This window comes from Cervus elaphus, chromosome 22, assembly GCF_910594005.1.
Source record: "Cervus elaphus chromosome 22, mCerEla1.1, whole genome shotgun sequence".
NCBI classification, from domain to species: Eukaryota; Metazoa; Chordata; class Mammalia; order Artiodactyla; family Cervidae; genus Cervus; species Cervus elaphus.
In genome coordinates this window covers 19133315-19401090 of record NC_057836.1, presented here as the reverse complement: position 1 = coordinate 19401090, position 267776 = coordinate 19133315, and the positions used below count along the sequence as shown (strand labels likewise).

At 38.2% G+C, this 267776-nt stretch overlaps 4 protein-coding genes, 1 long non-coding RNA gene and 1 other non-coding gene across 8 annotated transcripts; 5 read left to right on the top strand and 1 right to left on the bottom strand.

Moving 5' to 3' along the window:
* Positions 1 to 30398: 30398 nt before the first annotated feature.
* On the top strand, positions 30399 to 36697 carry LOC122679946 (killer cell lectin-like receptor subfamily B member 1). The gene is made up of 3 exons (XM_043880802.1): positions 30399 to 30547; positions 30946 to 31061; positions 36547 to 36697. The coding sequence occupies exons 1-3, from the start codon at positions 30419 to 30421 to the stop codon at positions 36695 to 36697; spliced, it is 396 nt and encodes a 131-aa protein (XP_043736737.1). The 5' UTR covers positions 30399 to 30418.
* A 33873-nt stretch (positions 36698 to 70570) lies between these two features.
* LOC122680592 (ovostatin homolog 2-like) lies at positions 70571 to 120096 on the top strand. Of its 2 annotated transcripts, none has more exons than XM_043882140.1 (36): positions 70571 to 70712; positions 71031 to 71214; positions 72304 to 72460; positions 74335 to 74387; positions 74813 to 74833; positions 79661 to 79829; positions 80337 to 80421; positions 83923 to 84040; positions 87476 to 87587; positions 89220 to 89329; positions 89661 to 89819; positions 90467 to 90694; positions 92625 to 92679; positions 93344 to 93489; positions 93938 to 94084; positions 96469 to 96639; positions 98333 to 98477; positions 100364 to 100469; positions 100914 to 101142; positions 101712 to 101841; positions 103569 to 103687; positions 104681 to 104732; positions 105899 to 105982; positions 107043 to 107219; positions 108012 to 108093; positions 108723 to 108879; positions 109557 to 109631; positions 110709 to 110874; positions 111993 to 112204; positions 114251 to 114460; positions 115123 to 115247; positions 117206 to 117296; positions 117664 to 117732; positions 118321 to 118423; positions 119445 to 119521; positions 119953 to 120096. In XM_043882140.1, exons 1-35 carry the CDS (start codon positions 70648 to 70650, stop codon positions 119495 to 119497), a joined length of 4365 nt encoding a protein of 1454 aa, XP_043738075.1. In that variant the 5' UTR covers positions 70571 to 70647; the 3' UTR covers positions 119498 to 119521; positions 119953 to 120096. The 2 variants fall into 2 exon arrangements, with proteins under 2 accessions (XP_043738075.1, XP_043738074.1); XM_043882139.1 differs by having other exon boundaries at positions 114218 to 114460.
* Positions 101203 to 128724, bottom strand: LOC122680593. The gene is made up of 4 exons (XR_006336726.1): positions 128630 to 128724; positions 122122 to 122224; positions 109586 to 109711; positions 101203 to 101378 (listed from the first exon to the last, which is right to left on the bottom strand). It is a non-coding gene; the product is annotated as an uncharacterized LOC122680593 (long non-coding RNA).
* Positions 128725 to 133111: 4387 nt separating this feature from the next.
* LOC122680892 lies at positions 133112 to 133218 on the top strand. Its single transcript, XR_006336810.1, has one exon. It is a non-coding gene; the product is annotated as a U6 spliceosomal RNA (small nuclear RNA).
* Positions 133219 to 137462: 4244 nt separating this feature from the next.
* On the top strand, positions 137463 to 192464 carry LOC122680591 (pregnancy zone protein-like). Its single transcript, XM_043882137.1, has 37 exons — positions 137463 to 137596; positions 140115 to 140405; positions 142626 to 142806; positions 143966 to 144116; positions 144264 to 144316; positions 145451 to 145471; positions 145921 to 146089; positions 148013 to 148097; positions 150894 to 151017; positions 153344 to 153458; positions 155846 to 155955; positions 156651 to 156812; positions 157310 to 157537; positions 161197 to 161260; positions 166809 to 166951; positions 167553 to 167702; positions 170552 to 170716; positions 172295 to 172394; positions 173955 to 174126; positions 174517 to 174745; positions 175621 to 175747; positions 175999 to 176120; positions 176729 to 176780; positions 181549 to 181632; positions 182171 to 182347; positions 182639 to 182726; positions 183525 to 183681; positions 184063 to 184137; positions 184635 to 184812; positions 185888 to 186111; positions 187514 to 187732; positions 187897 to 188027; positions 188624 to 188714; positions 189935 to 190003; positions 190638 to 190740; positions 191530 to 191571; positions 192201 to 192464. Exons 2-37 carry the CDS (start codon positions 140323 to 140325, stop codon positions 192221 to 192223), a joined length of 4467 nt encoding a protein of 1488 aa, XP_043738072.1. The 5' UTR covers positions 137463 to 137596; positions 140115 to 140322; the 3' UTR covers positions 192224 to 192464.
* A 7405-nt stretch (positions 192465 to 199869) lies between these two features.
* On the top strand, positions 199870 to 266970 carry LOC122680255 (alpha-2-macroglobulin). 2 transcript variants are annotated; one of them, XM_043881423.1, is made up of 36 exons: positions 199870 to 200018; positions 224658 to 224841; positions 226152 to 226311; positions 226471 to 226523; positions 228467 to 228487; positions 228743 to 228911; positions 229352 to 229436; positions 232371 to 232491; positions 233347 to 233461; positions 233602 to 233711; positions 235931 to 236092; positions 237277 to 237504; positions 237961 to 238024; positions 239616 to 239758; positions 240861 to 241010; positions 243036 to 243203; positions 243661 to 243766; positions 245117 to 245237; positions 247883 to 248111; positions 248900 to 249026; positions 249374 to 249495; positions 249871 to 249922; positions 254542 to 254625; positions 254915 to 255091; positions 255449 to 255536; positions 256670 to 256826; positions 257627 to 257701; positions 258202 to 258382; positions 260342 to 260565; positions 261282 to 261500; positions 261646 to 261773; positions 263183 to 263273; positions 264312 to 264377; positions 265818 to 265920; positions 266409 to 266450; positions 266780 to 266970. In XM_043881423.1, the coding sequence occupies exons 1-36, from the start codon at positions 199933 to 199935 to the stop codon at positions 266794 to 266796; spliced, it is 4428 nt and encodes a 1475-aa protein (XP_043737358.1). In that variant the 5' UTR covers positions 199870 to 199932; the 3' UTR covers positions 266797 to 266970. The 2 variants fall into 2 exon arrangements, with proteins under 2 accessions (XP_043737358.1, XP_043737359.1); XM_043881424.1 differs by lacking the exon at positions 199870 to 200018 and adding an exon at positions 221840 to 222241.
* The last annotated feature ends 806 nt before the right edge of the window (positions 266971 to 267776 follow it).

The window sequence follows — 267776 nt, the reverse complement described above, 5'->3', positions numbered from 1 at the left end:
TATATATATATATATATATATACTTATAGCTGATTCACTTCATTGTACAGCAGAAGCTAACACAGCATTGTAAAATAATTATATTCTAATGAAAAGTCTCATTTTAAGAGACAGTGATGCACTATGGATAAAAGCCCAAACCAGCTAAGGGGAATGATTTCTAATTGGGGAGCTTTCATCCATCGCCCTCTGTGCCTTATCTCACCTCCAAAAAGTTTTAGTCATTATTTCTAAAGTCTTCTGCTTCTTCCACAGCCTCTATTTTTTGTTTTATGTTTTGTGGCTGAGCATTGATTAAAATGCATTCTCTGGACTCTTATATCAAAGACCTAATACTAAAGTAATTTCGGGAAGGGAATTGAACTCTTCCCCATCACTGCAAAGTCCTTTTCATTTTAATTTTATCCCTGCTTTTTTTTTAATTAAATTTTATTGGAGCATAATTGCTTTATAATGTTGTGTTAGTTTCTCAGTTCAGTTCAGTTGCTCAGTTGTGTCCGACTCTTTGCAAACCCATGGACTGCAGCACACCAGGCTTCCCTTTCCATCACCAACTCCTGGAATTTACTCAAACTCATGTCCATCGAGTCAGTGATGCCATCCAACCATCTCATCCTATGTTGTCACCTTCTCCTCCTGCTTTCAATCTTTCCCAGCATCATGGTTTTTTCTGTAAGTCAGTTCTTCGTATCAGATGGCCAAAGTGCTGTGACCTCAGCTTCAGCATCAGTCCTTCCAATGAATATTCAGCACTGATTACCTTTGGGATTGACTGGTTTGATCTCCTTGCAGTCCAAGAGACTCTCAAGAGTCTTCTCCAACACCACAGTTCAAAAGCATCAATTCTTTGGCGCTTAGCTTTCTTTATAGTCCAGCTCTCACATCCATACATGACTACTGGAAAAACCATAGCTTTGACTAGACAGACCTTTGTTGGCAAAGTATCATCTCTGCTTTTTCACAAGCTTTCAAGGTTCATCATAGCTTTTCTTCCAAGGAGCACGAGTCTTTTAATTTCATGGCTGCAGTCACCATCTGCAGTGATTTGAGAGCCTAAGAAAATAGTCTCTTACTGCTTCCACTGTTTCCCCATCTATTTGCCATGAAGTGATGGGACTGGATGCCATAATCTTTGTTTTCTGAATGTTGAGTTTTAAATCAACTTTTTCACTCTCCTCTTTCACTTTCATCAAGGGGCTCTTTAGTTCTTCTTCGCTTTTTGCCATAAGGGTGATGTCATCTGCGTATCTGAGGTTATTGATATTTCCTCTTGCAATCTTGATTCCAACTTTTGCTTCATCCAGCTCAGCATTTCACATGATGTAATTTGTACATAAGTTAAATAAGCTGGGTGGCAATATACAGCCTTGACGTACTCCTTTCCCAATTTGGAATCAGTCCATTGTTCCATGTCCAGTTCTAACTGTTGCTTCTTGACCTGCATACAGATTTCACAGGAGGCAGGTCAGGTGGTCCAGTATTCCCATCTCTTGAAGAATTTTCCAGTTTGTTGTGATCCACACAGTCAAAGGCTTTGGCATAGTCAATAAAGCAGAAGTAGATGCTCTTCTGCAATTCTCTTGCTTTTTCAATAATGCAACAGATGTTGGCAATTTGATCTCTGGTTCCTCTGCCTTTTCTAAGTACAACTTGAACATCTGGATGTTCTTGGTTCACGTGCTGTTGAAATCTGGCTTGGAGAATTTTGAGCATTATTTTGCTAGTGTTGTGAGATGAGTGCAATTGTGTGGTAGTTTGAGCATTCTTTGGCATGCCTTTCTTTGGGATTGGAATGAAAATGAACCTTTTCCAGTCCTGTGGCCACTGCTGAATTTTCCAAATTTGATGGCATATTGAGTGCAGCACTTTCACAGCATCATTTTTAGGATTTGAAATAGCTCAGCTGGAAATCCATCACCTCCACTATCTTTTTTCATAGCAATACTTCCTAAGGCCCACTTGACTTCACATTCCAGGATGTCTGGCTCCAGGTGAGTGATCACACCATCGTGGTTATCTGGGGCATGAAGATCTTTTTGTACAGTGTTACTTTTTACTGCACACCAAAATGAACCCACCATACATACACATATATCCCTCCCTTTAGGACTTCCATCAACAGTGCGTTAATTACTGTTCCACGTGCTATGCACTGTGCTTTACTTTTTTGCGACCAGGTACCAATTTCTGGAAGACAAATTTTCTACCAACCAGGGAGGTGGGTATGTTTCAGGATGATTCAAGTGCATGATATTTATTGTATATTTGTTTATTTACTTCTATATTATTATATCAGCTCCACCTGATTTTACATCAGATCATCAGGCATTAGATCCAAGATGTTGGGGACCCTGCCATACTGTATATCCTCATTAGTTATCTATTTTATACGTAGTATCAATAGTGGATATATGTCAATCAAATCCCTCATTTCCTCCCACCAACCCCCTTTCTCCTTTGGTGTCCTCACGTTTGTTCTCTATGTCTGTGTCTCTACTTCTGTTTTGCAAATATGATCACCTGTACCATTTTTCTAGATTCCACATGTATGCATTAATACAAAATTTATTTTTCTCTTTCTGACTTACTTCACTTCATATGACAGTCTCTAGGTCCATCCACGTCTCTACAAGCAATCCAACTTTATTCCTTTATATGACTGAGTAATAGTCTGTTGTAAATATGTACCACGTCTTCTTTATTCACACTTCTGTTGATGAACATTTAGGTTGTTTCTGTGTCCTCACTACTGTAAATGGTGCTGCTATCCACATTGTACTGCATGTATCTTTTTGAATTATGATTTTCTCATCAATGCTTTTTGATTTTTCTTCTATGTTTGCTTCTTTCTATGGTTCATGCTATAGGAAATACGTAATCAAAATTTTCATTGATATCGTGGAAAATGTGATTTTTTTTTCCTGACTCCACAGTTGGGGAAGCTAAAGTTACAGAAGAGAATCTATTACAGAAGAGAATCTACAGAATCTATTCTGATAAATCTCTTGAGTATTCAGTTTAAAAAAAAAAACACATGCCAAATTTTCTATGGAAATCAAATAAATGGTAATATTGAATTTATCCTTTAAGGAGATGCATAATAAAATTCCTGAAAAATAGATATCTACTTACTCCAGTAAGTCAGTGCCAACCTGAATCATATAAATTCAAATAATAGTATAATGACCAAAATAAAATTTTAATTTCTGCTTTCCATGCATGTTGATTTATAATAATTATTAATATAAAATTTTGAACACTTCAAAAATTCAAAGTATAATTCTTTTTGTGCCAATTACTTAGGGAATATCAATAAGTTTTTAGAAAAAGATTCTAGACAAGAGTATCATTACAAAGTAATATATGATAAAAAGTGAGATGTTTGAAGTGTTTGATACTTTGAGGGAAAAAGATCTGTAAAGAACAGATACTTTAGAAAAAGTGTTCCCACAATTGACAATATCATTCCTACCTCCTTGGAATGACATTCAAAGCAACCTTCTAAAGCAGATCAGGGGAAAGCTAAGTTCATTCTCCTATACTTCTGAGATCTGAAATCAAGCACCCCTAAAGCACACATCTGTATGGACCTTTTACAATGAAACTAAGCCCGAGAAGTTAGGTCCTTACACTGTCATTTGCTATTGCACTATTAGATAATCACATGAATTCATTCTTGGATATGATAAGGCTGAGGTCATCTCTGAAATTCAAACTATAAAGATGCAATTCCAGGAGGAAGGCAAGTCTAACCATATTCTAGACAGATTAAAAAATATCAGATAAGAGAATTTTTTTTTATTTGCAGGATTTGAGTCAACGTTTCCTGACAATAAACTCACTGCAAAGCCAAGTCATGTCAACCTATTATGTCACTCAGGATTGGCCATCTACACTTCCTCTGTGAAGCCCATGCTTCAGATGCAGGCTCCTGACCACTCTCCAAACACATCCTGATGTTTTAGGATTTCACTTTTGCCCCATATGTGTGACAGACTCCTTTCATATAATCCTTTTATTCTTTGCCTAGAAAAAGCCTAGGAACTGTAGAAAGCGTGAACTGAATGTTCATTTCTTTCTGAACTTTCCTTCAAATCTCTCTGGTTCTCACCATTTTTAAACTTTTTCTCCCCACTTTTCTAAAACAGGATTTAGTTTCTTCTTTGCTATGTTATAATTAATCTTCTTTATGATTGTAAGACTGGCTCTGCTTCTCTCCTGGCTAAAGTTGGACAAATATGATAGAACAATGAAGGGAAGTCTATGATTCAAATACAAGAGTAAGGGCATAACAATGGTCTATTTATGTTGCATTGAATCACCCTTGAAACTGGACTAGTGACATATCTTCCGTTTATTTTCTATGCCATGTGCTTGAATTTGAAATTCGTTTCCCACTATTTTACCGTCCTGTTCTACCCACTGACAGAGCTCCTCAATATACAGAGTGTGTGTGAAAGCAGGTATCATGGTTAACATATATACACTATTACGTGTAAAATAAATAACAAGGACCTACTGTATACCCCTTTGCTGTACACTGGAAACTAACACAGCATTGTAAAGTAACTGTATTTCGATTTTTAAAAAAAAAATCAATTATCATGGAAAAAATTATACTGGGAAAAATTAAAAATAAAACATAGCGCATTAGTCTAGCTTTTTTTAAGCCATTTTTTCCAATCCATGATGTGTTAGTAGCCACCAATCAAATTCTGTTCCTTTAAAATGCAGATATGAATAAACAAGGATAAGTTTTTACTTTCATACCAAGCAGTGTGGGGAAGGAAAATCCAAAAGTACTGCGATGAACATTGGGGTGCATGTGTCTCTTTCAGATCTGGTTTCCTCAGTGTGTATGCCCAGAAGTGGAATTGCTGGGTGAAGTAAGCCAGAAAGATAAAGACCATTACAGTATACTAACACATATATATGGAATTTAGAAAGATGGTAATGATAACCCTATGTGCAAAACAGAAAAAGAGACACAGATGTACAGAACAGAGTTTTGGACTCTGTGGGAGAAGGCGAGGGTGGGATGTTCTGAGAGATCAGCATCGAAACATGTATATTATCTAGGGTGAAACAGATCACCAGCCCAGGTTGGATGCATGAGACAAGTGCTCAGGCCTGGTGCACTGGGAAAACCCAGAAGGATCGGGTAGAGAGGGAGGTGGGAGGGGGGATCGGAATGGAGAATACATGTAAATCCATGGCTGATTCATGTCAATGTATGACAAAAACCCTACAATATTGTAAAGTAATTAGCCTCCAACTAATAAATGAAAAAAAGAAAATCCAAAAGTACAAGATAATTATAAAAAAGTTCTAAATTCTAAATATCTAGAAACTCATGAAACAACTAAAGTAACCAGGAGTAATGGGCATAGTTTTTAATTCACCCCTTGACAGCGGTTGGTCTGCATCTGCAGGTGTTTGATAAACTCCATTCTGTCCTCTTGTGCACTTACTGGGTTTGGTTTTGTGTGTGTGGGATGTGTGTGTGTGTGTGTGTGTGTGTGTAACTGTGCTTGTTCCCTTCCAACAAAGCAAAACCAAAGTAAAAAAAGAAAAAAAATGTATATCAATAAGAAGAGGTTAATCTGTTTTGTCCTTTTGCACAGCTTATTTATTTCCTTCATAACATGAAATTTGATATTTTATTTATATCTCATTTTACCATTGTTATTATTTTATCACCATATTGCCATCTGAGCTCCATGAGATCAAGTACCTTTGTAGTGTTGTAAGTCAATGCACGGTTTTGGCACATAGTAGATGTTCAGTAAGTATTTCCTGAACAACAAACACATAATTATCAGATGGGATTTGTTTAGTGAGTGAGCTCTCCTAGATGATTCTTGCTTGAGGTTTCTCGTGCAATCGGAGTAAGATGGTTACTGGACTGGGGTTAGTTCAAAATCTGTGTTGCTCGTGTATGTGGTGACTGATTACGCGAAACCTCAGGATGACTGAGTTACAAGAGCGGTTTTCTGAAAGGACCATTTTTCAAGTAATAATATAAGCAGCATAGAATGATGTGTCAGCATTTAGGAGGTGACCTGAGGCTTTCCATGTGGTGGTAGTGCTAAAGAATCCACCTGCCAATGCAGAAGTTGCAAGAGATGAGGGTTTGATCCCAGGGTCAGGAAGACACCCTGGAGGAGGAAATGGCAACCCACCCCAGTATTCTTGCCTGCAAAATTTCTATGGACAGCGGTGCCTGGAGACTACATTCCATGAAGCTGAAAAGAGTCTGACACAACTGAGGACGTGAGCACAGGAGGCGGGCCACTAACAGGGTTAGAACCCAAATACAACCACCCAGGTATATGGATCCAACTGCACTCTCTATCAACACAATCTATAAGGGTCCTTTCGAAATAAACTTTGAAGGCTGCATAATCAGAATGTGCTTTGGATTTACCCTCTGTGCTTTGGATTTACCCTCTGTGCTTCATGGGAAATTGTCATTGTTCTACAATAAGAATTAGGTAACTGCTACGTGGCTAAAAATTTCTAAGCAAAGCCCTCTAATAAGCATAATTTTTAAAGGCAATTCCAATTCTAACAGAAATCGCTCTCCAAGTTTTTCTTCAGATATGTTCCTCATGTTACGCGTGACAGCTACTCATTCCCGACTTGAGTAAGGTCACAGAAATGAGACGTTGATGAAGCCAGGACTAGAGGCTAGGTTTTCCCTGAAGCAAGTTATCAGTCCTTGCTTCTTCCTACTTCAGGGTTTCTTCCACTTTCCAGCACTTATTTGAATGTTAACTACTCAAATAAAGCGTGAATTTTCTCAATGAGTTTTGCCTTCTGGGATTTTCACATCTCTCCTCTTAGAGCCAGCATTTGAGGATGTTATGTTGAGAAATATTTCTTTCTGGACTCCTCTTTCACAGGAGTGTTCCTGTACGAACTCATAAGTGAGTCTATCGCCACCTTGCGACGATCGTGTGTAGATGCAACCATAAAAGCAGTTTCACATGCACAAAAAGCTTCAAGAACAGTTTGTTCAATACCGATGTTTTCCTCACCTAGATCTAACAATTATTACAGTTTTCCCGTACAGCCTTTACCTCTTCTCACTTGCTTTCTATTACCGTTTTTTTCTGAATGTGGTGATTAGTAAGTTGCATATGTAAATAAATCTAAGGAAATCAAAATACTTTAATATATATTCTAACATATATTTTACATCCAAGTCCTTCCAAAAGGTTTTTTAGAACCCCTTTCCTCCTCAATGCAGGAGCTGATCAAAGTTTACACTTTGCGTTTGGTTACTGTCACTGTATAAAAGAAACCTAGGAATAAACTGTAATTAAATCTTGGTTTAGTGACATGGTGCCTAGCACAAGTGAATCCATTTGGATTCTTGTTAACTTTTCTCCAACATCACTTTGGTGTGTTTTATTAAAGAATTGTCCCCCTACTCTTGCTCATTTACCTTGGAATTCATGTATTAAGGAGTCTACATAAATTTTACTGTAGAATGTCCTGCATTATGGATAGTGATTTGTTTCCTTGAATTTTAGCATCAATTTAAAAATATAACCTCCAGTTTCTTTGACATTTGCCATTGAGAACAGAGGTCTGTGCCCACTGCCCTTGAATGTGTTTTCAACCAACATAACATCTCTTGCTAGATCATGAAAACCAGTGTTGCTTCAACCTACACTGAGAAGTTCTTGGGAGGCTTGCTGTTGGAAGTCAGCCTCTAAGCTTATAAGCGAGACTGAAATGGAGCAGGGCCCTATCGTCCTCCCCTCCCAGAACACTTAGTTCCTCCACCAAGGCTGTAGATGTTATTCCGAGCCATATGCTGTGAGCTGTGTTACATATCCTGGAACCCCAAGTGGAGAAGTTAACTACATGAGGAGCAGACTGTAGTCATGACGTAAGCTGGCACAGTTCTAAAAAATGGCCTCAAGGAAATGGAAACAATCCAACCCTGGAGCTGAAGATTAACGGTCCTTGAAACAATCAAGGTGACACTGGTCAGACTGTCAATGACCAATTTCATGATGACCATCAGAGCTGACTGTGCTGTTCCTACATGTAGTACCTTCCCTCCATCTATAAAAGCCCTTGTCCACTGATTGTCAGTAACAAGGAGTCAGCCTTCGAACAGGAGTCGACCCACCCCCACCCCCGCTCCCTGGTAGCTGGCCTCTGAAATAAAGCAAACTTCCCTTTCAACAAACCTTGTCTCTTTACTGACTTTTGCTCAGCGAAATGAGAAGATAAGTAGGTTCAAGTCCTAACCCAGCCACCTGAACTGTGTGATCCTAAATAAGTGTGTAGATCTCTTAGGAATTTAGCTTGCTCATCAATAATAAAAGCATTTGACACAGTGATGTTTGTTCTCGGTAGGACGTGGGCCACAAAACACACATTTAGATTATGCTGACACTATCATTTTTTATATAAATATTTTGTAGCTTTCATTTGAAATTCTTCTCAGTTCAAGAAATATTTAGAGGAGTGATTTTTCTTTCTTCCAACTACTGAGATTTTTATTTAAACTGTTTTAGTAATTTCTAAAATAATTACAAAATATTTAACTCTGTATTTTTTTAAAGAAATTATGTGTTCTATGAGGTGCACAATACACAAAGCTCATAAATTGGCCCTAATATTTTTTTAGTCTGTTATATCCTAATGAATATTTAATCAAGTGAACCTCACAAGTATAATATGTACCAGGGCAAAGCTCCTCACCATAATTTTGTCCCCATATGTCCCACATATATTTTAGAACAACATTTCTTTAGATACTCTTACTCTATACTTGTGTTCCATTGAAGTTCAGAAGCAATTATTCATTGAATAGTTATTAACGTACAATTTCCACCAATATTTTTGTCTCTTGGGATACATCAGTGAAGAGAATACAGGATGATCCCAGGTTTCATAGAGTTTACATTCTCAAACAGAGTAACAATAAACAATAAAAATAAGTAAATGTGCAAAAGGTAATAAGCATGAAAGTGAAAGTGAAGGTGCTCAGTTGTGTCTAACTCTTTGTGACACCATGGACTGTAACATATAAGTCTCTTCCACACATGGAATTTTCCAGGCAGGAGTACTGGAGTGTGTTGCCATTTCCTTCTCCAAATAAGTATGAAGAAGAGATAAAAAGGTAAGAAAAGGCGAAGAATGTGAAGGATAGAGGTGTGGAGTGTTGTATTAAATAAAATGATGAAGATCAGACATAGTAAGCAAAGACTAGGAGTGGGTGAGAGATTTAGCCCACAGAATATCAAAAAGATAAGAGAGTTAGGCAATATCCCCCTATGAAAGAGAGTTCTGGGGAGAAGGATGAGCCAATGAAAATAAAAGTATAGCTGGTGTGTTCCAGAAACAGTGAGAAGGTGAAAACCACAGGAGCTGAGTAAATGACACAGCAAGGTGACCAGGTGAGACCATATAATACCTGTAGGTCATTGTAACGACTTCGGCTTTTCCTCTGAAGAAAATGGAAAACCCCTGTGGGGCTTAAGAACAGAGGAAGAACTTGATCTGGCTTGTATTTTAGTTTTAGAGGATCAGTTTGGTTTCTGTGTTGACAAACGACCATGGAGGGCAAATTCTGGTTTAAGTGGGGGAAAATTTGATTTGTAGGGTTTACCTTCTCTAGGGACTTCCCTGGGGGTCCAGTGGTTAATACTCTGTGGTCCCACTGCAAGGACAGGGGTTCCATCCCTTCTAGGGAACTAAGATCCCACATGGTACGTGGCATGGACCAAACAAACAACAACAAAAAAAAGAATCAAGATGAAGTTTGGGATGCAATAATAATAAAATAAGGAGGAGATGATGGAGGTTCCAAGCAGTGTGATAGCCTTGTGGATCATCAGAGGTACTTGGGTTATGGATGTATATTGAAGACGAAATTAACAGCATTTGCTGACAGACTGGTGTGGGATATGAGAGATAATGGACAGCTGAGAGTGACTCCAGATTTTATGGAGCAGGAGAAAGGGAGACTTATCAAGTGAAATGTGGAAAGGCTTTGGATAAAGCAGTTTTGGAGATACATTAACACCTCCATTTTGGATGAATGAAATCAAGATATCCATTAGATACCCAACTCCAGATTCCTAGGATGTAACTCAATGCAATTAGGGAGAAAGCTCTGGGTTACAGGTGAGTTTATGGGGGTTAATATAGCTCAACTGGTAAAGAATCCTCCTGCAATATAGGAAATCTCGGTTCAATTCTTGAGTCAGGAAAATCCACTGGAGAAGGGATAAACTACCCACTTCAGTATTCTGGGCTTCCCTGGTGGCTCAGATGGTAAAGAATCTGCCTGCAATGTGGGAGACCTGGGTTCAATCCTGGGTTGGGAAGATTCCCTGGAGAAGAGAACAACTACCCACTCCAGTATTCTGGCCTGGAAAATTCCATGGACAGAGGAGCCTGGCTGACTACAGTCTCTGGGGTTGCAAAGAGTCAGAAACGACTGGGTGACTTGCACTTCACTTCACTTCAATAGCATATAAAATTAAGGAACAAAATGAGATCATTAAGAGAGAGAATGTTGATGGACAAGGAGCATTAGACTTAGCCCTGGTGGTACCCCCAATACTGCAAAATTGGGGAGAATTGAAGGGATCAACAAAAAATACTGTGGATATGACACCATTGAGGAGAAGGAAAACCAGAGGCCAGTGTCCTGCTGGGCAAGTGAAGAAGTGTTACCGAGAAGAAGGAAGTGTATCAAATGATTATTTTTTTTTCCAGGAAAGATGTTATGTAGCATACTTTATTAAGTCTATTGACAGCTTGATAATTTTGTTGAGTCTAGCATTCAAAGTCAAAATTTTTGAAAACAAACAAAAACTCTGTATATTTTCCCTTGTTGTTGTGTCCAACTCTTTGCAACCATGCCCGGTTTCCTTGTCTTTCACCATCTCCCAGAGTTTGCTCAGACTGAGCAATGCTATCTAAGCATCTCACCCTCTGTTGCTCACTTCTCTTCCTGCTCTCAATATTTCCCAGCATCAGGGTCTTTTCCAAAGACACAGCTCTTTGCATACGATGGCCAAAGTATTGGGGCTTCAGCTTCAGCATCAGTCCTTCCAATGAATATTCAGGGTTGATCTCCTTTAGGATTGCCTGGTTAAACCTCTTTGAAGTCCAAGGGACTCTCAAAATTCTTCTCCAGCATCACAGCTCGAAAGCATCAATGCTTCTCTGCTCAACCTTCTCTATGATCCATCTGTCACATCTTACATGACTACTGGAAAAACCATAGCTTTGGTGACATGGACCTTTGCTAGCAAAGTGATGTCTCAGATTTTTAACATGCTGTCTCAGTTTGTTATAGCTTCCCTTCCAAGGAGTAAGTGTCTTTTAATTTCATGGCTGAAGTCACTGTCTGCAGTGATTTTGGAGTCCAAGAAAAGAAAATCTGTCACTGTTTCCACTTTTCCCCCTTCTTGCCGTGAAGTGATGGCACTGGATGCCATGATCTTAGTTTTTGGAATGTTGAGTTTCAAACCAACTTTTTCCACTCTCTTCTTTCACCCTCATTAAGAGGCTCTTTCGTTGCTCTTAACTTTCTGCCGTTAGAGTGTTATCATCAAAATAAATGCAATTTTAGATTGTAAAAGTTATTTTTAGCAATATTGATACACATTTTAGTGATTGAACTTTAGACAAATGTTAAATTAGGACTCTGTTAGCTGACACACTTATTGACCATAACTATAAATACTTAAAAGTATCTAGGAAGATATTTATAGTAAGTATTTCCTGTGCACAAAGGTAACTGGCCTAATTCTGTTGCAGTGGAAAATTTTGAACCTTAAACACACACACAGACACAAAATCTCTGCAGTACTTTTTTCTCATTGTCACGCTGAAAATGTTTTGAATATTGGTATAATTCATTCTGAAACAAGCTAGAGAATGCATTGACTGTTTAGAAGAGTTTGTATTTGGTCTTGTGTTAATCAGGAGGTTCAGCTGGTGTTCAGAAGACTTTAATTTTTGCAATGTGATTTCCTCCCCAGTGCAAATAAGAAGCATTCATATGTGATAAGTTGCTTCAGTCATGTACCACTCTTTGTGATCCTATGGACTACATACAGCTTGCCAGGCTCCTCTGTCCATGGAATTCTCCAGGCAAGAATACTGGAGTGGCTTGCTATGCCCTCCTTCAGGGGATCTTCCTGACCCAGGGTTCGAACCCACATCTCTTATGTCTAACCTGCATTGACAGGCGGGTTCTTTACCTTTAGTGCCACCCGGGAAGCCAAGAATGTGAAGACTAAACTACATCAAACATTCATTTATTCCTTTAGTACATATCCATGTAATCATGATACTGAGTGTAAGCTTGTACTGTTCACTATACAACAGGCCAGTAAATCGAGAGATGAAGTGTTGGAGCAAGGAATAGTGACTTTGGAAAATGAACTGTTTGAGAAGATGGAGGACTGATGTCTGAGAGAAGCATCTTGCCCTAGTTGGATATGAGACTTCTTTTATGCAAAAAGTGGAGCAGGTGTGGCTGTTTGCTGCAGACTTCTTGGTGCTGGTCAGAACTCAGAGACCATGTGACAATTCTATGTTTTTGCACTCTCTGTTCGCATGGGTCTGATCATAATGTTCCTCTAAACCTCCAACAAGACTAGTGTTGCTTTCTGTTTTGTAACTTTTAATCTCCATACCTATGAAAACTGCTGTGGCGTTAAAGACCAAAACCGGCAGGCAGTCCTTGAGAAAGGGCTGTTCTTCAGGCAACATTCTTTTACAGAGGTACAGAGCTCACATTAATAGGCACAAGCAACTGGACATAGAGGTTAGAGCATAAAGAATAGATCCAATGCGAAGTCAGGTTTGTTCTCTTGTTAAACTTATTCTCTGGCATTAGAAAACAGTCATGGTTCCAGAGAAAATTTCCTTTCAGTAGAAAAACAGGCATAGTTTGATAATACCATAGGAATGCGGAGGAAGAAAGGATAAAATATATTTGATTTTACAATGAAGTACTGAGACTTAAACCAAAAATTGATACTTAAGCAGTACAGCTATATGCTAATGAGTGAGCAGGTCATGCAAAGTGATAATCTATGGTCAAATGATGAATTCTTCAATGGTTAGAATGTATTTATCATCTCTGAAACCACATCTAATCTTCTAATATTTAAATTTTTTCTTAGAAGGCATTCAGTTCAGTTCAGTTCAGTCGCTCAGTCGTGTCCGACTCTTTGCGACCCCATGAATCGCAGCACACCAGGCCTCCCTGTCCATCACCAACTCCCGGAGTTTACTCAAACTCACGTTCATTGAGGCAGAGATGCCATCCAGCCATCTCATCCTCTGTCATCCCCTTCTCCTCCTGCCCCCAATCCCTCCCAGCAGCTGGGTCTTTTCCAATGAGTCAACTCTCCACATGAGGTGGCCAAAGTATTAGAGTTTCAGCTTCAGCATCAGTCCTTCCAATGAACACCCAGGACTGATCTCCTTTAGGATGGACTGGTTGTATCTCCTTGCAGTCCAAGGGACTCTCAAGAGTCTTCTCCAACACCATAGTTCACAAGCATCAACTTTTCGGCGCTCAGCTTTCTTCACAGTCCAACTCTCACATCCATACATGACCACTGGAAAAACCATAGCCTTGACCAGACAGACCTTTGTTGGCAAAGTAATGTCTCTGCTTTTTAATATGCTATCTAGGTTGGTCATAACTTTCCTTCCAAGGAGTAAGCGTCTTTTAATTTCATGGCTGCAGTCACCACCTGCAGTGATTTTGGAGCCCAGAAAAATAAAGTCTGACACTGCTTCCACTGTTTCCCCATCTATTTTCCATGAAGTGATGGGGCCAGATGCCATGATCTTAGTTTTCTGAATGTTGAGCTTTAAGTCAACTTTGTCACTCTCCTCTTTCACTTTCATCAAGAGGCTTTTTAGTTCCTCTTCACTTTCTGCCATAAGGGTGGTGTCATCTGCATATCTGAGGTTATTGATATTTGTCCCGGCAATCTTGATTCCAGCTTGTGCTTCTTCCAGCCCAGCATTTCTCATGATGTACTCTGCATAGAAGTTAAATAAGCAGGCATTAGTATTAACTAAGTGCTGAAATTTAGCAGGAATCATTTTGTTTATGATTCCATACCTGAATAAGCTAGTCAAATGTGCACACAGTTTCATGTGTCAATCTAGAACGTAATGGGGTGACTCTGCTATACTCTCTAACCTTAGAGATTTTTACTACATCTCCCATATCCATTGTCCCACTGTATTCCTCTAACAATTGACCATTTCCTATTCTCTGGTGGAGGAGAGGAAAGAGATCCCACTGAAAACAATGCTCTTACATTTTTACTGTTTTCAAATGACATATCCTTCCTTCTTTTATTTATCATTACTGAACACCAGCTTTCCATCAGCTATGTAACTTTTCTTGTATTTTTTTCTGTTGTAAAAACACAATATATAAAATTTACCTTCTTAATAATTTTCAAGCATACATTTAAGTCATGTTAACTATATTCATATTGTGAGACTGAGCTCCAGAATTTTTTCATCTTGCAAATCTGAAACTCTATAACTATTAAGCAACTCCCTCCCCACTTCCCAGCCAGTAGTCTATTTTCTGTTTCTGTGAATTTTATGCTTTAGATACCTCTTATAAGTGGGATAATATACTGTCTTTTTATAACTGGCTTATTTCACATAACATAGTATCCTCTAGATTCATTCTCATTGCTGAGTGTGACAGAATTTCCTTCCCCTTTAAGGATGAATAATATTCTGTTATATGTATATACCACATTTTCTTTAACCATTCATCTGTTGATACATATTTAGATTGCTTCAACTCTTGGCTATTGCGAAAAGTGTTGTTATAAACATGGATATGCAAACATTTTTTTGAGACTTTGCTTTCAATTCTTTCCAATATATTCCTAAAAGTTGGATTAATGGAAAATATAATATTTCTATTTTTAAATTTTGAGAAACTATGTTCTTTACCATAGTGAATGCACCAGTTTGCAACCGAGCCAACAGGCCCAAGGGTTCCAGTTTCTCCACCTCTTACCAACACTTCTTATTTTCTTTAATTTTTTTATATTAATTATCCTAATGTGTGGGATGATATCACATTGTGATTTTGATTTGCATTTTTCAGATGGTTAGTGATGATGATCATCTTTTCATATGCTTGTTGGTCATTTGGATATCATCTGTGGAGAAATATTTATTCAAATCCTTTGCTCAGTTTTTAGTCAGGCTCTTTGAATTTTTGGTGTTGATGAGTCATAGAAGTTCTTAACACATGTTACATATTAACCTCTTATCTTGTACTTTCCAAATATTTTCTCCTATTGAGTAGGTTGTCTTTTCATTCTGTTGATTGTGTTCTTTAATGCACAAAAGTTTTTAAGTTGAATGCCGCCCCATTTGTCTATTGTTGCTTTTGTTGTCTGTGTTTCTGATATCATATAAAAGAAATTATTGTCATGAAGCTTTTCCTGTATCTTTTCTTGTAGGAGTTTTATAGTTATAGGTATTATGTTCTTATAGACCTTTGATCCATTTTGAGTTAATTTTTGTATATAGTGTAAGATAAGGGCCAACTTTATCATTTGGCATGAAGACATCTAGTTTTCCCAATATCTTTTTTTGAAAAGATGGTTTTTTGCCCATTGAGTATCCCTGGCACTGCTGTTTAAGATCTTACGGCCATATATATGCAGGTGTATTTCTGGATTTTCTATTCTATTTCATTGATCTACTTGTCTATTTCTATGCTAGTACTATGCTGTTTTGTTTACTGTTAATTTCTATGATGTTTTCAAATCAGGAGGCTCAGTCCTCCAACTTTGTTGTTCATTTACAGAATTACTTTGTTTATTTGAGGTTCCCTAAAGATTCTGTGTGACTTTTACTTTTTTTAGAATGATTCTTTTCTATTTCTAATAGCCACTGGGATATTGATAGGGATTGTATTGGATCTATAGATTAGTTTGGATAGTATCTACATCTTCTTTGTTTACTTGAGATATAGCTGGTATAAAATATGTTTCATGTATACAACATAATGATTCACATTTTTAAAGATTATTCTCTATTTTTAATTTTTAAATTTTGGCTATATTCTCTGTATTGTAAAATATATCTTTGTTGCTTATTCTTATTTTATTTGTAGCATTTTGTACCTCTTAATCCACTACCCCATCTTGCCACTCTTGCCTTCCCTCTTCTTACTGGTAACCACTAGTTTGTCCTCTATGAGTCTTTTTCTTTTTGTTATTTTCATTAGTTTACTCTATCTTTTAGATTACACTTATAAGTGATCTCATACGGTATTTATCTTTCTCTCTCTGGCTTATTTCACTTAGCACAATACCCTCCAAGTCCATCCATGTTGTTGCAAATGGTAAGATTTTGTCTCTTTATGTCTGAGTAGTATTCCATTGTGCGCTTCCCTGCGAGAGGGAAAGATGAAGGAGTGACAGATTTCCTCTTCTTGGGCTCCAAAATCACTGCAGATGGTGACTGCCACCTTGAAATCAGAAGAAAATTGTTTCTTGGCAGGAAAGCAGTGACAAACCTAAACAGTGTGTTGAAAAACAGAGACATTACTCTGATAACAAATTCTCTATAGTCAAGACTGTGATCTTCCCAGTGGTCACATACAGTTGTGAAAGCTAGACCGTAAAGAAAGCAGAGCACCAAAGAGTCGATGCCTTCGAACTATGGTGCTGGAGAAGACTCCTGACATTCCCCTGGACAACAAAGAGATCAAACCAGTCAATCTTAAGGGAGACCAACCCTGAATATTCACTGGAAGGACTGATGCTGAAGCTGAAGCTCCAGTATTTTGGTCATCTAATGCGAACAGAGATGACTCTTTGGAAAAGTCCCTGATGCTGGGAAAGATTAAGGACAGAAGGAGAAGAGGGCGTCAGAGGATGAGATGTCTGAACAGCATAACCGATACAATGAACATGAACTTGGGCAAACCTTGGGAGATGGTGAGGGACAGGGAGTCCAGGTGTGTTGCAGTCCACGGGGTCACAAAGAGTTGGACACGCCTGGGTGACTGAACAACAACAAGTATTCCATTGTATACATACACCACATCTTCTTAATCCATTCATCTTTGATAGACACAGGTTGCCTCCATATCTTGGCAATTGTAGTTAATGTTGCTATAAAAAATTGGGGATATATGTCTTTTCATATTAATGTTTTCACTTTTATGAATACAGATGCAGGAGTAGGATTTCTAGGTCATATAGCAGATCTAGTATGCACAAACTAAGAATATTAACCTTAAGTTGTTCAATCCATGATCATGGGATGCCTCTTCATTTATTTATTTCTTCCTTAATTTCTTTCAGCAATATTTTGTAGTTTTCAGTGTACAAGTCTGTAACCTCCTTGATTAAGTTTTTCCTAAGTATTTTATTCTTTTTGAAGCTGTTGCTAATGAACAAATTTAACTTCCTTTCCAGGTAATTAATTAGTGTATATAAATGCAACTGCTTTCTGTGTATTAACTTTTTATTATGAAACCTATCCAAATTCATTTATTAGTCCAATAATTTTGTGTGTGTGTGGAATCCTGATGTTTTTCTGCACTTGAAATTATGTTCTCTCCGAACAGAGATACATTTACTTCTTTATTTAACGTAAAAGCCTTTATTTGCTTTTCTTGTCTAGTACTTCCAATACTAGGTTGAAGAGAAGAGGCATCCTTGTTTTCTAATAGACCCTAGAGGAAAAGCTTTCAGTTTTATACTGTTGATTACGCTGTTGTTTATTGCTCAGTTGCTTAGTCTTGTCTGACTTTTTGCCATCCAGTGGACTACAGCACATGAAACTTCCCTGTCCTTCACTAACTACTGGAGCTTGCTCAAACTGATGCTCATTGAGTCGATGATGCCACCAAACCATCTCATCCTCTCGGCGCCTTCTCCTCTGTTCAGTCTTTCCCAGCATCAGGGTCTTTTCCAATGAGTCAGCTGTTTGCATCAGGTGGCCAAAGCATTGGATCTTCAGCATTAGTCCTTGCATTGAAACTTCAGGGTTGATTTCTTTTAGGTTTGACTGGTTTGACCTCCTTGCAAATCAAGGGACTCCCAAAAACCTTCCCCAGCACCACAGTTCAAAAGAATCAATTCAGTGCTCAGCCTTCTTTATGGTCCAACTCTCACATCTGCACATGACCACAGGAAAAACCATAGCTTTGGCTATATGGACCTCTGTTGGCAAAGTGATGTCTCTGTTTTTTAATACACTGTCTACACTGGTCATAGCTTTTCTTCTAAGGAGCAAAGATCTTTTAATTTCATGGCTGCAGTCACTATCTGCAGTGATTTGGGAGCCCAAGAAAATAAAATCTGTCACTGTTTCCATTGTTCCCATCCATTTGCCATGAAGTGATGGGACCAGATGCCATGAACTTAGTTTTTTGAATGTCGAGTTTTAAGCCAGTTTTTTCACTCTCCTCTTTCACCTTCATCAAGAGGCTCTTTAGTTCTTCACTTTCTGTCATTAGGGTGATGTCATCTGCATGTCTGAGGTTATTGATATTTCTCCTGGCCATCTTGATTCCAGCTTAAGATTCATCCAGCTTGGCATTTCACATGATACACTTTGCATATACTTTAAATAAGCAGAGTGACAATATATAGCCTTGACATACTCCTTTCCCAATTTAGAACCAGTCCATTGTTCCATGTCTGGTTTTAACTGCTGCTTCTTGATCTGCATACAGATTTCACAAGAGGCAGATAAAGTGGTCTGGTATTCCCATCTCTTGAAGAATTTTCCAGTTTGTTGTGATCCACACAGTCAAAGGCATTAGTTTAGTCAATGAAGCAGAAGTAGATGCTTTCCTGGAATTCTCTTGCTTTTTCTATGATCTAATGGATGTTGGCAATTTGATCTCTGGTTCCTCTGCCTTTTCTAAATCCAGCTTGTATATCTGAAAATTCTCAGTTCACATACTGTCAAAGCCTAACTTGGAGAATTTTGAGAATAACCTTGCTAGCATGTGAAATGAGTGCAATTCTGTGGTAGTTTGAACATTCTTTGGCATTGCCTTTCTTTGGGATTGGAATGGAAACAGATATTTTCCAGCCCTATGGCCAAATTTTCCAAATTTGCTGGCATATTGAGTGCAGCACTTTCACAGCATCATCTTTTTAGGATTTGAAATAGCTCAGCTGGAATCCCATCACCTCTACTAGCTTTGTTCGAAGGAATGCTTCCTAAGGCCCACTTTACTTCACACTCCAGGATGTCTGGCTCTAGGTGAGTGATCACACCATCATGGTTATCTGGGTTACAAAGCCCTTTTTAGTACAGTTCTTCTGTGTATTCTTGTGCCGTTAGCTGTGCTGTTAGTAGATTGTGCTGTCAGCCATGGCCTTTTCATAAGTGATCTTTATTGTGTTCAGGTAATTTCCTTCTGTTCCTAGTTTGTTGAGTGTTTTTGTCATGAACATGTATGGACTTTTTCAAATGGTTTTTTCTCTATCAATTAAAAAAAATCATGTGGTTTTTTTTTTTTTTCTTCTGTTTTTATTTTTATTTTTATTTTTTTTTTAATTTTTTTATTAGTTGGAGGCTAATTGCTTCACAACATTTCAGTGGGTTTTGTCATACATTGATATGAATCAGCCATAGATTTACACTTATTCCCCATCCCGATCCCCCCTCCCATCTCCCTCTCCACCCGATTCCTCTGGGTCTTCCCAGTGCACCAGGCCGGAGCACTTGTCTCATGCATCCCACCTGGGCTGGTGATCTGTTTCACCATAGATAGTGTGGTCTTTGTCCTTCATTGTAGTAATATAGTGTATTACCTTGGTTGATTTTCCTATGTTAAACCATTCAACTATTCCAGAAATAAATCCACTTAGTCATGATATATAATCTTTTTATTGTGCTATTGAACTCAGTGCATTTGTATGTTGCTGCAATTTTTGTATCAATGTTCATCAGGAATATTAGTATAGTCTTCTTTTAGTGTCTTTATATGGCTTTGATAACAGGGCAATGCTGTTTGCATAGAGCTGGACGTGTTCCATCTTCTTCAGATTTCAGGAGAATTAGTGTTAATTTTTTTTTTTTAATTTTTTTATTAGTTGGAGGCTAATTACTTCACAACATTTCAGTGGGTTTTGTCATACATTGATATGAATCAGCCACAGATTTACACTTATTCCCCATCCCGATCCCCCCTCCCATCTCCCTCTCCACCCGATTCCTCTGGGTCTTCCCAGTGCACCAGGCCCAAGCACTTGTCTCATGCATCCCACCTGGGCTGGTGATCTGTTTCACCATAGATAGTATACATGGTGTTCTTTTGAAACATCCCACCCTCACCTTCTCCCACAGAGTTCAAAAGTCTGTTCTGTATTTCTGTGTCTCTTTTTCTGTTTTGCATATAGGGTTATTGTTACCATCTTTCTAAATTCCATATATATGTGTTAGTATGCTGTAATGTTCTTTATCTTTCTGGCTTACTTCACTCTGTATAAGGGGCTCCAGTATCATCCATCTCATTAGGACTGGTTCAAATGAATTCTTTTTGACGGCTGAGTAAAATTCCATGGTGTATATGTACCACAGCTTCCTTATCCATTCATCTGCTGATGGGCATATAGGTTGCTTCCATGTCCTGGCTATTATAAACAGTGCTGCGATGAACATTGGGGTGCACGTGTCTCTTTCAGATCTGGTTTCCTCAGTGTGTATGCCCAGAAGTGGTATTGCTGGGTCATATGGCAGTTCTATTTCCAGTTTTTTAAGGAATCTCCACACTGTTTTCCATAGTGGCTGTACTAGTTTGCATTCCCACCAACAGTGTAAGAGGGTTCCCTTTTCTCCACAGCCTCTCCAGCATTTATTGCTTGTAGACTTTTGGATAGCAGCCATCCTGACTGGTGTGTAATGGTACCTCATTGTGGTTTTGATTTGCATTTCTCTAATAATGAGTGATGTTGAGCACTTTTTCATGTGTTTGTTAGCCATCTGTATGTCTTCTTTGGAGAAATGTCTGTTTAGTTCTCTGGCCCATTTTTTGATTGGGTCATTTATTTTTCTGGAATTGAACTGCAGGAGTTGCTTGTATATTTTTGAGATTAATCCTTTGTCTGTTTCTTCATTTGCTATTATTTTCTCCCAATCTGACGGCTGTCTTTTCACCTTACTTATAGCATTTCCCCTGAAATCAGGAACAAGACAAGGGTGCCCACTCTCACCACTACTGTTCAACATAGTGTTGGAAGTTTTGGCCACAGCAATCAGAGCAGAAAAAGAAGTAAAAGGAATCCAGATAGGAAAAGAAGAAGTGAAACTCTCACTGTTTGCAGATGACATGATCCTCTATATAGAAAACCCTAAAGACTCTACCAGAAAATTACTAGAACTGATCAACGAATATAGTAAAGTTGCAGGATATAAAATTAACACACAGAAATCCCTTGCATTCCTATATACTAACAATGAAAAAACAGAAAGAGAAATTAAGGAAACAATACCATTCAACATTGCAACAAAAAGAATAAAATACTTAGGAGGATATCTACCTAAAGAAACAAAAGACCTATACATAGAAAACTATAAAACACTGATCAAAGAAATCAAAGAGGACACAAACAGATGGAGAAACATACCGTGTTCATGGATTGGAAGAATCAATATTGTCAAAATGGCTATTCTACCCAAAGCAATCTATAGATTCAATGCAATCCCTATCAAGCTACCAACGGTATTTTTCACAGAACTAGACCAAAGAATTTCACAATTTGTATGGAAATACAAAAAACCTCGAATAGCCAAAGTAATCTTGAAAAAGAAGAATGGAACTGGAGGAATCAACCTGCCTGACTTCAGACTCTACTACAAAGCCATAGTCATCAAGACAGTGTGGTACTGGCACAAAGACAGAAATATAGATCAATGGAACAGAATAGAAAGCCCAGAGATAAATCCACGAACCTATGGACACCTTATCTTTGACAAAGGAGGCAAGGATATACAATGGAAAAAAGACAACCTCTTTAACAAGTGGTGCTGGGAAAACTGGTCAACCACTTGTAAAAGAATGAAACTAGAACACTTTCTAACACCATACACAAAAATAAACTCAAAATGGATTAAAGATCTAAATGTAAGACCAGAAACTATAAAACTCCTAGAGGAGAACATAGGCAAAACACTCTCCGACATAAATCACAGCAAGATCCTCTATGACCCACCTCCCAGAATATTGGAAATAAAAGCAAAACTAAACAAATGGGATCTAATGAAACTTAAAAGCTTTTGCACTACAAAAGAAACTATAAGTGTTAATTTTTGTTTAAATGTTAAGTAGACTTTTCCAGAGAACTGATCTTTTCTTTGTTATGAGATTTAAAAATGCTATTCAAATCTTAAATAGAATTTAGTTGAATTGTTCAGATTTTCTGTTTCTTCCTGTTTCAGTCTTAGTACATTTCTAGAGCTATATCCATTTATTCTAGGTTATCCAACTTGTTGCTATTCAATTATTCATAATATTCTCTTCTTTAACTTATCTCCCTATATCCTCATCAATTATTTTAAATTTTTTGTCAGGTAGCTCATAGATCTGATTCTTTTAGAATCAGCTCCTGGAGTTTTTCTTTTATTTCTTTATTTCTTATGTTTTGTCATGTTTGTCATGTTTCTCTGTTGTATATGTGTGTGTATCATCTGTACTTACCTTTCTATTTATAATAGTGACAGTAAATTTCTAAATTCTAATAAGCTGTGTTTAGAAAGTGTTACAGAGGAGATTAGATGATCAATGAATTCAATAACATAACTAAAAAAGTCTCCAAATGTAAGTTCTCTTGAGGAATTTATTTTATATGTATATAATGGTAATTGAATAATAAGGGTCTTTTTTTTAACAAGGGTCTTTTAAATTATATAATGGTGAAGATAGTTGAACAAAAAGATCCATCAATATGCTTCACACTATATATGGACAAATGAAGACTCTCCTTTGGTTTATATTTCTGGCCAATTTATACTTTTGAAGCTCACATAATTTTGCAAGATTCTGGTTAAGAGAATACTCTTTCCTCATCAATTGTTTTTAACATGGTCATTGTGGATTCCTTGTGGTCATAGTCATGCTGCATAACTTGAAATTAAACTTCAGTGCACAGCATTCTTTTAAGCTAAGAATAGTCTGGATGTTTGGCTCTTTGCTTTCTCGGTTGTAATACTCAGTGGCCTTTTCCACATTTACAGCTCCATTTTCCACATTTCACATTTTTTGTGGGGAGGACAAATATTTAAAGAAGATTTTAGAGGTTTTGAAAGGTGTTCTGCAGGGTTTTGGTTTGCTTTGGTTTGGTTTTTGCATTAGTGTTTATGTTTTACAATCTTGTATTAAATATTGTTTATCCTAATTCCTAACGTTTTTGGAGCCAAATCATAGTGCTTCATTTCCCTCACTCTGGTCCCAGCACAGAAGAAGGTATTCAAATAGGATGGCTATGAAGACAACAAGCAAACCTTCCTAGAATTTTGTCAAACAGGCCAATCTTAATTAAAGAAAGTAGATATTGGCTTGGCCAAAAAGTTCGTTTGCATTTTAACTCAAATGAACTTTTTAGCCAACCCAGTATTGTGTGTCTAAGTATGCTTGACACCCAGTCAGTGGGTTTTCTCACTAATTAATAGAAAACCCACCACTAGACGTGTGGGTTGGTGATAGCATAGGAAGACAACAAAGCTTTTCATGAATGGGCACTTCCTTTAGCTGATCTTGCCTCATAGAACTTAGAGATTTTTCTTTTATACAACATTAGCGCCACATTTTGCCCTCTGCGATGGACAATCAGTCGATGTATGATAATTCAAACTTACACAGGGATTCTGCCCTTGAAAGGTCATCACCCTCTTCTCTTTGTCAGAGTAAGTGACTTCAATTTTCCTTCTGGCATTGGTATATCTTCCAATAGTCAGATTTTTCTCTTAAATTTGTGGTTTTAAATCATGACTTTGAAGATGAGCAGCGGTCATATGCTAATGTTAAATAGATATAGCATAGCCTGTCTGTAGGTAATCACAGATATGGGGAAAAACCCACACCTTGTAGGTTTGTTTTTTATCAAGATAATTTTGTGAAAACTGAACATTGCTCTTATCACTGAACCTTGGCAAAAAGATTAGTAAGAAATATTTTACATGTATGAACATATGAACAAAGAAGTATCTTTCTTTGTCTTTTTGGTTCTTTTGCTTCACCATGCATGATGCATGATCTTTGTTCCCAGATCAGGGTTCAAATCGATGCTCCCTACAGAGGAAGCTTGGAGGCTTAACCACTGGACCACCAGAGAGTCTCCTTTTTGTTTTTCAGTTTGTTTGTTTTTTTAACAAAGGAGTATGTTTAGAAATACTTTACTACTTTGCTGTAATAGTAACCTACTTTATTCCAAATTCTTTTATAAATTACTGTAAGTTCCAAAGCATTTGCATCCATGATGTTCCCTTCAAAGCACTGGAGTGTAGGCTTAATGATTGACATCCTTCATCTACAAAGGGAAGGGAAAAAAATGTCCTGAGAAAAATGATATTCAAGATCAAAAACTTGGATATAATCACAGTCTGATGATTTTTAAATTAAAATGTATACCAGCTTAGAAGGAGGGAAGCCACAGGACATGAGAGAATATCACTGATGAAACTATTTGACATTTGTTGAAGTTGGCGATTTTTTGTGTGTCAGAGGATCTAGTATTCTGAGTGAAGGAGATAGGGATTCTAACATGAGGTGATGGATTCCATTAGCTGGGGATGGATGAAAAGAAATTATAAACTAAGTAGAAAAATGTATAAAATTATCATAATATAGTACTGCCTTCTGATACCAAACCAAATTTACTAATATTGCTATTTTTATCCCACCTGATATTCATTTCATTGTGTACTTAACACATGGGTTGTATCTTTTTAGGATCATTTGGTATAATTTGAAACTATTAAATTACCAACATTCTAATTTGGAGATTGAAAAGTCTTAGGGCTGCAAAAGAGTTTAATGATGCTTTCATATAGGGTAATGGAAATTTGGGGGATTTTGATAACTACAGTGAGAGTTTGGTCAAGCTATGGGTATTTTTTGATGTGAAAGAGCAAGGCTTTCTGTTCCCTATTCAAATCAAGCAAAAGTGGAAGAAAGGAGGATGGTGTTGAAAGGTCATTTTAGAGAATGAGTATACAGAAAGATGGCAAGATTTTCCTCAAAAGCTACTATCTATGATCCCAAATCAATGGGGCCAGAAAATGTGTCTATTCTGATTGCAAGCATTATTCCACAAAATATCATTCTAAATGTAAATTTGAAAAACAAAATAAAGTCAGAACAAAATGTGTGATTACAAAACACTTGACTGAAAAAATGCAAAACCTAAAAGTTGAGAATTATGTATTTGGTGACTTTACTAAGGACCATAGTCAAGAAGGTAGCCTCTTAGATAACTCTAAGGAACTTTGCCAAGAGGTGACGGAGGAACCAGGATTTATAGGAGTTTTTGCTTAAAATAAAACAAAACAAAAAACATGTAGTTGAATATCAAGAGACGACTGCTAATCATAAAAACAGATGTCTCAAGTTAATGATTTTAGTGCTTTTCTACATGTGGGAAGACACAAGAGTCTGGGCTTATTGAAATCAATCATTCACATGTATTTTAAATACCTAGGCTTTTATCCTGTTTTTCCTCTATCCTGAATTCCCCTCAGGCTTCACGATCGGGACAGCTGCCCTGGTTGATGGCTTTATGGTCGCAACATCTCTTGTTTATTGAAATGGCAAGTGACATGTTTTCTCCGCACATTGACCTGGTATTACAGTTATTGTGAAACCACCCCTGAGCTCTTTGGCTGAACTGTTCAGGCTGTAGGAACTGTAGAGTAGTGATTCCATTAAAGACATTCAGGAAAACCAGACAGAGATGTGAGTTGTGACTTGTTTCATTTATGATTTCTTATAAAAGTAGATAAATGCTGGCAAAATGCCTCTAGAGTTTATCTTTTCATCCAAAAATAAGCACCTGAGCCAGGCATGCCCTGGTGCTGGGGTAACAGTAGGTGAACAAGTAGTGAAAAAATATTTCCTATTCTTGTGTTTATATTATACTACTAGGAAGACATACATAGAAGTGAATAAGTATATTATGTAGTAGATGATACTAAGTGCAAAAGAGAAAACTTTATATGTATATATCATTTCCACCCCCTTGGTCTCTTGTTTAATTTATTTATTTTAGCTGCACTGAGGCTTTGTTGCTGTATGCAGCCTTTCTCTGGTTGTGGTGAGGGGGCTACTCTTCACTTGCAATGCATGGGCTTCTCATTGTGGTGGCTTCTCTTGTTGTGGAGCATGGACTTAGTTGTGCTGTGGCATGTGAAATCTTCCTGGACCAGAGATCCAACCTCCGTGCCCTGCATTAGCAGGCAGATTCTTAACCACTGGACCACCAGGGAAGTCTTCAGAATCCTACTTGAAGATGATTGGTAAATATTCTTTCCTGCCCCTAGCCCTCATCCTAAATCTAGCTCTTTCTTATGTGATCCAAACAACCTTTGCATTTTGTACCAAATGAATTCAACTGAGTTAACCTGGTATATTCTCTTAACGTCTCAGATGTTTGTCGGGGTCCAGGTTGGCATAGATTTGCTCTGAAACTTGGTTGTGCTGGGATTACTCTTTTTGCCTTGACTGTGGTTGGGTTGAGAATTTCAGGTAAGTGATACAAGATCATTTATTTTTATTTTTCTACTTATTCTACTTGTACCATTAATATGGCCACCCCAAACTTAGTGGAAGACCAATGAAATAAAAAGTCACAAAACAGTGCTCTAATAGTGCTCAGCCCATATTCATTCTTCAAGCTTTGGCCTCTGGTATTTCTCTTCCTAATTGTTCTCAGAGTCATCGCAAGGGATTTCACATGTGCTCCAAGAATCTTTTTTTTAATTGTAATTATGATAAAAGGGTGACAATAACAAAGAAAATTTCCCATTATTTGCAGTTTTTTTTATTTTAAAATATATTTTATGTAATGCACCAAAATATTTCAACACATAGTAATACAAAAATTATTGATGAGCTATTTTACATTCTTTTTACAGATTGTTTTAGATCTTTGAAATCTAGTGTGTTTGTTTTATATCTACAGTACATTTCAACTTAGCCACTAAGTATTCATCAGAAACACTTGATTTGTATTTAGCTTTTGTAAAGCTTACAGTTTTAAAGTCTTTATTGAACTTTTTACAATATTGCTTCTGTTGCACATATGTTCTGGGTTTTTATTTGTTTTTGTTTTTGGCCAAGACGCATGTGGGATCTCAGCTTTCCAACCAGGGATCACACCTGCTCCCCGTGCACTGGAAGGCAAACTCTTAACACTGGATGGCTTAGGAAGTCGCTATCGTCTCTTAAGGGCCTACTAAATTTCAGATTGTCCTGGGCAATCTCTCACATAGGATAGGCACAATTATACTCATTCTGAAGATGGGGCATGCAGACAGGAATGTAAGCAATCTAAAAGTTTAAGTAACACCGGGTTACTTAAAGCAAATAAAGAATGTGAAAGTGAAAAGTCGCTCAGTCCTGTATGACTCTTTGCAACCCCATGGACTATACAGTCCATGGAATTCTCCAGGTCAGAATACTGGAATGGGTAGCCTTTTCCTTCTCCAGGGGCTCTTGGATTCTTTGCCAGCTAAGCCACAGGGAAGATCAATAATACTGCAGTAGGTAGACTATCCCTTCTCCAGCGGATCTTCGCAACCCAGGAATCCAACTGGGGTCCCCTGCATTACAAGCTGATAAGCAAACAAAGTTTAAGTAAATAGATAAAGTCTTATTTATAGTAGAAGCAAGTACCTTAATGTTTCTGTGGGTTTACTTGTTATGTGTTCATTTACATTGTCTTCTAAATAGACTCTCTGTTACTACATTGCTATTGCTTTAATCTTCTGTTCATTTCAAGCTTGTTGAAATCATTTCCAGAAGTGAAAAATATAGCATATCCATTTCACTGCAGCTTTTAGCATTAAGGTTTTGAATACTTTCTCTTTATTTATCAGTGATATCCTTAACACACAACTCATCAAAAGAAAAAAAGCAATGTGGCTTCCCAAGAAAACAGGAAGGAAACAATAGATATATTTTGTGCCTTGAATTTCCTAAGAATAATGGCTAAAATTTGATAGATACCATTGCATTATCTAGTTAAGGCTAGTAACAACCAATGCATTAAGATAGTATTAGCACTGTGATTCTACCTTTGACAAAACTGAGGCATGGAAAGATTAAGCCACACATTCAGAGTCATACAAGTCCTAAGAGGTGACACTGAGACTTTGGTGGTCTATATTCAGAGCCTATTATCTTCACCAGATAATACTGTCTTAATGAATACTCCTGCCAGGATAGTCAATAATTAATTAATAGTCAAAAACCAAGCCATAGTCAAATATTCATTTACATGGGTTATTTGGTGATTTGAATGAATATGTCAAGCAGTTAACTTTGGTCTGAAGTTAATTAATAAAACACAAATCTGAAATAAATTATTTACATTTATTGTATTAATCATTAAGACTTTGATCTTGTCCTTATACTTTCCAAGTAGTGTGTTTTAATACACTCTTGAGGAGTGACTGCAGCAGAAAGTGAACATTTATTATATACATTGTACAGAACAGAAAGTTTAAGAAACTTGGGAAATCAGTCTAGAAAATGTTATCAAATAGATCCTGTTAATAACCCATCCCCAAGAAAAAGAAATGCAAAAAAACAATGGACTGATTCCAATTTGGGAAAGGAGTACATCGAGGCTGTATATTGTCACTCTGCTTATTTAACTTATGTGCAGAGTATATCATATGAAATGCTGAGCTAAATAACCCATCCCCAAGAAAAAGAAATGCAAAAAAACAATGGACTGATTCCAATTTGGGAAAGGAGTACATCGAGGCTGTATATTGTCACTCTGCTTATTTAACTTATGTGCAGAGTATATCATATGAAATGCTGAGCTAAATGAGGCACAAGCTAGAATCAAGATTAATGGGAGAGATATCAATAACCTTAGATATGCAGATGATACCACACTTCCGGCAAAAAGTGAAGAAACTAAAGCACTTCTTGATGAAAGTGAAAGAGAAGAGTGAAAAAGTTGGCTTAAAACTCAACATTCATAAAATGAAGATCGTGGTATCTGGTCCCATCACTTCATGGTAAATAGATGGGGAAACAATGGGAACGGTGACAGACTTTATTTTCTAGGGCTCCCAAATCACTGCAGATGGTGACTGCAGCCATGAAATTAAAAGATGCTTGCTCCTTGGAAGAAAAACTGTGACCAACCTAGACAGCATATTAAAAAGGAGAGACATTACTTTGCTGACAGAGGTCTGTCTAGTCAAAGCTATGGTTTTTCCAGTAGTCATGTATGGATGTGAGATTCTGACCATAACAATAGCTGAGTGCTGAAGAATTGATCTTTTTGAACTGTGGTGTTGGAGAAGACTCCTGAGAATCTCTTGGACTGCAAGGAGATCAAAGCAGTCAATCCTAAAGGAAATCAGTCCTCAAGATTCACTGGAAGGACTGATGCTGAAGGTGAAGCTCCAATACTTTGGCAAAGTATTGCTGACTCACTGGAAAAGACCCTGATGCTGGGAAAGATTGAAGGCAAGAGGAGAAGGGGATGACAGAGGTTGAGATGGTTGGATGGCATCATCAACTTGATGGATGTGAGTTTGAGCTAGCTCTGGGAGTTGATGATGGACAAGGAAACCTGGCATGCTGCAATCCACGGATTCACAGAGTCGGACATGACTGAGTAACTGAGTTGAACTGAACAGGCAAATATATAATTTAGCATTAGAAAATTTTTTATGATTTTTCTCCATGGTATTTGCCATTAACTTATGAATTATTATTTGCTTTCAAGTATATTGTTTCAAGTGTATTTTTTAGATGATTTTGATATTGTTGTCCAAGGAGTAGAAAGAACACTGGTGAGGAATTTAAGGAATCCTAGAAAGAGTTTTGTCTCTATCACACAAGTTCAAGCTTGTGTGGACTTGAACAAGTCAATCTGTCTGTTAGTGTTTTAACTTGTCACTATTTTTCAAATCTTAGTAGCAGAATGAACAATGGTCTCAGAACCTTCACAGTTATATTAAATTCTAAATTCATAATTGTCCTCACAAGGATGATCAAAGTCTTTCCTGAATTTATAACAGCTAGTGCATGTGTGGTTAGTGTTAGGGGGTGGGGACAGGTTAGAAACATAACATTTATTTCTTCTTCCTCTTTCTTACTTTATTGTTCCCCTTCTTTCTTACTTTAGAGAGATCAGTTCTGTTAGCATGCCCAATGCACTGGCAACAAATCCGAGATAAATGCTTGTATCTTCATGAAACTTCCAAACCTTGGAGTGACGGTCTAGCTGACTGTTCCACAAGAGAATCCAGTCTACTGCTTATTCAAGATCAGGAAGAATTGGTAAATAATTAAGTAAAATACTTCAATACAACTTAGCATTGACTTCTAGCCATATCAAGATCTTTGTGCTTTAGCCTTAAGGGTTCTATGCAGATGAAAATATCAACCTTGACTTCAAGAAGCTCACAATCTGAGAGACTAAATGGACAATGTAAACAAAATAAGTATACTTTAATGAATACACCAATATAAATGTAAACCTTTGTATATATTAATATATAAATGAACAAATAGAAATATCACAAATAAGGATTAATTAACTCCAACAGGGAGTCAGGAAAGGCCTGATATCATAGAGGTGATACTTGAACTGGGTTTCAAAGGATGAGCATAAGAATGCAAACCAGCAACAGATAAACAGATTCAATATTCAGTCATTTCTTCTGTTTCATTTACAGAGACTCATACAAAACCTGATAAACAAAGAAGGAATTCTGTTTTGGATTGGATTAAATTTTACATTATCAGAGAAGAGCTGGAAGTGGATAAATGGATCCTTTTTAAACTCTAAAACGTGAGTATTAGATAAGCTAATTTGAATATTCAATTTACATCACTTACATGGCAAGACAGTAACATTGTTATTGAAGACTGAGATTTATAGTTAATAGCCTGAGAAGAAGAATGATTCTTAAGTTGGTTAAAAAGTTCTATGTATGAAAACACACCAACCCTTTGTCACAACATATATTTTATCTGCAATGGGGTTTTAGGAGACAAGGAATAGACCAATTCCTTTGGGAGGGACACACACAAAAAAAGTTTTTAAAAGAATAAAATTTTAAAATAAAGAAATTTCTAGCTAGAAGCTATTGATGCAAAGAATTGTTAAATAGAGTTTTTCAACCTGTGGGACCACATACCTTAGTGGGCTACAGTGGAACAATAAATACGAGAAGAAAAATATAGCACATATCAGAGTATGTGGAATCCAGATATTTGGGAACTAGCCAAATTGTGATAAACATTGTAGCCTATTTTAACCAATAGTGTAAAAAAAGAGTTGTTTGAGGAGATGTAATAAACCTGCATAAGCCACAACAGAGTTATTTGCCATTTCTTTTTCTTACGTTTTATTTATTTATTTATTTTGGTCTGTGCTGGGTCTTCACAGCTGCTCAGACTTTTCTTTAGTTGCTCAGAGTGGGGGCTACTCTCTAGCTGTGGTGTGCAGGCTTCTCACTGTGGTAGTTTCTCTTGTTGCAGAGCACAGCTTCTAGGGCACTCGGGCTTCACTAGTTGCAGAGTATGGGCTCTAGAGCACAGACACTATAATTGTGTTGCACAGGATTCGTTGCTCCACAGCATGTAGGATCTTCCCAGAGTAGGGATCGAACCTGTGTCTCCTGCATTGGCAGGTGGCTTCTTCACTGAGTCATCAGGGAAGCCCTTGCCATTTCTTTCTGGTTGTCTCACTATAGGCTCTTGTTGCAAGATGGTCAGGATAACTGTTAGTGTTTTAGGGGGACTGATGTTACAAATTAAATTACAAATCTTTAATGGACTTCATCTTTTTTGTACATCAAAGGGCAGGACACTATTTTTCCCTAGAAAGTGAAAGTGTGCAGGCATCCAACCAAGTTTCTGAAAAGAATTTTTGTTGAGTTTTTCAGAACAGATGACATTGTGTTATGCTTTTTGAGTCTGTAAAACGTTTATTGACATTTGTATAAATTACAGTTGACATGGATTCTTTTTATCATTCAGAAAACCAAGACGTTAAAGTTTAAGACCCAGGAGCATATTCAAGTTTATCTAAAATATAATAATAATTTATTGTGTGGAAAGTTAGCAAACATTGAGATAGATTGGTTTAATTACCAAATTTTGATTTGTTTGACTCATTCTAAAATACAGTATTTTTTAAGTGCAGTACTTTAAAATGAATATTATTTTAAAATAAAGTGTTCTGGACTAGAATAAACATATTAAAAGGCAAACGTATTTTGTTAACTAAAATCTATTCTGAATTTTTATTTGTTTTACAGGGATTATTATCTATACTTAATTCACATCTAAATGCAACTCTGATATTAGCTTTTTTTTTTTTTTGTCATTAGAAAAGGTTAATTTTGGTTACATGTGTATATGTTTCTTACTGGAGCATTATGTTTATTTTATTAAGATTTATTATAAAATTGGAAAACTCTGAGGTGTTTATGAGAAGAAATATAGGCATAGTTGATAGATTAAATGTGACTGAACATTCTATTTTATTCTGAAGATTAAAGTAATGGTTTTATTAAGACTGAGATCAAGTAAATCTGGAAGGTATCATGTGATAGTAGAAAGAGTATCAGTTAGACACTGCTTTTATTTAGTTGTCTAACCTAGACAACATATTATAAAGTAGAGACATTACTTTACCAGCAAAGGTCCATCTAGTCAAAGCTATGGTCTTTCCAGTAGTCATGTATGGATGTGAGAGTTGGACTATATAGAAAGCTGAGCGCTGAAGAATTGATGCTTTTGCACTGTGGTGTTGGAGAAGACTCTTGAGAGTCCCTTGGACTGCAAGGAGATCCAACCAGTCCACCCTAAAGGAAATCAATCCTAAATATTCATTGGAAGGACTGATGTGCCGGGAGCCAACTCACGAGATCCCACCTATGACAAGGTCATGAGGAAAAAACCTGACAGGCAAGGCGGATCAGGTTTTCAGGGATTCCGAAAAGCTGCCCCTGGTGCTCACCTTCAAGATGATATCTGTCTTTCTGATGCTTGCTTCAATAAACTACTCCCTAATTTCTGTGACAAAGGCAGAAGGCCTTTCCCGATCTCTTTCCAAATAAGAATCAATTTAGAACTTTAATCAATAAGTTTTCCAGGTGGTGGTATTTTATGAGATTATCCAGGGTGAAAGGAGAGTTTTAATTTAAACTCCTTTGCTGGTATTTTAGTTTGTTTGGCAAATGCGTCCATGCCCTTGGTACTAATATGCATGACTGCTTATAATACCCTAATCATAAAACAGCATAAAGAACCTGATCATATAAAGGCCCTAATAGACAAAGAGCCCTTCGGGGAGTGAAGGAGCCCTACTAGAAAATATAAGAAAAATTATTATAAAGGTGGTTATTGGGTTAACGTGTGTGTTTTTGCTCTTAATGTGCTAAGGTTGTGTTATGGAAACCATTGTTAATATAGTTAAAGATCTAGAAAAATAAGAGCTTAGCCCTAATTAATTAGATGATTGTTAGTTGTCAGCTAGAAGTGCTAGGCAGAGGCTGCGTCACTGAAGCCGCAGAGTCTGTGTGGGGTAAACTTCTTAGATAAATTCAACTGACAACTTCTGCAGAATTAATTTTTGTGTTAACAAGGTTATACTTCTACTATGTTGTGACATGCTGTACTGTTGCCCTATGAGACTGTAACTTTTCTGTTAAGATCACCACAGAAACAGAAAATAGGTTTACATTCACCTGACTTGCATAAAATGTTAACAGGCCCCAAGGCCGGAAGATAATGTACAAGACCCTCATAAACAAAGAAGTATGCAGAAAACACCCTGGTTTCATGAAGGACAAGCTGATGTAATGCTAAACTATCTTCCCCTTAGAAATGTACTAATTTAGGGTAAAAAGCCATGGTAAAAAATAAAGCATTGCCAGACTCTGCTGCACACCCCCAGTCTGATCTCTCTCTCTTTCTCTCTCTCTTTCTCTCTCTCTTTCTTTCTCTCTCTTGCCAACACCGCTCATCCTGAGGGTACCCCTGGATCCTGCCGAGGCTGGACCCCGGCACTGATGCTGAAGCTGAAACTCCAATACTTTGGTCACCTGATGGGAAGAACTGACTCATTTGATAGACCCTGATGCTGGGAAAGATAGAAGGCAGGAGGAGAAAGGGATGACAGAGGATGACATGGTTGGATGTCATCACTGACTCAGTGGACATGAGTTTGAGTAAACTGCGGGAATTGTTGAAGGACAGGGAGGCCTGGCGTCCATGGGATCACAAAGAGTCATACATGACTGAGCAACTGAACTGAAATGAAACGAACCCTGTTTTTTAAGTAAAGAAAAACATAAAGAGTGATAATTTTTTTCACAGGATTGTTTTGGGGTTTAAAGAGGATAACACTAAAGAACTAGGCAGAGATCTGGTCAAAGCAAGCCTGACAAGTCACTGAGGGCCTTTTGGAAATGGGCTTGGTCAGTTGAGCATTAAAAAAGTTATCTTGCAAGTTGAAGAAGGGAACCAGAAGGGTGAAAGTGATAAAATGCAGGAGACTCTTGCTATTACTCGCTTGAAAGAAATACTGATGTGACTAGAGTGTCAGGCACTAGGAGGGAATCAGGTTGACTTCTCAGGGCCAAGGGGCTTTATGAAGAAATGGAACAAAGGAACAAAGAAAATCTGTGATGGAGCCCTGCCCACTGTACCACTTCACTTTCATTTTAGCACAAGCAGGTGAACGTCTTGCGCATACCCCCTCCTGGCATGCCAGTTCTGCGTTGCCATCCCATTCTTTGACTGCTACTCACACCCCACCTGCAATGAGCCACAAGACTCCTGCGTCTTTGGAACTAATAGAACATTTATCACAATAGACACTCGTGAACTGTTTGGAATGGGGAAAAAAAAAAAAGGAACTTTCTACTACATACAACATGATCTGAGCTTCATTTTTTGGCCACATTCAAATTCTGAGACCCTGTGTATCTATCTATGTACTTACTACATTTCCTGAGCACATACTCTGTTTAAACCTGATCACACTTTTATAGGTATCATCTCAATGCCTCCCCAAATACTAGGTGGTTATATCCTAAATATTTATGAAAATCAAAGTTCAGAGAAAGCAAGAAATTTTTCATGTAACATGTTAATAGGAGATTCAGTTTCCAACTTTCAAAGCTTCTTTTTTGTTATATCATGAGGACATTTCTATTTAGAATGCTTCTCTTCCAGTGAAGATAGCTTGCAAGTTCCAGACGTTTATATGAGCTTTCCATTAAAAGCTTATATTTGTGACTGACTGTGTAGTTATTATTGTTCAGTTGCTAAGCAATTTCCAACTCTTTGTGACCCTAGGGACTGCAGCTCACCAGGTTCCTCTTTTCTCCAGTATCTCCCAGTTTGCTCAAATTCATGTCCATTTGAGTCAGTGATGCTATCTAGCCATCTCATCCTCTGCCTCCCCCTTCTCCTTTGGCCTCAGTCTTTTCCAGTGACTTGGCTTTTCCCATCACATGGCCAAAGTATTACAGCTTCAGCTTCAGTGTCAGTCCTTCCAAGGAATATCCAGGATTGGTTTCCTTTAGGATTGACTGGTTTGACTTCTGTGCAGTGCAAGGGACTCTCAGGAATCTTCTCCAGCACCACGATTTGAAAGCATCAATTCTTCAGCACTTACTCTCTTTATGGTGCAACTTTCACATCAATACATGAGAAATCATAGCTTTGATTATACTGACATTTGCCAGCAAAATCATGTCTTTGCTTTTGAATATGCTGTCTAGGTTTGTCATAGCTTTCCTTCCAAGTAGAAAGTGAAAAAAAGTGAAAGTGTTAGTCCCTCAGTCCTGTCTGACTCTTTCCCACCCTATGGAGTGTATCCCGCCAGGTTCCTCTGTCCACAAAATGGAATTCTCCAGACAAGAATACTGGAGTGGGTAGCCATTCCCAGGAGCAAGTATCTTTTAATTTCAGGGCTTTAGTCATTGTCTGCAAAGATTTTGGAGCCCAAGAAAACAAAGTCTGTCACTGCTTGCATTTTTTGCCCTGCTACTTGCCATGAAGTGATGGAACTGGATGCTAAAATCTTAACTTTTGAATGTTGAGTTTCAAGCCAACTTTTTCACTCTCCTCTTTCACCCACTTTCAGAGGCTTTTTAGTTCCTCTTCACTTTTTGCCATAGACTGTTTACTTACTCAATGCTTAATGACTGAGCATCTTGTTGCTTCCTGAAAGTTACAGAAAATACTGACTGGATGAAAAGAATTACGTGAGAAAATCACAAACACCAAAGAGAGTCTTTTCTTTTTCTTCACAGATTACACGTTTTTGGTGATGCTAAAGAAGACAGCTTCATTTGCATATCAAGTATGCAATTTAATTCTGCTACCTGTGCTGCAGGAAATAGATGGATTTGCCAAAAAGAACTAAAACCTGTCAGAAATAAAGTCATATATTCTTTCAGTTGACTAGACATCTCCCTCCATCTCTTTAATTTCCATTTCAGATCTCTGTCATTTTAACTGTATATATTGTCATAGTGGCTCCATGCACATTTTGTGGTACAAAGTGAGCACACACTGAGAATTCTAATTTTTGTGAATTTTACAAAAGTTCATGTCTAACCTCCTCATTCCATAACTGAGAAAAGATATACCTAAAGAAAAGATGTCTCAGGGCATGTGCCCAGGAGTCGGATCACTGGATCATATGGTAGTTCTATTTTTTAGTTTTTTTATGGAACTGCCATACCGTTCTCCATGGTGGCTGTATCAATTTACATTCCCACTGACAGTGCAGAAGGGTTCCCTTTCCTCCACCCACTCTCCAGCATTTCTTGTTTGTAGATTTTTTCATGATGGTCATTCTGACTGGTGTGTTAGCTTTGACATAAATACATGACCATGTGTAAAATGGGTAGCTAGTGAGAAGCTGCTATATAGCACAGAGAACTGAGCTTGGTGCTCTGTGGTGACCTAGAGGAGTCTGATGGGTAGGGGGGCAGGTGGGAGGCTCAGGAGCAAGGAGATTTATGTATACTTATAGCTGATTCACTTCATTGTACAGCAGAAGCTAACACAACATTGTAAAATAGCTATACTCTAACGAAAAGTCTCATTTTAAAAGACAGTGATGCGCCATGGATAAAAGCCCAGACCAGCTAAGGGGAATGGTTTCTAATCCTTCTCCTTTCATCCATCCCCCTCTGTGCCTTAACTCACCTCCAAAAAAGTTTTAGTCAATATTTCTAAAGTTTTCTGCTTCTTCCACAGCCTCTATTTTTTGTTTTATGTTTTGTGGCAGAGCATGGATTAAAATCCATTCTCTTGACTCTTATATCAGAACTCCATTACTAAAGGAATTTGAAGAAGGGGACATAACTCTTCCCATCATTGTAAAGTTCTTCCCATTTTAATTGTATCCTTGGTTCTTTAAAAATTAAGTTTTATTGGAGTATAATTGCCTTATAATATTGCACTAGTTTCTACTGTACAGCAAAACGAACCAGCCTTACGGGTACATTTATCTGCTCCCTCTAGGACTTCCTTCCCGCAGTGCATTAACTAGAGTTCCATGTGCTGTGCACTGTGCGCCAGGCACAAGTTTCTTTTTGGCACCAGATACCAATTTTTCCACCAACCAGGAAAGGGGGTATGGTTTCCGGAAGATTCAAGTGCATTACATTCATTGTACATTTATTTATTTCCGTCTATTATCATTATATCAGCTCCACCTCAGATCATCAGCCGTTAGAGATGGGAAACTGGGGACCCGTGCTATACAGTACGTTCTCATTAGTTATCTATTTTATATGTGTGCATAGTATCAATAGTGTATATATGTCCATCAAATCCCCCTATTCCTCCCACCACCCCCTTTCTCCTTTGAGATCCATACGTTTGTTCTCTATGTCTGTCTCTATTTCTGTTTTGCAAATAGGATTATCTATACCATTTTTCTAGATTCCACATATATGCATTAATACGAAATTTATTTTTCTCTTTCTTCCTTACTTCACTCTGTATGACAGACTCTAGATCCATCCACGTCTCTACAAATGACCCAGTTTCATTCCTTTTTATGTCTGACAAGTCAGTGCCAGCCTGAATCATATAAATTCAAATAATACTATAATGACCAAAATAAAATTTCAGTTTCTGTTTTCCGTGCCTGTTGATTTACAATACTTATTCATATAAAATTTTGAACACATCAAATATTCAGGGGATAATTCATTCTGTGCCAATTACTTAGGAAACATCAATAAATTTTTAGAAAAACATTCTAGACAAGATTATCTTTACAAAGTAATATACGATAAAAGTGAGATTTTTGAAATGCTTGTTCCTTCGAGGGAAAAGACCTATAAAGAACAGATACTTTAGAAAAAATGTTCCCACAATTGACAATATACATTCCTATCTCCTTGGAATGATGTTCAAAGCAACATTCTAAAGCAGATCAGGATAAAGATAAGTGCATTCAGTTAGTTCAAAATTCATTCTGATTATAGCACTTTCTTTCCCCTATATTTGTGTGATCTGAAATTAAGCACCCCTAAAGCACACATCCGTAAGAACCTTCTACAATGAAACTAAGCCCAAGAAGTTAGGTTTTTGAACTGCTATTTGCTACTGCACTATTAGATAATCACGTGAATTCATTCTTGAATATGATAAGACTGAGGTCATCTCTGAAACTCAAACTATAAAGATGTAATTCCAGGAAGAAGACAAGTCTAACCATATTCTAGACAGATTAAAAAAAATATCAGATCTAAGAGAACATTTTTTGGTTGCAGTATTTGAGTCAATGTTTATGTAGCTCAGCTAGTGAAGTATCTGCCTGCAATGTGGGAGACCTGGATTCGATCCCTCAATTGGGAAGATCCTCTGGAGAAGGGAAAGGTTACCCACTCCAGTATTCTGGCCTGGAGAATTCCAACGACTCTATAGCCCATGGACTCACAGAGTCAGGCACAACTGAGTGACTTTCACTTTTTACTGACAATATACTCACTGCAAAGCCAAGTCAAGTCAACCTATTATGTCACTCAGGAGCGGCCATCTACACTTCCTCTGTGCAGCCCATGCTTCAGATGCAGGCTCCTGACTGCTCTTCAAACACATCCTGATGTTTTAGGATTTCATGGTTGCACCATACGTGTGACAGGCTCCCTTCATATAATCCTTTTATTCTTTGCCTAGAAAAAGCCTAGGAACTGTAGAAAGTTTGAATCAAATGTTCACTTCTTTCTGAACTTTTCCTCAAATCTCTCTGACTCTCTTTTTATTTCCACTTTTCTAAAACAGGATTTAGTTTCTTCTTTGCAATATTATAATTAGTCCTTTTTTATAATTGTAAGACTGACTCTGCTTCTCTCCTGGCTAAAGCTGGACAAGTATCACAATAAAACAATGAAGGGAAGAGAAGTCTCTGATTCAGTTAAAAGAGTAAGGGCAAAAACCTGGAAATAGAACTGCCATACGACCCAGCAATCCCACTGCTGGGCATACACACCAAGGAAACCAGAATTGAAAGAGACATGTGTACCCCAATGTACCTCACAAAACTATTTACAATAGCCAGGACATGGAAGCTACCTAGATGTCCATTGGTAGATGAACGGATAAGAAAGCTGGCACTTTCTTATCCATAGTACACATACACAATGGAATATTACTCAACTATTAAAAAGAATGCATTTGAATCAGTTCTAATGAGGTGGATGAAACTGAAGCCTGTTACACAGAGTGAAGTAAGTCAGAAAGAAAAACACCAATACAGTACATTAGTGCATATATATGGAATTTAGAAAGATGGTAATGATGACCCTAATGCAAGACAGCAAAAGAGACACAGGTGTAAAGAACAGACTTTTGGACTCTATGGGAGAAGGCGAGGGTGGGATGATTTGAGAGAATAGCATTGAAACATATATATTATCATATGTGAAATAGATTGCCAGTCCAGGTTTGATGCCTGAGATGGGGTGCTCAGGGCCGGTGCGCTGGGATGACCCTGAAGGATGAGATGGGGAGGGAGGTGGGTGGGGGATTCAGGATGGGGAACACGTGTGATTCATGTGACTGTATGGCAAAAACCACCACAATATTGTAAAGTAATTAGCCTCCAACTACAATTAATTAATTAATTTAAAAAAAGAGCAAGGACATAGCAATGGTCTATTTATGCCATAGTTAATGACCCTTGAGACTGGACCAATGGCATGTATTCCATTTATTTTCTATGCCATGTGCTTGAATTTGAAGTTCATTTCCCACTATTTTATCTTCCTGTTCCACCCATTGACAGAGCCCCTCAATATACACAGTGTGTATTAAAAGCAGGTGTCAGGGTTAACATATTACACTATTACATGTAAAATAAACAGCAAGAACCTACCACATATCCCTTTGCTGTACACTCGAAACTAACACAACGTTGTAAAGTAACTGTATTTCAATTTAAAAAATAAATAAATAAATTATTGTGGAGAAAATTATACTGGGAAAATTTAAAAATAAAACATACATGAATTAGCCTAGCTTTTTTAAAACCATTATTTCCAATCCACGATGTGTAAGTAACCACCAATCAAATTCTGTTCCTTTAAAATGCAGGTATGGATAAATAAGAATAAGTTTGACTTTCATACCAAGCAGTGTGAGAAAGGAAAATCCAAGAAGTACAAGATAATTATAAGAAAGTTTTTAAAGTTCTAAACATCTATAAACTCATGAAGCAACTAAAGTAACCAGGTGTGATGGGCACAGTTTTTAGTTCACCCCTTGACAGCAACTAGTTTGAATCTGCAGGTGTTTGATGAACTCCATTCTGTCCTCTTGTGGGCTTACTGGTTTTTGTTTTGGGTGTGTGTGCATGTGGGCAGTTTGTGTGTGTTTATAACTATACTTGTTCTCTTCCAACAAAGCAAAACAAAGCAGGGTAAAAAAAAAAAAAAAAAAACTTGTATACCAATCAGAAGTGGTTTATCTGTTTTGTCCTTTTGCACAGCTTATTTCCTTCATGATATATGAAATTTGATATTTATTTATATACCATTTATTATTGTTATCATTTTATTACCACAATTGCCGTTTGAGCTCCATGAGATCAAGACCTTCATAGCATTTTAGTCCATGCATGGTTTTGGCACATAATAAATGTTCAATAAATATTTCCTGAACAACAAACAAATAATTATCAAATGGAATTTGTTTACTGAGTGAGCTCTCCTAGGTGATTCTTATTTGGAGCCTCTCTTGCAACTGGAATGAGATGGTGACTGGACTGGAGTTAGCTCAAAGTCTCTGTCACTCATATACGTGGTTACTGATTACTTGAAACCTCAGGAGGATAACTGAGTTACAAGAGCAGTTTTCTGAAAGGATCATTTTCCAAATAATAATCAGCATAGAATGATGTGTCAACATTTAGGAGGTGATCTGAGGCTTTCCAGGTGGTGGTAGTGCTAAAGAATCCACCCGCCAGTGCAGAAGATACAAGAGATGAGGGTTTGATCCCTGGGTCTGGAAGATCCCCTGGGAGAGGAAATGGCAACCCACCCCAGTATTCTTGCCTGCAAAGTTTCCATGGACAGAGGCGCCTGGTGGGCTGCAGTCCGTGGAGCTGAAAAGAGTCAGACACAACTGAACATATGAGAACAGGAGGTGATGCACTAATAGGGCTAGAACCTAAATACAACCACCCAGATATACGGATCCACCTGCACTCTCTGTCAAAACAATCTATAAGGGTTCTTTCAAAATAAACTTTGAAGTCTGCATAATCAGAATGTGCTTTGTATTTACCCTCTGTGCTTCATGGGAAATTGCCAGTGTTCTAGGACAAGAATTAGTTAAATTTCTATGTAGCTAAAAATTTCTAGCAAAGACCTCTAATAGGCATAATTTTTAAAGGCAATTCCAATTCTGACTAAAATTGCTCTCCAGGTTTTTCTTCAGCTATTTCTCATTTTACACATGACAGCTACTTATTCCCGGCTTGAGTAAGGTCACAGAATGAGACTAGGCTAGAGACTAGGTTTTCCCTGAAGCAAGTATCAGTCCTTGCTTCTTCCTACTTCAGGGTTTCTTCCACTTTCCAGAACTTATTTGAATGTTAACTACTCAAATAAGGCGTGAATTTTCTCAATGATTTTGCCTTCTGGGATTTTCACATTTCTCCTCTTAGAGCCAGCATTTGAGGATGTCATATTGAGAAATATTGCTTTCTGGACTCTCCTTTCAAAGGAGTGTTCTTGTACGAATTCATAAGTGAGCCTATCGCCACCTTGTGACTATAATGTGTAGTTGCAACGGTGAAAGCAGTTTCACATGTGCAAAAACGTTCAAGAACAATTTATTCAATACCAATGTTTTTGTCACCTAAATCTAACAATTATTATGATTTTCCTACATACCCTTTAGTGCCCCTCACTTGCTTTCTATTATCTTTTTTTCTGGATGTGGTGATTAGTAAGTTGTACATATAAATAAATTTAAGGAAATCAAAATAATTTAATATATATTCTAAGATATATTTGACATCCAAGTCTTCCCAAAATGTATAGAATCCCTTGCCTCTCAATGCAGGAGCTAATGAAAGTTTACACTTTGCATTGTGTTACTGTCACTGTTTAAAGGGAAAATGAGGAATATTAAAAAACTTTAAGAGTTCGTTTGAGCAAAAATTGATTCAAATCAGGCAGTTTCCAATCTAGCAGATGGAAAGGCACTCATATGTGCTTTACAAAATGAACAATTTTTATTAGGCAGAAAGGAACGGGAGCAAGGAAATTGTTGTAGGCATAAAAGCCGATTGGTTATTGCAAAGCTACTTTCCTTTAACGGATGACAGGCAACTGTCAGGCAGATGGCCTAACTAGTGCTGATCAGACAATTTCTGATTAACTTGTTTAAGATTCCAATTCCGAGAGAGACAAAAATGTAATTAAATCTTGGTTTAGTGACATGGGGCTTAGCACAAGTGAATCCATTTGGATTCTTGTTTACTTGTTTTCAACATTACTTTGGTGTCTTTTATTAAAGAATTGTCCACCTACTCTTTCTTGTTTTATCACTGCATTCATTTATTAAAGAGTCTAGGTCCATTTTATTGTAGAATGTTCTGCATTATGAATCAGTTCAATTCAGTCGCTAATTCCTGTCCAACTCTTTGAGACCCCATAGACTGCAGCATGCCAGGCTTCCTTGTCCATCACCAACCCCCGGAGCTAGCTCAAACTCGTCCATTGAGTCGGTGATGCCATCCAACCATCTCATCCTCTGTCGTCCCCTTCTCCTCCTGCCTTCAAGCTTTCCCAGCATCAGGGTCTTTTCAAATGAGTCAGTTCTTCACATCAGGTGGCCAAAGTATTGGAACTTCATCTTCAGCATCAATCCTTCTGATGAATATTCAGGACTGATTTTCTTTAGGATGGACTGGTTGGATCTCCTTGCAGTACAAGGGACTCTCAAGAGTCTTCTCCAAACTTCACCACAGTTCAAAAGCATCAATTCTTTGGTGCTCAGCTTTCTTTATATTTCAACTCTCACATCCATACATGACTACTGGAAGATCCATAGCTTTGAGTACACGGACCTTGTCAGTAAAGTACGTCCCACCCCACCCCCGGAAACTGGCCTCCAAAATGAAACAAACTTCCCTTTCAACAGACCTTGCCTCTTTACTGACTTCTGAGGATCGAACATCTGAATCCCACTTTTGGTTCCAAGACCATATAGAGGTATTCTGGACAACAGTCCAAGCTGAAGATCCAGGTGAAAGCCATCCTCAACAGCTAAACATGTAGGTGGGAAAGGCTTTGCAATGATTCCAGACCCAGTCATCAACAGGTTGCAAATGTCTTAGAAACCCTAAGGGAGAACACCCTGCTTGAGCCCTGTGAGAACTGTAGGAAGTAACATGATCAATGTGGTTCTGACACAAGACAAGTGGAGGTCCTAACATTTGCAACAACATGGATGGAACTTGACCACATTTTGCTGAGTGAGATGTCAGAAGAGAATGACAAGTACTGTATGATCTCACATGAAGAATCTAAAAAACTAAACTTGCAAAAACAGAGACTAAACTGCTGGTTACCAGGGAATGGGACTGAGGTATAAGACTGATGGTATTCAAAGGTACAAAGTTGTAATGAATAGTAAACAAGCCATGGTGATCTCATATAGGTCAGAGAAACCCCAGAAAGATGGTAGGCAATGGAGTGGCTGTGAGGAGACCCCATGTCCAAGGGCAAAGGAGAAGGCCCAGCAAGACGATAGGAGGGGTGAATTCACGTTTAGAATCAGCTCCCATTCACGCCAGAGACACTCAGAGGGCTCAAACAAACCTTGTGCACACCGGACCCAGGGACCCCACAGAGACTGAGACAGAACTGTGTTTGAGCATCTCCTGTGGAGGTACAGGTCTGCAACGGTCTACTGCAGGGACAGGGGCTCTGGGTGTAGCAGATGTGGGTATGGCATAACCCCTCTTGGAGGAGGTCGTCATTAACCCCACCATAGGGCTGTCAGAACTTACACAGGACTGGGAAATAGACTTTTGGAGTGCACAACAGAACCTTGTGCACCAGGACCCAGGATAAAGGATCAGTGGAGAAAGGACCCCACAGGAGGCTGTTCTGGGCTTGCCTGTGGGTCTCCAGCAAAAGTGTGGGTTGATGGGGGCCTGCTGCAGGATTGGGGGCACTGAGTGTAGCAGTACATGCATGGGATCATTTGAGGGAGGTCATCATTATCTTCATTACCTCCACTATAGTTTGAAAGTGAAAGTGAAGTCACTCAGTCGTGTCTACTCTTTGCAACCCATGGACTGTAGCCTACCAGGCTCCTTGGTCCGTGGGATTTTCCAGGCAAGAATACTGGAGTAGGTTTCCATTTCCTTCTCCTGGGAATCTTCCCAACCCAGGTATCAAACCCACATCTCCCGTATTGTAGGCATATCATTGCTTTACAATCTGAGCTACCTTTGCCCCAGGTAAATAGCAGGGAAGGAACACAGCTCCACCCATCAACTGAAAATTGGAATCAAGAATTACTCAATGGTGAAAAATTGAAAGCATTTCCCCTAAAGTCAGGAACAAGGAAAGGGTGCCCACTCTCACCACTACTATTCAGTATAGTTTTGGAAATTTTGGCTACAGCAATCAGAGCAGAAAAAGAAATAAAAGAAATCCAGAAAGGAAAAGAAGAAGTAAAACCCTCACTGTTTGCAGATGACATGATCCTCTACATAGAAAACCCTAAAGACTCTGACAGAAAATTACTAGAGCTAATCAATGAATATAGTAAAGTTGCAGGAAATAAAATTAACACACAGAAATCCCTTGCATTCCTATACACTAACAATGAAAAAACAGAAAGAGAAATTAAGGAAACAACTACATTCATCATTGCAACAAAAAGAATAAAATACTTAGGAATAAATCTACCTAAAGAAACAAAAGACCTATATATAGAAAACTATAAAACACCGATGAAAGAAATCAAAGAGGACACAAACAAATGGAGAAATATACCGTGTTCAAGGATCTGAAGAATCAATATAGTGAAAATAAGTATACTACCCAAAGCAATCTATAGATTCAATGCAATCGCTATCAAGCTACCAACGGTATTTTTGAGAGAACTAGAACAAAAAACTTCACAATTTGTATGGAAATACAAAAAAACCTCAAATAGCCAAAGCAATCTTGAGAAAGAAGAAGGGAACTGGAGGAATCAACCTGCCTGACTTCAGTCTCTACTACAAAGCCACAGTCATCAAGACAGTGTGGTACTGGCACAAAGACAGAAATATAGATCAATGGAACAAAATAGAAAGCCCAGAGATGAATCCACACACCTGTGGACACCTTGTCTTTGATAAAGGAGGCAAGAATATACAATGGAAAAAAGACAATCTCTTTAACAAGTGGTGCTGGGAAAGCTGGTCAACCACTTGTAAAAGAATGAAACTAGAACACTTTCTAACACCATACACAAAAATAAATTCAAAATGGATTAAAGATCTACATGTAAGCCCAGAAACTATAAAACTCCTAGAGGAAAACATGGGAAAAACACTCTCTGACATAAACCACAGCAGGATCCTCTATGACCCACCTCACAGAATATTGGAAGTAAAAGCAAAATTAAATAAGTGGGACCTAATTAAAATTAAAAGCTTCTGCACAACAAGGAAACCATAAGCAAGGTGAAAAGACAGCCTTCAGAATGGGAGAAAATAATAGCAAATGAAGAAACATACAAAGGATTAATCTCAAAAATATACAAGCAACTCCTACAGCTCAATTCTAGAAAAATAAATGACCCAATCAAATAGTGGGCCAAAGAACTAAACAGACATTTCTCCAAAGAAGACATACAGTGGAGAAGGAAATGGCAACCCACTCCAGTACTCTTGCCTGGAAAATCCCATGGACAAAAGAGCCTGGTAGGTTACAGTCCATGGGGTCCCAGAGTCGGACACGACTGAGCGACTTCACTTTCTTCACTTTCACTTTAGAGATGCTAGTTCATTTCTACATTGTATTGGCTGTCTTTTCAAATCTTCATTTTTTCCAGTGGTCTCAGTAAAATGTCCCCCCCCCCCAAAAAAAAAAGAAAAGAAAAGAAGACATACAAATGGCTAACAGACACATGAAAAGATGCTCAACATCACTCATTATCAGAGAAATGCAAATCAAAACCACAATGAGGTACCATTACACACCAGTCAGGATGGCTGCTATCCAAAAGTCTACAAGCAATAAATTCTGGAGAGGGTGTGGAGAAAAGGGAACTGTCTTACACTGTTGGTGGGAATGCAAACTAGTACAGCCACTATGGAGAACAGTGTGGAGATTTCTTAAAAAACTGGAAATAGAACTGCCATATGACCCAGCAATCCCACTCCTGGGCATACACACTGAGGAAACCAGATCTGAAAGAGACACATGCACCCCAATGTCCATTGCAGCACTGTTTATAATAGCCAGAACATGGAAGCAACCTAGATGTCCATCAGCAGACGAATGGATAAGGAAGCTGTGGTACATATACACCATGGAATATTACTCAGCCATTAAAAAGAATGCATTTGAATCAGTTCTAATGAGGTGGGTGAAACTGGAGCCCATTTTGCAGAGTTAAGTAAGTCAGAAAGAAAAACACCAATACAGTATACTAACGCATATATATGGAATTTAGAAAGATGGTAACGATAACCCTGTAGGCTAGACAGCAAGAGAGACACAGATGTATTGAACAGTATTTTGGACTCTGTGGGAGAGGGTGAGGGTGGGATGATATGGGAAAATGGCATTGAAACATGTAAATTATCATATGTGAAACGAATCACCAGTCCAGGTTCGATGCATGAGATAGGGTGTTTGGGGCTGGTGCACTGGGATGACCCAGATGGATGGGATGGGGAGGGAGGTGGGAGGGGGTTTCAGGATGGGGAACACATGTACAGCCATGGTGGATTCATGCCAATGTATGGCAAAACCAATACAATGTTGTAAAGTACAATAAATAAATTAATTAATTTAAAAAAATTACTGAGCATGGCCTCGCCCATCAAAACAAGACCCAGTTTCCCCCTCAGTCAGTCTATCCCATCACAAAGCTCCCATAAGCCTCTTATCGTTCTCCATCAGAGAAGAGACAGACTGAAAACCACAGTCAGAAAATTAACCAATCTGATCACATGGACCACAGCCTTGTCTAACTCAATGAAACAATGAGCCATGCCATGTAGGACCACCCAAGATGGACGGGTCATGATGGAGAGTTCTGACAAAAAGTGGTCCAATGGAGAAGGGACTGCAAACCACTTCAGCATTCTTGCCTTGAGAACCCCATGAACAGTATGAAAAGGCAAAAAGATAGGACACTGAAAGATGAACTCCCCAGGTCGGTAGTGCCCAATATGCTGTTGGAGATCAGTGGACAAATAACTCCAGACAGTATGAAGAGATGAAGCCAAAGCAAAAACAATACCCAGCTGTGGATGTGACTGGTGATGGAAGTAAACTCTGATGCTGTAAAGAGCAATATTGTATAGGAACCTGGAATGTTAGGTCCTCGATCAAGGCAAATTGGGAATGGTCAAACAGGAGATGGCAAGAGTGAACATAGACATCTTAGGAGTCAGGGAACTAAAATGGACTGGAATGGGTGAATTTAACTCAGATAACCATTATATCTACTACTGTGGGCAAGAATCCCTTAGAAGAAATGGAATAGCCATCATAGTCAACAAAAGAGTCCAAAATACAGCACTTAGATGCTATCTCAGAAACAACAGAATGATCTCTGTTCATTTCCAAGGCAAACCATTCAATATCAGCGTAATCCAACTCTATGCCCTGACCAGTAATGCTGAAGAAGCTGAAGTTGAATGGTTCCATGAAGACCTACAAGATCTTCTAGAACTAACACCCAAAAAAGATGTCCTTTTCATTCTAGGGGACTGGTATGCAAAACTGGAAGTCAAGAAACACCTGGAGTAACAGGCAAATTTGGCCTTGGAGTACAGAATGAAGCAAGGCAAAGGCTAATAGAGTTTTGCCAAGAGAACGCTCTGCTCATAGCAAACTCCCTCTTCCAACAACACAAGAGAAGACTCTACACATGGACATCACCAGATGGTCAACACCGAAATCAAGTTGATTTTATTCTTTGCAGCCAAAAATGGAGAAGCTCTATACAGTCAGTAGAAACAAGACCGGGAGATAACTGTGGCTCAGATCATGAACTCCTTATTGCCAAATTCAGACTTAAATTGAAGAAAGAAGGGAAAACCACTAGACCACTCAGGTATAACCTAAATCAAATCACTTATGATTATACAGTGGAAGTGAGATACAAATTTAAGGGACTAGATCTGATAGACAGAGTGCCTGATGAACTATGGACAGAGGTTCATGACATTGTACAGGAGACAGGGATCAACACCATCCCCAAGAAAAAGAAATACAAAAAAGCAAAATGGCTTTTGCTGAGGAGGCCTTACATATAGCTGTGAAATGAAGAGAAGCAAAATGCAAAGGAGAAAAGAAAAGATACACCCATTTGAATGCAGAGTTCAAAAAACTAGCAAGGAGATATAAGAAAGCCTTCCTCAGTGATCAATGCAAAGAAAGAGGAAAACAATAGAATGGGAAAGACTAGAGACCACTTCAAGAAAATTAGAGACACCAAGGGAACTTTTCATGCAAAGATGGGCACAATTAAGGACAGAAATGGTATGGACCTAACAGAAGCAGAAGATACTAAAAAGAGGTGGCAAGAATACACAGAAGAACCATAGGGGAAAAAATCTTCATGACTGAGATAATCACGATGGTGTGATCACTCACCTAGAGCCAGACATCCTGGAATGTGAAGTCAAGTGGGTCTTAGGTAGCATCACTAGGAAAAAAGCTAGTAGAGATGATGGAATTCCAGTTGAGCTATTTCAAATCCTAAAAGATGATGTTGTGAAAGTGCTTCACTCAATATGCCAGGAAATTTGGAAAACTCAGCAGTGGCCACAGGACTGGAAAAGGTCCATTTTCATTGCAATCCCAAAGAAAGGCAATGCCAAAGAATGATCAAGCTACCACACAATTGCCCTCATCTCACATGCTAGTAAAGTAATGCTTAAAATTCTCCAAGCCAGGCACCAACAGTATGTGATCCATGAACTTCCAGATGTTCAAACTGGTTTTAGAAAAGGCAGAGGAACAAGAGATCAAATTGCCAACATCCACTGGATCATTGAAAAAGCAAGAGAGTTCCAGAAAGACATCTACTTCTGCTTTATTGACTATGCCAAAGCCTTTGACTGTGTGGATCACAACAAACTGTGCAAAAATTCTGAAAGAGATGGGACTACCTGACCACCTGACTTGCCTCTTGAAAAATCTGTACGCAAGTCAGGAAGAAACAGTTAGAACTGGACATGGAACAACAGGCTGGTTCCAAATAAGAAAAGGAGTACGTCAAGACTGTATATCGTCAACCTGCTTATTTAACTCATATGCAGAGTACATCATGAGAAACGTTGGGCTGGAAGAAGCACAAGCTGGAATCAAGATTGCCGGGAGAAATATCAATAACCTCAGATATGCAGATGACACCACCCTTATGGAAGAAAGTGAAGATGAACTAAAAAGCCTCTTGATGAAAGTGAAAGAGGAGGGTGAAAAAGTTGGCTTAAAGCTCAACATTCAGAAAACTAAGATCATGGCATCTGGTCCCATCACTTCATGGCAAATAGATGGGGAAACAATGGGAACAATGACAGACTTCATTTTGGGTGCCTCCAAAGTCACTGCAGATGGTGACTGCAGCCATGAAATTCAAAGATGGTTGCTGCTTGAAAGAAAGGTTATGACCAACCCTCACAGCATATTAAAAAGCTGAGACATTACTTTGCGAACAAAGTCCATCTAGTCAGACCTATGGATTTTCCAGTAGTCATGTATGGATATTAGAGTTGGACTATAAAGAAAGCTGAGCACCAAAGAATTGATGCTTTGGCACTGTGGTGTTGGAGAAGACTCTTGAGAGTCCCTTGGACTGCAAGGAGATCCAACCTGTCCATCCTAAAGGAAATCAGTCCTGAATATTCACTGGAAGGACTGATGTTGAAGCTGAAACTCCAACACTTTGGACATCTGATGCAAAGATCTGACTCATTGGAAAAGACCCTGATGCTGGGAAAGATTCAAGGCAGGAGGAAAAGGGAATGACAGAGGATGAGATGGTTGGATTGCATCACTGACTCAAAGGGCATGAGTGTGAGTAAACTCTGGGAGTTGGTGATGGACAGGGGATGCTGGAGTGCTGCGGTCCATGGGGTCACAGTCAGACATGACTGAGCAACTGATCTGAACTGAACTCTGTAGTTATTGTTTGAAATTCTTCTAAATTCAAGAAATATCTGGAGCAGTGATTTTTCTTTCTTCCAACTACTATGTCTTTGGTTTAAAATGTTCTAGTAATTTCTAAAATAATGACAAAATATTTAACTCTGTTTTTTGAAAAACTAATTATGTGTTCTATGAGGTGATAATTTACAACGTTCATAAATATGACCTACTATTTGTATAGTCTGTTATATCCTAATGAATCTTTAATCAAGTGACCCTCACAGGTATAATGTGTGCCAGGGCAAAGCTTCCCACCATAATTTTGCTTTCATATGTCTCACATATACTTTAAAACAACATTTCTTTACATGTTCTTTCTCTATACTTTTGTTCCATTAAAATTCAGAAGCAGTTATTCATTGAATAGTTATTGACCTACAGTTCCCACTAATATTTTTTATCTCTTAGGACACATTAGTAAAGCGAATACAGGAAGATTCCCAGGTTTCATAGAGTTTACATTCTCAAACACTCAGACTAGCAATAAACAATAAAAATAAGTAAATGTGTAAAAGGTAAGAAGTATTAAGGAGAGAAAAAGAAATAAGAAAAGGTGAAGGATGTGAGGAATGGAGGTGTGAACTGCTGTATTATAATAAAATGGTCAAGATCAGACATAGTAAGCAATGGCTAGATGTGGATTAGAGATTTAGCCAACAGAATATCAAAAAGATAAGAGAATCAGGCAATTTATAACCCCCAGTGAATGAGGGTTCTCATGAGAAGGAAGAGTCAATGAAAAAACAAAAGTATGGCTGGTATGTTCCAGAAACAGCAAGAAGGTGAAAATGACTTGAGCTGAGTAAATGACACAGCAAGGTGACAAATAGTAACTAGGTAATACTTGTAGATCATTGTAAGGACTTTGGCTCCTCTGTTCATGGAATTTCCCAGGCAAGAATCCTGGAGTGGGTTGCTATTTCCTTTTCCAGGAGATCTTCCCGACCCAGGAATGGAACTCGTCTCTCTTGCAAGTTACCTGCATTGCAGCCAGGTTCTTTACCATTGAGTCACTGGGGAAGCTCCTAAATCTGGGTTTACAAGGGATGCTACACACCATGGGAATCCACGTGTGCAAGGTTTTTGCAAGCTTGGATATTTGCAAGCAATGGCAAGACTTCAAAGAGCATCCTCACAGAACACTTTTATCTAAAGGTCACAGATAACAATGGAGCACGCGGGAGAGAATGCAGTCAAGCATCTGGGTTGCTGGAGACTTCCAGGGGCAATCACCCAGGGTTCTTCTTCTCACATGGTCTGTGTCCTGCTTCTGAACTGAACTACAGTAAGTTCCCTTCATACAAACGAGTTCCGTTCTGAGAGCACATTTGTAAGTCCAACAAAATTAGCCTGGGTATCCAGCTACCACAATCAGCTACACAGCACTATACCGTGATAGGTTTATAATACTTTTCACTCAAAGAATATATAACAAAAACAAAGAAAGAAAACATTTTTAATCTTACAGTAGAGTACCTTGGAAAGTACAGTGAAAGTGAAAGAAAGAAAGTGAAGTCGCTCAGTCGTGTTCGATTCTTTGCGACCCCATGGACTATAGCCTACCAGGCTCCTCTGTCCATGGGATTTTCCAGGCAAGAATACTGGAGTAGGTTGCCATTTCCTTCTCCAGGAGATCTTCCTGACCCAGGGATTGAACCCGGGTCTCCCGCATTGTAGGCAGACGCTTTACCATCTGAGCCACCAGGAAAGTACAGTAGTACAATACAACAACTGGCATGCAGAGGCCAGCATCAAGTGAACAGGCAAGAAATAAAGATACTGTATTCTGTACAGTCTTGTGCAATAAAGCACACAGAGGCACAACCACTTGTGGAGGATGTACACTTGTGACAGCATAAGACAGACTCGTGAACTAACTTATGGGATTGGACATGTGACTGGACATTAGAATCTTTGAAAGTTTGCAACTTGAAAACTCGTATGTAGAGGACTTGCTGTACCAGGATCCATGCAAGAAATCACAGCTCTGAGAAAGGTCAAGGCAGAAGTTCCCTGTCAGGGAATGTTTGACGGGAGGATTCCTACGTGCTGTCTCTCATGAGTCCTTTGTCCCTCTTCAAGCAGAACAGCACGCTGCTCCCAGGGACTAAGGTCATTGTGTGAGGCAGGCTTGGGTCTCCTTTAGTAAACATTCTCTTTAGGACAAAACTGCTTAGTCTCCTTCCCCTTTCTTGAGATATAGATTGTCTCCTGACCTTGTGACTAACATTACCCCTTGTTCCCTTGGTAACAGTTGCTGTACGTTTGGTTTTCTGATCTCTATCATTCCCGAAAGAAGTTTCTTGTACCACCGCCTATATATACTTATAGAAAAATCATTAAAGCACCTTTGCTCCATCAGAGCTTAGGTCCCTGGGTCTTTTTTGTCTCTCTCTTTCTCTCTTTTACTTTCTTATCGTCGACTCCGTACCACCAGGTTCTGGTCCATTAAAGGACCCCAACAGTTCCCCTCTCGGTTCTTATTCCCACAGTAACATTTGTCAGGTCAGGCTGTCTAACTGGTTGTGCCAGTCGGAAACTGTCCATCAGTGAACTGGTCTAAGGGTCACCATAGGAGTTTCATATTTGAATAGCAAGTTATAAATTATGTTGCCCTTCTTTTTTAGCACACTATAAATTCTATTGCCCTTTTTTAACCAAGATTCAAAGTCAGATAACCAAGAATTACCAAAGATAAGGCTGCATCTTATCTGGTTTTGTCTGGTCCTGTTCAGGACTTTATCCCACACAGCAGAGAATATCAGTAGAAAAGCATTAGGAAGTGTCTGTTGCAGTCACAGGATCTGGCCGTGTGCTTGGAGACTTGGGGGAGAGTTTGATAAAGTGGGTCTTGCTCTGGATTGAACGTAGTCAGAAACCAGGATTTGGTTCCCTGGGAAATTTGGTTCACTGGGTTATTGAATATTGTATAGGTTATTGAATATTGGAGAGTGCTAAATTACAGCTATTTTATGGTAACTCTATGATTACCTCTGGGCTTCCCTGGTGGTTCAGTGGTAAGAAACTGCTTGCCAATGTAGGAGACACAGGTTCAATCCCTGGGTCAGGAAAATCCCCTGGAGAGGGAAATGGTGACCCACTCCAGTATTCCTTTCTGGGAAATCCCATGGACAGAAGAGCCTGGTGGGCTATGGTCCAGGCAGGTTGCAAAAAAGTTCAACACAACTTAGTGACTAAACAACAACAATGATTTTCTCCAGGGGCCCATGAAAACTTGGCCAGGAAAGGAATGGATGAGCTCGTGACTTATACGGTGAGATTTAATGTGCCAGAAACACATGTATGTGGCCTGTGTCAGTTTGACTGCATTTTTTTTTTTTTGCTAAGAATGTGTAGACTGATGGTCTATACCAGGCATCCCTGGTTACACAGGTAGGATTTGGCTGTGTGACCAGTGGGGGAAGAAAAGTTTTTTAGTAAATTTGAGCCTTGATTTCCCAGAGACTGAGATTTACACATACATCTTGGTGGTTCATGCTTTAGAGACAAAGCATGTCCTTCATGATGGAAAGAGGACCCTGAAATATATGCCTGAATGTCTAGGACCATCCTGATATTTGCCCATGTTCTCTTTCCCCTGTGGTATCAGCTCTTCTGTCTCTATTAAACTTCATTTAAAAGAAATAAATTTAGTTCAGTTGTAGTGGAATGAATGAACCAAGAGCCTGTTATACAGAGTGAAGTCAGAAAGAGAAAAATTAATTTTGTATATTTGTACATATATATGAAATCTAAAAAAATAGTGCCAATGAACCTATTTACAGAGAAGAGGAGATGCAGATGTAGAGAACATTCTGGTGGACACAAAGGGGAAGGAGAGGGTGGGGCAAAGTGAGAAAATAGCATTGACATATACAGATTATCATGTGTAAAATAGATAACTAGCTGGAAGCTGCAGTATAACGCAGAGAGCCCAGCCTGGTGCTCTGTGACGACCTAGAGGGGTGGAATGGAGAGGGGGGAGGAAGGCTCGAAAGGGAAGGGATATATACTTATCACTGATTCAAGCTGACATTCAGCAGAAACCACCAGAACATTGTAAAGCAATTATCCTCCAATAAAAGAAAAATGTTTTTGAACTTCAGTACACTTTTTGGAGTGTTAAAATTCTCTTTATATGTGTAAAAAAAATCATGGCAAATGGTGATTGCTGCCATGAAATTAAAAGATGCTTGCTTCTTGGAAGGAAAATTATGAACAACCTACACAGCATATTAAAAAGCAGAGACATTCCTTTGCCAACAAAGGTCCATCTAGTCAAGGCTATGGTTTTTCCAGTGGTCATGTATGGATGTGAGAGTTGGACTATAAAGAAAGCTGAGCACCGAAGAATTGATGCTTTTGAACTGTGATGTTGGAGAAGACTCTTGAGAGTCCCTTGGACTGCAAGGAGATCCAACCAGTCCATCCTAAAGGAGATCAGTCCTGGGTGTTCATTGGAGGGACTGATGTTGAAGCTGAAACTCCAATACTTTGTCCACCTGATGTGAAGAGTTGACTCATTTGAAAAGACCCTGATGCTGGGAAAGATTCAAAGCGGGAGGAGAAGGGGACAACAGAGGATGAGATGGTTGAATGGCATCATCGACACAATGGACATGGGTTTGGGTGGACTCCGAGAGTTGGTGATGGACAGGGAGGCCTGGCGTGCTGTGGTTCATGGGGTCGCAAAGAGTTGGACATGACTGAGTGACTGAACTGAACTGAACTGTGTAATCACTGAAGGTTTCTTAATAGTTTTAATACAAGAGACAAGACCAGCATTCTAAAACTTAAATTGTAAACGGGAAAGAAGCTGCAGTCACTGAAGTGAGGTAGGAAAGGAACACATTTGGTTATTTTTGTAGTTACACAGTGTTCTGTTTGTACTTAGAAATGATTAATGAGTGACCTTGTGCAATGTTTCCATTCCGTGAAATTACTATGGTTAGCAGAAAACACCAACTAGGAGGTCTCAGGGACACATTTTTCTATCTTAATTCCCTGCTTTTGGTTAAAGGTAGATGAATATAAGTCATAGGATGTTAATCTGTTATATCCAGATCATGATAACCATTGCTAAAATTCTATAAATCAGAAGATTTTCCAGAGAACATTATTTGTAGTTAGACTAAAATTAGTCCTTTGGCTCCCTGATTGGTGGGATGAACTCACTGGACGAGATACAAAAAGGTTGCCATTGTTGTTTAGTCACTAAGTCGTATCCGAATCTTTTGCCACCCCATGGACTGTGGCCCACCAGATTCCTCTGTCCATGGGATTTTTCAGGCAAAAATACTGCAGTGGGTTGCCATTTCCTCCTCCAGGGGAACTGCCCAACCCCAGGATCCAAATGACATCTGTGTCTCCTGTGTTGCAGGTGAATTCTTTACTGCTGAGTCTTTGGGGAAGCCCATAATGCATACCAATGTCAAGAAACAATACATTTGGAACTTGACTGGTGGTCCAGTAGTAAAGAATCTACCTGCCAATGCAGGGAACATGGGTTCGATCCCTGGTCAAGGAAGATTCTATAAACCACAGGACTACTGAAGCCCATATACCCTAGAGCCCATGCTCTGCAATGAGAAGCTACCACCAAGAAAAGCCTGAGCACAGAAACTAGAGAGTAGTCTCTGCTCACTGCAACTAGAGAAAGTCCTTGCACAGCAAAGAATACCCAGTACAGCCAAAAATAAATAAAAGTATTTTTAAAAATGGTACTTGATCAGTTCTGCCATAACATAATTTATTCATTGAAAAATATTTATTGAGCAACTACCACATGTTATGTCATTCTAGGTACAGAAAATATAGTTTTAAAAAATATGTAGGTTTTTTAGTGCCTGCCCTCATGAAGGTTATATTTAAGTACAGAAGAGAAACACAGCATCCTTAATTTCAAACTCAATGCAATACAGAGGAGAAATCATAGGTGGTGTCATGGGTGGTTAAAAATATATATTAACACATATATATGGAATTTAGAAAGACAGTAATGGTGATCCTATATGCAGGGAAGCAAGACAGACGCAGATGTCGAGAACAGACTTCTGGAATCAGTGGGAGAAGGTAAGTGTGGGACAAAGTGAGAAAATAGCTTTGAAATATGTCACTGCTGTATGTAAAACAGACGACCAGTGCAAGTTCAATGCATAAAGCAAGGCACCCAAAATCAGTGCTCTGGGGCAGTCCAGAGTAATGGCATGGGGAGGTAGGTGAAAAGAGGATTTAGGATGTGGGGGCACGTGTGTACCCGTGGCCAATTCATGTTGATGTATGGCAAAAAAATCACAATATTGTAAAGTGATTATCCTCCAATTAAAATAAATTTTATTTTTTTTCAATTTATTTTTATTAGTTGGAGGCTAATTACCTTACAATATTGTAGTGGTTTTTACCATACATTGACATGAATCAGCCATGGATTTACATGTGTCCCCATCCCGATCCCCCCTCCCGCCTCCCTCTCCATCCCATCCCTCTGGGTCTTCCCAGTGCACCAGCCCTGAGCACTTGTCTCATGCATCCAACCTGGGCTGGTGATCTGTTTCACCCTTGAGAGTCTACTTGTTTTAATGCTGTTCTCTCTGAACATCCCACCCTCACCTTCTCCCACAGAGTCCAAAAGTCTGTTCTGTACATCTGTGTCTCTTTTTCTGTTTTGTATATAGGGTTATTGTTACCATCTTTTTAAATTCCATATATATGTGTTAGTATACTGTATTGGTCTTTATCTTTCTGGCTTACTTCACTCTGCATAATGGGCTCCAGTTTCATCCATTTCATTAGAACTGATTCAAATGAATTCTTCTTAATGGCTGAGTAATATTCCATGGTGTATATGTACCACAGCTTCCTTATCCATTCGTCTGCTGATGGACATCTAGGTTGCTTCCATGTTCTGGCTATTATAAACAGTGCTGCAATGGACATTGGGGTGCATGTGTCTCTTTCAGATCTGGTTTCCTCAGTGTGTATGCCCAGGAGTGGGATTGCTGGGTCATATGGCAGTTCTATTTCCAGTTTTTTAAGGAATCTCCACACTGTTCTCCATAGTGGCTGTACTAGTTTGCATTCCCACCAACAGTGTAAGACAGTTCCCTTTTCTCCCCACCTTCTCCAGCATTTATTGCTTGTAGACTTTTGGATAGCAGCCATTCTGACTGGCGTGTAATGGTACCTCATTGTGGTTTTGATTTGCACTTCTCTGATAATGAGTGATGTTGAGCATCTTTTCATGTGTCTGTTAGCCATCTGTATGTCTTCTTTGGAGAAATGTCTGTTTAGATCTTTGGCCCATTTTTTGATTGAGTCATTTATTTTTCTGGAATTGAGCTGCAGGAGTTGCTTGTATATTTTTGAGATTAATCCTTTGTCTGTTTCTTCATTTGCTATTATTTTCTCCCATTCTGAAGGCTGTCTTTTCACCTTGTTTATAGTTTCCTTTGTTGTGCAAAAGCTTTTCAGTTTAATTAGGTCCCATTTGTTTACTTTTGATTTTATTTCCAATATTCTGGGAGGTGGGTCATAGAGGATCTTGCTGTGATTTATGTAGGGGAGTGTTTTGCCTATATTCTCTGTTTTAAAAAAAGAAAAAGAAACAAACAAAAAAATATATATAGTGGTAGGGGCTTATGCTAACTTGCAGATTTAGTTTAACAATATATCATTTTACATTTTGGGTGAAATGTAGAGGTTTTCTAGGGAATGAGGGATAAAGGCACCTTACTTATAGAGCACAGGATGGGTAAAAGTCTTGTGATGACAAAGATATTTTCATTTGAGGAACTGAAATAAGTCCAGCATGTCTGAAGTCTTTTAAAATCCATTTGCTTTTCTTAGAGGATTTTGTTGAGTTCAGATTTTGTTATTATAAATCGGATCTTGAAAAACAAGCGAGTTCTATTCTAAAACAATGTAAATGAAATACATATAAAGCAGAGTGTCCATTCTCCACGACCTCAAAGGGACACGCTTTGCTTGTTTAGAATCTTGACCTCTTTCAGTTATACTGGCTTCGTGCAAGGTCAACTCCCTCCTGTTCAGCAGCTATCACCTTCAGGTTTAATTTTGACATTGCTAATTAATGCTAATTAATTTAATCTTGATATTGCTACTTAAGTAGAAAAAAGTCAATAGCCCCAGGTGTTATAATACAGAGGGAAATGAATGTGATTTGACTTAATATTGAAAGAGGACATAATTTCATCTGGTTTTGCCTAACATTTTTTGTTTGGCTGCATGTTGCAAAGGCGTTGTCAGGATCGGGGATTATATATGACAGGATGAGACCAAAACTAGTTGTTTCAAAATATTAGCTTATTTCAGCCATGGACCAATTGTTGAAGAAAGATTTCAAAGATATAAACAGTATGTACATGTCCATCCCAAACTAACTATCCCTTCTTCCCATCTATCCCCCAGGCAATAGTAATTTCATTCTCTAAGTCTGTGAGTCTGTTTCTGTTTTATAAGTTCATTTGTATCACTTCCTTTAGATTCCACATATAAGGGATATCATACGATATTTCTCCTCTTTGTGACTTTCTTCATTCAGTATGACAATCTCTAGCTACATCCATGTTTCTGCAAATGGCATTATTTTACTGTTTTTAATGGCTGGGTAATAATCCATTGTATATATGTACCACATCATCTTTATCCATTCCTCTATTGACAGACAAATGTACACACATTTTTGAAGGAGATAACCGACAAGGACCTACTGTATAGCATAGGGAGCTCTGTGCTGAGTCTGTATGGCTGAGTCCCTTTGCTATTCACCTGAAACTATCACAGCACTGTTAATTGGCTATGTTGTTGTTCAGTTGCTCAGTGGTGTCCAACTCTTTTCGACCCCATAAACTGCAGCACACCAGGCTTCCCATCCTTCACCATCTCTCAGAGTTTGCTCAGATTCATGTCCATTGAGCCAATGATGCCATCCAACCATCTCATTCTCTGTCACCCTCTTCTCCTCCTGGCCCTCAATTTTCCCAGCATCAGGGTCTTTCCCAATGAGTTAGCTCTTCACATCAGGTGGCCAAAGTATTGGAGCATCCGTCCTTCCAATGAGTATTCAGGGTTGATTTCCTTTAGGATTGATTGGCTATATTCCAATACAAAATAAAAAGTTTTTATAAAGGACGTGGACAGATGGAATCTACAATATACATGGAGGAAAAATTGACTTAGATGGAGGATGGACAGTTAATCTTCTGACATAAAAAGAAGTTGAGGGAAAATGAATGCAAATAAATTTGCAAGTTTTTGAGAGTTGTGGAGTGAAATTATATGTAATATTCTCAATTTTGATGCAATAGGATAAAATCTTGAAAAAGTAAAATCATTTCACATGTAATGCTCAGTGACTTGCCAAGCTGGGCACCGTAAAGTCCTACTCTCCAAGGGATTAATTTGTGTAGGATTATTTCTTCAGAACTAGGTCATGATTAAAAATAAGAGTCCATTATTCTTGGCCAGGGCTAACTAGAAAAATAAGGATTTTATAAGAAGAAATAACATCCTGTTTCTTTCTCTTTGTTTGATGTGGGAGAATAGGTTGGTACCTTTTTACTTCTTTATATTGCTTTAAAGGCATCACAGGTCTCTAAAAGACAAAAGGAAGTACAGATCTTTAAAAGCCTTTCAATAAAGAACCTAGCGAACACTAGAATATTTTCTAATCCCAAATAGTGCTTGCTTATCTATACAATCTTTAGTTTATAAAGCAAAATGCCTGGCGTCCTAAGACCTTGATTACACTTGGATTTTTTTTTTTAAATCCTGGTACATGGAGTTGGTAAAGAAGAAATTTCCCCATGTTTGTGTTGGAATAAATTAATCAAATATCATTGTACTAATTGGCACAATTCCAAGCCAATTAGCCAGAGTCAAAGTCACAGCAAACAACTGATTCTCCTTCCTGGAAAGATGCAAGTCACTGACCTAGTAACAAGTAAATGGCCTTTTGTTTTCCTAAACAATTGATCCCTATCAGTTTGTCTAACTACAGAGATAAGATGCATAAACATACAAAGACTCATAGAAAGTGTGTATCATACAATGACCATATTCTACAAAGGCAGAGATGAAGCCAGGAGAATTTTACTTAAGTCCAATCTCTTACCTCACCTTGCCTGTCTCAGTGTTTATAGAGTTTTTACTATGTACCAAAGATTGTTCTAAACACTTTGTCTCTAACACATTTAATCCTCATAAGAATGCTCTAAGATTGGTACTATTATTTTCCTCATCTTGCAAAGAAATTTGTTTCCAAGAATGGTTGGGACTCTGAGCTTCCACTGCAGGGGGTATGAGTTCCATCCCTAGTTGGAAAACTAAGATTCTGAATGCCACATGACATGGCAAAAAAATAAGTAAAAGTAAAATAGACATCTATGATATAAAAAAAAAAAAACTGAAGTCGATTCAGTTCCATAGTCTTTAAAATAAAGAAGAAGAATACAATTAGATAAGTTGGTGCAAAATTTGTCCTAGACTTACCTGCAATGATCAGTATCACAAACCTTCACCCTGGAAAGCATTCAGATCAGCCTCAACTCACTGGCCAAGGCTGTTAAGAAAGTTAGAATTATCAACTATACTGCAATAAATTTTTTTTTGAAAGAATGTTAGAATTGCCTTAACCTTCCTCCTTGTGAGCCTGTGCAGTCACCAACACATCCTTTTATACCTGGATTGATGCCTTAGGGCAAGTATAATACAAAAGTCTGTAAAGGACCTTAAGAAAAAAAGACTCTGGCTTCCTAAGAAAGACCTTGGTGGTTTATGGATTTGTTTGGTTGGATCTAAAACCCTTGGAAGGGCATAGGTGAGATCAGTACTTTAAATTGGCCTCATCTCACTGCTTGGCTCTCTGTTGATAGGTGTGTTTATTAGATACTAGGGGACTTCCCTAGTGGTCCAGTGTTTAACACTCTGAGCTACCAACGCAGGGGGCCTGGATTCAATCTCTGGTCACGGAACTAGATCCCATATGCTGCAACTAAAGATCCTACATACTGCAACAAAGGTTTAAGATTCCACAGGCCACAACTAAGATCTAATGCAGCTAAACAAATGACTATTTAATTAAATACTGAAGAGAAAAATTTGGTCCCAGTTCCTAGTGGTCAGCTTAATCAGAGTGGCCCACTAAAGTAGCATATTTGTGAGAAAATTCATCAGAAACTAAGATGGTATAGAAATAAGGGATGGATATTGCTGAGACAGTTGTGCATAAGTCCTTGGTGTTTTTGCATGTCTAATAGATGAACATCAACTTTCGTTCTGGGATATCTTCGGATAGCATCACCAACTCAGTGGACATGAACTTGGGCAAATTCTGAGAGATAGTGAAGGACATGGAGGCCTGGCATGCTGCAGTCCATGTGGTCACAAAGAATCAGACATGACTTAGCGGCTGAAAAGCAACAACAAAAATCTTTTCAAGGGCACTTGTAGAAAAAAACAGACCTGGACATAGAGGGTATTTCTTTTTTTATGAGCAGGAAGCTGATTTGTTTGTTTTCCCATATAAGAGACAATCTGACCTTCTAGGGCAAAGATCAGGCAAGTTTCCTTGCAGCCCAATATTTTTAATGTGTTTCATAAGCTTTTGATTCCAATTCCCTATATGTGCAGCAGTCATGTGACTGGTTGATCCAGCTCCAGCAGAACTAGGGCATTGGTGGTAAATGTCCACCAAACGTGAAACATACTGTTTGCTGTTCTGAGGATAATAAGGTCCACTGTCTCTGAACCAAGAGTCTAGGTTTAGTCAGGATCCGTGAAATTGCAGTAAGCTGATATGTTAGCTTGTACACTACAGGTGGAGGTTTCCTCAGACCCTTCACAGTCAGAGAGAAAGAAGTTGAGTTTTCATAGCTAGAGAGTGTCCAGCCTTTTAGGGCTTCATAGATCAGGCTTTGGTCCCATTTTTCGCTCCTGTAAACTTTGATTGGCTTCTGCAGTACAGGAAATTAAAATTAGAGTCAATAGAACATTTATAATATAGGTTGTATAAAATTCAAAGTGCTCCAAGTGTTTACTGTTAAATAGAAATGAATAAAATAAAAGGACCCAAAGGCCAGAAACCCAACTTAAGCTCTGCTGAGCCAGCAATACACTTTGTCTGCATCCACCTGGATCTTCTTGCAAAGGTGTCACGTAGGCTGGTGGGGATATGAGAGAATTCCACATAATCTGTTTAGAGTCCTGGAGAAGATTGCTGGGCTTCTGACGGTCACAATCAGGATTTTGCTAAAGTATTAGAACAAAGATTCCTTCTTCCCCGAGACAGCCTTCTTTTAAGTTTGTCTAAATAGTCACTGTAGCTTTGAAGTCTGTTCAAACTAGACTTATGAAATCACTCTAGGGATCTGAGGGGATTTTAGGAGAGGTCTTAGCACAATGTCTGTTCTTTCTGATTCAGATGCTGCTTTGTGAGCATATAACAACTTTCCAAGTTGGCATTGCAGGGAATAAGCAGACTTTTGTACACTGAAGAAATAGGGAAGGAAGGGTGAATAAGCAAACAGAAGATTCAGGGACAGAGAAACATGTGATGCTACAGACTAGGCCAGACACAGGGCTTTGGTGCTTTGTCAAAAATCATGCAACTGCATAGATCTGGGAGTTGGATTCACCCACAGGAGGTACAAGTCCAATCACCATGCTTGCTTTACAATGATAAATCATAGTCTCCCATCTTCTATCATGCCCTGAAACATATTAGCATCTTTTTTTATTGTGGTATAGTTGACTTACAATATTATATTAGCTTCAACATAGTATGAAATTTTCATAGATTATATGTCATGTAAAGGTATTATAAAATATTGAATATACTCCCTGTACTGTACAATATATCCTTGTAACATTTATTTTATACTTAATAGTTTGTTCCTCTTAATCCCCTTCACATATTTTGGTCATCCCCCCACACTGCTCTCCTCTGGTAACCACTAGTTTGTTATCTGTGAATCTGTTTTTGTTTTTTTTTTTTTTTGTTATCTTCCTCCTTTTTATTTTTTAGATTCACATTTAAGTGACAACATAGAGTATTTGTCTTTCTCTTTCTGACTTACTTCTTTCACATCTTCTAGGTCCATCCATGTTGTCACAAATGGCAGGTTTCATTCTTTTTATGGCTAAGTAGTAGTCCATTGTATATATAAACCACATCTTCTTTATCCATTTATCTGCTAATGGACATTTAGATTGCTTCTACATCTTATTTATTGTAAATGATGTCAATATGAGCATCTGGTGCATACAGCTTTTCAAATTAGTGTTTTCACTTCCCTTGATTAAATACCTGGGGATGGAGTTGCTGGATCATACAGTAGCTCTATTTTTAATTTTTTTTCGAGGAATCTCCATACTGTTTTCCATAGTTGCTTTACCAATTTACCTCCCCATCAACAATTTTACTAAGACTCCCTTTTCTCCATATCCTCACTAACACATTTCTTATCTCTTTGATTATAGCCATTCTGACAGGTACGAGGTGATACCTCACTGTGGTTTTCATTTGCATTTCCCTGGTGATTAGTGATGTTGGGCATCTTTTCATATGTCTGTTAACTATGTGTATATCTTTTTTTGGAGAAATGCCCATTGTGATCCTCTGCCCATTTTTTAATCAAGTTGTTAGGTTTTTTGATATTAAATTATAAGAGTTCACTATGTATTTTGGATATTAATCCAACTTGGAAATATCTTCTCCCATTTAGTAGGTTCCCTTTTCATTATGCTGATGATTTCCTTCACTGTGCAGAAGCTTTTAAGTTTGATTAGGTCTTACTTGTTTATTTTTGCTTTTGTTTCACTATTATCTTAAAAAGATATAATGCCCTATGAACTTCACTTTAAATGTATATTGAAAACTATTAAAAGAGCACTGTAACTTGCAAAACAATCTTGAATGTTATGGAATTCTCCCAAGGGACATTTGGCAGTGGCTCAAGACATTCTGGGCAGTCAGAACTGGGGGATATGCTACCAGCAGCTAGGGAATAGAGATGAGGACTCTGCTAAACCATCTTGAAATACACCATCCAGTTCACACAACAAAGAATTATCCAGCCCCAAATGTCAATAGTGCCAAGATTGATATATCCTGTTCTAATGTATCAAAGGACTAAAGAAATGCCCTGTCAAGTCATATGCATTCACTTGACCTTTTTATTATCCATCTGTTTCTCCCCCAACTACTTCTTTAAAAAAAAAAAAAATCACCCATCTACAGGTGGGCATTGTGTGATTAGAAATTTCTTGGCAACTCTTCAGTCAGTGATGCAGGAGACAAACATCTGAGAATAAGAAGGGCAGTGTCACTCATCAAGCTGATTGTTCCCTTCTGAGGAAAAGGTGATTTCCTTTTCAGTGGATTGAAACATCAGGAACTGAAGAGTTTTGTTTATTTTAAAACATAATTCACTGCCTATAGATTGCTAGTCTTGGGCAATCCTCTGATTTGTAGTGTTGGCTTAAACATTTCAGAGAGGAGGACTAGAAGTTCAAGATATTCTCAGGAACTCTGACATACATTTTAAACTTTTGTCCCTTTAAATGGACTATCATTAATTATGCAGCTGGGAAAATCAAGACAATATTTTCTTGTTGTTTAGAGAAAACTTGTAATATATAAATCATATGAAGCCAAAACAGCCTTTCAAGGCATGGCATCAGATTCAACCCAATGGTTCTAGGAAACGAAACCAATATTGCCCCATGTCTGATCAAATTCACCCAGCTGGAAAAGCAGAGTAGCCAGATCTTCACCTGTCTTTCTCTTGCTATTGGATATCTTCTTTACCTTTGTATGGGGTTGGCCAAAGTTTGTTTGTTCTGAAAAATGCTATGGAAAAACCCAAACAAACATTTTGGCCAACCCAAACTGCTTTCCTGTATAATTTTAGCAATATCCAGGATATTATGGACTTCCCTGGTGGCTCAATGGTAAAGAATCCACCTGCTAATGCAGGAGATACGTTTTCAATCCCTGGGTCAGGAAGTTTCACCTGGAGAAGGAAATGGCAATCCATTCCAGTATTCTTTATTCTTGTCTGGAAAACCCCATGGACAGGGGAGCTGGCAGGCTACAGCCCATGGGATCACAAAGAGTTGGACACTCCTTAGCAACTAAACAACAACAGCATCCAGAATATTCAACATCATTTGTATGATGTTGATTCCCAAATTGATATCCAAATCTCCAGCATTTTTCAGAGTACCAGATTTATTATTTCAGCCCTCTACTGTGTATCACCTCTCTGGAGTACTAATGTCACCTCTTAATTAATATATATCAGACTTAAATTATCACTTCATCTGTATATTTATTTTGTTTTCCCTATCTTACAGGGAATTGCAATAGTATTTACTCCTAGTGTCCATCTCACCCTCTCCCTCTTCTTTATCCCCAAATCAAAATTGCCTCAAATTCTAACAACAAGAGTAAAGAAACATGTATCTTGAGACATATTGCCATTGTTCAGGGTATTACTTCTTTAACCTAGGGTAATCTGTGAGCAGACTCACTGTGGTAATTATTAAGATGTTTAACAGGATATATTTATATATGACGTTAGCCACATTATTTCATATAATTTTACATCAGACTTCCTGCCACTTTCTAATATCACAGCAATAAAGTGATGATACGTTTAAAAGAAATATGTTGTTTTATTATGGCCTGGGTTATATTTTCAAACAGACTTTCTCCCAGTCTATTTTGCTAGAGGCCAGTCTAAATTTCTTTGTAGCTCTTTCTTTCTGCCTCTGACAGTAAATATCAAGCATAGTGTTGATAACATATATGATTCTCTTTCCACTATTTTACTCTCATTCCTATATGTTTTTCATGGAGTACAGAGTCGTTATGTCCACCACTCTTCAAACTAACATTCAGACTCCTTAGCATAAGAAAACAACTTTTTACAAGTCAATCACAGTGTTTTCAATAGGCTTGTTGAATGTCATTTCATACACTATCTTTTCTTCAACAAAACAGAACTTACTATTATTTTTAAAACACACACAATGTTTGATTATAATTTCATAGTTTTTTTTCCTGAGCTATTACTTCAGTTTCTATGCTACCTAGAAAATTCATAATCATGTTAATAGTCCCAATTCAAAACTTCCTAATCAAATTCTTTTCAACTTCCTATTTGTCATTTTAATGTGATTCCACTGAGCATTGCTCATAGTTTCAATATAGGATAGTCTTTGTATCACATGGCATTGCAATTTATGTTTAAATATTGTGCTGAGTGGACAGTGATCTATTCTAGGAAAAGAAATAGTCTTATTCATCTGTTTATCATCAAGGCCAGGTTCAATACTAAGTCTCACCCCACCTGTAACCAACCAGCACACATTTCCTTGGCACCCTATAGTTCCTTCTCTTCTGTAACATTTACCATGGTTGTAATGAAATAATTAATTGTACAATTAGTTCTTTAACCTCCACCTTTCCTAATAGAATAACTATAAAAATTTGCATTCACCTCATAATTCCCACCATCTACCATATTTCTAGCAAATAGTAGATACTCAGTAAGCACATACAGAATAAACAAGAGCCTGGAGATAGTTCCATAGCAGTGAACAACAATGACCTAAATAACACTGAGTCTGTCACATGATGATGATATAATATCCATCATATATCCCTTTATTCAACAGAAACATAAAGAGAATTTAGAGCATAGTACATTAATCCATGTCCTTTCATATTTTTATACATAAACATTGCTTGATCTCACTTAATTTGATTATTAAAAGAAATTCTTCCCAATCACTTACTCTCTGGGTGACCCTATGAAAATATGTGTTTTTTTCTGATACTGTATTTTTCTTATCTGTAAAATAAGAATAAATAATGAACCTGAAATTGTATTTTTGAGAATTAAATGAGATACTATCAATATCAGTGCCTAGCACTCTGTTAATTATTAAGAAATTATAATATCCCCGCTCTTCAACAGATCCTCACTTCCTTCATTCTCACTTCCTTTTTCCCTGCCCTCTCCCATCCTCCCTCCTTCTTTTCTCTTTTCCTTTCTTCCCTTCTCTACTAGAAGTAAACTCCTTTAAAGAGCTGTGTCTTACTCATCCTGTTATCTCTAGAACCTCACTATTGCCTTGCTGATACATAGCAAGTATGCAATAGATGTTGGATTCATATCTAAATTTTCTGGGATAAGGGCCCATTAACCATGTAAATCAGATAAATTTATTTGGGGATATGTTAATCAGATAAAGTCATGTTTGGGGAAAGAGATATTATTTAAAAAAAGTCTAGTTTCCAAGGTGATTTAAAAGAACTGTGCAAAACATATGTTTGTTATCAATAACTAGCCTTGATTAAAGTTAAAATGAATAGAGTTATTTACTCGGCATAAAATTTTCACATTTGGAAAAACACAAATATTTTAGAGAAGTTTCATGATTTTAGATTCACCAGCCTTGGGAATAAAGAATTAGTTGCTTTGACTTATAAACAGTCTGCCTTGTGGTTCTGTTTAACTTGAACACTGATGAGTTGAGCTTCACTTGTTTTGGAAACTAGTGATTTGTGAGTAGGAGAAACAGAGTGCAGAGAGTGGTTCTAATAATAAGCCCAAGGGGCTATCAGAGGAAAGGGTATTGGCCAAACACAGAGACTAACAGTTTGAGAGTCCAGTGGAAAGAAATTAAATATTAAAACTGGCAGGACCGAATAAAAGTTGATTAGCCCTGTAGCAGAGATTTTAAAAGAGTTGGTGTCTTAAGCAGGGATAGAGAAAAGGCAGACTGAAAAGAAAAGTCTTAAATTGAAATGGGGAGTCGAGAAATGCTGCAATTCTACTGAGAGAACACGATCTGAGTTTTCAAGCACACGGTGCTGTGCTGAAATTGGAAATGTGGTCAGCTGAGGATCCTGTTATGACCTTCCCTGGCCTCAGAGCCCCATTCCACCTCCTCATGGATTATAGTTGGTTTTGTTGTTCTTGCCTTTGTGTTTGCTCTTGCAGTATTGTAGATCTATTTCTAAAAGACTGAAATCAATTTCAGTCTTTCATTACCCAATGTATCATTCTTCAAGCCAGATGCATTAACTCCATCAACACTTGACATGGAAAGGATGTTAACAACAACAAGCCTCCAACTAATAATAAAAAAAAAAAAAAAAAAAAAGACAAATAGGAGAATTAACACACTGAGGGTAAGAGGTCACCAGTTTCTCTGGTATGACTCATGTTCCTTGTAGAAATATTTTGCAATAATGATGGTAAAGCTTTTTTTTTTTTTTTTGGTCAAGAAGTGACTAGTATGTGTGTACGCCTGTGCATGCATGCCAAGTCACTTCAGTCATGCATGTCTGACTCTTTGCGACTCTATGGACTGTAACCCACCAGATTCCTCTATCCATGGGATTCTCCAGGCTGGAATACTGGAGTGGGTTGCCTTGCCCTCCTCCAGGAGATCTTTACCACCCATGTATCAAACATACCTCTCTTATATCTCCTACATTGACAGGCAGGCTCTTTACCACTAGCATCACCTGGGAAGCCCGGTATGTGTGTATACACTCACACATATTTGTCACGTTCTCTTGCATTGTTTTCCTATTTAGGGTAGGAAAGGATATTGACCATTATAAAAACCTAAGCAAATTATAGTAGGAACTCCTCTGATGGTCCAGTGGCTAAGACTCCATGCTTCCAATGCAAGTGGGGTGAGTTCCATCTCTGGTGGGAGTGCTAAGTTCCCTCATGCCACGATGTGGCAAAAAAAAAAAAAAGTCAGCAACAACAGAAAATTATAGTAAATGTTGCACATATATCAACATTTTAAATGTTGTATTCCATATCATGAAATTATAGAAAAATGAGTTTCAATTATCTGTAAAATGAGCCTATGTTGAGATATTTATTTGCATCTGGATTTTGGCAATATCAGATAATGTTTCTTCTCTCAGAAGCCTGGAATATTTACCTTTGGGGATTTGAAACGATTAATAGCTGTTTGGACAGGTATTTTCTTCCAAGTGCTGATTCCTGTGGGTTAATGCTTTTGATACTGTGGTGAGCCCTGGGAGTGAGGAACTAAATTAATAGAATCCTAAGTGTCACACAAGTGCTTTCTTTGTTTTCCTCTTTCTTCCTGTCCAACTCATACTGCTGATTGCAAAAACAGATCAGCATCTGGTGAATTTAAGAAGGAAGTTGTAGGTAAAGTGACACCCCCCACTCCCCGGAAAAGTAATGGGAGAGGAGATCTAAATGTGATTGGAGAGTCCCATTATATTTGCTCCAAAAAGCAATTGATCCTTCATGTGTGACTATATAAAAGCAACAGTATACAGAGAGATGCAGAGTAGAAGGAAGAAAAGAAAGGAAAGAGTTGAGACAGCTGACTTCTAATAAAGACAGAGAGAAAGAGGAGACTATCTTGAAGTCTTAATTGTTCAGGCACTGGGGTAAAATGGTGCCCATCATTTTTATGAGTACCTTTTTGCTTCAATTTACTGTTTCTGAGGCTTTGAACCCGTAAGGAATATTATATTGCTATTCTTATGAAAGTACTGGAAAAGTGATCTTATGAAATATGCTGTGTTAAAATTCAATTGTATTTTACCATTTCAGTTTCTGAGACAGAGTACTGATTTATCCTGTAAATCTTAAACAGGAGTATGAAGGGAAATGACTTAATTTTTTTTCTTGATAGCTTTCTGCATACTCAAGTTTATTGTAATATCATGAAAAGTGTGTGTGTTTCAGAAATATGTCAATAAGCTAAAATTGCTTTATGCATGTTCTGCATTTCTCTTACCCTTGTTTAGAGTGTTGATTACTTTGTTTGCATAGGCAATATATCCTATGGGTCCCCTCTGTGATGCAAAGTCATTCTACAGAACAAGCTTGTCTCCACCTTTTAAACCTGAATGAATCTGTGTCCTTGAGTGTTGTCTTAGAATATGATGGATCCAATAGCACTATTTTTGACCAGACTGTGGAAGAGGATAACTTCTATGCTTGTGCAAATTTTGAGGTGAGGTGCAAAATTTGACTTTTCAGAACTTCAGATGGGAAGATGGAATTACTACTAAAAAATGAGTTTTATGTCTATTTCTCCATTGCTGCCCTGTAAATAAATTCTTCAGTACCATTTTTCTAGATTCCATATATATGTGTTAGAAAGGATGTGGGGATGGGGGGAGAGGATGAGATGTATGGAAAGAATAACATGGAAACTTACATTACCATATGTAAAATAGATAGCCAACGGAAATTTGCTGTCTGGCTCAGGAAACTCAAACAGGGGTCTGTATCAACCTAGAGGGGTGGGATGGAGAGGGAGATGGGAGGGAGATACATGTATACCTATGGCTGATTCATGTTGAGGTTTGACTGAAAACAGCAAAATTATGTAAAGCAATTATCCTTCAATAAAAAATAAATAAATCTTAAAAAATTAGTTTTAGAGAAATAACAAAACTTGATTGGATAAGTTGTGGAATCTGAGAAGGAAAATTGGAGAATTTTGAAAGGCAAATAAGAAAACAAGTTATATATACAATAAAACTTGTGAAGTACTGAGCTTTTCTCTTGCAGGGAATGGTAATAAGACAATATAACTGTTTTCTGATGGGTTTCCCAGGTGGTTCAGCAGTAAAGAATCTGCCTGCCAATATAGGAAACATGGGCTCGATCCCTGGGTCAGGAAGATCCCTTGGAGAAGGAAACGGTAACCCACTCCAGTAATTTTGTCTGGGAAATCCCACGGACAAAGGAGCCTGGTGGGCTACAGTCCATAGGGTTGCAAAAGAGTCAGACACAACTTTAAACAACTGCTTTTAGATAGAGAACTGTTTAAAAATGAGGATAGGGAATTAGGTTAAGGAATGAGAGATTGAAACTCGGGAACATAGAAAACAATAGATAAGAAAACAGAGGAATAACTTTTCTGGAAACTGTCCTCAGGCTGAATAAAGAAATTGGAAAAAGTGATCAATAAATCTCCCATTAAGACATAATGGATTCACAAGCCTCTCTCAGCCTCAGAAGCAAATTAAGGCATTCCTTACCATCTAAATGTCTAAGAATGATTTTCCCATTTTCTGCTCTTTATGTTAAATAGGTTTCCCACAAGTCTTCTGAACAGATGGCTTTTGTGACTCTGTTGGTTAAGGGAGATACTCTTAAAATCTTTGAGAGGAGATCTGTAGCACTGTCTTCAGAAGAGACAGTGACCTTTGTGCAGACAGATAAACCCATCTATAAATCTGGAGAGAATGGTAAGTCAATATTTATGTTTCCTTTTTATTGTTGATTTCAGAAACTCTTTCTTCTAATTTTAAGCAATCCAAACACATTATTAAATTTAAATCCAAGTTCTAATTTGGTCTTAACTCTTCAGATCAAGAATTTCTAGAATTTTGACCAGTTGTCTAGGTCAGTTATGAAACAGTACCCTTCAGTTTCAATTATTGAGTGTTTTGTTTCTTACAGTTTTGTGTCTATCTCACTGTTTACAAATTCTCATGACAGGCTTGCATAATACAATGGCTGCAAGCTAGGGTTGTGTTACTTCATAGTTTAGCAGCTGGAAAAACTAACTAAATCTCTATTTTGACTCAATTATTTTCATCCATAGAATGGAAATAGTAAAAGTATCTTATTTTTACTGCGAGAATAAGATAGTCAATGTAAAATAGTCTCTCTCTGTGTGTGCTTGCTAAGTTGCTTCAGTCAGGTCCCACTTTGTGCGACGCTCTGGACTGTAGCCCACCAGGCTCCTCCGTCCATGGGATTCTCCAGGCAAGAATACTGGAGTGGGCTCCATGCCCTCCTCTGGGGAATCTTCCAGACCCAGAGATCAAACTTCCATCTCTTATGCCTCCTGCACTGGCAGGTGGATTCTTTACCACTAGTGCCACCTGGGAAGCCCAAAATAGTCCCTGGCACACGGTAAGTAATTTTTAAATGGCATTTATTATCATCATCATTATTACTCATACCAGAAAAAGGAATCATAAATCTGATAACTTAGGCAGAGCCCTTCTTCATTATTGTTGTAAGTAGAAGAAAGCAGAAAGAACACAAAACTAAGATTCAGAAGGATATGATTTTTGTCTTGGCTCTGAGAATAAATCATCAACTTCTGCCAAGTCAGTTCTGGTCTTTGAGATCTTTGGTTTTCTCATTTATAAAATTAGAAGCTAGATAAGAGCATCCACACACTTTGTTCTATGAGCCTAGCAGGCTACAGTCCATGGGGTTGCAAAGAGTTGGATATGACTGAACATCTGAGAACAAAGATGACTTACTAAAAAAAAAGTAAAAGAACTAAAACAGAATTTATCTTATAGTGAGTTTTTTTGTTTTGCTACATTATATTTTCTCTTCTGGATGTATTAAAATACTATGATGACAGTTATAGGTGCAAAAATAGCTAACATGGCTTTTCTGGAATTCTGCTAAAATCAATATTTGCCAACGTTATATTTTTCCATAAAAATTATGCATAACTCATGTGCGTGTGTCTGTATGTGTGTGCATGTGGGCAGTTGTGTCTGACACTTTGCAACCCCATGGACTGTAGCCCACCAGGCTGCTCTGTCCATGGGATTTCCCAGGCAAGAATACTGGAGTGGGTTGCCATTTCTCCTCCAGGGGCTCTTCCTGATCCAGGGATCAAACCCAAGTCTCTAGTGTCTCCTGCATTGGTTGGCAGCTTTTTGACCACTAGTACCACATAGGAAGTCCACGTGTAACTCTTACCATACATATTTCACATTTTTCCTTCTATGATTAATTCTGCCACCAAGTTTTGAGACTTCCCTATGGGCTGTTACGGTAAAAAGTTTCTGGTGGTGGCAGCAGCTTGTGCCAGCCTCGGTAACACAGGTCATGATCAACAGAGGAATTATAAATGTGCAATAAAAAATCTTTCCAAAAGGAACCCAAATCTCAAAGGGTTAAATCAGAGCTAGAGGAGAAGGAAGTGCAGTGTTCTATGAAAGCAAGGCAATTAATTTCACTGTCTATTTATAAGCAATCATATCTGGGAGAGAAAATAACAAGAATAGTAATTCTTATCAATAGCTATGAGAAAATTAATGATTAATAAATAATAAGAAAATATTATTGTCCCCTTTTCCTCTATTAGTTAAACTTCGCATCGTGACACTGGATACTAAGTTCCTTCCTATCAACGATGTGGTGAGTCCAGTCATTTCAAACACACAATGAAATCTAAACAAATTACTCCATTGCTCTATAAGGTATCATTGGGAAATTTTCCATAATTATGGAGATACATATAAGTATAATTTCAAAGATAAACCTCTATAATAAACAAAAAAACTTTCCAATACAGTGAATTGATTTTTACTTCTCTAGGTCTTTTCATCCTATTAGAATAAGTGACTTACATAGAACTTGCTTTCACTTCCCAGAGAAATGTTTGAGTCTGTTTCAAATTCAGAGTTTTCCTGGCATCTTTGGCTCTAGAAACTTTGCCATCTGGAACAGGGGGGACTAAGTCAACATTTAAGTCAGATAATCTTTATAATGCAATATCTGGCCCCAAAATGAACTATTTTAATATTAACTTGCATTTTTCTTTCTTTTCTTTCTTCTTTCAGTATCCCTTGATCACACTTCAGGTAAGAGATCTTTTTCAAATCCATCGTTTTAAATGTTTAGATAAATAGCGATATGTGTGTAGTTTTCACTACACACAGTGAGAAATTAAGATAACTGAAATATGGGGGAAGAGAAATTTGTACATGCATACACAGTGTAAGGCATCATGTGAAGAACCAAAGAAAGGGCTGCCACTTTTAGTGTCTGCTGTGGGCCAAATGGGGCAATGGTGGATCTTCATGGAAAAATATAAGATTAGGCTCTTTATAGGGGCTTCCCTGGTGGCTCAGGGGTAAAGAATCCTCCTGCAAGGCAGGAGACTAAAAAGACACCAGTTCAATCCTTGGGTTGGGAAGATCTCCTGGAGAAAGGCATTGCAACCCACTCCAGTATTCTTGCCTGGGGAATCCCATGGACAGAGAAGCCTGGAGGACTACAGTCTATAGGGTCACCAAGAGTCAGACACAACTGAAGCAAATGAACATACAACACACACAGGCTCTTTCTAAGGGAGATTTATGTTTCAAATTTTTGATTTTGGCTGCTGGCTCTTCTCAGTTTTAATTTAGCCACATTTTGTTTTCAGTTCAGTTCAGTCGCTCAGTCGTGTCTGACTCTTTGCGACCCATGAACCTCAGCACGCCAGGCCTACCTGTCCATCACCAACTCCCAGAATCCACCAAAACCCATATCCTTCAATTTGGTGATGCCATCCAACCATCTCATCCACTGTCATCCCCTTCTCCTCCTGCCCTCAATCTTTCCCAGCATCAGGGTCTTTTCAAATGAGTCAGCTCTTCACATAAGGTGGACAAAGTATTGGAGTTTCAGCTTCAGCATCAGTCCTTCCAATGAACACCCAGGACTGATCTCCTTTAGGATGGACTGGGTGAATCTCCTTGCAGTCCAAGGGACTCTCAAGAGTCTTCTCCAACACCACAGTTCAAAAGCATCAATTCTACTGTGCTCAGCTTTCTTCACAGTCCAACTCTCACATCCATACATGACCACTGGAAAAACCATAGCCTTGACTAGACGGACCTTTGTTGGCAAAGTAATGTCTCTGCTTTTTAATATGTTACCTAGGTTGGTCATAACTTTCCTTCCAAGGAGTAAGCATCTCTTAATTTCATGGCTGCAGTCACCATCTGCAGTGATTTTGGAGCCCCAAAAAATAAAGTCAGCCACTGTTTCCACTGTTTCCCCATCTATTTGCCATGAACTGATGGGACTGGATGCCATGATGTTTGTTTTCTGAATGTTGAGCTTAAGCCAACTTTTTCACTCTCCTCTTTCACTTTCACCAAGACGCTGTTTAGTTCTTCTTCACTTTCTTCCATAAGGGTGGTGTCATCTGCATATCTCAGGTTATTGATATTTCTCCTAACAATCTTGATTCCAGCTTGTGCTTCATCCAGCCAAGCGTTTCTCATGATGTATTCTGCATATAAGTTAAATAAGCAGGGTGACAATATACAGCCTTGACGTACTCCTTTTCCTATTTGGAACCAGCCTGTTGTTCCATGTCCAGTTCTAACTGTTTCTTCCTGACCTGTATACAGATTTCTCAAGATGCAGGTCAGGTGGTCTGGTATTCCTGTCTCTTGAAGAATTTTCCACACTTTATTTTGATTCACACAGTCAAAGGCTTTGGCATAGTCAATAAAGCAGAAATAGATGTTTTTCTGGAACTCTCTTGCTTTTTCGATGATCCAGTGAGTGTTGGCAATTTGATCTCTGGTTCTTCTGCCTTTTCTAAAATCAGCTTGAACATCTGGAAGTTCACGGTTCATACATTGATGAAACCTGGCTTGGAGAATTTTGAGCGTTAATTTACTAGCGTGTGAGATGAGTGCAATTGTGCAGTAGTTTGAACACTCTTTGGCATTGCCTTTCTTTGGGATTGCAATGAAAACTGACCTTTTCCAGTCCTGTGGCCACTGCTGAGTTTTCCAAATTTGTTGGCATACTGAGTGCAGCAGTTTCACAGTGTCATCTTTCAAGATTTGAAATAGCTCAACTGGAATTCCATCATCTCCACTAGCTTTGTTCATAGTGATGCTTCCTAGGGCCCACTTGACTTCACATTCCAGGATGTCTGGCTCTAGGTGAGTGATCACACCATCGTGATTATCTGAGTCATGAAGATCTTTTTTGTACAGTTCTTCTGAATATTCTTGCCACCTCTTCTTAATATCTTCTGCTTCTGTTACATCCCTACCATTCCTGTCCTTTATTGAGCCCATCTTCACATGAAATATTCCCTTGGTATCTCTAATTTTCTTGAGGAGATCTCTAGTCTTTCCCATTCTATTGTTTTCCTCTATTTCCTTGCACTGATCGCTGAGAAAGGCTTTCTTATCTCTCCTGGCTATTCTTTGGAACTCTGCATTCAAATGGGTATATCTTTCCTTTTCTCCTTTGCTTTTCGCTCTCTTCTTTTCACAGTTATTTGTAAGGCCTCCTCAGACAGTCATTTTGTTTTAAGAAAATAGAAATCATAAACACCTAAAAATGTAGGAGTACACAGAAGGTGATATTATAAAATGGACTCCACTTTCATAAAAGTTTGCAGCTCCTTCTACCAGTTCAAATCTCTAGTGTAGTGTAATGTGGCTTTCAAATTTAATTGAAATTGCATGCCTGTCAGTAAATAGCTTGTATCAATCAACTCCATGTATGTATCAATCAACAACAACAGTATGTATTTTAATCCTTACATATAATAGGTTCCATGACTAATTAGTTCTAAAGGTTAATACATTGAGATCTAGTTCATCATTAATGATCATGTATATAAATATAGTCTATAATTTAAATGATTTTGACTTTGTTATATGGGTCAAAACTTGTCCTTCTAGTGGGATAAATAAATATAAGGTTGGCCATTTTCATGTTTTCTGCATTACTAGTAACCTGTAAATAATATTATCTCCACATTTAAACATTTCATGCAGATAATGTTGTGTTCCATGGAAAGCAACAGAAAACTTAAGTAACATCACTCTAGATGAGTAAAAGATTTATTGTTTTCAGAAACTACTACACCCGAGTGTAGTAGGTTCAAGGTTAGGGCAGTAATAGCACAATGTTACTAAGGCTTCTTCTATTTACTCTTTTTTTTTCTTTCTTTTTTTTTACTTAAAAATTTAAAAGTATGATAACACATTTACAGGAGACTTGGAAAATACAGAACAAAGTTACATATAGTTTCACTATATGCTGCAATTATTTTTTAAGAAGATAAATTAAGATTTTTAGTTGGAGTATCAATATCAAACTCTCAAAATTAATAAAATGAATATACAGAAAAGTAGAAGGTTATAGGAGACCTGAAAAGCACCATGAACCAACTCAACATAGTTAAGATTTATGCAGTTTTGACACAACAGTAGGATACACACTCTGTTCAAGTTCTCATAGACTATAAACTAGGAGACACTGAAACATATCCAAGGATGTAGAACAAGGTGCAAAAATTTCATGATCTAAAGGAATTGAAATCATACAGAGTCTGTTTCCTTATCACTGTGGAATGATGTTAGAAATCAACATCAAAAGATATTTGAAAATAACCCATATATTTTCGAGTGCAATGTGACACTTACCAAGAGAGATCTTTGACTTAGCCATTGAAAGCCTCAATAAAGTTGGAAGACTGATAAAAGACAGAGGTGTTTGCAGAGAAGAAAGCATTTAAATGAGAAATTAATATCAAAAATACTTTTCAAATCCTATGTATTTGAAAATTAAATGTCCACTTTTAAATGATGGGTGTATCTAAGAAGCCATAGCAAGGAGAATTAGAAAATATCTATAATAGAATAAAAATGAAAGAGAATTTCCCACAATTTGTTGCATGCAGCTGAAGCTGCTGAATAGACTTCTATTTAACCTCTATGTCATCCTCAATATCTTGCTTTAGTTTCAGTGGCATCTAGTTTGATTCTTCTCTACCCAGTGACTTCTATTTATGTGTCATCAGCCAACACTCAATCACATGAGTAGTCCTTACTGAACAGAAGTCTACAAAATTAATTTAACTTTCTAGATTTTACTATGGAGGAAAGCAAAACAAACAAAAAAAAGAGCAGTGAGTAATGTTTCTGTGCCTTTGTAGAGATCTTTTTATCCAGATTTCTTTAATTATGGCTGGATAATATCAATACATTTATTGAAGCAGGCTCACATAAGCTGCTAAAAGCAAATGATGGAGGAAGAGTGGCTTGAAGGATGCTTTCTTATTGTGGGACTTCCATTTAACAGTGTGTAATTGTTCTCACAATTTGAGATACGAGTGCAATAAAATGATAGAACTTTCTTTACTTCCCTGAACTACATGTGTTCGGTCACTTGGTCATGTCTGACCCTTTGTATCCTCATAGACTGTAGCTCACCAGGCTCTTCCATCAGTGTAATATTCCAGACCAGAATACTGGAGCAAGTTGCCAATTCCTATTCCAGGGGATCTTCCTGCCCCAGGGATCAAACCCATGTCTTCTGCATCTCCTGTATTGGCAGGCAGATTCTTTACTACTAGTATCACCTTGCTGTGTTGTGCTTAGTCGTTCAGTCATGTCTGACTCTTTGTGACCTCATGGATTTCAGCCCGGCAGGCTCCTCTGTCCATGGGATTCTCCAGGCAAGAATGCTGGAGTGGGTTGCCATGCCCTCCTCCAGGGGATCTTCCCAACCCAAGGATCAAACTCAGGTCTCCCACACTGCAGGCAGATTCTTTACCCTCTGAGCCACCAGGGAAGCCCCAACTACATAAAGGATCACAAATTAAAAAGAAAAGGATAATACTCTCATACATCCTCTGCTTTTATTTCTTCTTTATTTTCTAGGATCCTCAAGACAATAGGATTTTTCAATGGCAAAATGTGACCTCTTCTCAAAATATTACCGAACTCTCATTTCAATTGATTTTAGAACCAGTGTTTGGAGATTACTCTATTGTCGTGAAAGAAAAATCAGGAAAGACATTGACACACCAATTTACTGTTAATAGAAATGGTAATCGATTGCTAATTATGATTGTTGTCTTATATAATTGAGGTGTCCAAAGAACTGTTAAACAAAATAACTTCTATGTTAGAATTAGACAAATTACAGAAGTTTGATTTGGTTTTCTGTCATTTTCCTTTCTTGGCCTTCTATGTTTTGCTGTCTCTGCTTTCTTGCTCATCATTCATTGCCTGTATCCTTATTCTGATCCCTTCGTTTTCTCCTGAGGAAATATCCCATTTTTTTTAGAATCCAGATAACCGTCTAGAAAGGATCTAAAGGACTACAGCAAACAAAATGTGAAGCTCCAAGAACAGGGCAGAGAAAGGAAAGGGGAGTGATTAATTAATGAAACACCATCACGCACTGATGGAATTTGGAGAAGTTGAACCGTGATCTATACAGAAACATACATAGAAAAATGTCAAGTGTGGAAACACATTTACATGGTTGTAATCATTTTTGCTCAGCAGTGTGTGAGAGCTGAAGTAACATTATATTTCTCTTTGTTTCCAGTGTTGCCCAAGTTTGAAGTTAAAGTCAGTGCACCACAAACAATAACTATTTCAGATGATGAATTCCAAGTCAGCACATGTGCTAAGTAAGTATTCAAGAGGTTTAACTCCACCTGTCAATACAAGGCTTAGAGGAAACAAAAAATGAGGTCAACCATGTGAACTTATGTATCTGCTTATATTAAAATTATTAAAGAAGTAATGGATTGTCACTGTAGAATATTTGAAAAACATTGAAAAATGTGCAAAATTACCTAAAATTAATTACATTAACTGCCATTAACACTTTATTTTTCTCTGGTCTTTTATGAGTACTTTCAACAATTATGCTTTTTTACCCACTCCAGTTAAGAAAACCTGTCTTTATATAATGCCAGTCTTTCCATGTATTCCAATTCCTCACTGCATAAACATATCTCAATGTGGCTATATCAAATTTATCTAACCACTCTTTTATTATATGACACTCAGCCTGTTTGATTTTGTTTTCCCAGTGACAAATAAAGTTATAGTAATGTCTTTGTGTATAAAATGTAGCATTTTAATTAAAACTTATTTACTTAAGAAAAATTTCCAGAATTGGATTTACTACAACAAAAGTGTAACATTACTATGACAAGTGTGTAACATTCTTTTAGACTTTTGACTGCCATGTTGATCACTAAGTATGTTGTGCCCAAGGATGGGTCCAACAGCTTGTCTAAAGCACCTGCCTCATTGAATCTTCACCATCAGTGGATGTTTTCAGCAAAAAAAGAAAAAGAAAAGAAAGAAATATTGAAAATGTCATAGTGGAGAAAAAGGCATTTTATCAATTTAATTTTAACTAATTTGAATCCACTTGATGTAAAAAAGGAATTCCTATGTGATTTGAGAAATTGTTATTTTCTTTTGAGGGGATCATTTCTAATGTCTTTTATCTTTTTTAAAGCTGCAATGCCTTTCCTCAAATTTCTAATTATAGTAAAAAAAAAACAAGAGCTAATATTTATTGAATACAAATGAATGAGCTAAGCATTACATTTGTTAACTTTCTCACCATGTCACTGTGAGAAAGGAGCTATTATCAACTCGATTTTATAAAGAAAGATAATGAGACAGAGAATTGAAATAACTTATCAACATTAATGGGGTTTTTTGATGGCAAAACTACAATTTAGACCTAGGCTATCTAAGTTCAGTTTCTTTCCTAACCAAGACCTCTATTGTACTTTATATAAACAACTGAAAATGTTAATATTTGCCCTATTTGTTAAACATTGTTTATTTAACTAATGACATGAAAATTACTTGCCTTTGAATATTTTCAGTAGTATATTAAAGATACATTGGTAAAGGGCAGCCTGGTAGAAACATGGGGATTTTGCTGAGGATACCATAAAGAATCTTAGAAACAGTTTCTAGCCTTTAAAAAAAAAATGTTCTTTGGACTCTAGAAAAACAATCATAAATATTTTTCTTAGTATCAGTGAAGAATAGCTGATCATGTGCCAAAGTTTTGTAAATGTAATGTATGAGAGATTATAGCTTATCTGCATTAAACATAAAGGGATAATCAATATAAGGATCCTAAACTGATTTCACTAGAAAAATCCTACAGAAAACTAAACTTGTCAGTGGGATTAACATCTATAATTTATCTGCTGAATGGTATGTTGAAAAACTACAATGCACTTTATCGGGTTAGTCAAAATATTTATCAAGTATCACCTTCCAAAGACTTTCTAAAAGCTAAATGTTGATATGGAATTGGGATTTATTGATTGATTGATAAGGAGTTGGGATTTATTGAAATGCTGATATGGAATTAGGATTTATTAAAACTTCCTTAATGTTATATTATACTCAGATCTGACATTAAACAGTGTGTCAGTATCAGCAATAATCAAATCTTGCAACAGGACTAGAGAGTTGAGAGCAGAGCTCTGCCTGCTCCATGGTTATTTCTGTGCAGGCTAAGAGAACATGATGAATGAATCAGTGTGTCCAGAAAATAACATCAGTGACTGCGTTGATTAGATTGCACAATACTGCATCGCTGTTTCTTAACCATTCCCTGGGACTTAGCTTGGAACAGCCAGAGGAAACAACAACAAATTAGATTATTTTAGCAAACCACCTCAGAGATGAATTAAGCTTTTAAGAAGGAAGAAAATAGCCTACAGGCAAAAGTATTTTAATAAACCGCATTAGTATTTGCCAAAAACTTTTCAGATTATAAAAGGAGAATGTTTATTCTGACCTGTATGAAAACTTAAAACCCACATATCTTGTGGGTATATGTCAACTTGTAGGTGATAATGTGATGAGTTTTATTTGATAAATAAAAGACAATAAGAAGACATAAATAAGATATGCTTGGGTATAACATTTGTGACCTGATTAGAGTCTTGACTCTATTTTACTTGTAATTGATAGAGTTGACATGTTATAGTGAGTTGGATTGAGTCAAAATATCAGAAGCATTAAGAATTTTTAAATAGATTAGTGGAAGAGAAAAAACATGGATTGTGGCCTGAGGAATGTCAAAGTTTGAATTTTAATTCCATCAGTTACAATGTGGAAAAGAGAGATACTCAAAGTCAATTTACTAATCCATAAAATGAGATAACATACTTACATCTCAGAATCATTGGAAAAAATAAATGATATATGTAAACATCAATGTCCAACTATTAGAAAAAATATTATAATCAATACATTTAATAATATTCAGTTTTACTGTATACTAATTTTAGATTTGTTTTTCTAAATGCTAGTAGAAGAGATCCTTAAATAAGCCAAAAGCTCAAACAATTAATGCATTTGCCTTTGAATCTTTAAAAACCTTGTATTATAGTCTTTTGTGTGTTTGGGGAGAAAATGAAATATTTATTTAATCCCACCCCAAAACACAGACTTTCCTAGTGGCTCAGACAGTAAAGAACCCACCTGCAGTGCGGGAGACCTGGGTTCAATCTCTGGATTGGGAAGATCCCATGGAGGAGGGCATGGCAACCCACTCCTGGAGATTCCTGCCTGGAGAATTCCCATGGACAAAGGAGCCTGGCAGGCTGAAGTCCCTGGTGTCACAAAGAGTCAGACACGACTGAGCGACTAAGCACACACGCACCCCAAAAGACATTATATTTTTGGTAGAAGCATATCCAGTATATGCCAATCCTTTTATATTTATTGAGTAAGAAATGAGAAGTGTTATTTAAAATGTTAATCAAAAAGTACTCATGATCCTGAGTAATTTATTTATATATATATATATCTTTTGTGCTAGAGAAAGCAAGTGTTGCAAGCAATTTTTAAAATATTTTTATCAGATTAAAATGTAACTTTTGAAACTCAATTTGATCATTAAGTCCAAGTCACTGAGATTTTGAATTTTACATTACTTTAAATTTGATAAAAAAAAAAAAACTGAATCTGTCTAATTTAAATTCAGTGGAGAAGAGAGTGCAAATAGATGAGCTTCCTAATTGAATTTGATTGTTGGGTATACATAATTTAGAGATTTCAAGTATAACTTATGAATAAAAGACCCTGAAATATGACCATGGTATTGTTCATATTACCAGTATATCTTCTCCTCCTAGGTATACCTTTGGCCAACCTGTACATGGGAAAGTCCACATCCAGGTGTGCAGGGAATTTTTTTCCTCTGGGGCTTGTGAGAAAGACAAGAATGAAATATGTGAACAGTTTGTTGCACAGGTACAGATCATGATCTTTACTCCAAAAAAATGAATTCTTGCTCATTTTCAATATTATTCTTTCTTTGATTCCATTTATAAAACAGACTGAACAACACTATTTTCCTGATGTGGATAATTGAAGTTATACATAGGTGAGGTGAAGAATGAGAAGAAAATTCAAGGTATAATTCATTCTCGGCCAAGTTCATTGCTCTTCACCTATATATTCACAGAAGTTTTAGAATTTGAAAGATCTTATTGCCTTTTTTGTTTATACTGTTTAGGTGACCTCTCTGATCTTCCTTTGAAGTACCATAATCTATCCTTTACATAAATGAATCCCTGATGGCACTCATCATGCCACCTAGAATTGTCTTTTTGAAAAAAGTTCACTTGCAAATAGCTGCAATTCAGAGTATCTATTTTATTACCTTAAATTTGAAGTTCACTTCTGAAGCCACCATTTGCTTTTTCAGTCTATAGCATCATAACATTAATAATCCTGGCCATCTCTTTGAGGATCACCTTTAGACTTCAAAAGTGAAATGTGTTTACACCATACAGTTTGTATTTTAATTCTGATTGTCCTAATCTCACTGAATTTGGTCAACATAAAATTACCTAAAGGCTGTTTGGTTAATATCGATATTTGGTTAATACAGACAGAAACCTATATTTTAGATAGGGATTGCAGACTTAAAAAGACTGAATGGAATTCTTTCACATCAGAGAACATTATTCTATGGTGTGGTTATAATATAATTTTGTCAGCCATTTTACCCAAGTGATGGGGTTTCATTCAGCTAGTGTTTTATTTTTCCCCAGTGTGAAAAATGCAACAATAAATAATCTGCTAAAACCAGTTTTATGTATGAGAAGTTTTATTTATTTGAAATAGATGTCTTGGAGCAGACTTCCTGAGTCAAATTAGATGAATAGATAGATGGATAGATATAATCATATATAGATTTAATTTTTAAAAAATATTACTGCCAGCAATATACGAATTTAAAATGTTTTACCATTTTGGTAGACAAAAATTTAGTTTGTTTTAACCTGCATTACTAGTGAGTTTTGGGTTTCCCTGGTGGCTTAGTGGTTAAGAACCAACCTGCTAATTCAGGAGATGTGGGGTCCATCCCTGGGCAGGAAGATCCCTAAAGAAGGAAATGGCAACCCACTCCAGCATTCTTGCCTGGAAAATCCTGTGGACAGAGGAGCCTGGTGGGCTATAGACAAGAGAGTCAGATATGACTCAGATACTAATCAACAACAGCAATAACCCATGAGTTAGAGCATATTTTCATATTTTTGTTATCAGTTTGGACTTCTTGTTTGAGAACTCTTAATTAGACCTGTTTTTCCTGTTGCTGTGAAATGGAAACTTTCTTGTTTTATGTTGCCCTCTAACCCTCTTGCCAGAACTAGAAAAAGCCTGCACACAGCAACAAAGAACCTCCGTGCCACAAGAAAGATCCAATGCAGCCAAAAAAAAAGTACCCTCTAGTCTCTAAGCAAAATTTTTTCAAGTTTTTATTTAAATATTGACTTTGTGGTATTTTTGAAATACCAGAGCTCCTAATGTTTATGGGCTGTCAGCCTTAGAAAAAGATCTTACCTGCCATTGTATTGTACATGTAGCTATCTATTATACAATTTTAAAAATTTATCTAATCAGCATATAATTTTTATTAAGTTTTAAAATAATTTTCTTTTCTTCCAGATGGATTTTCATCTGTGTATCTGCCTCTTGTACAATTTTGCCCTCCTAAATCATCTCATAAAAATGTTCATCTATTTTGTCAGTCTTTTACTTCTGCTTTCACTTTTTTCCTAATATTACTTTCTATTTCTGCATAATTTATTTTCATTTTCATGTTAATTTTTTCCTTAAAATTTTAGTTTATTTTATTAGTTCAAAAAATGTTAGTTGCTTCTTGTTAAAAAAAAAAAACACATTCAGTGTTTATACATTTTCACTTAATCACAACATAACAGCAAAGATTTTGATGTAAAGTATTTGTCCCTTGACAATGGCAACATCTAGATTATTACTGATTTACTTCACGTGGTCTCTTTGACTCAGGGATGACTGAAAAATTTTTCCTCTTAATTTCAAAGCAATTAAGGTTCTTCTGATTACTTTTTATTATTTCTTTTTAATTCTATTTTAAACAGACAAACTTGACCTTTTTTGTTTTTGATTTTATAGCTAATAGTTCAGAGCACCACATATTCTGGAATCAAAATGCCTAGTTAACTCCACCACCTCCCAACTGTGTGACCTTGGGCAGATTATATAGACAACCTGGGCTTCTTTCATTTATCCATATAAAGGAGATGATAATAGTGACTTGTTCATATCATGGTTCTGAGGATCAATGAATTGCTATATCCCTCTAATGTTTTACATTTGAAATTAATAAACACTATATTTTAAAATAGAATTAAATCTATATCTCTCTAATTACTCATATCATTGCTGAAAGATTATCTACAGATTTTTCTTTCATTTCATTTTACACTGGTAGCAATTTTAAAAATCTTTATTGAAATATAGTTGATTTACCATGTCATGTTAATTTCATATGTACAGCAAAGTGATTCACTTGCACACATATATATACATACATGTATTACTTCTTTTGTATTCTTCTTGTACAGTCTTTTCCCTTATAGGTTATTACAACATACTGAGTATAGCTCCCTACACTATGCAGAAGGTCCTTGTTGGTTAACTATCTGTGTATAAGTATTTTGTATATTGTAATCCCAAACCTCTAATTTATCCCTCCCCTCTTCCCCTTTAATAATCACAAGTTTGTTTTCTATGTCTGTGAGTCTGTTTCTGTTTCATAAATAAGTTCATTTGTATCCTTTTTTTTAGATTCCACATATAAATGAAATCATATATTCATCTTTTTTCTAACTTTTGTCACTTAGTATGATAATCTCCTGGTCCATCCATGTTGCTGAATATAGCATTATTTCTTTCTCTTTTGTGGCTGAGTAATATTTCATTGTATACATACACCAGATTTTTTCTTTTTTATATGAACAACTTACCTTGAAGTGTTTTGGCGTCACATATTTGAAGAGTGCTTCTACTCCATCTGTTCTTAATACTTCTCAAGTATTAAGGAGATTTTAATTTCTCAATCCTAAAATATTATTCGGTTCCATTTTTCATTCTTAAATTTGTTCCCATCAGTGTCTCCAGGAGAATATCCCTGAAATCTGTAAAATATGCATTACTTCCACTTTGTTTTCATTGCTGATGAAACTCCCCTCCAATCTCCTCCTCCTTGTTTTACAATTCTCGGTCATTTCACCAAGTTTGTGAGATGGAGCCATGGAGCAATTGAGGGAGTTATATATCTGTGCTGAAACTCCATATTTTTTTAGAGACTTTTAAATCCCTAAACTTTTCATTATACTTTCTCTTCTTTTTCAGTTGAAAAATGGTTGTGTTTCTCAAATTATAAATACAAAAGTCTTCCAACTCTACCGTTCTGGACTCTTCATGTCATTTTATATCACCACAACTGTTACGGAAATTGGGACAGGTAATGCTCGTGGTTTATGGGCAATCTGGGGCTATATGCAGCTTCCTGAGAGACATTTACTGAGTTAACAATGTTCACGAAATACAGATCAATAATTGTTCAGTATGTGGAGTACATTGCCAATAGGTCAACTTGAGCATTGCTTTTGAATAAGATTTTCCTTATAATACTTATTAAGTATAATGTATATATACATATATATATTCATAATAAGTATATTAAGTATAATACTTAATAAGTATAATACTTATTAAGTAAATGCTCTATGTTTATATCTGATCTGTGCCTGCATCAGTGAGACAGAGGGTCTTGACAGGTGAAAAAATTAGGTATCTCTTTATAATTTTGTGTGATAATCAACTGCCGGGGCCTAGTTTTTGATTGAATGCATATTTCACAATCTACATCTGGTAGGTCAAATCTAGCTCTTTGCCTGTTTATATAAATAAAGTTATATTGGAATACAACCATATTTACTCATCTTGCATAAGAGTGACAACAAAGTTGAGTAGCTGTGACAGGGGCTTGTGAATCATGGGCTTAGAATAATAACTATCAGATCCTTTACAGAACTTTGCCAACTTCCAATTTAATACAACTGGATACATTTGCAAAGGCAAAAATTATTAGTGAAAAATTGCACATAGTGAGTGTACAATAAATATTCATTTTAAAAATGAAACAGAAAAAGAGGAATGTGAGATTTAATCTTGAGGTAATAAAACCAGATTCAGTTACTATTTCTTGTTATTTAAAAATGATTGCTGCTGCTGCTGCTGCTAAGTCGCTTCAGTCATGTCTGACTCTGTGCGACCCCATAGACGGCAGCCCACCAGGCTCCCCCGTCCCTGGGATTCTCCAGGCAAGAACTCTGGAGTGGGTTGCCATTTCCTTCTCCAATGCATGAAAGTGAAAAGTGAAAGTGAAGTCGCTCAGTCGTGTACGATTCTTAGCGACCCCATGGACTGCAGCCCACCAGGCTCCTCCATCCATGGGATTTTCCAGGCAAGAGTACTGGAGTGGGGTGCCATTGCCTTCTCCTAAAAACGATTGAGATAATATTATTTATAAACTTTTTTGTGTAAATCTACTTGATCAATATTAAAATGGCCTTCAAATAATGGATGTTTGACACATTTATATTGTAACTTACATATGCTTGCCTCTGTTTATGACATGCTTTTTTGGTATCACAACGAATTTCTACTTACTTTGCTATCAGATTTTTTTTTTTAATCTGGAAAAAGTGTGAAAACAGTTACCTTGCAGTCTAATAATGATTTTGGAAGTGAAAGCCTTATTTTTGAAATTTCTATGGTATTCTCCATCATAAGAAGAGTTCCAAGCCAGAAATTACCAGAATGATAGGAGGGACATTGAGTGTTCTCTCCTGCTTCTGATTCAAATATTTTCATGCTAATTACATTATTCAGCTTAATGAATTATATAACCTAATAAAGAATACTCTGTAGCCTGCTCCTAGCACCCACACCTCCTTTTCAATGTAGAACAAGAATATAATTTTGTGTATATGCATTTGCACATGTACAAACAAAATCTAGGCTATTTGTTCTTCTGAAATTCTTGATCAAATGACGTATTTCCCATAACACTGCTTTTCATTTTTTGCAGGTGTGCAAATCAGCGAAAAGTCTTCTATTTTTATCACTCCAGTGCTTGGAAGTGTGAGCTTCAAGAACATGGACCCTTTCTATAGAAGAGGAATTTCTTATTTTGGAACTGTGGGTTTAAAAAAAAATATGTTTTCATTTCATTTTCTTAGGTCATAGGTTGCCTTTTGAAAATTTCTGGACACTTTTTTCCTACTTTCATAACACATGTGTAACATGACTGCATATGATATATTGGAAAAAGTCCTAGGCTGAAAGAAAGCAATAGATACAATTATAGATATCACCATATTATATGTTTTTAATAGAACATCTTTCTGCCTAATGGAATTTAAGACAATTACAAATAAACAATCACATTTGCAAATAGAAAATGCTTTCTTGGTAGAAATAGGACATTTTGAATTTTAAAAATTAATGCTTCTTTTTTGTGTGTGTACAGCTTAAATTTTCCGGCCCTAATAATGTTCCGATGGTGAACAAGTTATTGCAGTTGGAGCTCAATGACAGACTGGTAGGAAACTACACCACAGATGAGAATGGTGAAGCTCAGTTTTCCATTGATACTTCTGATATATTTGATCCGGAGTTTCGTCTGAAAGTAAGACATCAGAGTGGATGAGATCCCACAGAAGAACTGAATGTTAGAAATTTTGAAGATTAGAAATCTCTTAAAAGATACCTTGCATTGAAAATACATTTTAATACACTTTAACATTTAGTGTATTTTATGTTTGTTCACTAAATAATACATAAGAATACTTATTCAAGATAACAACCAATTACTGTTATTATAAATTCTCCAATAACCAATATTTTCCTCTGAGAAAGTAGAAATAGCTCATAAAGATGATTTGGCTTCTTTCCTTTGACCATTTTGTGCATAGATAAGAGAGATACTATGATTTCTCCTCTTCTGTTTAAACAGAATTTTGCATTTAAACAGTTGGTTAGTGTTCAAACGTAGCTGAAAGGCATAAGGCCTAATGTTGACTTCAGTGACAAAGTGAGATAAACAACTCATTGTAGGCCTGATGAAATAGACATACAACTAAGGTCATGTTTTATATATGAAAAGAGGGGAGTGCTCTTATTATTTTACTGCCAGTAACAACTCTGAAACGTTAACCTCAAGCTAAGATTCTTCCCTGCCCTGAAGAGATAAGAGGCTTCCTATTCTATAATAATGACTGTCCCTGGAAGATCTTTATACCTCTACAACCCATTTGCTTTCTTTTATCTTCTCAGGCCACATATGTCAGACCCCAAAGCTGCTACCTTCCCAGCTGGTTAATTCCACAGTACATGGATGGCCATTTCTCAGTCCAACGCTTCTACTCACAAACCAGCAGTTTCCTGCTGATTGAGCCTGAACCCAAGGAGCTTAGATGCGATCAAGAGAAGATTGTTACTGTACATTACTCGCTAAACAGTGAAGCATACAGGGATGATTCAAACATCAACTTCTTCTATTTGGTGAGTCTCAGTGGGTCGATTCTTGGATCTTGTCTAATTGTCCGCTTAGCCCAGTACAGCTCAGAACCTGGACATCAGTTGGGCTATGTTAATCAGATTGAACCAAGATTCTCCCTTTGCTGGTGAGTACCACTGGGTCCATGAAGAACAATCCCAGAAACAAATAAACACATAAAAATATCCAAGGTCATTTCAGTTTTTCCAAGGTTGAAAAACTTAATTATTTATTTATTTTAAACTTTTTCTTTTGCATCGGGGTATGGCTGATTAACAATGTCGTGATAGTTTCATGTAAACAGTGAAAGGACTCAGCCACACATATACATGTATCCATTCTCCCCCAAATCCCCCTCCCATCCAGGACGCCACACAACATGGAGCAGAGTTTGCTATGCTATACAGTGGGCGCTTGTTGGTTATCCATTTGAAATACAGCAGTGTGTACATGTCCATACCAGACTCCCTAACTATCCCTTTCCCCCCAACATCTCCCCCTTCCAGGGCAACCATAAGTTCATTCTCCAAGTCTGTGAATCTGTTCCTGGAAAAATTTATTACTCGGAGTCTGCTATTTTACACATTCAGTTCTAACTCACATCAAGTATATACAGACCCTTCAGGAGAATAAAGTATTAGACAGCTACCAGAGAGCAAAGTAGAAGGCTGACTTTGATGAGCAATAAAAAGAATTAGCCCTTTTGGTTCTGGCCCTATCCATTTTGTCTCTATAAGGCTATTGAAAGGTGAAAGGCTGCAAACTTGGAAATTAGGACTCCTGACTGGAATCCTTTCCCCTCTTCTATGTATTAGGTGAGCTAGTTGATCTTGGGCAGATTGTTTAAGCTCTCTAAGCCTTAACTTCCTCAGCTATATATTTGTCACTGGAAGAAAACAAAAGACTTTCCTCCAAGGGTAAGTATTACATGACAGGCAGTGTTATAAAGGTTTTTTTTTTTTTTAATTAACTCATTAATCAGCCCTATGAGTATCTTCTTTTTATAAACAACGGAACAGGGGCAGAGGTGAAACGACTTGGCTTATGTGAAACCAGTTAGTCTCAACTGTTTCAGAGCTTTATTCACCCCCCCATGGTGACTGGCATATCACTCACCAAGTTCCCAGCACATAATTAGCTCTCAGTCAACTGTGGTCACTTGCTCTGTTCCTTCCCAAGTTGTGAAAGAGTTCATTTTTCATATTTGTTTGTAAAAACTACTTTATCTTATAGAATAGAATTGTAATTAGGCCATTCATTATCTAATAATAACATGATACCTGAGAAATGGAATATTTCCTGCCATATCAGTAAACAAAGAACGTCACAGTCATCAGCAGCTGTAGCCACCATGGTTAGTGAGCTGGTGAGCCCTGAGGGAACTTGGTAAAGAAAAAATACTGGGAGTTGGTGATGGACAGGGAGGCCTAGCGTGCTACAGTCCATGGGATTGTAAAGAGTCGGACACAACTGAGCAACTGAACTGAACTGAACTTAGAAGCCACCAGACTACAGTCACTCACTGCAGGAAGTGACTGAGGAAGTGAGTGAGCCCTGAGGAAACCTGAGAAATGAAAACACAGGATATTAGCCCCAGATAGCTGGGGTACATATCAAAGGAATGATTTCAGTGAGCCCAGAATCTTGCATCTTCCCATACATCGAGAAGTGCTAAATTCCTTAACTTGGGATATCTGGTTTTCATTAATTAACAATAACCTTTTGGTGTACCTGCATTTTGTTGCAAAGCCCTCGCCTCCGCGGAGCAAGTCTCTCAGTTTTACTTGAAATGCTTTCTCCCAGGATTGAAGTCCTAAAATTTCCCACTGAATAAGGTATAACTCTCAACTTTTAGGTTGTGAATATTTTTTTTAAGTCCACATACCATATTATCTAACATGCTATCGCATACTGTGTTTTCTTTGTTCGGCACAGGTTATGGTGAAAGGAACTATCTTCCTCAGTGGACAGAAGGAGATCAGAAACAAAGGTGTATATAAGGCATTGATTTTTTGTTTTAAACATGCACTCTACCTTCATTTTTCTGTCTTTTAAAGAAATGTTACTGTGATTCTAGTCAAGAAGTTAGGAAGGACGCTTAGCATTACAATTTGTGGGTAGAGGCCCAGAGTAGCCTGCTAAATATTTCAGTGAAAGAGATTTCAACCTGTTTCTATGATTGCCAGGCTATCAGATACAATATAGAAAAAGTGATGTCCAAAACTCAAACATTGTTATTATCTAAATTATGCAATCTTCCTTCATATATATGCTTCCCATTCATTGATTGATTGGGGCTTCCTGGATGGCTCAGTAGTGAAGAATCCACCTGTCAATGTAGGAGATGTGGGTTCGATCCCTGTGTTGGGAAGATTCCCTGGAGGAGAAAATGGCCACCCACTCCAGCATTCTTGCCTGGAAAATCCCATGGACAGAGAAGCCTGGCAGGTGACAGTCTATGGGTCTCAAAGAGTTGGACATGACTTAGCAACTGAGAATGCACACAATTTATTGATTAATTAATTGATTTGCCTTTAAAATAAAGTCCGATTTGCTCTTTCTACCCATAAGCCATTCTCTTTTATCTAAGTGTACCCAGTGAGTCAGGAAACTTCTGGTACTGTGTCTGCTGCTCATCTCTCATATTTACACAGCCTGGAAGGGAAACATCTCCTTCCCCATCAATGTCAGTGCTGATCTGGCTCCTGTGGCTGTCATGCTTGTCTACACTCTTCACCCCAGTGGGGAAATCATAGCTGACAGTGTCAAGTTCCAGGTGGAAAAATGCTTTAAAAACAAGGTGAGGTCTCTTCTATTTCTTGCATATTCTGAGTGAGGGGGTGGGCCGTTTACTCCCTGGCGTCTCCTTGTTTTTTGATGCTTATAACCTTTACATGGTCATCTCACAATCATCATTGGCACAGCTCAGTTATTAGGAGATGAATCATCCAACAGAAGGAACCACTTTTGGCAGCAGTGCCAATCCTGGGATGGTACGAGGGTTGGTGAAGGCAGTGTCCCTGTGAGGATGGAGAATTAAGGGGGAGAGTGGGCAAGAGAAATAAAGGTACAGAAATCTATAAAGATTTACTTGGAAAAGATCAGACATAGTCCAACTACTGGGTTGGCCAAAAAAAATTTGGGGCTTTTCTATAAGATGCTATGGAAAACCACGAATGAAATGCTTGGCAAACCCAACATTTTCATGTAAAATAATCTTACTCATTCCTTTTCTTCCTTAATTTTAGGTTAACATCAAGTTCTCGAAGGAGCAGGGACTACCAGGCTCCAGCACTGGTCTCCATCTTCAGGCATCCCCTGACTCAGTCTGTGCCCTCCGGGCTGTGGATAAAAGCGTTCTACTGAAGTCAGAACAACAGCTGTCAGCTGAAAGTGTAAGTTCTCAGATTTCCTCAAGTCTTATGCTCCAGATGATGTTTTTATTTGAAATGGAACAGGTGAAAAATGTCAAACATTGTCTTTTTTTTTGTCTTTCCATGGATTGCACACTTAACTATTTTTTTTGGATGGCTCAGGACTCACAACAATAAAGAATTCTATGGATAATTATAATGGGTTAGGGATTATACAACTGTAGATGTAACTATATATATGAAAACCTAGAGTTAAATCTCAGTATCAAAAGGTGTGCTTGGACATTCTGTTATCTGTTAATAGATCTTATATTTTCATAAGCATTTCCAAACCTGCAATTACAGAATTTTTCATCAAAGTCATCTCAGTTAAAAACTATTGGATATTTTAATTTCCCATTTTCTTTCATCTGTTTTTACTTTTTTTTTAAATTGACATATAATTGCTTTACAATGTTATGTTAGTTTTTACTATATAACAAAGTGAATCACCTATATGTATACATATTTCCCATCCCTCTTTTTTAAAATTTATTTTTAATTGAAGGATAATTGCTTTGCAATATTGTGTTAGTTTCCACTGTACAAGGTGAGCCAGCTATATGTGTACATGTACTCCCTCCCTCTTGACTCTCCCAGCACCCTCATCCCATCCGTGTACAGAGCATCCCTCACAGAGCACCCAGCTGAGCTCCCTGGACTGTACAGCATCTTCCCACTAGCTCTCTCTTTTACACATGGTAGCGTATATCTCTCAGTGCTGCTCTCTCAATTCATCCCAGTTCTCTATGTCTGTGTTTCTAGTCTTGCCCTACAAGTACGTCCTCACGTTTTGAAGTTGCATCTTTTCCTTCCTTTAATGATCTGATTATGTCCCATCAACCACAAGGTTTGGAAGCTGCCACTTCCAGGCCCATTTATTTTAAGCCCGTTTCTTATGGAGTCCAAAGACCATGATTCATCCTTTGACACTTAATGTTGTACTTTCTTTCATCTGGAGTTGACTGCTGTGTGTATCTTCTAATTTCTCTATGCCAGTCTTTTCTTTCCTTCATGTAGTCTCTTAAAATTTCCTTCTCCAACTTCTCAACAGTAGGAGCTCTGTTGGAATATGGCGCTGATATTTCTTGTTGTTTTTGTTTAGTCTCTGTGTCTGACTCTTGTGATCCCATGAACTGTGGCCCCCCCAGATTCCTCTGTCCACGGGATTTCCCAGGCAAGTATACTGGGGTGGGTTGCCATTTCCTTCTCCAGGGGATCTTCCCCACCCAGGGAATCTTCCTCACAAAGGGAAAGAACCCATGCCTCCTACATTGCTGGTAGATTCTTTGCTGCTGAGCCACCAGGTAAGCCTGTTGGTATTTCTGCTAACAAGTAATTTGAAGGTCATGGTATTATCCTTATCACACTCATGCTAGTGATTACTTGTTCTCTTTGGTTTTATGTTCTCTTTGGAAGGATACTTGAGAAGATTTAGAATCAGGCTGCTATCATTTTCCTCCAGATCTAGGTATTCACAGATAATCACGAATTATCTGTGCTCTCAGGCTTGGAATCATCCATAGATCTTCAGGCATCTCTTCCTTACATGCTATCTTTAATTCCGCGTTAAAACAAAAAATTTCTGTGAACCACATAAAACAAAATTGAAGCCTTCCTCTCCTAGAATGAGCTGACTCAAAAGTGTTAGATGAAATATTACAGCTATAAAGAAAAGAACAAGGATAAAAGGTTATACGGGGGTGGGGGGAATAAACTGGGAGATTGGGACTGACATCGACACACTGCTATATATAAAATAGGTAATTTATAAGAGCCTGCTGTATAGCACAGGGAACACATCTCAATGCTCTGTAATGGAAAGAATCTGAAAAAAAAGTGAATATAGGTATATGTGTAACTGAATCACTTTGCTATATACCTGAAACTAACACACCATTATAAATTAACTATACTCCAATAAAAAGATCTTTTAAATCATATTATAAGCAATTATATATTATGTGTAACTAGAATATATGCTCTTCTCTTTTTGATAATGAGATTTACATATTGAATAATGCTTCTTTTTTGCCTTGGCTGCCTGGAAACAGATTCAGATTTGATACTATGCTTATTCATGGAACCATAGCAACCTGTTTTATATGTTTATTTACTTCAATTTACTTGATTGAATTTTTAATTTTGTTGTTAGTAAATAAAATTTTTAAATGGCCTCCTTTTCCCTTAAACCATATCAAAATACAAAACTGAAAATAAATTAAAATGTATAAGGATTATAAAATAAATATGTGTTGATGTACTTTTACTTGAAGAATAAATGGTTATAGCACAAAAAGTTGCCAATTTTGCCACTATAAAAAGAATATTTCAAATAATTAGAAACCATGATATTTTTCTTCCAGGTGTACAGTATGCTCCCAAATACAGAACTGTATGGTTATTTCTATCGTGGTCTCAACCTTGATGATGGCAAGCTAGACCCTTGCATTCCTCAGAAAGATATGTTTTACAATGGCTTGTATTATATACCTGTAAGCAACCATGGGGATGGAGACACCTATGATATTCTCAAGGTAAGGTCATTTTAAGCTTTAAAATTACTGCATGCTGGGACTTCCCTGGTGGTCCAGTGGTTAAGACTTCACCTTTCAAAGCAGGGGGTGTGGGTACAATCCCTGATTGAAAAGCTAAGATCCCAAATGCCTTGAGGCAAAAAACCCCCAAAACATAAAGCAGAAGCAATATTGTAACAAAGTGCATAAAGATTTTTAAAATAGTCCACATCAGAAAAAAAGTACTTTAAAAAAATTATTGCATGTCAATTTTAATTTTAGTTTTCCTAATGCATATCTTGGAGAAGGAAATGGCAACCCACTCCAGTATTCTTGCCTGGAAAATTCTGTGGACAGAGGAGCCTGGTGGGTTACAGTCCATGGGGTCGCAAAAGAGTCAGACATGACGCATGCACTGAATGCAAATCTGTTTTATTATTTGTGCAGTAAAGAATCTGCAGGAGATTATTTTATTATTTGTGCAGGAGACCTGCATTTGATCCTTGGGTCGGGAAGATCCCCTGGAGAAGGGAATGGCAACCCACTCCAGTATTCTTGCCTGGAGAATTCCATGGACAGAAAAGCCTGGTGGGCTACAGTCCAGGGAGGGGTCACAAAAAGTCAGACATGACCAAGTGACTAACACCTCCTTTTCTTTGATATTGAGGTCAGTAATGTGTTTAAAATCACTCAGAAATTGTCTTATAAAAAAGATACTCATTTTTGTTGATGTTTTTCTCTGTGGAAAATAAATTATAGGGTGGCTGAAATGATGATGTTGATGTTAAATTTAAAACTTGATGTTAGAAGCAATGAGGCAATCTTCAAGGTATTGCAATAAATTTTATGCAGAAATCATCAAATCGGGAAGCTAAAATAGAGCCTCAGCTTCATTTATACAAAGGCTATCACTGGAATTTTCTGAGGCTTCCTTTAAGGTATTTTTTAAAAGATTTTTTTTATGTGGACCTTTTTTTTTTTTCCTAGTCTTTAAGGAATTTGTTACAATACTGCTTCTGTTTTATGTTTTGGTTTTTTGGCCACAAGGCATATTGGATCTTAGCTCTTCAACCAGGGATCAAACTAGCACCCCCTGCATTGGAAGGCAAAGTCTTAACCACTGGATCACCGGGGAATTCCCTAAAGGAATCTTTATGATTGCAGTCTGCTGGGGCTGCTGCTAAGTCGCTTCGGTCATGTCGAACTCTGTGTAACCCTATAGACAACAGCCCACCAGGCTCATCTATCCCTGGGATTCTCCAGGCAAGAATACTGGAGTGGGTTGCCATCACAGCTATAGAAATAAAGGGGAATAGAATCAGACATTTTTCTTCAAGTCCCAGAGCTCCAATTTACTGGCTGTGTCTCATACACACATGTTCGTGTATGTGTGTGATGTTAATTAAGGCAATGATAACATCTCATAAATATTTTTCCCTTAAAATCAGATGGAGAATAATTTAAAACCCTTAGCAAAATCCCAGAACGCAAGTGCTGAGTAATCATAATGATTATCATTTTTCCTCCAAATTAGAGACTTCACACACATCAAAGACAGGTGACTTGACTTGTAATATACCAGACCCTTGCTTGTTAGCAAAGAAAACATGTATATTTATTATCTATTTTTAAAATTATAAGATAGTTGATGACTCTTTTTTAGGTCTTGTATGAAGACTGCTCAACTTTTCCTTTGTTATTTATGTCTTTGAAGGATATGGGTCTGAAAGTCTTCACCAATCTCCATTACCGGAAACCAGAAGTATGTTCAACAGAGAAAATCATGCCATACACTGGGCCGCTCTATCTGGAATCAGGAGGATATTCACCCATGTACAGTGCCCCATTGAAAATTGCATGTGGGTAACCAAGAATTGTGTGGGGGGAGATGGGTAAAAGGATTCATGGAATTGGTTGTATTTCATATGACTACCCAAAACTGGGATTTTTACATGTGCAGTATGTCATGTGTTTGTCTACGACTATACATCCTGCAGCTGAATAAAGCAAAATAAGGCAAGTGGAAATGGTATTAGCTAAAGGGAAGGAATAGCTTCAGATATGAGAAGTTTATTTTTACGGCAGAACACAACAGCAGAAACGTACAGGAGGGCAATCATAATGATTACAGGAGGAGATGCCCTTATTTTGTGTAGATCAGAATACATAGTTCAAGGCAAAGAGCATTTTGATTCTCAGATGACCAAACAGCTGGCATCAGAGAAATGTGTTCAAATACCAATCCATTTTTGGCTTCCCTGGTGATCCAGGGGGTGCGTGTTCAATCCCTGGTGGGGGAACTAAGATCCCATAGGCCATGTGGCCTGGCCAAAAAATAGGAAAAAAGAATGCCAAATACAAAAAAGAATGTACATATATATATATATATATATATATATATATATATGTGTGTGTGTGTGTGTGCGTGTGTGTGTGCATGTGTGTGTATTTATAACGGAGTCACTTTACTGTATAGAAGAAAGTAACCCAGCATTGTTAATCAACTATGCTTCAATTTAAAAAGAAAAGATTTTTAATGCCAAATATAGCCCAGAGGCCAGGGAAACAAAAGAAAATGTCTTTAGAAATTAGCAACATTACTGTTGGTGGGAATGTAAATTGATACAGCCACTAAGGAAGACGGTATGGAGATTCCTTTAAAAACTAGGAATAAAACCACTATATGAAACAGCAATCCCACTCCTAGGCATATACTTTGAGGAAACCAAAATCGAAAAAGACACATGTATCCCATTGTTCATTGCAGCACTATTTACCATAGCAAGAACATGGAAGCAACCTAGATGTCCATTGACAGATGAATGGATAAAGAAGTTGTGGTACATATACAGAATAGAATATTACTAAACCATAAAAAGAAACACATTTGAGTCAGTTCTGATAAGGTGGATGAACCTAGAACCTGTTATACAGAGTAAAGTGAGTCAGAAAGAGAAAGATAAATATTGTATTCTAACACATATATACAGAATCTAGAAAAATGGTACTGAAGAATTTGTTTACAGGGTAGTAGTGGAGAAGCAAACATGGAGAATAGACTTATGGACATGGGGAGAGGGGAGGAGAGGGTGAGATGTATGGAAAGAGTAACATGGAAACTTATATTACCATATGTAAAATAGATAGCCAACGGGAATTTGCTGTGTGGCTCAGAAAGTCAAACAGGGGCTCTGTATCAACCTAGAGGGGTGGGATGGGGAGGGAGATGGGAGGGAGGTTCAAAAGGGAGAGGATATGTGTATACCTGCGGCTGATTCATGTTGAGGTTTGACAGAAAACAACAAAATTCTGTAAAGCAATTATCCCTCAATAAAAAAATAAATTAAAAAAAGAAATTAGCAATGTTAATGTCATTAGAAACTTTAGTCATTAGGATGATGGAATTGGCTGATACCAAATTGCTTCCTGGCAGGCACCAGAATGTCAGACGAGAAACTCCATTCAATAAATAGACATGACTTTCTCTAAATTTGACTCTGGAGGAACAATGTAGGCTGATTTGTGTGTGTGTGTGTGTGTTGCTCTTATTTTAATAATGGGACTGATTTGAGCATCAAAACACTGACACCTATGCTGAAATGTACATTTATTGACACTGAGCCCCAGCAGAAACCCCTGTATCATGTCCCACCAAGCATGTGCAGTCAGAGACATAGCTTACGGGTGTGTCATTGGAACGTATATTTTTATTCTCTCCCTTTAAAACATTTCTCTTTTCTTTTAGCTGGTGAAGTCACAAGGGAGAATTTTGACTCCATAGAACGGGTTATAATTGAAACAGTAAGAACAAACTTTCCAGAAACATGGATTTGGGAGCTTGTCAGCATTGAGTAAGCTTTTAAGTTTTCTTTCCTGTATGTCTTTATTTCTATTTTCTTTTTGTCTTTATTTCCTAAACTTTATTTCTGAGTATATAAAGAAGAACCATGTTGGTAAAATACAAAACACCGTTCACTTGTATGTACTGACCACATATTTTATTTTATTTTTCCTCTAGTATTGTTTCTTGTCTGTTCATTTCATGCAGATAGATGCAAGCTGCATGAATTAGAAAAAAATAATGTGTTTAGAGAAATGTGACCTTTTTGAGATTAAATTTTATAGAAATCCAACTCTCAAAATACTGATCTAACGCCCTGACAAAGATTTAACTATACTGATCTAATGATACTGATCTATGACTTATTTTTAACCTTCACTTAATACTTTTTTGTTTGCAACTTAGTTTCCTGTTTAGACAAAGGATGCATTTTACCTAGAATCTCTCTTTGTAGTTCCTCCGGTTCAGCAAATCTTTCATTCACCATCCCTGATACTATAACCCAATGGGAAGCAAATGGCTTCTGTGTGAACGGTGAGGCTGGATTTGGCATTTCATCAACAGCTTCTCTGGAAGCCTCCCAACTTTTCTTTGTTGAAATAACCTCCCCCTCTTCAGTTGTTCGGAATGAACGGTCTGATCTGATTGTCAGTGTCTTCAGCTACCTGAATACCTGTGTAGAGGTAAATTATTCCCTTTGATCTGGAGTCAAAATCTAACGAGGCCAAGAGATTCCTTGAATATTGCCATATTCTTTTTATTCTCAAATACAAAATGGTACGATAGAGTCATAAGATTTTTCCTCAAACAAAAACAGTTGCTAGGGTTTCCCTGGCAGTCCAGTGGTTAAGATTTTATCTTCCAATGCACGTGAGGGTTCAACCCTAGTCGGGAAGAGAAGAGCCCACATGCTCCATGGCTAAAAAAACAAAACATAAAACAGAAGCAATATTGTAACAAATTCAATAAAGACTTTTAAAGAATGGTCCACATCAAAAAAAAAAAAAAAAACAAACTTTGAAAAGCAAACAAAAATTTGCTTTAATTTACAGCAGTGATTTAAATACTGCTCTAAGAAAGTCATTTTATAGTATGTGTCATGCCAGATTTATCTTCTTATGAGAGGAGTCATTTGTATCATTTATTTTTGATGATATAAAACAAGTAAAGTAGAATTTTCTCAAGATTGGAGGAGGAATAGTGGCAGCAAAATATTTAGAGTGCCACTCTCATTGCATGACTGTTATTTTAGATTTTCACTCAACTGGAAGCATCTCAGGATTTTGAGGCAGATATCAGTACCCCTAAAGACAACAGCAGTGAGATTATCCAAGCTGCAGAGAAAAAGACATATGTCTGGACTGTTACACCTAAGAAGCTGGGTAAGTAATTATGTGTCTATGCCAACCTCTCCTGAAAAAACAGTCTATTTTTATTGTCTCTGTTTCCCTTAAATCCTCTATACAGAAATAACTTTCTCCCTCACATTTGAAATTTCTGTTTTTAAAAGTTCTCATTTTTTTAGGGTCTCAATTAAAATCCTGTTTTTATAATCTAATTTCAGGTTTTGCTAATATTTGTGTGGAGCAAACCCATCCTCCATTTGTTTAAAAGCAGAATGTGATTGAAATACAATGTAAAGGCTAATTTGCATTACACATCAAGTCCACCCAAGTGAAGACCGTATTGTCACTAATGCTCCTCAGTTTCTTCACTTCTCATTTGCTTCTTCACTTGCCATCAGGAACTCATGTTACTTAAACAAAAATTGCTCCTCAATCTCAATGATTGCCAGGATTTGTAAATCTAGTAGATGTGTTTTGAGACACCCAAAGCACTGAACACTCAGATGGGAGTTAAACACGGAGAAGAGTACAGTCTCAGTGCATAGATTATCTGCAATATAGAAAACTAAATTTGACAATATCTTGTTAAAAATACAAGGGAAGGGAAAAGTTAAAAAGAATCTAGTAAACAAGAATGCTAGATGTAGTAAACACATTTTCATCATTATCACTAATATCAAAAAGTAAAATTTCCTTTATTTCATATCCTCTACTCATTATATTCCTTTAGCAATAAAGAGTAATTTATGAGATCACTTTAGTCCACCTGACATTGGTCTGCATAAGACTAGTTTTCCTACTAGATTTTAAGTTTCTCAATTTCTCTAACTATACAAGGTCTTCAAAAATCTTCCACCAGCAATTGAGATAGAATACTGTACTGACTTGTATGGTTTTATGACTTTAAGTGGAGGACACCGTTCTAAGAGTGGAGTGTCAAAAATCCATCTTAAAAAAGAAACAAGACACACTAACAAAAAACAAGAACAGTGTATTGGTTATGCATAGGTATATAGGCATACAGATAATATGAAACCAAAAATATTATATTTTTTATTTCTCTAATTTTCACAAGAAAATTGGAGACCCATTTTAATTATGACCTATGATATCACTTCCCAGTGACTTCCCAGATGGCTTCCCAGATAGGGCTTCCTTGGTGGTGCTAGTGATAATGAATCCACTTGCCTAGAAAATTCCATGGACAGAGGAGCCTGGTGGGCTACAATCCATGGGGTTCACAAAGAGGTGGATGCAACTCAACTGACTTAGCATGCACGCACGCATGATGTAACAGGGAGTAAAAAACAATAGATCCCCCACTAACATTTCATTTAAATTCAGTGCCCTTTCCACTATGTCGTAGTTTACTGTTTTGGTTTGTTCAATCTTGAAAAAAGTTAGAAGGCTTAGTTTTCTGACTTTATGCCCCTTTATTGTCATATATAAACTTTAAAAGCAATCCATATCAAGGAATTTGCTCAACTGGCTTTGCAGAATATTCTCTTTTTTTCCATAAAATTTCTTAAGTTCTAGCTAGGTAAGTGAATCATTTACTTCATGTAAGGAATCTTGAAAGAGATAGAAAAGGACATCACATTATCTCCGGGCAGGAGAAAGAATGAGTTATTTTGGCCCAAGAATAAATATGATGATAAGATTCAGTTTGTCTGATTCAAGAAGTGATTTATAGACTTTTAATCATCTCCCTTCACAGAAGGGGCCAGTGGTCAATGTAATTTATATTTGGGAATGTTTTTCAGGTAAAGTGAATATCACCATAGTTGCTGAGTCCAGGCAAAGTAGTGCTTGCTCAAAGGAAGCACCTGAGAGGCAGAATCTGAACTGGAAAGATACTGTGATCAAAAGTCTGTTGGTACAGGTAAGTACATGCAAAACTATCAAGCCCTCCACATACAAAATAGAGTACCTAATGGGCTTCCCAGGTGGTGCTAGCAGTAAAGAACCCACCTGCCAATGCAGGAGACATAAGAGACTCAGGATCCATCCCTGGGTCGGGAAGATCTCCTGCAGGAGGAAATGGCAACCCACGCCAGTGTTCTTGCCTGAAGAATCTCAATGACAGAGGAGCTTGGCGGATTACAGTCCATAGGGTCACAAGAGATGGACACGAGAAGTGACTTAGCATGCATGCAATAGGTTAAATTATAAAGGACATTCTCTGTGAAGAGGCTTAATTGACCATAATTATAATTACTGTTGACAAACAGTGGGACATGACTGAGCAACTAACACTTTCACTATTGACACAAGACATGACATTTTAAATAAATTAAAACAGCAATAAAATTCATCCATTCTTTAATTAACACTTAACCCAGGATAGAAGAATGTAACTCATGAAACAGGCTTGGATTTTTTGTTTGCTCCTGACTCATGATACTTCCTATACACCTGATCCTCTTACCTGATCCTCTTCCCTCCCTTCCTTTAACTGACTCGCAAATCCAAGAGACAAATCTACATGCCCGTGCAGGCCTCATCATCCTCTAAAAGAATCACTGCTTGTCAGTGGCATCTCTCACCTCACCTTTCGGCATGTTCTTACTTTGCAAAACACTTTTGTTTGTCTACTGGAGAAGCTGGACAGTGCCAGGGAAGCTGAGTATGTTCCGCTAAGACACTGAAGTTACCTCTGTCCCACAGAGAACTATGGGAACACAGGGCCAAAGTGGGTGTTGGTAACATAGAGTGACTTGCAGATAGAAACAGAAGGGGACAATGAATGCATCTTCTCCAGCGACAACCATGAGCCAGCCATGCCTATGTGAGCAGACACTTGGTTGCTTTTTCTGTGTGAAAAGATGACCCAGATCCCTGACTTTATGCTTCTGTTTACTTTACTCTTTGATAGCCTGAAGGTATTGAAAACGAGATGACTCAAAGTTTCCTAATCTGTACACAAGGTAAGAGGATCTTTTCTTTTTTAACTTTTTTATTTTGTATTGGGGTATAGCCAGTTAACAACGTTGTGATAGTTTCGGGCGAACAGCGATGAGACTCAGCCATACATATACATGTATCCATTCTCCCCGAAATTCCCGTCCCATCCAGAATGCCATGTAACATTGAGCAGATTTCCATGTGCTGTAGGATTTTCTACATGGTCAAACTAGTCCTAAAGGAAATTTATCCACAGGTCTGTTTATTTCCTCTTCTTCCACTTTACTGCTATACTGAGGACCTCGGTGACTTTATTCTGAATATCCAATGGAGGATTATTTCATTTCATGCCCAGTCTTCATTGTATAATTTTAGCAAGCATAAAGGATATTTATGAGGTTATTTTTTGTTGTTCATCTATGACATCGATCTGTTTCAGCCTACTTCCTTCATCTTGTGAATTATTTGGGGGGTGGGGTGGGTGGAGCTCATCTTGCATGTGAGTGTGGCTCAGTTTTGGTCAGTGGGAAGTCAAGATTATGCCCAAACAGCACATAGTGTAAGCAGTCCATAATGTAACCTTTGCTTCTGTACTCCTGGGATGAAACAACCATGGAAAATCACTGCCCTTCAATAGCCAGTTTTATGGGCCTCATGAGTATTGCTTTATGTGGTTGATGATGATCTGATTTTTAAAAAATTCCTTATTAACATTATTTTTTGGGGGGGCCACACTGCACGTCTTGCAGGATCTTAGTCCCCAACCAGGGATCGAATCGAGTCCCAGCAGTAAAAGCACTGAGTCCTAACCACTGGTCTGCCAGGGGATTTCCTGATGACTTGATTTTAATGCCTAGTAAGAGTCTCCAAGCTTTCCCTTTCGTGTGTAATGTTCCATATGTCATAATCAGTAGTTTTTACTTTTTTTTTCATACACAAGTAGTTCAGGCACTAAACTGACAGAGCATAGAGGCCATCTCTAACTTGCAGATTTATATCCATTTTCTAAACATATTGTTATTCTAAACTAGATCAAAACCTAAAGTTCATCTCTTCAAACAAGCAACTTATAAAAGAAATAGAAATAATGAAATATATTACTTAATATGTTTGTCCCACAAACCTGCTACTATTGTTTATGAAAGAAAGCCAAACATTATTTGTTTTATTGATATTTTTTTCTTTCCAGGCACCAAAGTCTCCAGGCAGGTAGATTTGAATTTGACAAATGATGTCGTAGAAGGATCAACCAGGGCCTTTTTCACTGTTGTGGGTAAGTTGGTTAAATTTTTTGTTTCACAGTGATTTGAACATCTTAGTTGAGGTGGTCTTAAAAAAAAAAAAAAAAACTTAAAAGGATGGAGAGATTTTTCTTACAGTATCAGTTGGAGGGAATTATTGTTGAGGAGGACCTCCTATGTTTGTTTCTGCATGGTATCTGAAGGACTTACAGCACCGTTTTCAAATCCATGTCCCTGTGTGATGGAAAGTATACACGACCATGTGTAAGAGAGACAGCTAGTGGGAAGCTTCTGTACAGCACAGGGATTTCAGCTTGGTGCTCTGTAATGACCTAGAAAGGTGGGATGGGGGAGTGGGTGGGAGGGAGGCTCAAGAGAGAGGGGATATATGTATACATATATTAAGAGCTGATTCATGTAACACAGCTTTGTAAAGCAGTTATACTTCAATAAAAAAAAATTTTTTTTAATCTATGTCCCTAGAAGATATTTTTTCTGCTGAATGGCAATTGGTGTTTAGAAAACAAAGAATCCTATTATAGCCTGTCCATCTGAAATATTAAATATACCTTTGGAGATCAGAATAGACTTTGTTAGAAATGCTGGAAATTTCCTCAGTAAAGGAGAAAACTGCTCCAGAGAAGTCAAATTTCTTTGTCTATTATTAACATCTACATTTTGGGGGAAGAGATAGATTACATTGTACAATTCAGAGGGTCAGCTTGTCAAAAACCAAATCAGCAAGCAGTTAAGTGAACAAACACACTTTCTTAAATTCCTTCTCTCTGTGGTAATAGATTTTCCAAAACATTTTTCATACCAGAAACCTCTTTCACTTCACCCTCTTTAGAATTACTTCATGAAAACATTCTTTGTTTCCACATTTTAGACCTATTTTAAAATGTTCTTTCCTTCCACTATGCCTCTTTCACCTATTGTCATTAATGCTGAGATGCCAAGTTTGACAAACAGTAAGGTGATGGACAGGGAAAACTGGCATGCTGCGATTCATGGGGTCGCAAAGAGTCAGACACAACTGAGTGACTGAACAGAACTGAACTGAACTGAACATTCTGTTTGTTGTGTTTTTAGGGGATATTCTAGGGCTTTCAATACAGAATCTGGAGAATCTTTTCCAAATGCCCTATGGAGGTGGAGAACAGAATATTGCCCTGCTAGCATCTGATACCTACATCCTAGACTATCTGAAATCTACTAAACAACTGACGGAAGAAATTAAATCTAAAGCTTTATTCTTCTTATCTAATGGTGAGAAGATTGAAATAAATTCTGCCTATAATAGATTAAATAAATTATTACTAATATCAAGATGTCATAAAGCTTGATAGCTTTAAAGCTTACGAGGTAGTCTCATGGGGAAAAAGTATATCTGAAGAACTGAGTCACTCTGAGTCCTAGCTCTATTTTGGGGTGTTTTTGTTTGTTTGTTTGGAGGCTTTTTTGGAATTCAATATCTGTATGATCATTTGGCTTCACAATTCAGATCTGTACTGTTTCACATTATGAGCTCAGGTTTGTTTTCTTTTTAATGCCTAATATTTTGCCAATAACAACTACTTTGTTAGTGGGTTTTGTAATTGTTATTAATGGTAGCTATAAACAGTTCATTTATCAACTTCTATATTTGTTTGCACAATTGCATTCCATTGAGATTAAGTGATTAGTTTTGTATTTAGAAAGATCTTGTAAATGTGATATCAAAGAAAAGTTCAGGAGTATAATTTATTTTGTTCTTTTTTTTTTTTTTCAGAAAAATAACACTTAAATAAAATAACCCCAAGAAAAAGAATTAAATAATTAGTAATATCAAACAACTATTGAGTTAGAGGTAGTCACTTGGAATATCTTACTTGTCATTAGAACCCTATAAGGTAGAAGCTATCTTTTCTCCCTATGGATGGAGAACCTGAGTTTCAGAAATTAAAATTGAAATGATCATCTAGTCATTTATGTCTGTCTAATACCAAAACATGGGGCTGTTACTACACCATTATTTTTCTTCTTTCTTAAAGAATAATTTCCTACCATGTTGTATTTTAGGTTATCAGAAGCAGTTGTCTTTCAAAAACTTGGATGGTTCCTATAGCGTGTTTTGGCAGAGGAATCAGGAAGGAAGCATATGGTAAGAGATGAAAATTTTATTTTAAATAATACAAGAATGATCTGAGGAGGACTTGTGAGGGGCTGAGGGGAATTGCGTTTGGTGGGGATTTCAAAGCAACACTTTTGTGTTTCAGAGTGAATTCCTAGAGGTGAGTCAGATAAAACTAAAATATTTGATTATTCCAACTTTAAAGCAACAATGTACTAAAAGTCTCATAACAGATTGTTTAGATGTCTGGTCATTTAATGACACGCCCACCAATACTTCCACAGTTTGTGGTAAATGGCACATCTTAGTCTGCCTCTCTTAGCCCCATGTAGATTGAGGAAAGTAAAACTATAAGGCTCCAAAGCACCTAATTACACCCATTCCATTCTTTCTTCATGTATGGACAGTCTGATGGATTCTATAGAAATTTGTGCGTAAACGTGCTGGAAATTACATGCTCTTACTTTCACATATTGCTATTCATAACACTTTACTGACCCAAAGGAAAGAACTGCTGTCAATCAAGACTTGTTACAGTCACTCTCAGCCAGTTTAGATCCACCCATCACCCAAAGCAATCAGTGATGATGGACCTGATGGGAAGCTGACATCATTTCTTTTTTATCTAACTTCTGTCTAACTGATGATTGGCTTTACAGGCTCAGTGCTCTTACTTTTAAGACATTTGCGGGAATGAAGAAATATGTCTTCATTGATGAACTGGTTCAAAGGGAGACCTTGATCTGGCTTGCAAGCAAACAGAAAATAGATGGTTGCTTTAAAAGTGATGGCAAGCTTTTCAACAATGCCTGGGAGGTGAGTGATTCATACAAGTAAGCTTTCCTTTCTCCTTTGCATTACCTGCCTTATCCAGCTCTTGGAAACATGAGTATACTTCTTATGAATATTACTCCTTCTGCTGCCATGATAGGCTTGTGGTGTGTAGATAAAAGCCATTATTACTGCTGCCTGCATGTTACCCTCAGCCTACACTGAATTCCTCTTGAATCTATTATTTATCTTACTGTTCTCAGTCCTTTCTTAGAACCAGTCTCCGTGAGTAGATAAACTGAAAATAGGAGAGAGGGGACTGAAAAAGAACCTAGAGAGGAAGCAGTTTATAAATTTGAAGTCAAACATTATTCATTTCTATTTATGAATGGTAAGCCAGTTTACGAAGAGGATCTTGTTATTTATGTTGTTTCAATGAAGCACTGATCCAATACCTCCTTAAATCAAGCATGAGGACCTCACTTGCTTCAGGTCAAAATGCAAATGAAATGAAGTCTGTCCTTGATAGACCTATTCTTTCCCTTTTCCTGTCCATATTTAGGTATATCACTTGGTATTCTCCATATGCTGCACCATGGTCAAAAAAAATATTTTTTTAATGATATAAGTTCCTCTGTTTCTCTATCTAGTTTCCCTTCAGAAAGATAGCTGTTCTTTTGTGCTCTGCTGTCCTATATAACTCATGGCTCCTTTGTGTTTAGGTTGGAGATGAAGAGGACATTGTACTCACTGCCTACATCGTTGCTGCATTCCTTGAAGCTGGACTCAATTTCACTGTATGGGTCCCATTGTCTTTTAGTTCCAGTCAGCTGAACGCACATGAATTTGACTATCAATTCAGAGTGATTTAAAATTCCTGGATTGGGTGAAACATCAAGAGAATAATTAATTAATTATCACTCTTTAACTTTACACTTGCAAAAGTTTTTTTGATTCATGCATGCTAAGTTGCTTCAGTCATGTCCAACTCTTTGAGACCCTATAGACTGTAGCCTGCCAGACTCTTCTGTCCATGGAATTTTCTAGGCAAGAATACTGGAATGGGTTGCTATTTCCTCCTCCAGGGGATATTCCAGACCCAGGAATCAAACCCACATCTTTTAGGTCTCCTGCATTGGCAGACAGGTTCTTTATCACTAGCACCACCTTTTTGATTCATAGAAACCTTTGATGAACAGTGCTGAGTTTTTCCCTAGAGAAGATATACATATGTACACTTATACAAGTGTTTCACACCATTTTGGTTGCATACCATTTCATGCCATATATCTCCTGAAGTTCAGCTAATAATTTCAGATTAAGAACTCTTATTCCAAGTATAACTATAACCTGATATTCTGTTTATCTAACTGACTCAGTATGCAAACATTTTCAGCTTAAGTGTGGTTCATCTTGGCTGCCTCTCAATCCAAAGTTCAAATTATCCAATTGCAAAATCTATTCTTGAAATAAGATCCTAGGAATTTTCAGGGTCATTGGTATACCTCAAAAACCATCTTTAGAAATACGAGCTCCTATTTTGGGCATTAGTGTAAAATATCTTAGGTCTAAAAATAAATATTTATACTTTGCCACACAGAAAACATTTATATCATTAACTAAAATACAACCAGTCAGACAGAGATTGCCATTTTCATACTATTTAAATTTTTTCAAATACTGATAATCCATTAAAAATGAATTTTAATGATATTTATAAAATATAATTCACATATACAGAAATGAACAGGTTTGCATGTAAAATATATTTCCAGGGTATATTATATACATTATAAAGAATGATTAGTTTAAACAGTCAAGCTTACAAGTATTCAAGTATCGTCTTAAAATGAATTGTTCTTCTTCTTGACTAGTTTCCCGCTCTTCGAAATGGGCTCTTTTGCTTAGAGGAAGCCTTGGCAAATGGTATCAGAAATGGCTACAACCTTGCAATTCTAGCTTATGTTTTTACATTAGCTGGAAAAGAGGAGCAAGTGGAATTCTTACTCCGGACCCTGGATGAATCTGCTACAAAATTAAGTAAGTATTATTATTCACCTTTGCTAATGAAGAGGCTTTCAGGCAAACAATCTGCCTGAAATGCAGGAGACCAGGGTTTGATCCCTAGGGGGGAAAATCCACTGGAGGAGGAAATGGCCACCCACTCCAGTTTTCTTGCCTGGAGAATCCCATGGACAGAGGAGCCTCATGGGCTACAGTCCCTGGGGTCGCAAAGAGTCAGACACAACTGAGCAACTTTCATTTCACTTCACTTCACTTCTTTGTTAATGGAGATGACCCTGAGAATAAACTGATGAAACTGAGCAATCACATAGCAAGCCGCTCTTTTCTAGCATGTTTCTATTTCTCTTATGAAATTTCTGAGCGACCTTTAAAAGAAACAAAACATTATATATTTTCTAGTTTCCTCTTCTTCTTTTCTGCTCATTTCTTCTCAAATGAGTGAAGTAAAGAAACTCTAGTGGAGTGAATGCAGATAATAAAAACTGTTTGTGAAACTTTGGCCTTGAACTTCAGGTCAAAAACTTTGACCTTAGGAAGTTGCTATTTGAAGTTGCATCAGTTCTCTAGGGCTGCCATAATATTGAGTTGGCCAAAAAGTTCATTTGAGTTTTCCCATGAAAACCTGAACAAACTTTTTGGCCAGCCCAATGAAAACTCTGTACTGGGAGGTGGGGGTGGAGGGGGTGGTGAGTGTTAAATGACAGATACTTATTTTCTCATAGTTCTGGAGCTAGAATTCCAAGATCAAGATGTCAGCAGGTGTGATGTCTTCTGAGGCCACTCTGCTTAGCTTGTAGATGGCCATCTTCTCTGACCATCTTCGCGTGTTTTTTCCCATGTACATGCATTCCTGGTGCCCCCTTCATGAGTCCAAATTACCTCTTCTGATAAGGATATATTTGTTGTTGTTGTTTAGTTGCCAAGTGCTAAGACCCATCTAAATGGCTTCATTTTAACTTATTCACCCCTTTAAAAGCCCTATCTCCAAGTAGAGTTCCATTCTGAGGTTCTAGGGAGTAGGGCCTGAATATATGGATTTTGAGGGACACAATGAACCCATAACAGAGGTCAAGGATGACATTTGCATCTTTCTTTTCATAGGGACTGTGTGAAAATTCTTCTTTTCTTCTCAGATAATGTGATATATTGGGGAAAACCGAAGAAACTGGAGACAGAGGCATCTCCACTCTTTATTCTTCGGGCTCCTTCTGCTGAGATGGAGAAGACGTGCTATGTGCTGTTGGCTGTGATTTCCCAGAAAAACCCTGACCTGACCTACGCCAGTAAGATTGTTCAGTGGCTTGCCCAACAGATGAATTCTCACGGAGGCTTCTCCTCCCCTCAGGTGAGTGGTGTGGATCTGCTAATATAACCACAATATGTTCAATGCAAAAGTTGCCACTCTATAATACTATAGATAACATATAATATAGATATATATCATAAAAATACCAAAAGTAGGAAATACCTCCTGAGACAAGGAATATTTGCTTTTATAAATCATCTTTATTGGGATTTAGTTGCTTTACAATGGGTTGGTTTCTGCTGTGTAATGAAGCAAATCAGATGTATGTATATATATAGCCCCCTCCCTCTTGGACCTCCCACCTACCCCCACCCCAGTCCACCCCTTTAAGCCATCACAGAACACCGAGCTGATCTCCCTGTGCTCAGTTCAGTTCAGTCGCTCAGTCGTGTCCAACTCTTTGCGACTCCATGAATCGCAGCACGCCAGGCCTCCCTGTCCATCACTGACTCCTGGAGTTTACTCAAACTCGTGTCCATCGAGTCAGTGATGCCATCCAGCCATCTCATCCTCTGTCGTCCCCTTCTCCTCCCACCCCCAAGCCCTCCCAGCATCAGGGTCTTTTCCAATGAGTCAACTCTTCACATGAGGTGGACAAAGTATTGGAGTTTCAGCTTCAGCATCAGTCCCCAATGAACACCCAGGACTGATCTCCTCTAGGATGGACTGGTTGAATCTCCAAGGGACTCTCAAGAGTCTTCTCCCTGTGCTATTAGCTATCTATTTTACACATGATAGTGTATATATACTAATCCAAATCTCCTAATTCATTCCACCCCTTCTTCCCCCACCCCATGTCCACACATCCATTCTCCACATCTGTGTGTCTATTCCTGCCCTGCACATAGGTTGATCTGTACCATTTTTTGAGATACCACATTATGCATTAATATACAATATTTTTTTCTTTCTGACTTACTTCACTGTGTATGATAGTCTCTAGGTCCATCCACGTCTCTACAGGTGACCCAATATTTAGTCAACATGCATTTATTGGACCGTTCTTGTATACCAGGAACTCTACTAGGAATTTTCTATGTACAAATGAATAAAATAAAATCCCCTCTCAGGGAATGTATGCCTGATTTGTATCTCCATTTATACAGCAGAAATAGAATGAAAGTCTAGAAAGGTTGGTTGTTATAAACACAAGAGCCCTAACAATAAGAATACTTTGGTCAAACCATTACTTCATGTCATCCAAGAAGTAATATTTCTCCCTATTTCTGTGGTCTATACATTGGAAAAATCAAATGAATGAATAGCCAAATAAATGGGTATCAAAAACAATGACTTATGTCTTTCCTTAATAGGCAAAAAAATTTAATGCAAAGAAATGCAAGTTTTATTCCCACAAGGAAAATCATTTCCTTCCTTCCTTTCTTTTTTTCAGTCTTAGTTTCTGAGTAAAACCATATGTTAGTGAATCTCCCAACATCCTTTCTGGATTCTGACTTCCCATCTTTTTTTTTTTTTTTTTCATTTATTTTTATTAGTTGAAGGCTAATAACTCTATATGCAAACCAGAAAAAGAGACACAGATGTACAGAACAGACTTTGGGACTCTGTGGGAGAAGGCGAGGGTGGGATGTTCTGAGAGAATAGCATTGAAACAAGTATACTATCAAGGGTGAAACAGATCACCAGCCCAGGTTGGATGCATGAGACAAGTGCTTGGGGCTGGTGCACTGGGAAGACCCAGAAGGATGGGATGGGGAGGGAAGCGGGAGGGGGGATCGGGATGGGGAACACATGACTCCCCATCTTTGAAGACAGTTGAGCATAAACTGTCTATGGCAACCAAATTACATAACACCTTAATTTTCAGAAAAGATTGAGCACTGTTTCACATGGATATTATAAAATTATTTAGAAGACTTTTAGATCTAATTAAGATCTGTTAAAGAAAGTGACAACAATTAGCACAAGCAAATATGTTTCTCCTGTTGTTTAGAATACTGCTTCTTGGTGTTCTATTGACATGTCAGAAATATTTCTATGGGTTGATTTAAAGTTCATGGCCACATGATGACTAATATTGCATCATAACAGAGCTTGGAATGCTGCTTGTACTGTTCTGTGCAGGATACGCCCATCTGCCTTCTTGCCATAACCCGCTACATGAATTTAATCTTCTCTGATGATCAAGTCACTGTCAGCTTAAGCAGTGAAGAATTCAACGAGATTTTCCAGGTTAACAGTGATAATCACTTATTGGTCCAACGTTCAGAACTAACAAAAGCAGGTGGACAATACACAGTAGATGTGGAAGGACAAGGTTGTGCATTTATCCAGGTAATAGAACTCTGTGAGGAAGATGGGTATTTGCCCATAAAAAAGGCAGACTATCTTTCCAGTTATGTATGAAGTGCTATTTTACTCTTGCATATTTTCATGATTACACTTTCCTCCATTGATATTTTCCACTCAACAGCTGAAAACTAAAGTTATTTTGTAAAAGTCTACTTACTCTTAAAGATAACTGGATAACTGAGAAGTTTGTTGAGGAATGTCAGTGTCTGAGGGTGTTCTGATATTTTTATTAAATTACATTGTTAAAGATTCTTGTGTCTTCTGACAATCAAATGATTACATTTAGCCTTATTCCCTGATAATGAAGTTATAAAATAAAGTGCATTAATAATGGAAATGAGGGCTTCCCTGGTGGCTTAGTGGTGAAGAATCCACCTGCTAACGCAGGATAGGCAGGGGTTTGATCCCTGGCTCAGGAAGATCCCCTGGAGAAGGAAATGGCAATCAACTCCAGTATTCTTGCCTGGGAAACCCCATGGACAGAGGAGCTCAGTAAGCTACAGTCCGTGAGGTTGCAGAGAGTCAGACACAACTTAGTGACCAACAACAGCAATAATGGAAATAAGAGAAACAATAAGTGCTTCAGTTTTTACTACAGGCTAGATGGATGGATTTTTTTCCTAAAACTTTTCTATCCTTTCTAGGCTACCCTGAGGTATACTGTGCTGCTACCTAAAAAGGAATCTGGATTTTCCCTTTCCTTACAAATAGTAAAGAAAAACTCTTCGGATGTATCCCAGAGTAATTTTGACCTGACAGTAACCCTCAGGTAAGTGTCCCATTTTGATGTCAACTCTCAGGTTAGAGAGAAAGTGGTGCATCAGAAAAGAATTATCTTAAACACTAACAAAATATAGAAAAGACACTAATTTGAAAAGACACATGCACTCCAATGTTCATAGTAGCTTTATTTACAATCACCAAGACACGGAAGCAACCTAAGTGTACATCAGCAGATGAATAGATAAAGAAGCCCATAGATGTACTTTGAGGTCCTTATACTAAATGAAGGGCTTCCTTGGTGGCTCAGACAGTAAAGAATCTGCCTGCAGTATGGGAGACCTAGGTTCAATCCCTGGGTTGAGAAGATACCCTGGAGAGGGAAATGGCAACCCATTCCAGTATTCTTGCCTAGAGAATCCCCATGACAGAGGAGCCTGGCGGGCTACAGTCTGTGGGGTTGCAAAGAGTCAGACATGTCTGAGAGACTAAGTACAAAGCACATGCTAAGTGAAATAAGTCAGACAGAGAAGGACAAACACTGTATGATATCACTTACATGTGGAATCTAAAAGATACAACAAACTAGTGAATATAAGAAAAAAGAGGTGGACTTACAGATATAAAAAACAAACTAGTGATTACCAGTGGGGAGAAGGGGGAGTGGGAATCTGGATTGGAGAGTGGGAGGCACAAACCATGGAGGGTACAAGATAGACTCAAGGATGTATTGTACAGCCCTGGGGGATATAGCCAATATTTTGTAATAACTATAAATGGAGAGTAATCTTTAAATTGTATAAAAAATATTTATACATTGATAATGTCAATAATCACATGTTGATGATGATATTTCTATAATGTGGTCAATTCATTGCTCTCTGTGCCCACATCACAATTTAGTACATCTTCAACTAAGTCAGAGCTAGAATTATGCAAATATAATCTGTGCTGTATGCAGTTTGAAAGCTTCTGCCACACTAATCCTTCAGCATGCTTCCACCTTTCTGTGTGTCAGTTTTGCACAACAGAGATACAATTTTCTTTCTAAAGACAAGCATGGGTGGGCCACGAAGAGAAAACCTGCCAACATTTATGTAATCATTAATATAACTGTACACAAAGCAAAATTTTAGATATTTTTTCGTGTAGAAAAGCAAAGTAATTCTCTTGAATTAAAATATAATTTATAGGCACTGAAGAGTTTTAGTCTTGGTTAATGCGTGGAGAAACATTGAGTAAAATTAGTTTCGGGGATTTTTCTCAGGATTTCAAAATGAAAATCTGTTGAACACTAATGCTAATAATATAATACACAGCTCTCAACTTCATGTTCCAACAATTTTATTCAAAGTTGGGGGTATAACCTAGAAGATCTCTTGGGGACATGTTGTATGATTTTGCCAACATCCTGCTTTTTAAATATGGGTCTCTTCTAAGTGTTGCACAGAATCTAAAGCTGACATAAGTATGTGTGCTATGCTCAGTCACTTCAGTCATGTCCAACTCTTTGCACCTTTGTGGACTGTAGTCCACAAGGCTCCTCCATCCCCGGGATTCTTCAGGCAAGAATACTGGAGTGGGTTGCCATACCCTTCTCTAGTTGATCTTCCTGACCCAAGGATGGAATCTGTGTCCCTTGTTTCTCCAGCATTACAGGCATATTTTTACCCACTGAGCCACCATATGTGTAATATAAGTTTAAAAGTTTTGTCCATAAGTTCTGACTTTAAAGCCTCAAGTAAGCTTAAAAGCAGGATTTGGGGATATTAGGTCCATTCATTCTTTACTCCAATTTATGTTGCTTTGAATCATCTCAGCCACGATCACTCTAATTGTGCTTGTTTCCAGATGTGTGAGAATGACTATCTTCAGATGTTTATTCTCCAGCTTTTGCCTCTCCTCCAGGCTTCGAGCCAATTGGCATCAATGTACTCATATCCTTGCCATAAGGTTAAGTCACTTCTAAAATGATGTCTAAGTTAGTGTTTTGTTTTTAAATTTCAGGTATACGGGAACTCGCAATAACTCCAACATGGTCCTTGTTGATGTAAAAATGTTATCAGGATTTACTCCAGTCATGTCATCCATTGAAGAGGTAAGTAAGAGAAGCCCAGTCTTTCGACCTCCAAAAAGCAGTAGTGTGTTGATGAAACAGTTGGTTAGCAAAGCCAAGCTGTGTAATTCTTCACTTAAACAAACATTCACAGTTCACACTCATATTTTTGCTAAAACAGTGGTGGAATGGATTCTTGATTTATAGCAATTAGAAGTCATTATTTCCAATAGTTTGTAACTTATTTTTTAAATTTAGTTCTAACTTGTGTTTATGAAAACATCATGGCACAAGGGAATGAATGTTCCATAAAATAACTTCTTGTTACTGCTTAGAGAAAAAGCATGGAACATTCAGTTCTGAAATGATGCTCTTTCATATTTATCCCTGCCTGCCAATTTCCTTAAAGCTTGAAAACAATGGCCAAGTAATGAAGAGTGAATTCAAGAATGACCATGTTCTTTTCTACCTGGAAAATGTAAGTTGACAATAATTTTTTTCTCCGCGGCTTTCTTTTTCTTCTAAGAGTAACTGGATGCTTTGATTTCTCATAAATATACATGATAGGGTTTGTCAAAACTATGTGAGATGTTAAATGTGATCAGTGTTCTTCCACCCCACTAATTGTTTTTTCCCTCTTAAATACTATGCTATTTCGTATATGCCTTGGCTAACTGGATGATTCTCAAGTTTAGAAGAATCACTTCCCAATTCTTTTATTCCTCACAGCATCTAACATAGTCTGGTCAAAGATGTACAATTCTTTTATAATTTGACTTGAACTCCAGCAGAGGCTGGCACGAGTTTCAGACTCATCCTTTCTATGTATACATCATTAACATCCACACAAATGCCTACATTTTTCTAACATTTTCAACTTTCTTGTACCTCAATATAATTGGTGAAACAACATTTGGCACAATTTAATGTTACTTAATTCATTATTTTGTCATTATGTAAGATCATGACACCCTGGATTTATCATAAACTTCTGGAAATAATTTGCTCTGTGGTTTTCCTTTTTTGCAGGGCTGCTCTGGTGTATTTATAATCTGTATCTTTATAGGTTTCAGGTACAGCAAAGAGTTTCACCTTCTCTGTTGAGCAAATCAACCACGTGGCAAACATTCAGCCAGCCCCAGTCATGGTCTACGATTATTATGAAAAAGGTAGGTAGGCAACAACCATGCTTTAAAACTACTGGAAGTTACATCTGTATCTAGGATTCCCTGAACTACTTAATTTTTGAAAATCATCCTTGGTCTTCAATATCTGGGTTTACTTTACATGTTGTTTTTTTTTACTCCATTATATATACATATATTATATATTAATGTAATTTTTATATATTTATATATGTATCTATATTTGTATATGTATTTATTTATATTATTTATAAATATTTATATATTTTTATATATACTTACATATATATACAAACTTCTGACTGGGCCTTTTTCTATTTGCCAGAATTTTTCAACACCTAGAATCCTTTTGATATAATGAGAAGGCACTCCCTTTAATTTGAAATACAAACCAGCTAAGCTTCCAGGTCTTGTTGCTGTTGTTTTTGTTGTTAATGGCTGAAACTTACCATTTCATGATACATCTATGGACTTTAATTTGAGAGGAAGAGTGAGAAATATTCTGAAATGTTATAGGCAAATCTTGATTAGGTTTCAAAGCAGTTACTAATGCTATTCAGAAGATTTTTTTAAAATGTTCCCTGGAAGGTTAGTGCTATTAATTTCTTGTTGAATGTCATGAGAAGTTTGTCAACCAGTCTTTGGGGATTTTTGGTGGGGTTTTTTGTCATTCTTTTGTTTTTTGGCTGTGCTGGGTCTTCATGGCAGGACGCAGACTCAGTAGCCCTACAGCATGTGGGATCCTGGTTCCCCCACCAGGGATCAATCTTGCGTCCTCTGCATTTGAAGGTAGATCCTTAACCACTGGATCACAAGGAAACCCCTGTAAAGCAGTCTTTGAATTCTGACTCTGTCATTCACTAATTGAATGTACTTTGTCAAGTGCCTTAAACTTTGATATGATGTTCCTGGATTTAGAAAATAGAAGGAATTGACTTTCTTGAAAGATTACTGGAAGTGTTAGACCTAGTGTGATTATATTGTCTGACATCATCTGGTTATAGAAAGTTGGAGATATAATAAGGATGAACTTTCTATTTTCCAGATGAATATGCCCTTGCTTCTTACAATATCAACAGTGTTTCTGTTTCTCAGTGAGACAAAACAAAATACACAAAAAAGGTAAGGAAATCATATGCATCATGAGTTATTAAAAACACATCTGGTGAGAAAATGAAAACCTAAGAAGATAAAACAATAGATGAAGCAAAAAGAAGTCTCTGGTGCTTCACACGGTCTGTACAATTATGTACATTAGGTAAGTACTCTGATAGGACAGCATTAAGATTTTTATTAATGTCTTTAAAATAACTTTAAGGAATTCGAAACTATATATGTGCTTTTCATAAATGTTTCATTTTAAAAAACTCTTGTGTTTGTTTTATGAGTTGATATGTTATTAATATGTATGTACATATTTTATACACATTATGTGTATGCTAATGTGAATTTGTACATGTCTGTAAATATGTATTTGTTTACCCACCTCTATGTTTGTATTTATATGTATATACACACATTTATTAATTGTTTGAACTGTTTTTAAATCCCAGGTAGAAAACAATTTACTTTGAATGAACTTATTCTCCTGTCTCAAACCTGGAAGAAATCCATGAACCACCTCACATTCTGAATAGAGTTCACTCTGCTATGAGTTCTTATCACAGTTTGTTTCATTAAATGCTGTGATTTTTGCATCCAAGTCTCTGATTTTCTTTTTTTCATTACATCATTCATAATTTTCATCCTAGAAAACTCAAGGTTTTGTTTGATACCAATGCTAACAATTTTGCTTTACTGTTGTCAATTCTGAATTCAAGTTTTTAGACAGAATTCAGGGTACTAAATATAAAATCTTCCAGCATCCAGAGAAAGCGAGAGCCCAGATTCCCGGAGGGGTAGAGGAGGAGACCATGCTTAAGAGGACTTCATGTGAGCTTCATGATATAAAAAGAAACACAGAAGACATAAAACACTCTTCCCAATAAAATAACAAAGCATGTGTGGAGGGGAGAGTATACTTAGTCACAAATTGAACTGATGGATTTATTGAATTCACACATATGATCAAGAGGGTAATCCAAGGACAGTTTATTTCTCTAAAAATTATTTTATTGGTCTGAGCTTATCACTTACTCTGGAAAAGCAATACTCATTGTCTACCCTTTACCTAACACTATGGTTGAAGCAATGAGTGAATACTGAGAAGATGAAGGTGGGGCAAAATGGGAGGAAAGAGGGGTGGAAATCAATTCATTTCTCTACCGATTTCAATGCAGGCCCTGACTCTGCTGTGACTCTGTTACAGACAGGAAGGAGCTAGAGATAAATTCTCCAGTTGTGGAGTTCAAAATATTGGAAACAAAGTGTCCCAGGGTCTATCAGTATTCAACAAATTAATAATAGAGTGACAGTAAAAGATGGTTAGGCTTATTTATTTTATACTCTCTCTGCCCAATGTACCCCCAAAATAGTACCTAAGCTACAACTGGGCCCTTAATAAATGTTTATTTATTGAATCATCCTAGATAAACTGCTTCTGTCAGCCCATACGAAAGCTTTCACTGTTAAGAATTCCTTCATACCTAGTTTACCAAAACATCGTATGTCACATATGTAGATAATCAGTACTCATATTTTTTTTTTAATTTTTTTACTCATTTAAACACACACACCCCAGAATCTATACATATTATATTCAAGGATTCCATTCAAGGACTTGGACCAGGGTTGCAATGGTGAAGATAGAAGTTATCAAGTTCCAGGTATATTTTGAAGGTAAAATCAGTAGAATTTCCTGATGGATTAGATACAAGGAATGAGGAAATGGGGACTTTCTGGGTGATGCCAGTGGTAAAGAACCCGCTTGCTAATGCAGGAGGCTTTAGAGACATGGGTTTGATCCTCAAGTTGGGTAGATCCCCTGGAGGAGGGCATGGCAACCCACTCCAGTATTCTTGCTTGGAGAATCCCATGGACAGAGGAACCTGGCAGGCTATAGTCCACAGGGTGGCAAAGAGTTGGACACAGAGATTATTCCCATGCTTATCAGTTGAGCTACTGAAAAATAGATTCCCTGAGCTGCTGCAAGCTTGAATAGGAAAGTAGGAATTTGTCTTTGGATGTAGGGAGTTTGTGATTTTATACACTCAAACGGAGAGAGTAGGTTGGAAGTTGAACAACAACAACAACAAAATTGTTGGAAATTTGAGAGAGAGCTCAGGGTTAAAAAAATAAATAAATAAATGTGGGCGATGTTAGCACACAGATCATGGATGGGAGGAGTTCACTCAGGCAGTGAGTCTGTATGGAGAGGAAAACAAAGGACTTTACTGTGAGGCATTCAAATATTAAAACACAAGGCAGGAGCAGGTTGAGGAAGAATGAATAAAGGAGACTACGAAGGAGAAACCAGAGGAATAAAATGAAAACTCTGGCCTCAGGGTACTTTTGGATGGAGCATAATGGTTTAAGCCAATCACATTACCACAGTCTCCTCTGACAGTGACTGGTTTTCGCAGGTCAGGTTCCCTGGAACGCAAACCCTGGATGGAGATATGTGCGTAAGGCATTTATTGGGGACAACTTTGAAGATCAACACCTGTACAGGGTAAAGGATCAGGATTGTACAGACGGAAGACTTGAGCTGCAATGGGTCGCAATAAAAGTTTGAGCCCATACTGAGCTTTATTGCTGGGGTGGTCTTTTAGAGCGTCTCCTACTTTAAGGCAAGGGACTTCCAAGTGGTGTAAAGGAATCCAGTAAAGAATTCACCTGCCAGCGACGCAGGAGATCCAGGTTCAATCCCTAGGTCTGTAATATCCCCTGGAAAGGAAATGGCAACCCTCTTCAGTATTCTTGCCTGGAAAACTCCATGGACAGTGGAGCCTGGTGGGCTACAGTCCATGGGGCTGCAAAGAGTTAGACATGACTGAGCAACTGAGCAGGCACATGCACATTAAGGCAAGGGAGCCAAGTCTTTATATCATCCTGGATAAATAAGAGACAATAAAAACAAACAGTTATTTACATACTTCCTTATGATCTCAATTAACTTTCCACATAAGTATCATATGCTCAGTCCATGGGGTCGACTCTTTGCGACCCCATGGACTGTATTTATACCATCACAGCAACCATTACTGAATACAGAGATGCCTCTAAGGAAGAGGAGGAAGAAGAGGGGAGTTGTGTAAAAAGTCTTTCTGATATTCAGGGAAATTCTCAGTGCTGAATTCATCCAAGAACTAACAGCCACCAAGATTCCCAGCAGTTAGGGTTATGAGTACTTCAGCCATGAAGTAGAATTTCTAAGGAACACACCTCCGATTACTATACTTTGATCTAACAATAAGAAATTGAAATTGAATCTGACTAAGGACCTATACAGGGGTGTCTCCTGATACAGCAACCAGAGTGATTTTGCTCTGGTAGAGAAGAGAGAAGCAGACAGAGAGAGAAAGAGAAAGGAAAAAGAAATAAAGAGATTCAGGAGCAGAAAATTTTGTTTTTTACTGACTCCTTTCTTCCCCAGATTGGGATATTATTGGGAAGAAATAATTTTTGGTACTTTAGGAGTCAAACTGTGGCCAAAAAGGAAAATAATACTGATATACCTAAGAAGTAAAGCAGAAACAATGGAAGAAACTTCTTGATGGCATCAGTGAGCTGTTGAATTAATGCTGGTACCATGTTCCTCAGAATTTGTGCCAAAAGAGATAATAAATGTTTGGTATTTTAAAATCTCTGCTAGTAAGACATTCTTTTACTTGCCACTGATAAAGTTTTCCTGATCATTCATTTTTTCCCCAATTCTTTGCCTCTGTTTTCCTGTCTTATCTTCATATAGAACCTGTGATGACTTTTTTAAAAGTCCCTTCTGATTACTAATCCCAGGAAAATCATTTGGAAGGGTCAGTATAGGTGCCTGGCTGACATGAAACATCCAATGCTCACAGTAATGGTCTCCGTGAGTAGGACTTTGAAGGTCTGTGGCGGGGGGGGGGGGGGGGTGGGGGGGTGTGTGTGTGTGTGCAATATTTAGTCTTAAAAGGGACCTATCCAATGTTTTCCACATGTCAGGCACTGTGCTAATCAATTTAAATATACTAATTGACTCACTGGAAAAGATTCTGATAATAGGAAAGATTGAGGGCAAGAGGAGAAGGGGGTGACAGAGGATGAGATGGTTGGATGGCATCACTTGACTCAATGGACATGAGTTTGAGCAAACTCAGGGAGTTGGTGATGGACAGGGAAGCCTGGTGTGCTGTAGTTCATGGGGTCAAAAAGAGTTGGACACAACTTAGCAACAGAACAACAGCAATGTAATTCCCACAGTTTGGTTCAGTTCAGTCACTCAGTTGTGTCTGATTCTTTTCGACCCCGTGGATTGCAGCACGCCAGGTTTCCCTGTCCATCACCAACTCCCTAAGTTTGCTCAAACTCATGTCCATTGAGTCAGTGATGCCATCCAACCATCTCAGCCTAGTTGTCCCCTTCTCCTCTTGCCTTCAATCTTTCCCAGCATGAGGGTCTTTTCCAATGAGTGAGTTCTTCGCATCAGATGGCCAAAGTATTGGAGTTTCAGCTCCAACATCAGTCCTTCCAATGAACATTTAGGAGTGATTTCCTATAGGATGGACTAGTTGGATCTCCTCGCTGTCCAGGGGACTCTCAAGAGTCTTCTCCAACACTAGAATTCAAAAGCATCAATTCTTTGGTGCTCAGCTTTCTTTATAATCCAACTCTCACATTCATACATGACTAATGGAAAAACCATAGCCTTGACTAGATGGACCTTTGTTGACAAAGTAATGTCTCTGCTTTTTAATATGCTGTCTAGATTGGTCATAACTTTTCTTCCAAGGAGTAAGTGTCTTTTCATTTTATGGTTGCAATCACCATCTGCAGTGATTTGGGAGCCCCAAAAAATAAAGTCTGCCACTGTTTCCACTGTTTACCCATCTATTTGCCATGAAGTGATGGGACCAGATGCCATGATCTTAGTTTTCTGAATGTTGAGGTTTAAGCTAGCTTTTTCACTCTCCTCTTTCACTTTCATCAAGAGGCTTTTTAGTTCTTCTTCACTTTCTGCCATAAGAGTGGTGTCATCTGCATATCTGAGGTTATTGATAGTTCTCCCAGCAATACTGATTCCAACTAGTGTTTCATCCAGCCCAACATTTCTCATGATGTATTCTGCATATAAGCTAAATAAGCAGGGTGACAATATACAGCCTTGACATACTGCCTTTCCTATTTGGAAACAGCCTGTTGTTCCATGTCCAGTTCTAACTGTTTCTTCCTGACCTGCACACAGATTTCTCAAGAGGCAAGTCAGGTGGTCTGGTATTCCTGTCTCCTGAAGAATTTGCCACACTTTATTGTGATCCACAGAGTCAAAGGCTTTGGCATAGTCAATAAAGCAGAAATAGATGTTTTTCTGGAACTCTCTTGCTTTATCGATGATCCAGTGGATGTTGGCAATTTGATCTCTGGTTCCTCTGCCTTTTCTAAATCCAGCTTGAACATCTGGAAGTTCACAGTTCACATATTGATGAAGCCTGGCTTGAAATTTTTTCAGCAGTACTTTGCTAGCGTGTGAGATGAGTGCAATTGTGCGGTAGTCTGAGCATTCTTTGGCATTGCCTTTCTTTGGGATTGGAATGAAAACTGACCTTTTCCAGTCCTGTGGCCACTGCTGAGGTTTCCCAATTTGCTGGCATATTGAGTGCCACACTTTCGCAGCATCATTTTTTAGGATTTTAAATAGCTCAACTGGTATTCCATCACCTCCACTAGCTTTGTTCATAGTGATGCTTCCTAAGGCCCACTTGACTTCACATTCCAGGATGTCTGGCTCTAGGTGAGTGATCACACCATCGTGATTATCTGGGTCGTGAAGATTTTTCTTGTACAGTTCTTCTGTGTATTCTTTCCACCTCTTCTTAATATCTTCAGCTTCTGTTAGGCCCACACCATTTCTGTCCTTTATTGAGCCCATCTTTGCATCCATCCCTTGGTATCTCCCTTGGTACCATCCCTTGGTATCTCTAATTTTCTTGAAGAGATCTCTAGTCTTTCCCATTCTATTGTTTTCCTCTGTTTCTTTGCACTGATCACTGAGGAAGGCTTTCTTATCTCTCCTTGCTATTCTTTGGAACTCTGCATTTGAATGGGTAAATCTTTCCTTTTCTTCTTTGCTTTTCACTTCTCTTCTTTTCACAGCTATTTGTAAAGCCTCCTCAGACAGTCATGCTGGTTATTTGCATTTCTTTTTTTTGGAGATGGTCTTGCTCCCTGTCTCCTGTACCATGTCACGAACCTCCATCCATAGTTCATCAGGCACTCTCTATCAGATCTAGTCCATTAAATCTATTTCTCACTTCCACTGTATAATTGTAAGGGATTTTATTTAGGTTCTATTTGAATGGTCTAGTGGTTTTCTCTACTTTCTTCAATTTAAGTCTGAATTTGGCAATAAGGAGTTCATGATCTGAGCTATAGTCTGCTCCCGATCTTGTTTTTGCTGACTGTATAGAGCGTCTCCATCTTTGACTGCAAAGAATATAATCAATCTGATTTTGGTGCTGACCATCTGGTGATGTCCATGTGTAGAGTCTTATCTTGTGTTGTTGGAAGAGGGTGTTTGCTATGACCAGTGCGTTCTCTTGGCAGAACTCTATTAGACTTTGCCCTGCTTCATTCTGTACTCCGAGGCCAAATTTGCCTGTTACTCCAGGTACTTCTTGACTTCCTACTTTTGCTTTCCAGGCCCATATAATGAAAAGGACATCTTTTCTGGGTGTTAATTCTAGGTCTTCATAGAACCATTCAACTTCAGTTTCTTCAGCATTACTGGTCGGAGCATAGACTTGGATAACTGTGATATCGAATGGTTTGCCTCGGAAACGAACAGAGATCATTCTGTTGTTTTTGAGATTGCATCCAAGTACTGCATTTTGACTCTTTCATTGACTGTGATGGCTATTCCATTTCTTCTAAGGGATTCTTGCCATAGTAGATATAATGGTCATCAGAATTAAATTCACCCATTCCAGTCCATTTCAGTTCGCTGATTCCAAAAAGGTCGACGTTCACTCTTGCCATCTCCTGTTTGACCACTTCCAATGTGCCTGATTCATGTATCTAACATTCCAGGTTCCTATGCAATATTGCTCTTTACAGCATCGGACTTTGCTTCCATCACTAGTCACATCCACAACTGGGTGTTGTTTTTGCTTTGGCTCCATCTCTCCATTCTTTCTTGAGTTATTTCTCCACTGATCTCCAGTAGCATATTGGGCACCTACCGACCTCGGGAGTTCATCTTTCAGTGTCCTATCTTTTGCCTTTTCATACTGTTCATGGGGTTCTCAAGGCAAGAATACTGAAGTGGTTTGCCATTCCCTTCTCCAGTGGACCACGCTTTGTCAGAACTCTCCACCATGACCCATCTGTCTTGGGTTGCCCTACACGGCATGGCTCACAGTTTCATTGAGTTAGACAAGGCTGTGGTCCATGTGATTAGATTGGTTAGTTTTCTGTGATGGTGGTTTTCAGTTTATCTGCCCTCTGATGGTGGAGAAGGCAATAGCACCCCACTCCAGTACTCTTGCCTGGAAATTCCATCGATGGTGGAGCCTGGTAGACTGCGGTCCATGGGGTCGCTAAGAGTCAGACACGATTGAAGTGACTTAGCAGCAGCAGCAGCCCTCTGATGAAGAAGGATAAGAGGCATATGAAAGCTTCCTGATGGGATAGACTGACTGAGGAGGAAACTGGGTCTTGTTCTGATGGGTGGGGCCATGCTCAGTAAATCTTTAATCCAATTTTCTGTTTATGGGTGGAGCTGTGTTCCCTCCCTGCTATTTACCTGGTGCCAAACTATGGTAGAGGTAATGAAGATAGTGGTGACCTGTCTCAAAAGAACCCAGGCATGTAGTGCTACACTCCGTGCCCCCAACCCTGCAGCAGGCCATCACCGACCTACGCCTTCGCCAGAGACTCCCAGACACCCACAGGCAAGTCTCCGATGGGGTCACTGATCCTTTCTCCTGGGTCCTGGTGCACAAGGTTCTGTTGTGCCCCCCAAGAGTCTGTTTCCCAGTCCCATGTAAGTTCTGGCAGCTCTACAGTGGGGTTAATGGTGACCTCTTCCAAGAGGATTTATGCCATACCCACACCCAGAAGCCCTGTCCCTGCAGCAGACCACTGCCAACCCGTACCTCCACCGGAGATGCTCAAACACAATTCTGACTCTGTCTCTGTGTAGTCCTGAGTCCTGGTGCACACAAGGTTTGCTTGAGCCTTCTGAGTGTCTCTGGCGGAGCCGAGGTTTGATTCTAAATGCGAATTCACCCTTTCTACCATCTTGCTGGGGCTTCTCCTTTGCTCTTGGATGTGGGGTAGCTCCTCGCAGCTGCTCCAGCACTTACCATCTTACTGGGGCTTTTCCGACCTTGGACGTGGGGTATCTCCTCTCTGCCGCTTGCCGCTCCAGTGCTGCCTAATTCCCACAATAACCTTATAAATCATTGCTGTTATAATTATTCCCATTCATAGACAAAGAAAGAGAAGCACTGGGAATTTCAGTGACTCATCAGAGGCTATTTGTCTGTAAGTCATAGAAGCAGAATCCAAACACGGGCTGTGAGTTTCTCCCCAGGAAAAGGAAAGAAAATTCTACATACAAACATGTAGCACATGAAACCCCATTCTTAATATAATGATATTTAAAGTACTGGGTGAGTAAATGTAGTTTCTTTTTGACAACAACAAAATTAACACTTTTTTTCCTTTTATTTTCTGAGGGAAAGCTTTCCTTTTTAAAATATTTGTTTGGCTGCCCTGGGTCTTCATTGCTGCATGTCAAATCTAGTTCCCCAACCAGGGATCGAAACTGTGCCCCGTGCTTCGGTCTCTCGGAGTCTTAGCCATTGGATGCAAAGGGGCTGCACGGCTGCTCCCATTTCCCTGCAGGATCCGTTGGTTCCCAGACTCACTCTGCCTAAAAGAAAGTCCACCTCTCAAGGCAAAAAGAGTCTGGAAAATTTTATGACTTGCCAAAACCAAAACAAGTTGACAGAAACCTTATTATTTGAGGTAACGGTAATTCCAAAGAGAACACTGCGAGCTTGCTCCCCCTCAGCCCCACCCCAGTGCATAATCCTGTAGCATTCACACAAAGACGGGTTTGAAGGGAGAAGACAGAGGTGCCTTGCTTACCATCTGCTGCAGGACGTGACTGCCTGTGGGGTTGTGGGTAGAATTCTCATCAAGAACATGTTCTGAGGAAGGAACAAGTTCTCATTCAAGACACAAGTCATGATAGATTCCTGGCACATTTTCCCTTTGCCCTAAGCCTTTATCTAACAGGAAATAATTGCATAACACTGAATATTGTGCAAAGCAATGTCACTATCATCAAAGTGATTATCATCAAAGATTGTGAAAGGATTAGGGTTCTTTCCAGAAGTTTTCTACTTTCTTAATATTAAAAATTATGTTGCAGGGAGGGAAGGGTGGGAAGAAGAGATTGTTAGGGAGGTCGGATTGAACCTGTACACACTGCTATATTTTAAATGGATAATTAAGGCCCTACTGTATAGCACATGAAACTCTGCTCAATATTATGTGGCAGCCTGGATGGGAGGGGAGTTTGGGGGAGAATAGTTACATGTCTATGTATGGCTGAGCCCCTTCACTCTTTACCTGAAACTATCATAACATTGTTAATTGGCTATACCCCAATACAAAATAAAAAGTTTAAAAAATTAATTTAACAATGAGTTATAACTACTTCCCAAGGAACCATACCTTGAAGAAAGTGAAGCCTGAAAGAGGATAAGGATATAGAACTATGCTGAAGTTATACTCCAAATTTGACTTTGGAATTTGGGATGTGTTTTCACAAGACTGGAAATAATTTATTTTTTCTCTTTCTTATTTTTACTTTTCACCAGTGTGTGCTACCTATTTACTTTTTAAGAGTATATACTGCCTATATAATTTTCAATCACTTTTTCATCATAGACAAAATTATCTGGATATAAAATATTTTATGTATTAAAGTATGAGTATTAACTTCAAATATATAAATCCCAAACATGAGAACTAGATAGAAAATTCTAAGGATAGATACAATAAATTTTAGCTGCTAATTGACAATCTAGAGAATTCTCATATGGATGAGTCAACTTAATGAACTTAAAGTATATATATATATATATATATATATATATATATATATATATGTCCTATATGTATATAGGCTTCCCTGGTGGCTTAGATGGTAAAGAATCCGACTGCAATGCGGGAGACCTGGGTTCGATCTCTGGGTTGGGAAGATCCCCTGGCGAAGGGCATGGCAACCCACTCCAGCATCTTGCCTGGAGAAGTCCATCGACAGAGGAGCCTGAAGGGCTACAGTTCTGGGGTCACAAAGCATTGGACATGACCGAGCAACTAAGCACAGCACATATATACGTATATGTATCAGAGGGCTTCCCTGGTAGCTCAGAGGTTAAAGCGTCTGCCTCTAATGCGAGAGACCCTGGTTCGATCCATGGGTTGGGAAGATCCCCTGGAGAAGGAAATGAACCCACTCCAGTATTCTTGCCTGGAGAATCCCATGGACGGAGGAGCCTAGTAGGCTACAGTCCACGGGGTCGCAAAGAGTCGGACATGACTAAGAGACTTCACTTTCACTATCAGAGGGATATGTATTCAAATATTTATGTTTGTCTCCTCCTAATCAGATAAATCAGATTACATTTGTTTGAAAATATAAATTCAATTCACCTTAGTAAAAAGAAGTGTTATGCAAGTTGCTTCTCTCACTCAGCAAATTTCAACATGTATAACAATTAATTTGTGTTTTTGAAATTCCTCATGTTGCACTTCCTGTTGTTGATATTACATTTAGGCTTCCAAGTTGTGTCGTGTTAATAAAGTCTTAGAAAACATTCGACTTCCAGATATGCCCATTTCTGGTAAATTTATGTTCTACATTTTGATTAACAAAGATGTTCTAAGTGTAAGTATATAACTGACTATTTGAATGTTCTTCAAATAATAAGTGATTGTTTTACGGTCATACCTTGAAGTGAGTGTTATGACAAGGGACAAAGAAACTCCATGGAATCAGTAAAGGAGGAGAAGCATGGAGAGTAGATTTTTGTTGTTGCTTTTCATAAGGGATAAGGTAAGTGATCACCACTATGACATTGTTTTCCATTTGTGATGTAGAGACATATTAATTAAAGGCATAAAGACACAGTCTTGGTCAAGTGACAGAGACAATTTTCTTTAGATTTGGCCAAAACCTTTGCAGTAAAGAAACACACAATACCAAGTTGTCCTTGTAGAAAGGGGTGGGTAAAAATACAAGAGAAAGAAAAGATCATGAATATCATTTTTTTGCTTTAGTGAATGATTAGAGGAAATGTATAGTTAGTCATCTCCCACTCTTTGAGACCCCATGGACTGTACCCCATCAGGTTCCTCTGTTCATGGAATTATCCAGGCAAGAACACCAGAGTGGGTTGCCATTTCCTCCTCCGGGGGATCTTCCTGACCCAGGGGTTGAACCCAAGTCTCTTACATCTCCTGCATTGGCAGGCAGATTCTTTACCACTGCACTACCTGGGAAGCCCATTAATTCATATGGTAAATTCCAAATTTGAACGGCACCATCATGTTTGCCTAGTAAATATCCAGAATGTAATCAAGAGCTCTAACACTGTTGTATCCATATTAAAGAAGAGGCATCAGTGGGCAGCTGAGGAAAAAAGCTGGACTAAGAGTGGGAAAATTTGAAATGAAATGTGTTGTATCAATTTGGAGGCAAAGCATTGTAATGAAGACACTGACATTGCTAGCCTTTATACAACTAATGACTTTAAGTAATTGTTTCTCTCTTATTGAGATTTCCTTTGTTGGGGCTACAAAATTTAATTCATAGGCCAGCATCTTTCTGTTACATGAATTCCTCAGATTCAGTCTTTTGATGTATTGCAATTTTCTTAAACTCCAAAATCCTTCAGTTATCAAAATGATTGCTAAGTAGCTAAATATTGCTTTCATGCTTTCAGTTTTAATGCTCTGGCTTAAATTTTGTAAGCAGTATACTCTGTTCATCCCTCCATTCTATATGAAAGCTCTTTAGATAAAACTTATGCATAGCTTTTCAATCTACAAAACAGAATCTGTTTTCTTGACTGTCTCTCTCAACTATAGTGAGATCCAGACCAAAATATTTGAAGAGAATGTTACTGGACAGGATTTCTTCAAACACATTAGCTTTGAATTAAATATTTCATTCTAGTTGTAGAGATAAGAATATTGCAGGTTCACAAAAGGTACCCGTATAACTGACTTTCTATGGACAGGTATCAGACTATTTTACAGTGTGTGTAACTGTCTTTTAGTTTAAAAAAAAAAATAACATAGTCCTCAGTTTAGGATGATGTAAATACAGTCATAAATGCTGACAAGGGAATGAGGACAGAAGTTTGTCAAATGGAATAAGATAAATAAAAGGAAACATTCCCATGCAGAGAAGGAAAGTTTTAAGAAAGGGAAAAAAAGAATTTAAATAATGATATAAGAAAGTGACAAAATGAGAGAAATAAACAAGATTGGCTTCTCCAAAAAAAGATATGACAAGTAATGAATGAAAATTTTGAGTGATGCCAACACCTAGTTAGTAGGAGGGATTTTTTCTTAACAGCTTTATCAAGATATGGTTTACACACTAGAAAATTCATCCATTTAGAGTATAAGTCAGTGACTTTTAGTATATCCAGAGTTTTGTAACCATCACCATAGGAATATTTCCATTATCCCCTCCAAAAATCTATACCCATTTGCTGTCACCCCAAAGCCCCCATCTCCCAAGGGAGGGATTTTTTGATAAAACAGCTGTCGCGTATTTATTTGCTCCCTAGGTTCTCCAGACCAGACCAGCTTTCATTACATTCTTTGTTAAAAGAGCAACTCTCGACCAGAAGGAAAGATCAGTAGCAATCAGGCCCAGAGGAAACATGGTCCTTGTGCAAAGGTATCCATCTGCAAGCCTGGGCAGAAACTGAGTGTATCTGTTTCATTATGCTTAGCTACTATCATTTATAGGATATCTAAATTGATGGTACTCAATACATGCTTGGGGCTTCCCTGGTAGCTTGGTTGGTAAAGAATTCACCTGCAATGCGGGAGACCTAGGCCTGATCCCTGGGTTCGGAAGAACCCCTGGTGAAAGAAATGGCAACCTACTCCAGTATTCTTGCCTGGAGAATTCCATGGACAGGAGCCTGGAGGGCTACGGTCCATGGGATTGCAAGAGTCAGATACAACTCAGTGACTAAACCACCACCACCAATACATGCTTAGCAAATCAGTCATATTAAAATCCATTAGAGAGTTTGCTTAAAATATAAAATAAAAATATAGATCAAAGTGCTCGCTTCAGCAGCGTGTACACTAAAATCCGGGTGTGCCCCTCTAAAGCCCACACTTGAATCTTCCCTGGTGGCTCAGACAGTAAAGAATCTGCCTGCAATGCTAGAGACCCAGGTTCAATCCCTGGATTGGGAAGATCCCCTGGAGAAAGGAATGGGCAACCCATTCCAATATTCTTGCCTGGAGAGTCACATGGACAGAGGAGCCTGACAGGCTACTGTCTATAGGGTCACAAAGAGTTGGACATGACTGAGCAACTTTGACTCACTCATACTAAAATTAGAACAATACAGAGAAGATTAGCATGACCCCTAGATAAGGAGAACACACAAATTCATGAAACATTTCATTTTTTCACAGATATATGCTTCTCTTCTATACATTAAATATACGGCATTCTTCATGTCAATCATACTAAAAAAGGGACTTGAAAATAGATTATGTAGTATAAAGGCTAAATATTTAGTTTCAGTAAGTATGGAGTGGGGAGCCTTGGAAACTGTATTTTTAAAGAGCTCCTTAGGTGATTCTAATAATAATCAAGTTTTAAAATCACTGACAGTTTATATAAATGTATATGCTAACAGTTGAACTGTAAGTAAAACAGCAATAAAGTGTATCAAGAGCTAGTAAGAGAACCCTAGTGAGTAGAGAATGGCCCAGTGATAGAATGATCAGCATGCCATGGAATTAAGCTGAAAAATCTCTTCTCATCTCCATGGTCAATAAGCAGTTCTTAGGCACAGATTACTACAGAAATGTCTCAGAAGAAGACATTTCTGATGAGATGAATGGCACATGAGAAAGCACAGAGGTGGAATTAATTCAAAATCACGCCTTAAGATGAGAGTTGGATAGATTTATTTGCAGTGAAAGGGGGGAAAAAAAGCAGCAGGGAGAGAAATAAGTTCAAGTGAATAGAAGAGTTACAGAAAAGTTTGAGCTGTGGAACTGAAGAGCTGTTTTCTGTAGATTAGGGAATTATACCATGATGAAAACAGCCTGAAGATCAGCCTTAGCAACTGACATTATTAACTACTAATTTCTTTCCTGATAGGAAATTAGTTCAAGAAATAAGACTAGGGACAAAAATGGAAGATTTCTGGAATTCTCACTAAGAAGAGCTAAAGAGGGCAGAGGTTAAAAAGCCTGCTACTACTTCCAACAGCCCAGAAACATGAACATTTAATTAAAATGAGGTGGGTTTTTTTTTTTTTTTTTCTCTCATCCCACCTATTTTCTAGTAGAGGACTGACAATGCTGGAAAGTGGTTTTTACGTAGCAAAAGAGATGAATGAGTGTCACACAACTGAGGATATCCAGTTTTCAAAAAAGTTGATCATTAGTGTCTAAGATATAATGCTTCAAATAGTCATAGCTTTCCCAGGGTCCTGTTGCTTTTGAAAACAAAGTATGAGAGTGCAATAAGTCAGAAAGAGAAAAACAAATATCATATATTAAAACATATACATGGAATCTAGAAAAATGGTATTGATGAACCTCTCTACAGGGAAGGAATGGAGACGCAGACATAGAGAACGGACTTGTGGATACAGTGGGGGAAGGAGAAAGTAGGATGAATGGAGAAAGTAGCCTTGACATATGCACATTACCATGTGTAAAATGGATAGCTGGTGAGAAGTTGCTGCATAACAGGGAGCCCAGCCTGGCCCTCTGTGATGATCTAGAGGGGATGGGATGGGGAGAAGGGAGGGAGGCTCAAGAAGGAGGGAATATATATGCAATTATGGCTGAATCTCATTGTTGTACGGAAACCAACACAATTTTGTAAAGCAATTTTCCTCCAATTAAAAATACAGTTTTAAAAAAATATTGCTACGAATGTCCCATTTCTGTTACCGTGAGTTTTGATTTCATTCTGCTTATGCCAGTGATTCTAACAGCACCTCCCCCAGTGTACACTAAGTGACAAGGACACCTCCATTCTCACCCACTCACAGTTGCTCAATGTTCTGTAAACATATCTTTCTTTGAAAGTAGCAGTTTAGAAATATGTCCAAAGGTAATAATGTCTTTCACAGAATTTTTTAAAAAATAACTTTGAGATTTTAAAGAATCTGTTTGCCATACACAGTTGAAAATTAGAACTATCAGCAATTACAAAGTCAACTCTTTTCACATCTACTTATTTGCCTCTCTTCCTAGTTTATGTCAAAATGTAATGCTATTATTATAGCAAAAGTTAGCTTTTATTCCTTTTCACCTAACAGTAAGTAATTAAAGCTTTTATGTTGTGATAAGTTCTTCCTATTTTGGTGGATGTGTAAGATGGATTCTACCAAGGCAATATATAGCATGTGTCTTCAGTTATTAAACATTTCAGCTCATCTAAAGTTGTATTCAGTTCATTTTAAAGTTTCCCTCGTGGCTCAGATGGTAAAGCATCAGCCTACAATGCGGGAGACCCAGGTTCGATCCCTGGATCAGGAAGATCCTTCGGAGAAGGAAATGGCAACCCACTCCAGTACTCTTGCCTGGAAAATCCCATGGACGGAGGAGCGTCGTAGGCTATAGTCCATGAGGTCACCAAGAGTCGGACACGACTGAGCGACCTCTTCTTCAGAGTTTTATGAATACTAATTTTTGCTTTAGTGAATGATTAGAGGAAATACTAGGTCAGTCAGATCTGACTCTTTGCGACACCATGGACTATATATAGCCTGCCAGGTTCCTTTGTCCTTGCCATTCTCCCGGCAAGAAGACTTGCGTGGATTGCCATGTGCTCCTCCAGGAGATCTTCCCAACCCAGGGATCGAATCCCCGTTTCACTGGGAGGCAGGTTCTTTACCACTAGCGCCACCTGGGAAGCCCTTAGTGAATGACTGGGTGGCTGTGTGCAATTTTCCTCTTTGTGTGGGAATTTTTTGGCTGAATCAATTAAACTTGGTGTTCGAAACTATGAATCTTACGTATCAGTTATGTGAAACAAATTGTTCTCTGCACAAAAGAAAAAAGAGTTTCTAAGATTAAAAAAAAAACCTGGAAAGACAGTTTTACTATTAATAATAATAACGAACATTTATATAGCTTTCAGTCTATGCCAGACACTTTCTAAGTACTTTTAAGTATGTTAAATTAAATCTAATCCTTGGGGAGCTACTCTTAAGCAACTTTATAGATAAACTGAAGCCCTGAGAGGTTAAATAATTTGTCGAAGAGGTCACAGTGAGGAACCTGGGATTCTTTCCAAGGAGTTTGACAATTGAGTCTATTCTCTTAAGTACTTTGTCATCCTGCTTTGAGGTCAGTTAGAATATTCCCATATTGTATTTTCAGATTATTTCTTTCCAAATGCTTTTCCTGCTTATACGACGATACTTTAGCCAAGAAAGTCACAAACTTATTTTATTTATTCTTTCACTCAACAAATATCTATTGAGTGTCTATTAAACTGATGACTGGAATTTCATGCCTCTATTTTCATTCATGTGAGTTAAGTGGTTACCTACTATTAAAAGTTGGAATACTATAACATTGATCTTTGACTTTGACATTTGGCTAGACAGAATCTGCCATTAGGTTCAGTTTTGGCCTCAGTGTATTTCAACATCATTTTGAAACCCCTGAAATTGTGCATGATCAATAAACTTATGGTCTTTGTAGGCAATAATTACATAAAATCACTACCATAATGTTGATAATTCAATCAAGACATGATCTGTGGGTTTATTTTAATATTATGATATTTACTTATGTGTTTTAGATATATCTTAGAGTGAAAAAATTGCTTGTCTTTTGCAAAAAAAAAAAATCCAAAATATTGATATTTGCACAAAGTCTCTTAAATCAATAAATCACGAACCCATTGTAGCTCATAAGCCCTCATACATCCAACTGTCTTAAATATATTTCTGGTATTAAAAATGTATAACATTTAAAATGGGTACTTTTGACTCATTTTGAAATTTTCTGTACTCATTTATTATAGTGGTGGGAGGTAAAAATAATAAAAGTTTTCATTTTTAAACCTCACCTTTTTCTTCCTCAACTCTTGTCAGTGTTTATATTGCCCCTGGGAGTTGCCTAAGAATAAAGGAGAGAGCACAGAAAGAAACACTGAATCCAGGAAAGAGATACCCAGCAAAACTCTTGATCTTAGAGTTCAGAAATGGGATTTCACTTATCTTAGACTCCGGAAGTGGGATAACTGTCATAAGAATGTACTTTTGTGAGTTTATTAGAATTAAAAATGAAATAATATTTTTCCTATCACTCATAAATCTAACTTGACTGATTGACAATGAGGTCTAGCTTTGCAAATCAGATTACTTGTAGGCACTTTCTAGAAATATAATTATGCAAGTCATAGTTTTGACAATAATAAAATGCACTTTGAGGTTTTATATTGATAAAAGTGTATTTAAATTAATAATATTTCAATTTTGCCAAAGTTATTGAGCACATCAAGTGATTCTAAGTAGGACTGTAGCAATTAGTAACCATTTATAAGTGCCTTTTTTGTAATGTTTCTAGACAGTGAGAACAAGAATGACTAATAACTGAGTTCCAAATCCTTTTGCAATTGACCTAGTTTCCAGTGGTGTGCTTTCAATAGAATTAAGGAAGTCATACTTGATTCATCAGCTGATCGGTAATTAAGCTCCAGTATTCTTGCCTGGAGAATCCCATGGACAGAGAAGCCTGGCAGGCTGCAGTCCATGGAGTCGAAAATAGCTGGGCACAGCTGAAGCAACTAAGCCCTGCACAGCACAGGTAAAATTGAAATTCTTTTTCAGTGATGATTGCAATGTGACCTTTGGCTTATAACTTAAATAACTAAATATTCAGATGATGATGTTATAACAGAACTTCTTGTGTTTTTTTCTTATTTTAGAAAAATACTTATTTTATTTAGTTGCACTGGATCTTAGTTGTAGCATGTGGGATCTTAGTTCCCTGACCAGGGATGGAACCTGGGCCCCCTGTATTGGGAGCGTGAAGTCTCAGCCACCAGACCACCAAGGAAGACCTCTATCTCTCTTTAGGTGAACAAGACTTCTTGGTGCTTGCATCTATAGAACAGGAAGTAGAATAGGAATAGTCTAGAATAGAAACATAGGAGAGTAGACCATAGGAGAATAGAAAACATAGCAAGAGGACAGGTGAGATGTGTGTCAATCTAGCAGTAAATCATATTCATCCAAAGACACATGATCTGATTGGGGGACCCAGATGGATGGAATATACAATTAATTTCATTTAGAAATGACTTTCAAACAAAATTTTTCTTGTGTTTAATATTATTGAAGTTATAGTAGCTATATATAGCTTTGATAAAGAATATATTGACCATACTTATAATGATAGCTTAATCTGGAAAAATCTATTACTACTCAGAACTGGATAGGTACAGGAACCTCTTTTATAGTTTTCATTATCTTTAGTTTCAGAAATGTATGATAGAGTGATCTTTAAAATATATTGAAGCAGTACTTCCCCAGTGGTCCAGTAGTTAAGACTTCACCTTCTAATGCAGGGGGTGCAGGTTCAATCCCTAGTCAGGGAGCTAAGATCCCACACATTTCGAGGCCAAGAAAAAAAATAAACAAAGTATAAAGCAGAAGTAATATAAAAAATTCAATAAAGGCTTTAAAAATGATCCACATCAAAAATTTTTTTTAAAAAATAAAACATATTGAAGCATGAAATAACAGGGTAAAATTATGTGGGAATACTAGATTGAGCAGAAACAAGAATGATGCAAAAATTTCCAACTTTTAAAAGAACAGTTTGCATTGTTTTAAATGGATAATGGTAGGCAATAAATGACTGCAGTATTTATATCAGTATTTATAAATATCAGTATTTATAATATATTTTTTGTTATCTTGCTCATGATAAGAAGTTTTAAAAGCTAAGCTTGTGTGAAAGGTTAAAATTCTTTTGGGAATGCAAGGAGGGAAAAGACTGAAGACCACAAAAATATGTAATATAAGCACTAGCAGAGAATGTGGAGAACATACTGTTTATGCTCTATGATAAATATTTTAAATGTATCCACTATCATTTTCAATTAAAAATCACAACAATAAAGTTATATAACACTTCAGATTTATTCTTCTACTCTAGAAATTTAAACTGTAATGGTGATTTTTCTTCATCAAAATGTGGATTTTTATACTTAGTCGTTAGGCATTTGGCTAAAGTAAGGGATTGGTATATATCCAAAAAAGTATAATTACGCCTATGAAAAGTTACTTGGAGCATTCTTGAAAATCATTTATTATTTATCATAAGTTACTTTATTCCATATTAAGCTGGCAGAGAATGAAGATATTTATTTATGGCAATGTAGGAATGCAGGGTGGAAGTGGAAAGAGCATAGTTTCCAATGAGAGAAGAAACCAAATGAAGCTGAAAAGTTTTACCTTCATTCAGCAAGCATTTGCCAGGTACCAAGGCCTCACACAAGTATTCTTACAGTTTACTTTAACCTAGCATTATATCACTCATAGTTTATTATCATCATTGAAATTTTATTTTAAATTAATCTTTATTGGAGTATACTTGATTCATAATGTTGTATTAGTTTCTGTTTACAGCAAAAGTGAAGCAATTTTACATATACATATATCCACTCTTTTTTAGACTTTTTTCCCCATATAGATCATTATAGAGTACTGAGTAGAGTTCCCCATGCTACACAGTAGGTTCTTATTAGTACATATTTTGTATATAGTAGTGTGTATGTCTATCCCAATCTCCCAATTTATCCCTTCCCTCTCTCCCCATGCTGTCCCCCTTTGTAGCTTTGTTTTCTACATCTGTAACTCTATTTCTGTTTTGTAAATTAGTTCATTTGTACCATCTTTTTAAAGATTCTAAAGGTTATTTTCTTAGAAGATAAAATTAATTAATTGGCTTTATATTCTAGATGTTAAATGAACTAAGAAACTATAATAATGTATTACATGGGTTCATTTTCTTTATAAATAAATATAAAGATAGATATAAAAAGTGAAAACTAAGCTTTCAAACAATGGAGAGATTATCTTTATATTTATTTTGTTTAAAATTCTGGGATAAATTTTCCTTTGTTTCGTTAAAGAACTCTGTTGGTTGACGCTCAGGGAATATGTGCTGTTCCCTGGACTTCCAGGAAAAGATCTGTGTTGTGTATTTACATAAGTAGCTCTTGATCATATCATTTATTTTGATTTTTTTTCTTAAAGATGTTTAAAGTGCTGTTTAACAACCACAACTAATGTAGTCTCAACATTCTATTTTTCAGGCCCTTTGAAAATTTGAGCAAGTGGATGGAAGTGATCTGCAATTGATTTTTTTATACTGGAAGTAGTTAATATGTTACAAAAATAAATGGTTAGCCATTTACTTTCACTATCCATCAGGTAAAATAAAAACCAGGGATTCTGGAACAAGAACAGAGTTCAAGGAATCAAGGACTCAGACTCCCATTCTTTCCTGGTCCTCTCTACACCATGAGGGGACATCAACTGCCTAATCCAGTCTTGATTCTGCTTTTCTTGCTCCTTCCCAGAGATGCTTCGGCTACCTCCAAACCGTAAGCAACATTTCCAGAAAATTCTAATGCCCTCCTCTTTCCCATTCTGTTATATGTTTCTTGACGTCTGTCTTTTTGTTTATTTCCTAATTCTCTATGAAATTATCTGCTGTTGAAAAGCATTGAAAATGATTACCGCAGGTGGTAAAAGGTAGACTCCAGTTCTAGAAAACTCAGAAACACAAGGTAATAATATTTGTGAAATATTTGTGAAACGTTCACCTACCAAGATGATGGAATTCTACAATATTCACCAAATAAAAATATATAATTCCTACCAAAAAAAAAAAGATAAATTCTTTACTGGCTAATGAAAAAGGCTGCAGTGTCTTGTCTTGGCCATTGCAAAGTGACATAGTATCTGTGTCTGCTCCAAGCCATGGGTTCCCAAGATGGATGAGACCTAAAGACAAGCCAGGATTTGTGTGTCAAGTCACTCAATCCTTCACCAAATCTTTAAAGGCTAGCATTAGATTTTGAGAACATACAGATCAACAAAATGTGGGCTGTGACCTCAGTACCTCATAGTATAAAAAAGAAAGAAAGAGAGAGAGATGGTGCACAGAGAATGAAATAAAATGCAAAAACAGAACCAAGATTCTGTGGGAATTGTTGTTCAGTCACTAAATTGTGTCCAACTCTGCAACCCCATGGACTGTAGCCTGCCAATGTCCTCTGTCCAAGGGGATTTCCAGGAAAGAATAATGGAGTGGGTTGCCATTTCCTTCTCCGGGGGATCTTCCTGGGTCAGGGATCGAACCCTTATCTCCTGAGTCACTAGGCAAGCCCTCTGTGGGAATACTGACAAATAATACTCACTCCTCATGGGAAATGATATAAAGGAAGGGGCATCACCAAAGTCTACATAATGAAGTTGTTTTTGAGATGAGTCTTATGAAGCAAATAGAAGTTTTCCAGCTAGACCAGGACACTTCAGATAGATCGACAAGCATAAGCCACCAGAGCATCAGAGTACAGTATGTTTGTGCTTTTCTAAATGATGGATAAACAGCAACAGAGGAATGAGGAATGAGGAATCCCAGAGGAATTGTCTTCTGGCTGTATGTGGTAATACATCTGATGCTTAGCCTAGTTTGTCTTCTATCGGCAGATAGTGGAAAAAAGAAAAGAGATAAGGTTGCTTCTGAAACAGTATTGAAAATAGATTCAGTTCCTCTCCATGAATTGTTATCTCTTTAATGTTTCCTGCAACAAAGTGATTTGTGATACCATCATACGAAACCCAAGACCACACACACACAGACAGATTCTCTTATTGGTTTCAATGATGATTAATTGATTAATAATATTGTTTGTTAATAAATTAAAAGTGTTTTGAGAGGACTGTTGAAATATTACTGAGAATTAAAGTGGTATGATATTAATGTGTACAACACACATATATGTTGTGAAAGGATTTTCCCCATTGAGCTAACTAATCTATCACATAGATTAATCTAATGATTTATCTAGCACATCTGTCTTTCAGCTATCTATTTTTGAGGGAGAGGTAAGAACATATAATTTCTGATCTCTGAGCAAATTTCAGTTATATAATACAGTGTTATCAGCCATAGTCACCACGTTAGATATTATATCTTCAGCTCTTATCACCTCATAAATAAAAGTTTATGCCCTTTTACCAACCTATTCCTATTTCCCTCTACTTCCCAGCCACTGGAAAGTACTTTTCTACTCTATGTTTCTAAGTTTGACTTTTTTTAAAAGAAGATTCCACATGTAAGTGATACCAGGCATAATTGTCTTTCTCTGGTTTATTTCACCTAGCATTGTGCCCTCAGGGCCATCTATGTTGTCACAAAGGGCAGGATGTCCTTCTTTGTTTAAGGTTGAATAACGTGTGTGTGTGTGTGTGTGTGTGTGATCACATTTTCTTGGTTCACTGAAAATTTCTAATTTAGAAAATTACCTCTCCAAAATATATAACAACTCATGGAGTGCTTATCCATAGCTTACAAATAGGTTTGCTAATGTTGTAAGGGTGACTATTTCCACCATACCAGAGAAATGTCTGGGTGTTTAACTTGGTAGGGGGTTTCTGAGTTTCTACGGTCTCTGGATTGGCCTTTGAAGAATATACTCCTTGCCACTCCTGCTGAAACCTAACTCGGTTCTGTGACTGATGAAGATAGCAAAGATTATCTAGAAGACAACCACAACAACCTCTCCATGGCTGACCCAGACCCCTCTTCTCCACAGGCAGTACGTGGTGCTGATCCCCTCACAGCTGTATGCTGGTGTTCCTGAGAAGGTCTGCGTCCTGCTGAATCACCTCAATGAGACGGTGGCACTGACAGTAACTCTGGAATATCAGATGCAGCCCAGGATTCTCTTCACAGACCTGGAGGCGAAAAACTCCTTTTACTGCCGCTCCTTCACGGTCAGCATTCCTCCTTGGGGGAAGGGAGATTATTACCGAGAGAGCACATTAGCTGATGCCTTGGGTTCTGACCCCCAACAATTAAAAAAAACCTCAGCTTGGTGCTCTGTGATGACCTTGATGGTTGGGGTAGGGATGGGAGGGAGGCTCAAGAGGGAGGGGATATGTATATTCATATACTTGATTAACTTGGTTGTCCAGCAGAAGCTAGCCCAACATCATCAAGCAATTATACGCCAATAAAAAATAAAATACAAAAAAGAAAAATGAAGAAAACTGAGGAGTACAGAATGAATTTCAAATAAGTCTAAAGATAAAAGTTTTACTGAATATACTTTCATAATATTTACAAACAGAACTGGTGCAATATACAAAAGATAATAATGGCTATAGGAGGGATTTTATTTGCTCTTAAAGCAAACTTTGAAGGTAAATAATGTTCATGCCTTTATAGATATAAACACATAGATTCATAAAGTTTAGTGACTTATCTAAGATTTCCCAGGTGATTGATGGTTAATGTACTGTCCTTGTAACCTTTTCTAACTTAAAGTATTAAATAGTTAATCATACCAGCTTACTACCAATGATAATATACAGTGCTGCTTTTGACTGTTAGAAAATAAATTTTAAAAATTATTTTAATACTACCATATTACTGTCAAAATGAGAACTTGTTATTGCCTTCATTGTCATGACTGGTTGAAGAATTATTTCATTTTTATTGCAATGACTTTTCTCCTTTAATCAAATGAATAAATTGCCACTTTCATGTTATACAATCATATTAATATATAAAGCAGGGGACATTCCATTTGACCCTGAAAAAATGAAAATGAAAGTATCTGTTTCTCAGTCGTGTCCACCTGACTCTTTGTGACCCAGTGGTCTGTAGCCCACCAGGCCCCTCTGTACATGGAATTCTCCAGGCAGGAATCTTTAAGTGGGTAGCCATTCCCTTCTCCAGAGGATCTTCCTGACCCAGGGATTGAACCTGGGTCTCCTGCACTGCAGGTGGATTCTTTACCATCTGAACCACCAAGGAAGCCTAGCCCTTATTAATTCCCATGGAACTAACCAGAGAAATGAGAAAGTCACAAAGGCTGAGACATTCAGAAGTGGATCTGGACAGATTCTTCAGCTCATTTCTGTTTTACAGATTCCGGAGTCAGCTTCCTCAGCATTCATAACTGTGCAGGTGCAAGGGCCAACCCAGAACTTCATAAAGAGGAAGCCAATATACATTAGAAAAGAAGAAAGCCTAGTCTTTGTCCAGACAGACAAACCCATCTACAAACCAGGACAAACAGGTATAAGGAACCAAACAAGCAAAGGCAATCTGAAGGGTTGGAGGTGTGGTTCTCTGTTACATTTTGGAAATCCTGGCACATTGTTATTTGTGTTATCATCCTGAATTTCCACTGGTGGCTTTCATGAGAAAAATCTATGTGTTTCAGTGAAATTCCGCATTGTCTCTATGGATGTCAACTTTCACCCTTTGAATGAAACGGTGAGTCTCATAACAATGGCTATTTTGTTGTTGTTCAGTTGCCAAGTTGTGTCTGACTCTTTGCAGCCCCATGAACTGCAATACACCGGCTTCCTTGTCCTGCACTAACTCCCAGAGTTTGCTCAAGTCCATGTCCCAATATTGAGTAAGTGATGCTATCTAACCATATCCTACTCTGTCGCCCTCTCTCCTTTGCCTTCCATCGTTCCCAGCAGTAAGACTGGCAGAAAAAAAGGCCAAAATGTAAAACCTGTTCTTTGGAGAACCTGAGACCAATATGAGATACTTAAATCTACCACAGAAAGTTCTCCAAAGCATATGACTACTCGAGGATAAGGGAGATAAGTTCATCAACTACATTCTTAAAGTTAATTAAATATTCAGTTGAAATTATCTCCTTAAAGACTCAATTATTCTAAATGGGCAAAAGAAAATAAATGCATTTGATATCTCTCTTAAGAGAAATGGAGAATTTCTCACAGATAAAAGTTAACTGCAAAATAAAACTCATTATTTGGACCTTTTTACATAAGTCTAGGTTGCATTATTTCATAAAAGGAAATCATGATTTCTTTTGTTTGTTTGTTTGTTTAAGAATGGTTTTTTCCTTCTCTTTAAAAAAAAAAATTATTTGTTTTTGGCCATGCTGGGTCTTTGTTGCTCTCAGACTTTTCTCTAGCAGTGGAGAGCGGGGGCTACTCTCTAGTCGCAGTGCACAGGCTTCTCATCGCGGTGGCTTCTCTTGTTGCAGAGCACAGGCTCTAAGGTGCCTGGGCTCAGCAGTTATGGTTCCCAGGCTCTAGAGCACAGACTCAATAGTTGGTGCACACAGATTTAGTTGCCTCACAGAATGTGGGATCTTCCCAAATCAGGAATCGAAACTGTCGCCTGCATTGGCAGGTGGATTCTTTACCACTGAGCCACCAGGGGAGCCCCCGTGATTTCTTCAGAGACTATGTCCCAGACCAAACATACGAAGTGTTATGACTCAAACAGGGCCACATGTCCTCATCCAGACAAGAACTGAATAGGCAGGCTCACTTCCTGCTGGTCCAAATACTGTTTTAATGCTGGTGTCACAGTTTTGTCTTTCTATACTCTATCTCACACTCATGCTATTTGTTTTCTTTTCAGTTCCCGGTGGTTTATATTGAGGTAGGTAATATCTTATGTCTCTCACTTGGAATGAGGACTCACTGTGAGTTATATTAACGTCTCTTTCCACTTTCTCCTTCCCCACTGGCACTTCTCCAGAACTAAATAAACACTGTTTTCCCTGTCTGTCATAAATCCTGGGGAGAGTGGATAAGATGTCAATGAAGGAACAAAATACCCTGAGATGATGCAATGTAGTGGCTCTTGCAATATTTCTGACCGAGATAGGTATGCATAATCACAAAAAGAGCTACTATCACCTGTCGTGTCTCAGCTGGGCAAGTTTCCCATTTCTCAGTCTAGAATTCCTAGAAACCTTTGATAATACCTCTGGTACCAATTTACCAACCAGCTAATTAGCCTACTTCATTCTCTCTGAAAATTTGTCCTTCTACTCAAAACTATATATTTCAATTGCCGCAATATATATCTGATGCTTTTACCTATAGAACCCCAAAAGGAACCGGATTTTCCAATGGCTCAGTCTCAAATTGCAAGGGGGACTCAGTCAGCTCTCTTTCCCACTCTCAGTGGAGCCCACACTGGGTTCCTACAAGGTGGTACTGCAGAAGGAGCCTGGGCAAAAAATAAAGCACTCTTTTGAAGTGAATGAATACGGTAAGAATCCCACACATGTCAAAGACATTTATGACATTAAAGAATGTAAGATTGGATCATTTTTTCATGTAGGTGACAAAAAAAATCTGGCATATAACAATTGAAAAGTAGCAAGTATTTTTATTTATCTAAATATTTGCCAAACGTTTCATGCAACTATCTCATTTAATCTTTACAACAGCCCTCTGAGGCAGATATTATACCATCTCTATTGTACAAATGAGTATATTAATACTAGAGAAGTTAAAAATTTACCAAAGTCACGGAGCCAAGAAGCAAAAGAGATTTTAATATTTCCAACCAACGCTATTCAAACATAAATTGTTAACCAATATATTGTGTTATCTACATGCATCTCTTGATCTGTATCTTACAACAGGACATATTTTCTGGGATTACATCCTTGCTGTCTGTAACCTACATGTAATCTATGCTAATAATAGTACTCAGACATTGAAACCATCTTATTAGTTATCAGTTATGTGGAATTTCTAATGTAAGTTAAATACATCATGCTGTGGATAAGGAGTTGTTGTTGTTCTATTGCTAAGTCATGTCCAACTCTTTGCAACCCCACGGACTGAAGCAGGTCAGGTTTCCCTGTCCTTCACTATCTCCTGGAGCTCACTCAAACTCATGTCCATTGAGTCAGTCATGCCATCCAACTATCTCATCCTGTGCTCCCTCTTATCCTCCTGTCCTCAGTCTTTCCCAGCATCACAGCCTTTTCCAATGAGTCAGTTTTTCACATCAGCTGAACAAAACATTGCAGTTTCAGCTTCAGCATCAGTCCTTCCAATGAATATTCAGGGTTGATTTCTTTTAGGATTGACTGATTAGATCTCTTTGCTGTCTAAAGGACTCTCAAGAGTCTTCTTCAACACCACAGTCGAAAGCATCAATGCTTCGATGCTCAGCCTTTTTTATGGTCCAACTCTCAAATCCATACTTGGCTACTGGAAAAATCATAGCTTCAATTATATGGACGTTTGTCAGCAAAGTGATGTCTCTGCTTTTTAATACACTGTCTAGGTTTGTCATAGCTTTTCTTCCAAGGAGCAAGCAGCTTTTAATTTCACGGCTACAGTCACCATCTGAAGTGATTTGAGAGCCCAAGAATATAAAATCTGCCACTATTTCCACTTTTCTCCATCTATTTGCCATGAATAGGAGACTTATCACAAAAACAGGATTCTCCATTCTCACCAGAACTGCCATGAGAATTATAGAATAGGGATTAATTATAAGAACAACTAACATTATATACAACTGTGTGGGAGAGGCTGGAAAAATCTGAGTCCAGCAGCAGGAGTTGGTGGATCAGAGGAAATTACTAGCCAGGATTCCTGAAGCCAGGGTGAGGATGTACAGATCAGAATTTACAAGGGCACATTCAGATTCCAGAGTGGGCCACTGAGGGAAACTGGTAGAAGAATCAATGCGAGAATGTTAGCTCTCCCTCCTCCCACTTTGGTATTTCTATAACCAGGTGTCTGGTGGTGGGCCTAGGGTCTCTATGAGTCAGCAGGGTTAGAAGTTGGGAAGAATAGCTAGAACAGACAGGGAAAAAAATAAGGACAACCTGAAAGTTTCTGGCCCCTCTGCACCTGTGACCATGTCTAATCATGGTGACCTTCAGAGACTAATGCAGCTGTTTCCCTCCCACCTTTGAAATCTTGGACAAATTCTGAGGAGAGTCTAGGAACTATAATACCAGCCTAAGTTACCATGGTGCTAACTGCCCGTGGGTATGAATGACATTTCTTTCTGCCAATAGTGACCTGCCGCTCCTTATTGTAATTGAAATCACTTCATGTGACTCTTTGTTACAAAATTCTGTAATAGAATCATTACTAGTACTCTTGCAAGACTTTCTGCCTGCTCTCACATTTGTGTTTTTTTTTTCCCTTTTGTTGACAACAGTTTTGCCCAAATTTGAGGTCCAAGTGAAAATGCCCAAGAAGATTAGTTTCCTAGAGGATGAATTTGAGGTTTCTGTCTGCAGCTTGTGAGTTACAATTTTTCATCTCATTCCTATTTTTCTACCCTGTTTATATTGCACAAAATGATTACTGGCCTTCCAAATATTTTAATTAAAGAAGTAATGAGTCTCTCCAACTTGTCTGCGCTTAGACCAAGGAGCAGGGGTGATAGCATGCAACATGTTTACTATTGTTAGTAAAATTATTAACTGAGCATTTAAAATGTGCCAGGCAGTGTTTAAAGTGCCTTGCACTTATTTGTGTTTTTGTTCTTACACTAACCTTGTGAGATAAGGATAATAATTCTCATTTTACAAATGAGGAAACTGTAACATATAAAGAATAAACTAACTTGTTCAAGTTCCTACAGACAATAAATGGCAGATTGGAATTTAAATCCAACAGTCTGGCTCCGGACCCTGAACCTTTCTCCATAATTCTATATTGCCTTGGCAAGTAACAAAAAAAATATAGCTGCATGAAGCATTTCTATATCCCAGACACTGGGCTAAAATGAACCCAAACCATCTAATTCTGGAGCCCATGCTCATAGCTTCCATGTTATTCCATGTCTTATTATCTCCAATTTTATTTGTCCCCATTTTTTTAAATTCTGGGAAGTGAGAAAGAAGTTAAGCAGACCCTCTATCTTAAATGCTGGATACATTAATATAGAATTAAAAATGCATGTCATTTAACTTTTTTGCAAAGTTGAAATAGAGATACAGACATAGAGAACAAATGGCAGGGACACCAAAAGGGGAAAGGCGTGAGGGATGAATCGGGAAACTGGGATTGACATGTATACACTACTGATACTATGCATAAAATAGATAATTAATGAGAACATATGGTATAGTGCAGGGAACTCTACTCACTGCTCTGTGGTAACCTAAATGGTAAGGAAATCCGAAAAAAAAGGGGATATGTGTTTCTGTAGAGCTGACTCACCTTGTTATACAGCAGAAACTAACACAATATTGTAAAACAACTATATTCTGGTTTAATACAATGAAATTTTTAAAAAGAAATAAACAAAAATGCATGCTATTTATTTCTTCCCTGATTGCCTTTGGGCAATAAAGTCCCCTCCAGTTACATCAAGGAGGTTGGATTTACTGCTTGCTTTTAAAAACAACATGAAAAACGTGTGTTTTCCTCCTTCTCACCAGTTCTGATGCTTTGCATTTTTTCATTAGGGAGAAAGTCTTTTGCTTCGGATTTAAAGATAAGATTCAACAAAGTGACTAAATTTAGTAAATAATTTATTACTTTATCAGCACTTATAGAAATTTGAGGGGGAGGAGACACTAAAAAGAGGAAGCTTGGGGTTTCTGAGACCAAACTTTACCTACTTCATAGTTTGGACAGGGTCTCCAACCTAAGCATGCAACAGAATCTATGGAGGTGCTTAGTTTAAATGTAGATTCCTTGGCCCCACCTCGAAATCTAAGGAAGGATTCAGTACTGTAAATCTCACTGCATGTCTCAGGGAACGTCCATGGAGGTGGTCCAGAAAGCTTGACTGAGTTCACGCCTTAGTCTGTTCAGGCCATCATAACAAAGTCCCACAGATTGAGGAACTTATTAACAACAGAAATGTATTGTTCACAGTTCTGTTGTTGTTCTGTCACTCAGTTGTGTCTGATTCTTTGTGTCCCAATGGACTGCAGCACGCCAGGCTTCCCTGTCCTTCACCATCTCCCGGAGCTTGCTCAAACTCATGTCCATTGAGTCGGTGATGCCATCCAACCACCTCGTCCTCTGTCATCCCCTCTCCTCCTGTTTACAGTCCCAGAGGCTGGGAAATCCAAGATCAAGGTGCCTGCCTGGTCACATTCTGGTGAAGGTCCTCTTTCTGGTTCAGAGCATCTTCTTATGTCCTCACATGGAAAGAGGGACAAGAGATCTCTCTGGAGCCTCTTTTATGAAGGCACTGACCCATTGAGAACTTTGCCCTCCTCCCAAAGCCCTCACCTCCTAAACTATCATCCTTTGGGGTTTAGAATTTCAACATGAATTTCAGGGTGACATAAATATTCAGGCCATATATCACATCCTTCCATCAGATTTGGCAGAATCCAACTATCATGATACAGTTCATTTATAATATTTTTGTTCTGTAATTAGTGCTTTCCCATTTAATTCCTCACTTATCCTCTTAAAACATACATAAGTTAGGGAGGACTTAGAAATACACTCTTGGGACTTCCTTGATGGTCCAGTGACTAAAAATTTGCCTTCCAAGGCAGGGGGTGCAGAGTCAATCCATGGTTAGGGAAATAAGATCCCTCATGTTTTGCTGCCAAAAAACAAACATAAAACAGAAGCAATATTGTGACAAATTCAGGAAAGATTTTTTTTTTTTTAGGTCCACAACAACAAAAAAAAAATCTTAAAAAATAAAACCAGCAAACAAACAAAAGAAATACACTCTCTATGTTTCCCTAATTTTTTTTCCCTAAAATGACTTTGGAGGTGTTGACAAAGCTAGAATCATAACTTAGATAATATGACAGCAGAGAAAGAAGGAAATAGGCAGTTTTATAGTCAAACCTCAACTGAGAGGAAGGCAAGATCTGAGAAAAACCACGTTGTTACTTTTCCATTTGGAGGTGTTTCAAAAAACAATTCAGTACTCATAAATATTTTCTTTTAGAGGTGTAGATAAGACAGTTTCAGAATAAGTACTTCTAAATGCTAATGCTATGAAAGGAAATGCAGTTGCTGTAGATGAGTAAGATGAATGGATCAAATCATGTGTAGGAAATGTGAGTTATTTATGTTAAATATCTTTTTGTATGACCACTTTATTGTTACAGATATACATATGGAAAGCCTGTCCATGGCCTGGTGACGATTAATGTGTGCAGAAAATATATACAGTACGGTTCTCTCTGCCATGGAAAATATCCACAAAGCATCTGTGAAGAATTCAGTCAACAGGTATATGGAAACCATTCTCCCCAGGACACTAACACCAGATCTTGCTTTCTTGTGACTGATAATACAATAAAGAGCACAATACAATGCAACATAGTACAATGTGACGTGAGAGTAGTGTTAGAATTAGTCACCTATGAAAACTGTGGAATAAGGGAAATATTTTAAGATTGCCTGGCAATAATCAGAACCCACTTGAAGACAGGCCTCGTGGATTTACAATAGTATTTATTTGGCCAGTTTTGCAATTTCCTTCTGACAGCAATCAAAATGCCAGGTGTCGGGCCTAAAAGGATGTGGAAGTCTCCAAAGCTGGCTTTAATCAAACAGAAAACAGAAGGAAAATATGGCAAATGTTAAGAATTGGGCCAGTGGGAGAATCAAGTGACACTATGGAATCTATCCTGCATGTGGGAGTCTATGAGATCAGCATCAGGTTGAAGGGGGGGTGGGGGGGCGGACCAAGAGAAAAGATGGACGGGAGTCCTCGATTACATCAGAGAAGATGTAAGGGAAACAGCAGCAGGACATGTTGTATTAAGAAATGAAATGTATGATTTACTGATTTCGGAGGAAGAGTACACAAAAGGTCAAGGTGAGGCAGTGTGAGCAGACATCGTCAGGTGTGGAAAAACAAGCTATCCAAGCTGCAGAATGAAAGGCTAAGGTGGTGAACATGGTGATGAAGGTTAAGATGAATACTGATAAGCAAGATAAACATGAGAGAAATCCAGCTGTCAAAATCTTTATCGAATCAGGGAAACTAAGATTCATTTTCATTTTCAAATGAGTCATGACATCTGTATATAAGTAAATTAAATGAATTAAACTTGTGCAATAAATATTTATTTATTGTGCAATAAATATTTCTAGGCAAGAATACTGGAATGCATAACCATTCCCTTCTCCAGGGAATCTTCTGGACCCAGGGATCAAACCTTGGTCTCCTGCATTGCAGGCAAGACTATTTACCATCTGAGCCACCAGGGAAGCCCAAACTGTGACTAAATTATACTATGCAATAAATATTTTCATGCAAAGAAGTACAAAAATGAAAACAAATCTTTATTATAATATGGAATCCAACGTTTAGTTTAGAAATCTGATTTCTATAATGATTCATCTAGTCAATAAATGGAGAAGGCAATGGCACCCCACTCCAGTACTCTTGCCTGGAAATTCCCATGGAAGGAGGAGCCTGGTAGGCTGCAGTCCATTGGGTCGCTAAGAGTCGGACATGACTGAGCAACTTCACTTTCACTTTTCACTTTCATGCATTGGAGAAGGAAATGGCAACCCACTCCAGTGTCCTTGCCTGGAGAATCCCAGGGACGGGGGAGCCTGGTGGGCTGCCGTCTATGGGGTCGCACAGAGTCGAACATGACTGAAGCGACTTAGCAGCAGCAGCAGTCAATACATATATGTGCTTTCATTAATGTCCTAGATATCAAGAAAACACAGTTAACAGTCCCTAGTCAATATTTGGGCTTCCCGGATGACTCAGCAGTAAAGAATCTGCCTGCAATGCAGGAGATGTGGGTTCGATCCTGGGTCGCGAAGATCCCCTGGAGAAGGAAATGGCAACCTGGTATTCTTGCCTGGAGAATCCCATGGACAGAGAAGACTGGTGGTCTACAGTCTATGGGGTGACAAAAGAGTCAGACACAACTGAGCCACTGAATAACTACAGTCAATATTTAGGTGGAGATCATTACAGAGGCTTCTTAGAACATGTTATGTCTGAGTTGAGTTTAGAAGAGCTGTAACTGTTGGCCACAATGAGAGAGAAAGCAAGAAAAGATATTTAAGGAACAACGTACACAAAGAGATAAAATTACAAAATACCATGGCATGTTGGGAAACACTGAGCTACATTGCATTAGTCGTGTCCAACTCTTTCAACGCTGTGGGCTACAGCCCACCAGGCTCCTCTGTCCAAGGGCTTTCCCAGGCAAGAATATCAGAGTGGGTTACCATTACCTCCTCCAGGAGATCCTACCAACCCAGGAATCGAACCTGCATTTCCTGTGTCTCCTGCATTGGCAGGCAGGTTCTTTACCACTAGCGCCACCTAGGAAGGAAAGTTTAATATGACAGAAATGGGATAGACTTTCAGAAGGGAGGGGAGAAAGCTAAGGTTGGCAATGATTGATGCAATGATTAATGAACAAATTTTGTATCGCCTGGGGGAAAAGATAAGCACCCAAAAGGTGAACAAAACATTTGTAAAATTTTCTTCTGTGGCCAGCACAAAATCGTCATTGGTTGACAACTGACTTTTTAAAATCACAAATCAGAGGACCCAGGACTTCTCTTCCTTTCTTTTCAGGCAGACAATGAAGGTTGTTTCACACAACTAGTAAATGCTAAATCATTTCAGCTGAGACAAAAAGGATATGAGAATACATTACAAGTGGAAGCCAAGGTCAGAGAGGAGGGAACAGGTTTGTATTATTATTAAATGTATATTAATTTATTTATATATTTATCAAACATTTATCAAACATTCAATCCATGTAAAATACTTTCTAGTTTCTGGGGACTGTGTTAGTGATATGGTCTCTGCCCTCAAGGAATTAGGAATCTAGAAAGAAATTATACATATAAATGGCTATGTATATATGTATCTATGTATTATATATAACCATAATAAAATTTGGAGGCTTCCCAGGTAGCACTAGTGATAAAGAAACCACCTGCCAATGCAGGCGATGCAGCTTTGATCCCTGGGTGGGGAAGATCCCCTGGAGGAGGGCATGACAACCCACTCCAGCACTCTTGCCTGGAGAATGCCATCGACAGAGGAACTTGGCAGGCTATGGTCCATAGGGTCACAAGGAGTCAGACATGACTGAAGCGACTTAGCACACACCATGAAGTTTTCACAGGAAGTGTTAAAAAAAATAAGGGCACAATGAGTGTGAAGAGAGATAGTTTATTCTAATATAGACCAAAAAAAACTTCTAAAAGGTAGCATTTGAGCAGATCTGAATAGAATGGATTGTATTTTGAAACAATAATGCACCAGAAAAGCATAATATGCATAAAACAAATGTCTTCAGTCCCAAAGGAATCTTTAAAGTAGGCTGGTGCTAAGGTGTTTAGAAAAGTCAATTGTATACTAGAGAGGTTAGACTTTATTATGAAAGCATTGGATATCTTCAGCTATATTTAAGAAGAATGACCTAATAAACTATTTTTTAAGTTAATTCCAAAAAACTATTCATATAAATAAATAAAATAATTGTCAATTCCAAATAAAATGCTAACTTAACAGAACCCTTAAATATAAAAAAAAAAAATAGCAACTGAACATACATACAATGCTAATTACAAGGTAAGGCAACGATAAAAAGTAAAAAAAAAATCTATTAATGCTATTAAAAGTATGAGTTCATACCCAGAATTATCATAATGCTATTTTGAATATTATCCACTTTTTAAAAATCACAAGTTTTCATCACATAGAAAAGAACACAAATTTCACTTTTCTTCAAAGGGATGTCAATCCTAAATGTGATTTAAAACATTTGAGTAAAATTATTCCCTCAAGCTATTGAATATTTTCCAATTGCCATTTAGTAGTTTTATATAGAATATACACTACTTAGACTACTCAGAGAAAAGAACATGGCATATATTATAATTATACAACACAAAAGAGGGCTTTGGTTATATTTTTATATTTGTAAAGTTAAAGTTTGATTAAAATAGTCACTGTTCTTTTTTGTTTTTTATTGTCATTTCAATTAAAAAAATATAAAAACAGAAAAAAAAAAGTTAATTTTAGCAGGCATGAAGAGGACAGGCTAGATGAAAAATATGTTACAATGTGTTAAATCAGAATACTATCCAAAATGACCCCACAGACTGCAATTTGGGGGTCTGCAGGGAAATGAAATGTCATTAACCAAGATAAGGAAAAGATGAGAAAGAATTATGGTGATGAGGATTTGTCTAAGACAATTCATCATAGCTTGGAATATCAAAATGTCAATTGATTCACTCAGTGGACAATTTCAAAATAAAAGTCTGAGCAAAATCAGGACCCGAAATGTAAATCTGAAACCATTCTTACTGTATTCAGATCCTCCTAAGAGAAAAAGCAAGTGTTCTGAAAATAAGTTCATTATCATTACTAAATTGAGGCTAGAGGTGGACAAGGAGGGGCTCAAAAACTGAAACAACTACAGGCAAGAGATTAGATAAATAAGCAGAATAAAACTAGAAGACAAGGGGTTAGAGAAGGAAATGGCAACCCACTCTAGTATTCTTGCCTGGAGAATCCCAAGGAGAGGAGCCTGGCAGGCTACAGCCCATGGGATCACAAAGAGTCGGACATGACTAAGCGATTGAGCACACATAGGGTTCGAGTGGGGGAAAATGAAAAAGTAGTTTCTTTTGACAGAGGAGGGCTTTAGATAATGGAGATAAAATACAGATTACACGTCACTGAATGAAAAAGCCCTGGGTATTGGCTATATTTTTCACCATGTGCTGAAAAGAAGGCTTTTGCTGGGGAAGGGGTTTGTGACAGAAATTTAAGAATATTTTTAGGCCAATGTGAAGAATCAAGTTGTTCCCAAATGGTTGCTGGAGAGGAGCAAGATAGAGCAAGATCTCTGAGGAAATGAGGAGAAAAACTCCTCAAGAACATGAATGGAACAAGCAGGGTATTTGTGAAACCAGAGAATTGAGGAATTATAGATGTCAATGAAAGAATAACAGTATATGGATTTTTTTTGTTATAATGGAGTGAAGCTGGAATGGGGTAGGAGGTGAGGCGAATAGAACATATAGAACAGTTCAACTTCTCTGAATTATTCTTCAGGGTTGGAATTAACCGGACATGGATCAAGTGAAATCACAAACACCTTAAGCAAACTGAAATTTACGAAAGTGGATTCACACTACAGACGTGGGCTTCCTTTCTTTGGGCAGGTAAAGTTTCTTTTCAGTATAACCATAATTGGGGGCATGTGACTTCTAGGAAAACCAATCTTTATATCAAAAGTTATCTTTTAAATGAATCAAAATTCTTTTATTATACAAAAGCAAAATTTAATATAGAAACAAACATTTATTTACAGTGAGTGAAGAAATTATAAAAACTTAAAAGGCAAATACCTTATATAGGACTTCACTGGTGGCTCAGCAGTAAAGAATCTACCTGCCAAGCAGGAAACATAGGTTTGATCCCTGAGTCGGGAAAATTCCCTGGAGAAGGAAATGGCAACCCACTGCAGGAGATCCCATGGACAGAGGAGCCTGGCAGGTTACAGTCCATGGGGTCGCAAAGAGTCAGACACAACTGAGCAACTAAACAGTGACAATCAAAACAAAAAGAAGCCTTATATAGTGAGATAGAGAACAACAAAGATGAAGAAAATTGGGGAAGGCAACACCGTGAATCTACTATTGACAGTTCTCAATTAAATACTTATAAGTTATCTAAACAGAAATGTCAAAAAGAAAAACACTAGAGCCCAGAAAAAAAATCTTACTTTTATATTCTAAGATCTTCATTAAGTGACAACGGCCAAAGTGTCAAGAAGTGAACACAACAGAGTGGAAAATATTGCTATATAACACCTGAAATCAGCTTTCACTTCCTTATTTCTCTTTCCTATTTCTAGGTTCTTCTAGTCGATGACAAGGATCAGCCAATCCCCAATGAGACTGTAGTGGTCAATGTGGATACACTGACATATAATGCCAGATTTACTACAAATGAGCATGGTTTGGTGAACATTTCCATTGATACCAGTAACTTCACATCTTCTTTCATTTCAGTTGAGGTAAGTGAAAATCTAAATACAAAATAAGAAACAAAAAATTCTCTGTCAGAAAGCTTTCACTTTAGACTTTATGACGATGATCTAGTTTCAGGAGGCATTTATTAAACCATCTTGATAGTCCCTTGAAAATCCACCATTTTTATAGGCTTTATTACAAACTAGATTTTAATTGTTTCTTTGGTAAACCACTGTTTTCATTTTGTGTGAAATATTCTAAAGTCCTTATGCAATGTACAACCATAAGGGTATTAAGAAAAAGTTATTGATCTTGATTATGAGTGAATGTGCCTAAATTCATGTAGTGTAACTTTAAATAAACTTAAAGGAAGTTGTTTCTAGATTACGCTTTATTTTGGAAGGCAGCCTATAATGAAATAAGTAAGCATGGGTCTTAAAAAATCTTCAGCAAATTACAGAGTGACATATATATATGTATGTATGTATATATATAATGTTAATAAAAATAAATTACTTAAGACCTTTATTCTATCCATTAGGTCATTTACAAGCAGAATAGCAACTGTTTTGATAGCAGGTGGCTTGAAGAATTTCACTCACCAGCAATGCACACTGCAAGACATATTTTCTCCCCAAGCAAGAGTTACATTCAGTTTGAACCTGTGGCTGGTACTGTGACCTGTGGGCAAACACTGGAGATTCGGGTGCACTACATCCTGAATGGACAGATTCTGACAGATGAAAGGGAATTAACCTTTTATTATTTGGTAAGACTAAAAGCCACTGTAGCTCTCTAATTATATAAACCCTAAAAAGATTACTGTTTAGTTGCTAAGTCATGTCTGACTGTGACTGGTATTTCCCAGGTAAGAATAATGGAATAGGTTGCCATGTCCTTCTCCAGGGGATCTTCCTAATTCAGGATCGAACCCAGGTCTCCTGCACTGCAGGTAGATTCTTTTCCACTGAGCCACCAGGGAAGTTCCAACTAAAAAGATAGAATTTGTATCTAAATAACACCCTTTATATCATTTTAATTTGTTTCTGTGTTTATGAGTGAAAAGAAATTGCTTCCTAACAAATTAATGCTTTTTCATTCATGTTCTAGTCTCCCCTGAAACTTGAAGTATTTTTCATTTTTTTCTGAGTTCCATTAGAAAATTGTTGAACAGAAGAGGAAAGAGCTTAGGCGACATATTAGTCAAAAAGAATGTTTTTTTCTTAGAACTCAGTAGATCAATAGACAAAGGATAAAAATCAAAACAGTCAATAGGAAATAAAACGTATACATAATCTTTAGGGAGAAAGTTGAATTTTACATCAATTGGAGAAGTGAAAATTTTAAAAATAAAGCAGTAGACTTTTACTCCTATAAAAGTTCTAAATAATTTACAAGTTCAAGAACTTCTGTGTGACTATAGGGAAAAGTACATTGACAGGCATATTATAAATTGGTATGATACTTTTGAGGTCAGTATACCTACTTATGGCCAAAAATTATAAATATACAAAGCTGGTAGTTACACAGGTAAGTCTTATGCACAAAAAAAAACCTTATGTGTAGAAAATTCTGTATAGGAACATTAACTATATATAGTATTTTTTTAATTCTAAAAAAAGTTAAATAATTGACAGTAAGTTAGAATCCTAGTTTTATTGCTTCCTAGTTAGGTAACCTCAGGTAATTTACTTAATCTCATCTGTAAAGAATAAAGTCAGTCATCTCACCTGAATACTGAAGATAGTATTTATGCTTACTTCATAGAGTTATTGTTGTGATCCACACAATTAGAGGCGTTAACGTAGTCAATGAAGCAGAAGTAAATGTATTTCTGGAATTCTCTTTGCTTTTTCAATGATCCAGTGGATGTTGGCAATTTGATCTCTGGTTCCTCTACCTTTTCTAAATCCAGCTTGAACATCTGGGAGTTTTCAGTTCACATACTGCCGAAGCCTTGCTTGAAGGATTTTGAGAATAACCTTGCTAGCATTTGTAATGAGTGCAACTGTGCAGTGTAGTTTGAACATTCTTTGGCATTGCCTTTCTTTGGGATTAGAATGAAAACTGACCTTTTCCAGTCCTGTGGCCACTGCTGAGTTTTCCAAATTTGCTGGCATATTGAGTGCAGCACTTTCACCGCATTATCTTTTGGATTTGAAATAGCTCAGCTGGAATTTCACCACCTCCACTAGCTTTGTTCATAGCAATGCTTCCTAAGGCCCGCTTGACTTCACACTCCAGGTTGTCTGGCTCTAGGTGAGTGATTACACCATCGTCCTTATCCGGGTCAGGCAGGAGGAGAAGAGGATGACAGAGGATGAGATGGTTGGATGGCATCACCAACTCGACGGACAAGAGTTTGAGTAAATTCTGGGAGTTGGTGATGGACAGGGAGGCCTTGCGTGCTGCAGTTCATGAGGTCGCAAAGAGTCAGACACGACTGAGAGACTGAATTGAACTGAACTGAAGTCCTTTTTTGTACAGTTCTTCTGTATATTCTAGAGGCTTCCTTGGTGGCTCAGACAGTAAAACATCTGCCTGCAATGTGAGAGACCTGGGTTCGATCCCTGGGTCAGGAAGATCCTCTGGAGAGAGAAATAGCAACCCACTCCAGTACCCTTGCCTGGAAAATCCCATGGACGGAGGGGTCTTGTATGCTACAGTCCATGGGGTTGCAAAGAGTCAGACATGACTGAGCAACTTCACTTTCCTTTCCTTTCACTTTCTGTATATTCTTGCCACCTCTTCTTAACATCCTCTGCTTCTGTTAAATCCACACCATTTCTTTCCTTTATTGTGCCCATCTTTGCATGAAATACTACCTTGGTGTATTTAATTTTCTTGAATACTTATGCTTCATTGACTACACTGAAGCCTTTGACACAGTTTTCCACAAGAAACTGTGGAAAATTCTGAAAGAGATGGGAATACAAGATCAGCTTATCTGCCTTCTGAGAAACCTGTATGCAGGTCAAGAAGCAACAGTTAGAACCAGACATGAAACAATGGACTGGTTCAAAACTGGGAAAAGAGTACGTCAAGGCTGTATATTGTCACCCTGCTCATTTAACTTCTATGCAGAGGGCATCACGTGACATGCCAGGCTGGATGAAGTACAAGCTGGAATCAAGATTGTTGAGAGAAATATCAACAACCTCAGATATGACACCACCCTAATGGAAGAAAGCAAAGAGGAACTAAAGAGCCTGTTGATGAAGGTGAAAGAGGAGTGAAAAAGCTGGCCTAAAACTCAACATTCAAAAAACTAAAATCATGGCATCCAGTCCCATCACTTCATGGCAAATAGATGGGTAAATAATGGAAACAGTGACAGGCTTTATTTTCTTGGACGCCAAAATCACAGCAGATGGTGACTGCAACCATGAAATTAAAAGACGCTTGCTCCTGGAAGAAAAGCTATGACAAACCTAGACAGTGTACTAAAAAGCAGAGACATCACTTTGCCTACAAAGGTGCATATAGTCAAAGCTATGGTTTTTCCACTAGTCATATACAGATTTGAGAGGTGGACCATAAAGAAGGCTAAGCACCATAGAATTGATGCCTTCGAGCTGTGGTGCTAGAGAAGACTCTTGAAAGTCCTTTGGACAGCATGGAGATCAAATTGGTCAGTCCTAAAGGAAATCAACCCTGAATATTTATTGGAAAGACTGATGCTGAAGCTGAGGCTCCAACACTTTGGCCACCTGATGCAAAGAGCTGACTCATTGGAAAAGATCTTGATGCTGGGAAAGATTGAGGGCAGGAGAAGAAGAGGGCAACAGAGGATGAGATAGTTGGATGGCATCATCGACTTAATGGACATGAGTTTGAGCAAACTCTGTGAGATGGTGAAGGACAGGGAAGCCTGGAGTGCTGCAGTCCATGGGGTTGCAAATAGTCAGACACAACTGAGCAACTGAACAACAACATAGAGTTATTGCCAGAATTAAAGAAAAATCTTAAAATTATTTAGTTCAGTACCAGACACATGGAGAGTGTAAATACTTTTAATTTTTTGCTGTTTTTTAAAATAAAGGCAGCAATAGATAATGCTTACGTATATTTTCTACCTCCCTTCACTATATATTGCTTTGCATATAATAGATGCTTAAAATATATGTTGAAAAAATATGTAAATTTAAAATATTAATATCCAAGATAAGTAATAAATAGTAAGAAAATTCTAAAACATTGTAAAATTGCATGTGTTATTTAAAGTGTATTGTTTGAAGTTTATTACTTAAACTACACATATTGGAAAATATTGGAAGAGAAATTTAGTAAACGAAAGTAACTTTTGGGTTGAAGTAGTGAGATTCTTGTTATTTGTGAATTATAAATATGTTATTTGTATATTATAAATATGTAAGTTTAATAACTACCCTTTAAAATGATAATAAACGTATTTCCCTCTGTCTTCAGATCAAAGCAAGAGGAAGCATCGCTCAATCAGGAACCCATGTGTTATCCATTAAACAAAGAGCGTGTAAGTATTTTCAGGCTTTCCTATTTTTTTTCTCTTAAATTGCCCTAAACACTTTAGCTATTTCTTACATCAAAGCAATTGGCTACCAACTTTCTTACATCAACCAAAGATGGGGAAGCTGATTTTAAAAATAAGAATACTAGGTTCATTTTAGTACTTTTTAAAATCCTTTTTATAGCGTTTCTATATTTTAAATTTTATTTCCAAAGTAAAATTTATTCATTTTATTATTAAATTTTTGTAATACAGAAAATAATTGAAAAATGAAAACAATCAGCAAAGAAAAATTTTACTCTGTATGATTTTGTATTAGTTTCTTATTGCTTCTGTAGGAAGTTTGCTGGCTAAAAACCACACAAATTTACTATCTCGTAGTTCTGTAGATAGAAGTCTTACTGGGCTAACATCAAGGTGTCAGCAGAATTAAATTCCTTCTGGAACTCTAGAGGATTGCCTGTTTCCTCACCTTTTCCAGCTTCTACAGACCTCCTGCATTCCTTGGTTTATGGCCTCTTCTATCTTAAATGCCAGTAATACACCATCTTCAAGTCTCTCACTTGTATTCCTGCCTCTCTGTTTTAGATCATACTTTCCTTCTGTATTTTCTTGAATCATAAATATCCATTTATATCTGTTAATTAACTTTTCAAGAAATACTCTATTACCAAAGATACGTATGTTTAGTCTCTTTGTTACATGTCCCCAGGCTAAATCTCATAAGTAGCTTCCCTTATTTTCTGTTCATTTGAATTATAGGCTATCAGTTTACTAAAGCAATTTTTATAAACAAAAGCATATTTGGAAAGATCAAAAAGTCCATTCACCCAAGGTGAGTGAATATTTTCAAGAAAAATAAAGAATATGTATTATAAAGATTAGAACATATCTGTCTTTTATTTTTGACACATCATTTCTCACATTAGTACCTGGCACACAGTGGGCATGCAATACATATTTTTAAACTAATTCCTAAATGAAGGTTAAGATATTTCTTTATGATTTACAACTGTTAAGTTTTTTGGAAAAAGAGTTTCCCCATCAAAACTATATTTCAAGAGAGTCTATCTTCCTATCTTGATATAGCTCATAATAGGAGCTTTGCATAAAAACATTAATAAAACATGGCCATTGCCCTCAAGATGCTATATTTTTGTGCACTCTTCTGCTTGTGTGTTTGAACAAATCTCATTCTTTATTAAAAATTCTAATGGAAGAACTTAGAATTCAGTACTATTTCTTTATTTCATAAAGTAAAAAAATTGCTAGCCAAAAAAAAAAAAGTCAACTTGCTTAAGATAAACTACTGTGCCAAGAATTGTCTCTTTTCACTCTATTTCTCTAGTGGCCCTTTATCCTTTTTATTTAAGCAGTTCAGCACAACATAAAGCCAGCATTGCACTTCAACATTCTTCAGAATTTTCCAAATGAAGATTTTTATTTAATCACCTAACTCTACTATTCACCACCTTTGTTGAAATAATCATAAAAAGCTGGATTAAAAAGACCTTTATAATTAATCATGACTTTTAGATTGTGCTTAAAATCTTGCAATTCTTTGAATTTTAAATTCATCTATTATTAAATTTCTACTAACTCTATCACTAAATGAAAGCTTCTTTTTCTAGTCTATCCATTTTCCCAGCAGGATGAGACAACCAAGGCCATAATAAAGACATATCACTCTAAACCCTGCTCACCATAGATTCTCCTTAGGTCCATAAAATCTCTTATCTAGATAAAAATCTCTCTTACTAAATTGTTTTATTGCTTAAAAAAATTGATTTCAGGTACTCAAATATGGAACAGTCCCTCTAATTTTCCATTTATCATGGATTTTTATGGGACTGAACATTATAGTGGTTTTTCTAGAGCAGGTAAGTTTGTTCCCAATAGCATATCAAAAACCCAATTTCCTCAAGAGAAAATTTCTTCAAAATTAGTTCCCGCTTCCCTTGTGGCTCAGCTGGTAAAGAATCTGCCTGCAATGCGAGAGACCTAGGTTTGATCCCTGGGTTGGGAAAATCCCCTAGAGAAGGGAAAAGCTACCCTCTCAATATTCTGGCCTGGAGAATTTCATGAACTGTATAGTCCATGGGGTCGCAGAGAGTCGGACATGACCGAGAGACTTTAACTTTCACTAATAGAATTTAAATCCTACATGCTGCTGCTGCTGCTGCTAAGTTGCTTCAGTCATGTTCAACTCTGTGTGACCCCATAGATGGCAGCCCACCAAGCTCCTCTGTCCCTGGGGTTCTCCAGGCAAGAACACTGGAGTGGGTTGCCATTTCCTTCTCCAATGCATGAAAGTGAAAAGTGAAAGTGAAGGCGCTCAGTCCTGTCCAACTCTTAGCAACCCCATGGACTGCAGCCTACCAGGCTCCTCCCATGAGTTTTCAGGCAAGAGTACTGGAGTGGGTTTCCATGTCCTTCTCCAAAATCCTACATAATATATTAAGTATCTTGAGAAGTGAAATGGGGAGAAGGAAGTGTCTCTCTCTGTAAGATAAAGCATACTTTATTTTATTTGATGATAGCTGTGTAAATGGTTGTTTTTCCATTTGTCTTGGATTTCTGGGAAACTGTTAAATTTAAGCACTCTAGTGTTTAACCATTCATTATGTGAAGTCAGGTGGGCCTTAGAAAGCATCACTATGAACAAAGCTAGCAGATGTGATGGAATTCCAGTTGAGCTATTTCAAATCCTGAAAGATGATGCTGTGAAAGTGCTGCACTCAGTATGTCAGCAAATTTGGAAAACAGCAGTGGCCACAGGACTGGAAAAGGTCCGTTTTCACTCCAATTCCGAAGAAAGGCAATCCCAAAGAATGCTCAAACTACCGCACAATTACACTCATCTCACACGCTAGAAAAGTGATGCTTAAAATTCTCCAAGCCAGGCTTCAGCAATATGTGAACCGGGAACTTCCAGATATTCAAGCTGGTTTTAGAAAAGGCAGAGGAATCAGAGATCAAATTGCCAACATCCGCTGGATCATCGAAAAAGCAAGAGAGTTCCAGAAAAACATCTATTTCTGCTTTACTGACTACGCCAAAGCCTTCGACTGTGTGGATCACAATAAACTGTGGAAAATTCTTCAAGAGATGGGAATACCAGACCACCTGACCTGCCTCTTGAGAAACCTGTATGCAGGTCAGGAAGCAACAGAACTGGACATGGAACAACAGACTGGTTCCAAATAGGAAAGGGGTACGTCAAGGCTGTATATTGTCACCCTGCTTATTTAACTTCTCTGCAGAGTACATCATGAGAAATGCTGGGCTGGAGGAAGCACAAGCTGGAATCAAGATTGCCGGGACAAATATCAATAACCTCAGAAATGCAGATGACACCACCCTTATGGCAGAGAGTGAAGATGAACTAAAAAGCCTCTTGATGAAAGTGAAAGAGGAGAGTGAAAAAGTTGGCTTAAAGCTCAACATTCATAAAACAAACATCATGGCATCTGGTCCCAGCACCTCATGGGAAACAGATGGGGAGACAGTGGAAACAGTGTCAGACTTTGTTTTTTCGGGCTCCCAAATCACTGCAGATGGTGACTGCAGCCATGAAATTAAAAGACGCTTACTCCTTGGAAGAAAAGTTATGACCAACCTAGATAACATATTAAAAAGCAGAGACATTACTTTGCCAACAAAGGTCCGTCTAGTCAAGGCTATGGTTTTTCCAGTGGTCATGTATGGATGTGAGAGTTGGACTGTGAAGAAAGCTGAGCACTGAAGAATTGATGCTTTTAAACTGTGGTGTTGGAGAAGACTCTTGAGAGTCCCTTGGACTGCAAGGAGATTCATCCAGTCCATTCTAAAGGAGATCAGTCCTGGGTGTTCATTGGAAGGACTGATGCTGAAGCTGAAACTCCAATACTTTGGCCACTTTATGTGAAGAGTTGACTCATTGGAAAAGACCCTGATGCTGGGAGGGATTGGGGGCAGGAGGAGAAAGGGACGACAGAGGATGAGATGGTTGGATGGCATCACCAACTCGATGGACATGAGTTTGAGTAGACTCTGGGAGTTGGTGATGGACAGGGAGGCCTGGCGTGCTGTGATTCATGGGGTCACAAAGAGTCGGACACCACTGAGCAACTGAACTGAACTGAATGACCTCTTAATAATTAATTCCTGCCTAAGTTAACCCTGCTTAAGAAATTCAATTTCTTATGGTTTTAGTTTTATTACTTCAATTTTTTTTACTAATTCATTTTCTAAGCTTATTTTTAATTGGAGGATAATGCTTTACAATGGTATATTAGTTTCTGTCATACAACAACATGAATCAGCCATTAGTTCACATTTATTTTAACCCTGCTGTTTTGTGTATTTTCCCCACAAGTTGCCCTCAAATCTTCTATAGATGTATAAGACAACAGCTTTAAAATAAGTTTATGCTACAAAGATCATACAGAACAAGATTAAAGGTGTGTGAATTAAACACTGTGTAATTCACAGAAAACAACTAAAATAGATGCATTATAAAAATCAGAAGCATACTTTGTTTTGTACATGATTATGTGTACCTGTGCTTGTGTTTAGTCGCTCAGTCATGTCCGACTCTTTTCAGCCCCATGGACTGTAGCCTGACAGGTTCCTCTGTCCATGGAGATTCTCCAGGCAAGAATACTGGAGTGGGTTGCCATGCCCTCCTCCAGGAGGTCTTCCCAACTCAGGGGTTGAACCGAGGTCTCCCACATTGCAGGTGGATTCTTTACCAGCTGAGCCACTAGGGAAGCCCAAGAATACTGGAGTGGATAGCCTATCCCTTCTCCAGGGGATCTTCCAGACCCATGAGTCAAACCAGGGTCTCCTGCATTGCAGGCCGATTCTTTACCAGCTGAGCTCCCAGGGAAGCCCATGTGTACCTGTATCTCTGCTCTATTGTAAATGGCCTGACGGTAAAGATTGTGTTGCATTCTTTGACTTGCCATCATGCATATGACAGGCTTCCCTGGACATGACTGAGCGACTAAGTACATTCATATGACAAGACTTGTGCTGACTGGATCATAGAGATCATTAAAAATGTCTAGAAGTTCTTCTCTCTTGACTTCTTAATGTCTTTTTTTTAATTTAAAAATGGAGACTTACTAAATGTTCTTTCCTTCTTAAGCAGGGGAAATCAACTGTAATCTACATCTTTAAGGAAAATATTAATATCAGTAGTTCAGCATATGTTTACTGAATACTACTGCATAGAATCTGCCTGCAATGTAGGAGACCAGGTTTGATCCCTAGGTGGGGAAAATCCCCTGGAAAAGGGAATGGCAACCCACTCCAGTATTCTTGCCTGGAGAATTCCTTGGAAAGAGCAGCCTGGAGAGCTACAGTCCATGGAGTCACATAGAGTCAGACACGACTGAGAGACTAACACTTTCGCTTTCACTGCAAGGACAATGGCATAAAGGCAGGTCTTTTTGTAACTTTAGTACACTCCACATGTAAATAAGTAAAATAATTTGAGAGGCTCCTCTTTATAAAATTGAAGCTCTTTCCTCTTCCTAATCTATTATCTTGAACTTTCTTTACTTTGCAGTAAAAGGGGTATTTTCCTTCTCCTTTCGAGTGGAATCGAACCTGGCTCCTATAGCCCAGTTACTTGTTTATACCGTTTTACCTAATGGAGAAGTTGTCGCAGATACTGAGAAGCTCGATATTGAAAACTGTTTTGCCAATGAGGTGGGTGTTTTGTTTAAGACCAGTCCTTTTCTTCATCTCCCCTTTTTGAGCAATGAAAAAATAAGGAACTTATGTTCATTAAAAGACTGTCAGGAAAAAAAAAAAAAAAAAGACTGTCAGGTAGTGCTCCTAAAACTTTCTGCCAAAGGATCTCTAACAGCAGAGAATGATAACGAAACCTGAGCAGTTTTGAGTCTAATGGAGTAGTTCAAAGCAGGTGGCCATTAGCACGATTTCTTGGAAGTCTCTTGTTTAATCTGAAAATTCATGAGGAATTCAAAATATATTCAAGGGACTTTCCTGGGGTGTGTGCTGTGTGCTAAATTGCTTCACTCATATCCAACTCTTTGTGACCCTAGGGACCATAGTCCACCAGGCTCCTCTGTCCATGGGATTCTCCAGGCATGAATACTGGAGTGGGTTGCCATGCCCTCCTCCAGGGGATCGTTCTGATCCAGGGATCAAACCCACATCTCTTACATGTCCTTCATTGCAGGTGGATTCTTGATCACTAGCACCACCTGGGAAGCCTGGGGTAGAAGAGTGTTTTAAGATTGTAACAATTGGAAAATTCATTGCTATAATTATATCCTCCTTACAGGTAAATCTGAGCTTCTCCTCAGCCCAAGGCCTTCCAGCCTCAAACACCAGCCTGAAGGTCACAGCTGCTCCTTACTCCCTCTGTGGCCTCCGAGCCGTGGACCAGAGTGTCCTGCTAATGAAGCCTGAAGCTGAGCTCTCGCCTCAATCAGTGAGTCCCATCTCAGTCTCAGATATCAGAAAATGCACACATGATATGACATTTCTGGAAGCTGGAAGTTATACCTGCAAAAGACAAGTTCTTTAGAGTGTCAGGAATAGTGCACTAAGTCACAGAAGAGTTTGAATTCTACTTGTTTCTGAAAAGGACATTGCACAAGATGCTTTCCACAGATCATTTCACTTCATTGTCTGCTACAGTGTATCAAAGACTGAGCAGTTCTTGCTCACCTGGGCCTTGCACAGTCCTCACATGTAAAAGAGGCTCAACACATTTTTAATGGGTAAATAAATGGGTAATTCCTTAAGGAGGGTATTATTACCTTCATTTTATGAAATAAGAAAACACAGCAGAGTTAGATTAAGCAACTATAGAAACAATGCACCAAAAAATATATTTTAAAGGTGGAATTTGAACCAAATTTTATTCAATGCCATGTCTAACACACCACAATTCAAGATAGTATGTGAAATGTCAAATTTTTAAATCTTCTCTAAAGTCCAGGCACTTACTTGTTTTCATATGGACAAACAAGATTCCAAGCAAACTTGTCTTTTAAACATGTTTCCTGGGACTTCCCTGGTGGTCCAGTGGATCAGACTCTGCTTCTACTGCGGGGATCTCAGATCCTTGCACAGGGAATTAAGATCCCATATGCTGCACAGCACAGCTTAAAAAAAAAAAAAGATGTTTGTTATAATGAAAAACATGTAAAAGAGCTCAGTAGTTTTTTAGTCTTCATTGTCCATTTATTTATTTAACAAATACCCACTGCATCTTGACTACAAGATAGTGCTCTAAGAGGAAGAGTTCTAATGGTGAAAAATAAATGTGGTCTTTGACCATTTTAGACTCATAGTCTCATGTGTTAAGCAAGCAAGCAACAAAAACATATCAACATATAGTAGTTCTAAGTGTCGGTAAGTATCATTTAAGGAATAAACAGGATGTTGAGATGAAGAAAACAGTTGAACATGTTTTAATGTAGTGATTGCGGATCTCTTCTTAGATAGTCAGATAACAGGGACAGGGGCAGGGAATGCAAATAATGGAAGCAGCCTGAGAGTCCTGAGGCGAGAACAAGTCTCAGAGTGTTTCCCAAGGAAACGGTAATGACTTCACATAAAGTGGTGAGAGAAAAGGATGGTAGAGGCAGTAGGTGGAATGGAAAGTAAGGAAGATCATGAGGAGGACTGTGAACCTGGAGTGGAATTAGGCATTGACAGCAAAGTGAAAAGTGAAAGTGAAGTCGTTCAGTCATGTCTGACTCTTTTGTGACCCCATGGACTGTAGCCTACCAGGATCCTCCGTCCACAGGATTTTCCAAGCAAGAATACTGGAGTGGGTTGCCATTTCCTTCTCCAGGGGATCCTCCCGACCCAGGAATTGAATTGACAGCAAAGGCAGTGATAAATCCGTGAGGAGTTTAAAGCATGAGAGTGACGATTTAGATTTACCTAGTCATGAAGATCCTGTTTGCTGTTCAGAGTATGGGAGAAAGAATGAAAGCACAGAAATAAGAGGCTATGGTAATATCTTAGATAAGAGATATGTGACCCCAGGTCCACATGGGGTCAGTGTGTTTTTAACAGCCTGAATACTGCACAACTGAGCAGGTGGCCTTATGATGGGGCTTCCTAGGTGGTGCTAGTAGTAAAGAACCTGTCTGCCAATGTAGAAGACATAAGAGATGCGGGTTCTATCCCTGGAATGGGAAGATCTCCTGTAGGAGGGCATGGCAACCCACTCCAGTATTCTTGCCTGGAGAATCCTATAGACAGAGGAGTCTGGTGGGCTACAGTTCAGAGGGTCGCAAAGAGTCGGACACAACTGAAGCAACTTAGCATGCACTCACTAGGCAAAAACTGAACTAGAATGAATTTATTTCTAGGTTACCTTTGCATCCAGTTTCCTCCTGAGTTAAACTTGGTCCTAAAGCAGTAGACTGGGGGGAAAAAAATGGTAAAAATGTAATCACATAAAGTGGGAAAAGAAAATAAATTAAGTATTTACAGAGGCTGTTTCTAGGTGATGGATATGAATGACTTCTATTCTTCAATCATGCTTCTCTGTACTCTCTACCTTTTTGCTTTCTTTTAAAAGTTGGACCTAGGGTCTGTCAAACAGAGTGCAGTATGTCAGAAAGAGAAAAACAAATATATTAACACATATGTGTAGAGTCTAGAGAAATGGTAGTGATGAACTTATTTCCAGGGCAGGAATAGAGACCCAGACAGAGAGAATGACATATAGACACAGGTGGGGAAGGGGAGAGTGGGACAAATTGGGAAATTGACATATATACACTACCGTGTGTGAAATAGATGGTTAGCGGGAACCTGCTGTAAAGTGGAGGAAGCTCAGCTTGGTGCTCTGTGATGACCTAGAGGGGTGGGATGGGACGTGAGGGGGGAGGATGTCCCAAGAGGGAGGGGATACATGTATACATATAGCTGATTCGCGTTGTTGTGCAGCAGCAGCTAACACCACATTGTAAAGCAGTTATACACCAATAAATATAAATAAAATTCAAAAGATAAATTCAAAAAAAAGTAGGCATTTGGGCTGGGAGACAAAGAGACTTGAATTTTAGACTTACTCAAGCTAAATGACCTCTGAGTCTTTCATCAATATATTTGATTTCTTTATACATTATTTTCTTTCATACAACAACAGGATTGGGATCCATAACATTTGCTATCGCTCCATAATTTCTGTGTCATGTTTTATAATGTTGCTATGGGAGTGTTAAATAAACACCAAGATCTCTTAAACTCCAGGTTGAACATTATCTCACTTTATAAACTAAATAACAGTTTTTCCTTTGTTCTACTTTGCAGGTGTATAATTTGCTGTCAGTAAAGAGAACCTTTAGCATGGGTTATAGAGACCCCATGAATGAAGATGGGGAAAAATGCATCAACGCGGAAGACATAACTCACAATGGAGTGATTTACACTCCAAAGCAGCTCATCAGTGATGACGATGTTTACAGTATCTTTGAGGTAATTCCTCTTCCTAAAAACACAACCTAAATTGATTCCTACCTCATTGTCAAGATGGAGAAGAAATGGATTTCTAAGCTCTAGAATCTGATCTTCCTCTGAACCACCAAAAAAAAAAAAAAAAAAAGCTATGACTAACAGAAAAATATTGAAATGTCAGAGGCATGGAGAACTTTGTACACACACAGTCAGTCATGAATTTCTCTGGCACTTTAAGAGCAAGGGGTATACTTTTAGGGCCCACATTAACCAAGTTGATCCCAAAGCTAGTTGTCACCATCATATATCCTCTCAGTGATTCTCAGAGATTCCAATATGTGAGAAAAACAAAGCAAACATTTCCCACAGAGCCTCTGACATCCTTTAAAAAAGTGAATACTCTGTTGGCAACCACTCTAACAGTCATTTCACAATAAATGAATCAGCAAACGACTAAATACATAAAGTAAAATACTTCGGCCAACAGTTTCAGTGCAGTAGAATTTCAGGTGAATTGAAAGTAGCTGTTCATAAAGAAGAATTTACGAAACTTGGAGTAGAAACATTAGCATGCCTTAGGTACATTAGATCAAATGTGTATCTTTAACTACAGTTAGGCAGAGTTATAAAAGGGAAGTTTATCCAGGTTGTGAGATTAAATCTTAGCTCCACCAAAAAGGACTGAAAACACTCACTATACCTTGAGGAAGTCATGCATTGTACTGCTGTGGAGGTCTGCCCCTTAGCTGAGAGCAGTTTAAACCTCCCTTTTCTGGAGCCTCCAGAATCAGTTGGTGGTGGAGGGAGAAAAAGAAAGCTCTTTATTAACTGTTAAATGTTTCTTTCTGACTTCTTTCTCCCTGTTCCATACCACTGCCACCTCTGACAACTGTACCTCAGAGTCCCACAGTTTCCCAGGCACTCTTAGAGGACAGCAAGTAGTATTTAACTATGACTAATACTGAAGAAGGAGGAAGTCTGTAACAGGAAGCAAGGAATCAAGCTACTGTGGATGTCTGCATGCGTGTTTTGCATGCAGTTTCAGGATACTTAAAACTGAGAAAGAAAAAATGAAAGGATAAATCACAAAAAGGATGAGTTGAACACAGATATTCGGGCAAAGGCATATTTCCCAATAAAACAAAAATAAAGCAAAGTGTACTGACTATGAAGAAAATTCTCCAATATGCAACCCTACAATTTCAAATGAAAAGAAACAAAACACTATTCTCTGCAACAAAGTTAATGTGTGGTTTGAGGCAGGGAGAGGAAGAGAAGAAAAACATCCAAAGCTAAAATACTCAGTTTCTTGGAGGCAAAAGATAATTAAAGGAGCACCAAGCATACAGGAATCAAAATTCAGAAACAGGAATCAGAAGTAGATTCTAATCCCAACTCCCATTCATTAACTGGATGATCTGGACTGTCTGTGACCCCATTTTCATTTTTATGAAATATGTTTCCTCTCCATTGGGTGGAATTTTCACGATAACCCTATGAGTTCTATGTATAATGTTAAGGGTATAATACAAACGTAAGAAAATATTCCAGTCTCCAGACTGGGTTGCCAATATATTTTAATAATTATTTTTCTTCCAGTCTGCAGGATTAAGTATTTTTACCAACTCAAAAATCCACAAGCCATATTTCTGTCAGCCATTTTCACCATATCCAGCAATGCCTGTGACCTATGCAAATGGTAAGGGTGAAAGTTATCTATCCACTAAAATAATAGAAGAAAAGTAATGTTTTGCTGGGTTGGGAAAAAAAGCCATTTTCTTAAGTACTGAATGTTGTGACTCTGCAGCAATTTCTTGGTAAAATTTCCTCAAATAACTTTTTTCTCTAAAAAAAAAAATGAATTATGATTTCTCTGTCTCTCTCTAATCAAAATTAAATACAATCTTGATACTTTAAATCCTTTTTATCTACTGTGCCTTCAGCATCTGAATTAGTCAAAATAAGATAAATTATACCACCTTAGCAAAAAAATCCCCACATCTCAGAGTCTGAGCACCTAGCAGTTTATTTTAATGCTCTCACAAAAACTGCTTGTGAGACCAGGAGCTGTTCAAAACACCTCCAATGGTCAAAACACTGACCAATCATTGTCAAGGAGATTCATTCAGCTTTCATCTTGTGACTCCATCTCCAGCATGCCTTTGAAGGTTACTATCTTGGGGAAGAAGGGGTAGATATGCACATGACTTTACGGCCAGCTATGGAAGTGGCACAGATCACGGTGCCCTACCTGCACGGGATCTGAGAAATGTGAACGATTATATGGATATTATTTGTCTCTGTCGCTCTTTTACGGAAGTCAGTGATTATGACAAGTTGAATAATAGAATAGAATAATTCAGCTTTTGGCAGATATACTGTTAGTCTCCTTGTGTGTCTCAAGTATACATAGAAAAGAGGAAAAGTCAAAAAGATTCTATTTCCTCTTCTGCTGCTAACAGAGACATTTCTCTAGGCATGCTGAGATGCCTACGAATCCTATTTCCCTCGTGCTGTGTGCTGCGCTATGACACTTCAGTCGTGTCCAACCCTTTGTGAGCCTATAAACTGTAGCCTGACAGGCTCCTCTGTCCATGGGATTCTTGAATATTGGAGTGGGATGCCATGCCCTCCTCCACGGGATCTTCCTGACCCAGGGATCGAACTCATGTCTCCTATGTCTCCTACATTAGCAGGCAGGTTCTTTACCACTAGTGACACCTGGGAAGCCCATAAGCAGCATGTGCTGTGCTGTTCTTACTCACTTAGTCATGTCTGACTCTTTGAGACCCCATGGACTGTAGCCCGCCAGGCTCCTCTGTCCTTGGGGATTCTCCAGGCAAGAATACGGGAGTGGGTTGCCGTGCCCTCCTCCACGGGGTCTTCCTGACCCAGGGATCAAACTCAGGTCTCACACATTGCAGGCGGATTCTTTACCATCTGAGCAGTATAGGGGGGTTTAAACTACTCTTTATTCTTCCTTTTACCAGTTGAAAAATCAGCTTAGGGAGAGTTATGTTTGTTTTCCTTTCTAGAGAAAAATACATTTGCCTCTAAGCTATTTGATGAAGCAGCAGGATTAACCTTCCAATAAGTCAAATAGATGAGTAAACAAAGTAGGAAGGTGGTAGGGTAAATTGTTCTAATAAAAGACTTTCCCTGAGTGTATGACCTTGTTCTACTTGATACATAAGGCGGCTCTGAGAAATCAATGATAAAACTCAGGCTTACATTGGGCCCTCTTGTTGTCTCTCCACAGCTCCCCCAGGTCCACCAGGCCCCGTACATGGAGCAGCCGGTTCTCTAGTACGTGGACCTGCAGGGTTACCTTATCCATTGGATGCAAGAGACGCCTCTTCAGCCATGAAAGTGAAAGAAACAATCCGGAAGTATTTCCCTGAGACCTGGATCTGGGAGTTGATACCACTCGAGTAAGTTGTGTGCTGCTTGGAACTGAGTTCGTAGGAGACTTTGAATCCTCCTCGATGATTCTGGTGTAATTGTAGGGCTCCCAGTCCTTTCTGTTCTGCCCCACTCTTTTCTGATAGATGTGTAGATTCATAATTCATTTATCTCATAGCTAAACAATGCAATTTTGTTTTTCTAATTTGGTCCTGAGATACTTCAAACAATAGAAAGCCACCCTTGACCCTAAAAAGAAAAAAATAAATTTCAGAGACCTCTCTAGGAGCACCAAACTTTATATCAAATTTAGCATTTATCACACTGGGTTTCTAAAGTGTCATGCTCTGGAGTCAGCTGTGGTCTATGATTTAAGAAAAGGAGTTCATTGACTCTCGTCTTCTTTTTCCCCTCTCTAGTATATCGGGCAGACATGAGTTGGCAATCCAGGTCCCTGACACCATCACGGAGTGGAAGGCCAGCGCCCTCTGCTTGTCTGAAACAGCAGGGCTTGGCCTCTCGCCCCCCATCTCTCTCACAGTCTTCCAGCCCTTCTTCCTGGAACTCACTCTTCCCTATTCTGTGGTTCGAGGAGAAGCCTTCACACTCAAAGCCACTGTGTTCAACTATCTGTCCCATTGCATTCGGGTAAGGGCACTTGTCTGGATGTAACTGAAGGTATGAGGAAGGAACACACCATTCGTTTCCTAAATCTCCCCCAGGTCATCTAGTAAATCATAATTGAATACGATGTGGCCTAATTTTGGACTGGAATAGGTGCTAAGAACAAAGCTCCCCAACAGGTCCGAGATGGTAAGGTTACAATCATCCGGGCTTCCCTGGTGACTCAGATAGTAAAGAATCTGTCTGCAATGTGGGAGACCTGGGTTTAATCCCTGGGTTGTGAAGATCCCCTGGAGAAGGGAATGGCAACCCGCTCCAGTATTCTCACCTGGAGAATCCCCAAGGACAGAGGAGCCTGGTGGGCTACAGTCCAGGGAGTTGCAAAGAGTCAGACACGACTGAGTAAATAACACTCACTTTCAGGTGCTAAGAGCAAAGCTCCCCAACAGATCCAAGGTGGTAAGGTTATAGTCATCCAGGACTCTATTTTGTTTGTGCATTCCTGAATTCAGATATTACTCCCACCTGATTATTTTTTCACTCTTAACAAAAGAAAAATATTTCTTCCTTGTGTTGGCACAAGCCTAAATCCTGAGTATTTATCCTGATTCCCGTCAGTTTTTCAGTGTCCTTATCAGTCAGTCAGTTCAGTTGCTCAGTCGTGTCTGACTCTTTTGCCACCCCATGAATCGAAACATACCAGGCCTCCCTGTCCTTATGACAAACATCTAAACTACAAAATACCTGACAGGATTTACCTTGTCTGAACATCTTCTCAAAGCTTCTCATTAGTATGCATTGTCCCTTTAAGCTTCTTTCCCCTCCGCCCACCCCGACACCCCATTACTGACCTTTTGCCTGTGTTCTTTCTCCAACTCGTGGGTGGGATTGGGGGACAGGTGAGTGTGCAGCTGGAGGCCTCTTATGCTTTCTTGGCCATCCCAGTAGAGAAGAATGAAGAATCTCACTGTGTCTGTGGAAATAAGCAGAAAACCGTGTCCTGGGCTGTGACCCCAAAGTCACTGGGTGAGTGATAACGGTGTTCACAAATCCTACTTCTTTTGTTGTAATGATTGCTTTCCACTCCCACTCAGATGCATGTTTTTCTCTCCTCGTTTGACAATGATCAAAGGGAAGAAAATAATTATATATATTGGAGAGGCTTAAAAAGAAGAAACCAAAAAAAAACCAAAAAAAAAAAATAAATAAAAAAAAAAAAAAGAAGAAACCATTCAATATAGGATCACTGTTTAACTCTTTAAGAATCTTATTCCCAGGAGAGGTGAATTTCACAGCTACTGCAGAAGCCCTGCGGTCTCAGGAACTATGTGGCAATGAGGTGCCTCACTTCCCAGCACTTGGACAGAAGGACACCGTTATCAAGCCTTTACTAGTTGAGGTATGCAGGTCTAATTTCTCTGAGTCTCAGAAGCTTTATTATGGAAATCGCATTATCTAACATGTTTGTGGCAGTGACATTTCATTCCCATGAATATGAATATGTCCACAACTCAAGCTTTCACTAACATTTTCTCTTCTAAAGTGATTGCTTCTTCTCTGATACATTATCACTTCTCTTTTTTTTTAATTCATTTTTTAATTGGAGAATAATTGCTTTTCAATGTTGTATTAGCTTCTACTGTACAACAGTGTGAATCAGCTATATGTATACATGTATCCCCTCCTTCTGAATCCTCCCTTCCACTCACCCCCCAAATCCCATCCCTCTAGGTCATTACAGAGCCCTGAGCTGAGCTCCCTATGCTATACAGGAGCTTCCCACTAGTTATCTATTTCACACACAGTAGTATATATGCAGTCAATACTACTCTCTCAGTTCGCCCCACCCTCTCCTTCCTCCCTGTATCCACAAGTTTGTTCTCTATTCCTTCCCTGTAAATAGGTTCATCAGTACCATTTTTCTAGATTCCATATATATATATATATATATATATATATATATATATGCATAACTTTTCTTCTTAATTTTCTTCTTTCAATACAAAGCCTGAAGGGATAGAAAGAGAAGAAACTTTCAACGCACTTCTCTGTGCATCAGGTAAGTGTCAGAAATAGATAAAATTCTTATGTTAAGCCACTTGCCAAAGTATATGATGTGAAATGCCCTTGGAGGCATGTTTTCTCTGCTGGAAAAAAAAGAAAGGAAAGAATTATACTATCCCATGTGCAAATCGAAGGACATTTGATGGAGAACAATCTTTTCCTGATGAAGGCATCAAAAAGTTAAAGAGATTCACCTAAAAATTCTTGGTCAATAATGAGGACTAAAGCTGATGACTATCTGACAGGATTCTTTCCAATACACCTTGCTTCCCAAACTTCTTCCTACACAATTTTCCAAATATTGAAATATCTTTGTGGCACTAGTATTATTGATTATTCTTAATAGTTTAAGTGTATTCATGTTTTTAACAAATTATTTGAAGAATTTTAGGTCATTAACATATAGAGAAAAACAATATTTAATGATTACCCTTAAAATTACCATCTAAACATTCATACAGTCATTCAGAAAATGACTATTAAAATGTTCAACTCTGCGCTATCTAAAATCATCTTGAGAACAATGTTTAGTGTACAGATGGCCTCTCTTCTCTATTTAAGTATCCCCTGATAATCTCAGATAGTCACAGAACTTTAATAACTGTACCAGAGACCACAATATGTATATATCTTTGGTCCATACCTCTTTCCTGAACTGAGACTCATGTATTCAACTGTTCCCTTATCATCTCCACTTGCAGGCTTGGAGGTCTAAGAGGTCTCTCAAAACTAGCTTGCTCAAAACTGAACCCCTGCAGGACTCGCTGCTTCTCCTACAATTTTCTCCATCTCAGATGATGGAAATCCTATTCTTCTGCTTGCTGGAGATAAAAATTTTGGAGTTGTCCTTTGTTATATTCTTTCTCTTTTACTCCACACTCAATCGATTCCAAATCTAGTTGGTTCTACCTTTAAATATTATTCAGAATTTTCCCACTTCTCATCATGTCCACTCCTGCTCTAGACCTTTCTCTCTTGGATCATCTCAAGCACCTCCAAACTGGTCTCCTGGTCATCTCCCTCTGTTCTTCTATAGCAAGAGAATCATTGCAAACCATATTTCACACCATGCCCCTCCTCTGTTCAGAATCTTCCAAAAGTCTCCCATGTCCCTCAAAGTTAGAGCATGTCTCCAACCTCACCTACAAAGTCTTTCTACCTTTGTGACTTCATATCCTCTTACCCTGTCCTCCACTCACCCTGCTCCTCCTAATCTAATCACACTGGTCTCCTAAGCTGATCTTGGAACACATCCAGCATGCTCTCATCTTTGGTGTCTTTTCATGTTTTGTTCCATCTTCCAGCAAGTCTCTTCCCTTAGATATCTATAAATTTTGCTCCCTGATTTACTTAGTCTCCATCACTTATGATTTTTTTAAACTATTTATATATTTATTTATTTTGGCTATTCAGTTCAGTTCAGTCACTCAGTCATGTCTGACTCTTTGTGACCTCATGGACTGCAGCACACCACACTTCCCTGTCCATCACCAATTCCCAGAGTTTGCTCAAACTCGTGTCTATTGAGTCGGTGATACCATTCAACCATCCCATCCTCTGTCATCCCCTTCTCCTCCTGCCTTCAATCTTTCCCAGCATCAGGGTCTTTTCAAACGAGTCAGTTCTTTGCATCAGTTGGCCAAAGTATTGCAATTTCAGCTTCGGCATCACTCCCTCTAATGAATATTGAGGACTGACTGGTTGGATCTCCTTGCAGTCCAAGGGACTCTCAAGAGTTTTCTCCAACACCATAGTTCAAAACCATCAATTATTTGGTGCTCAGCTTTCTTTATGGTCCAACGCTCACATCCATACATGACTACTGAAAAGCTATAGCTTTGACTAGACAGACCTTTATCAGCAAGGTAATGTCGCTGCTTTTTAATATGCTGTCTAGGTTGGTCATAGTTTTTCTTCCAAGGAGCAAGCATCTTTTAATTTCAGGGCTGCAGTCACCATCTGCAGTGATTTTGGAGCCCCAAAATATAAAGTGTCACACTGTCTCCATTGTTTGCCCATCTATTTGCCATGAAGTGACGGGACCAGATGCCATGATCTTCATTTTCTGAATGTTGAGTTTTAAGTCAGCTTTTTCACTCTCCCCTTTCACTTTCATCAAGAGGCTCTTTAGTTCTTTTTCACTTTCTGCCATACGGGTGGTGTCATTCTGCGTATCTGTTATTGATAGTTCTCCTGGCAATGTTGATTCCAACTAGCGTTTCATCCAGCCCAGCATTTCACATAACATACTTCGCATATAAGTTAAAAAAGCAGGGTGACAATATACAGCCTTGACGTACTCCTTTCCCAATTTGGAACCAGTCTGTTGTTCAATGTCCAGTTCAAACTGTCACTTCTTGACCTGCATACAAATTTCTCAAGAGGCAGGTAAGGTGGTCTGGTATTCCCATCTCTTGAATTTTCCACAGTTTGGTGTGATGTTCACAGTTAAAGGTTTTGGCATAATCAATAAAGCAGAAGTAGATGTTTTTCTGGTATTCTCTTGCTTTTTCAATGATAGAATGGATGTTGGCAATTTGATCTCTGGTTCCTCTGCCTTTTCTAAAACCAGCTTGAACATCTGGAAGTTCTAGGTTCACATACTGTTGAAGCCTGGCTTGGAGAATTTTGAGCATTACTTTGCTAGTGTGTGAGGTGAGTGCAATTGTGCAGTAGTTGGAACATTCATAGGCATTGCTTTTCTTTGGGATTGGAATGAAAACTGACCTTTTCCAGCCCTGTGGCCACTGCTGAGTTTTCCAAATTTGCTGGCATATTGAGTGCAGCACTTTCACAGCATCATCTTTAAGGGTTTGAAATAGCTCAACTGGAATTCCATCACCTCCACTAGCTTTGTTCACAGTGATGCTTCCTAAGGCCCACCTGATTTCACATTCCAGGATGTCTGGCTCTAGGTGAGTGATCACACCATTGTGATTATCTGGGTCATGAAGATCTTTTTTGTATGGTTCTTCTGTGTATTCTTGCCACCTCTTCTTAATATCTTCTGCTTCTGTTAGGTCCATACCATTTCTGTCCTTTATTGTGCCCATCTTTGCATGAAATGTTCCCTTGTAATTTTCTTGAAGATATCTTTAGTCTTTCCCATTTTATTGTTTTCCTCTATTTCTTTGCATTGATCCCTGAGGAAGGCTTTCTTATCTCTCCTTGCTATTCTTTGGAACTCTGTGTTCAAATGGATATAGCTTTCCTTTTCTCCTTTCTCTTTTGCTTCTTTTCTCAGCTATTTGTAAGGCCTCCTCAGACAGCCATTTTGCTTTTTTGCGTTTCTTTTTCTTGGGGATGGTCTTGATCCCTGCCTCCTGTACAATGTCATAAACCTCTGTCCATATTTCTTCAGGCACTCTGTCTATCAGATCTAATCCCTGGAATTTATTTGTCAATTCCACTGTATAATCATAAGGAATTTAAGTCATACCTGAATGGTCTAGTGGTTTTCCCTACTTTCTTCAATTTAAGTCTGAATTCTGTAAAAAAGAGTTTATGATATGAGCCACAGTCAGCTCCTGGTCTTATTTTGCTGACTATATAGAGCTTCTTCATCTTTGGCTGCAAAGAATATAATCAATCTGATTTCGGTATTGACCATCTGGTGATGTCCATGTGTAGAGTCTTCTCTTGTGTTGTTGGAAGAGGGTGTTTGCTATGACCAGTGCAAGTTCTTGACAAAACTCTGTTAGCCTTTGTCCTGCTTCATTTTGTACTCCAAGGCCAAATTTGCCTGTTACTCCAGGTATCTCTTGACTTCCTACTTTTGCATTCCAGTCCCTTATAATGAAAAGGACATTTATTGAGTGCTAGTTCTGGAAGGTCTGGTAGGTCTTCAGAGAACCATTCAATTTCAGCTTCCTCAGCATTACTGGTTGGGGTATAGACTTGGATTACTGTAATATTGACTGGCTTGCCTTGGAAATAAACAGAGATCATTCTGTCATTTTTGAGATTGCACCCAAGTACTGCATTTTGGACTCTTGTTGACTATGAAGGCTACTCCATTTCTTCTAAGGGATTCTTGCTTACAGTAGTAAATATAATGGGCCAGGTCTTAGTTGGGGAGTGTGAATCTAGTTCCCTGACCAGGGATTGAACCCAGGCCCCCTGAATTGAGAGCATGGAGTCTTAGCCACTGAACCACCAGGGAAATACCTTATTTTTTAATCAATGAGTATTTAGATGGCAACTTTCTCCCCACACCCTGCACTTCCTGGTTTACCTTGCCTCACTAGCTCAACCATATAAACACTCTGCTTTATTTTTTGTATAGAACTTATCAGTATCTAGCATACTAAAAATTTGTTATTTTATTACTCCCATCAAAATGAAGTTATTATGATGTCAGGGAATATCTTCCGAAAATTGCTATGTCACTGCACTTAAAACAGAATCTGGTACATAGAACACACTTAATACATATTTATGGAGTAAATATGATTTTTTTTCAACCACTAGCTGTAATAGAAGTTAACATGAAGAATAAAGAGAAGGAAATAAGTGTAACATAAGGTATATGCTTATATAGAGATCTATAGAGATTTAGCACAAATATATATGATTAATATGAACTTCACTATGAGATGAATTGTGGCTCTAGGAGAAACTTGGATTGCATCAAAGAAGTTAAATAATAGCTAAGAAAAACGTGATGTTGGATCTTGATCACAGAGATGGAAAAAATGCAAACAGAACTAGAACATTTCTCTCATTTTTTCCCTCCCTTCTGTCTATTTGTCTTGTTTCATTAGAAACTGGAGAATCTGAAAAGTTGTCATTAAAACTTCCTTCAAATGTGGTTGAAGGTTCTGCCAGGGCAACATATGCAGTTTTGGGTGAGTCTCCCATCCCAAAAGAAGCGTCTGTCCATCCCTTTAACTCTAGTGCATGGGGTCTCCTCATCCCTTCCTAATGGAGTCCCTGAGTCTAGGCATTGGACTGAGAAAGCACCAAGGACCACACTGTGTATTAGTGGGAAAGGGGTACTGATTTGATACTGGGTTACACCTTAAACCTTGATATACTCTAAAGAGTAAGGAGAGTCATCTCTTTGTGTTCTCACCTTCAAGATATTGGCTAGATAGTGATGCTTCCTCCTAGAGATGAAACTAATCATTTTTTACCAGATGTGTGACTCATCAGAAAGGTACATCCTGCCACTTTGTTTTTTTCCTATTTTTCCCATCTTTGAACATCTACTTTATTGTTCCCACATTTCTCTTTCTATTTCTTGTTTTTCTTCACCTCTTATGCTTTCTGGTCCTCCCCTTTATACATGATTTGACTTCTCACTTAGCTAGTCATCTATTTTCCTACCTTAACATCAATCAGCTCTGAGTTCCTCTAAATTTTTTTCTGTATTTCATTCCTCAGGTGATATACTAGGCTCTGCAATGCAAAATCTTCAGAATCTTCTCCAGATGCCCTATGGTTGTGGAGAACAGAATATGGTCCTTTTCACCCCTAACATCTATGTTCTGAACTATCTAAATGAGACAGGACAGCTCACTGAGAAGATCAAGTCCAAAGCCATCAGCTACCTCATCAGTGGTGAGAGATTACTCCCAAAGGAAAAACATTAATTGATTTCCTAAATATCTCCTCCAGTGAACTCAAATCCATGTCCCTTCAATTAAGATTTAGTAATTACCTTTGCTGTGTCATCCAACAAGATGTCTCACAATACAACCAGAGAATTAAATGGCATCATCAAATCTTGGAGACTTTATAGTAAAATAGTAGCTTCCCTGTGATTCCTCAATGAGTTTTAAGGAAAAGCCTGATTCCTTCTCCAGTGTCTCTGCTATTTCCTAAATCTATGCAAACGTCCTTCTTCTTCAGGTTACCAAAGACAGTTGAACTATAAGCACAGTGATGGTTCTTACAGCGCCTTTGGGGATCGTGGTGGTAGAAGTCAGGGAAACACTTGGTAAGATAATTATTTCCATATGCTGTCTGTAGAGCCAAGATATTTCAGATAACTGGAAGTAGCTCTTCTCTGATACCTGGACTTATTGTGTAGAAATTTGTTACCCTTTAAAAACCCACATGCGTATCATTGCTAGCAGAGGATCTCACCATTTCATGTATGAAAGCTCACTGTTCTGATAGTACAGTTGTTGTTTAGCTGCTAAGTCATGCCCAACTCTTTTGGGACCCCATAGACTGTAGCCCACCTGGCTCCTCTGTCCATGGGATTCCTCAGGCAAGAATACTGGAGTGGATTGCCATTTCCTTCTCCAGGGGATCTTCCAGACCCAAGGATAGAATCTGTGTCTCCTGCTTTGCAGGTAGATAGTACAATAGATAGTCGTAAAATTAGGGCCTCCTCAAGCAGAAATATAATGCATAAGGTGTCATAATGTGAAATGAGAGAGAAAGAAGTTTCTATATTGTGCATTCAGGGAGAAGAGGAGGCGAAGGACAGAAAGACACTGTGGTGTAGTAAAAGCATTCAGAAAATGGCAGTTTGGGTGGTGGGAAGGCTTTGAGTCTCCAACAAACATTTTATGAGGAAAACAGTATCAACTCTAGAGAAACCAATAAAGTTGAGATTTTTAAATAGATTCAGAAGTTTGTTGGACAAATAAGAGTATATTCAGTATTCAAGGGTCATCTCCCCACCAATTTTCCCCATGGAATTGTGAAGCTATCTGAAAGCAATGATGCACAGTGAGCTTTAAAAGGGAGATGGTCCTCAGATCGCCTTCTCTTCTTTGCTGGACAGGCTTACTGCATTTGTGCTGAAGTCTTTTTCTCAAGCCCAGTCACACATCTTTGTGGAGGACTCGCACATCAGAGACTCCCTTACCTGGCTCTCACAGAAGCAGAAAGAAAATGGTTGTTTCCAGAGCTCCGGATCATTGCTAAACAATGCTATTAAGGTGATGCCTTTAAATTTGCTCTGGTCCCTGAGAAGAGTGAAGTGTATGAGCTGTGATGCTCCTATGGATTTCTCAAGTCCTGGTGACATAACTTTGAGAAGGACAGCAGAAGTGAAAGCTTTGAAACCTAACAATAAATTAGGTGTTTCCTATGGTAAGAAAACAGCATGTCCAAGAAACTCCACTATGTCATTAAAAGTGAGGGAAAGTTATTTGGGACAGATTTCAGAATTTGGGGGTGAAGGAGGAAGTGGAGGAAACAATAATATTACCCTAGAAAAGAAACATTCTGGTGAAGATAACCAAGGGGGAAATTAGAGTTAGCTGACTCTGCGTGATGGCTCTTGGAGTGTTTGAGTGTCTCTGCCTCTGATCCTGCAGGGTGGGGTTGATGATGAGGTAACGTTCTCTGCCTACATCACCATCGCTCTACTGGAGATGCCGCTGCTCGTCACCGTACGTACCGCCACTCCCACCCTCTAATGTACCTCCCTCTAATGTAAGGATGAAACTCGTGGAGCTATGAATCCCTGAGGAAAATGAGTTGTGACTTTCACATTATTTAATATTAGCATATTTCATTGGAGCATAAAGGATGATAGATCCCTTGGGAAGCTGCAAAGGAAATTACCCTCTGGTCAGAACTGTGGTGTCGTGCAAGCACATTGGGGCATTTAATCTGTGACTAGCCAGGGGACAGTTCATTAGCCTGGTTCAGCTAGCTTAAGGTCTTCCTTCATTTTCAGTAAATCAGAAAGAGAAAAACACATTTTGTATATTAATGCATATATGTGGAATCTAGAAAAATGGTACAGATGAACCTCTTTGCAAGGCAGAAACAGGATTGATGTGGACAATGAGAACATATGGATACCAAAGGGGAAAGGTGGGGGCAGGATGAACTGGGAGATTTGGATTGACATATATACACTTTATCTTTATCTTCTTTATAGCACTCAGTTGTCCGCAATGCTCTTTTCTGCCTGGAAAGGGCCTGGCAATCTGCCTCAGAGGCCCAAGGAAGTCTTGTCTATACCAAGGCGTTATTGGCCTATGCCTTCGCACTAGCAGGAGACCAAGCCAAGCGAAAGGAGCTGCTTGAGTCACTAGACAAAGAGGCTGTCAGAGAAGGTAAGAATTGACTTCCAAAAATCACACCAATGATCAAAGAGAGAGGGCCTATTTTATTCACATTTATTTTGGGCTTCCCTAGTAGCTCAGCTGGTGAAGAATCCGCCGGCAATGCAGGAGATCCCGGTTCAATTCCTGGGTCAGGAAGATCCCCTGGAGAAGGGATAGGCTACCCACTCCAGTATTCTTGGGCTTCCCTGGTGGCTCAGCTGGTAAAGAATCTGCCTGCAATGCAGGAGACCTGGGTTCTATCCCTGGTTTGGGAAGAGCCACTGGAGAAGGAAACAACTACCCACTCCAGTATTCTCACCTGGAGAATTCCGTGAACTGTATATAATCAGTCCATGGGGTCACAAAGAGTTGGAAATGACTGAACGACTTTCACTTTTCACTTTCACATCATGCTTATATTATATTCTATCCATTTTATTATTATAAGAAGATTAATTATTACTGACCTAACATCTCTAGGTAACATGGATGATTTTATCAATTCACACATTATAGACCTCTAAACAGTCCAGTTTCTAATATCACACGGGATGTAATAAACACAAAGACACGAGGTGATTTACTGGAACCTCAATGTACTTTCTCGGCAAAGATTAGCTTGATTGGTGATTACTTAATACTTTCACTTCAAGCATGTCTCGGCTTCCCTGATAGCTCAGTTGGTAAAGAATCTGCTCACAATGCAGGAGACCCCGGTTTGATTCCTGGGTTGGGAAGATCCACTGGATAAAGGAAAGACTACCCACTCCAGTATTCTTGGGCTTCCCTGGAGGCTCAGCTGGTAAAGAATCTGCCTGCAGTGTGGGAGACCTGGGTTCAATCCCTGGGGTTGGGAAGATCCCCTGGAGAAAGGAAAGGCTACTGACTCCAGTATTCTGGCCTGGAGTATTCCATGGACTCTATAGTCCATGGGGTCGCAAAAAATCGGACACTACTGAGAGACTTTCACTTCACTTCACGTGTGCCCATTCACTGGGTGAGCTGTAATTACAGGGATCATTCATGAATTAGATTTTTGAAAATGTTCCCTAAGCTGAAGATTATATCCTTTTTTATTTCTAAGAGGACTCAATCCACTGGCAACGTCCTGGGAAGTCTCAAGAAGTTAATGAACTCTACAGTCCACGCCGGGCTCCTTCTGTTGACGTGGAGATGACATCTTACTGCCTCCTTGCCTATCTTACTGCGCAGCCTGCCCCATCTTCAGAAGATCTGTCTGTGGCTACAAAGATTGTAAAATGGCTCACCAAGCAACAGAACCCCAACGGGGGCTTCTCCTCCACTCAGGTCTGTGAAGAGACTCTAGGAAGAAAAATAAATGTACTAATACCTATGTAGACACAACCATATTCTAAGAGTTGAGTAAGTGAGTAGTGTTTCTAATTTATATTTTATTCTTGCATAACCAGAAAGGTTTCAGCCTCATTATTTTATACTTGGGTTATTTCTCTGTCCTCTATTCAATCTCTCATAATTTGTCTTCTTAGTGGATCCTCTTCTATAAAGTGGCCAATCTTCCTAAAGCAATGTTTTCATACTATTACTTCCTTTAGGGTCTTTCCTGGTGGTCCAGACTCCGTGCTTCCACTGCAGGGGGCTCAGGTTCTATCCCATGTTGGTGGGGGAACTAGGATCCCACATACTTTGTAGCATTTTTCATCCAAAGACTAAAATTATTTTGCCCAAAATATTTCCTCTCCTCAGTAAACATGAATAATCTTGTCTAATAAGGCAAATCTCTTCGCTTTTCCTGGAATTGGCTCACTCTTTTCCAGGTCTTTATTTCCAATATGTCCCTCCCTGTTACTGCCTGATGCCTCTTTACTGCCTTCATAAATCTTTCTCACTATTCAGAGATAACCTTATTTCTCATCTTCTTCACAGTCTTCTCTTATTATGTATACTAGCTCCAACTCCTTCTTTCTCTGAATTTTCCCAACAAATATTGCTATAGAAATGTATATATTACATGTCTGCATTCTCGGTCGTGTCTGACTCTTTGCGACCCCATGGACTGTAACCTGTGAGACTCCTCTGTCTATGGGATTCTCCAGGCAAGAATACTGGAGTAAGTTGCCATTTCCTACTCCAGGGATCTTCCTGACCCAGGGATCAAACCCAAGTCTCTTGCATCTCCTGCATTGGCAGGCAGATTCTTTACCACTCTGCCACCTGTGAAGCTCATAGAAATACACAGAAATACATAGATTATTGAAATGTCTTCTACTTTATGTCAAATATTTGAGTCTTAGTCCCATATGTACATTGTAAACTACTTGAATGAGGAAACTGCATTTCCCCAAAGTACCTAAGGGTTTCCAGATGGTTCAAATGGTAAAGAATCTGCCTGCAATGCGGGAGACCTGGATTCAATCCCTGCGTTGGGAAGATCCCCTGGAGAAGGGGATGGCTATCCAGTCCAGTATTCTTGCCTAGAGAATTCCATGGACAGAGAAGCCTGGTCGGCTACAGTCCATGGGATCACAGGGTCAGACATGATGGAGTGACTAACACACACAAAGTACCTAGAATAGTTCATGATGAATAAGGAACTCTGAATAGACTTGAAATTCAGTGAATGAACAGTGCTTATGACTAGGTAACTCTGAGAGTAGCATGATTATGGTTCATATCCAGTATGATTTGGCCACCTTCCTCTCCTATAATTTCTGCACCCATCTTTTTTCAGGATACAGTGGTGGCTCTCCAGGCACTCTCCAGATATGGAGCAGCAACTTTCACTAAAGGGGAGAAAGCAGCTACTGTCACCATTAAGTCAGCAGAGACCTTCTCTGAAGAATTCCGAGTAGATGAAGCCAAACGTCTACTGCTGCAGGAGGTGGCTTTGCCAAAGATCCCGGGAGAGTACAGCACAGCCGTGTCAGGGTCAGGATGTGTGTACGTCCAGGTGAGACCTGCCAGAATTTCGGAAGTGTCACAAATGGGAGGTCAAGTCTCAAGAAGTAGATCTGAACTTCAAAACAGAGAAAGAAATGCATACCTAGAAGCATTACCTAGAAGCAATAGATTGAGTACAAAAATAAAGGCTTTTGTTTCCCCCGTTTGTTTTAGACATCCTTGAGATATAATATCCTGCCCAAGAAAGAAGGAAAAGCTCCCTTTACTCTGAAAGTTGAAACTCTCCCGAAGGATTGTGATAGATTCAGCACTCACAGGAAAGTCCAGATTCACATCAACATTAGGTAAATCCTAAACTGCTACCTGACCTATTGTAAATTATGGTGAAATTGATTTTCTGGTGCAGAGGACCTTCACTGTCCAGGGTCATACATAATGAATAAGAAACTCTTGCAGTATTTATTCAAAAGAAATTTTTCTTCACTCTTAACCGAAAAGCTTTAATGTTGAGAATATGATGTCACCATACCTGCAGAGTATGACTTCTTATGAGTTTTCCAAACAATTACGTGCTCAGTTGTTCAGTCATGTCCCACTCTTTTACAACCCCATGGACTGTAGCCCGGCAGGCTCCTTTGTCCATGGAGTTTTCCAGGCAAGAATACTGGAGTGGGTTGCCACTTCCTTCCCCCTGAGGGGGGTCTTGTTGCCAACCCAGGGATCAAGCTTGTGTCTCCTGCATTGGCTGGCAGATTCTTTACCACTAGCGCCACCCGGGAAGCCCCCAGACAACTATAGCAGAAGCAAATAGAGTAGATGGTGAAGTTGAATGGTAACCAGGGATAGGAAACACTAGAAATAAAACAGGAGAGACTTCTGTCTTGAATGAAGTCCAAAGGATTTTGTTTGACTGCCTTGTCCGTACACCTTGACTTCATAGTTACACTGGGGAACGACCCAGCTCCAACATGGTCATTGTTGATGTGAAGATGGTATCAGGCTTCATACCTGTGAAATCATCAGTGAGAAAGGTAAGCCCTAAATCCCTTACAGATAGCAAAGTCATGGCAAATAAATGCTATAAATTTAATTTTTTTGATTCAGTTCTTCAAGAGGTCTCTCAAACTTGTGTCTCTAGTGTGTATTTCCATCATTCGAACAGTGGGCATCCTAGTTATATGGTCTCAACTATAAGTTTTAAATCATAAACATGGTTAATAATGTTTAACCTTGAGACTTCTAGGAATCCATAGTGCATTGAATCATCTTTCCATTATGTATAAAAAGGAAAAGGGAGACTACATCATATGTATATATGTACATATATTCTCCTTTTTTTTTTTTCTGAACTTTTCCTTGACATAGAAGAGACAGTTTTTATCTCTTCATCATTGAACAAATGTTTGCTTTAGAGTTTTTGATCATTTTCCTTATTGGTTCAAGGAAGTTCCCAATTTTTGTATAATTTACAAAAGTTATTGTAACAAATGGGCCCTGTGTTTTAGTTCAAATCTTTTTCTGTATTTTAGATGACAGTGATTTTATTTTTAATTAGTATAATAAATCACATTGGTCTTTTAAATTCTGAAGCAACTTTACATTCTTAGGACTAACTGGACCTGGTCACTGTATTTATTTTTTAAAATAAATTTCTGAATTCTGTTTGCTTATAAATGGTTGTGTTTTGTGTGTGTGGTTTTTTTTTTTAATATCATGACTGACACTCAGTTCAGTTCAGTCACTCAGTCATGTCTGACTTTCTGCAACCCCATGAACTGCAGCACGTCAGGCCTCCCTGTCCATTACCAATTCCCCGAGATTACCCAGATTCATATCCATTGAGTCAGTGATGCCATCCAACCATCTCATCCTCTGTCGCCCCCTTCTCCCAGTGACTGATGTCATCCCAGTGACTGACACTGGGCTATACTTTTTGTTTCTTACATTATTCTTACTGGTTTCTGGTATCAAAATTATGCTAGACTCAAAAGATGGGGAGAAATGTCTTTTAGCCTTCCCCTCCCCTCTTTTTTAAATATAGTTAGAAGATAATTCCCTACCTCTATATGTAGATAATAGATAGGGAGAGTGTTTAGTCAATGTTATTTTTATTACTATTGCTATTATTCTTGAGGAGATCAAATTAGAGTGTGATGTTCTGAGAAGCCATCTAGAACATAAATATCTGAAGATTATCTCAACCTGAAAGTCCCTCATCTCATACCCTTTGGTTTATCCTCTGCATCTACAGCTCCAGGAAATGGCTCAGATTCAGAGGACTGAAGTGAACGCCAACCATGTCCTGATTTACTTTGAAGAGGTAAGAGTCTCTGTAACTCTGCTAGGTCCAAGAGAGCCACTAGAGGTTCTAACAAGCCAACCCAGGTTCCAAAGAGTGTACTTTACACACACAGCTTACCGTATTACAAAAGCCTCTGGTATAAGTGTTAGTCACTCAGTCGTGTTCGACTCTTTACAACCCCACAGACTACAGCTTACCAAGCTCTCTGTCCATCCAAGAAATTCTCCAGGCAAGAATACTGGAGTGGCTTGCCATTCCCTTCTCCAGAGGAATCTTCCTGACCCAGGGATTGAAACCGGGTCTCCCACATAGTAGGCAGATTTTTTTACCATCTGAGCCTCTAGGAAAGCCCCATATTACAAAACTCCCTTGTATTTCGTGTATGAAAGGGGTAGGGGAAGAAAATAGCTATAGAGGAAAATGAATCCTGGCCAAGTCAACAGGCTTGATTTATTACATTTAACTGTCTGTAGAATAATCTTCTTGCCCTTCTCTTATCTGTCCTTGAATGTATTATACAAGTCTGAAGCCATCTCGTTCTTTCCATAGGTTTTGGTACAGAGAATAGCATAAGTACAGGGTCTGATAATGTCTTGGGGAAAAAGAGACTCAGTTAATCTTTGATTCCAATTCAGTTTTCCTGTCTCTTCAGTTAACCCATCAAATCCTGAGTTTCTCCTTCTCAGTGGAACAAGACATCGCAGTAAAGAATTTAAAACCAGCTACAGTAAAGGCATATGATTACTATGAGACAGGTGAGTGAGATTCAGACATGCCAAGCCTTGAAAGGAAAAAGATGACTAATCTAGGATAGTGTCACCATAACTGAAAGAAAACTCCACAATCTCTCACTGGAAGAAAGAGTGAGTTTATGATCACAGGATAATCTTATTAGTAATACTTATCCCCAAACAAGTATTAGAGTCATTCTTATAAACTGATCTTAGAGCAATAAGGGGATCAGTTCTTTCTAAATTCCCCCATGAAGTTGTTTGTTCTACACTGAATTTTTCCAGAAAGGAAAAAAGAGTAGCAATAACTTTAAAAAGCCACTTCTCAGTACTAATGTGTGCTATGAGACCCAAAATTTGATCTATTTTTCACCTGGGCCTTGGAGAGTCACAAATTTTGGGAAACTGTGTAATATATCAGGAAATTCTTTGATTTGCTCATGACTCTGAACTAGAAACTTACCAGCATCTTAGCATGCTGGTAGCATTTCAATTTAACTCTTTCTTAGAAAAGAAAAGGTTCAGAGCAGAAGGTACAACTCCAATAAGAAAAACATAATTGTGAAGAAGGGCTATACAGTGTCCTACAGAAAGACAGTTATCCATCTGTGAACTTTGTATCCAAGCCCAACTTTCTCTTACTTCCCACCAACCAATCCCAAGCGGCTTAGTACAAAAGAAGTCCTTTTATTGGCTCTATAACTATGCTTTATACTTTCTTTCATAGCTTACACAGTTTATTTACAGTTAACTACTCATGTGCCTATTACTGCATGTCTGTCTTCACTCTGTCTCATTCTTTTTGCATTTCAGAGGAATTCACCATTGAACAGTACAGTGTTCCCTGCAGTGCTGGTAAAGTATAGACAGTAAAATCTGATGCTAATGAAAAGAAAATAAATAAACATTTGTTGTCTGCTTAAAGCTGCTTCTTGAGCATTCCCTTACCATATTATAAAACTCCTTGGTGAATCATTTATGAGTTGAACTATCTCAGATGTATTATAGACTTTCACAGTAGGAAAAAATGCAAGTAAAATATAATACATGTATCTGGGTTGACTTGTTTGAGGATGAATCCAGGAATTTGGCACATATAAAAGCTAAATCATCTAATATTTAGTTTACATTTCTGTGCTCAGTGGTGATATATTTATCACCCATGGCCTTTCTGAGATGTTTCTAAACTTATACAAGCTAAAGTCAGGCAACTTTTCACTCTAAAATTGTCCATATAATACTGCATAAGAACATCTATAAGATGTTCCTTTTGACTGATTGACAGAGTTCAACTTTGACAATACAACACTTGTTATGAGACCTTCCACTCTCCACTTTAAAACATGGAAAAACTGAGAACAACCTTATCAATAAAAATAAATAAGCATACTAAGTTCAAATACTTATCATTAAAATATGAAAAATTATCCCTTTATTAGATCACAGAATTTTCCTAATATTTCTATCTTTTCTTTACTGTTGAGAATCTGAACATGGAAATGATTGAAGATGGTAACTTGTGGACCTCATCAGATGAACTGCTCCAGAAACAAAGAACAAAGACTTACCAGAAGAGAGGACGGTAGGAGAAAGAAGGGACAGGAATTGGAAGTATGCTAAATTTGTTTGTTGAATAAATTTAAGACATTCATAACTCTATCTTTTTATCAATGTTATATTTTCCTTCTGAAATATGTATCTATTCTCCACAGTGTTTGTTTTGTTGTTTTTTTTTTTTTTCTGGCCACTCCACATGGCATGCAGGATCTTAGTTCCCCAGCTAGGGATATAACCCTTGCCCCACACAGTGGAAGCACAGTATGTTAACCACTGGACACCAGGGAAGTCCCCACAGTGTTTTTAAAAATACAGAAAAACTACACAAGAGGTACACACACAAAAACCTGTAGATAATTAAAAATTAAATTCCAAAATCTGCTTTCCCAGAAGATGGGGGAAAGAAAACAATATTTCTAAATATTGGAAACAATCAAAATGTCCATCAAACTAGCTGTGGTACATCCATACCATGGAATGCTACTCACTAATAAAGAAGGACAAAGTACTGATACGGGCAACAACTTAGATGGATCTCAAAAACTTTACACTCAGTGAAAAGAAATACAACCTCAAAAGGTCACATTGTATGACTCGTTTCATAAAACATTCTTGAAATGACAAAACCATAGAAATGGAAGATAAATGAGTGGTTTCCAGGGGTTATGGGTGCTAGGGAAATGGGAAAAGGGGTGTGAATTATAAAGGGATTACATTAGAGAGACCTTTGTGCTGAAGAAATCCTGCATGTGTGGAAGCAAAAGTCCTGGTTTGAATTTTTACATTTAATTCCATCTCAAATTATTTTGTTGTCTATTGTGTGCTATATGAGTTGATATCTAAATTGACTGTTTTTCTCACTTATGTAGCCTTCTAATAGTCCCATTATCATTTATTAACCAATTCAATATTTCCCTGCTAATAAAAAGTGACTCCTTTATCACAAATTAAATTATATATTTTAAAATTTGTTTCTAAGTGATTTATTCTATTTAACTGATAAACCAGTTTATTCTTTCATACATACTAAAATATTTGAATTACTGTGGCTGAATGAAATGTTGTAATTATTCAGCTGGTCAGTTCTCACCTTTTCTTTTCAATACTAAGCTTACCATTTATTCCAGGTAAAATTTTTATTTTTTATGATATGAATTATCCCTATAGTCACATTGGGAATTGTCTGGCAATTCACTGAATATAAACAAATGTATAATGATTATGAATGTCAGTTTTTTTTACAATATTTAGCCTTCCTTAGTCAGACACATTTTATCTTCATTTATTCAACTCACAAGAAGTGAATTCTAATTCGGACTTAATTTCTGAATTTGGACTGAACTACAAAATGAAAATTAAAGATTAATTTCATGGGCATGAAGAGCAAAAATAAGTTGAAAGAATAATAAAATGTATGCATGCATGTGTGCTTAAGTTCCCTCAGTCATGTCTGACTCTTTGCAACCCTGTGGACCCTAGCCTGCCAGGTTCCTCTGTCCATGGGATTTCCCAGCCAAGAATACTGGAGTAGGTTGCCATGCCCTCCTCCAGGGGATCTTCCTGACCCAGGGATTGAACCCTCATCTCTTATGTCTCTTGCATTGGCAGGTGGGTTCTTTACCACTAGCGCCATCTGGGGAACCCGACAAAATGTATGCAAATAGACAAGTTAAAAGATAAGGGCAAAAATAAAACTACAAAATAAGTAAAGACTAGAACAATAATTGTCATTTGTTTATGAAAACCACTGAAAGGTTTTTGAAAGGAGAATTATTTCAGAGTTGTACTATAGGTAGTCCATCTTCTAGGCAATGGCAGAAAAAAGAAAGCAACTTTTTTTCTGATCTTTGTGCAGAACTGTTCTCTTTTCATGCTTCTGATGGCTTAGCACAAATATCTCTTTTGACTTGTACAATTTCACACCTTAAAAAATTATTTTCCCCCTCTTCTGTATAGTCAGACCTCTTTGAAATTCAGACCTGTATCTTTATCATGTCTGCCGCTTGTTCACCCAACACAGTTCTGGGAATGTAGTAGACAGTGAAAAAAATGGGTCAGTGCTGAGTGAGCACATTCCCACAAGCAGACAGATAGAGGAGAAATGGAATAATGCAAAGGTTTTAGCACATACCAGTAGAGAAAATGAGCCAGAAAGATTATCTTCACTCAAACCTGACTTGAATTGCTTACTGTTTCACAAACATATAAAACAGATTTTCATACTTTTCCAAAGTCAGAGAAATGAGAAGAAGGAATTTTGGTTATTTATTAGGACTTGAAGCAAAATTTGCCAGCTTCCCAGGTGACTCAGTAGTAAAGAATTCATCTGCTAATGCAGGAGACAAAGGAGACACGGGTTTGATCCCTGGGTCAGGAAAATCCCATGGAAGAGGAAATGGCAACCCACTCCAGAAAATAAAATAATTCATGATATAAATTAATAAATCTATGAATCATGAATATTGCTAGACTTCAATGCAAATGTGGGTAAAAAGACTGCTTTATAGATTTTAATCTGCTCTAGTACAGTTTTTCAAAGAATGTTTATTAGTATTTAATACAAAGCAGAAGTATTGCTGAAAATCTTTCTTTTTTAATTGAAGTATAATCGATGTGCAATATTATGTTAGTTTCAGGTATATATTATATATATATAATATTATGTTAGTTTCAGGTATACATATAATGATTTGGTTTATTTTATAACCAGTTTTGTACCTCTTAACCTCCTTCACCTGTTTCACCCAACCCCCCACCCACCCTTCCTCTGGCAACCACCAGTTTGCTCTCTGTATTTATGAGTTTTTAGATTCCTCATACAAGTTGGATTGACCCTGGTGGCTCAGACAATAAAGAATCTGCCTGCAATGTGGGAGACCTGGGTTTGATTCCTGGGTTGGGAAGATGCCCTGGAGAAGGAATTGGCAACCCACTCCAGTATTCTTGCCAGGAGAATACCCACGGACAGAGGAGCCTTGTAGGCTCAAGTCCACTGGGTCACAAAGAGTCAGACATGACTGAACAACAAACACACACATATAAGATCATACAGTGTTTGTTTTTCTTTGTCTGATTTATTTCACTTAGCATAATACATCTAAGTTCACTCATGTTGTCAAAATGGCAAGATTTCTTTTTTTCGTCTGCCAAGTAATATGCCGTTCTTTAGCCATTTATCTATCAATGGACATTTAGATTACATCCATAATTAGCTATAGTAAATAATGCTGAAGTGAACATTAGGGTGGATATATCTTTGCAAATTAGTGTTTTGGGTTAAACTTTTAAGAACCTCTAAAACTTGAAAACAGTGACAGAGTTTATTTTCTTGGGCTTTAAAATCACTGCAGATGGTGACTGCAGCCATGAAACTGTAAGACTCTTGCTCCTTGAAATAAAGAAAAGCTATGTCATATTCAAAAAGCAGATTAAAAGCATGTTAAAAAGCAGAGACATTACTTTGTCGACAAAGGTCCGTCTAGTCAAAGCTATGGTTTTTCTAGTAGTCATACATGGGTGTGAGAGTTGGACCCTAAAGAAAGCTGAGCACCAAAGAACTGATGCTCTTGAACTGTGGTGTTGGAGAAGACTCTCAAGAATCCCTTGGACTGCAAGGAGATCAAACCAGTCAATCCTAAAGGAAATCAGTCCTGAATTTTCATTGGAAAGACTGATGCTGAAACCAAAGCTCCAATACTTTGGCCACCTGATGCGAAGAACTGACTCACTGGAAAAGACTCTTATGCTGGGAAAGATTGAAGGCAGGAGGAGAAGGGAACGGCAGAGAATGAGATGGTTGGATGGCATCATTGACTCTATGGACATGAGTTTGCGCACGCTCCGGAAGTTGGTGATGGACAGGGAAGCCTGGCGTGCTGCAGTCCATGGGGTCACAAAGAGTTGGACACGACTGAATGACTGAACTGAAAACTTGTTTATTACCTGCAGTAACTACAAAGTCAGAGGAATTCCTCTCCTCTAGGAGCCTCCCCCGCCCAAATTCCCAAGATCCTTGGCCTGCCAGGAAACAATTTTCTTTATGTATGAGGCTGGTACCCTATATGTCATACCATGTCAGTTTCCTTTGGAAGACTCTGAAAATATTGACTCCACCCATATTTCTCTATTGTGAGCTTGTCATAACTGATTAAATAAGAATTATTTTCAAAAATTATTTTTCTGGTAGGCCTTAATTACACAATCAATCTGTCCAATTATGTCTAGATTTAAAAAAAAAAAAAAGACAGATTCGTATTAAACTAATGCAATTAACTATGTTGCCATGAAAATTATGGAGATATTTTTACTTTTTCAGTAAGCTTTTGTTCTGAATTTTAAGAGAGTTAGTGCAAATCAGATACCATTTTTAAATGCTTTGTCTCCATCTACAGAAACAGAATCTACTAAATTGGGTGCTAGATATACAGCAAAAAAAGGAAGGGCTTCCCTGATGGCTCAGGGGTAAAGAATCTGCCTGCCAATGCAGGAGATGCGGGTTCAGTTCCTGGTCCAGGAAGATCCAACATGCTGAGGAACAACTAAGCCTGTGTTCCACAACTACTGAGCCTGTGTTCTGAAATCCTGGAGCCACAACTACTGAAGCCTACATGCCTGAGAGCCTGTGCTCCACAACAAGAGAAGTCTGAGCACCTCAACTAGAGAGCAGCCCCCGCTCATTGAAACTAAAGAGAAGCCCACATAGCACAGCCAAAAATAAATAAATAAAGTTTTTTTAAAAAAGAAAGAGGAAGACCTTTTCCCTATATTTGTTAATAATACATTTAAAAAATACCTTTGTGTGTATGTGTGTGTGTGTGTGTGTGTGTGTGTGTGTTGAGTTGCTCACTTGTGTCTAACGATTTTGGACTGTAGCCTGCCAGGCACCTCTGTCCATGGGATTTTTCAGGCAAGAATACTGCAATGAAAAAATAAAATTAAATAAATAAATAAAAAAGAATACTGCAATGGGTTGCTGTTTCCTCCTCCAGGGGGATAAAGGCCTATCATATTCTAAATAAATATCTACATTTTAATTTCCCTCCTTGTTCATTCAGCCCTAGTAATTCTTATTCTGCTTGATCTTAGGCGAAGCATTCTTTTTCACGAAGTATATTTGCTTTTAAAGTTAAAAATGTCATAAAAAAACCTGTCTTGAGCCGCTAGTACAAATAACCCACAGTTAACCTCTGTCTTTACTATTTACTTGCCTTTACCAGTTAGATTTTTATTTACATACATTTTCAAGTTGTTAGTATCTTGTCAGCTTAAAGAAGTCCCTTTAACATTTCCTGTAAAGCAGGTTTTGTGGTGATAAACTCCTTTAGCTTTTGCTAACCCTAACTTTTTCTCTTTCCTTCAGTTCTAAATGGTGGCCTTTCTGGGTAGATTCTTACTGAGAAGTTTTTTCCTTCACAACTTTAAATATATCCTGATACTCCCTTCTGACCTGCAGAGTTTCTGCTGAAAACTCAGATGATAGTCCAGTGGAAGTTCCCTTGTACATAACAACGTCTTTTTTTTTTCTTCTCTTGCTGTTTTTAAGATTCTCTCTTGAACTTTTGATTTTAATTATAACATACCTTGGTAGAGATCTCTTTGGTTCCTCTCATAAGGAACTCTGTGCTTCTTGTACCTGAGTATCTGTTTCTTCCCCTTTGTTAGGGACGTTTTCAGCCATTATTTCTCAAATTTTCAGACTCTTTCTCTCTGTCTTCTCCTTCTGGGACTCCTTTAATGTGAATGTTATTCTGCTTGATGTTGTACCATAGGAACTCTACCTGCCTCCACTCTTTCAACATTCTCTTTTCTCTTTGCTGCTCTATTTGGATGAGTTCCATTGCTCTTTCAGGTCACTGATCCTGTCTTCTGCTCCACTTCATCTTCCGTTGAACCCCTCGAGCCTATTTTCAGTTCAGTTATTATATTCTTCAGCTCTATGACTTCTGTTCAGCACTTTCTTATTTATCTTTGCTGAACCTCTCACTGTGTTCATCCATTCTTCCTCAAGTTCAGTGAGCATTTTTCAACTATTCTTTTGAACTGTTTTTTTTTTCAGATAATTTATGTATCTCCATTTTTAAAAATTAATTTATTTATTTTAATTGGAGGATAATTACTTTACAATATTGTGATGATTTTTGTTATACATCAACATGAATCAGCCATAGGTATCTCCATTTTGTTAAGATTTTTTTTCTGAGGTTTTGTTTTGTTCTTTCATTTGAAGCATCTTCCCCCATTTCCTCATTTTGCTTGACTCTCTGTGTTTGAGTCTGCATACTAAGTAAAACAGCCCACTTTCCCATTGAAGGAGTGTCCTGACTACGAGATGAAACTTATCATTTATCCTCACCCTAGTTCTTGGTTGTCTCAAATCAGTGTTAAGCAGCCTGATTTGTTCTTGACGGGTCCCAGTTGTTGAGGGTGTTTTAAGATCTGTCAGTGTTCCAAAAAGCTTGCTCCCAGAGTCAGTGCCTAGTTTCAGACAGATTGAAAGCCAGATCCTCAGGCAACAGCTGTTAAAATACGTAAATAGTCCTGTGGGTCTGCAATCCCTGCTGACCTCCAGACCAGGAGATTTGGGAGTGTTTCTGGGCAATAGCTGCCAGAACTAAGCCTTCCTATGAGTGTATAAGCTCATTGCTGGAAGATCCCAGCAAGTCATGCCAAGGCCAGGGGAGGATGCAACAATGGGAGGGTACAAAGACTGCATCTTCCTGCCTATGTTCCCTACAAGTGCATCTGCCACCTCTAGATGAGCAGCAATGCTGAAGCCTATCCCTAATGTTGAAGCTCCAGGACAAGTAAATGTCTTTTTCACAGGCAGACTATGGATAATTTTTTTTCTGCTATCTGTGCAATGCCCTGGGTGTGACAGCCTGCCTAGAACTATCTTTCCAATCATTACAGACCTGTGGGGCCTGGGGAGGTTAGTCCCTCTGACCACCAGCACCAGGTGATCAAAAGGTGTCCTGTGTGAACTGTGTCTACTGCCCAGCCTTAGAAAGGCTGCAGGAGAGTGTTGAGGGTGGGGTGGATCCACAGTGTTAGTGATATAGGGGAAGGGTGTTGGGAGCAGGGCTTGGCTGCAGCTTCAGGAAGGCTAGGAGAGAGTGCTAGATCGGTGGGTCATGATGAGGTGATGGGGATGAAGAAGGCAGGGAGAACATCTGCAATTTTAGTCAAGCACGGGCATTTCTTTTGAATTACTTTCTCCAGAGCAGCTTACTCAATCCTCTGTCAAGAAGTCCCCTTAAAGTCACTGAATGAGTTACTGGTATAACGACACATCCCATGACCCTCAAAGGTAGCTCTGTTTGACACCTAATTGCAAGAATTTTGAAGAAGGATGGGTTGAAAGTTCCTCCTCAGGAGCTTTGCTGTCAAAGTTAAAGAAGGTTAATTCTCACTGGAACATAAATTTTTATTGTCTGGAAATGACTCAGAGCCTGTCAGACAGAGTTTAGCCTTGAGACTAATGAAGCAATCGCTGAGAGCATCAACCCTTTCGGGGAATCTGTGTCCAAACATGAACTCCATTTGGAGGCACTAGGTGGAGCTTGTTTGCAAATAGCATATAAAGTCTGCTAAATTTGAAAGGTCTCAAGGACCAGGCTGAAGGCAGGAGCTGGGCACGATACCTACAGTTTGTCCCTCACTATGGGGGAAGGCAAGCTTCTTCATTCATGTCTCCTGCTATTTCTCCTCATTTGGTTTTCTACCAGCGCCTCGGATTCTGTGGAACCGTAAGTCTCACCCAACGTCTCTTCCTCAAGAGTCTGTTTTTTAATTCAGTCTCTCCCTTACACCTTTGCTTTGCCTTTCCTAGTAATTTCTACCCTTCCATTTCTTAAGATACCTTAAAATTATAAGAAAGTAATAAGAAAATAACAGGATTTGCCTTTCCTAGTAATTGCTACCCTTCCATTCCTTAAGATACCTTAAAATTATAAGAAAGCAATATATTTTTTCTTTCACTTATTCAACATTCTTGAAGTCATGTTTTTCATGGGGTCAATAATAGTCATAAACACAATAAGTAGTCATTAGGAAGCATGACAAACCTCAGACCCCACCCTCACAGAATCATTCTTTCAGGTGAAAGGTATTGACAATAAAAATATTTAAAATGTACAGTTGGGAGTAAACTCATATTGTAGATTATATGTGCACAGAAGGTAATGAATGTGTTAAATTATATCACAAGCATATAATTTGCAAAATTCATACTGTGGAAAACTGACAATTTGATTTCTCCAACAAATAAATTGTCTCAGAATGAGAAGCAGAGACCACCTATAAAATTAGAAAGATTTAAAGGGCATATCAATCAATTAATCAATTACAATGTATAGACCTAATTTTGATAATGATTTCAAAGACATCTTTTAAAACATAATGGCATCTGTGATGACCTGGAGGGGTGGGATGGGGGCGTGGGAGGGAGGCTCAAGAAGGAGGGGTTATATGTATACATTTGGCAGATTCACGTTGTTGTACAACAAAAACTAATGCAACACTGTAGAGTAATTTACTCCAATAAAAAACATGACTTTTTTTTTTTAAAACATGACATTTTAATAAGGAATTATAAATTTGCACTGGCTGAATATTTAAATATGGATGATATTAAAAATTTTTGCTAAATGTTTATGTATGATAAGGTAGCATGTTTTTGTTTAAAAATAACCCTTTCCTTCTGGAAATACATGCTGAAATATTTTGGGGTTTTGCTTCAAAATGATAATGGGAAAGGTGAGGAGGTACGGAGGTGAATGTAAACGGAATGTGGATATGGTATAGCTAAGGCAAGAGTGCACGTAGATGTTCTTGGACATTAGAACTGGGTATTGAGAGCCTAGTAGTTCGTTATATTAATATAATATTGTGGATATAGACTTTCAGTAGATTTATAACAGTTAGATAAACAGATAAAGAATATGTGTACATATATACATGTAGCATTTTATATATTTACAAAAAATATTCTGGATTAAAATTTACACAGGATTGGTGATTTCTCACTTTACATATAAAAGTGCCTTGCAGATATATTACAAACCAGAAAGATTTTCAGTGTGGTCATGGGTGACTGGTAGCCAATCATTAGGGTTATTTTTGAGGGTAACTTTAGCATTTCTGTTCAAATGATGCTTTTTTAAGACTATTACTAATACTACTACTTTTAAAGACTACTATTTTTCTGAGTGGAACATATGTCAGGAGAGCAGGATAAAAGCCTATTAAAAACATATTATGAAAATAATAATATTGTGGGTATATTTGGATTCATTTATTATTTTGTCTAATTTTATGTATGTTTGAAATGCTCCATTATAAAAACCTTAAAATTAAAAGGAAGAAACAATGAAAGTTACAAAACATTTAGAATTGAATGAAAATTAAAACATTTTATGTCAAAATACCTAATTTATTTGTTTAAATATCTAGTACACATAGAAGTACATTTTATAAAACTTAAACATTATATGAATTAAAAAATCAAGATTGTTAAATGAATGAAATGAGCTAGAAAAATGGGGAAAAAAGCAATATATAAAGAGCATTGATAGCAAAATTGTGAAAAACAGAAGTTAAATAAAATAAAAGTCAACAAAATTATAGAATCAAGAAAACAAAAGTCCATATTCTAAAGATTAATGAAACATATATTTGGTAAATTTGGAAATCCTCAATGAAAAATATAATATTCTAGAGGAATAAAAATTATACAAATTATCAAAACTGAGGACAGGATATTTTGAAAAATTGAATAAACCAGAAATGAAAGTGAATTAGGAGTAAAAAATAATCCTTCACTTACAAAAGACAGCATAACAATATTTTACAGAAAAATTTCATCACACTTTCAAGGAAATGATAATCCCAATCCTAAAAACAATATTTAGAGAGCAGAAAAAGAATATTTATATAAATCATTTTACATTTAATATCACAAGAATCACACAAAAAAAGAAAATTAAATATCAATCTCGTGTATGGACATAGAAGCAAAATGCAAAATAAAATACTGCCAGTTTGTTACAGCTGTGTCTTTAGTTGATTTTACACTAGCTGCTAAAACAGTAAACCCTAAAACTCAGTGACAAAGCACAATAACTTTGCCATTTTTGTGTGTGTCACTTCCAAATACTTACCCATGAAACAGTGAGATAAAGGTGCCCACAGGAAGTTTTAATACAGCAAACCTGGATATGACATACATCACATTTCCTTATGCTCCATTAGCCAGAACTCAGTTGCATGATGAGACAGTTTTTCTATGTATTCAGGAGGAAAAGCAAAGAAACTCAGTGCAGAACTAGCCAGTCTCTGCTACAAACCAGGTGTGTGTGTGGGTATGTGTGTCTATGTTGCTGTGTGTTCCAGTTATCTACCTAGAGTGTAATGAATTAAAACAATACTTTATCATTTTTCTCTCATGGTTTTATGGTTTGACCAGATTCACCCAGCAGGGCATTATTTGCTTCAGTTCTGTCTTGCAGTTGAAGTCAGATGTTGGCTAGGGCTTTGGTCCTCTGAAGATTCAACTGGACTGGGTATCCAAGATGGCTCCTCAGATGGCATGCAGTGCGTGCTGGCCATCACCTGGTGGCCCATCTAGAAATGCTGCCCAGAGTGTTGACACATGTCCTCTCCAAATGGCTCAGGATTTGGAGCAGACAAATTTCTTGGATTCCAAGAAATCCAGCATCTAAATTAGGTCCGAGTATAGATGAGACTCCTTGGGGTCATCTGCTCAACGTCAGTTCCTTTAGTGTAGCTCTCATTCTGAAGATCTGTGAACTAAACAGCAAAGTTATCCACCGCCACTCTGCCGGGGACAATCACAGGACAACTGTGACAGACACTTCTATTCAAAAAGGTGGAGCATGGGAGGCCACTCCAGTTCACGGTCCATAGCCACTCTGAAATCTGACCAGGCAGTTGTCACCAGTTCTCTGATTAGGGTTCAGTCTTGCTTCCTCAGAGTGCTTCTCTGTGGCTCTGGAATCCATTCTACACTCTAATTCATCCTTTACTTCCCATGAGAAAAGGCATATATTTTCAGCTGAGATATGCTCAGCTGATATGTTTGAGGGCTCTGAAATCTCCTTTTCCCTTTGAACCATCTCTGTCCTTTGAAGTCCCATCTGGAAGTGCTTCTGTTAGTACAATTTTCCTTTTAAATGTCATGGTTTCATATCAGTTTTAATGAGATTTATTCCATGAGACAAAACCAATACCCACAAACCTCTCCAAAAGGCACATCTCTGCCTTAGGTCACCTACAAGGCTCCTGTGAACTAGATTATTAGAATTCCTATTGTCTAGCAAATACAGTCAGAGAGGAATACCCCTAAATTTCTCAGAAATCATTTTTTTTTCTATTTAAAAGTAACTGCTAGGCATACCTTTATTTAGTTCTGAACCTTAATGTCAGATACTACAGTCAAAACTTTGACTTTATTTTTATCCCAAAGTACATTGATTCTCTACTTTGATTTTATTTTGGGTTTGATTTTTCTCATGATACCCAGGAATAAATGTGAAAGAAATGTTTAAAATATATATAAGAAAAAATTTTTAAATAGCAATGAAGAACACAAAAAAAGGACTTGAACAAATGTTATTTAATAAAGCATCCTATATTTTTGGATAGGTTAAAAGTTAGCATCATGAAAATGTCAAATGTCAATGCTCCCTAAATTTATTTACATTTTATGTAATCTTAGCTCAAAAACCATTAGGATCAGAGATGCTAATTCTAAAATTCACATTAAAAAAAAAAAACATTAAGATAGGTGACATTTCATATATGTGTGTCTGTCTGCCTGTGGGTTTATCTGTCTGCTCCTGGTTCCTGGCATAGCACTCCTAAAAATCCCCTTGGAATTTCCTAAGTGATAAGAGTACTTAGAGCATCTTTTATTTGAAGTTTTGCTCTTTGACCCAAGTTCCTGACACAGAGCTCCTAAATCCGTTGGGATTTTTTAGATAAGAGGTTTTTTCTTCTAAAGAGGCAACTGTTGGTGGGCTCCTGGATAGCTTCAGAATAGGGGCTGGGCACCAGAAAGAGAAAAAGAGGATTAGAATCTATTTCGCTCTAAAATAATGGCTTCAATGTCTACATCTCAGTGGTCTGGGCTGCTACGCCCCCTGCTGTTTCATCCATGTGTATGTATAATTCCTCATTAATTGCATTTAATTTGCAAGAACCATCCATCAACCTGAGCTGGTTGTGTCTCCTTTTCAGCCCTACTGTGGGTTTCTATTTTCGTGCATGCATGCCAAGTCGCTTCAGTTGTGTCTGACTCTTTGTGACACTTGGACTGTAGCCCGCCAGGCTCCTCTGTCCATGGGATTCTCCAGGCAAGAATACTGGAGTCGTTTGCCATGCCCTCCTCTAGGGGATCTTCCTGACCCAGGGATCAAACCAGAGTTTCCTGTGGCTCCTACATTGCAGGTGGATTCTGTACTGCTGAACCACTGGGGAAGTCCATCTCTGTTTTCAGCATCCTTTAAATGAGTCATTAAGAAAAGGAAAGAAGTTTTACTTGATTCAGAAACTCAGTTTTGTTTCCATTGCAGTCCTTTTGGTCAGAGAATTCTTAACCTACACAATATACTTGTTAAAGAATTTTGTCCATTCGTTTTTTATTTTTATGTGGGGTCTTCTCTTTTTATTTCTTTTTTTGGTAGGAAAATAAAATATTGATATAATTTTATATTTGCATGGTATTTTAAACATCTCAGAGATGTTTCTATACATCTCATTTTTTTTTCTAAACTGTCCCAGAGAAAAAGCCAGAAGCAGCATGAGAAACTGTTCTCCTGGCCATATTGTAGACCATGATTACAAGACACAGAGATTCACAATGGAAAACTTGAAATAAAACTTTGAAGATGATCCAAAAGATCTGACTTAGAATGTGAGAAAGAATTTTGTATCAAACAAGGGATTTCTCAATCATAGAGAATACACAGGCCAACAGGAGATAGGATAGGAGGGCAGGGGAGTCAGAAGTCTAAGAGCTCTCTCCCTAATCCAGACCACTTTTTAAATTTCATCTTCATATTTTCCAAAGAGAGAAGAAGAAGCTGTGTACTGGTCCTTTTCCTCAAATGATGCATTTAGTACCACTTACTACTATGCATTTTGATCCCTTTCTCATAAGGTGAAATATTGCTCATGTATTTTTTCATGAGGAATGGTAGAAATCGTAGAAATGGGAATCAAAGATAGACACATTCTCCCAACATCTCACTACTCCCCGGGTGGTGGTGGGAGGGGGAATAGTTAGGTTTCAGTACTAGTGCTCTTTATTGAATCCTGGGATTAAAATTCCAGATTTCTAGAACCATATGTTTGCTTGCAGAAGCAGGAAAGATATGTGTGTGGGACTACCAAACAAGAACCAAAGAAGAAATTGGAAGAAGGGTCATTTTATTTACTATTGTATAAGAAAATCACACAGATCAGCAGAAGCCTCTACATTAGTTTTTATTCAATAATATGAGGTTATGGGAATATATATATGAAAACAGGAATTTCTCAAATAATAACAAGATCAGCCTGCTTTTCTCCTTTTCTTTATCTTTTTTTTTTTTTTTTCTCTTTTCCCCCCAAACAATTACACGGACAAATCTTAACTGAAACCATACAAGTTCACATTTCTTTTCCCAAAATAAGCAAAATACCTCTCAGCTTTTCCGGCATTTTCTCCCTCCTAGTGTAGAAGAAAAATTTACTAAAATATTAAAGATTATTTTGGCTTCAAGACTGAAAAAGGATTTGAAAAGATTGTGATCTGTGCTGATTCTTATCCTCTGGTATTTGTTTCCCTTCCCTATTTCAAAAGTGTGGCGAGGTCCTTGTGTCCTTTCGCCTTAAGAAATTTCAAGGTTAGAAGCAGAGGTTGCTTAAAGATAGCTTTTCAAAAGCCCTGGCACTTGGGCAAATCACTCTAGGTGCTCCTGAGGAGGAAGAAAAAGAAATCTTTCGCAGAGAGGTTTGAGAGAAGCCCCACTGCAGCGAGGATGGAGGGGAGTTTGCAGGAGAATGGATACATGTCTGTGTGTGACTGAGTCCCTTTGCTGTTCACCTGCAACTCCCACAACATTGTTAACTGGCTATATCCCAATACAAAATCAAAAGATTTTCTCATAAAAGAGAGAGACAGAGAAGCCCTAAAGGAGAGAGAGAGAGAAGCCCCACTGACAGGAAGAAATCAAAACCAGGAGGTGGGTGGAGGCTTATGGCACCCAGGATAGTGGGCACTGGGTCACCTTCATAATTGTGCTCAGGGTAATAGACAGGACCTCTGAGCTAAGTAACTGTGTGAGGCACATTCTGGACCACAGAGCTCCCAGTCTCAGGAAATATTCCCGTGCCCGGATAGAGCATAGAAGTAGCCAATTAGCCAGGCTTCAACGTGGCTGAAGGGCTGGACAATGGCATGGTCATATGAGGAGTAACCAGTTTCAAGCAAAGACAAAAGCAGCTTCCCAAATATTTTGCTTTACAAACCCCAGTGTGGGGAAGGCTCTAATAAAAATGAAGATTAAGTCTCACTAAGAATTTTAGAAGAATGAAAGCGGAGTCAGATTTAATTCGATTCCCAAGTGGCACTAGTGGTAAAGAGCTTGCCTGCCAACACAGGAGACTTAAGAGACACGGGTTTGATCCTTGGTTCAAGAAGATCCCCTGGAGGAGGGCACAGCAACCCACTCCAGTATTCTTGCCAGGAGAATCCCAGACAGAGGAGCCTGGTGGGCTATAATCTGTAGGTTCGCAAAGAGTTGAACACAACTGAAGCAACTTAGCACACATGCACAAAGAAAGTAAAGCAATGTTGTATTTCTTTTTTTAATTGAAGTGCAATTGACCTACAACACTATGTTAGTTCCAGACACACAAAATAGTGATTTGATATTTCTATACAAAATGATCACCACAATAAGTCTACTTGCCATCTGTCACCATAAAAAACTATTACAATATTATTGACTATATTCCCCATAAATGTTATACATTTCATCCACAAGACTCATCTCTTTTCTCACTAGAAGTTTGTGCCTCTTAACCTCCCACACTTGCTTCATTAATTCCCCTTATTCCCCTTCCCTAGCAACTGCTTGTTTGCTCTCTGAATCTATGAGTTTGTTTCAGATTTCTTATGTTTGTTCACTTCTCTCTTTTTTTAAATTCCACATGTAAGTGAAATCACATGGCATTTGTCTTTCTCTGTCTGACCCATTCTACTTAGCATAACATCCTCCAGGTCCATCCATGTTGTTGCAAATAGTAATATTTCATTCTTTATTATGGCTGAATAATAGTCCATTGTATTTGTATGTCACATCTTGTTTATCCAATCACCTGTCAATGGACACTTGGGTTGCTTCCATATCTTGACTATTGTATATAACACTGCAATGAACATAAGGGAGCATATATCTTTTCAAATTAGTGGTTTTGTTTTCTACGGATAAATACTCAGGAATGGAAATGCTGGATCATAAGGGCAGTAAAATGATAACAAAGGAATAATGTGAACAATGCTATGCCCACAAATTTAATAATCTAAATGAAATGGACTGACTTCTTGAAAGGCCACTTTTGCCAAAACTCCCACAAGAAGAAATAGACAATTCAAACTGATCTACATCTATTGAAGAAATTGAATCAATAATTAATAACCTTGCAAAACAGAAACCATCAGGCCCAGATAGGTTCATTGGTGAATTTATCAAACATCTAAGGAAAGAGTTATACCAATTCTCTTCAGTCTCTTTCAAAAGATAGACAAGGAAATATTTTCTAACTCACTTTATAAGCCCAGCATTAACATAATACTAGAACTGTACCAAGGCAATACAATAAAATAAAGCTACAGAACAATATTTCTCATGGGCATAAGTGCAAAAATCTTTTAAAAAAAAATAGTAGGTCACATCCAACAGTGTATAAAAAAATTATACACAATGACCAAGTGGGTTTTATTGCAGTTATGCAAATCTGGTTCAATATTTGAAAATCAATTAAAGTAACCCTTTTACATAAATAGGTTAAAGAAGAAATTGATATTTCTTCATGGTATCAGTAGATAAAGAAAAAAGCAGTTAACAAAATCTAACACCCATTCATGATAAAAAAAAAACAAAAGTGAAAGTAGCTCCATCGCATCCAACTCTTTGCAACCCCATGGACTGTCCATGGAATTCTTTAGGCTAGAATACTGGAACGGGCAGCCTTTCCCTTCTTCAGGGGATCGTCCCAACCCAGGTCTCCCTCATTGCAGGTGGATTCTTTACCAGTTGAGCCACAAGGGAAGCCCAAGAATACTGGAGTGGGTAGCCTATCCCTTCTCCAGCACATCTTCCTGACCCAGGAATCAAACCAGCGTCTCCTGTATTGCAGGCAGATTCTTTACCAACTGAGCTATCAGGGAAGCCCTAAAAAACAAAACCACTCAGCAAAACAGAAAGAGAGGAGAACTTCCTCAACATGATAAAAAATATATATATTTACTAGAAACTTACAACTTATATCACACTTATTGGTGCAAAACTAAAATTTTCCCACTAAGAGGAACAAAGGAAGTATATTTCCTCTTACCACTTCTTTCCAACATCATATTAGAAGTTCTAACTAATGCAATAAGACAATAAAAGGAAATTAAAATTACTCATGAGAAAGAATAAATATCACTCCTGTGATATGAGTCACAGTTCTTTTGTTAATTCTTTCAGATCACTACACACAGCAGTAATAATAAGGTTGCAGGTAATAAAGTTGCAGGATACAAAGTTAATATAAAAAGTCAATTGCTCTCCTATATACCAGAAATGAACAAGTAAAATTCAGAATTTAAAAGCACAATACCATTTACATTAACAACCCCCCAAAATGAAACATATAGGTATAAACTTAACAAAATAAATACATATGCTAGAACCACTGGACATCCACATGCCAAAAAAAATAAAAAAGAAAGAAAATGAAGGAATCTACACACTTTTAAAAAAAATTAACTCAAAATGCATCATAGACCTAAATGTAAAATACAAAACTTCAAAACCCTAGAAGACAACACAGGAGAAAATCTAGGTTACATTAGTTATAGTGATGACCTTTTTTGATACAAAGCAAAGGCATTATCCATGAAAGAAATAATTGATAAGCTGAACTTCATTATGATTAAAAATCTGCTCTGTGAAAGACTCTATCAAGAAAATGAGAAGACAAGCCACAAACATACCTTGTTTATTTATTTTAACTAGATATACTACTAATTAAGCAATCCCTGAAGGAATTAAACTTAATTTCCTCACAGAATAAATATCATTTTAGCAAGATAATCCTATTCATCTGTCTAGACTTGTCTGTTTATTTTTCCTTAATTGTGTTTATTTTATAAGCAGCACTGGTTCCTAAGTAAAGTTGAAAAATGTAGCAAACCACTAAAGAAGTATTGGATTGGCCAATGAAAATCAAGTCTCTACCTCTTCCTTTGTTTTCTGAATAAGTCAGCCCAACACCACTAGATAGAGATAGGTAAGACAGATGTCACACTGAGTCGAAGAGAGTTAAGATAGAAAACAGTGGGGTGTATAACTTCAAAAAGAGTGAGAAGAATGTTCACAAAGAAAGTAGCCTGGCTCGATAGTATATTAGAAGTTCTAACTAATGCAATAAGACAATAAAAGGAAATAAAATATCACTCCTGTGATATTAGCTGTGATATTAGAGTTGGAGATGAGGTGGCTGTCCTCATCTTGGTTGGTCTACGTGTGGGGCATCAGAAGCCTAACAGAGTACGTATCAATTTATCTACATATGTATGTATGTTTACACATACATAACTCCCTAGCTCTTTTGCTAAGAAAGTCTAGGAGTAGAGACACCCTAAAAATAAAGGGCATATACTACACCCCAGTTCTTGATTTCTAGTGTCATTCGCTAAAAGAAAAAAAAAAGCACATAGAGAAGGAAAATTATAAGATGAGCCTGAAATATCTTGGGTCAGAAGATAAGTAGTTGCCCAAGATTAATGAGGGCATGCCAATAGGACCCAGAAGTCAGCTTAAATGGATTTTTACTGGCCAAATCTGAGACTATTTGAGCATCAAAATAAATAATGAAATAATAGATTATAACCCATTAATCAAAGGAGGAAAACATGACTATACTTGGCAGAAACAAACAAACACATTGAAATTTTGATGAGAAGTAGGTATGTGTATTAGTCGCTCAATTATGTCTGACTATTGGTGACCCAATGGACTGTAGCCTGCCAGGCTTCTCTGTCCCTGAGAAGAAAGTAGGTAGGTGGCAAAGAGTCAGACATGACTGAGTGACTAAGCACACAGCAGGACATTTATACAGTCTGATAGTATCCCCGTAAAATATTAGTTATAAAGCAAAAAATAAACTCGCAGACAAGAAGTATGGCACATGACACCTTAACCAAGTGATTGGATTTAACAATGCCCAGAATGGAAGGAAATGAACCATGTGCTATCTGACAGGGTTACAATAAGAACACAGCACCACCCTGGGATACCACATCCAAAGATGTACATGTCTTCTGGGCACATCTACTTGGATGTCTTACAACCACGTCAAACTCTTGTCACCTCCTCACTTTTCCTCTCCTCACGTATGAACTATCTTGGCAATGGCATTATCATCACTCAGCTAAATATGCTCTCCCTATCGCCTTCTAAATCCTAATCTGAAGTGCCACTGTCTGCCACCACTGCAAGAAGAATCTTTTTGGTGTGACGTCAGCATCATGGTGGTTGAGATGCTCTGTTTATCTCTCCCCTTCAGTCTACCACCAGGAAAACATCTGCATCTCGGCAAAGGGGCCTCCGTCCAACACACCAGGACGTCAGAGGATTTCACACAGCTGTCCGTTAAAGGTGGGTGGGCTGGGACACGCATAGTGGAGGCAAAGCCAGGAGAACACTGGTAGCCGGGGCTGCAATTCTGGGTCACCAGACTTGGTGGCTGAGCCCGCAGCCCCACACAAGCTGGCAGCCTCGGGAGAACAAGTGCACATAACACTGACCTTCTGGGTGCAGATGCGCCTGCGGCCACAGGGAGCCAAACGGCATGGCAGCAGGGCCTGAGGTCCTATCCCTCCAGCCACAGAGTACCGCAAAGGTACTCCACCTTGGACACACACGCACAGTGGCAGCACCCATGACCCAACAACCCCGGTCATGGTGGAGACACTCATGAGTCTGGATTCTCCCCCCACCCCTACAACACACAGCACCAGAGCCTACACCCCAGGAGGCCCAAGATGTGGCTCAGGCACCTGTCGTCCTGGTGCCCCAAGTGGTGATGCCAGTGATGCCGGAGCAGCAAGGTACCCATGATCCCGGAGGCAATGAGAGCAGTGACAATGATGGCACCTCTGACAAAGGCAGAGGAGGGTAGAAAGTGCCTTTATAAAAAGTAGAGAGGGTTTTCTTTTTCTTTTTTATTTTTTTTTTTTTTTCATTTATTTTTATTAGTTGCAAATTGAATAGGAAAAAAAAAAATAGAGAGGTACTTCCCTGCTGGTCCAGTGGCTAAGACTCCCAAGTTCCCAATGCAAGGGGTCTGGGCTTGATCTCTGGTTAGGGAACTGGATCCCACATGTCACAACTAAAGATCTCAAGTGTCATGAGAAGACCCAGCACAGCCAAATAAATAAATAAATACTTTTTTTAAAAAATGTGAGTTGCATAGTTGTGAATAAATTCATAGCTTCACTCACAGTCAAATTACCATACCTAGAATGCAAATAAATACATTTTAACTTGGAAAATATTCTTAGAACACCTCAAGTCTTTAATTCTTAGCCTATTCAGCCCTTCATGTTCTGTCACAAATGGAGTGTTTATCAGGGACTTGCCTGGTGGTCCAGTGGTTAAGAGTCCACCTGCCAATGCAGGAGACATGGGTTTGATCCCTGATCCAGGAAGATTCCACATGTCGCGGAGCAACTAAGTCCACAAGCTGCAATTAGAGAGCAGCCCCCACTCCCCACAACTAGAGAAAACCCTTCCCAGCATCGAAGAGCCTTTGCATTGCAACCAACACCCAGCAGAGCAAAAAATAATAAATAAATAAAAATAATTTTTAAAAAAGAATGCTTATCAATTTTGTAAATAACAGTACTGGGAAAGACAACTCTATGAACACTGGAATCACATTTGAAAAATTGTATATACTGATTTTAATCCTTTGTTCTTTCAACAGCTATTTATTGAGCACCTAATATGAACAAATGGGCACTGTTCTGGGCATTAATGTGTATATATACTGTATAAATTATATGTACATATACATAGTATCATATGGTTACATGTAATATATTTTATGTCATATGTACACCTTGTGTTAGTTGCTCAGTTGTGTCCAACTCTTTGCAACCCCATAGACTGTAGCTCGCCAGGCTCCTCTGTCCATGCTGTCCATGGGATTCTCCAGGCAAGAACACTGGAGTGGGTTGCCATTCTCTTCTCCAGGGGATCATCCCAACCCAGGGATCGAACCCGAGTCTCCTGCATTGCAGGCAGATTCTTTATCATCTGAGCCACCAGGGGTCATTTATATTTTTAAGTAATGTCATATGGTCACATATATCTGTGTAATGAAATACGCTAGGAACAATAAGGAAACAGAGGATAATATGTGGAGGACTGCTATTCTGGTAGAATGGTCAAGAAAGGTCTTTGTGAGGTGGAACAGAGAAATGAATGAAGTAGAAGAGAAAGTCATATGCATATTCCAAGTGCCCCAGGAAGAGCAAACAGGGAGTGTCATGGCCCTGAAGCAAAAACAGACTTTGTGTATTCTAGGAAAAGGAAAGAGAGCAGCGTGACTGCAGCAGAGTGAACAGGATGGGTGAAGCCATAAAAATGAGATCAGACCATGGGAGGGAATCACCAAGTCCTGGACATCTTCTAGACTTTGGTAAAAAATCTGGATTTATTTATTTTCAGGAACATGGGGAGCTGTTAGAGGAGTTTCCCGGGGCATGACATAATTATATTTTTCCTTTAAAGGATTTATTTTGACTTTTGTGTGAGACAGTGGATTGTAAGACAGCAGTGGAAGAATCAAGAAGACAAGTTAAACTAGTCTTGCACTGGGACTGACAAAAGATGATGGTGGTTTAGACTAGACGGTGGTAGATGAAATAACATCAGCATACTAAAGATATATTCTGATTGTTGCTAAATTTTACACTGGAAATAGAAAGAAAGAAACCAAGGATGAATCCACATATTTTTGGCCCAAGCAATTGGTTTAATGGAGACACCACTTACTGAGAGGAAAAGTCCTAGGAGGGGAAGAGGAATCAGATGCTTAATCCTGAATGTGTTGAATTTGAAGTGCTGGTAAAACTTCAGTAGAGTCAGAGAAAGCAGTTATAAATACAATTCTCAATCAGAAGGGAGCAAGCAGGGATAGATACTTTGCAATGAGAAATTGTTTGAGAATGAGAGTTTAAATACTCTCTAAATACAGCATTTAAAACCCTAGGACAAAAGGAGATCCCTTTAGAGACAATATGACTTGAAAAGAGATGAAGTTGGAAGACTGGACTTTGAGACACTGCAATGTTTAAGTGTCAGGAAAACAAATAGTAAAGGATTCTGAAAATGATTGACAGAATCAAAGAAAGGCAGTGTGTTGAAACTCAAGTGAAGAAATGGCTTCTGGAAGGATTTCAAGAACAGAGTGTGCAGCTAAGTCAGTTGCTTCTGAAAGACATAATAAAATGAAAACTGAGAACTGACCACTGAAATTGGCAACATGGAGATCGCTGGTGACTGACAGACAAAGACTAATAGGCTTTATCTCAAAGCCTGTTAGGAGTGAGTTAATGAAATAAAGGGAGAAGAAGTGGAAGTAGTGAGTTTGAACAAATATTGATAGGAGATTTGTGGGAAAAGGAATCAAAAAACGGGGGAGGGGGAGGATAGATAGAAGGATATGTGTAGTCAAGAATTTGGTTTTTTTCACAGGTGAAGTATATATTTATATGCTGATGAGAATAATGATGTTTAGTGGAGAGATTTTTTGCTGTAGTAGAGAGAGCTAAGGGCTTCCCTGGTAGCTCAGATGGTAAAGAATCTTCCTGCAATGTGGGAGACCTGGGTTCGATCCCTGGGTTGGGAAGATCCCCTGGAGGAGGACGTGGCAACCCACTCCAGTATTCTTACCTGGAGAATCCCGCAGACAGAAGAGCCTGTCAGGCTACAGTCCATGAGGTCACAGTCAGATGTGACTGAGTATTAAGCACAGCACAGAGAGAGGTAAATTAAATTAGTAAAAAAGTTTTTGAGTATGTGAAAAGAGTACGTTACACTAAAAAAAATTTTTTTTAATGGTGGCTTGCATTTAGATGCACACAAGTTTATCTGGTGCAACACAAGAGAATACAGAGTCCATAGGTGCAGATGTAGATGAGCTGGCCATTTCAGAATTGGAGACAGATGATCAGAATTTTACTTGTGATCATTTCTATTCTCTCAGTGAAATAAGAAGCAATGTCATCAGCAGAGAGAAAAGAAAGGCATTGTTTACAGAAACGATGACCTGGGAGAGTGAGAAAATAAAATCACTTGAGCAATGCAGCAGCACTGCATGGAGGCTGTGTGTGTTTGCACCTAAGTCTGCAGTCGTGAATTTAAAGTGGATCTGTTGGCATGCTCACATATGTTTCACCAGTCACCTTCTTAATTTTGATGCAAAGGAATGTAAACTCCAGTGGCAGAAACATGGTTTTTGTTAACCACAGGACAGTGTCTGGTACAAAATATGCATTAGAATATATATGGACTGACTAAATAATATCCATCTTCTCCACTTGACTGCTTTGCTTCACAATATCCCCAGTACTTAATACAGAGCCTGGTTCATAGTAGGCTTAAATATTGACTGAACAGACAAAGGAGCCAATTAATCAATCTCTTTTTTTTCCCTTCACTTCTGAAATTTACCCCCAACTCCCTACTGCACAGTTTCCCTGAATTTCACAAGAAAGCCTCAAAGCCAACATACCTAAGATTCTACCTGACAATTTCCTGCCTCTTATTAGCAAGATCACCCACGACAGCCCCAGTGAGAAAACTAGAGTCATTCTCTATTTATCATCTCCAAAATGGAAAAGTCCATAACTAGTTTATGCATTTTTGAGCAAAATAAATGAAATAAAGTGCTTAACACAATGCCTAACATATAGTACCTACAAATATTAGCTATTTCTGGCATTCAGTGATTGCAACATACATATCTTTTCATATCATGACATATTTTACATAATTTAATTGGAAGAGTTTTTTCTTTAAGTAATATATTAAATAATGGTGTCCTTTATATCAATAGTGCATCAAATAAGGTAAAAGGGAGTACTGTAACTTTTCTCTGTAGTACGTTCATCAGTATTAAACTAGCAATTGTCATGTCCAATACACTTAAAATCCACATTTTTCACCCTCTCCCCACTGTTGCAATGTTACTTTAAGTTCTAATTTTCTCTATATATTTAAAATGCATTTTGCACCTGTCTGTGAATCAGCTAGGGATTCCTCTGGCAATAAATAACAGAAAAGCAACTAGCAATTGCTGAACAAATAGGGAAGAAGTCCAGAGGTTGACATTCCAAGGTTGACACAATTACCCAATAACACTGACAGAGATCAAGGCCCCTTCTATTGTTTGGACCTGCTTAGCATGCAGACCTGATCATCCTATTCGCTGCTTTCTTAACTCAAGATGGCCATTGAAACTTTAAGTGTTACATTCATTTTCCATGCAGAAAGAATAAATAAAAACATTCATTGCTGTGTCTTCTGAAACTTTCTCTTTTTGTTAAGAAACCAAAAGTTTTCCACAAGCCCCACCCAGAAGTCTTCCATTTATATGTCACTGGCCAGACTAGATCAAACAGCTACCCATAGTTTGAAGATGGTTAGGGAGAAAGATGCTGTGTGAGTAGTTAAGCCAATGAGCCCTGAGCATAGTTCGGCTTAATTTTTGACACATAGGTCAAGAGTTATCTTATCTGTTTATTTGTTTGCTTGTTGGGTTTACTGTTTATTTACTGTTTATTTAGCACCTAGTACACACCAGGAAATGGCAACCCACTCCTGTATTCTTGCCTGGAAAATCCCATGGATGCAGGAGCCTGGGAGGCTGCAGTCCATGGGGTCGCAAAAAGTCGGACACGACTGAGCAACTTCACTTCACACACCAGACCCTGTTCTAGGCACTGGGGATACAACAATGACAAAATCCTTTCCTTTGTGAAACTTTCATCCCAGCCTGCCCTTTTGATCCAATATTTCTACTTCGAGTAATTACTCCCAGAGTATGGATACTCTGCCAAGACAAGTATGTTCATTGACACAATATCTAGAAAACAAAAAACTGATTGGTTATCTATATGGTATTGACTAATCACAGCATGTATATATAAGGTAATTATTCAAGAGAATATATCTCTTTTAATATAGATCCTTATGCCGACATGAAAACTATCTTCAATACAATGTATACTTTAAGGGGGAAACTGCAGAGCAAAATGTATGGTATAGTAAAATCACACTTTTGAAAGAAAACCCACACTAAAATTCGTGTAGAATCTTGAGGGACCCTGAATGGCCAAACAATTAAAAAAATAATAATAAAGCTGGAAGGTTCTCACCTCTTATTTTCAAAACATTACAAAGTTGCAGTAATCAAAATAGAATGGTACTGGCATAAAGACAGACAAATAGATCAATGGAAGAGAATAGAGAGCCCAGAGAGAAACTCCTCATGTATATGATGAAATGATCTTCAACAATGGTGCCAAGACCACTCAACCTACTCTTAGCAGCCAGCTGTACATGCTTATATTTTTGCTCATTTTTTAAAAATTCAGTTACTTGATTTTTTTGTTGTTTTGTATGATGAACTTGTCTGTAAATTTGCTATGTCAGAGTGTACATCCTATCACATTACCTTTCTTTTTTTTTTTTTTTTTATTTATTTATTTTTTTTCAGTGGGTTTTGTCATACATTGACATGAATCAGCAATAGATTTACACATTACCTTTCTAAACTGACTGCCAATTATCTTCTGCCAGCAATGCCTAAGACTACATTTTCCCCACGCCTTTAAAAAATTTCCCAGTCTGATAGGGAATGTTGCATGACATATCTTTTTTTTCTTTTTCAAATGTGTGATTACTAGTAATGTATTATATCAGTTACTTGTAGTAACTCCGCTGCTTATACTTTAACTTTGTCTTGGGGTTTTATTTTCTGATTAGGAAGTCATTTTTTACCCCCCAAATTGTAAAATTATTCTCCTACACATTTTTCCTAATTTAAATATTTATGCTTTATATTTTTGTCTTTAACTCTATATAGTTTATTTTTGAATATGAGACTCAGCAGGGAATATGTTGCAGGGTTAGTTTTCCTTTGGTGAATGAAGAATGTGTGTGTGTGTGTGTGTGCGCGTGCATATGTGTGTACAAGCACAGGGTCATTTCATGAGAGAAAGTGAAAGTGTTAGTCACTCAGTTGTGTTTGACTCTTTGAGACCCTATGGGCTGTAGCCTTACAGGCTCCTCTGTCCATGGGATTCTCCAGGCAAGAATATTGGAGTGGGTTGCCATTTCCTTCTCCAGGGGATCTTCCCGACCCAGGGATCAAATCCAGGTCTCCCACATTGTGGGCAGATTCTTTACCATCTCAGCCACCAAGGAAGCCCAATCACAAGCCTTGATGTTTTGTTATAAAGCCCCAGTCACTCTGACTAGTAAAAATTTTCTTTTGACTATTTTTTTAAAATGTCCCTTCTTTGGGGCTCAGAAATCCCACTCTCTCCCATGTTTCTCTTTTCAGTTCCACTTAGGTGTTCATCACCTATATATTAGTGTTTCTTGGACCTCTGTCGTGGACTCTTTTCTATTTTCATCCCATATCATCTATTTCCATGGCATCAGCTCTCCCTATAAATCGATAAATCTCTAATCTGTAATAAATAGGCCAGCTCTCTGTTAACTGGTGGTGTTCAGATTGCTTTAACTTTAACCTACAATAAGAAATTTTGTATATTTTCACTAGACAGTTTGCAAGATAACAACGAAATCACATTTCACAATGTAACTTTTACACTGTGACACTTAGAGATGATAGAGATATAAGAAAGAAAGAGAAATTATATGAGTTAAGATATAAGTTTTAGCTTGAACAAAGATATCTCAAAGTGCAAAGACCTTTAAATAAGAGAAAATGTTTTTCTCTTACATGAAAGTGCCAGCTAAAATGGCCTTTGGATGACTTAGGGGTTCATTTGATGTCTTATTTCTTGTTCTGCCTCCCTTGACACATGGCTTCCATCTTATTACCTACAATGAAAGATCTGGCTACCATCAACACGTCAGATTCCAGACATTAGTAAGGAAGAAAAGGGAAGGACAGAACCTAATCCTTCCAAGTCATGAACTGAAAGTTGCACACTGCACTTGCACTCACACTCCAGTTGCCAGAAGTTAGCCGTATACCATACCCGGCCTCCAAGGAGAAGACCAGGAAATAAAAGTTTTCAATGAGATGGTGTATGCCCAGCAAGAACTCAGGTGTTTGAGTAATAAAGGTAGCGTCAGAAAAGGGGTAATAGGACATAACCAAAGTTTCTGCTGCACAACAGTGAAATAAATATTTCCAAATTCATTAGTTTCACATATTCTGTTTGGTACACTATGCTTTCTACTTTACTGTATTCTATTACATTTTAAAAAATCTTAAAAAAAAAAAATCTTGGTCATGACTCACTGATCATGACACTGTAACACATTACAGATGGTGACCCATAATTTGAAAAACATTTCTTTAAGCCTGCTATGTCTAATATGGTAACCAGTAGCCACATGGGCTGTTGAACATTTGAAATGTGGCTGTTCTAAATTGATATTTCTTGTAAGTGTAGAATCCACACTAGATTTCAAAGACTTAGTATGAAAAACAAATTTAGAGTATCTCATTAACAATTTTTATAATGATCAAATGTTGAAATGATAATAATTTGGCAATACTGAGGTAAGTAAATGGTATTTTTGAAATAAATTTTAAAATATATAACTAATAAGAACACACTGTACATCACAGGGAACTCTGCTTAATTCACTGTGGTGACCTAAACGGGAAGGAAGTCCAAAGGGAAGGGGATACATGTATATATACGACTGATTCATTTCACTCTACAGTAGAATATAACAAAACATTGTAAAGCAACTATACTCCAATAAAAATTCATTTAAAAATAAAAATGATAAAAACCAGTGTAAAAAATAAAATTAATTTAATCTGTTACTTTTTGTTTTTCAATGTGGAAAATGTAAAATTCCTTAGGAGGCTCACTTACATTTGTTCTAGACAACAATGCTCTAAGTTCTAGATGCTAATGTTAGTTCAGTTCAGTTCAGTTGCTCAGTCGCATCCAACTCTGTGACCCCATGTTTTGCAGCATGCCAGGCCTTCCTGTCCATCACCAACTCCCAGAGTTTACTCAAACTCATGTCCATTGAGTTGGTGATGCCATCCAACCATCTCATCCTCTGTCTCCCCTTCTCCTCCCACTCTCAATCTTTCACAGCATCAGAGTCTTTTCAAATGAGTCAACTCTTTGCATCAGGTGGCCAAAGTATTGGAGTTTCAGCTTCAGCATCAGTCCTTCCAATGAATATTCAGGACTGATTTCCTTTAGGATGGACTGGTTGGATCTTCTTGCAGTCCAAGGGATTTTCAAGAGTCTTCTCCAATACCACAGTTCAAAAGCTAATGTTAAACTCCCTCAAACATTACTATTTAAAGCACAAGCACTTTCTAAAAGGAGACTCTTTATCTTCCCAACTCTCAGCCCTCTGTTCTCACTGTGTTCTGTGTTTCACTCAAACACTTAAAAGCAACACAAGTCATTCAGTGAATAGCCAGGAAAATTGGAAGGCACATTTTCCTTTACTATCACATTCATGTGCTCACTGTGTACTATAATTTTACCGCTTAAATATAATATAAATCTGTCAACCTCTATTCGTCATTATAAATGCATACATGCATGCATGCATGCAATAAGTCACTTCAGTTGTGTCCAACTCTTTGCGACCCCATGGACTGTAACCCACCAGGCTCCTCTGTACATGGGGATTCTCCAGGCAAGAATACTGGAGTGGGTTGTCACGCCGTCCTCCAGGGATCTTTCCAATCCAGGGATTGCATCCACATCTCTTATGTCTCCTGCCTTGGTAGGTGGTTCTTTACCACTAGTGCCATTTGGGAAGCCCCAACCTTAGCCAAATACCATCATTTCTCATCCATATAATTGTGCCAACTCCCACCTGCTTCCTGGATTACCTCCTTCCCATCACTCTCCCAAATTTCAGTGAATGTGACCTTTCCAAGAAACAAATTTGGAGAAGTCATTTCATTGATTATTCCCCAAGTACTCTAGTAGTGCCAGCAAGTTTCTTTTTTATTTGAAGCAAGTTTACTTCACCCCTTTTCTAAGTGGACAAGCATTTTCTCCATTTCAAACATTTTTCATTTTACTGTCATGATGTTTATCACTAATGTGTCATGATGGTTATCGCCCCCTGTGTCTTTGTTTATGTCATTCCTTATGTGCTTCAAATGCACTTTACATCTCCTCTTTTCCCTGGCTAGCCACCACCCACACTCCAGAATTTAATTTGCTTTTCTCTTTCCCTTAGATTTCTTTTCCAAGACCCAAGTTTAAATTGTGTGCCCCTGTCCTGTGCTCCCAGAGCACCTGAACTTCTCCAATAATAATGTCTGGCTACTGTATTTTTATTGCTTGTTTATTTGTCTGCTTTCATACCCTCAAGAATGTGCAATCTGTTTCTATATATTTGATCATTCCATCTCCATGATTTTGTATGATACCTAGACCAACTGGGCTCAATAAAACTTACAAAACAATCAATCAATTGGATGAATGGATGGGTGGATGAATGGATGGATGGATAGATGGATAAAATAGTTAATATGATTAAAGATTGAAAGGGATTTGCATATTTAGAAGGCAGTAACAAAATGTGTTCATGTTCACATAAGTAGATGGTAAAGACAATTAAGATCTTTCTTGGGCAGAGTAAGTCAAAGCTTGTTTTTGAGGTCTTGCTACTTCTCCTTTCATCTTTTCACTTCCTTAATACAGGGAAATATATCTATTATCATTCTTCCAGAACCTAGCTCTTTATCTGCAATCCAGCAGTATCCTCCAAGACAAAAAGCTGTTCTTTTAATCCACTGTCATTTCCATAGAGGACAGCTAAATTCTGAAACTGCTTCAATATTGAGTAGACATATCTGATGGAGGACTTGCAGGAGACTGACTTGTAGTGAAATATCTATTTTGAGCCTCCCAGTGTTGCTTAAATTATAGCTTCCCCTGCCAGCTATTCATGCAAGAGATGAGAGGAAAGCCATAAAAGGCACTATGAGGAAGCAGAAGGAGGGAGCAAGAGCGAGAAGGGATTGAAAAGCCGACTAGCTACTTTACGGGAAAACCAGGGAAAATGAGCACTAATGGGAATGTGGATTTTATCCCTCCAGGAATCCTATTTAGCTTGCCAAGAATTAACCCTGACTGTAATTAAGTCCCTTAGAGCAATGACCCTTCCAGAGAATGTTCAGAGACCTCTACTTTGTTTAGACACCTTGTGTGGGTGGAACTTCCTGTTTACACAGAGAGCAGCATAAAGCCTAGTTGCTCGGAGGAAAGTTTGGGACCAGACCAACTGCAGGGAGAAAGGTGCAACACAGTCTGGTCTCCTCCAGTCCCTTCTCCCTGCAGCATGGGGAAGAACAAACTCCTTCATCCAAGTCTTATTCTCCTTCTTCTGCTTTTGCTGCCGACAGATGCTTCAGCCTCTGGGAAACCGTGAGTTTCACATAAAACTTAAACTCGAAGAGTCCTTTCCTTTATTTTAAATGCTTACCATTCATTTGCTTTCCCTATGAAACTGTCACCTTCTTATCTTTAAGGTCTCTTTCAATAATGAGATTTTACAAATCTTCACTTATTCTTAAACATTTCTTTCCAACTTTCTGGATCTCTGAATCTCTAAATTCTCTGGAAATATACAAAGACTTTCTAAAGGGCACTGGAAATTGATACTTTTAAAAGAATCAACTTTTAGATTCTCACATTCATACAGATCAGCTTGAGACCATGCTATCTATCCTTTCTTACCTCCCCTTTTTTAATTTCCTATCTTCCACTTTAAAAGAGACAAACCTCCCTCAATCAGTTGTTACTGTGGAACATTGTTAAGGAATATAAAAATCTCTAGAGTTCCAAATAAAGGAGAAATTTGAAAAACTGATGTTGATATTGAGAAAACAAAAGACTCAAATGACAGAAGAGAAAATTATTTTGCAGATCGTGTGGTGATGAATTCTTTGTTTCAACAGAATTGAAGGAGGATCTAAGGGAAATACCAGTTGATAGATGATAAGAAGCAACTCTTGATAATAGGGCACTGTGGTTTTTGGCACGTAACGCAGAAGTTACAAGAGCTGATAAAAAATGATATAATTTATTTACTTTCATGTGAACAATTTTTCACAGCACTGCGTCTACACAAACCAAAACTAGCAACAGAATTCATGGTAGACCTTTGTTTAATTCTTGCAGTAGGGAATATTCGTCTATGAATATATAAGGACAGCTCATCATTTTCATCAAAGATGTGCTTCAAAAGTATTTTGACTTTATATTAATATGTAAAATACATGAATCATAGCTTGCAATATATTTATTTTGTTTTGATCTGTTGTATACTACTAAGACTTTTGAAAACAATTCAGAAGAAAATGTTTAACATTTACAGCTTTATGATCACATTAAGAGTTAAAATTCAATTTATATACCCACATATAATACTACATGCATACATGTACATATGCAAATAGTACATATGCATACACATACATATGCATACATGCATATGTATATACATACAAAATAAAGACACTAGAGTGATCCATAAAATATTTTGAAGCATTGAAACATTAGGACAGACTTCTGTGTGGTAAGTGGCATGAAAATTCAAGCTAAAGAGGGAAAAGGAGAAAGCTGCTAAATTTCTGATCATTTCAAAAAGAACATTTTGGTGTATTTTTTAAATAGATCATATTGGATATATTATCAATATGATATTTAAGATTCCATGGGAGAGTTCCAAAAAAGTAATGTGGTGGTGGTAGTTTGCTTTAGGCGGTAAGTCATGTCTGACTCTTGCGACCTCATGGTCTGTAGCCAGTCAGGCTCCTCTGTCCATGGGATTCTCCAGGCAAGAATACTGGAGTGGGTTGCCATTTCCTTCTCCAGAGGCTCTTCCCAACCCACGAATCAAACCCAGGTCTCTTGAATTGCAGGCAGATTCTCTACCAACTGAGCTATATCCAGGTTTTATTTTAAAGTATCATCAAAAATAATATATTTTACTACTACTTAAATTTGTGAAAAAACAGGTGTTTACCTGAGTATATGTAAGGAGTGCATAGTGTCTAAGAATTATGTTAAGGATTTTGTGAGCAAAAATATTTGAAAATTTGAGAGTCAATAAAATTATATATGAAGGTGTTGGGAAATTTTCTGTTCTGCTCATGAGTTACCAGGATTCCAAATTCAATCTTTAGAAGACCATTCTTGAGTAGACCATTTTTGTCCAGCCATGAGTTGAAAGACAAATATTTAACATACAAACATTCAGGGTTAGGTAACACACCAAGATTTCATTATTTGCTTAACACACACATTATTTGCTTCATTATTAGACTTTAAACTAATGACTTTCTTTAAGCCTCAGGCTCCATATCTGTAAAGTGGAAAGCAAGAACATACCATTCCATTTTTACAGGCTTGCTATGTATTCAGTGAAAAGTTCTATAAGTGGATTGGCTTTTGTAATGTCTCACATGAGAATTGCTTGCTTTCCTCAGCAATCCTAATGTAAAATAGATTGACAGCTTGACTAACTATAATTATCATGTCTTTATTTGAATTCAGATGCTCACAGATTTGAGTTCCTCAGCGTGAGATATGCCTGCAAATGTTCACCTCATTAAGGCTCACTTCAAGTAAAATGTTCACTGACATGGCACTGACTATGGAAAGGGGAATGATTCTCTTGCATGCTTTTCAGTGGCAGGGATCAATTTCCTGCTTATCAATATGTCTTCTCTTGGCATAGACCTACGGATAGTAACAAAAATTATAGCAGAAAATAGTGCTGCTGATAACAATGCCTCACCTCCTACACTCTCCTTTAACTGGACTCCCCCAAACCCAGGCAATACATGGTGCTGGTCCCCTCCCTGCTCCATACTGGGACCCCTGAGAAGGGCTGCCTCCTTCTGAGCCACCTGAATGAGACGGTGACCGTCAGCGCCTCCTTGGAGTCCATCAGAGAGAACAGGAGCCTCTTCACTGACGTGGTGGCAGAAAAGGACTTATTCCACTGTGTCTCCTTTACTGTGAGTATGACTGTTTGACTTAATACATTTGTTTCTATGTCAGGAACACAGGGATCTAGAATTCAATCAAGACCTTGAGAGGCTGGCATGGACTTCATGAAGGAATCTAAATGTAGTGACTAAGATTAGAAATTAAGAAGCAATGTGTGAATTTCCAACCATGGTAGACAAATATTTATAGAGATATTAAAATGAGCTTAATAATCAGAGAAAATTCCTCTTAGCCAAAAAAAAAAAAAAAAGAAGAACAGTAGGAACTAGACAGAGGGAAAGTGTGACTTCTCCTTAAAATGAAAATGGAAAAAAGACTAATAAAGCATACTAAACCAATGTTCAAGATAAGCTCCAGTGGTGGGCTGACTGGAACACAGAACACATCAGTCCATACTCTTTCTAAGCGTGAAATTGTGGAAATCACCATGAATGTACAGCCAATATCTCTTCAGAGTTGTATAGATCCTTACAGCATATGGCCAATAAAATATTGCAGTTTCCTTTCTCGTAGTATTAAGAGATGCTTCTATAATACCATGCTCATTTATCACATAACAGCAGTTAGGTAACATTCGGTGTATAAATGAATCAAAGTTGTACTAGCTGATTTGCAGCAACATGGATGGACCTGGAGATAATCATACTAAGTGAAGAAAGCCAGACAGAGAAAGCCAAATATCATATGATATCGCTTACATGTGGAATCTTAAAAAAAAAAAAAAAATCATATAAATAAACTTATTTACAAAGCAGAAACAGACTCACAGACTTACAGGCAGAGGGATAGATTAGGAGTTTGAGATTGACATGTACACACTGCTATATTTAAAATAGATAACCAACAAGGATCTACTATATAGCATAGGGAAGTCTGCTCAAAATCCTGTAATAACCTAAACGGAAAAAGCACTTGAAAAAGAATAGATACATGTATATGAATAACTGACTCACTTTGCTCTGTACCCGAAACTAACACAAAATTGTTGATCAACTATACTCCAATATAAAATAAAAATTAAAAACAATAAATAGAGCAAAAATATTTTTTTAAAAACTGTTCTGGCTGATCTGTAAGGAGATGTGAATCTCATTTATGACCTCACTCACTGTTATGTTTTCCTCCATCTTTTGTTCTGTCTTCCCATTCACAAATGACAGAGGTCATTCTGTCCATGAATTTCTGTCCATGCCAACTTTCTCTGATGAGAATGGACCAGTGAAATTAAAAGGGGCAAGACCCCTAGGGAGAAGTGGGAGAGGGACTTGGAGGGGAAATGGGAAATGAGTGGGTTTTCAGGGTCTCTCCTCTATTTCAGCTCCCAAGATCTCCAACCAGTCAAGAGGTAATGTTCCTCACCATCCAAGTGAAAGGATCAACCCAAGAATTCAAGAAGCGGACCACAGTGTTGGTTAAAAATGAAGAGAGCCTGGTCTTTGTCCAGACAGACAAACCCATCTATAAACCAGAGCAGACAGGTACAGAGGCCTGTAGTCAGGACAACTTCCCAAAAGAAAGATCTTCCTCTCTTGCATGTTTCCCAGTCAAAGGAATCCTGGTTCCTTAATAGCTTGTCTTACTAACCTACAGACCTGGCCTAAGGTTTCAGGGACTCATGGAAAATATTTCTGTTTCAGTGAAATTTCGTATTGTCTTGTTGGATGAAAGTTTTCACCCCCTGAATGAGTTGGTAAGTCTCCTAATATCTATCTAGAATTATTATTATCTGTATAAACAGGCTGGGAGTCTGTTTTTGGTGTTGAAGGAGGGCCAGAGAAAGGAAGAATCTACTGCTGATAACAATATTTTCTGGCATAGCCATTGTGCAAAATCCTCATTTAAAACAGTACCCTGGGTCAAGAGAGTTATTGATTCTTTCTTGTTACTGGTACTTGACTGTCACACAATTAAACTTACTCTTTGAAAAATTCTCAGTTAGGCAAACTAGAAAGATACACTAAATAAGAAATAAACTCTCAAAAAACTTAGGTTTAAATAACTTCTCAAAGATTCAAAATTTTTCTAAACACACCTACCAAAACCTCTCCTATAAAGGAAGGAGAGTATAATCAATGTTTGTTCCTCAAGACTAACACTCAATTTTAACGTAGACAAGAAACCAAAGTCTTAATTTTTCTCTCCCAAATCTAGTCCTCAACCACATTTTTTTATCTTGGAAAGAGACACTTTTCAATTAAAAGCCACAGACTCTGTTTACTATAGTCCCTCCCCCTCCCAACTTCCTTTTCCTCTCTTAAAAACACTCTCTTTCCCAGGCCATAGTGGGTTGCAATTCCCTGCTGATCCTGACTAAATCCATCTCTGCTGGGGAATGGTGGGTGGGAGGGGGGCGGTTGTCAGAAGGAGCGGGGAAAGAACTCGAGGGGAGGGAGCAAGTTTTTTTCTTCTAGCTCCTAAAGCAAAAGATTAAGGCATAATCCTTCATGTCTTTCTCTCACAGCCACATCCTATTTTATCAGAAAATCATGTTAGCTTAAAATATATCCAGACTCTGCTTTACCACCTGAACTGCTACAACTTTGTTCTGACCAATATCACCTCTGAATAATACTATTGCAGTAGCCTTGAAATGGGTCTCCTGGTTTCTACTTACACTTCTCTATCTAAAATCAAACACTTCATCCATCACTCTGTCAGCTGAACTATTTTATTTTCATTTCTTGACACTACCTCAAACATATATATATATATAACTTAAATACATATATACCTTAAATATATATATACCAAATATGTGTATCTCATATACCAAACATATATCAAATGTGTATCTATAGGTATCAAAAATATATATTGCCTATATGTCTATGTTTCTTATATATCCACCCTTTTAGAATGCAAGCTCCATGAGAAACAGGTCTATTGTTTTTTTGTGGAGTGCTGTATTTATAGCACCTAGGATGATACACAGCACTTGGCAGGCACTTAATGTACTCGCTAAGTCACTTCCGTCCTGTCCAACTCTTTGCAACCCCATGGACTATGGCCTGCCAGTCTCCTCTGTCCATGGGGATTCTCCAGGCAAGAATACTGGAGTGGGTTGCCATGCCCTCCCCCAGGGGATATTCCCGATCCAGAGCTCCAGCCCATGTCTTTACATCTCCTGCATTGGTAGGTGGGTTCTTTACACTAAGATTGTACACAGCACCTGGGAGGCACTTAATAAATGTCAGTTTTTAAAATGAATATGCATTGATAGTAGAGGATTTATTTCCACTCCTTCTTATTCTTAGAACTCCTTAAGAATTCTGTGGTCCACCTTAACATTTGGATCTGAACATGGTTACTTACTGTTTCATTGCTGTTTATTTCTTAATCTGTAAAATAGCATAGCAAAGGAATATTCTTCACTGGAATGCTATAAGCATTTAAGTGATATTAGTGAATACCACTCCTAAAGAATGGCACACATGCATTTATTGCCGACAGCCCCGTAAGTACTTAACATTACTCATTAATTGCTTGTAATGGAGTAAAGTTCTGTAAAACTCTAGAATTTTTCTGTGTTTTACTACAGACAAAACTATTCTGTGTAAAACTATTTGGTTATAAATCAGAATTGAGGCTATGTGAGAACAGTTCTAAACTGCTTACTATCCTTTTGTCTTTCAGGTTCCACTAGTATATATAGAGGTAAGCAATGTGAAACATTCCATAATTATAATAAACGTAGGGGAAATGTTCTTACAATATTTCAGAAATTCATCATTACGGGAGAAGCATTCAAACTCATGTAACACTAGTTTGTTCCAAGTCATCTCCTCCCACCCATCTTTGTGGATAACATTGGAATCCCTCTTTGTGGATAACATCGGAGTCCCCATAGATTTCCTGTACTGTATCTAATGCTCTAGGCTCTTTTGTAGATTACGATTATCGTGTCTGTAGGACCCCAAAGGAAATCGCATCGCACAGTGGCAGAACCTCGAAGTAGAGAATGGCCTCCAGCAGTTGACCTTTCCCCTCTCGTCAGAGCCCTTTCAGGGTTCTTATAAGGTGGTGGTACAGAAGGGATCAGGTGGAACTGCAGAGCACCCCTTCACCGTGGAGGAATTCGGTACGCCATTAAGAAAAATCACCAACCAGTTCTTTTTTTCATATTTGAACTTCTAGGGCCTAGAATTCAAGTTTCTCTGTAATCCCTCTATTTGCCATGGGTGAGATTAGACTTGGAGTGGAGCAAATTATACCTAAATCCAATGAGGACCATCAGTGGTTTGTGAATAGGATATAGCCTTTTTTGTAACAATTTTAATCTTAAAAAATGTAAAACAATCATAGTCTAGTGGGGTCTCCCATAATTCACCAGGATTACACTGATCCATCATAGTCCTTCAACCAAGATTTCCATTTGAGAGGAAGGTGAATACACTGGAGAAGAGGGCTACCTTTTCAGAGCCCTAAAATATTATTAGGAAATTGTTATTGAGAATCTGGAAATGCCAATTCCCCAAAAGTTGAAAACCAATCATCAACTTCCTTTTCTCCAATCAACAGTGCTTCCTAAGTTTGAAGTGCAAGTAAGAATGCCAAAGATAATCACCATTTTGGAAGAAGAGATGAACGTGTCAGTGTGCGGCCTGTGAGTTTATACTCTCCAAAAATCTTCTTTTGGGGCTGGGTGTATTATTTAAAAGAGACTCACCCTTTGGGATATCTAGCTAGCTTGTCTATGAGGAGTGCTGCACAAACCCCTTAAATACATGGGAACATTCCCATCTCTAAAACTTTCCTGTTGCTTTTCTATTTTCCTTCTTAATTTCTTTCCTGTCCTTACTAGAATTATTGTAACTATCACGGGATAGGCAACTGTTTCTAGAGAAGCTATGTTAGTAGGGTTGATTCTGAAAGTAATAAAGCTACTCACGCACACATAGGCACACAAATAAGAGAGTGTTGAAGGGTAATGACTTTCCCTTTATCAGGTTGTAAAGGAAATTCAATCATCAACAGATCATTTACCTGACCTTGCAGACATAGTGGAAAAATAACTTAGATTTGGAATTTGTAGAGATAGGCATGTTACAGAAATCTCATCTAACTCATCCATCCCTAAGGCAATTCACATACTTCTTGGCACTGCCATTGTCACTGATGAGACTGGACATGATCTCTCAGTCAGGCTTTTCCAACCTTCAGAACTAATGTTACTAGGATCTTGTGCTCCCATCTTCAGTAGCCCAGCAGCAGCAGTAACAGAAAGAACAGGCAGAGTGAAGCAACAAGTCCTGCCTAAAGACCACACTTGTAATATACTAACTGTTCAGCTGGGTCCCTGCCCAGCACTGTCTCAGAGGAAGGCCACCAAGCTCCTGATCCACAGAGCTAATGAACCAACACTCGTACAAATACAGAGATAGAGGATTTTTTTTTTTTTTTGGCTACACTGGGCCTTCCTTCCAGGTTTCTGTAGTTGTGGCATACAGGTTTGGCTGCCCTGAGGCATGTGGGATTTTAGTTCCCTGACCAGGGATCAAACCGACATCCCCTGCGTTAGAAGGCAGAATCTATTTTTTTAATTTACTTATTTTTAACTGGAGGATAATTGCTATACAATATTGTGTTGGTTTTTGCCATACATCAGCATGAATCAGCCATCAGTTTACATGTGTCTCCTCCCTCTTGAATCTCCCTTCCACCTCCCACCCCATCCCACCCCTTTAGGGTGTCAGAGTACTGGTTTGAGCTCTCTAAGCCATGCAGCGAATTCCCGCTGGCTATCTATTTTATATATGGTAATGTAGTTGTTTCCATGCTACTCTCCCGATTTGTCCCACACTCTCCTTCCACAACTAGGTCCACAAATCTGTTCTCTGTGCCTGCATCTCCTTTGTTGCCCTGCAAATAGGGTCATCAGTACCACCTTTCCAGATTTCATATATATGCATGAATATGTGATATTTATTTTTCTCTTCCTGACTTACTTCACTCTGTATAATAGGAAAAGGATATATATAAAACTCAAATGTGTTCCTTTTTATGGCTGAGTAATATTCAATTGTATATATGCACCACAGATTTTTTACCCATTCATGTGTCAAGGGACATCTAGGTTGCTTCCATGTCCTGGCTATTGTAAATAGCACTGCAGTGCACGCTGGGTATATGTGTCTTTTTCAATTATGGTTTCCTCAGGTTATATGCCCTGTAGTGGGATTGTTGGGTCATATGATAGTTTTATTCCTAGTTTTTTGAGGAATCTCCATAATGTTCTCCATAATGGCTGTATCAATTTGCATTTCTACCAACAGTGGAAGAGGGTTCCCTTTTCCCCACACCCTCTCCAGCTTTTATTTTTTGTAGATTTTTTGATGATGGCCATTCTGACCAAAGTGAGGTGATACTCAACTGTAGTTCTGATTTGCATTTCTCTAATAATAAGCAATGTTGAGCATATTTTCATGTATTTGTTAGCCATCTTTATGTCTAGAAGGTGGATTCTTAACCACTATACCATCTGGGAAGTACTGAGGATATTTAAATTAGGAAGAAAACACTCTCAAAACCACAGCAATTACCAATGACATATTTGTGGCACAATCCCATTTTTGTAAAAAGCTCAGTTCAGTTCAGTTCAGTCGCTCAGTCGTGTCTGACTCTTTGCAACCCCATGGACTGCAGCACGCCAGGCCTCCCTGTCCGTCACCAACTCCTAGAGTTTACTCAAACTCATGTCCATTGAGTCGGTGATGCCATCCAACCATCTCATCCTCTGTTGTCCCCTTCTCCTCCTGCCTTCAATTTTTCCCAGCATCAGGGTCTTTTCAAATGAGTCAACTCTTTGCATCAGGTGGCCGAAGTATTGGAGTTTCAGCTTCAACATCAGTCCTTCCAATGAATATTCAGGACTGATTTCCTTTAGGATGGATTTGTTGGATCTCCTTGCAGTCCAAGGGACTCTCAAGAGTCTTCTCTAACACCACAGTTTAAACACCAGTTGTTGTAAAAAGTAAACAAGTAAAATTCGACATAAACAGAGATAGCTCCCCATAGGAAGAGGATGGCAGAAGGAAAGACACCATCATACTGATGGTTTATATTCCCAGGTAGAATTGAAGCACTCGTTTCTTGTTTTGTTTTGTTGGTATGGTTGTTTCTCTTAAGATCTGGTGTAGGTTTGACAATAAGAAAAATATTTTTTAAAAGGTGAAACTGAAAATTAGATATCAGGGGGGAAAAAGACATAGTAAAAGAAGACGGTAGTAAATTTCAGCATGCTGCACTGTAAATTTCTAAAGGAGAAGGTTTTAACAGACTTGGACAAATTGAGACAGTAGCATGGAAACAATTACATTACCATATATGAAATAGATAGCCAGTGGGAATTTGCTGTTATGTATGTTAGGGGGCTCATACCAGTTAGTTTACTTGCCCTCAACACTGCATGAGCCCTGCAGAAGTTAGAAGGAAATACAGAGAGTAAAAATATGCTATAGCTCAAGGGGAAATATAAACAGGTCGAAAATGAGGGTGTTCAATGTCTGATTTGATCCATGTGGCAATGCTCTTATAACAGATACACTTATGGGAAGCCTGTCCCAGGACATGTGACTATGAACGTGTGCAGAAAGTACAGGAACCCTTCTAACTGTTATGGTGAAGAATCCAATGCTGTCTGTGAGAAGTTCAGTGGGCAGGTACGTGGGAAGCCACTCCTAGGGACTAACAGCCTAGGCACCATTGACAAGCAGTGAGTTATAACATGGTGATAATTCAAGAACAAGCCAATCTATAAAAGAGTTCTACGCTAGCTATAATATTTTTATTGATAAAAATCAGTGACTTAGCCTAATAGGAATTATTTCTTGTCAATTGTAGGTATTCTTTGTGCACCAAGGACCCAGAACCTGATATCTAAAGCCCCTTTGAGTATCTACAGGAAGGAAGGAGACAAAATATACCCATGTTAACCACCTTGGCTGGGAAGGGCTTCAGTTCTTCCCCCTTTCTATGAGCAAGAGTTTGTCACATGGCCCCACCTGAGGAAACACAGTCCCCACATGGGCAGCTACTTTCCAGCCACAGCTGTAAACTAAGGGAAGCCAGATTTCAGTGAAGAGTTAGCTGCCTCCTACACTAAGACTGTTGTTACCTTTAGTTTCTAAGCCGAGTCTAACTCTCACAACCCCATGGACTGTAGCCCACCAGGCTTCTCTGTCCATGGGATTTCCTGGCAAGAATCCTGAACTGAGTTGCCATTTCCTTCTCCAGGGGATCTTCCTGACCCAGGGATCAAACTCCCATTTTAACAGTTTAAATTTCTATACCTTATTCACTCTAGGGATTATCAGCTACTAAGGAATACACCTGTCAGTTATAAGCCAGAGATTGTTGTGAGATATAATAATAATTAATTCCTAGAGAATATTTATTGTGTTATCGTGCAAAATTCCTAAGTCTTGTTGCCTCAAAAAAAAAAAAATCCCACCAGACTGCCTGACCACCCATTTGTCCAGTCTTATGTTTGTGTGTTTTATTTCATCCCCTCCTAGCTGAACACTGACGGCTGCTTCTCTCAGCAAGTAAACACCAAGATCTTCCAGATGAAGAGACAAGAGTTTGAAATGAAAATCGAAGTGGAAGCCAAGATTCAAGAAAAAGGAACAGGTGTGTATACCTCCCGGGTATGGGAAAAGAACAACAGACACTGATTTAGCTCCTTTGCCAAATTATGAGAGGGAGGTGGCGGTGTAAGTTCAGGGAGAGAATTCTTCCAAATGAGAACTTATTTTTTCCTTCTTTTTCAGAGGTGGAATTAACTGGAAAGGGGGCCACTGAAATAACAACAACCATCACCAAACTCTCATTTGTCACAGTGGACTCAAACCTTAGACGAGGGATTCCTTTCACTGGGCAGGTGAAGTATTTTTCAATTCACATGTCAAAACATACTCTCCCCTAATATGCACAACATATTTTGCTAAAACCACATTTGGCTGGTATTATCTGTTGATTAATATAATCAAAAACATGTGTGCGTTTGTGCTCAGTCACTTCAGTTGTGTCCAACTCTTTGCGACCCTGTGGACTGTAGCCTGTCAGGCTCCTCTGTCCATGGGGATTCTCCAGGTAAGAATACTGGAGTGGTAGTCATCCCCTCCTCCATGGGATCTCCCCAACCCAGGGATCGAACCTGCTTCTTGTATGTCTCCTGCTTTGGCAGGTGGGTTCTTTACTAGCACCACCTGGGAAGCCCCCAGTCAAAGGTGTAAAACTGCATAAAATAGATTTGTTCCTCGGTAAATTTGTATATCAAATATATAAAAACCACGCTAAAATTAGAAGGTTTTTAAAACAGCCCTGTGTGTTATCATTCAAACTCTTTCCCATGGCTTACCATGCAGTCTCAGATTTTTATATTTTTTCCATAAGCATCTCAAAATTCATGCTGGCCAATTACATTATCTTTCCTACATTAATTTTTCATGGAAATGATGGGTAGGTGGCTTTTGTTTTTATTTTGAAATATAAGAGGTTCTACTAAAACAGTAGATGGCTCAGCAAGTAAAGAGTCCACCTGCAATGCAGGAGGAGATCGGGGTTAGATTTCTGAGTCAGGAAGCTTCCCTGGAGGAGGAAATGACAACCCACTCCAGTATTCTTGCCTAGAGAATCCCATGGACAGAGGAGCCTGCCAGGCTACAGTCCATGCATGGAGTTGCAAAGAGTCGGACATGACTGAGCACATGGCAATCACTGTACCTGTTGTTTCTTTCATGGATTTTGTATTTATGTTACTTTTTCTTTAATAACAATTATATTTTAAAAACAGTACATAGGAGGAATAAAATACTGCTATTAAGGTTTACCCCTCCCAGGTGGTGCCAGTGGTAAAGAATCTGCCTGCCAATGCAGGAGATGCAAGAGACCCAGGTTCAATCCCTGGGTTGGGAAGATCCCCTGGACTTAATGAAATATTATAAAATATTTGCTTATGTGGCTCAGAAGATAAAGCATCTGCCTTCAATGCAAGAGAACCGGGTTCAATCTCTGGATCAGGAATACACCCTGGAGAAGAGAATGGCAACCCACTCCAGTATTCTTGCCTAGAGAATTCCATGGACAGAGGAGCCTGGCGGGGGCTACAATCCATGGGGTTGCAAAGAGTCAGACATGACTGAGTGACGAATGCTTTCACTTTCACAAGATTTTAAAGATACAAATTTTTTCTCTCAAATCTACAAAAAAAAAAAGTCTTCTCCTGTTATTTTTCTATTATATGCAAAAGTGCTAATGGAGTTTCCAGACTCCAGAAGTCTAAGATAACAGTCACATGTACCTCCAAGTATAATCACCATGCATCTCGTCTTCAACAGAAACGCTGTGTCAGCTGTGGAGCGTGTAAAAGACAGAAGGATCAGGCTATAGAGGAGTGGTGGATGTTTTGATTGTTTAGATAGTGGATATTTAGGATGTTTTGATTATGTTATGACAGCACACATGTTCAGAAACTTTGGTCACTTCCTAAAATGAAAGTTCACTTTTTCAGATTTCTCAGAGATATATTGTACTTTTTGAGATTTTATTCCTGCTAAATAACTATCCCATTAGTCCCATTTCCAATCAAAAGAGAAAGAATTTTGGTGTTCTGGTCTTCATACGTGCAACTGACATTTCATTGGCAAAGTCAGATTTTGTGGAAATTGAAAGTGTTAGTTTCTCAGTTGTGTATGACTCTTTGTGACCCCATGGACTATAGCGCACCAGGCTCCTTTGTCCATGGAATTCTCCAGGCAAGAATACTGGAGTGGGTTGCCATTTCCTTCTCCAGGGGATCTTCCTGACCCAGGAATTGAACCCATGTCTTCTTCATTAGCAGGCGGGCTGTTTACCACTGAACCACCAGGGAAGCCTAGCTACCAGGGAAACCCATTACTTACGCATTTATTTAGCAGCTATCTCTTTTCCTGGACTAGGCGCTCGAAGACAGAAGAAATGTTGTTTTGTTCACTGCTGTAGCCTCAATGCCTGGAACCATGTTCAACATATTGGACATAATAAATATCTGTGCTAAAATGAATGTTTGCTGCCTGTTGGATATTAGCCATATAACTGATCTGCAGCTTTTATCTTCAGGTGCTCCTAGTGGACGGGAAAGGTGTCCCCATGCCAAATAAAGTCATCTTTATCACAGCAAATGAAGCCAACCACAAATCTAATGCCACCACTGATGAGCACGGCCTGGCAGAGTTCTCCATCACCACCACCAACATCAAGGGCACCTCCCTCAGTATCAGGGTAAGTTTGTAAGGAAGTTACCAGTGACATGAAGAAGTCTTAGAAAAAAAGGTTGCAACTGAAAAGTGATGGCATTTCCAAGTTGTGTTTAGTCTTAAAGAAGACAGGGGAAAAAATGAGAAATTAGAAACTAATTTAAGGTCAATTTTGAAACAGTTGATTAAAAAGGAGGCAGCACAGAGTTGTGGTTAAAGTGGGATGGTTCTATACATGCAGCCTAAGACAGCCTGGGAGAGGCAGGCATCAATTACTTCACTTGAAGAATTGATGCTTTCAAATTGTGGTGCTATAGAAGACTCTTGAGAGTCCCTTGGACAGCAAGGAAATCAAACCAGTCAATCCTAAAGGAAATCAACCCTGAAAATTCATTGGAAGGACTGATGCTGAAGCTGAAGCTCCAATACTATGGCCACCTGATACGCAGAGGTGACTCACTGGAAAAGACTCTGATGCTGGGAAAGATTGAAGGCAGGAGGAGAAGGGGACAACAGAGGATGAGATGGTTGGATGGCATCACTGACTCAATAGACATGAGTTTGAGCAAGCTCTGGGAGATGGTGAAGGACAGGGAGGCCTGGCGTGCTGCAGTCCATGGGGTTGCAAAGAGTTGGACGTGACTGAGTTACTGAACATATACAAACATAAACTCAACTCTTGAACAAATGCTAGTTACAGAAAGTGTTCTCAGACCTCTAAGTTTGCAATATATATTACATTTATTCATAATATCCATTTGAAACCCATCCTAAATGAGGCATCTCCTCTCCGAAATGCAATTCTTCAGTTTCTGAGGATCAGCTAGTCTCCCCAGTAAGGTTTCATAGCTCCAGTGTCTCTGTCTAAATACATAAAGTGGCTACAGAAACGCAAGGGAGCTAATCAGAGTCAAGGATGTCTCCTCATATGCTCTTCAGAAATATAAATACCAACCCAGGAAGCCTCTGCCATGTAAAGGGTCTGCAATACAGATGAACAAAATAAGGGGCACTTCTCTCTCACTTCTTAGTGTGGAACAAAAGATTTCTAGGTACACTAGTTAAGGTAGGATACTAAACTACAACTCTGTGAGCACACTGCCATTCTCTCTGATATTTAATCTATAAGCTAATCCTGGTTTTCTGACGAGATCGGGCGTGTTCAGGGTGGTATGGCCGTAGACTAATCCTGGTTTTCTAATTCATCAGGTCAAATACAAGGATCACAGCCCCTGTTACGGCTACCAGTGGCTGTCAGAAGAACATGAAGACGCTTATCACAATGCTAATCTTGTGTTCTCCCAAAGCAACAGCTTTGTCTACCTTGAGCCCTTGCCTCGTGAACTGCCCTGTGGCCAAACTCAGACAGTCCAGGCACATTATGTGCTGAAGGGACAGGTCCTAAAGGAGCTAAAGGAACTCGTGTTCTATTACCTGGTGAGAAGGAGGGCCACCTTCACTGTCTGTAGATAAAAGCACTGTGTGGGCAAGCATTTATGAAGCTCTTTACATTCTTTCCCTGAAGGCTCAGACAGTAAAGAATCTGTCTGCAATGAGGGAGACCCAGGTTTGATCTCTGGGTCAGGAAGATCCCCTGGAGGAGGGCATGGCAACCCACTCCAGTATTCTTGCCTGGAGAATTCCACGGACAGAGGAGCCTGGCAGGCTACAGTCCATGGGGTCGCATAGAGTCGGACACAACTGAGCAACTTCCACTTTCACACATCACTTCTTTGATCTCTTACCCATGTTCCTTTTGAAAGTTTGACTTCTCTCCAGGCTAATTATTGCCAGTAGGGGCTTAAAGAAACAGGCATATTACATGGAGGGCAAGAACTTGGGCTAAGATTTCTTTCAGGCAAATTAAATCCCTTTTCATGTCCTTGTTTACAGATAATGGCAAAAGGAGGCATTGTCCGATCTGGGACTCACACACTGCCCGTGGAGCAGGGAGACAGTGAGTATTTCTATAATTTCTCATGTTTGCCCTCCTCTGTCACATGCAGCCTTACGCTGCAAAGATACCAGGAATAGTCTCAAATAGAGAGAGACTGTTCATCCCGCCTTCAAAAAAAAAAGTTGAAAAGGGAGACTTATCTGGCAGTCCAGTGGTTAAGACTCCATGCTCCCAATGTGGAGGGTTTAGGTTCGATCCCTGATCGGGGAGCAAAGATCCCACATGCCTCGTGGCCAAAAAAACCAAAGCATAAAACAGAAGCAATATTGTAATAGACAGTAAAGACATTAAAAATGGTAAGCATCAAAAAAAAATCTTTGAAAGAAAAAAAGAGAAGTTGAAAGGGGGAAGCAATAATGTTTCTTTATTTAAAAACCCTTTATCAAATGTTTATTTTCTTTTCCTTCAGGTTAATCTGTTCAAACTTAAAATATTGAGTTGGTTCATAATCTATGCTTACTCCAAATTTTCCAAAATAAATACTCATGAACCTTCTCAAAATGACATTTCAAAATTGTTTTAGACAATGGAAAGAAGCTAAAACCTTGCAGTGTCTTTTATTTTTTTTATTTTTTTTTTTTTTTTTTTGCAATGTCTTTTATATATTGGTCCTGTGCTGGGTCATTTACATTTTCACATTATATTTCCCTTTTGAAGATATTTATGACTTATGAAGAAATAAATTGAGTTTTTCCAACACTGAATCAGACTTTCCACAGAAACAAATGTGAAACAATATAATCTCTGAACTTTTTGCTTATCCTAAGGGAATCTAAAAGATCCCTTACTGGAAAATTATAGGTGAACTACCATGAACTACTCTTTTGTTGCTTCTTTGTAGCAATGCAGAAGTGCTACAGTAGACTTGGAGAAGCTTGATTCTAACAAATCTATGTATGTGTCAAGAAACAACTTTCAAAGGAGCTCAGTACTCCTCTTAAGAATGAAAAATAGAATATTTGGTTCATAGAAAGTTACAGAGGATATAAGGGTAAATACAATGCATTAAACTCTTACTATTATATCTCACAACTGCAAGTTCTATTTCCTTTCTCCACTGTGAAGTCTAAATCAAATGGAAGCCAAGCCACATCTTTAGATAGCATCAAAATTTTATACAGATGAACTCAAGCTTAAAACTGTGGAGGATCATTTTCAGAGACGAGAAGACTTTGATAAAGTTCTTTTTAAGCCAGGGTTCTTAAAGGTGGTCATCCATTTATTGCATCTGTTTCTTATATCTGCTACACCTACTGGGCTTTGCTGGTGGCTCTGTGGTAAAGAATCCACCTGTCAAACAGGAGCCTCGGGTTCGATCCCTGGGTCAGGAAGATTCCCTGGAGAAGGAAATGGCAACCCGCTCCAGTATTCTTGCCTGGGAAATCCCATGGACAGAGAAGCCTGGTGGGCTACAGTTCATGGGGTTGCAGTGAGTCAGAGAGGACTTAGTGACTAAACAACACTACATTACTAATAGAGTCATTGAACAAACCAGGCTCCTGAAATGACTTTATACTGATACAACAGAAAAGCATTATTTTAACCTTGAACTCTAACCCATGATCACTTCCTTATTGTCTCTGTGCTCCAGTGCAAGGCCATTTTTCCATGTCAGTCCCCGTGGAGTCAGACATCGCTCCTGTCGCTAGGCTGCTCATCTATGCCATTTTACCTGACGGGGAAGTGATAGGGGATTCTGCAAGATATGAGGTTGAACACTGTCTGACCAACAAGGTGAGTGCTTTATATGGTAAAATTTTCAACATTTAAAACTAGAAGTTACTGTCACTATCAATTCTTTTCTACACTTGAGCATTGGGGCCAAAGGGGTTAAATGAATCCTCCAGAAATTTTCAGCAGGGTAACAGCAGATCACACTAAGAAGCCAAGAGAAAAACAAATATCATATGTTAACACATATTTTTGAAATCTAGGAAAATGGTACAGATGAACTATTTGTAGGGCAGGAATAGAGACGCAGATGTAGAGAACAGATGTGTGAACAAGGAGGGGGTAAGGAGGGTGGGATAAATTGGGAGATTAGCATTGATGTATATGCACCAGCATGTGTAAAACAGCTAGTGGGATTGGGAATACATGTAAATCCATGGCTGATTCATATCAATGTATGACAAAACCCACTGGAAAAAATAAATAAATAAAATTAAAAAAAAAAAAAAAAACAGCTAGTGGGAAGCTGCTGTAAGGTACAGGGCGCTCAGCTTGGTGCTCTGTGATGACCAGGATGGGTGTTGGGGGAGGGGGGTGGGAGGGAGGCCCACGAGGGAGGGGATATATGTATACATATCACTGAGTCCCTTCATTGCACAACAGACTCTAATACAACATTGTAAAGGAACTATACGCAATTAAAGAAAAAAAAGAAAAGAAAGAAGCCATGTCACTTGACTGCTAGGACAAAATTCCCATGCATTACCTCTTACCATATAATACAGTTCACAGTACCTTGTTCCCTTCTTTTACGGTGAAGTAGGGTTACGGTGTAACCAAGTTGATAAGACTACGAAAGCGCCAAAGAAAAATGCAAGAGTGTCTAGAACCATTTGTATTCCAGCCACAGTTAAAGAACACCTCATTATGGATCAAAGGTGGAAAGTGGAGTCTGAAATTTAAAAATAGATATCATTATAATAGCTCAACTGATGAATATCAGAATGACAAATAGGGAATCAAAAGCCTCAAGACTCACATAGCGTCAAATATCAACAAAGTCAGAGTGATTTTGCACCAAATTTGAGGAACACCCAGGAAAGGCTGGTGAATCCATGGATCAATCAGGAAATTTGTTCTTCTGACCTTGTCCCCAATTCCACAGGTGGGTTTGAACTTCAGCCCCAGACAAAGTTTCCCGGCTTCCCAGGCCCACCTTCGAGTCACCGCTTCCCCTCAGTCCCTCTGTGCCCTCCGTGCCGTGGACCAAAGTGTGCTGCTCATGAGGCCTGAAGCCGAGCTCTCAGCAGCCACGGTGAGTTCTGTGAGCCCCAGGGGCCAGGAAGGGCCCCACAGGGGACTCAGAGCAAGGGCAGTGGGGTGGGTTCTATTAAAGTTATATTTATCTAGGAGTTAATCATTTTGAGCTCTTTCATGTGCACTTTTTTTTGGTAAGGAAGATATTACATATGAATATATGGGTATAAATGATGCACCATCCCAAATCCCTGATATCAAAGAGCTTTATGAACCCAATAATAAGAGTTTTCAAACTAGTTTCAATATTTCAAAAAGTCTAACAGAAGTGGTACTTATACCTGCACTAAGACTGCACAGGCTAAACGAAATATCAAATTTTTATGATTGTATCAGTTGTAACATTGCATTTCCCATGATGAACACAGTTTCTGAAGGAAGATCTAGATTGTCTCTGATGAATAAAAATTAGGAAAAATTAATTGCTGTGTGACAAATGACATTATTAAATGAAACCTTTTAAAATATTGGGTTAGGGGACTTCCCTGGTGGTCCAGTGGCTAAAACTCCGACCTCCCAAAGCAGGGGTCTGGGGTTTGATCCCTGGTCAGAAACTAGATTCCCTCATGCGCAGCTGAGACCCAACACAGCTAAATAAATAAATCCTAAAAAATAATAATAATACATAGATAAATAAGTTAAATGAAATAAAATATTGGCCTAATAGGAAAAATAACAAAAGAACATGCTGAGTGTAACAAGAAGAAACTACTTAATGTGTCCTAATAGTAATTTACCCATTTCTTAATTTTAAATGCATAATGGAAGCAAGAAATATGTGGGCAAATTAATGTTTTTTGCTTATATAACATAATTTCATAGTTCTCAAAAAAATTTTTTAACTATAACAACCTCAGTGGATAGATAAGGCAGAAGATTCTACTAGTTTGTTAATAACAAAACAGACACTTTCAGGTATTTAGGAGCAGACCTGGGTTAGAACAAGAGTTCCTCTCAATCTGTGATAATGTTTCAGTAATGAAATGTGGGCAGCTAGTAGCATAAGTCATTCAGTCCACACAAACTTATTTAGTGCCTACTGTGTTCTGGGTATGCCTACTGTATGCCTAAATTCTGGGGATCTCAATAGTGAACTACTAGAAAGAAAAAAATCTATGCACTCATGGATCTTACATTTTTGTAGGTGAGACAGACAATAATTTCATTATATGCTTTCAAGAAAAATAAAGCAGAGCAAGGAGACAGAGATGCTAAGAGGGAGCTGCCTTTGAGAGTTTCATTTCATTGTGCTACTCACTTTCATTGGGCTCATCTAATCTTGTCAAACAATTTTGACAGGATTTTTATTCTTCCTGTTGAAATGAGTTTGCAAGTATCATTTTCAGTATTCTACAATAAAGTTCATGTATTTTATAAAGATATGGAGCATTTTGTTCCCATCATTAATACTAATAAAATACCATCCTGACCTATAGAGAGGATACAGGCTTATCCATGTGCCTCTTTAGAACATGCATCCATTTACTTTGTTATACACTGAGTCTGTTGCTAACCACCAGGTAGAGACAAAACTATTACTTAATTCTCTCATCCCAAAGTGTTACACAATCTCCCAAGTACAGCAAACCTCAATTTCTCTTAATTAAATTTTATTTCATTCCAACATAGAGTCTAGGGTTTGTCTCTGAGTTTTGTAACAAAGGATTATGATCTTTGGGGACTTGGATAGGAATTTTTTTTTTCCCTAACACTGTTAAACATCTTCAAAATCATCTTCTCCATAAATTATCTAAGCAACAGAGCCACCCAAAGAAAATCTGGCAGTGATTAGTCTTTTCTTTTCTCCTTGAACTTAAGAAAAATAAGCCACAAATAATTTTGGCTTTTTTAATTGTTTAACCCTTTTTGAGGGGATGGTGCCCCCCACACTGCACAGCACGTGGGTTCTTAGCTCCCCAACCAGGGATCAAACTCGAGCCCCCTGCTTTGGAAGCGTGGACTCTTAACCACTGGGCCTCCACGGAAGTCTAATTTTGTCCTTTTGTCCTTTGCATTTGTACAGGTTTATAACCTGCTACCAGTCAAGGACCTCAGCAGTTTCCCCTCAAGTGTAAATAAACAGGAGGAAGACAATGAAGACTGCATCAGTCGTGACAATGTCTATATCAATGGAATCATGTATTCCCCAGTAGCAAATACAAATGAAAAAGATATGTATAGCTTCCTACAGGTAAGTCCCTTATACTGCTGATGGTCACTTCTTAAGGTTCACAAAATATTATCCATGGAAAGAATATTTATTTTAATGCTTCCGTATCATAGTTGAGGGCAATGGAACATAGAGAGGTCAAGTAACTTCTCCAACGTCTACTAATAGTAGCAGATCTGCGAGAGCAACATAACTAAGACTGGAACTTCTGGGACTACTCAGCGAATTTTGTTTTGTCTTTTTACTGAAATTCATTGCCTTGTGATATTTATAAATATCATACATGTAAAATAATTACCTTTGAAAGAGGTTTAAAGCCAGAATAAAATTATCTCTTTATCAATTCCCTTTTTACTCATGTGAACATTAAAAGTTTAATATTAACCTAGTTAGATTGTTAAATTCTATGAAAAGAAGAATGGGTATATACATATTTTAAAATATTGATGTACTGATTCGGTTATGACTTCCTTTACAGGATATGGGCTTGAAGGCATTCACCAACTCAAAGATTCATAAACCCAAGATATGTCCACAGCCTGAACAATATAGAATACAGCCTCAAAGACTGTTAGCTTCTCCAGGTAAAAATTAACTAATTGCCTGATACATTGAACCCAATAAAACAATTCTTTAAAAAAGATAAAATGTGATGAAATTAACCAAAAAGAACTTGTGATTCAAGACATGGACAGCAGATTTGGGTTGCCAAGAGGGAAGGAAGGGTTGGAGAGGGGTGAACTGGCAGTTTAGGGTCAGTAGATGCAAACTATTATATATAGGATGGATAAAAATTGGGGAATGAAGAGCTTTTTAAATTCTTGATCCTCTCACTCCTATAAACTATTTCTCAAAGCCACTGTCATAATGTCTGAGTATGGTTTTTCTTTGCTCCTGCAGAGGAGCAGACCAAATCCAGACTTCAAGTCATAACCCTTACCACTTAGTACAACATGCAGTACTGCAGAGCCTCCTTTCTGCCTCTAGGTCTCCTTTCACAGACTCTCCAAGGTTCTTTTTTTTAATATAAATTTATTTATTTTAATTGGAGGCTAATTACTTAACAATATTGTAGTGGTTTTGCCATACATTGACATGAATCCACCAGGTGTGTACATATGTTCCCCATCCTGAACCCCCCTCCCACCTCCCTCCCCATCCCATCCCTCTGGGTCATCCCAGTGCACCAGCCCTGAGTACCCTTTATCATGCATAGAACCTGGACTGGTGATTCGTTTCACATATGATATTATACATGTTTCAATGCCATTCCCCCAAATCATCCCACCCTCGCCCTCTCCCACAGAGTCCAAAAGACTCCTCTATACATCTGTGTCTCTTTTGCTGTCTCGCATACAGGGTTATCATTACCATGTTTCTAAATTCCATATATATGTGTTAGTATACTGTATTGGTGTTTTTCTTTCTGGCTTACTTCACTCTGTATAATAGACTCAAGTTTCATCCACCCCATTAGAACTGATTCAAATGTATTCTTTTTAATGGCTGAGTAATAGTCCATGGTGTATATGTACCACAGCTTTCTTATCCATTCGTCTGCTGATGGACATCTAGGTTGCTTCCATGTCCTGGCTATTATAAACAGTACTGTGATGACAATCCCACTGTTGGGCATACACACCAAGGAAACCAGAATTGAAAGAGGCACGTGTTCCCCAATGTTTATCCAAGGTTCTTTCTGCCTCTGGGTCTCACTGTTCTCTGACTGGGGCTCACTTCCCCCAGCTCACTTATAGCTTACTATAATACTTCAGAATTCACCTAAAAATATCACCTCCTCCAAGAAGCTTTCCTTTAACCCAAGTGTCCTTTCCCAGTTCCTATCTTTTTCATCACCCTATTTCTTTTGTAGCACTTATTACAATCTTTCATAAGCTTTTTCTTTATAGTTATTGTTACTGTTTGCTCCACAGTCGTAGCTGAAATGGGAAGACATGGTGATTTTATGCATCTTGAGGATACTGCAGAGCCTCCCACAGAGACTGTGCGAAAGTACTTCCCTGAGACATGGATCTGGGACTTGGTGGTTGTAAGGTAAGCAACTTCTTTTAAATTACTTATTTATTTTGTATTTATTTTATTTTCACTTTTCATTTATTATTTATTATTGACTCCGCTGGGTCTTCCTTGCTGTGCATGAGCAATTCCTCTGCTGTCTGATAGCACGTACCCATTGTAGAATGTCTTTCAAAATTGGAGTCAGTCCTCTCAACCTCTGCCATGGCTTTGGCAACTAAGTTTATGTAATATTCTAACTCTCTTGTTGTCATTTCAACAATTTACAGTATCTTCCACAGGAGTAGTCTCCATCTCAGGAAACCACTTTCTCTGCTCATCCACAAAAAGCAGCTCCTTATCCATTCAAGTTTGAACAGGAGATTGCAGCAATTTGGTCACGTCGGGAGGCTGCACTTCTAGTTCTGGTTCTCTCGCTATTTACACCACATCTGCAGTTACTTCCTCCACTGAAGTCTTAACCCCTCAAAGTCATCCATGAGAGTTGGAATCCACTTTTTTCACACTCTTGTTAGTGTTAATAGTCTGACCTCTTCCTTTGAATCATGAATGTTCTCAATGGCACCTAGAATGGTGAATCCTTTCCAAAAGGTTTTCAATTGACTTTGTCCAGATCCATAGAGGACTCAACCATATATGGCAGCTAAAGCCTTACAACATACATTCCTTAAAGAATGAGACTTGGAAGTCAAAACTACTTCTTGATCCAGGGACTTCAATGATTATTGTGTTAGCAGGCATGACGACAACATTAATCTCATTGAGCATCTCCATCAGAGCTCTTGGGAAACCAGGTACATTGTCAATGAGCAGTAGTATTTTGAAAGGGATCTTTTCTTTCTAAGCAGTAGGTTTCAACAGTGGGCTTAAAATATTTAGTAAACCATGTTGTAAACAGATGTTTTATCATACAGGCTCTGTAGTTCCATTTATAGAGCACAGGCAGAGTAGATTTAGCATAATTCTGAAGGGCCCCACAATATTCAGAATGATAAATGAGCACTGGTTTCAACTTCAAGTCACTAGCTGCATTAGCCCCTAACTAGGGAGTCTGCCTGTTCTTTGAAGATTGGAAGTCAGACATTGACTTTTCCTCTCCAGCTATGAAAGGCCTAGTTGGCATGTTCTTTCAATATAAGGCTGTCTCATCTACATTTAAAAATCTGTAATTTAGTGTAATCACCTTCACTAATTTTCCTCTGGATAACTTGCAGCAGCTTCTATATGAGCACTTGCTACATCACCTTGAGCTTTTATGTTATAGCGTTGACTTCTTCCCTTAAGCCTCATGAACCATTCTCTGCCAGCTTCAACCTCTTCTGCAGCTCCCTTATTCTCTCACCCCACAAAGAACTGAAGAGAGTTGAACCGAAGAGAGTTGGGGCCTTGCTCTGGATGAGGCTTCGGCTTCAGGAAATGTTGTGGCTGGTTTGGTCTTCTCTCCAAATCACACAAATTTTCTCTATGTCAAGCAGTAAGGCTGATTTTCTATCTTATCATCTAAGTGTTTACCCAAGTAGTACTTTTAATTTCCTTTAAGAACTTTCCTGAGCATTCATAACTTGGCTAACTGGTACAAGAGGCCTAGCTTCCAACTTGAATTCCCCACAAAGCTTAATCATTTCTAGCTTTTTTAAAAATTGCATTTATTTATTTTTGGCTGTACTGGGTCTTTGTTGCTTCATGCAGGTTTTCTCTAGTTGCAGAGAGTGGAGTCTACTCTTTGTTGTGGTATGTGGGCTTCTTATTGCAATGGCTACTCTTATTGTGGAACATGGGCTCTAGAGCATGGGCTCAAGTAGTTGTGCACTGGCTTAGTTGCCCTGGGGCATGTGGGATCTTCCCAGACCAGGATCAAACCCATGTCCCCCGCATTGGCAGGTGAATTCTTAACCACTGAAACAACAGGGAAACCTTATTTCTAGCTTTTGGTTTATTAAATTGAGAGGGGTGCAATTCTTCCTTTCATTGAACACTTACAGGCCATCCTAGGATTATTAATTGGCCTAATTTCAGTATTGTTGTGTCTCAGGGAAAGGGAAGCCTGAGAAGAGGAAGAGAGTTAGGGGAATGAATGGCTGGTCAGTGGAGCAGTCAGATACACACAGCATTTATCTATCAAGTTTGCTGTCTTACATGAGTGCAGTTCATGGCACCCCAAAACAATTAAAATTGTAACACTAAAAATTACTGATCACAGATCACCACAACAAATATAATAATAATGTAAAAGTTTGAAATATTCAGAGAATTACCAAAATGTGACACAGAGACCTGAAGTGAGCAAATGCTGGTAGAAAAATGACACAAACAGACTCATTTGACACAGGATTGCCACAAACAATTTGTTAAAAAACACAGAACTGTAAAGCACAATAAAACAAAGTATGCCTGTATTTGGGCTTCCCTGGTGGCTCAGTGTAAAGAATCTGCCTGCCAATGCAGGAGACATGGGTTCAATCCCTGAGTCAGGAAGATCCCCTGAGGAAGGGAATGGCAACCCACGCCAGTGTTTTTGCCTCGAGGATTCCATGGACAGAGGACCCTGGTGGGCTCTAGTCCATACAGTCTCAAAGAGTTGGACACAACTTAGCAACTAAACAACAACAAGGCCTGTATTTTAACTGCTTGCTTTTTGTTCTTCACATGGCCATCCTCCCCAGCTCCTCAGGTGTGCATGAAGTAGAAGTAACAGTCCCTGATACCATCACTGAGTGGAAGGCAGGGGCCCTCTGCCTGTCCAGTGACACTGGACTTGGTCTCTCTCCGACTGCCTCTCTCCGAGTCTTCCAGCCCTTCTTTGTGGAGCTTACGATGCCCTACTCTGTGATCCGTGGAGAGGCCTTCACACTCAAGGCCACAGTGTTAAACTACCTTCCCAAATGCATCCGGGTAATGACCTCTTTTTCTTAAATTGAACACGAGTAACCATCCAGTAAATTAAAAACTGCATTCCTGGGAATACTGACAAACTTCCTATGTATAAAGTGGGTTCACCAGGAGAGAATACTGTCAGAAATATTCGGATGTTATATGACCACAGTTTCTGATATCTCCAAATACCAAACGACAATGTAAAACAAGGTTCTGACCTTATCATAATCCTCATGTCTTCTGTTCTCCAAGATTTCAACCTCTGAATTCCCATAATATTTAACTTTTCATATAGGATTAATTATATTAAACTTAATTTTTACATCTCGCCATAACTGTTTATAAATCTTATATACTCTGCTGGGAGACCTGAAGGTGTGGTTGATATCCTAAGCCAAGAGAGTGGGAAGGAGGTTCAGGAGGAAGAGGATATGTGTACAATTATGGCTTATTTGTATTGCTGTATGGCAGAAACCAACACAACACTGTAAAGCAATTATCCTCCAATTAAAAATAAATTAAAAAAAACCTAAGCCAAAGGAGTAGAGCTTCCACAGGCAACAAACCTACTGTCACGACTTTTCTTCACCTCTGCTCCTACCACGTGAAAGAGCAGATTACCCCCACATACTAAGATTTAGGTGTCAGATCCACCCATAAGATGCTCAGTCTTCATTTAAATTATCTTCAGTGTTAGGCAACCTGAAATCTACTTAATCCCCCAATGTGCTTTACTTTAAGCCATTCCCTCTTTGGTTCCCTTTTCCTCTGGTTCATTTGTCTCTTTGTCTCACCCATGGTTTCAGGTCAGTGTGCACCTAGAAGCCTCTCCTGCATTCCTAGCTATTCCAGAAGACAAGGAACAAGAGACTCACTGCATCTGTGGGAATGGCCGGCAGACCGTGTCCTGGGCGGTGACCCCAAAGTCCTTAGGTGAGAGACAGTCTCTTATAGGCAGTTCTCTACCTAAAAATTGAAGATATCTATGGGATCCTTATATCCAGGCAAAGAATGTGCCCCTCACTCCACCAGATGGTAGAATATTTTTCCTTCTTTAATTCTAGGATGTCTAGAAGGATACCTCCTTTCCCTCACCTCCATCTCCACCTTGGATTCTCAGTATCATTAGCCTCTAGTCTATGCTACTTCTATTCCTGCTCCTATATTTTTATAGACCAAAATAAAAAGTCACAGAGCATTAAACATGTATAAACCTTGGGGTTTGGAGTCACTGAAGAAGACAGAGATGGCGCTCATCTCTACTGGTCCCCATTTTCTAGGGAATGTGAATTTCACAGTGAGCGCAGAGGCAGTGGAGTCTCAAGAGCTGTGTGGAAATGAGGTGCCTGTGGTCCCTGAGCATGGAAGGAAAGACACTATCATCAAGCCCCTGCTGGTTGAAGTAAGTAAGCCTGCTTATCTTTCTTTTTTCTTTTTTTTTTTTTTTTGATGGCTCACAATGAGTCAAGAAAAACAGTGGTGAACCCAGTTGGAGTTCCAGCTTTTGGGTAAGAAGAACTAAATAATATATGATCATGTGATATTTCACAATATTATTCTCTCTGTCTCTCTCTCGTCTCTGTCTCTCTTGATTTAACTTTATAATTCCCCTCCCTTTCCCATCTATCAACTTGTCTCTGTATATTGCTTACACTTAAACAATTTGTTTATATAATACATTTGAAAATCATTCCAATACTTTTCTTCATCAAGAAACCTGTAGTTCCCCTATGTCCTGAAAGTCTCTCATTTCTAACTTTTTTCTTTCCTCCTAAAGCCTGAAGGACTAGAGAAGGAAGTAACATTCAACTCCCTGATTTGTTCATCAGGTAAGACTTAGCCATCATAGTTAAAATGACATTGACTAGAGTATAATGTTTGAAGTTCAAGGTATTTTATATATACCCTTCCTACACTTTCCCTGTGAGGTAAGATCCGAAGAACCATCAACCCATTTGTAAGTGAGGAAACTGGTTCTTAAAGAAGCCAAGTAATTTGATCAGGAAACTATCCTCATCCCATGAATTCTGAGTCTTTATTTCTTAAGCACCTGTCCAACTATCAAAATGACCTTCTGACTAGTGTATGATGTGGTTACATATGACCCAGCAATCCCACTTCTGGGCATACACACTGAGGAAACCAGATCTGAAAGAGACACGTGCACCCCAATGTTCATTGCAGCACTGTTTATAATAGCCAGGACATGGAAGCAACCTAGATGCCCATCAGCAGATGAATGGATAAGGAAGCTGTGGTACATATACACCATGGAATATTACTCAGCCGTTAAAAAGAATTCATTTGAATCAGTTCTAATGAGATGGATGAAACTGGAGCCCATTATACAGAGTGAAGTAAGCCAGAAAGCTAAAGAACATTACAGCATACTAACACATATATATGGAATTTAGAAAGATGGTAACGATAACCCTATATGCAAAACAGAAAAAGAGACACAGAAATACAGAACAGACTTTTGAACTCTGTGGGAGAAGGTGAGGGTGGGATGTTTCGAGAGAACAGCATGTATACTATCTATGGTGAAACAGATCACCAGCCCAGGTTGGATGCATGAGACAAGTGCTCGGGCCTGGTGCACTGGGAAGACCCAGAGGAATCGGGTGGAGAGGGAGGTGGGAGGGGGGATCGGGATGGGGAATACGTGTAAATCTATGGCTGATTCATATCAATGTATGACAAAACCCACTGAAAAATAAATAAATAAATAAATAACTCACCAAAAAAAAAAAAGAAAGAAAGTGGGTAGATTCAAAAAGAAAATTGCCAAAGAGGATATTTTCTTGGATATTTTCTTGGATACAACATGGGTAGCATATGTGTAATATAATTATAATATACAATACAGAACGAGTAGCTGAACTGCTGAATTCAAGCCACTGCAACACCGAGTTTTCCATAGCTAACCACATTAGAGAATGAGGCCATGGTACTTCCTGAGAAAAGGTTGCCACAGCCTGTACCATTTGTCCGTCACTATTTGTTTGGTGTCGATTCTAACATCCTATCAGTCATTCAAGAGGGAACTAAAGAAGCTTACAGTAAAAGATATAGCTTTATCTTTGTGGAAAATTTTCTCATCTAGACAAAAATATTTATAGAAACAGTACACTAAGAAATTTATCAATACAATGTGTTCTTTTTTTCCATTTATTTTTATTAGTTGGAGGCTAATTACTTTACGATATTGTAGTGGGTTTTGCCATACATTGACATGAATCAGCCACAGACTTACATGTGTTCCCCATCCTGATCCCCCCTCCCACCTCCCTCTCCACCCGATCCCTCTGGGTCTTCCCAGCGCACCAGCCCCGAGCACTTGTCTCATGCATCCAAACTGGGCTGGTGATCTGTTTCACCCTTGATAATATACATGTTTCGATGCTGTTCTCTCTAAACATCCCACCCTCGCCTTCTCCCACAGAGTCCAAAAGTCTGTTCTGTACATCTGTGTCTCTTTTTCTGTTTTGCACATAGGGTTATCGTTACCATCTTTCTAAATTCCATATATATGCTTTAGTATACTGTATTGGTCTTTGTCTTTCTGGATTACTTCACTCTGTATAATGGGCTCCAGTTTCATCCATCTCATTAGAACTGATTCAAATGAATTCTTTTTAATGGCTGAGTAATATTCCATGGTGTATATCCCCAATGTTCATCACAGCACTGTTTATAATAGCCAGGACATGGAAGCAGCCTAGATGTCCATCAGCAGACGAATGGATAAGGAAGCTGTGGTACATATACATGATGGAATATTACTCAGCCATTAAAAAGAATACATTTGAATCAGTTCTAATGAGGTGGATGAAACTTGAGTCTATTACACAGAGTGAAGTAAGCCAGAAAGAAAAACACCATTTCTTGCCTTTCTCTTCATACTCACTTCTCTTTATTATATTTTTGTCATGTCAGGACTTAACATTAATATGTGAAATGTACTCTAAAAAACATAATTGCCTTATTATTTAGCCTTGTTTCTGCATTTAAGTGAACTTACTGCTTACTACCAAATCCAACATGGATTTTCCTCCATTTCTGAGTTTTTCATTTTGACCTCTCTCTCATGTGTCTAGAGCTAATCATCAGAGTTTTATTGAAATTAATTTTAATTACTCACATAATACAAAAATACTTTCTCCTTAAAAAAACCAAAACCTCATTTTAAAGGCTACTGTCACTACCTTGCAGTCTTTTTTAATACTTTAATGATTATCCATGTACATTTTTAAATAATACATTGATAAATTTGTTTCTGTGCAGTGATTTACATAAATGGATAAGTTTAATCATATAACTTGCTTTCTTTTTCACTCAAGGACTTATCTTAGAAATCTCTCCATGTTAAATTATATATTTAGATAATTCCTTTTAATTTCAAACTATCACAGTTCTGCTTGGTTTTATAGCATTTCCTGAATTGGTTTTTCCAACTGTTTGCTGGACTAGATAGATAGATAGATGCCTCCTTGTTTATATATGCAAGTATATCTAAGGTAGATACTAAAACGTGAAGCCCCTAATTAAGAGCCAGTAATGTATATTCTTAGTCTTAACAGAACTGAACAAAGTCTATTACCTAAACATGCTTCTATTTCCACCAGTTTATATTTTCCTGCATGATCACCAGCATTTGTCACCATCAAAGTTGTTAAATTTTAACCAAAAATCTGGATGAAAAAAAAGTATTGTTGCTTTAATTTACATTTCTCTAGTTGAAAATTAGGATGACTTTATTTTTGCACACTTATGAATTGCTTTCATATCCTTTGACCATTTTCAATATGTTGGAGTAGTCTGGGTTTTTTTGGATTTGGTTGTATACATTGATTCTTTGTCTATTGAGTAATTTGTAGTAAATATTTCCTTTCATTTGGTAATTTGCCTTTTTGTTTTGCTTATGTCATCTGTTTTCTTACAAAAAGTTTTTTGAATGTAAGAGAATTTTTTGACATACAAGTAATATATAATTAATATAACTATATTTAGCACACAATTATATATTTAACTACAGGATTAAATTTAACTACATGACTATGTAATTAATATAATTGATAGTACATACATAATTGATGTATCCTACTTAATGAGTTTGGAGGAAGTATACACTTGTGAAACTGTCACCACAATCTATACCATAAACTTATCCATCACTTCCAACAGTTTCCTCTCACTCTCTTATTATGTTTTTGTAGTATAAGATATATCCTATTCGCAAATATTTAGGTATACAAAAATACTTTCGCCTTAAAAAAACCAAAACCTCATTTTAAAGGCTATTGTCACCACCTTGCAATCTTTTTTAATACTTTAATGATTATCCATGTACATTTTTAAGTAATACATTGATAAATTTGTATCAGTATTATTAACTTGTTATTATTAATTTGTAACAGTATTATTAACTCTAGGCACTATGCTTTACAATAGACCTCTTGAATTTATTCATCTTGTATAACTGATAATTTGTGCCCTTTGACAAAAGTTTCATTATTAGTCTATAAAGATGGGATGTGGTATGATGATAAATACTACATTTTTTTCTTTTCTTCTTCATGTCATTCACCAGTATTAAAATGCCAGCAAATGTATGCTTATCAGCAACTATTAATTTCTTTTCAGTGAGTCAAATACTGCTCATCTTCACCCCTTTCCCCCTGTCTAGGGTTTCCATAAAAATACCGTCTTCATATCTGGTGAAATTTGATGGAAGTAAAGACTGAGCATTAAGGTAGAATTCAGGGACTTTTCAGTGACAGCTGAAACCACCACCAAGATATTCTGACCATAGTTTGGTCTTAATGAAACTCACTGAGTCATGTTCGACTCTTTGCAACCCAATGGACTACATAGTCCATGGAATTCTCCAGGCCAGAATACTGGAGTGGGTAACCTCTCCCTTCTCCAGGGTATCTTCCCAACCCAGGGATTGAACCCAGGTCTCCTGCACTGCAGGCAGATTCTTGATCAGCTGAGTCACTAGAGAAGCCCAAGAATACTGGAGTGGGTAGCTTATCCCTCCCCCAGCAGATCTTTCCAACCCAGGAGTCAAACCAAGGTCTCATGCATTGCAGGCGGATTCTTTACCAACTGAGCTATCAGAAAAGCCCCAAAAAACTGGATTTTGGGCTTCCCTTGTGGGGAATTACACAGAATCATGACGTAACAGGCAACAATCAATGTGTAGTCTTCTTTTGGCTACAATTCCACACACAAGGAGGCTGGGAAAGGAAAGGTTCTAGAAATCTCAGAATCCCATTCATATATGTTGAAGATATTAAAAAATTGGAATATGAAAAGAGGGATGACTTTTCTGAAGAAGTTTAGATTCAAGACATAGTTCTGGCTTCTGGGTCTTGGAGCTCATTAGGAAGATATACAGTAGAAGTCGTTTTCATTATGGCTGATTTGTTTCTTTCTCTAGGTGCCAAGGTGTCTGAACCATTATCTCTGAAGCTGCCACCAAATGTGGTGGAAGAATCTGCCCGAGCCTCCTTCTCAGTTTTGGGTGAGTCTCCAGCCCTAGGGGACTATAGGGGACTGGTGTACTGTATTAGACAATATCTACTATTTTTTCCATAAATATTTTCTCAAAATAACAGCTCTACTTTTAATTTCTTTGTTCTCTTCTCCTTTGGACTTATTTATTGCTTTTAATCATACCTCTGTTCTTGAAAGACTCACCCTTCCTAAAAATGTTCCTTTCTTTACCTTAGCTAATTATTCATTTCTTCCTAATGATTCTGATACACGATAATCTATAAGTTTTATGACTTCCCATCTCTCCCATTTCCTAGGAGACATATTAGGCTCTGCCATGCGAAACACACAAAATCTCCTCCAAATGCCCTATGGTTGTGGAGAACAGAATATGGCCCTCTTTGCCCCTAACATCTATGTTCTGGATTATCTAAATGAGACACAGCAGCTGACTGCAGAGCTCAAGTCCAAGGCTATCCTCTACCTCAACACTGGTGAGTGACCAGTGTCACTCATGTGACACTCATGACATTTCAGTGCATGAAAACTTTGCAGTGTTAAATTTTTAACAACAGATTGGATTCTCCAGTAGGCTTGAGTTACTTATCCATTTTGTGATAAAATGATAAAATATATCATTTTAGGATATTTACAATAATAAGAATACTATGACAGTTAATTTCATGGGACCTATCCAGTGTCCAACCTCCAATAAAATGTTTAGGACTCAAAACCATCCACACATTGCAGCAAAATTTAGGGAATAGCACCAGATGCCAGGGCATTTTGATGATTTATCTGGCCATGCAATGTACAATCTGTCATGTTGCTTCGTTAACCTTCCACTCCAGGTTACCAGAGACAGCTGCTCTACAAGCACTTCGACGGCTCTTACAGCACCTTTGGGGACCATCATAGCAACAGTGAGGGCAATACCTGGTAAGGGAAAGACAGCTTTTCTGAGCTTCTATTTTTGTGTCAGCTCTCTCACATATATAGTCAAAATTATATTCCCAGTAACCCTATCAGATATTATCATCAAGCCTATAGTTGGTTATACTGGATAAATATACAAGACTAGCAAGGTAACAAGCAAAAAAAACCTGAGATTTGAATACACATATGTTAGACTTGCCCCCAGAATTCATCCTGTTCATAATACACCAAGGTATTCTTTCTGAAATAGCTATTTTTTTTAAAACAGCCTCCATAACCATGACTTTTTTAATGAGATAGCCAGTGACCATATCACATAACTTCCAGATAAATTGTGTTAACTTCAATTTATGTTTTTTAGATCAGATTCACTTTGATCACTAATAAACTCACCAATAGGAGGAAAGAAATGAGATGGTCCCAGTGATATCAAACATTATTTTAAAATCTCTAAGGTAGGAACTTCCCCAGCAGTCCAGAAGTGAAGACTGCCTTCTAACACAGGCAGTGCAGGTTCGATCTCTGGTTCGGGAGCTAAGGTCCCACAAGCTTTATAAAACAGAAGCAGTATTGTAACAAATTCAATAAAGACCTTTAAAATGGCCCACATCAGAAAAAAATCAAAAAAGAAATACTTCAGGCAAAACAGTGTCAGAAGGTACCACATGTAAGACCTATTATGAGAAGATGCTACCATCTGCAAAAGAAAATCACTAAAGATTTAAAGCCTTAATCAAATAAATAGAAAAAAAAAGTAACATTAGGAGTACAGCTGACCCTTGAAAAACATGCAGGTTATGGGTGCTGACCTTCAGCAGTGGAGAATTCTACACTATTTGTCCATTGACAGATTCAACCAACTGGGGATCATGTAGTACTCTAGTATATATTTGTTAAAAAAAAAAAAATCCATTGAGTAAGTGAACTAGTGCAGTTCAAACCATGCTGTTCAAGAGTCAACTGTACTAAATCCAGCAGACTCATCAAGTAAAGACAATGGAAGCTCTAAGTACATAAGTATGTCTGTTAGATGACTCACATCAGCGTGAGACGTGTCCTATTCAGGCTGCTGCTGGAAGTGGTTATGAAATCACTGTACCAACATAGATGTGATCTTCACTTCCTCTCCCCTGCAGGCTCACGGCCTTTGTACTGAAGAGTTTTGCCCAGGCTCGAGGCTATATCTTCATTGATGAAGCACATATTACCGAAGCTCTCACCTGGTTGGCCCAAAAGCAGAAGAGCAATGGCTGTTTCAGAAGTTCTGGTTCTCTGCTTAACAATGCCATCAAGGTGAAGTGTTCCCAGAGCTGGTTTTCTGTTTGTCCATTATACTGTCCACAAGGATAAGGAAAGGAAGTGATAACCTAGGGATTCCTTAAGGAAGGTATCAGATGAAAATAAAACCTGGATAGCAGCATCAGAAAGATGGGATGGAACTTAGGGTGACTATGATACTTTGCCCCACGGTGATGAATGTGGATTAGGACAAATCCCATGACAGCAGAATACAAGGAGCTGATGAAGAGCATTCTCAGAAGTTACTGGGAGTTTTTAAATTACTGAGTCAAGTTCAGTACTGGTAATTGGTCTGTTCAAACGTTCTTTTCCTTCCTGGTTCAGTCTTGGGAGATGGCACCTTCTAGGAATTTGTCCACTTCTAGATTGTCCATTTTACTGACATATAGTTGCTGGTAGGCTCTCTTATACTCCTCTGTATGTCTGTGGTGTCGGTTGTAACTTCTCCTTTTTTCACTTCTGATTTTATTAATTTGGGCCTGCCTGCTCCCTTTTTTTTTTTTTTCATGACAAGTCCAGTGAAAGGTTTATCAACTTTGTCTATCTTTTCAAAGAACCAGCTTTTAGTTTCATTGACTGTTTTTTAATTTTTAGTTTCTATTTCATTTATTTCTGCTCTGATCTTTATGATTTCTTTCCTTCTACACACTTTGGGTTTTGTTTGTTCTTCTTGCTCTAATTGCTTCAGGCATAAGATTAAATTGTTTATTTTACATTTTTCTTGTTTCCTAAGGTAAGCTGTATGACTATAAATGTCCTTCTTTCTCAAATCTCTCTCTGTCTCATGTTTACAGGGTGGGGTGGACGATGAAGTGACCCTCTCTGCCTACATCACCATCGCCCTTCTAGAGATGCCTCTCCCTGTCACAGTAAGTGTCCTGGCTAAAGCATTGCTCTGGATGCAATGAAACTGCTGACTTATTGTCTGAAATGTCACCTTACTCAGCTTTCCCTCTATGCAATGCCAATGCTTCCCAGATCGATAGAGAGTTTGATCAAACCACTAAGAAACATTTACACTTTCCCAGTGATGGCCCTAGTCTATTTCTTCCATAGCAACCTCACTACCAGCACCACACACACATAGAATGAATTCTAAAGATATGGATTATATTATTGCATTATGAATGTAGACTAACAGATTAAAAAATACTAGTCAATGTATGGCAAAACCAATACAATATTGTAAAGTAAAATTAATTAATTAATTAATTTTAAAAAATACTATTCTCTCCATCCGTAAGAACAAGGGTAGAGGGACAAATGCTTCTGAACAACTTCTTGACCTCTCTACTGTGGTCTGTGTTTACCTGGGGGCCCCAGCCCCCCTGTTCACACAGCTCACTTCCTTCCTGTTCTCCCTCACCAGCACCCTGTCGTCCGCAATGCCCTGTTCTGCCTGGACTCAGCGTGGAAGTCAGCCAAGGAAGGATCCCAAGGAAGCCACGTCTACACCAAGGCACTGTTGGCCTACGCCTTTGCCCTGGCGGGTAACCAGGAAAGGAGGACAGAGGTACTCACGTCACTGGATAAGGAAGCCGTGAAGGAAGGTGAGAGCACACCTGGGAACTTTCTCCCATCCCACGTTCTCGGGATCAAGAATTCCACACCAAAAGTCTCCCATGACTCCCTCTGAGGATCCCTTTCCCTCTCTTCTTTTAACTATATCATTATATTTACATTTTGTTTATTTTTTAATTTTTGGCCACACTACGCAGCATGTGGTATCTTAGTTCCCCGACCAGAGATCAAACCCACACCACTTGCATTGGAAGGCTGAGTCTTAACCACTGGGCCACCAAGGAAGTCCCTCTGTATCATTATAGACTTGAAGTTTCTTACTCAAGTTAGACATCCAAAGATAAAAGGCAGTATATGTAATAGTAAGAAGCTTGGCCTCTGAAGACTAGTGCTAAAAAAGTATATGGCCCAGAGCAAGTGCTATACAAGTATTAGCTATTGATTAAGATATCAGTTCTCAATATATGCCCCACCCTCAACCAGTGTATCATATCATTTTAAGAGTCTCATGCTCTACCGACTGAGCTAGCCGGGCAGCTGTATCATATCATTTTAAACATAAGACAGAAGGAAGTTCTTTATCCTATGGCTGATTCATATCAATGTATGACAAAACACACTGAAAAAATAAATAAATAAATAAAGGAAAAAAAAAAAGACTGAAGGAAGTAATCCCACGAATAAATTCTAGTATTTTATGCTCAGTTCACAAGACTGATGATGTTGGACAAGTCTATTCATTATCCACACAATATTTCTATGTATATAATGGCCTGTATGAGAGGGAGAAGAAATATAAATAAGATGCAAATAATAAGATATACAATAAAACATATCCTGCCTTTCTCCCTTGACAGTGCTATTAGTTGTTTATTCTTATAATGCAGTGAGAAATATTTCAGATATACAAAAATGCATACAGAATAATTAGAAAATACCTTTAATACCTCCCTTTCAGCTTAAGAAACAAAATATTACCAATGCTGGAAAAACCCCTGGGGTGCCATTTCTACTCTAAAAAGTAGTTGATCCAGAATTTGTCATTAAAATCTCCATGGATTTATCATTTTATTGCATGTGTAATCCTAAATAATATTCAGAATGCTTACATTTTTCATCTTTAGATAAGAACTATCATCCTTCTAAATATTTCTACTTGATTCTTGTCTGTCTACTTGCCTTTTGTATTTTAAGTTCAACATTAGGCTGAAAGGAGTCCCTTGTATGGGTGTGTTAATTTTCATTACTGCATAATACATTACAATATACTAAAAGGTCATAACTTAGAGTGTCTCTTCTCATGGATCTTTTCTTGTTTATTTACTTCTATTGCAAACCATGCTGCAATGAATACTCATATTCTCCTTGAGGGGGTAGTACCTGAGTTTGTCTAATTTGAACTTGGAAAGCATAACTGCTGGATTCATGAGCTCAGTACATTTTCCTCTTTGCCGGATTACTGCCAAATTACTCTCCAAAGAGTTATTTACTTCCCACAGAAGTATAAATTAGCTCCTGTTATTTCATACCCTGTCAGCCTTTGGTATTTTGAGAATTACTCTATTTTTTTTTAATCTAATGAATGAAAACTCCATTATCTCATGTGATTTGTGATCCTCGTAAGAAATCTCCAAAGACAGGCTTTATAGAAAATTGAACAAACCCTAGACACGTTCAGAATAACATTAGATACAGGAAATTACTACAACCAATCAGAGAACTTGTTCAGCTATTTCTTCCACAAACACAACTGCAGCAACCATTTGACAACTTGGGTGGCTGTAGGCTTTGGACTCCAGCAACATGACCACCTTAGCCCAAGTTCTATGAGAAGTCAAGTTCAGCTTTTCATAGAAGGAAAAGCATCTAGATAAGGTTTAACAGACTATCGTTGGAAGGCAGCCCTCACTTCAGGTCTGGCTCCTGTACTTTTACTTGAAGTTGAATATGAGTATGTGATCACTTACAAATCTTTTTCATACCTCCAGATAATTCCATCCACTGGACACGACCTCAGAAACCCAGGGTGCTCACAGAGGATGTTTACCAACCCAGGGCTCCGTCTGCAGAGGTGGAGATGACAGCCTACGTGCTCCTCACTTACCTCACGGCCCAGCCTGCCCCGACCTTGGAGGACCTCACCCATGCCACGAGCATCGTGAAGTGGATCTCAAAGCAGCAGAATTCCCAGGGGGGCTTCTCCTCCACCCAGGTCCGTGCTTAGCCAGAACCTTTCACTTTGCCTTCAGATAGCAAAATGTTTGAACAAGATACAAACACGTATGAGAAGAAAAAAATGAAGATAAGAATAACTTGAAATGAGGAAAAATGTTAGTATTTGAGAATGGTGAAAAATAAGGATAGATATATGACAGAACCATACATTCCAAGGCAGATATGCAAAGGATATGTTTCTGTCATCTATCTAAGGAGTAAAATCAATATTAAAATGAGGATTCTACTACTGAAATAGTGAGGGGAACAGGAAATAGGAAACCAAAGCTCCTTTTGTGACAACTAACATAGATTGTGGGTTTCCCTGGTAACTCAGCTGGTAAAGAATCCTCCTGCAATGCAGGAGACCCTAGTTCTATCCCTGGGTTGGGAAGTTCCCCAGGAGAAGGGATAGGCTACCCACTCTAGTATTCTTGGGCTCCGTTCGTGGCTCAGACAGTAAAGAATCTGCCTGCAATGCAGGAGATCTGGATTCAGTCCCTGGGTTGGGAAGATACCCTGGAGAAGGGAACAGCTACCCATTCCAGTATTCTTGCCTGGAGAATTCCACGGACAGAGGAGCCTGGCGGGCTACAGTCCATGGGGTCACAGAGTCAGACACGACTGAGTGACTTTCACTATTCACTAACATGGGCTTTTGGGTCTTCCAAGGGTTGTCATGCCTAAGTGGGTCCTCTCACCTGTCTCTTCCAGGACACAGTGGTAGCTCTCCACGCCTTGTCCAGATACGGAGCAGCCACTTTCACCAGGACCGGGAAGGCTGCACAGGTGACCATCCAGTCTTCAGGGACATTTTCCACAAAATTCCAAGTGGAAAACAGCAACCGCCTGTTACTACAGCAGGTTTCATTGCCAGAGGTGCCTGGAGAGTACAGCATATCAGTCACAGGAGAAGGATGTGTTTACCTCCAGGTGAGATTCTGCAGACAGAAGTTCCAGAGTCACCATGGTCACTGAAAAGTCCTAACTTGGCAAATGATGGGGCAAATGAAAGAGTTGGGGAAGCTGGGAGGAGTCCTGGAGAAGGGAAAATCACAGATTTTTATCTGTTCCACAGACATCTTTGAAATACAATGTTCTCCCGAAAAAAGACGAGTTCCCATTTGCTTTGGAGGTACAGACTCTGCCCCAAACTTGTGATGGACCCAAAGCCCACACCAGCTTCCAGATCTCACTGAGTGTCAGGTAAGACCTCTGACTGCATCATGTAGTTCTGGGTATAACAGTCAATCTTCTCACTAGAACTCCGCATTAAGCAGAGCAGCGTGACGGTGAACGTCTGTTCTGCATTTATTGAAAAAGCAACCTGTTCCCATGTTGACACAGAATTTCTCAGTGATGGCATTTACATTGTATATCACCCACTGCAGGATCTGTTAGTGTCTAATCTCCTTATTTACAGCTTATTAATCCCCCTCAATAATAATTACATAAATAACATTACCCCTTGCCTCTAACCTGACCCCTTGCCTCTAACTTGAATTCCTGACTTTATTCTAATGTAATGATTCATCCTGATTTCATTCTATTGTCATGAAATCTGATATTATTCTTGCTTTATCCAGGACAAAAGTGGAGACCTCTTGAAAAGTATGAATAGAAGGGAGTAGTGACTCTCTAGTTAGAATTCCTACTGGTGATAATTAAATCTCAGATTATATATAAAATAATCAATCTAGGGGAAATACATACATATGCAGCCAGTTTCAAATAACTACGGGGCTATTTGGATCTGTCCACAAGAATATTATGAGCAAACTCTGGCAGAGAGTGAAGGACAAGGGAACCTGGCATTCTGTAGTCTATGGGGTCGCAAAGAGTCAGACCCGACTTAGCGACTGAACAGCAACAAGAAGAATATTATAACCTGGTTGGGGATATTATTCAGGAAAAAAAGACAAAGGACATGTAACAAATAACTGGATAGGTTAGCAGTCTCATGCCCATCTATGCTTTTGAACTGTGGTGTTGGAGAAGACTTAGTCCCTTGGACTGCAAGGAGATCCAACCAGTCCATCCTAAAGGAAATCAGTCCTGAATATTCATTGGAAGGACTGATGCTGAAGCTGAAACTCCAATACTTTGGCCACCTGATGTGAAGAACTGACTCATATGAAAAGACCCTGATGCTGGGAAAGACTGAAGGCACAAGGAGAAGGGGATGACAGAGGATGAGATGGTTGGATGGCATCACCAACTCGATGGACATGAGTTTGAGCAAACTCTGGGAGTTGGTGATGGACAGGAAGGCCTGCCATGCTGCAGTTCATGGAGTCGCAAAGAGTCGGACATGACTGAGCGACTGAACTGAACTGCCCAACTATGCATCACTTATAGAGCTTTCTTAAAAGGCAGATGCTCAGAGGTCACACCCATGAAATTCTGATTCATGTGGTCTGGAGTAAGGCCTGGTCTCTGTGGCTTCAACAGGCTCCCCTGAAGATTCTAATGCACAGCCAGTTTTTTGAGCTACTTGATAAGAAATTTAGGAAGATTTCTGGCACCTTTCAGGGCTCTTATGTGCTTACTGGACATAGAAAAAGAATATTTAATGACACAGAAAATCCTAACTCCTTTCTTCCCTGGATCTTTAGTTATATCGGAAGCCGTCCAGCCTCCAACATGGCAATTGTTGACGTGAAGATGGTATCTGGCTTCATTCCCTTGAAACCAACAGTGAAAATGGTAGGTTTACAATAAGCCCAGGAGACTCTATTTTATGTAATGTTTTATATATCTCTAGATTAAGACATTAATATAAAATACTATTAAATCAACTCTTACCAAAGACATTACTTTCACCAAATGCAGAAATATAATTTAGCATGTTTGTGTGGGGAGTTGCTTGTTTGTTTTCTCATTAAACTTTGCTTTAATGGGTCTCAAAATTTTGTGATGGTCATGTTTCCATTAAGATATTAATTTGAAATATTAATTTTAAACTGCCACCCATGAAAAACAAATGGTCTGTAAAACGTTCTCATTTTCTTCTAGTTTAATGAAGCATTGTTATCATTAACTAGTCTTTCACTACTAACTTCAGTGGTCAATTCAGACAATTTTGAGACTGTTCTTTCACCATGGATCATACTGGGGTGGCAGGTATTAGAGATCATATTAATTTAGTCTTCTGAACTTCCTGGGCAGATCTGGTGACCTTGCCAGCTCCAGCATCCTTACTGTCCACTGCTTTAGTGACACAGCAACAGTCTGTCTCCTGTCATGAACAGCACTATGCTGGGAGCCACATCTACTAGGAAAAAAGTGTTGGCAAGCTCCTACTTTAATGGAGCTTATAATCTTCAGAAAATAAAGCATAAGCACATGAACTAGTGAAAAAATATGAAAAAGATTGACATAAACTAGAACTATTACAGAAGTACAGAGAAAACTGAGAATAAGAAAAAGTAAAAAAAAAAAAAAAGCCTCCATAAAGGAATGGAATGTGAATTGAACCTTGAAATATGGGTAATTTCTAAGTCTTTTTGTTCCCTGTTCCTCAAATAAATCAACTTTACACATAGGTCCTATATCATACTAATATTAAACCCTGAATCCCAATTACCTTTCCTTTTTAATTTTGCCACATTATTGTCTTTGCTTATAAGAAGCATTTCAAGAAATTTCACCCTCAGGCTTAGTTTGGTAATAAACATTCTTTTCTCTGGTTCCCCAGGGCTTTCATCTGTTTATTAACATTTACAATGTCTTGATTTTCTTCAGCTTGAAAGATCTGATGTGAGCCGAACAGAAGTTAGCAACAACCATGTTTTGATTTATCTGGATAAGGTGAGCACCCTACCAATCTAGCTGCAAAAAAAATACAGATAGTGAGCTACTTAGGAAATGAATTAAGACATTTTTGGAGACATCACCTCCATACTAAAAATTTGAGCATTCTAGCATTAGTTCTGATGAATATTCTCCTCTCCTCTATTTATAATTTCATCTGGGGCTATGAGAAGAAATGGCTTGTTATATATAATATTGGGATACGAATATTTCTAGGACCCCCCAAAAGCAATAAATTCTCCATAAAAGGTGCTGGTTTATGTGCACAAGTTATTTTGCAAATACTGCATAATAGAAGGAAGCAACCATTGGGGTTAGTCATTTATTATATCAACATCCCAGGTGACATCAATGGTAAAGAATCCACCTGCCAATGCAGGAGACTCAAGAGACAGGGGTTTTGTTCCCCAGGTCAGGAATATCCCCTAGAGGTGGAAATGGCAACCCACTCCAGTATTCTTGCCTGGGAAATCCCATGGACAGAGGAGCCTGGTGGGCTACAGTCCTTGGCGTCGCTAAGGGTTGGACGTGACTGAGCACACACACATTTCAGCATCACATCAGTAAAACAAAAGGGTAATATACTATCAATCTCAGAAAGGACTTAGACCATAAAATATAAGGTCAGTCCACCAATAAACCAATCTGATGTTATAGTTGTGTGTTGTTGCATAGTTTATTCATTCCCATAGTATATATTGATGGATATTATAGCTCACAATTTTATGAAACTTAAGTCTGCAGCAATCTGCCTTTTATATTCCTTTTTTTTAAACTTTTTGTTTTGTACAGGGGTATAGACAATTGGGCTTCCCAGATGGCCCAGTGGTAAAAAACCTACCTTCCAATGCAGGAGACATAACAGACAAGGGTTCAGTCCCTCATTCAGGAAGATCCCCTGGAGGAGAGCATGGCAACCCACTCCAGTATTCTTGCCTGGGAAATCCCATGGACAGAGAAGCCTGGTGAACTATCATCTATAGGGTCGCAAAGAGTCAGACACAACTGAAGCAGCTTAGCTTGCACACATTAGCCGATTAATAATACTATGTCAGTTTCAGGTGAAGAGTGAAAGTACTCAGCCATATATACATAGACACGTATTTTAAGTTAACAAGTATTTCTGCAAGATAGAGAAGTGAAAATATTGAATTCTGATACTTAAAAATATACATAGGTATTCAAACAATAAAAGGCATACATCATTCACCCCTATGAACAGAGCCATGAACTCACATTAATGGGAGTGTATGAATAGTTTTAGTTATTTAAGAAACAGTTTGGGGAAGTTTTCTTCTACTTTGAGAGCTTTTAACCCAATTTAAGGACCCTCTTATTGACAAAAGTTTTTCCCCAAAATAGATGAATACTTAAACTCACTCAAAGAAAAAGACAGAAGCTCCCTGGAGCATCATTTAATTCCCTTTTGCTTTATAGGTGACAAATGAGACCCTGACCTTGACCTTCACAGTTCTGCAAGACATCCCAGTAAGGGATCTGAAACCGGCCATAGTGAAAGTCTATGACTATTATGAGACAGGTGAGTGAGAGCAATGTTCACACAGAAATTAAAATCTTGATCACAGAGATTTATTTGTGAGAGATATGTTGGGCCAGTTCATTAAACTAACTGCTCTCATCAGTTCATTTTGTCTCCACCAAGTCTGCTTCTCCTGTCTTTGTCTTCTACACAAACATTGTAGAAATTACCTATTGTGTAAATGTACTATTCCTAATACAAAGCACTTGTAGGATATCTAGTTCTCTTTTCTTCAGATAAAATCAACTATAAGACAATATGAAATTTAAAGAAGTATAATATCTAAACTGCTGCCCTTCAAGAGTTTAGGGTAAAGGAAAGCATAATCTACAGTATTTGAAGACAGAAGGCAGTAAGAACACATCAAGTGAATGATGCTGGTGTTCCTAATACAATTCTTCCCACAATAAAGATTATTTCACTAACCTGTATCCCATTGATGTTTGCTTTCCCTCTCACTTTGCTTGACTGTTTTTGTTTTTATTCAGATGAGTTTGCAGTTGCTGAGTACAGTGCTCCTTGCAGCAAAGGTAAGCAAAACTCCTTCCAGATGGAGTGAGAACCCCTTTGTCTCCTCTCAAATCTCCTCCATAAAATTCTGGCTAAATATTTTTCATGGATATCATACTGCTCAAAGTGCAACTTATTGTAGAAAAATACCTTTATTGAAAAGGAGCCCCTGATAGTCAAATCTCAGTTCGTAGAACTGCAAGTTGGATCATTTTAAGTAATGAATCTCATTTCCACTATACTAACTGGATTTCCTCAGACAATATACTACCCAGATCTCAGGGAAGGAATTTTCACTGCTTCAGAAACCCATGTCCATCTTAACTTTCTATCCTTTCCACTATCACAGATACTGGAAATGCTTAAAGACCATGTCGATGAAAACTGCTTTGCTGGAGTCCCTGTTCCACAGACTCAGATCTCCATGGAAGAAAGATAATTTTTAACATCTCTGAAGGCTTGTTGAATAAACCTTTTTTTTTTTCTGGTCCATCTCTATCACTGTTTCCTCATTTACTCAATAAATGTTTATTACACTTCTATGTGATTCCCAATAGACTCCTGAGATAAAAATTCACAGCAAGGGGTTTCTGTACTGGCTAAAGAATCCACCTGCCAATGCTGGAGACATGGGTTTGATCAGGAAAGATACGATATCCTGTGGAGCAACCAAGCCCATGTGCAACAGCTATTGAGCCTGTGCTCTAGCACTCAGGAGCTGCAACTACTAAGCCCACGTGCTGCAACTACTGAAGCCTCCGCACACTAGAGCCCATGTGCTGCAACAGGAGAAGCCACCGCAATGAGAAGCCCACACACTGCAACTAGAGAGTAGCCCCCACTCACCACAACTAGAGAAAGCCCTTGTGCAGCAATAAAGACCCAGCAAAGTCAAAAATAAATAAATAAAATTACTGTTTAAAAAGCCAAGGGCTAAGGGATTTCAAAATTGAGAAACATTACAGAGATGGTAGTCTGAGTAGGATTCCTTTAAAGGTTCCAGAGAAAAGAAGAAAGTATTGGATTATATACTAGGAGTATGAAAAGTGTGTTTGGTTATGGCAATACCCTAAGAAAAAGTGAAAGAGTGGATTTATGAGAGAACAAATGGCTTCCTGGAGAAAGAAAGACTTTCCATATTAAAGGGAAGTAATGAAATAGAAAGTTGACTGTCCAACATAGGGAGGCAGCATATTAATTGGCACTTGATTTGAATTGGAAGTTATGTGTCCTGAGAACCAAATCTGCCATTGACCAATACATGTGATCAGTTAGTTAACCTTGGGTATCAGATTCAGTGAAGGATGACAGATTGAAAATACTGAAGAGGTGATTCAAAGAGAAGT

Bases quoted from the DNA above. Each gene is read 5' to 3' on its own strand.
- LOC122679946 (XM_043880802.1), top strand. From the start codon at position 30,419: ATGCACTGGCAACAAATCCGAGATAAATGCTTGTATCTTCATGAAACT. The intron at 30,548-30,945 runs GTAAATAATTAA...TTTCATTTACAG, and splicing joins TTCAAGATCAGGAAGAATTG to AGACTCATACAAAACCTGAT. The intron at 31,062-36,546 runs GTGAGTATTAGA...TTTTCTTCACAG, and splicing joins TCCTTTTTAAACTCTAAAAC to ATTACACGTTTTTGGTGATG.
- LOC122680592 (XM_043882139.1), top strand. From the start codon at position 70,648: ATGGTGCCCATCATTTTTATGAGTACCTTTTTGCTTCAATTTACTGTT. The intron at 84,041-87,475 runs GTACAGATCATG...CTTCTTTTTCAG, and splicing joins GTGAACAGTTTGTTGCACAG to TTGAAAAATGGTTGTGTTTC. The intron at 104,733-105,898 runs GTAAGAGGATCT...TTTTCTTTCCAG, and splicing joins TTTCCTAATCTGTACACAAG to GCACCAAAGTCTCCAGGCAG.
- LOC122680591 (XM_043882137.1), top strand. From the start codon at position 140,323: ATGAGGGGACATCAACTGCCTAATCCAGTCTTGATTCTGCTTTTCTTG. The intron at 174,127-174,516 runs GTAAGTTGTGTG...TCCCCTCTCTAG, and splicing joins TGGGAGTTGATACCACTCGA to TATATCGGGCAGACATGAGT. The intron at 175,748-175,998 runs GTGAGTGATAAC...TCTTATTCCCAG, and splicing joins TGTGACCCCAAAGTCACTGG to GAGAGGTGAATTTCACAGCT.
- LOC122680255 (XM_043881423.1), top strand. From the start codon at position 199,933: ATGGGGGAAGGCAAGCTTCTTCATTCATGTCTCCTGCTATTTCTCCTC. The intron at 228,912-229,351 runs GTACGCCATTAA...TCCAATCAACAG, and splicing joins CTTCACCGTGGAGGAATTCG to TGCTTCCTAAGTTTGAAGTG. The intron at 239,759-240,860 runs GTGAGTGCTTTA...CCAATTCCACAG, and splicing joins AACACTGTCTGACCAACAAG to GTGGGTTTGAACTTCAGCCC.